The sequence below is a fragment of the Agelaius tricolor genome, unplaced genomic scaffold (assembly GCF_023055355.1).
Source record: "Agelaius tricolor isolate 1412-34295 unplaced genomic scaffold, bAgeTri1.0.p SCAF_3, whole genome shotgun sequence".
NCBI lineage: Eukaryota > Metazoa > Chordata > Aves > Passeriformes > Icteridae > Agelaius > Agelaius tricolor.
Genome location: NW_027269263.1, coordinates 8,555,735 through 8,788,940, shown reverse-complemented (window position 1 = coordinate 8,788,940; position 233,206 = coordinate 8,555,735). Strand labels below are relative to the sequence as shown.

The 233,206-nt window shown below is 39.4% G+C and overlaps 6 protein-coding genes across 13 annotated transcripts; 4 read left to right on the top strand and 2 right to left on the bottom strand.

Annotated features, from left to right (window-relative positions):
* Positions 1–4,196: 4,196 nt before the first annotated feature.
* On the top strand, positions 4,197–11,510 carry SPIC (Spi-C transcription factor). The gene is made up of 4 exons (XM_071424265.1): positions 4,197–4,302; positions 5,934–6,046; positions 6,973–7,081; positions 11,083–11,510. Exons 1-4 carry the CDS (start codon positions 4,197–4,199, stop codon positions 11,508–11,510), a joined length of 756 nt encoding a protein of 251 aa, XP_071280366.1.
* A 52,156-nt stretch (positions 11,511–63,666) lies between these two features.
* Positions 63,667–112,476, top strand: MYBPC1 (myosin binding protein C1). The gene is made up of 34 exons (XM_071424312.1): positions 63,667–63,710; positions 64,432–64,508; positions 70,035–70,067; positions 70,433–70,468; positions 71,112–71,147; positions 73,477–73,581; positions 74,231–74,379; positions 74,759–74,876; positions 75,703–75,754; positions 77,292–77,348; positions 80,830–80,996; positions 83,427–83,559; positions 84,943–85,067; positions 85,775–85,880; positions 86,183–86,349; positions 86,969–87,131; positions 87,952–88,058; positions 89,325–89,458; positions 90,585–90,741; positions 91,254–91,358; positions 91,985–92,173; positions 93,121–93,255; positions 93,328–93,408; positions 96,730–96,798; positions 97,913–98,080; positions 98,560–98,648; positions 100,422–100,617; positions 101,203–101,342; positions 103,106–103,265; positions 104,742–104,878; positions 105,800–105,986; positions 108,282–108,340; positions 109,796–109,802; positions 111,757–112,476. Exons 1-34 carry the CDS (start codon positions 63,667–63,669, stop codon positions 111,855–111,857), a joined length of 3,789 nt encoding a protein of 1,262 aa, XP_071280413.1. The 3' UTR covers positions 111,858–112,476.
* A 4,199-nt stretch (positions 112,477–116,675) lies between these two features.
* Positions 116,676–138,134, top strand: CHPT1 (choline phosphotransferase 1). Of its 4 annotated transcripts, none has more exons than XM_071422365.1 (9): positions 116,679–117,122; positions 125,512–125,659; positions 126,513–126,654; positions 130,077–130,161; positions 131,716–131,847; positions 132,241–132,399; positions 133,205–133,330; positions 133,826–133,936; positions 137,130–138,134. In XM_071422365.1, exons 1-9 carry the CDS (start codon positions 116,859–116,861, stop codon positions 137,172–137,174), a joined length of 1,212 nt encoding a protein of 403 aa, XP_071278466.1. In that variant the 5' UTR covers positions 116,679–116,858; the 3' UTR covers positions 137,175–138,134. The 4 variants fall into 4 exon arrangements, 3 of the variants coding, with proteins under 3 accessions (XP_071278465.1, XP_071278466.1, XP_071278467.1); XR_011678498.1 differs by having other exon boundaries at positions 116,680–117,122; positions 133,826–134,478; XM_071422366.1 differs by lacking the exon at positions 133,826–133,936 and having other exon boundaries at positions 116,680–117,122.
* Positions 137,038–146,028, bottom strand: SYCP3 (synaptonemal complex protein 3). Of its 3 annotated transcripts, none has more exons than XM_071422368.1 (10): positions 145,715–146,028; positions 144,272–144,308; positions 144,051–144,197; positions 143,394–143,469; positions 142,334–142,368; positions 140,517–140,634; positions 139,469–139,568; positions 138,609–138,707; positions 137,345–137,449; positions 137,038–137,209 (listed from the first exon to the last, which is right to left on the bottom strand). In XM_071422368.1, exons 1-10 carry the CDS (start codon positions 145,997–145,999, stop codon positions 137,156–137,158), a joined length of 1,056 nt encoding a protein of 351 aa, XP_071278469.1. In that variant the 5' UTR covers positions 146,000–146,028; the 3' UTR covers positions 137,038–137,155. The 3 variants fall into 3 exon arrangements, with proteins under 3 accessions (XP_071278469.1, XP_071278470.1, XP_071278471.1); XM_071422369.1 differs by having other exon boundaries at positions 144,051–144,194; XM_071422370.1 differs by lacking the exon at positions 144,051–144,197.
* Positions 146,029–146,168: 140 nt separating this feature from the next.
* On the bottom strand, positions 146,169–185,695 carry GNPTAB (N-acetylglucosamine-1-phosphate transferase subunits alpha and beta). Of its 3 annotated transcripts, XM_071422363.1 has the most exons (22): positions 185,500–185,695; positions 181,197–181,282; positions 175,219–175,338; positions 173,504–173,545; positions 172,555–172,760; positions 171,793–171,857; positions 171,464–171,598; positions 165,481–165,642; positions 163,621–163,800; positions 162,472–162,642; positions 160,678–160,801; positions 159,769–159,972; positions 157,737–158,842; positions 156,539–156,738; positions 156,062–156,281; positions 154,899–155,012; positions 154,104–154,189; positions 153,141–153,239; positions 150,155–150,322; positions 148,518–148,608; positions 147,871–147,928; positions 146,169–147,375 (listed from the first exon to the last, which is right to left on the bottom strand). In XM_071422363.1, the coding sequence occupies exons 1-21, from the start codon at positions 185,614–185,616 to the stop codon at positions 147,881–147,883; spliced, it is 3,744 nt and encodes a 1,247-aa protein (XP_071278464.1). In that variant the 5' UTR covers positions 185,617–185,695; the 3' UTR covers positions 146,169–147,375; positions 147,871–147,880. The 3 variants fall into 3 exon arrangements, 2 of the variants coding, with proteins under 2 accessions (XP_071278464.1, XP_071278463.1); XM_071422362.1 differs by lacking the exon at positions 147,871–147,928; XR_011678497.1 differs by lacking the exons at positions 146,169–147,375; positions 147,871–147,928; positions 148,518–148,608; positions 150,155–150,322 and having other exon boundaries at positions 154,104–154,202.
* A 12,831-nt stretch (positions 185,696–198,526) lies between these two features.
* Positions 198,527–213,780, top strand: DRAM1 (DNA damage regulated autophagy modulator 1). Its single transcript, XM_071422361.1, has 7 exons — positions 198,527–199,013; positions 205,351–205,418; positions 206,599–206,741; positions 208,482–208,659; positions 209,679–209,737; positions 211,022–211,114; positions 212,449–213,780. The coding sequence occupies exons 1-7, from the start codon at positions 198,883–198,885 to the stop codon at positions 212,491–212,493; spliced, it is 717 nt and encodes a 238-aa protein (XP_071278462.1). The 5' UTR covers positions 198,527–198,882; the 3' UTR covers positions 212,494–213,780.
* Positions 213,781–233,206: the final 19,426 nt, after the last annotated feature.

Below are 233,206 nucleotides of genomic sequence, written 5' to 3'. Positions count from 1 at the left end.
GAGGTAGAAGAAAGTTCTGAAGCTTAAACAATAATTCTGTTGTTTGCAGTTTATTTTTAAAACATGGAGGAAGGAGAAGAGCTCGATGTTGTGGTTTCTAACAGATACTCAAATTTTTTTATCAGGCACATCAATTGTTTGAGACATTAAGACGTGAAGAGCAAGTTCTCTTTCTCAGATTTTTATCTGGAATCCATCCTCCCATCCAATACAAAAATCAAAGGAGGCTTTTTTCTCTAATAGTATGTCTTAGGTCATCATGCTGCCAGTCTTGGCTGCACTGGGATGTGTTGAGGAGTGAGCGGTGAATGACAGCTGACACTCAGTCCTCAGCTACACCTTCCTCTGCCTCTTCTGAGCACTTACTGGGAGATAGGCTGGGCTCTTGCTCTAAGACTGTGTTGGGCCAAAGATTCAATGCTGGGCTGCAGAGCTTATGGGCTGCAGAGTTGAAAACTCCCCTACAAGGCAGCATTTGCTCTTGTTCCTATGCTGTGCGTTTGCGCCGTGTATGGCACTCTCCCATTTCCTCTGAAAACAAACCTTTTGCTGACCTGCCTACCTTCTGCTGTAGCCTCTCACATGAAACAAGAACTTTCTGACAGGGCAATTTGATTTGGGAAGATGGATCATTTTAGTGGTGGTAAAAACCACCAAAAGAGCTTTCATCTCTTGACCTTCACCCTCTTTTAGTGCATGCAGCCAGCACACTCTCACTGCTTCTTGCGCACTTTGGGAATTTAACATAACTTATTGATATAATATATTTTGTTGCTGATTTGGGTATTGGGAAGCAAAGAAGATAAACATTTAAATGTTTTTCCTTCCCCTTTCCCAGGCTCAGCTGCACTCCAGACACATCTCCTCCTCTCTTGTTATTTCCACAGGTTATGCTCAGTTCCTTTGGTGAGGCAATGAGTGGCACAGGGGTTTGGGGTCAAGACATTGTGGTTTCCCTCTGCTGCTCCTTGTTTCTCACCCTTTTCTTCCACTACTACTTCCTTCTTACTGCTTCTTTCCTCTACTCCACTGTGGTCATTCTGTGGGCCACAATCTCTTTGGTGTTGTGGCTGCTCAGTTATGGAGCGCCTCCGAGTCCTCTGACTTTGCTCTTCCCTCATTCCCTTTTTTCTCTCCTTGTCACTTTCCCTCCTTGTCCCCTCTGGTTGCCAGTTAATTTTCTTCTATAGGCCCAAGTCAGACCAGAGAAGTGGTGCAAAATAGAACCTGAAGTTCAAAAAAAGACGTACATATATTAATGTATTTCACTAAAAAAATATATCCTGAAACTTTTTGGTACAAATTTTGAAAAGGCAGCTTGCATGTGAAACCAGCAGAAATGGTTGGTGGCTTCAAACTGCTTTCACTGAGCTTTATTAATAAGTCTAGTTATTTTCCAGTTTCTTGGTTGACAGAATTTACATAAATAATATAAGAGGTGATTACTATTTTACAGCAGTTTTGTGGCAAATGCCAAGAAAATTCTGCAAAATGTGCCTCTAAAAGACTTGGCTGGAAAGAGCTATGACACAGACTAGATTTTGTCAGCAATAAGAAGCTCTGAGCTGAAAAACACAGAGTTCTGTTCCTGTAGGATGCAACAGCATGTCTTGGAGCTGCTCAGAAAGTGTTTGGCAGATCATCAACTACAGCTTGTCTCAATCTCTACTGCATGCTGGGCATGGGCTACAAACATGAGCCTTGAAGCAGAACTCTGAAATTCCTTCAAACTTTTATTTTGAGGTCTAGTTTGGTCCACTCCTTACACTGAGCTACCAAGAAGGTTCAGATAAAAGCTCAAAGTCCACTGCAGTCTGTGTGGGACAGATGAGGGATGTGGAATTCTGCCCTAGATTCATCCTGCCACGATACCAGTCACAGATTTGTTAGAAGGTGCCATAGACAAAAGGAATCTCTCCCAGTGCTTAAACCCCACATGTTTTGGACAATAGTTAAAACATTTAATTTTATTTATTTCAGTATAAATCACCCTCTTTTGTGCAGAATGAAGGGACATGCTGGCAGTTTACTGTACCTATACTCTCAAAAAAATCCCTAGGCAAAACACTTCCCTAAAATCAGCTATTTAATGCAGCCCCTTTGCCAGCTCTTTGCTGTGGGAACTCAGTCTTTCTTTCATTTCCAAAACCAGACAGATTCTTGTTTTGTGTGTGGAACTGAATTTCTAGGTAAGTGCCCAGGTTGTTTTGGTTTTTTTTTTTTTAAGCTTACTAAAGGTGTGCCTTTTTCTTTCTTGGTATGAATTAATTGGTGTAAGTGGTATGACCATTCAACAGTACCTTGCCTATACTTGTGCATTTAAGACTTTGCAAAGCGTTGAGGTGGCTGTAAATGTTCTGTCAAGGTATCAGTTTGGAGTCTGAGTTAGAAAAAATCACTTTAAGGAAAGTGAATTACTTAAAATTATGGGGAAAATACGTGAGGATCTTTACAAAGCAGATTCCTGTCTTTAATTTCTGTAGCCCTGTGCCCCAGGAATCTGTGGCCACCATTGCAGATTGACATTGTCCATTCTGGTTTTAGAATAGATTTGGATGAGATGATTCAAATACTTATTGCACTATCCTCAGAGAGAAATATCCCACTGATTTCAGTGAGTTCTAGGATTCCACCATATAATTGTCAAGATTTAAAAACACTTATGCAAATTTTGACTGTACCCTATAACATACTCACCTGAGGCAAAATTCCCAGATTGGAACATTCATGGTTAATGTTGGATAAAATGCTTCCTCAGTAATATTTGTGTATCCTGTCTCTCCTTTGTATTTTGAAACATCACACACAATAATCAAGTATTTAATGAGTAAAATACTGATATATTGATTATTATGTTTACAGCTTTGAAATAGTAATGTAAATGATAATGGGGGAAAAATCAACAAGGCAAAAAAATCTGATTATGGTTTTCTTTAAGAAATATAAATTAAGAAGGAGGTACTAAAGATATGTTTCTTAGCAATATTGTTTGTGTTAAACTGGCTGAAAATGTGTCTATTGGCACTGTTTATTAAACAATCAGATTTGCCTCTGGAACTCACAATTAGTCTGAGTATTTATGTATGCTCATATACAATCATATGCTAATCTATATTAGAAAAAAACTCTAAACTTGTTTCAACTGGCTGTGAACTAAAGGGACTTAAACACATGCATTTAATGTAGGTCAGGATTTTCTTGGGCAAATTAGAAGTTATGTTGACTAAGACTCGATGTCTACAATAACACATTTTCACTTTATAATGCCTTTAAAATGTATTTGTGATGGTGTGGATAATAATTTAAAGTTTCATTACATTAATGAAACTGTAAACTTATTTTTTAAAAAATAGATTTTAAAAAAATACAGTGTCACAAGTATTTAATTTAAATTAAATATCAGCTTCTAATAATAAATCCATTTTATCTGTGTTATTAAAAATATTTTACCCTGTACCTGGAAACAATACTGAGTTGTTTCGTTTAGTTATTTTAATTTATGCTCAGAGAATTATTATTTTTTTGAAGTGTACAATATTAAAAATATTGGTTCTTTTAAACAGGATTCAAGTCTTGATATCTAAATAATGGTAAGTCTACAACACCTATATTCTCTTTCATTATTGAGTGTTTCAAAGATGCTGCAGAAGACTGTCAAACTCAAATTTGAGGGTGTCTTTAGCTTTTTATAACAAGGTGTTCTAAAATGGTAATTAACAGTTTTCTGAAAATCCACACTTGGTTTCCTGTAGTGGCACAGTGTAGCATTTTCTCTGCATAACTGCTTCAGAAATTATGTGTAATTATTTTTGTCATGTCAATGTTATTGAAAGATAACTCTGCCTTCATGAACGATGTTATGTAAGTGATACAAACATCTCTGTATTACAGACTATAAAACTCTCCACCAGCAGTAACACCCTTTATGTAAACATCTTTTGCAAATTAAGGAAATGAACCTTGAAACATTTGACAGAGTTGAATAATGTTGCCTGTGTGAATTGTCTCACTGACCTCAAAGGAGTGAGAACTTTCTCATAATAGTAAAAGATTGTGGTGATGCCTTGGTGCCTGCCAGAGATCAGTTCCAGGAGGATGTGTATTTTATAGCATCGCTGTGTTTATTTAGGATAATAAATAGGATGGGATGATTGACAAGAACCGGCCTGCTTTTTTTTCTGGGTCCTGACAGCAAAATGTTCTTGCAGAGCTTTCCTGACCACGACGTGCTGGGCCAGGCTTTTGAAGATGCTCTAGAAGTGCTGCAGCAGCACTCTGACAGAGAAATGCAGTGTACACCAGGTAACAAACACCCTTCTTCTAATTCATTTCCCAGCTCCTTTTTTGCAGGAAAGCACCTCTTGAAACATACAGGTAGGGGATTAATTTCCCAAAAGTGGATTAATGGGATGTTTTGGGAGGATGAAAAGGAGGAAAATTTTTGGAGGGTTTTTACCCCTCCATGAGTACTGCCCAGTGTGGGGAATATCTTCCAGGTCACAGCACAGGGAAACTGTTGGACTGGCCCCATTTACCCTCCTCCCAGCAGCAGCCCAGGTGCATTGAGATCACTTTTCCTATAATCAGAGGATATAAGACTGCTGTGCAACAGCCTTTTCCCAGTTTTAATGCTTTAACTTCAAAATGCCCTTCTGCTATGCCATGAATCCCAATGCAAAAAAAAAAAAAAAAGACCAGCAAGTGAAATTAATTTCCTCATTTAATTTTTTGTGCACTAATAATAACCTTATATATTTTAATGCAGGAATGATCATTTGAGTCTGGATGATTAATAGAAAACTGTTTTTCTTGACTTCAAGAGTTATATACTTTACAAAACCTACAATGCAAGGAAGCTGTAAATTCTTCCAGTTCTGGCAAGGTTTTGGTAACTAAATTACTATAAAATTTAAAATTTTTGCTTTTGTTTTTACACTGTAAGCAGAAATGTAAGGAAAGGAAAATAGGAGGCTACATTACAAACCCTCTATGCCCAGAAAAAAACTACCTGCTGTCTTTTGTGTGAAATGCCTTTCATATGAGGAAGTTGGGTTACATATTATCTATTATAAAATGAAATGTAAATAAGACCAGTAGGGCTCTATCTTCAGCTGTTAACAATTTTTTGGCTCCACTGCATTAGTAATTTACACATGCTGGAAGATTCACTGTATCTAATTACTTGCAATCCTCCTCCTTATATATGTTGTTAGGGCTGATGGAGTTATTAAACCATTGCAATGCAGTGTTTAGTCTGTCCCCAGCTGCACCCACATTTCCACTTGCAATAGGTGTACCCCAACCCTCCAATATCTTCTTCTGACCACTTGAAGTAGGTAATTTTTTCAAATGTCTTTGGTCTGGTGTTCTCCTCTGCTTCTTTAAGCATCACAAGTTCTTGGGTTCCTTCTATGACATTCTGTCAGGCACTGCAGATGTTCTGATGCTCCTTTACTTCATTCACCCCTGGAGACTCTGACTTGCATTGCAATAATGGCCTGCAGAACTGCCTGACAGTTCCTTTTCCTTTCTAGGTGTATTATTATAGCCTATATTTATCCAATTCATACTGGATAACCACCACCTATGTCTGGTGGTCTGTATGGCCCTCAGTTACCCAGTAACTAAAGAATTTCATGATGCTATGAAATATTTAACATTTTATCTTTAAAAAATTGCTTTCCATTTTTCCATGTTTTTGAGGGCTAGAAGAAACAGCCCAAGGGTGGGATCAGCAGCAGCAGTACAGATTTTGCTGGATAACCTACTGATGTGGCTCTGGACACTTTATTATCTAGAAGGCAGCCACAGGATAAATGTTTTTTGACAGGCCCAGCACACCACGTCAAACTATTTGCTGTTGTGGTTTTCTTTTTTCCTTCTTCTCTCTTTTTTACTCACTTGGTTTTTGCTCCCTCCTCCCTAATTCCCAGGTTATAAAAACTGCCTGACTGTGATCAACCATCACCACCACCTCCAAGCAAGCCCCAGTTACTGTGCAGCACCATCTGTGGAGGAGCAAGGGTACAGCTGGAGAAACGTGATTGTGAGTGAACTCACTTCTAATAATAGACATAACTGGAAGGCTAATTGCTCATTTGGGATTTCTGATACAAATCATTATGCTAACACTAACAGAAATTTGGTCTGGCCAGGCATGATTCAGATGAAACTGCCTTGGGAAATACTTGCAAAATGTGATTAATAATGTCTTTTCAGGAGTCAGCACTTTGCTGCTGATGCTCTTCTGTGGTTCATCACATAACATGACAACTAACAAGCAAACCTACTAGAGAATTAGTTAGAGGACAAAAGGCTTCTTTGTATTACCTGGGAGCAGGCAGAGAACAACAGCTTCCAACGCTGATGTGGCTTCTGTCACTGTGAAAAAGAGCCATGACTTTGATTTCTCCAACAGCAGTTTGTTCTAAAAGTTCTGGAAAGACCAGCATGATCTGAGCACAGCTTCAGCCATTAGAGTCCATGTACATTCTTAAAAGCACTGAGAGTGTGGTCTCCAGGAGTGATGGAAAATGAATTTCACAGGGGAGATAATTTCAGGGAAGCAGATTCCACAAAAGCTCATTTTAACCCAGCAGATTAACAACAACACAGCATGGGAACCACAGAGTCTGTAGGGGCTACTGTTCAGGTGGCCCTTGTCTTTTCCTAGCTCTGAAAGCTGCTCCTGCTCTGGTTGCAGCAGCAGGGTTGAAGGTCCAGGGTGATGCAGTTGTGCTGTTTTCCCTCTCAGCTTCTCCTCTGGTGGGCAGCTCTTGTCCCTGGACAAGAATTAGTGCTGCTTGTTACTGGTACACTACACTGAGTGCCTTCACGGCTGAGAAAAGTCTTCCATGAGTGAGGTGATGAAAAGTTGCATTTTGAAGGCTTCAGGCAATTAATTGCCAAAAGTTTCTTTTTATTCAGAGAATGTACTCTATTAGTAACTGTTTGTTGTCTTAATTCTTGAAGAACAGTGCAGCGGATTTTTATGCAGATGAGACTGTCTACCATACACTGCAGAATACTCCAGAAAGTCAAGTGATGCATGCTGCTGCTGGCCAGCCAAAAGCAGGGAAAGGTCTGTAAAAAGATCATATCTTGATGTGTAATTTATGTTACTTTGAAAAACCTCTTAGCAAATCATGCTTTCTCCTTTACCTATTTTTTTAAAGTTTCAACAGGAAAAAAAAAAGAACATTTACTAGTGACTAGGATACTAGTGTTCAATTTCCATCTGCTAAATCCTGTAAGATTATAAAAATTATAAATCTATTATTAAACTATTCCATCATTGCTTAGCACATGGAAAATAAAACCAGAGATATGTTTCACTTCAAATCATTTAGTCTGATATGCAAGTCTGATGCAGAGAAGTAAATCTAGCTATCAGTAACATCTTTATCCATTTATACCATATATTTTATTTCATGTGGCCCAACAAGCAGTAATTTTCTTAAAGGTTTTTCACATACATGAATATTTTTGCATGCTAGATTTTATGCCTGCCTTAGTTAACTTTGCAAACCACCTTTCAGCTTTTGTCACTTCCAGTGACAAAATAACATTTTTATGGCTATTTTCCTTCTCCTTCTGGTTGAGTTTACTTGAATTGATATCTATTTTTCAAAGAATTGGTTGTGTGACATTATCATTGCAGTACTTCATTTTTTATTGCATTCATTATTTGGGTTTTTGGCGGGAGGGCCTCAGCATCCTTTCTGTGGCTGCTGGATGAGATTTTCACAGCTTCAACTCTGAGCTGTTGTACCTACTTTTGACCATGAGGCCTTTTGAAGTAGCTTCCTGATTTAGCTGGTTTTTTGAAATCCCCTTTTCTCAGCTTTAACCACATGGTGTCAGTTTCTGGTGGTATCTCTGCCCATTGATGCTGAATACTGTGGTCTCTGTTGTTTAATAACTACTACTACTACTACTACTGCTACTACTACTACTGCTACTACTACTACTGCTATTGCTACTGTAGACTCTTTGGAATGGTGGGAAGAGTATCCTCTGTTTCTCAGTTTTCTTCTTCAGATATCTGAAATTCACCATTGCAAATGAAAACCTTTCAAATACAGAAATGTTGCTTTTCCAAGTCTTATCCAGGGCTGCATTGGGGAATTTTACATGTCAGTATGTGATTTGACCTTCAGTTATTACTGCTCTGTTAACCTTCATTTCCTGTTGCTATTTCTCATACACTGTCATCAATCTTCTTTTTCAGAAGACAGCCTGCACATATTTGCAGAGTGATTAACTATTCTTATGGGGTCATTTTATGTCCTCTTACATATTTCTTTGTGTCCATGGTGATGTTCCTGCCAGAAACTGTGATTTGGGGGACTATTTTCACTGTACTGAATGAATTTAGTCCTCCTAGTTTCTTGTTGAGACATAAGAGATCTTCTGTACACTAGCAAGTAGTGTGGCTTTTTAGGAATAGATCTGTAGATAAAACCATCAGCACTGAGGGCCCAAATCCTGTGTTTAAAGTGTTTCACAGAATTTTATTTAGGGCATTCTTTAGGCTGATCACAAGTTCTGAAGGGTACACTGATGTAGATATGCTTTTGGAAAGCATCTTTTGAGACAGGTTTCCTCTGGAAAGAGTCCAGTTCAGTTCAGAACAAAACCATTCCATGATCTGAGCTCATGCTCAGTGGTGGAGTGGAGAGAGAGGCTCAGTGGAGTGGAGGGAGTCAAGAGAGGCCCTTCAGGATTGAATTGGATACATTTTCCCTGAGACTATTAGATGGCTTCAGGACCATTCAGCACTGAAATGTAATGCAGATGCTCTGAAACACCTTCTGGAGGAACCTGCTTATCTCCAATACCACATAAGAAGCCTGCAGGCACTCACCTGCTGGCTTAGACTGATGTTTAGGGCCTGAAAATGAACATCAGTGCCTTATGCAATGAGAGACAGTACAGAGGTCTGTTAACTGAGCCCATCTCAAACTGGTGTGTAGCACTTTGGGGATAACAGCTGGGCTCTGGAAACACAGCTGCACAAACACATAAGAGCAAATTATCCCTCTCCAACAGAGACATCAGCTAAAGGTGATGTGTCTAGGAATAAAAACTTGGGCAGAAATGACCACTGAACTGAGAGGCCACACAGCACTAAATCAAGTGCTGCTGCAGACATGGCTACACTATTCTGTTCCAGCAGAAATTTAGTCCACAGTCCATGGATTTTCCCCTGGTCTTGTTTGTTCTACCATCAGTTTGTAGGATAATTCAGGTTGGAGGGGACCTAAGAGGGGCACCTCCTAAGAAGTGCCCACTGTGACAAGGCAGTGTCCTTCATGGGTTTCCTTTTAAGCTTCTTAGTAATCTCTGTGTGTACAGACATATTCTAGTAGACTATGTCCTTCTGGCCTCAAGCCAATTTCTACTTAGATAATGAAACTTTATTAATTTTTTGGAAAGTACCTCTCATTTCAGGCTCTTCTTCTTCCCAATCTGACTGTTACTTCTCTCCTCTTTCCTTATCACCAGATACAGAGTTACTGTCATCCCTGACAGATGTCTTGGCTTGACCTCAGTGTTCCTTAGCAACTGTCACTTTTCCCCTGTTCCTAGTTTAAAATAGCCACACAAGACAAGACTTTATGAACTTTAGGTGCAGCTGCTTATTTCCACTTTGGTTAAAGTGGAAGATGTTCTTCTGCATAGATTCTCCCTTCTGCAAAATGTTCCTCTTTGTCTGATAATCTTAAATTCTTCCTCCTTACAGCAGCTTCTTGATCACCCTTGGCTTTGGGAAGGGAACTAGAAATACTTCATAGAGTAGAATCCACAAGATCTATGTGAAACTAAATAAGCTTCACTAGGAAACTGAAGTTTGAGATCTGAGCCTGTGGAGAGAAGCACTTAATTAAATGGCAAATATTTCAGTACCAAGCTTGCTTTCAATGCATGGGAATTCAAACTGACACTTCTGCAGATTTTTACAATATCACAGGGTACCAGAAGATCTATCTCCTCCTTGATTACATGAGGTTTCTGGTTTAAAACTAACCTGCTTTTCCTGCTCACCCACCTACCCTTTCTTATATCACAGACTACCTTGCATCACTGAAACATTCCTGAAACAAGCCCAACAAAACCAAGCCATCTCAAAATCTCTGAGTTTTGAATAAACAGGGAAACCATTTATTCAAACGTTCAGATTGGCTCTCTAGAACCTCTTTCCTGCCCTCTCTGAGGATGTAATTTCCTACTGTGAGTTCTTTGAGTGTGCATCTGCACAGAATGTGCCTGCAGGCTGATGCTTCTGACACCTACCACACAGTGAAGTCACCAGATATTTGTCAGGATCCCCACATAACCTGCTCTTGAAGCTCTAATGACCAAATCCCCTTCTGTCACCACAGATCTGTTCAGAACCAGAGTGTGGTGCTGATAATGTCAAAGTTGTGGATTTGATCCCTGTATGAGCCATTCACTTAAGAGTTGGACTTGATGATCCTTCTGGGTCCCTTCCCACCATTCTGTGTTGCTCACATCTCTGTGATCCCATTTGCTGTTGCTGGTTTTCCACTGAACAGTTTATACTGATCTTTTAATTTAGGACAACCTATTAGGTTTATCTCTGCTTTTGCCTGTAAGACCCTTTCCAGGAAAAAGTCAACTGCTCATCTTTTAAAACAAGCACAAGTGTTGAGCTTGTGAGGGTCCCCAGGATGAGGTGAGAGATGAAGAATCAGACTTCATGTTCTCAGAAGGCTGATTTATTATTTTATTATTTCATATTATATTAAAGAATGCTATACTAAAACTATACTAAAGAAAGAGAAGGATACAGACAGAAGGCTTAACAAGAATGATAATGAAAAACTCGTGACTGACTCCTCAGAGTCCAACACAGCTGATGATGATTGGTCATTAAGTGAAAAAAAATTCACAAGTTTGGATAAACCATCTCCAGACTACATTCCAGAGCAGCAAACACAGAAGAAGCTGAGGCTTCTCATCTTCCCAGGAGAAGAAATCCTGGCAAAGGGATTTTCCAGAAAACATGACAGTGACACACGAGTTCTGTTCTGACCTTTTGTGATTTATTTCTTACAGGTAGAAAAAAGCTTCGACTATTTGAATACCTCCATGAGTCTCTCTATGATCCAGCAATGGCAAACTGCATCCAATGGGTGGATAAGCCAAATGGTGTCTTCCAGTTTGTCTCCAAAAACAAGGAGAAGCTTGCAGAACTGTGGGGAGAAAGAAAGGGAAACCGCAAGATCATGACTTACCAGAAAATGGCCAGAGCACTGAGGAATTATGGAAGAACAGGTGAAATCATTAAGATCCGTAGGAAGCTGACGTACCAGTTCAGTGCTGTTGTTTTAAAGAGACTTGCTCCAGCTTATTTCTTGGGAAAAGAAACAATTTATCATCCCTACCTTCAGCCTAATCAAGAATATCAGTGTGCAGATGACTGGACCAGTTACAATAATTACATGTACAACAATGGTTATGCATTGCAGCATGCTAACAGCTAGACTTGCCTGTCACATGAACATGCCTTTGTTATCCTGCAATACTTTCCAGCACAGAAACTCTTCCCTCTACATAGCTTTTCCTTTAAGATTTCATACAAACACATGAAGAGGAAAGGTTAAAAAATTATATTGGCCTAGGTTTTTTTTCCTTTTGAAGTTAGTGATATACAGTCATTGCCTCTTGAAGAAATCTAGCAGCTATAGAACTCATTCTATTCTCCATGATGCTAGTCAAAGGAATTACTGTAGTTTCAAGCTGATATATTCAAGAATAGGATCAAGGCTTTTGTCTGTTAGTGGACATTGAAGATCCCATTGTGACAACACTCACTGTAAGTTTTATGCATATCTACCATCAGAATTTAGGTGATGTTGTACCATGGTTGCTGCATCCCTAAGCTAGAAAGGGAAGAGATTTGCCAACTGCATGAAGCTGCTGTCTGCTTTTTTCACCAAAGTTCTTTATAAAAGGACATTTTCTGGGTGAATGCCTGGCTGACTGATAGAGTCCACATGAGGGTGCACCTGTTGGCCAAGTTGTTAATCCTTAATCATTTAAATTGACATATCTTAGCACAGATCCTGACATGGGGTATTAGGATTGCCAGGTGCACATTTTACTGTTGGCAATGGATTCATTGGGACCATGAGAAAGTTAATAAAGGATTTGTGCTTTTGATTAATTTTTTATTAAGTTTTGTACAGTTCTTCCCCCACTAATATGAGGAGTTTCATTTTTATCCAGCAATTCTGTACTGACCTAAAAAATATAGCTTTGCCATTTATTTTAGGTGTTATAACTTTATAAATAAAATTTCACTTCTCTAGCTCTTTTTCTAAATGGGAATGCAGCTGAAAGGCTCAGTAATTTTACACTCTCTTCCTGGGGAAGAAGAACTAAATTTAGGCAAAAAGAGAATAGTGGATGCTTATGTTAGGATAATACCTATAAATCTACTTTTTCTCATACTTCTGTTACCTGATCAACTTGTATCTTCATAGGAGTTGTCTTTTGTGCTGCAATATTTCCATTCAATTGCGTTCAATTCCAACTTCTGCATTTTGCAGTGTGTAGGCCTGGATATTAATAAAGACAAAAATAATTTCTGTGGAGAGCTATGGATGGTGGGCTGATGTGTTTGATGAAACTTGTTGATTTTGATAGTTGCCCTTTGCTGTGACTCCTGTTTACTTGTACAGGGTTGAAATTTTATGTAGTAGACACAACACAACTCGCTCTGCCTGAGCCAAATTCAAGGTTTAGGGTTGGTACTTTGGTAAGAGGACAGATGTTTGATCTTAGAAATATGAAGCACGTTAAATAGCACTAAAAGAGACCCAGATTTTAAGTCGGGGGGGTTGGACCTCGGCGCAGTGAGCTCTGCCTCTTTGGCATGGGGGTGGCTCTGGACCCACAAGATGGCACCAGTGGACAGCTTTTCACACGGGACTGCGACACTTGCACGCCTCCAGGTTATTTGTTCTCCCTGTGTCCTTTTCGGTTTTTTCCTTCCCCACCGTGTTTGGTTTTTTCATCTTCCTGCAGAGCACTGCTGCAGATGTGGCAGAAGCAACACTGAGCCTTTGGAAGCCACCACCTGCCCAGGTCCAGCTGTGGCAGATGCAGAAGTGCTGTGACACATTGGTGACACAAAACCCCACGAACTAAAGCAGACACATTATGGCAGCAGATCTCAGATTGGTGCTGACTGCCCTGGGCAGTGCTCAGTTCTGCGTCTGAAGTTCAGTGTCTTCTCCAAAATAAATCTGGCTCAGCCAATAGGATGCATGAGGAAGAAATGAAGCTGATCTTTCTGATTTAGACTTCAGGATTCCTGCAAGCAGAAATGACATCAAGAGCCTCACAGACTCTGTGAAGGAGGCAGAACTGGAGTGTGGTGGTGTTTGTAGGGGTCCCAGGATGAGGAAAGAGATGAGAATCTTGACTCCATGTTTCAGAAGGCTGATTTATTATTTTATGATATATATTATATTAAAAGAAAATTATATACTAAAACTATACTAAAAGGAAGAGAGAAAGGAGACATCCGAAGGCTAGCAAAGAAAGGAAAAAGAATGATAATAAAATCTTGTGACTGCTCACAGCATCGACACAGGTGGCTGTCATCGGTCATCCAGTAAAAACAATTTCACATGGTGGGTAAACAATTCTCCAAATCACATTCCAAAGTAGCAAAACATGGAGAAGCTGAAGATTCTCAGCTTCTCAGGAGAAAAGATCCTAACAAAAGGATTTTTCAGAAAATATGTCTGTGACACTAGAGCATTTCAGCAACATCTTTTTCTCTACCCCATCCTGCCTGGCCTATGCAGTACTTACATATGTGTGTGCTGCTCAGTAGACCAAAAACAGGCGAGACACTTAGCTTCCAAAACTAATCTGATTTCATTTATTTTGGCTTGAATTTGACTCCAGTGGAAGTTTTTCATTTTGGCAGAACTTTGAGCACCCACCTGCCTCCACCTCGTCAGACACCAGATGTGCATTCTGGTGGCAGATGGGTCAGACTGCCCTGCCATCCCACGTGCAGAGGGGGGCTGTCTCGTGGAGACAATCCACACTGCCTACAAGCTGGTGTCTTCCATCACATCACAGACCTGCACGTGTGGGTTGACCATTAGTGCATTGCTTAGTGAGTGTAAAAAGAATGGAAAATACTACAAACAGCAGTTAGCTTTTTTTTTTTCCCCCAAGAAACTGCCCCACGGATTGTTGAAGCATCCTAAGTGCCACATGTAAACTAAACTGTTATTATTCTTTTTTAATTTTTTTTTGTTGGTTTTGTTTTGTTAGTGAGAGCTGCCCCTTCACTCTTGGTAAAATCTAAACTATCATAGATTAATTAATAGAGAACTGACTGCAAACACTCTCTGGTGTAGGAAGGTAACACTGAAGCTCAAGCTGGCTGTTCAGGCTATTTTCTAGTTATGTTCCACTAATGGCAATTTTCCTGCTTTCCAAACTTTTTTCAATGGAGAAGGTCAAGGCAAAAGCCCTCTTTGTCTCTAAACTGCAGGAGCAGATTCCTACATCCATGACTAAGCTGAGGGCAATGAGACTGCGTGTGCCTGCTGCTGTCTGCATGAACAGATTTGATCAAGAAACTGGACAGAGTATGGGATCAGAAAACAAAATTTGCATTTTAGATATTCTTTTGGACAACGATCTTCACTTTCTCTTAACTCTGCATTTCAGACTGAAAAATTTCCTCTACTATTCCATTAAACATTGTGGTTAAGGTCTCACATACATTACAGAAAACCTGGCAAACTGAATAGTGAGTGTAGAAAAATCCCTTGGCAATAATGACAGCAGAGGGCGTTTGCCGAGAGGGATCGTTTCCTTGGGTTTCTTAGGTCCAGCAGAGTTCCCTGTGAGTTTCCAGCAGGCAAGTGGCACTTCCCAGGCACTTCACTTCCACCTGTGTGAGGACCTCTGCTGAAATCAACCACTGTTCTAGATCTTATTTCACCCAACCTTTAGCTGTCTTACCTGCTGTGAATTTCTTGTGGCATAATTTGGACCAAAAACTGTCAGCAGTGCCTGTGAACTCATCCATGGTTCATAAATGTGCATCAACCAGCAGCCCAGTGCCTATCTTATGATATTGTCCTGCCTTTTCTTGCATCACCTTCACCTTCACTGGTGGATTTCAAAGGGCTCTGTAAAAATCCTGATATCCCCGTGGTATCTGCAGGTAGGTCAGGGCATGCATGAGGCACAGTCAGATATGCATGGGTCAGTGGAAGGTGAGGAGAATTCCAGCCTCCAGAGCCTGTCCTGCAGCCAACAGTCAGGCCTGCCATGTGCTGATCCAATTTCCTGCTCTTTCTGGGGCATCAAAACAAATAAGCAAAATAATTTAAAGAATCCAGTCCATGCACTGAAAGTGCCCAAAAGAGAAGGGAGCAGTGCCCCACTGGCTCATGCAGCACACCTGGAGGCAGCACAGGCTTTTTGTGCTTAACTCAACAGCTCACATGAGATTTGAAATGTAGGATCATAGAATCATAGCATTGTTTGAAAAGAACTCCTAGATCATCAGGTCCAACCAGCACTGCCACATCCACCACAAAACCTTGTCCCTCTTGCACCACGGCCAAATGTCATTTAAATACCTCCAGAGATGGTGGCTCAGCCGGTTCCCTGGGCAGCCTGTCCAGTGCTTGGCAACCCTGTCAGTGAATAAATATTTCCTAATATCCAGTCTAAACATTCTCTGGAACAACTTGAGGTCATTTCCTCTTGTCCTATGGACACGTTTTTGCCTGAGCAGAGCATTTCTTTCGCTTTTTTTCCAGTGAAGGAAGTTATATCTAATTATGACAGTTGGGAACTCCAGGCCAGGCAGGTTTGGATGCTGGGCATACATTTTAAAATGCAACTCTCCCAAGGCAACCCAGCACCTAAGAGGCACCAGCCACCTTGTTAGGAAGTCACACATTGAACAGTCAGTGTTGATACAATGGATTATAAGGTGAATTACAGTGCAACCAGGCTGTATTAGCAAGATGCCATCAAACTGCACACTGAGTGTAAACTGATGGACAGAAAAGTAAATTCCTTATTTGACATTCCAGAAACACATAACCTGAGCCAAGAGTTCAAGAACCACAATGAAATAAAAAAGACAGCTGCTTGTTTGTCAGGATATCTCTGTGTAGAATTAGAGGCTTTAATTACATATGGGGAATATTAATAACAGTTCAAAGTGGAATGTAGCTAATCATTACGGCAGGATCTCCAAGCAGAGTGATGGAGAAGCCATACAAGATTTTCTTTCAGAGGAAATGAAAACTCAGCAAATCTATTTAGAGTACTAGCAGTGTGTAGTAGTCTGAAGATCTAGGTAGACTTTTCTGCCTCATTAGAGCAGAAAAATTCAATCACAATCAAATCTTTACGGATTTGTCTAACCTGTCTAGTCATCCTGAGATCCAGAAAACACAGGAGAGGGCTTAAAAACAATGATAAGTAGTAATAATAATAATAATAATAATAATAATAATAATAGTAGTAATAGAATTAGGTGGTTTGCCTTCTATTTTTTAAGCTTTTAAATTTTATGCTTATAGTCTGTACCCAGCAATGTTGAAGCTAACGCTTTTCAAAAAAGAACCAACTTGGCAGATCTGAGGTTGTTGGAAAAGCAGCACATTTGAAGAGATGCAGAATAGTGAGGAGAACTCCATCTTCTATACAAGCACCAACAGGTTTCATAATGAGGCAAACTCATCCACTACAAGGGGTTATTGACTCACAGAGAGGGATGAAGGAACTGCTTCTCCAGGGTTTTGTTTGGCATATGGGAAGAATTTAATTCCCTCTCTGAGCTCTGCAAAAAAAAAAAAAAAAAAAAAAAAAAAAAAAAATCACTTAAAAATCACTTACATAGCTCTGGTCTACAGAGCTGAACTATTTGCCAAACTTTAAATTTAAACCCCTGTTTTTACATCAGTATTTTTCTCTTAGTGAGTTATTCTTTCTGGGTCTCTGAGAAATCCACATTTCTCTGGAATAAACATTACATGAGTATTCTGCCAGTGGTCAAAGTGGCAGGAATTCTTTATCTGGACTAAGCAAAGAAATGTTTTAATGAAACAGCTCTGCAGGATTTGGACTGTTGCAGGCTGCAAGTAACTGGAAACATAAGTCTTTCTGATTTCTGTATTGATTTCTCTCAGATACAGCATGCTTTAATTTCCAGTGGGTACCTGTCAGTTTGATTTCTACTCATATTTTGGAGTATGTCCCTGGGTAGCTGTAATTCAGCCCTTGGCCTGCCCTCTGACATGGTGAGGACAGCAGCACACAATCAATGGCAGACCTGCTCCTATTAATCTTGTTCAGTAAGGGCCTGGTTCTCCTTCTGCAAAGGGCAAGAGGACAGTTCACACCATCTTCAGAGCAGGCAGGAGAGTGCCCCAAGCACTAATGGCTTCAGCAGCAGGTGTTCCAGGGTACCCACATTAATCTTCCCCTTCGCTGAGATTTCGACTTTTGCCACCCTCTACTTGGCTGAAGTCTAACATCCATGAAACCTGACCCTCCAGCATAAGGTGTGGAAGGTGTTGCCACCTGCCATAAATCTCTCCACTCATTTCAATGGCAAGAAAAAATAACAACCAGTGCACTTGAAAAAATGACGCCTTTAAAAGTGCTTAAAATTCCTTAAGCTCTTATAATAATGATCTTTTAATGAGACTGGAAGGAAGAAAACTAATCTACCATGAGGAAGGTGAATTTCTTGCCTTCCAGTGGCACAGCTCTGCCACTCTTATGATTTTTATGCTTCCAGATACAGATGTTGGGTTTGGGTCAGAGAAATGACTCATCAGCCTGAGACTTGGACCTTTTGGAAGCAGAGGAGCCCTCATTTGACAGCCACAGTCTGCCCAGGCCATGAATGCCTGCCCTGGGACTGGACAGGAACATGTGCCTTCATCCCACTGTGTCATAGTTAATTTTTCAACAGCAGCTGTTAAAAGATATTCAGAGGCCTGGAATGCAGCAGTGCTTCCCAGGAAGGCAGCTTAAGCTTCAGTCCAGCAGGGATTTCCATCTGTAAATCTTAATTTTGTATGGTGGAAAACTCAAGTCCTTCTAGGCACAGGCTTGGTCAGAGGAGACCCACTGGCTAAATGCAGTCCAGCTGGTCAGGAGCTCAAGAAATAAGCAATTTATGTGATTGCACAACCAAATGTGACATTTATTTCATGTGGATTTTCAAGCAGTTGGGGCATGCAAATGTGCCTAACTCAAGCACTCAAAGTGTTTAATGTTTTTGTGTATTTGCATAATTCTTGTTGATTAAGACAGTACATATGCATGAACATCGAAGTTTATGTGTGATTCTTGGACATCAAAATGGTGAATTTTTAGATTTTCTGTGTAGATTGAAATGGAAAGAGAGACAGGCATGGGCTATTTGAGTCCTTTCTACCCCTTTAATATGATATCTATTTGTTGCTGTTCAACTATTTGTGTTAGTGGTTTATCAGATAGGTGAACTGTAGCTCATGAAAATAATTTTCATATTGTGTTGCCCTTGAATTTATTTTTAATTTTTTTATGCTTTACCTGTGTTGGGCAGGATCTGGGGAAAGGTGAAGGAAAGGCTCTCAGAGTTTGATAGTGAGGATAGCACCACTTCTTTGGTGTTATTTGGTAGCTGGAGCATTGCAGGAGCTCTTACCCACTCCAAGAGGAGTGTTTAATCAGAGCATTTCAAAAAGAGGCATGCAAAGGCTTCATACACTGCTTTGATCATGATCTGAATACTCCCAGTTAATTAATTATCTTGTTATGACTAGTCTGGCCCAGGAGTCACAAAATTGATGTTTCAAATTCCAAAAGGGAGTGGGAATTGCCTGCTCCATTTAGGGACAAGCACATTGGGAAGTCTGTGCTCAGATCCAACTCCATGAGAATGAGGGTTATTAAAAATTGGTGTTTGCATTTGATTGTTTCTTCAGCTCAGTGTTGTCAGGAAGCACTCTTTTGGATAGGAGTATTTATTGCTGTTTGGTTTTCAGCCTTTTTCTCTCTTGCCCAGTACCAACACATGTCTGCTCCTAATACCTTGCAAATATACTCACTAGGTAACAGAGAAACAATGCAGGCTCTTGCCAGTTGTCAATCATATGATCAAAAAGATCAGCACTGCATGTCCCAGGTCAGTGATTCAGTGATGAATTTCCATCCAGTCTTTTCTGACACTTTCTTACTCTGGATACTAAACAGAGTCCTTAGAGGTGAAAAAACTGGAATCAGAGCCTTTGTCACAAACTTCTGAGCTGAAGTCCTTCACAGGTTATAGCAGAGATCAGTACTTTTTTTGTCTAAGCCAGGTAGAAGCAATGTCACCTTCACCACTTTCCCCTGCATGTGACTTCAGTTGATCTTGACCCACAGCCAAGATGCTGAGTGTTGGCTTTATGATTCAAGCTCTGGCATGCTGAAGATGGGAACAAAAATGTAAGACTTCAGATTACACTTTGGCAAGGTCTGTAAAATTCAGCACTAAGTCCCTTTAAATCCTTTTCGTTAAATCTTCATTTTTTAAAGGTTAATGACTTTTTGATCATCAGAACGAGTTGCTGCTGCAAATAAAGGGCATAAATTAGATCACAGTAGAGCTGTTACTATTCCTTTCATGTTCTTTGTATGCCATTAAAGATTTAGCTTTAAAAGATGGGTTTACTGACATGCACAGAAGAATTTGCTCTGCTGTCCTCTTTAGGGAAATGTGAGATGCCAGCTAATTGACAAGTTCTGCTTGTAGGGAGCTGAGAGCCCCATTAGAAGCCATTGTCCAGGGACCTTGGGTTTATTGTATTTCCAGCAGGAAGGACAGATAGGATGCAAATGCAGCTCCTTAATTTTGCTAAAGCTTCATTTCAGAGGTTTGGGAACACAAATATATGTGGGAAGGAGAGATTCCTGTTTCAGTATAAAGCAATTGTGGCAGTATTCTAACAGTGTCCATGAGCTCATGCATATGGCATTTCTGTAAGGAACCTTGGGCCAGTGTGTGCTCAGCTCAGTGCACTGTTAACATCATTCCTAACACCTTTTCCTCCATCCTTTTCCCTCCTCTATGTTCATCTCCCATATTTTGGCCCTTTTTAGTCCCACATTCCTATCAGCCACTGCTTGCTAATGTTCTTTCTTTCTCTGCAGTCCTTCCAAAAGCTTCTAGCCTCACTGTCTACCAGCCTTCAGTGGGATGGGTTCATGTCTGACATTGGATGGACCTAGGGGAAGTTTTGGGATGCCTTTGATCCAGGACAGCTCCATGCTCAGTGTGCTAGCAATGCAACCAGATCAGCTTTTCCCTTTTCCAGTAACTGCACCACATATCTGTGTGTAAGGCACACCTCATCTGTTTCCTCTTGCTGGACATGAATGTTTTATAGCTTTGTATAGAAATTTTTCAGCAATGAAAATAGAAACACTGATGTCAGTTCTTGATAAGTTGCTCATATCAAATCACATCCCACTGGTAATCTGGCATAGCTCTTTCTTACAGAAGTATTATGTGAATGGATGCCCAAAATAACATTTGGTGTTATTAGGAGTACCAAGGTCTCATCTGTAATAACAATAACTACTGAAAATCCTGCAGGAATAAAACAGATGATGGTTTGTAAATAAATTTTAAAAATTGTGTGAATTTCTTTTTAATTTCCTTGTGTGATTTATTGAGATTGCTGCAACCTCATCATTACATGTCACCAGTGATAACATAAATTTCAGAAAAAGCAATCCTCATGAATGTTTCAGGCTTTTTCTCCAGCTACAAAAAATATATAAATGGAATTTCTCAAATGCTAAGATAAAGAGTCCATTACTTTCTTCCACAGTTTCCCTGGAAGTTTCCCTGAAAACATTTCTTCTGCCACCTAAAAGTCAGCATTTGCCACTAAGGTACCAGGTGAATTAACAAGCAGGATTCAATTCAGGTGTTAGGAAAAACTGAGAGAGTGTGAGGGCAGTGAAGCATTGCAGGACATCTCACATCCTTCAGCCCTGGAGGTGTTTTGGTCAGGTTAGGAAAATCCCCAGGAATCATGCAATGGTAGGTGATTTTTCCTTAGGGACTGCATGAAAAAATCTTTTGAGATTCATTCTAGCCCTATTTTTTTTATAATTTTATGTTACAGCATTTACTATTGCAAATAATTTATAGGAGTAATATATATTAAGTAATCTTAAGTTATAACTGCAGGATAGGAGCACTTGATAAATATTGAAACCTGTAAGTACAAGAGAAAAGGTGTCAAAACTTATGAAAAGGATTAAATAAATGACTAGTGTAACTTATTTAATTAAAATTGAATTAAGTCCAGCTGAAGGAAACTGAAATAAAATTCTGAGAAGACCATTGGAAACTTAGTGGTTCTTCTGTTTACCTCTGAGCATCCAATGATAAATATGTTTAAATATTCATATGACTCATGCACATATGGATAGGGGTCTTTATTTGGACTGGGTTTAAGGGCACAGCTGTATGGACATAGGTACTGAGTGCCACCATTGAGATAAACTTCTCAGATCTGAGGCTGAAGGAAAGAGTTTTTGGGTAATGTAGGTTCTGTCTCCACAGTATGCTAAGGCCATGAAATACATGCTGGAGGAGGCTGCCCTAAATCTGACAGGGCTTTGCCTGCTTAGGCACAGTTGGGAATGAAGCCTTGGTCATTTGGGAAGGCATCTCTGGGCTGAAGCTCAGAAAACTGACTGATCCTACTTGAATTTGAGGATTTAATCTCCACCATTGGTCTCTGGAAGTGATGGTTGCTCTGAATGAATGATTCTGATGCTCAAAAATTATTAGGCGAGCCTTGGCAGGAGGGGAAATGCAGCATACCCATGTGGTTCACAATTCTTTCTCAATCAAGTATTTACAAGATTTTCTAGAAGGGGAAAGAAGTTTCAGTTTTTTGCCATCTTACTGTGTCCTTGGCTTCACTCACAAAATCCCCATGCATGAAGAGTTATTCAGTGCTCACCTCAGGCTCTAGCCTGGACTGTGGCTCTCAGTTTTGACTGAGTGGCAAATGCTGCTCTGAAACTGCAAAGCAAGGAAGGCAATTGTACCTTCACACCAGAGCAGGGAGCACGACCTTTCCTTCATATACCACTGCACATGTTACAGCTGTGACAGCTTCTCACCCTGGCTCCTGCTTTAGGCACAAGGCAGGGAGAACTACCCTGCAAACAGTTGCTCCAGTCAACATACTCATTCCCATGGAGAGTCATTACAGCCAATTTTCCACAGGATTGTCCTCAAGGAAGTAAAACTGGCACCTGGAACAGCCTGGGTGAGCAGGCTTCCAGGAGGTCTCATTGTCAGAGCTCTCTGCAGTTCTACACAGGGCTCAGAGAAGGGACTGAATACATTTTGCAGAGCTAGCAGAGATTAAATTCTCTTTGCCAGACACAGACCATTTTAGAACCTCATAATTCAATTCTTCTTTTTTTTACCCCCATCCTTAGATCCTAAAGGGCAAAGACATTGATAGGCAGCAGTAAGGCACAGAACTATGCCTAATCAGGCAGTCTCTATGTATTAGATTTCCATATACAAATTCATAAGCAATGATGACATTTCAAGGGGTTTTCTAGAATTTCCATAACCTTTCTCTCTGTATCTGCTGTGTATGCTAATGGAGACATGAGTACGTGAACTATAAAAACACTGCTGTTCTGAAATTTTGCCTGTGGTCCCATCCATGCAGCCATTAGAGGCATCCAGAAATCCTAGAGAAATATATAAAGCTCTCAGAATCCATCTGTGAAAAATTATTAGAACAAATAAGTTGTGTCAGAGAAGCTGTAGATGTGTGAGAAGCTCAGTTGTTCAGGAAGACTTGATAAAATTTATTGGATCTCAATCAAATGCAGGTGCAGTGGCCTTGCATTGCCAGGAGGGAGAAAGCAAAGCAGAGCACAGCAGAGAGAATGGGAAGCTGCCAGTGGGTGGGGAATGAAGCTGTGCCATGGCACACAGATAACACTTTGCTTGAGGAGAGTGGGGAAGGGAGATCAGCCATCCCGTGGCTAAAGCATGGCAGCAGCTGAGACTAGAACATTCCTTTTCATTTGAATTTTCCTGGCATGCAGCTTCTAATGTTTTCTCCCCCAGAACTGCAAGGAAAAATCAAAGTGGTTTCAATATCTTCCAATCTGAAAAAAAAAAAAAGAGGAGACATTACCATGCCATTCCATTGCTTTATTGGCTTATGGAAAGAAAGAACAATTTCTTTTCATCCCACACGAGAACAACCATGTCACGTTCTCATTGTGAATTCAAAACCCAGGCATAAGGAAAAGGAAACCAAACCTGCTGCAGCTCTGTCCAGGCAGGTTGTATAGGCTCTGTCCAGATTATTGCCTGATTTTCCCAAGAAATGCTTTCCAGTGAGCCCATCCCATCCGTAGTGGAGGGGATTAGATCTGTTCTGATGCAGTTTTGATTCACTTCAGTACTGCCATGGATTTATCTCAGTAAAAAAGTTTGGTGTGAACATAATAATCCATGGCTTTAATTCATTAGTAAATTAAGCACTGATTCCACCTCTTGAGAAACTGAATATTGAGTTTCTCTTTCTTTTAAGTTCTTCTAAGTGTGCTCCTTCAATGTAGCTCATCTCAGCAGCCCGTGGTCAGCATTCCAACAAAATGGAAGGAACCATGAAAGCATGAGTTTATATGCAAAGCATGTATGAGAGAGGGCAAATAGGGGAGAGAGAAAGAAAAGGAGAAATAGAAAGAGAAAATGAGAAAAAGAGAGAATGGGTGAAGGAGAAGGATGGAGGGAAGAGACAGAAGAGGAAAAGAAAGACAGAGATAGAAATGTCAAACAGGAAAGTCTACTCTCTTTTATTATGTCTATCCCATGTTTAATTGCTGAATTATGTTGATCAAAATCCATTTTGCCTTGTTATGAAGGAAACACCTGGGCAAAAAGATATCCTTGAAAGAAGCACAAGGACTTTTTGTAAGGACACATTATGTGTGTAAAGTGTTTGCTTGTCACTTTATTGAATTCTTATCCAGGCATTATTTAAACTGTTTCCATAGGGCACAGGTCTTTTTTATAAAAACCCACCCACTCAGATACCATATTAAAACAGGCTATCAGATTTCTTTGGCATTGTCTCATTCACAAATGCCTCTTGGCTTTAAGCCAATATCTTTGTCTGCTTTATCCAAGTAAAAATAGATGCTCCTCTCAGGTTTTGCTAATATTCTACCTGGAACTGAAGTCAGACTGCCAGATCTAGAGTTACCCAGTTTTCTTTCTGGTTTGTTTAACAATCACAACATTTCTGTTCTTTCCCTTTGTCTCTTTTCCAACTTTTTGACATTTACAGAGCTTAGGCTTTCTTCTGAAAGTGTGCCAAAGTGTTGCTAGAATATTTTATGCTATCACGTCTTCAACAATATTTCATTATTGCTAGAATAATTTTATGCTATCACCTCTTCAACAATAGCCTAAGCTTCTTTTTTTTGTTATTATACCCTAGTAAGAATTAAGAATTGTCGAATTCTGAATCTCCTGCTGCTATCCTCTCGCATCAGTGCTGTGCTGTGCTGTCCCTCTCTACAAAGTCAGTTTCCATTTCTTTTCTTCCCTTCTCTATTTTTGGTGTAAGAGGACTAGGATGCAGCTTTTGTGCAGAGCTCTTGGGAGCAGGTGAGAGATGAGCTCAGCTGGGACAGCAGTGAGCTGGCGCTCTGAGTCGGAGGCAAACCCCCGAGCAGAGGGATCCTCCTTGCATCACCCTTGCTTCCAGGAGTTACAGGGAAGAGGGGAGGTAATCTGTCACTAATCTGCTTTCTCATGCTAGCTTAGCCACTCTGCAGGACAGGCTGTGGTGAGGGGGCAGAGCAGGCACTGCCTGTCTCTTCCTCCCCTACCGAGGCCGTTCTACAAACCCACCAACCCAACTGGCCCTGCTGTGTGCAAAAAGCTTCTTCCTCTGACACTTACAGCTAGACAATGCCTAGTTATACTTTTAAAAAGTGCCAAAGCTGCAGTGATTATTCAAGCCTTGTCAGAGCCTCTTGGCTGGAGTTACCACGAAACCTCTCATAAAATAGAAATCCTGTGGTTTTGGCACAGTATGTGCTTCTAGTTTCTAGCAGGGAAACAGCAGCTGTCCTTCCTCCAGAGCTCTGGCCATAGCCAGCAGTGGGGAATAAAGAGATAAACACAAATTAAAGAGACCTTTAAAACAGCATGCAGGAAAGCCTAGGGCTGTTGCAAAAGCTTGGACCCACTCCTGTTTTATCTGACTTTAGATATGTCCTCTCTGATTTCCAAGAGCACAGTGACTCCTATGCAAAGTAGCCCTTGCCTGCGGCTGCCCAGACAGTGGGTGCCTCCTGCCTTGTGATTCCAGGGATAGCATGAAGACTTCCATCGTGCCATCACCTTGACATCATCAGGAACAGCAACTGCTCGTTCTCCTTGTGATATATTACTCTGAAACAGCATAAATGTCAACTGGCTGCCTGCACATCATGCACTGGGAGAGCACAGCATTGCCCTGAGCCTCTGGCTTCGTTCTGGGCCAGCTGAAGCTCTGGTATCTTTAAAAAATTAAACAGAAGTAGAATAGTGCAATGCAAGTAATAGTCAAAATCAAATTAGCTTTTTATTTCACCTCCTCTTTCACACTGCTAGGAGGATTTTCCATACATTTTTACCTCGTGGTGCCAGCCAGTTTTGCATTGCTTGTGCTGGTCCTGGTCATTGGCATAAAGCTGTATTCATTTATCTCAGAATTCTGTCTGAGAAAATGGCCCCAAACAAAAACCACTAAATTCTGTTTCCTCCCTCACTGCAGTGGGTGTCTTGAGACACTGTTTTGTTTTGAGGAAAATAGATCATAAAAAAAAGTGAGATTCAGTCTTTGTGTTGTCATCAAAAATCAATCAGAAAGGGAACCCATGGCTGTTCTTGAATGACAGAATTATCTTTGGCAAAAAAAAAAAAGTATAAAAATACTAAAATTAAATAGGAATCTTTGTATTCTTCAACAAAGAGTTACTATTTTTCTGTAATGACTTCAACAATTTTGTAAAAGATGAGTTCTTTTCACAGAAGCACATGTTTGATGCACCATAATTATCCGACTTTGAAACTGCAGAAATAATTGTTCATGATAAATTCGGTTCATTTTAAAGGGTGAACTTAGGAAAACAGAAGTTTTAAAAGCTGTCCCTTAAGTAGGCATAACCTGTGTTTTACTATTGCCAATACACCTATTCCTTTCCTTCAGCTCCTGGCTGGGCTGGTGGAAACAGATTTGTGACTGTTCTCAGGACAGTCCAGAAACAGCAGATTAGAGCCGAGCCACCAGATATTCAGAGATTAAATCTGAATGCATGGCTGTCAGTTTTAAGAGAACTGTTTCAAGGACTGGTTACAGTACAGTCACAGTAACACAGAGCTCTGTGCAGCCTGCAAAACCCCTCCAAATATCTAGCCAACCTCTTGTATGGGTTTTGCAGCCTGTACTGTATTCCTGCCTGCCATGGCTAAATCTGCTACCACTTTCCAGTTTAAATACAGGTAGGTGTCCTTTAAAAAGGTAATTTTACATGTCAGGACCTACGGTGCACTCATCACTAGAGTGCAAGTTCTTGTGTTGAAGTTAGTGGACCTCTTCTTGCAAACAGAGTTATTCACACACTTGACATGTTTGCTTGGTGCTGATATTGTGCATGGGGCTCTTTTTAATACATGGACAGAGACAGCATTTTGCACAGCTTGCACATTCATATCAGCAAATTCGAGCAATATGAAAAAGTGTTCTTACCATGCATAAAACTGGGATGTTAAGGCTTCCAGGAATAATGCTGAAGTAAGAAGTATTGCCTGTTATTGTACTCTTAAGAAAAAAATTTCAAACTAAAAGAAAAAATACTATACTCATTAAATGCTCCCATTGCACAGAAAAATAAATTCTAGTAATAGCAAAAGATTAAGTTGTAAAGATGTCTGCATTACACTATGTGTTGTACTATATGTTGTGGTTCTCTCATATTTTCTGTCTAAGTTGTTTTTCTTTTTGCCCTGCAACAGGGTATTAGCTTTTGTTTTGTGGTTATGAGTTCCTGGCCAATTGCTCAAAGCCAAACGAGCCTGGGGAATTGTGCCCATAATGCACTGCAAGAAACTTCATTTTTATTTTTTTGTACCTTTCTTCTGACACCATGGAAGCTGCATTTACCAGAATAATTTAGCAAGCACAGTTTTATCTTGATGCTTTAAAGTAACAGCAACCTTCTGACAGCTGCAGCTGTTTTCAGAGCCTGTAATGAAATGGAAGATGAGTCAGAGTGACACCGTGCCAAGGGATACTGCCAGTGCAACACAACCTCCGCGATAGCTCCAGTGAGGAAGGCAATGCCAGTGAGGAGGAGGTGTCTGGAAAGGTTGAGCCAAAACATGCCTCACTGACAGATCTGGAGAAAGGAGCTGCATCCCCCAGCAGGGAAGTTGGTAGGTTTAAACCTGCTCAGCTGGGCTGGGCACTGTCAGCTTCCCCAGCCGAGTGAGCAGCCCGTGTCTGCTGCGCAGCGCTCACTGCACAATGTGCCCGAGGACGTGCAGGTCTGCTCGTGGCAGAATCAGAGGGTTGGGAGGGCCTCACTGACTCAGAGAAGCTTCCTCCAGTGCCTTCTTCCAGCAGCTTCACTGCATAAAATGTTGTGAAGCAGAAATCTGTGAGGACTGAGAAAGTGAGACATATGAACTGCATTAAAGTCATGGGCTGCACATGCAAGGTAGCAGATTCTGAGATGGAAACCTTTTTGCTTCAATGAAAAAGAGAAGGAAAACTTAAAAAGCAGCTGTGATGGATTATTCCATCAATAACAGAACAGCATCTAGGGAATTAAACCCATCAAAATCTAAAGGCACAATCCAGTAATCTTTGCCATAGAGAAAATATCAAAAAGCTATGAGGTTTTGTAAGACAATTGCTCAGTTATTGGCACTATAAGCTTTTATCAAATGGTATGGTCAACCTGTTAAGCAGCTCAGTAAATGTAATCTGAGATACATATGCAAATGTCCAAAGGGCATCCCAGATAGGGATTACTACAAATTTAGGTATTATGTTGTTATTAAGGAGGAGAGAGAGCACATTTTGTTCCCCCCAGCCATACCAGTAAGCACACTTTGCTCTTTGATATGCTCTTAGTTGCTGAGTAAGTTAAATAGTACTTAGTGTGAGCTTGCTGGCTCCTGGTAGCACCATTTACTAAATAGTGACAAAATTAAGGGCCAGTATTATTTACAGTGGACCTTTCCTCAATAAGTTCGTCAGTTTTTCCATGCAAAATGCTAAGGGCAGAAAGGTTAATTTAGTGTCTAGGGCAGGATTAGAAACCAGCTTTATAAGTATACAAGAGCCCTGCATTGTGTCAGAGCCCACTTAGTCTGTGATGTTTGCTAGTATGAGGTCCCACAGACAGAGGGTGAAAATATTGTTTAATATTTAAATGATTAAACAGACAGAAGGTTAAAATATTGTTGAAGTAATTTTCTGGCTAACTATGAGCAGCTGGATGTTCCTTAACATCTGGAAACACAATGGCTGATACACTTATTTTTTGGTGTAACTGCAGATGGAACTACTTAGACTCTGAAAAATGGGCAGCTTCCAAGGCAGCAGAAATTTTTTTTGACAGAACTTTTTCTTCCTTTGTAAGAATCAAGAGCTGGCCACCCTTGCCCTTTCTTTTCTGCAAGTGCTAGGAAATTGCATCCTTACCTGGAGGGTAGAAGAGTTTCTTTGGAGTATGATGGATTTTTGCATTCTCTTTGAATTCCCAGAGGTCCTCTTAATACATTCCCACCAGGGAGAACTGCTAGGTTCAGTGGGGAGGAGCACACCTGTGTGCAAATGTGTGTTCTTACACCAGAACTGTGTGGCTGACTAAACTTATTGGGTGTATCCTGCTGCCTTACAGTGGAGCTGTTTCACTTGTTCAGTCATTCATATGGTCTTCAGGCTAAATATCCCCCTAGGCTTTAGCCTTGTTTTGTAACCCAAGAGAGGCTTAAGTTATCAGCAAAATCCCTCCAATCTCTGGAACTTTACATTGCTTTGAATTTTTCTCTATTTGCTCCTCCTCCATCCCAAACTGCCTTTCATGTTCTCACTCTCCCAAACCCTGAAGGTGCCATAATCCAGACTTCACTTTCTTTGCTTGCATCTGTTTCATCCTACCTATCACAACACTCAAATGTTTTCTTCCACAACTCCCTCTTTTTCTGAGACCTCTTGTGGAAACAGAATTACACCTTGGTTGAAGTTCATGAATCTTCCATTTTCTTGTTTAAAATCATCTTTAAGCCCTTATTGTCCTGAAAAGATGAACTCTCTCTGAATTAAGGCTATGTGTGCCAGTACACACAGCCATCTTACAGACATCTGACTATCAGGACAAAAACTGTCATCCTGAGATTTATACAACTCCCAAATCAGGATAAAACTGACCTGTGTGCTGTGCCACAGGCTTGTGTGGCAATAGGGAGAAGAACACAGGATGCTGACTTTCTAGGCCATTGTATAAACTGCTCAGTTCCTGAGGATGCCATGTCTACTCCAGTTGTCAGGCTCAACATCTTTAAGTGATGAGGAAGCCAGAGGCAGACTTCTCCCAGTTAAATTATTTACATTGTCACTGACAAGTGGAAATGGAGATTTTCACACATTTTCCTCAGTTCTGTAGGTGTGAGCATTACAGCAGAGATTGGATTGTTCAGGGTGACAATGATAGAGGACAGAATTAGAAGTTCTGCTCTTCATATTCACTATTAAGCAGTATAAGCTCTCTTGGCATACCTGTTTATTTTCAGTGCATTTCAGTGTTGAGCACTGTCTAGCTGAAGTGGCCAAAATACCCATAGGAGTGGTTCATGAGGAAGACTCATGAGGAAGAAATATTGCACCAAACAGTCTGGGACTCTGGCTTGTGCCTTTTGGGCAGGGAAAGGGCTGGACTGCACTGCCTGCCTGAGAAGTTTGTAGAAAAACACATTTTCAACCATCTAAATGATCAGTTTACTGCTGATATATTTCAAGCAACAGCGATTTTTTTTAAATTTAACTCTTGGGAAAAAAAAAGTTTGTCATGCACGTTAAGATGCCAGTAGATAGCACACAGTCTTCCTGCTTATGCAGTTCATGTTCAGGGAAAAAGTCCTGTTGAAGAAATCCCAGAAGGGTATTTTAGCTGGTAATAGGAAAGCAGTGATGGCATAGTGCACAAATGCTGTTCAACCCTGTTTGGGCTTCTCATGTGTTTGTATTGTTATGGTTCCAGACTGCTAATACCCTAAGCCTCAGGCTCTAACTTGAGCAGGAAGGATTTATTTTTAGTAGGAAAATTTTTCCCATAGAAGAGTGCCTGCAATACCATCTTTTTTTTTTTTTTCAATAAAGCATACAAATTAAATTTAAAAATTGCCCCAAAATATCATTGTGTCTTTGAGAAAGGAGCAGTCAGACCCCAGACTGTAAAGTCTGGACACTGAGATGCACTGGACTGCCAGCAGTGTGTCCAGGAGGTGGAGCTGAGTGGATCATGTCTGCACAGATGAAAGACTTTGGCTCACACACAATTCTGGGGGTGCACACTCACAGCCAAGGGGAAACACTGAGCTGGGCTGAGCTGCTGTGGCTGCTCAGGGAGAATCTGCACAAGCACTGGGGTTTGGTACACATGAGGCTGCTGAGAGGAGCCCATCAATATTCCCCTGAGGGGAATAACACATCAGGGCCTTACTTTTGGGTATCCAATATACTGTTGCAGTTATGAGCCTAAAAATGTCTCATAATCATTAATCTCTGTGAAAGATGCACTGGGAAGGGCTCTCTGGGTGTCTGCACTGGAGCACTGACATATGGGCTGGTCTCTTTATGGGGCATCACCATCAAATTCCAGAATATGAGCTACCTTATCCTAAAATTCCCTTCTCCAAACCCCATTTGATAAGTGGTGGTGCCTCAAGACAGGTGTCTAGTGGCACCAGGGGTGCCTGCAGCTGCTAAGTGATCTGACAGAGAAGGATTTGGCACTGAGGACCCAAATGCTCCAGGGGCAATGGAAGGCTGTGGTGGATACCAGAGGGCACTCTCAGATGGCTGGGTGAGATCATCTCTAAGCAACTGAGCTGAGACCTGTGACCAGAACTCCACTGACTCCCTGGCTGGGAAAGATGGGTTCAGATGCAGAAGCTGGCACTGCACTCAGCAAAACTTAAGCACAAGGGATCTCACCCCAAAGGCCAAAACAAGTGCCTGTTCTGAATGTCATATGTGCAACCCAGGGCAAAAGTGAAATGTATCCCCCTGGGATTTCTCTTCCAGGTTTTAAAGATCCAGGAAGCAGCATATGCCTCAGACTAGCAGTCAAGGACAAAGACCAAAAATCACATCTCTGCGCTCCTGTCTTTGATCCAGTGCCTCACATGGATCTTCAAATACCATTACTTATCTGTGCTTATTCCTTTATATATAAAATATTCTTTCTAGACTATTTTAACGGGGCTGCTTAGCCGACTTTCACCAGGCTGTTTGTGAAGCTTAGTTAATGCAAGGAGTCCTTACTAACTGGTCCTAACAGTCTATTTTAATTTTCAATCTTACCAATGCATGTAACTTTCTGAGTTACAGCCCATCTTTAATGCTGGATGATGTCCAAAACCTTTGAGTCAGAATCTTTTGTACACAGGGTTTCCCCCAAGCAGATCTCCTCATCACTCACTTAAAAGACATCACTGCCCAGTGCTGACTCAGAGGGAATAGAGGTTACAAAGACTTTGGAAACACCAGTGCAGGAAGGCACAGTGTTCATGTTAAAGCCAAAAGGTGCTCATAAATGCGGCTAAGGTGCTGCTGCCACCACATTCCTGTCATTCAGCCGTTCAGATTAAGTGTGTCACATAAAAGATGACATCCCTTAGTGCAGAAAGGGGGTATGTTGTTCCTTTCATCACATAATGTACTTAGGAGGAAGGTAAATCACCAGCATCTGTCAAGCTCAAGGGGAACTACAAAGCTCTGAGGGCTGGCCAAGCTCACAGAGCAAATGATAAAAACTGAATAAACCTTGGCTTTTAGTGAGGAGGTGAAGGCCTCCACCAAGGCAGAGATTCATGTCTGATTGTTGCAGGTTTGCTTTGAGTCTTGCCATCCCAGTTGAGTTCCTGCAGGCTATGCTCACTCCTCAGTGAACCAATAGGACCCCCCAGTGGTTCACTGAAGTTTGAAAGGAATTTGACTTTTTTCATCCAATACAAAGGAAAAAAGATTTGGATAAATAAAATCTCTCCATGAAACAGATGTTTTTGGAATTAAGAGAATTAATATTGTACCAGTATACAATAATTCACACATATCTCTATTATCTTCCAGAATAGGAAGTGGATGTTTATAAACTGTGGAGTTGGACACAACGAGGATATAATTTCCTGTTAAACTTAACACTATGTGTGTGTAGGTTGCAGCTAGGAGGGACAGTCCCACTCTCCTGCCATGTGCTCCCTTTTCCTCACGTCTAGTGATCACAGGGCTGATAGAGGACATTGCTTCAGCAGAAATAAAGTCCCTCCTGCTCCAAAAGAGCAGGATCTGCTCAGACTAGTCAGCAGAACTGACCCATCCTGCACAGCTCCAGCGCAAGGAAGGGCAGAAGGCTTCCTGCCTGAAGAAGAGGGAAGAGAGAAGGGAAAGGAGGATGGGCCCATCCTGACTGCAGCAGTCCGCAGCAGCACTAGGTGATGTGTATCAGGAAATTATACCATGAATATGTCAAACTATACCATGAATACGTCAAACAAATCAGCCAAGGGTATTATACTGTTATAACTATACTGCAATTATGCTAAGAACAGGTGCTTTAATAGAAAAAAAAAGATAATACCAGCCCCAGCACCTGGCACTTTTTATTCCAGCTGTTCATGTGCAGCAGTATCTTTCAGGCAGTGTAGATAGTAATAATATATGATGGCAGCAATTAAGATTAAGGTTCCACTCTCAAAGTGGAACTGGTGAACACTCCATAAGTTCCCAAAGGAAGCAAAGAAGGTGTGATGAGAGCTGTGGGCTAAAAGAATGGGATATCAACCCCAATCCACCAAGACAGAACTAAGATATGTCCCAGGGTGTGATGAGAGCTGTGGGCTAAAAGAATGGGATATCAACCCCAATCCACCAAGACAGAACTAAGATATGTCCCAGTTAAGGAGGCTGCCTAGTGTCTTTTAGACATCTGGAAATGGAATGTATTTCTGTTAAGTACTTTCAGAGAATTATTATAATGCAAGAGTTACCTGATAGGGTGGTAATCTGAATAAGAGGAGCCACTTTCACAATATTTCCAGGCTATCCAATAGTTTATGCCAAAGTTTTCAGCCCCTTCATAGTGGGATTTGGACATTTTTCTTTGAATGTTAATGAACTTTGACACATGGGTTTAATATCATTCATTCTGCATAGCATAAATATGCACCTACCTCAATGAATTTGTAAAACTTGTAAGTCTAAAAGATTTAAATTTCTAAAGGAGAATAAATAAAATAAATAATTAAAATAAAATAAAGGGTTTTTAAAATATAAGTGTATTTCTATTACTTTCATTTGGAGGCCCTGTGCAAGCGTTTCCTGTCATGGAGGGTGTGCATCTTTGGGGTACAATAGGTACCTGCAGAATATTGGAACTGGAACATGTTAAAAGTAACCAGTAGGGAAACAGACCTAGAAAAAACAATTTGGGAAAATCTGTGCTATTGCTGAGCTAGTCATGGATTTCAGGACTTTTTTGGGCTAAATTTCTACAACCACATTTTTGATATTTTTCAGACTGCTAATAAGACAGATCAAGTGATAAAAATAATTTTAAATTAATCCACCAGCTTCAGCGGTGAAATGTTATATGCAATTCTGAGAGTGGAGCCAAGATCAGAGGCCTTGGTTTTCTATGGTGGAGGGATGTTTACCTCATCCCAGGCCTCATTGGCCAGTGCTGGACACACTATTCCACAGTGTGGGACACCATAATCTGCTGGGTCCAACCATGTGCCCTTTGTAAACTGCTGAGGTAACTTCACGTGCTTAATGAGGAGCTCAAACCAGGGCCAAAGAAACCTCTGCTTGATATCCTGCATCAGGCATTCCCAATCAGACAGATTCCAATAAACTGGAGCATGTAAACCCTGCACGGGTCTTGCTTTCCTAGGTATAGCTCAGGTGAGGAGCTGTTCCCAGTTTCACCTGTGGAAGCAAGAACAAAAACCTGGGCTACAAAGTCTCTCTCCTCTCCTGGCTGCATGGTCATCTGTCACCATCATATTTTCTGGAAAAATCCCTTCACCAGGATTTCTTTCCTGGGAAGCTGGGAAGCCTCAGAGGAAAATGAAAACAATAGTTATCTGATTCGCTTCTCCTGTGTTTTGCTGCTTTGGAATGTGGTTAGAGATTGTTTATCCAACATGTGAATTGTTTTAACTTAATGACCAATCATGGTCCAGCTGTGTCGGGGCTCTGGAGAGAGTCACGAGTTTTTATTATCTTTTAGCCTTCTGTCTGTATCCTTTCTCTATTCTTTAGTATAGTTTAGTATAGTATTCTTTAATATAATATAGACCATAAAATAATAAATTAGCCTTCTAAGAACATGGAATCATATTCATAATTTCCTTCCTGCCATGGGAGAGCCAGAAAATATCACAGTCATCTTTCAAATTTCCTCCTAAAAACAGTGTGAAATAAGGTCTGCCTCTCTTGAAGAGCAGTGGCAAAGTTCCCATCTCCTTCCTCTCTTATCCACCCTCATCCTAACATTTTCTGACTGACCCAGCCAAGCAGTTGACAGAAAGAAGCTGTTCTCCTTCCTCCTCCTGCTGCCCTGACCTAGGGACCAGCTCTTGACTTTGGTGCTGAGTGCCTCCGAGCCCTGGGATTTACTGTCAGAAAGGAAACACTCTGACTGCTACAGGACACCACAGGGCATGTGTTGCTTACACAGTAATGTCACCCTCTGGGTCGTTGTAAGGCAGAAGGTAAAGCTGGCAAGTGGTGTTTATCTGTCAACGACATCTTGTACATGCCTTGAAGTGCCTCCAAGCCGACTGCCTTGGAAAAAAAAATCCAGTGCAGGCCTTAGAGTTTAATCTTCCCTCATCTTGCTAGATAGAGTAAGGCCCCATTTGTGGATGCTACATCAATATAGAAAGTATTTCTCAACAAAGGTCATGTCTCATTTACATGGAAGAAAAGTAGAGTGCATGACGGGGTAGGAGAGTTTTTTTTCCTGGCAAGTCCACAGTGCAAGGCTGTGATTAAATTGAGCAGGCCAGGTAAATCCAGGTGTCTTTCATCAACACTAGGAAGTTCAGCTAAGATAGGAGACAAAAAGCAATGCCTTCACAAATTAGATGGGGACTTAAAGGGTAGCAAAGACACAACATTCTTCCCTTGCAAAAACAGAAGTTCTGCATTGTTTTTGGTTGTGCATTATTTGGTTGAATGCTTTTAACTTTTCACTTTTAGCCAGCATGGTACAAATTGAAATAGTGTATTTTCTACTTTTTATGGTAGAAAATAAAAAAAAAAAATCAGCAGATATCAAATATCACTTATAGCAATAAATAAATTCACCAAAATCTATAAGGTCCTATGTATGATTTCAAAGAGCCCATGTGGCAAAGGCAGAATCAGAGCAGAAAATGTCATCACTCTGATGCAATTCTGCTGCAGACATGGAACATTAAGGAAACTTTCCATTCTGATCATCCTTTTGCCTCATGAGAGGGGAATTTGGGGCTGGGATGGGGCTTGGATGCTGTCAATCCTCGTTCCAGTGTCTCCCTGGATAAATGTGTTTATGTATTCCTCCTGATGGGAGGGGAAGCTCATCTGCTAATGCTTTTTATCCTTCATTCTTGGGTTCTGTAAGTAACTGTTTCCCAAAGGCTCCAAAGTTCCAGATATTAAGGCTGGTGAAGAATTGTTTTCTCTTACATTAGGCTTCAAAACTCTGGACTCTTTATTAAGAACAAACCGAGGATGCTGTTTATTTTTTAATATAAACACATATTAGTGAACTGGGAATCCTTTCCTGTTCTCATCTACACTGATCATTTTTGCCTGGCATTCCTATTTCAACTGACCAGCTTTTCTCAATATCAATGAAACTTTTAAATGGAGAAATTTCAAATGGAGAATCCCAAGTTGGAAGGGATCCATAAAGATCCCAAGGTCCAACTCCCTGCTCCTCACAGAACTACCTAAAACTAAATCATGTGGCTACCATTTGCTTAAATACTCTGGTGAAAGATTTGTCTCTCAGGGCTTCTGGGAGTGTTCTGATCCCTTGGCTCAGTGACAAGATGAAGATTTTTCTCTGACAGCAAGCAGACAGGCACCTTATGGAATAGAGGCAGAAGTGTGAGAGTCTAGTCCTTGAAATAGCAGCAAATATGAAGTTATTGATGCGGATCTAGCAGCTGCAACTGCAAATACAGCTCTGGTGTTTGACCAAGGGAATTTATTAAAAACAGACAGGAGAGAATGATTTAATTATCTGATGCCCTGATTAGCAGCCATTTGGAAACTGCTCAAGGAGCTGAAGAGAGTTAAAATTGGATAGTTGTGCTTTGGAAAGAGACCACAGAAGATTAACTGAGGCAGGCATGGAAGGGGCTCAGAGAGTTTTACATGTTTGGCCCCTGAGGTGGTGCAGGAAGAGCTCTTATGGTGGTACACAAAATCCAGACTGTGCTGAGGATAAATTTTGTTCAGGAGACGTTCACTTTTTGGGAGGGCTAAAGCACAAGGGCACAAGGCAATGTGTGCAGGGAGAAGAGCAGGCTATGAGAAGGGACATTTCCATCCAGAGACATGAGGCAGCCTGTGTGAACAGGGGTGCTTTAGCAATAGTGTGAGTTAATGAAAGGATGGCTGGGCATGCCAGAGCCTTTAGTTCTGTCTGCTGAGGTACAGAAATGAGAAGTGATGGGCTAGAAACAAGGTGGAGATCAGCTCTTTCCAACTCAGAATTTCCATGAAGGCTTGGCTCTGTCATTTGGTAAACGGGGTTGTGGCTGAGTCCAGAGGTGGTTCATGGCCCTTTCACTTGCTCAGAAACCACATGTTCAGCACAGAGGAGTTGACTGCTTCCTCTTCTGGTTCAGCTCCTTCACAAGGTGAGGTGTGATCAAATCAGGTGAATGGTTACCATATACAGGGAACCAGAACAGGACGGCAAGAAAAAATGGTAAAAATTTAAACTTCGTAAAGTGAATAGAGAAATGCATTTAGTAACAGAGAAGGTACAGGTTGTGAGGATGGATAATCGTAAGCATGTTTAGACATCTCTGTGATCAAAGAAACAAAAGCTTAGAAATGACCACCAAGAATTTCCTTCTGTTCAATATTTTTCTTTTTTTTTCTTTTGGCAGTCTTAAAGCAACCTGGCCAATGGTTAGCCAAAATCAACTCATCTTTTCTATGCAGTGATAAGACAAGCTTGATGACTATCATGCACTCTGCCAATGTGGAAAAGAAGTATAAGAATGGAAGTCCCAGTAGCACCAAAGTACTGATTGTTGCAGCACAAGTAAGGTGGGGTCACACTTGTGACCATATTTGTGCAGGGAGAAAAATAAACTGAAATTATTAGGTTGTGTTAGATCAGAGTGTGAAATACCTGTAGGTGCTTGAGGCAAGGACTCAGCTGGGAATTAGCCTGAAACAAATAAAATAAGGATTACTTTCTTAGGAAATTATCTACTTTCTCTGTCACTGCTATTGCTAAGGTACACTGAGATATCACAGTCTAAATCTACCCCAGCAGCACCTTCAGTAATACCACTAAAATTTACATTACAGGAAACTTGCAGCACAGAAATGTTTTATCAGAGTAAATGAGAACATGACATGAAATGCAATGAATTATGCAAGTATGATGTAAGGGTAGGAAAGAATGAAAGGATGTGCAAATTTTCAGATGGCTGCTGGTCCACAGTTTCAATTTACTTTGTGCAGCTGAAGAGCCTTTTCCTTGCACTCACAGCTGGCCCTCACAAAACAGAGACCTGCAGAAACACAGATCTCTCCATTGACTTTAAAGGCAAATATAGTACTTCACTATTTTTTCTACTCATAACCAAGAGGTTATAGACCAATTTAATTTTTCTGCCTATGCCTACACCTGTAAATAAAGCAGGGCTAGGGTGTGATTTCAAGTGTTGTCCTATGATTATAACACAGGGGGATGGTTAGATGCTCCCTCGTACCATTCTGGACCAGCCAGCATTCTCCCACCTACCCCTAACCACAACTCAGGCACGTCCAACAACCATTCCCTGTACAGATTCTGACTGCAGTCTCACAATTCAAGGATGGAGAGGAAGTTTTGCTGTGCAGATGAGAGCAACTCATTTCCACTTGGTCCAGCAAATATGATCTCAGTACTGATTTATTTACTAGCTTAAAAGAAGACTATGAATAAGATTCTGTCTTCCTGGATATCCTTCTTCCTCTTGCTGTAAAGAAAGCCCTTTAAGGCTGTAAGGATAAGCACCTGCCACCAATCCTTTCCCACTGCGAGTTCGCAGTGGAGGTCCTCTCTAACCCACCAGTACTGGAGTGTGACCATAGTTTAATCCTGTTTGTATTAGCAGGAATCTCCAGAAGCATAGTTCTCAGCACCTCTTGGCACATGATGGGTGGAATGCAAAGCAAAATTATCTTTGCATCTTACAAAGGGCCATTGAGGAAACACCAGGCTGGAGAGCATCAGCAGCTGCTCCTCATCCCGCTCTGCTTCCAGCCATCGCAGAGCTCAGTGCCTGGATGTGGGCAGAAGAAAGGGGAACAAGAAAAAGTGATCTCTGCCATGTTATTAAGTCTGTTCATACTGCTGCCACCCCACTCACACAGAGGGACAAAACTCCCACTCACCTTTCCAGTGTTCTTTCCTTTCCAAAGACAGGAATTATTTCAGTGATAGGAGCAGCTTTACTTTGATAGTGGTGTGAAATAAAGGAGGAAGATAGCTTAAATACTCCTTGTTTAAGTTCTTGTAGGCAGGAGTCTTGCCTATCTCTGTATTATAGGCACATGAATTGGTCAAATGATAAGCACCACATTGAGTAGAGCAGAAAAAATGAGATGATAGTCTTTAAAAAAAGGAACAAAATGCCTATCCTTTATAAGGTGACTATAAAAAAGGCTAAATATCCAGGAAAAGAAAACAGATTGCAGAGGAAACCCTCATGCATTGGCTGGAGAATAACCAGGAACATGACTGCTATTAAATCTCCAAATCTTATCCACAGATATAAGATAGGTTTTCTGTAACATTTGGCTCTATTCATACACTGAGCAGTGTTTCTAGTAGCCTAGTTCTTCTTGATACCTGATTAATGTTATGAACATGTGCTTCAATAGCACAAAACCTTTGAGGACCGCTTCATCTATTGTGCTAATTATTACACTTTTGTCTCAAAATTCTATAAGACCATAAGAAAGCAATTCCTAGTACCCTCTGATTCACTTTGTGAATGACTCTGACCTGCCTTTCTCTTGCCTATGTGTTTGTAGTTTAAGTGGGAGTCTAAGAGAAGGACAACCCAGTGGCTCAGGTTAGTGGTTCTGTGTGTGTGCTACAGATAGGATTTCCATTCCTTCTGTCTGGTTTCCTGGCTTGGCAAAGGCAGGCAGTGCTGGATCTCCTGGATGAGTGGAGAAGAGAATATCTCAACTCCCAGCAGCAATTTCTTCAGTTAATGAATTATTAATGCTGAAAGGAACATTAAAGTCTCCACCAATACCAAAATGAGAGTGACTACAGGGAAAGGACCCAAGAAAATGTACCATATGTAAACAGAAGAGAAATATAGAGTATCTTCGCTGCTAAAAACAGGAGTACAATAATACTTTTCATTAATACTGAGAGGCACTCTACTTCTCACTCTGTCTTTGCACACCATCTTCTCCTGAAGGAAAAAAATGATGTTACACTGCAGGCACGCTGCTTGTGCCTACTTGTCACTTTTATGTTGAGGGAAGAGGCATAAATGTATAGAGGCATTTCCTACAGGTTTTGCAGGCAGGAGGGGCTCTTTAATAACATGGCAGTCACTTTTTCAGTCTCTGTCTGCATGTGCATACGTGTCTGCAAGTTACAGAGAGGGACGCAGAGAGCAAGCTGTGTGGCTGAATTTAGAAAGTTATAGATGTTCTCATCAGCCCCATGCAATGCAGCAGAGATTCCTTCCAAAAGCCAAGGGAGCAGAGGCTGCAGACAACAGATGTGAAGGGTTTCCCATAACTGTCAATTTTCAAAGTGTTTGCATTGAAAAGAGAGGAGGTGCTATTTTGATTGATATTTCAGCCGCAGTATATAAAGCAGAGGAATTCTTCTTACCCTCTGCTTGTCACACTGATCTCACACACTCTCCGCTGGACTTGGGGCTACTACTGGCTGCATCTGAAAGGCTGAAACACTCTGGGAATAAAGAATCCTTGTAACAATGCCAGAACCCACCAAGAAAGATGGTAAGCATGACAGAACATTACCTGAGCATTTCTTAATGACAGGAATTATGAGTACGCGCACACACGAAACAACTTTGAGACCACCTTGCAGACATCAGCCACAGATGATATTAAGAACAATAGCCACGTAACATCACTAAATCTTTAGAGATCACTGATCTTTTTTAGACTAAGAAATGACTTTCAGGCAGGGCTATAGCACAAACATGACTTTGAATGGATATTGAGAAGCTACTTGACTGGGCAAATGCTGTATTCATTTTTTAAGGACTACAGGATTCCTGTAGTGCAATTTGTGGTTTCTCTCTTCTAAGCTATCTAAACTCTGGAAAAGAGGGAAAAAGCATTTCTCAAGATTTAAAGAGTCAGGACATTGATATGTTTTTCATGCAGTTTTCTAATAGTTACTGAATGGGAAGGATGTGATGATGAAACAGTTTTATGGTTCTGATGAAAATATATTCTATACATCTAAATGCATAAGTGAAGAATGTAGTAAGTTTTTCTGTACAGCTCAAACGGGAATAATGCATTTTGCCACATTACAGAAATTGTTATTTTATGTTTCAGAAGGATAGTTACAGTCAGTAACATTGGCCCCTTCTGTGGTGCTATTAAGTTCATAGCAAAGAAACTGAGTATGTAGTCTGCTACTGAGAGGCAGAATTGTTCATTGGAGACTGAGGAAAAAGGTGAAAAATATTAAGGGTCTATTATTTAATAGTTTATTTAAAAGCTAATATTGATTTTTCTACCATTTTGAAAATTTAAGCTAAATAAGCTTCTTCTATTTACATTATTTCTATAGCTCTTCTTATGTTTTTCTTTCAAATCTGTATGTTTTGGTAAGAATTTTTGGTGATTTTTTGACTATATAAAGAGCTTTTGCAAAGCCATAATAGGCAGACTGTATGTGCTTTTCAAATATTGGTGAATGAAAGCTATACACACAGCTTCCCTAATGCATTCCCAAATGAAAAACTGAATTTAATCTTTAAGGTAATCTTTAAGGTATGGAAAGTATAGAAGTCATTAATTAGCATTATTTCCCATCAGTCTTGAAAGATCTTCCAGGCTGATGTGTGTAGCTTGAATAGGTTTTCTTTGATTTAAGACTGACTTGTCAGTATTATTGGCTTTGAACAACTTTACAAACATTTTACAAGGTTTATTTTTTATATTTCAATAAAAATAAATTTCAAAATTTATTTTTTTGAAATATTTTCTGGTTTTGTGGAAGGTAAGAGCAGAGTAACTGTCAGGAACATTACTCATTTTTGGCACCTTCTTCAGCTGGGGGACACATGGAAAACTAAACTTTTTGCACAACTGAGTCTGAAGCAAGCACTATTGACAGACCAATGTGATCACTTTACTCAGTGGCCCTCCTCAGGGCTCGAGGACAATGATAGATGAAGTCTCCTTCTGAAAATAGCTACACCAAGTGCACGTATTAATACAAGAGCCTAATCCTCCATATCAAACCTAGAGCCAAGCCCCTTCTAGAGTGTCTTATTTGTAATTCAAATTATTTACACATGTATTAAGTGTCCTTTTTATTTGATCTGTTATTTGACTGGGTATTATACACTTTAGTCAGAATGCATTCTGTGCCTGTCAACTCAAAAAAAACCCCAACCCTAAAATATTTATGCACTTTCAAAAGATATGTGCTTTGAAGAAAATTAGTTTGGAGGCTCATGTTTCTTATTCTGTTTAAAATTAGATTGTTTCAAAGATGTTCTTCCAATGCAGTGATTACCAATGCAGCTCCATGTTTGTGTTATAAAATAAGTTTAGCAGCTCTGACCAACATTATATTGACAGTGGAACAAACGTGATTTTTAATGAGTCAATATTCAGGACCTGAAAAGTATTGAAGCATTCTGCCCTAATAGAATTCACAAGGAGTAGAGAGAGAAGTGATATGATTGGGTTGCACACTGGTTGTTCCTTACTGCACCCAGTTTATTTGCAGCCAGGAGGTCAGGGGAGTAACAGGTTTATATTATTGTACTTCAGGGATTAGCTGCTTCCCAAAGATTTTTTTTGTTGATCAAGAGCCCCCCTGAGCTGTTGACAGTACTTGTATTGTAAATGTGAGTAGCTACTGTATTAGTGGCAGGGGAATTTGGTACCAATAATAGTACAATACTGCCACTCATGCAAGCTCTACTTGTATCAGCTCTACCAGTAAGATCTCAGAACCTCACATGGTCATCAAATTCCTGTTCTCATGGTCATTTCCAAAGCATCAAGGGTTGAAGAAAATTAATCAATGAAGGTGAATCTTGGCCTGATTCTGGAAATTACCACTGGGATGACTGTCTGAGAAACCTTTGGCAAGCTTGTTGAAGGACTGCAATAGAAAACAGAGGGGGAAAAAGAGGCTTAAGGTTTCTGCATCGCATGGGCACCTAAGCACAGTTCTTCTGCCATTTCCAACAGAAGCAACCTACTTGACTTATCCCATACTCCTCATTTTCATGGATCCTGCAAATTAAAAACAGCAAACACAAGCTGTTGTTGTGAAATCAGTTGAGAAATTAGAAACTGGCTAACACTTGAGTGTTCAGAAAATCTCAGATTTCTGGGTTTTTACCACTGCAGTCCCTGAAGTACGTAGCTTAGTTTTTCACAGACACTGCTGTAACGAGCTCCCAGGCTTTTTTTTCAGGCCAAGTGCTCTTTGAGCTATTCTAAGATTATTAGATTAACAAAGTGAGAAAATTCCTGACTTGGTGACAGTGTAGCCTCACAAAGAGCTCTTAACAAATAGGATCACCAAATTAAACACACCACTCAACTTAGAGAAGGTTGCTGGAGAGCTTCAGCCTGATGGAATTTGTCGCTGCAGAAACAGTCTTCCATGACTAATTATTTAAGGCCTTCATGGTACTCCTAAAAAGTCAAATCCTGTGAATAAGATCAGCTGTAGCTTCTTAGTCATTAGTTGTGGGACAGCTTTGTCTTGGCTGGCTCAAAATATGTGTGCAAGGTGAAGTTTACATCAATGGGTTAACTGATCTCAGTGGATGACTGAGGTGTGACTGAGTTGCCAAAGGCCTAAACCAGTGCATTTAAATTTAACAGCCTTTAGCTTTCCTGGTGACTAATAAAATAGCCCTCCCTCATATAATTACTTCCTGCAATTTATTGCAATCACTCAGTCAATCTTTCCTCTCCCCCCCCTTTCCTTTAACCAATACTCTTAATAAGAGCTGCTCATTAATTAGGTGCCCTCTTAAGCTGTCACAGGCCATGGCATTTGGACACGCTTTTGTAAAAGTGCCAAGTCTCTCAAGAGCAACCTTTTCAAACTATTTGTGGGCATCATCCCACAGAGACAGGTGCAAGTCTGTCCCCAGTAGGCAGCTCTGTAAATTTGCCTTATTTATTCTCCCCAATCTAGGAAATAATGCATGGCCACGAGTTACCATTCCAAATTTTGAGCCAAAGCATTTATCGACTCTCTGCCAACTTCATTTTCTAAGTGTTTGCAAGCTCTGCTTGAATGATGCTGCCTGGAGCATCCACATTTTGGCAAGGAATCAAAATTAAAATCAGTGTGCCTACTTTAGACAGAGTTTCAGTAAAATTTTATTCAATCTACAAATAGCATAGATGTAAGAGCTGTGAAGGAAACTACTTGCATATATTGTCTGTTAGAAGAACAATCTGTAACACATGAAGCAATTCATGAAAGGAGGTAAACAGACATAAATACGGCTTTGGAGATATGGCAACACTGCTCTCCATGAAGACACCCAGCAGAAACAACATTTACTTCTGTTTGCTTTTAAACATAATTATATTTTTTTCATTGTGAGATTTTTTTATCTATCATTATATTTGCACTCTACTTGCAATATTCTAAATAATACAACTCTCTGGTATGTCAAGATAACAGTCACTGTCAAACAAGTCAGTTATATAAAACATATAAGTAGATATGTGAAGCAGCATTCCAGTGAGAAAATAATCTAAGCATGAAGGTTAAGAGGTAATTAAAGTCAGATTTCTTTTAATATTATATTTTCAAGGTTAGACAATTTTTCATAGGAAAAAAGAAGCTGAATGGGAATTCTGCTTCACTATATAGATTTGGCTTGTGTCAAAATTAAAACTGCTGATGGAAATTTTTCCTGAAAATTCAAGATCCCAGCATGTGAACATTTTTCAACACTGGTGCTTTCCATGCAGAAGACTGGACCTGTATAACCATTTTATATGGCACCACATGAGTAGTGCAGCTGCTCTTCTCCTCGCTGCATGGTGATGCAAAAGAAAAGCAAATAGACATCTATCTTCTGCCATCATCATGGCCCCTCTGCAGCACTGACTGTAGAATGCATTCCCATTATTTTTAACTTCCTTCATTCTCAATGTCAGAGCAAACCACACTCAAAGTCAGGCCCCTGTGTATAGTGAGCAAAGCTCCGTATTCAAATCGCAGGTAAATGAGTTTTGGTGGATGACGAAAGAGTGAAACCCTAACCCCTTATCTTATTTTCCCTCTCAATTCTTCAGAAAGTTTTTCTCTTCATCACCTCCAGCTAATAAATTTTAAGCCCTCCACAAATGGAAAGCAAACTCACGCCCCAGTGCTGTAATCAGATCCCCGAGGGTGGGCTGTGCTCTCGCCCTGCGCCCCACGGAGCAGCTCCTCCTGCACAGACTGTGTGGAACACTGGGAGATGACTTGTTCTTAGATTGCCTTCTCCCTCCTATTGCTAGCTCCTGACTGTGGCTCCCACACTTCCTTCTGAGATACCAGAGCATCTCAGATTTATGCTTTGACCTTCCCCCTCCATCGCTGCTAAGTTTAAATCAAATTAATTTGACAGAAAATTCACCATGATTTATCTTTAGGCTATTATGTTTTGGTTTATTATGGTGTAAATTGAAGGCACTACACTAACTTTTTTTTCCTCATACAATGCATTGACTTCAATACTGCTGAAGGAGGATTATGCAAGATTGATCTGTCTTACTTGCTGTTGCTCATACTTGAGCTGAAAAGCTTGTCTACCCTGTGTGAAAAACAGTGCATCTGTGCACAAGAATAAAATATTTAATATTTTCACACTAAAATGAGAAGCTTATTGAGTTTAGGAGGAAAGCAGGGAACAGCCTTTTAACGGATAAGAGAGCGCTTTGTACTTGGCAAAACTGAATTTAGCAAATGCTGTCTTTGTGCCTCCCTATACTGCACCTGTTGGGAAGATAAATAAAGGCCTACCCAGTTCTTTCCCCTCATACCTCCTAAATATATCACTTTAAGAGAGCTCTAAAAAAACCAACCATGCTGCATTACTCCTCTGTTCCATGAAAAACCGAATGAGTTTTTTCACATTAATTTCAGGGGACTACCAAACAAGGTGGTTGCATAACCAAACAGTGGCAGAGAGATCTGGGGGGTCTTCAGTTGTGAAAACATTTGTGGCTGCCTAACACATCAACAGCCCTTGGAAAATAAGTCATGGAATGTATTTCAAGTTTCATCAGGGGACATCCAGAGTGCTCCTTAAAGGGGAAGAGCAAATCAAGTTTGAAAATAAATTACCTGGGGAAATTTTTCTTGGGATACGGATGAATACCAGACTCATCATTTATGGGGATGCAGAGGTTCCAGTAAATTAGAAGTCCTAATTTAATAATTGCTCTAGAATGAAAAATAAAAAAAAATATTCATATTCAGGCACTAAAGTGACTTTGTCTTGAATGTAAAAATGTAAAATGTAAAATGCCTGTAAAATGACAGACAAGACAAGCGAATAGGATCATTAACTTCAGTTGTAATTAGAGTTCTTTCAGTCCCACTGCAAGCAGTTTTATCTCTTGAGCCTGAGGAATTGTGTGACTGAGAAACAGCCCCTTCCCATCCCACCCAGCCAACTCTCTCTGCTCTCAGCCACAAATGAAGTGCTATCTCTGAAGGCTTCAAACAAAGGTTTCTCTTTTTCACTGCTGTTAGAGAATCAATAGTTGAAGCCATTTTTCCATCATTCCACCATCGTTCCCTTTATGACACTGGGAGGTTTTGCTCCTTTGCTTGGAAGAGCTGCTGGTGTTTCCAGCGTTAGGGACAAGTCACCTGAGAGGAACGTCCATGTTAGTCCATTGAGAACGTTGGTGACTTTGCAACCCTACAGAGATCCTGATGGTCTTTACACTGTCCCAGAAGATCTCTGGGTTAGGAACCAGATACCCAGCTGGAAGGATGTGCCAGTGAACTCGGTGTTCCCGCTCCCCGCGGAGTCAGCCGCTCATTAAAGTCAGAGGTGCCCAGTGTGCTGCCTCTCAGCTGACCTGCCAGCAATTGCCTAAACATAGGTGCCCTAGCGCCACGTAAGATGCCCTGAGATATACAGAACACCCATCTTGGGCTGGAAGATATGACTCAGGACTTGTGGGAGGCCTGCAACACCATGGAATAGCAGCTAGGAAATGGATTGCTACCCTACAGGACCCAAGTGGCCTTGGTCACCCGTGTGTGTATGTAAATTGAGCCATAAGCAGCAATAAAATGAGAAATAAAAGGTGAATAAAAATCAAATTCCATTGATTGTAATGGCAGCTTGGACTCCCAGCTCTCATCATAGACACATTCATGTGCCTCCCTTTTCCTGAGCACCATAAGGATAAGAATGCAGGACTACTGTACAATTTGCTCAATTGCTGTTTAAGGTTTTCTGCAGTGGGTAGGTTTGTAAGAAGCCAAGGAGAGAGTTATGTTCCATTATTATTTGCATGTGATACTCAGATGCTCTTCCCCATAAATAAGGGAGTACATTAGGCTCAGATTACCCTGAGCAAAGAGTGCACCCTTCTGTAGTCTACTATCTGCTTCATGCATTGATAAAAATAAAATAATGCCCCTGAAAAAAGGTTCTACTGCCATTTTTTGTTATTTTTGAGAATATGATTATTTTACTTGTTTTATTTTTATATCGATATATTTATCGATATATTTTATTTCATGGCTGAATGTTTCAATCAACTCAGAATTAAATTGTTGCTCTCCTTTAATGAGAGGAAACAGAAAGCTGCACTCCTGTTCACATCAATAGTAATTCATCTTCATTCTTTTTATACAAGCTTACTCTCACTTCCTCCAGCAGCTTCATGCTGTTAGATGAATGATTGGTTACATCAGTGATATTTGTACCTATGGGCAAAAAAAGTACTTTTTATGTAAATAATCCAGTGTTTCTGAATATTCTACAAAGTGTTCAACAAAACATATGTAGATTTATGAAACTCCAAGAATTTCCATTTCTGGAATTAATTTTTTTTGTGTGTGGTCTTAGCTCCTAGGGCTCACTGAACTAGCAGATGTTCAGCCAAGATGAAGCAGCTTAGAGAAGAGAGTGAATTAAAGTAAAAATCCAGTTCTGTGTCCCACAGGATGTGATGCCCTAGGAAGCCATTCTAGCGAGCATGCTTTGGTGAAAATTTCTGTTAATCTTCACCACTTCCTGGGATGCTGGAGGGACAGAAAGTTACTGTGCATTCAAGAAGTCTGAAGGTACATTTCTGCTCAGACACCTCTCAGACCCTGAAATATGCAGCCTACACCAATGAGAGAGGTTTCTCTCTGACTTCCCTCATCCATTACCTGTGCCTGTATTGCTGTCAGCATCTTCACAGGAGTCAGTGGGACCTAGACTAAGGTGATGGGGGATGCCTTACACCCACATGGCTTAGAACAGCCTCTTCTGAAGTCCAACCACACCCCCAACCCTCTCTGCTGGTTGGACAAGTGTCTTTATGTGCATCTTCAGTTCAAAGTGACAAAATAACCTGTGGTCTCTGCACCATGCACTTAGCCACGGTGGTGGTAGATGTCATAATACTGAGATATTGCGTGCCCTGCTTTCTCTTAGTGCTAGGTGGAGGTTAATTCAGGACATCAGACCTCCTGGAGTAATGTTGAAGGGCTGCTGAGCAGAAAGCCAAATATGACAGTCTCGGAAGAGTTCAAAAAATCAAAAAAAAATCTACCATCTATCCACCATCCTAAAAAATTGCTTCATGGAGTGAAGCTTACACGAGAATTGTTAGTTTCAGGAAAGGCTGTCACAAATATGATAACTTGTCAGTAGGTCAGTGTGTGTGATTTTTCTGCCAGAAGGTGGGAGCATGGTTGGGTAACTCATTTCAGAGTTTAGAGCCCCTCCACGTGCCCTCTCCATGGTCCCAAAATGTATAGACTGTGCAGCAAGAAGGGAGTTCATCTTACAGCAATGATCAATGCAGTCACTGCTCTCCCTTTCCTGGAGATTAGGAAATAGTTCTTTCATAATTTGCTCTCCCTGGCCCTGTTACTAATTGAAAATAGCTTGTGATCTACTTCCTAGGGCAGTTGTCCTTATATGTGATGGCTCCAGCAAGTTATTTTGATCAAGTGATTATGACAAAAAGCTCTGTTCTAATTTAATTCTCTGTAGGCTCAAATGGTGGTTTTAGGAAGCATTGAAAGCATTGTTCAGTAGTAGCATGATGCTTCCTGAGATGGATCTGTATTAAAATACATTCATCGTGTCTTTGCAGGGCTAGAATAACTTCCTAATTTTGGTCATACATGCAAGAGGAGGTTGCAGTCAACCATAGACAAAGATTCCCTTTCCCTACAGATTTCTGTAAAACCTTAGCCCTGTGTATATAGACATTAACTGCAGACACATTTACTCTGTGTGCTGAACTGACAGGATGGAACATGATAGGCAAAAACAACCAACACAACAGCACAATTACTTTTTTTCTCAAAGGGGAGTCATGCTTTGCTCAGCCAGCCTGCAAATCTAGTCCAAAAGCCAGTTCCAGATTTTTCCTTCTCTCAAAGCCCTGAAGCTGTGACAAAATTAACTGAATACAAATGCAGTTAAAACTGAAAGAGACCCCAAATGAAAAGTTTTTTGGCTCAGCTGGTGGGAGAGGTCTTACTCCTTGATACTCACCTACTCCAGTGTGCTAGTGGACTAGAAAGAGCAGTAAAACAACTCCTGAACAGCTGTTGAATTCCAGCTTCCAGGTATTTTTGTGTTTATTTTTATAGCTCTCTGCCATAAGACCTTTTCTGTAGAAAAGAAATGCACCAATTATGGCCCCTAGAACCAGTTTCAACAGCACCAGAAGGAGGAAAACTTCCTCTAATCAGTCTGAGCTGATTGAGTGTGTGTGGTAGAACCTTTCACTGTTTTCTGGACTGAAATGAAATATCTCAAACCATTTGCACACCTCAATGTGCACAGCATTGCATGTCCATCCCTTTTCAACAGTTTTCTTCATTTCCAGTGCCACTGAATCATTGTTCCTGTAAAAATTACAGAAGCCCTTACTGCTGGTGGTGTGGAGAATATCTGTGGCTTGAGATATCTAGGAACAGCCACGTGAGAAATGCCATGCAGATGGAATAATTTATAGACTAATAGCTTCTGGGTCTCATGCTGTGATACGCATGTAGATAGAGATATACATACACTGTAGCACGTTTGGTATCTTTTGTTTTTATAAGAACATAGTATCTAGGTCAAAAACCTTATTTTAGACCCAAAGAAGAGTGTAATTCCAATGGAGACCGTGGCTGCCACTCCCCCACAGATGCAGTCTTCAGTGAAGGCACAGAGGGTCAGATGCCTGATGACATTTTTTCCATGGCATTCCCTCCAGCCTTACTAATCTTTCATCTAAGCTTTCCTTAGCCCTATTTTTAAAGGGGAAATCTGACCTCTGTCCTGTGCCCCTTTTTCTTTGCCCTTGTTTTGCATTTCCATGTTTTGCAATGAGGTTTTCTCTCTTACCCAACATCTCTTTTAGCTGGAGGGAAACCATATGCCGTGAGCTGTGAGTGTAATTCACAATAGCATCTTAAATGCATTTTGCTGTCAGGCTTTGTAAGAGCTTTCTCTCATACATATCACTTGCTGATTTACTGATGCAAACCCCCACAGCTTGTCTGCAAACATCCTGCTGTGTGCAAACATTCCCGAAAGGCAGAGCTAAGTGTTTAGGTTTATTTAAAGTGAAGGCACAAAACTCTCACAGTAATCTCCATTGATGCAGGATGAGATTGAGAGGTAGAAAACATTAACAGTAGAAACACTGAGGGATGTTTGTCATTTCATATGTGAGCACCCACAAAGGGACATACATGATTTCATGTAGGTCTCCTAAATTTTCATCCACAGAGTCCTTTCTTTCCACATGTGCAAAATACTCCTAAAGATTTCTCAGGACAATTCTGTATCCCTGGAATCTGAGCAACAATAAATATTTACATACAGAAAAGCTTACAAAAAGAGAGAACTACATAAGTCAGTACATAAAAATCCCAAGAAAGAAGTAAGTTTCTGAGTTTCAGGTCTATTTCGGATTCTTTTCGTGTTTCCTACCAGCAGTACTTCAATTCTGATACAAAGCTTTCCTGTATTGCCATTTTAAAACAAAAAAACCCCTTAATTACAAATCTACTTTGCTTGTACTTACTGGGACATTGAAACTCACAAAAAGCAGTAGCCACTGAATTTTGTAGCCCATAAGTTTAAGTTACCCCTAGCAAACTAAAAAGTGGACGCTACCACCCTCTTGAGTGAGGTGTTTTCCACAAGTGTGATGACTGAAAATAAGCACTGGGTAGGTAAAAAGTTCAGGGCAAAAGCAGTAATGGATTATTAGTGATTAAGGACTTGGAACAGTCCCTAATCACGTAGGCGCCCGACAGCCCTGAGCCCGGGCTCCTGTTACAATCCCCTTCTGCAAGGCTCTGCCTCTCTGGAGGAGGCTGAGGGCTGCACTGCAGATGACAGCAGAGTGCTCTTATCTGAAGGAAGTCTGAGAAGACTCTTCCTTCTTGAAAAGATCACAGAGTATCAGATTATCTGTCACCCACTGTCAAATAGAGTTTAGCAAATGTTTTTCTTATTTGGTATTTGGATGCGGTCGTGATGATGTTTAGACCCAGTTGCAGCGTATGTTACTCTGACAAAGAGCTCATCACAAGTTCATAGACTCAATCCTTGGCAAATCCCAACATGTGAGTGTCTGGTTTTGCCCTGAATGTCAAAGAAAAAAAAGCCTGTGAACAAAAATCATGGAATGGGAACACCAGCAGGATTCCATTTTAAATCGCCGAACTGTTTTAGTCAGAATTCTAGTGAAAATGAAACCCATCAGGATGTCCCAAGTGTTCCCTTGTAACTGACTGAAAGAAGATAGATTGCATGAATTCATGCTGCCACAGATTTAAGCTGATGTCATCATTTTCCCTAAGGGTGGAATGATTTCCCACTGCCTGCACACAATCACATGGCTCTCAGGACTACTCTGGGGGCACTGAACAACAGGAGACGGTCATTTGTGGAACTCACTACAATTATGCAGAGCATCAGGTCCATAATGTGATTTCCATAAAACAATACTGAAAATGGTTTTCTTAATTCACAGAGAAATATTTCAGGAGAGCTCACAACTGTGTTGTGTTTTGGGTTAAGCAAGACTAAAGACATTTTTCCAAACTGGCAAAATGCTTCCTGAGCTGGTTGGGAAATTATCTGGCAATCTGAAAGGAAGCTCATTACTGGTTAAGTACTCATCTCTTGAAATAAATGACCTTACAACTTTATTGCTGACTTTTATCCTATAATTAGAAGTGTAATTGCCATTAAAAGTTTATTGTTAAATTTGAAGACTAGATTGCTTTCATTCCTAAGCAGAAGTTCTGTGGTTTAGGAAGTTTTTTTATCCAATAACCTTGTCTAGTTTATTACCATTTGAAGCTTTCAGGAAGGATGTTAGCATTAGTCACTGTACTTCTATCTCTGGTATCCCACTGTGGTGTCTCTTGCTTTCAATTTGCCCTTGGGAATGTATTGAGATAAACTAAAATATTTGCTTCTAGAGAAAAATTATTAGGGAATTATTGCAAGGAAGGATAGGAAACTAGATATTGTCATACTTTTAAAGTGAGATCAGACTATTCTGCTGAGTGTGTTAATTGATTTTGGTACACATATATCAAAGATGAATTAGGTTTGGGATATTTAAAAGAAGAATTTCCCGTGGCTGGAGTAGGAGTGGAAAGAAAGAAACCCGAACTACGCCGATCCCCCGCAGTTTCTGTTTACTCAGTGCAGTTCCTGAGCACGGGAACTCACCTGGCTCGCTGTGCTGGGCTGTCCCTTGTCCCTGCAGATCCCCAAGGGCTGGGTGTCCCCTGGGACAGGCGGATCCCGGATTTTCCCCAAGGCAGGGATCCGATCGCACCCTGAGGGGCAGGAGGGCGGCCAGCGCCCAGCCCGGCCCCAGCTGCAGCGGGGATTGACTCTTCGCAGACCCGAGAGAGGCTTTTTAAATTAAAAAAAGCGGAGTAAATATTCCCCGTTGGGCTAGAAAAGCTGGCGAGTGGCTCTGCAGAGCGTCCACCTGCAGCCCCTCCTGGAGTCTGTGCCTCTCTTCAGATCGAGAAGAGTTTCAGGGGCTCTCAGGTGTGGCACTGCAGGGTAAACCTGGGAGATTCACAAGTCCAGCTCGCTTCCCCTCAGACTGAGAAGAGTTTCAGGAGCTCTCACTTCCCTTCAGACTGAGAAGAGTTTCAGGAGCTCTCACTTCCCTTCAGACTGAGAAGAATTTCAGGGGTTCTCATTCCCTTCAGACTGAGGAGAGTTTCAGGGGTTCTCATTCCCTTCAGACTGAGGAGAGTTTCAGGAGCTCTCACTTCCCTTCAGACTGAGAAGAGTTTCAGGAGCTCTCACTTCCCTTCAGACTGAGAAGAGTTTCAGGGGCTCTCAGGTGTGGCACTGCAGGGTAAACCTGGGAGATTCACAAGTCCAGCTCAATGAGGTTTCAGGACTGCTTTTGTTGTTGTTTGTGACAGTGTTCACAGGGGTTTTCAGGATGAGGGAAGAGATGTAGATCTGACTCCATATTTCAGAAGGCTTGATTTATTATTTTATGATATATATATTACATTATAACTATGTTAAAAAGAATAGAAGGAAAAGTTTCATCTCAGAAGGCTAGTTAAGCTAAGAATAGAATAGAAAAGAATGATAACAAAGGCAGCTGGCTCAGACAGAGAGAGAGAGAGCTAGCTCTCTCTAGTCACTAAATCTAAACATCTACACGAAACTAATCACAGATGCACCTGTTGCATTCCACAGCAGCAGATAACCATTGTTTACATTTTGTTCTTGGAGCTTCTCAGCTTCTCAGGAAGAAAAAATCCTAAGAAAGGATTTTCATAAAAAGATGTCTGCGACAGTTGTTGTTGTTGGTTTTACAACATAAAAATAGGAGTGCTGCTTCTGTCCTTCAGACATAAGCTCTCATGTCGTTGGCAATATTCCCACAGGCAGTTTTGTCCTTTCTATTTCACTGGAGCCAGAATTGTGTGGTGCATCATGTGAAGCAGCAGTAAAGAATGGCTCAGGTGACTGAGAACAGTAGGTGAGGAATACAAAATTTCAGGAACTGTGAATCATCTCAGGCTCACATTAAGTTGGTGCTATGGAAGCTGAGATGTTGCCATAATAGAGGAAAATTTGACGCTCTCTGTCGTTTGTAGGAAGAAGCTGATTTTGTGTGGGATTTCCACAATTTTCACTATGCATATTTTAGGAGGAACATGCATACTAAGAACTTTTTTCAGCAACATTCAGTATTGCATATACCTCGTTGTATAACAAGTTTTGCTGTGAGATTTCAAAAGAGAATGTTTTTATTTCCAAACGTGGAAATGAAATTTAACACATCGGGATGTGGAATTAATGATAAATCGATGTCACCAGGAATAGTCTCAGGCTCTGCAAGTACAGGTGTGCTGACAAAGTTTCCTCATGAAGGTGTAGTAATGAATGTAAACTGAATTTCTTCACATTGTTAAACACTGTAACACATTTCAGCAAAATGCTTTTCTCTGGTAAGTGGTTAACAAGCAGAACATTATCTGCAAGATTTTGCATGCTAGATAGTATCACAAAATTTTAGTCTTGGAAATCAAAAAAACCCACAAATTGGCATTTTTGGTTTGGTATGGTCTTAATGATGAAATAAATTAGAAAACTGTGCAAAAACTCAGCGAAAAAAGATTTAGTCAAAAATTTCAGCAACATTTGGCACTCAAATTGTGGTCTATGGCTAGTCTGTGAACTGTGAGATACAAGCACAAATATTCATTTTTTCTGTTAGCTGCACAAGTGCTTAGGAACTAACTTTTATGGGTTATTTTCTTTGATATAAATTAAGAGAAGAAAGATATCACGGAAATAGAATGGAATTCAATTACTCCATCCTGGTGCCTTGTGGACTGAGAAGGCTAAAAATGAATTTAAGAATGCATGGGAACTTGATAACCAGACTATAGCCACTAAACTTCACCTATCCATCTTAAATACTGTCACTGCTTGGCAGCTTTCCAGATCCCTGTTACAGTACACATGAAATTTTGAGTCTGAAAAAGAAGATACTTAGCAGACTATAGACATATAAACAAATGTTTTATTAAATTACTTTTGTTCAAGGTCATGGTTACGGTGTTCTTTAAAGATTAATTCCTATGTGAAAGCATAAGAAATTCGTGGAAGTTTACATATGGTCAGGTTTGATGTAGCAGCATCATTTCAGAAAAGTGGAAACTACAAGGAAAACACTCAAAATAAGCAATGATTGTTTTATGTACTTTTATAACTATGAATGGCAGTGAAGGAAAAATCTGGACTCACCAATTCTACTGCAGCTCCTCATGTGGATCTGTAAACCATTTATTTGGTGTCTAGTCCATTCCACAGAATTCCCTGTTACCAGGCTTTTGCTCCAATTGTTCATTCAGTTTTTCATTCCTCAAGACAGGGAACGTTCTTACACTCAATATGTGACAGTTTGATTGGCTCTGGTGGCCCATAAAATCCTTTATAATGGAAAGCATTTAGATTAGTTCTGAAATGGGACTACTCTCAGTGAGTTTATATGCTGGGATTAGTTATTATCCTTGGGCTTGTTTGGGTTTTTTGAATTTTAATCATACACCAAACTACATTTTTAAGCAAACTATTTGTTAATTTTACTTATTCTTCAGTCCCTACCTAAATGTGCATCACTGGACTGTGACACTTTTAGCTGTTGGAATATAAAGTAACTTCATCTTCAGTGAACATGCTGATTTGTTCACTTTGTTACAATAAGAGGGAGTATGTAATGGAAGGTTGTTGTTTTCACCTTTAAACACTGTCACAAGTCAAACCCAGCAGTTTATCTTGTACAACCCATCACTAGAAATGGAAACAGAAACTAGAAATACATTATAAGTGTGTCAGCTTGGCTCTATCACACTATTAGCCACAAGAATAGTCATTTGTCCAGCCAACCAGGCACCAATAAGACACCATAATTTACTACAGTCCTTTAGAACAAATCTGCTTTCAGGATTTAGGACCAATGTCTGTTTAGAGCTGTTTGTCTAGGTATATTTTTAAAATAACAATGTCCATGGACATTCATAAAATAAGGTGATGATTTCAGCTGGAATTGTAGTTTCTTGCCTCTGCTCAGACTGGAATTTTCTGCGGAAGTTGCACAGAAATCAGATTATTTCTCAGTGGAGAAGAGGCTCATGAGGCACCAGGCAGACTCTGCGTGCATGACTGTGCTCAGATTTTGCAGAATTATAAGCATTCCTCCCTTTTTTTTCTTAATTTTAATTAATAATACTTGTATTTATTCCAATTTAAGTCCAACTGAATGCACTTCTATTGATTACAAGTGACGTTGAACCAAGTCCTTTCTTTTCCAGCTTGTTTTCTGCTGGGGTCTGCTAACAGGACCGTTTCCCAATGAAATGCTCCTTGTGTTCTGGTAAACTCAAAAGTTTGTTGAGTAAATTCCTGTCTCCCAAAAGTCAAGGCTATGGCTTTTACCCATATCACTGATGTCACAGTGATTTGGCTGAAGTGATCCACAAAAAATTGTCCAACTATTTTGAGCCTTCTCTTTCCCTTCTTCGGAGCACCTTTTTTTCTGGGAACATAAGGAATGAAAGGAATAAGCTTCACTGCTTTTATCTGCTGCTGATCTGGACATGAGGTATGCCAAGCAACAGTCCAACATCCTTAGTCCTTCCCTGCCCACCTCTTCCAGTGGATCATCTACCTCAGGAGAAAGCCTGGTGCCACAAGGATGGCTCTCGTGTCCTGCTGGGGCTGGGCACAGGGGACAATCCTTACACACAGCAACTGCACAGGGGCTGGGGTGAGCCCTGCTCTCTCCCCAAAACAGCATTTTGTCTATTTTTGTCTGACCAGCAGAGTCAGCACTTTAGGAATGCCTACGTAACAGTTATATTGGTCTGATCCCTCAAGATTAATCCACCTACTAAAATCTGACACAAGCTGATGGTGACAGGACTTTGTGGCAAAAAGCATTAAGTGACTATCCTCATGTTGTTTGACATATGAGAGTCTCTTTAATATGTTGCTGTTGCAAAGACAGATATCATACCTGTGTCCATGATGGTGCAGCCACAGTCCTGCTTTCCTTTCCAGGTAAATGGGGGATAAGTCCTCTGCTCAGACTGGGTGAGATCCTGAATCCCTTGGGTATTCTTTGCTGGGTTGTAACTGATCTGTATAGAACTGCAGGGAGAAATTCGTGCAGGAGACTTTCATCCTCCTTCCTGTGCATGTTCCAGCCCAATGACAGTGAAATGCTATCTTTAGGCTTTCTGCAAGCCCTGATTTAATGCTCAAGGTCGTTTCCTTCACTTACCTAAGGTAAAAAAAAAAAAAAAACAACCAGCAAAAAAACCACCCACTACTCATTTTCCAAAATGACTGAAAGTTCGTAAGCCTACCCAAAACAAAGCTGGTCATGAGTACAGAGCTGAATGGTGGCCAGGGTTATCCAGCCAGACCTCATTCCCAGTATGCTTGCTGACAGGTTGTAGTTCTTGAGCACTCTGAACTGCAGGTCTCCAGGATACTCTGCTTTCAGCACAGCAGTAAAGCAGTACCTGGAAGCTGTTTTAGAGCCGTCATCATGCCTCATTATGATTGCATTCCAGTGTGAAAGGTAATATATGTGATGTCAGGGAGTTTCTATGTTTTGTGCTGCCAGAAAAGCCAGTGGAAGTGGGAATCCAGAGCCCTTGAGAACTGGCCACCACACACAAACTGACATCCCTCTGTCAGTTCCCTGCCAAAGCTTCTTCTGTCTGTGGCAGGTCAGATGCCAGTGCAACCAGACCTAAAATGGAATTGAAATTTTAAATAATGACAGCCTCGATTTAACATGGTTCTTAGGTATTTTCATAACTTTAGCACATCAATTAATATCGTGGAACTTTAAGCTTAGTGATATACACACAGCAAGAGATTTTAAGTCTTATTTTATCTGAAAAACTGAACACGATAAATGTGGAAAAGAGATGGGAAATTGCTGGTAATGGGTCAAGTTGCATCTCCTGCTGATTTTCATGCATGTATGCGTGCGTATATAATTATAAATTGCAAACAAAAATGTCTTGGCTCTAAGTGCTCATATCCTGTGTCAAACTGGATCCTGAATGCATCTCATGACATGGCTGAGGCATGAAAGCATTTCTGGAGATGTTATCTAAGTGACAGTTGTGCTTTCATTTTTATTTGCTAACTACACTTAATACACTATCTTTTCTGAGTGGCCGCCATGTAGAGAGGACTGCTCAGTTCATTCCTGTCCTTGCTGCAGAATTACATCTGGCATTAGAATTACATAGAATTACATCAGGTACATTGCCAGTTTCACAGCCAATGACTGACCCAAGGTCTGTGCTCAACACAACCCCCTGAAATACAACATTCTTGGTTCTCAAATAAAGAACTGCAAAGAAGACACCTTTTGTTTCAGAAGCTCTGAAGCAGAAGTTAACTTTATTTATTCTGTAGAGGGTACACTTGACATTATGGTGTCAATTCAGTGGTAACTGGACCCTCAACAGCCTCTTTCCCCTTTAGCCCAAGAGGCATCATTGCAACCCAGTGAGCTGCACCTCTCCAAAGGGATTGAGGATTGCATGCTGGAGGTTTTCTCCACCAGCAGCGCCCTGACAATGCCTGGGCAGAGCACCATATTAGGCAACAGGCCGAGGGGAATGGCATGTGGGGACTCCAGGGATCATGCCTCCTAGGGAAGGAGCACAACCATAAGCTGCTGGTTGAGAGTGCAGAGCCCTGTCCTGGCTGACAAGCCTGTTGCAGAGGTCAGCCAGAGAGGGCTATCATTCTTTGGGGAGGTGGAAACTACTTGGAGCTATTAATGGTTTTTTTCCTGGCTGTCATCAGGAATGGAGCTGTAAGCCAGGCATGACCATGAAAGGGGTTGCACATGGCCAAAAGATTATGTTGAAGTATCTCCCATGTCTCTGCCACCCACAGTGCCTGGAACTTTCCCCTTTTCTTTTCAATTCCCACATTATACTTCAGGTCTCTCTTTTGAGCTCCATTCTTGCTTCAGTTTTCTTAGCAGTAACCTGAACAACCTTGAATTATGGTTTAGGAAACAAACTGCTGACTTCTTGGTCAGGCTTCAGTCATTGTCCCATCACAGAACTGCAGAATAGCTGAGATTGGAGAGGACCTTTGAAAATGGACCTTTGGAGAAAGTGTAGTCCAAGCTCTCTGCTGGGAACAGCGTCCAACAGAGTAGGTTGACTCTGAGAGTGCTCAGGTTTTAATGCCTCCTTTTGTTGTCTGCATTAATGAGATGAGATTTAGACTATAATAATAGTAATAATAATGTTTCAGGTCTGGTCTGTGCAGTTTGGCTAACATCTGTTCCTGGTGATGCAGGACTTGTGTGATTGCTAAGCAGTATTACAGTGCTGGTGAAGCCACGGAATACCTCTCAAAATGAAAGAAAAATTCAAGGCAGGTCCCTCAAAAGTCTCATAAGCCTTTCATCTTGAGAGTGGAAAGTGCTATATTTGTTGAGTTTTTAATTATAAGTTTGTAACTCTCACTGGTGAGCCATGGAGGGTTTTCTAATCCAGTGTTCACAAGAATACTCCCTGTTTCTAGCTATTAAATTTCACAAGGAAAATTATACAATCAATACTTTTCTGCTATTACTTTTCCATGCAAGAAACATACTTCCATGCCACAATGATGTCTCAGCGGAATTTTTTACTCTCAGCAGAAACAGTGAGAAATGCCATGGCAGCAAAGCAAATAGGTTCCCAGACATTCTCTCTGTGGTACAACTTTCAGGTTTTCATATGAAGATTTTTCACATTTTTCTTGGCTGCAAAAAAAAAATAAAAATTAGTATGTCAGTAATTAGACCAGAAAAAATGAATTGCTGTGAATCTATGTAAAGATATTCCATTATTTTCACATTCTGTGTCTTGGTCTTTAATATACTTCCTTACAACTCTGCATGGTGGGTGCTGTGATCAGAACATACAACACAAGCTCTTTCCTTGTAGCAAGGGAATCTCTTTGGAACCTCAACAAGGATTTGCTGTTGTATCTGTGTATGTTCCTAAACCATATAAAATTCACACACTCAGTTTAAAATTATACTAGCACTAAAAATATTCCTCTCTTTTAAGCATTAAATGGATTTATTAAGAATGAGAATTGTGTTTTAGTTATATTTAGAACTCAGTGTAAAGGAATAGCCTTCCCAGCATTTCTATGTGATGGAGATTGAATTTTTTTTCCTGAATCTGACCTGAGGTGGAGTACAAAGGGTTAAGGTCCACAACATGGCAAAAGTTAGTAAGAGCCATCTACTCCTACAGTTCAGGGTTTTAACTTTTTAAATATTTGCTTTTTATAAATAGTTAAACTGTAAGTCAATGCTAGTGCCAAAAAATATTGCTGTTTTCAACCTGTCTAGACTCTTAAAACTTTTAAATGTTGAAAATAAGCTTCTTTTTCTCTTTAAAAAATATATTTTAGCTAGTCAATTTGTTCTCATGTTTTTAGATGGGAGAACATGCAATCCCAAAAGGATAGCATTTAAATAGAATAAAAAGCCTGGTTTCTGTATCACACATTCGAAAGGGAAGCAATTGACATTACAAAATCATCATTGAAAGAAAGAAAATAAGAAAGCCCAAACATACTGCAGGTTCCACTCAGAGCAGCTAAACTGTGGTGTTTTGGTATTTTTTTTTAATTTTCTGCTTGCACTGAACATTGAACTCTAGATCTAATGGTGTGGTTGAAAATGAGATGAAGGTCTCTGGATTCACTCTTCAGAATCCCCCTAATTTAATGGATCCATTACACCTCAAAGTTAAAATCATATCTGATATTATTTCAGTTAGTGGAAATATTACTTAATTCTGCACATGAGTGAGAGACCTTATCACTCTCTAAGACTGCCTGACAGGAAGCTGTAGACAGGTAGCACTCAGTCTCTTCTCCCAAGTAACAAGTGATAGCACAAGAGGAAATGGCCTCAACCCCAAGCCAGGGGAGTTTGAAATGGGATATTAGGAAAAATTTCATCACTGGAAGGGCTGTTGAGCACTGGAACAGGCTGCCTTGAGAACTGCACTCAGCATCCCTGCAGGAATTTAAAAAATGTGTAGATGTGGTTTTGGGGATGTGGTTTAGTGGTGACTTGGCAATGCTGGGTTAGTGGTTGGACTCGACATTAAAGATCTTTTCCAACCTAAATGATTCTATGTTTCCATAAATATTATCTATTTCCACACTAGACAATTTCACTAACTTCTCTTTGCCTAACAAGAGCTTTAGATCTCTGACCTTGTCACTCAGAAGTTGTCACATGTTGTGTGCACGAAAGGAAAATCAATTTCACAACTGCATTTAAATATTAAAGAACTCAAAGTCAACAAACATATACCAAATGCATGAAGAATATTTGCTTGTATTTGAAGCTCAATATCTGTCTTCTTTCCTCATTTTTCAGAAACTGAAAATGAAAGTGCACCGCCACCTCCAGGTTAGTGTAAAAAATGCTGATTTGAGCTGCGGCACTAACAATTGCATGAGACTGGATTGTGTTCATTGTCTCTTTGAGAGTAAGAGGACAGTAAGAAAAGTAAAAAAGCCTGCCCAAGTAAGATATCCTCGCTTCACTTTGCCTCAATGCTGATTTTTCAGACTCAAGTTTTGCTTGTGAGTGACTAGTTGTTTGCTTAATATTGTACATGTCCTTCAGAATACCGGTAAATCATGTCTGCTTAAATTATGTGCTTAAATTATGCTGTCCCCTCTGATGCTGGGCAGCATCTAATTACCAAAACACTCCCTTTCATTTTGCCTCAAAAGTACACTGTGGATAAGGTTGACAGAATCAAGCATGGGATTCATTTCAGCCCTTACTTTTAGCCCTTTGAAAATTATGGATCATGTCTAAGTGGTTCAACAGCTGCACCTCTGACCAGCGTAACACATCCTGGGTCGTGCATGCTCATCAGTGGGCATTTCCATAGGTATCCTATCTAAAATGTCACTGGATATCCCTGTGCAGGCAATTGCCCTGAGGAGTCTGATTTATTGTTTAGAATGGAGTGGCTGAGCTGCAGGAAGCCAAAGTTAGGTGAGGTGAAACTCACTCATAAGGATGAAGGCTTCAGCAAAGAAGAACTTTGCAAAGCACAAGAGTTCTTCGTAGTGGAGCTGGAAAGGCAGGCAAGCCTTTGCCTTGTGCCACTGAGTAACTTCAGTTATTTTTTCAGATCATGTAGATATATAATGTAGATATATCTATATATAGAAATCTACATAGATAGATATAAAATTTTGATATATAATACATATATCTATAATATGCATGTCCAATGTAACCATTTGGTGAGTATTATTCTCTGTAGAGCAATCTAAACAGCAATTCCAAACAGAACAAATATCCTACAAGTGTTAAATCTGCCTTTACTTACTGTCTTGATAACTGGCATTTTACAAGCCTGATTGAAGATGTCTTTGTTTCAACAAGACACACTTTGATTAAAAAATGACAAAGGTATCATTTGCCACAAGGAGTTTCATGGTTAAATTATCCATATATTATTTTTATGTGATGAACTCTTTCATATTGCATATATTTGTAAGGAAAGTTAATTGGTTTTTAATTAATGATATTTTACTCAACCATAAAATTTGTATAGTTAATATTAAACTAATTAATTTCACCCTTAGGGTCTTACCTGATATACTTTGTACTTGAATCCATGTTTTTAATCAATCTTAACTTTCAAGTAGAACTGAAATGAGAAGCAGCTTTTTATACACAGAAAGGAATAGCACCTTTGAAGCGTTACATTAAAAATATCTATTACATTTTCAAAAAATTACCATCTTCCTTTCTATTTAAAAGCGCAGGATTAAATACAAAATCACTTCTATAGCCTCCTTTCTTTTCTCCTTACCTGTTTTTCTTTTGAAAAATAAGTAGGGTGTCATTGGGCCTTTATGTTAGGCACAGACCAAACTGGGACATTTCTAAGCTGGGCATGCCAGTCACTTCTGGCTCAAGGTGTTGTCATCTTGGATTATCAAGTGCTAACACGCAAAGAGGGACTTTGGTTTCAATATTCCAAATTTTATAACTTACAAATAGTTTATTGGACATAACCAAGCATCTTGAACCGCACCAGGAAATTTTTGGGAAGTCACTGTGAGAGGTCTTTCCAGATCTCAGTGTCAAGCCACAAGTGTGGAGCACTTTGACTGATGAAGTATTCAAATAATATGTAGACATGCTACCATCTGCCAGGATCACTGAAATCTTCTGATTCCTGTTCCTACTGGGAAAATAAAGTGTTACTGTAGCAAAAGTCCCATTAAAAAAGGAACATCTGGCCAAGATGGACAACCTGACAACTGGAGCTTGGGAATTTAGGGAATCCAGACAGAAGCATCCATGAGTCTGTCACATTACCAGAATGTGGTGTTTCCTTTTAAGTTTCATCTGTAATTTTCATAATGTGGCTATGCACATGTGAAGAAATCAGGATAATCAGAGTATCAGCTGGCTCTTGCAGATGTTTTCTCCATGGAACAAAAATTATCTTAATTCCATTCTGACAATGTTAGGATCACCCAAAGCCATGTTCTGTCAGGCAGCTGACAGGTAAGTTTGCCACAGAAAGCCATTGTTCACAGGCAACAGGATATTGAGTGATGATACCTTGAATTCAGCACATGATTTGACAACATTCTAGGTTGAATGAAGTAGGAAACTAAAACCAATAGGAATCCTATCAAATCTTGAAATAGAGAAAGAGTGGAAATTGTTGTTTTGTTTAAAGCACAGTTCAAGTTTTCTCATACAGATGAGGTCAAAAATAATTCACATTCATCTGCTTGGAGTAGAGGACAGGCTGGCAGTTCTAAACAAGAAAACTAAATACAAGTAGTCTCAGCAAGACTATGTTGATGATGAAGATGATGATAAAGAATTAAAGAATATCCTCAATACACTCTCTCTGTGCTTTTCAGGATCAACTGAGTGGCAGTAACTCATGTCTGATCCAATTTCTATCCAATTAGCAATGATATGTAACTCATTTCAAAAGCTTTTGCAAATCAGCCCAAGAACAAGAGACTAACAACTGCTGCTTCTGAAAAACCCAGCTTTTTATTTTTTTCCACTGAGTCCAGGAACATCAATCTTAAATGACTTGTTCAAAACACAGAAATTGCATTGATATGCACAGGTTGTAGAATGTTGTATGGGATTGCAACTGTATATTACATATACACATATATCAATCATTCTTTAATGCTGTTTTTCCAATACTAGCAGATCCTGCCTTTTTAAATGCTGTGTAAGTCTTTCTTTTTACTTTAAGATCCTCTCAAAACTATACTTGTACTTCCTACACAGAACAAAAAGCACCACAGGAGGGTGGAAATGAAAAGGGTAAAGGTAAGTCTGAAACCATACTTTAAAAATGGGCAGTAAAGAAAACTAAATGCTGTTCTGATGCTGGATTGTTTGAGCTTAATTCAGAATTTTGGAGCTAAATTTCAGAAGTGTGATATGAGGCTTCCTAGATCCTTTTTCTGCATGACTTAGCCAGCCCAAGGAAATTATGTTACTCATGAATATCTTCAAAAACCCTGCAAACCAGACTGATGCTTTAGCAACAGTATTTTTATTGACTGTTCAATTAATGGATCAAATTCCAAGTGATTTGCATGAGCAATAAGCTGAGTTTAAATGAGCCTGGCTGTTGCCCCTGACCAAGCTTGCTAAAAATCAGATACTGTGAACATTGGTTGCTTTTAAATAAAGTGGACAATGTCCTACTGTCACTCTAAGCTGTTTCTGTTCTACCACAGAAACTTGATATGGTACCTTTCAGAAAGCCCCATAGATTTTTTTTCATCTGAAATTAAAAAAATCACACATTCATCTTTCTGTCCTCATTGGGAGCCCAGCAGATGAGCTGTTTACAGGCTCTGAAAAGTGGGATTGAGGTGTCTGCTGTGAACAAACAGAAAACTGTTCCACCAGCAGCGTGTGCAACCATCAGCTCCAGTTTTAACACATGTTTTTGTGCTGCTGAGATTAGATTCTAGCTCTGCTGTCAATTCTTCTGGTTAGGAGGATGCATTTTGAGGGAACTGGGCCAAATTCTCTGCTTTTTGTAGGAGCCTTGCCAAAATAGAAATCAAACACCCCGTCAGTTTATTTTGAGAAGAATAATCTTTTTTAAACATAATTCTGATCAAAGGCTAAAGCAGACCAAGATATGCTTACAACTGATGCAATGCTTGCTTTTCATCTGGCATGGTTATGCTTTTTCATGGCAAATCAAGAAATGGCTTGCTTGAAAATGTATTCTGGCTTTTGCTGTCTTCCAAACCAAATCCTCTCTTTTAGACAGACTGGATGTATACTGGATACTTGCAGATTTATTTGGCAAAGGCATGCATGGCTATTTTTCTCAGCAGAGTCAAAATATAAACACTAAAAATGTGTGATTCAAGTACCCTTTTGAAAATAAGAATGCTGAACCAGGCTTCAGTGCATGCTATTTTGCCAGTTATCCTTGCATTGAGCAATTATTTTGACACACAAATTTTTGTGTGAGTAATCAAATCTGTCAACTTGGTAATGGAAATGCAATTCAGAAATAATTTGCATGCCTAATGATAGGAAAAAAGATGAAAGTCTTGCCTCAAGCTATTCCAACAGTTAGTTCTGCTTGCTTTAATTTGGATATGAGAAAAATGTTTGTTCCCAAACTGAACATGAATGGTGATTTCCTCACTGCTTACAAGCCTACATTTCACTGAATAAAAATGAAAACATGGTAGGTAACTTATCCAAAACTTCTATTATCTTCTTATACATTATTATGTTTCTATTTTGAATTTAGTGAAGGAGACAAGTATTTCCTAGGAGGAAAAATGTTCCTCCTAAGAGAAACCTGCTAGGAGGATTTTGTTACCAAAAAATATTCTTTGAGATCCTGCTATGGAGAATTTTCCCAGTTTCAAGCCATGGTGGCAGGTGTTGCCTCCATAAAAATGCCAATGGAAGTCTGAATATTAATAGATAGATGACCTTCTGCCATGCTCCAGTGAAACTGTCACCTCTGCAAAACAAAGGAGATGTCATTGCCAGACACTCAGTACTTCTAAACATTAGTTACAGAGCAGTTGTTCCTATCAGCTCTTGTTTTACTGCAGAATATCACCAAATAAGGGAAAATGTATTTTCATAGATTTATCCCTTCAGGTTTGTGTGCCAGGAAAAAGGAAAAATCTTTATAATGGTGAGCATAATTCACAAAAAGGGAAAAGGTTCCATTCTTCCAACCTGTCCAAAATCATTTACACTTGAAAATGAACAGTTCAGCAAGGAAATTATGACAGAACCAGCTAGATGTTAGCTTTTATATAAGCTATATGTAAAAGACTTTCTGCACCTTCAGATGTAGCAGATTTAGGTACTTCCCTGAATGGAAGCAAAATGGGAAACATTTCATATCTGAGTTCCACAGCAATAATGCAATACTTGTGTGCCAGCAGTTGTGCCCTGTTTGCTGATAATGTCTGAGATAGGCTGTAGACACTGTAGGAACCTGAAATGGGACTGTGCTGGAACCTGACATCTAGGAAAGAAATCTTGGTAGTCCATGTAAATCCTGTAGTCCATCATTTTCACCTCATCCCTAAGAAAATATTAACAACAGAAATTAGGAAGATACAGTATACCTATCTGTGTGTCTGTTTTACTGTTCTATTTCTTTTTGGTACTTATTGTCTGTGTGAAATTACATATTTATATTCCTTTGTGTTCGTTGTAAAGTTATGAAATGAAAAACAGTGTGGTAAATTCTTTGTATCTCATGGTTATTTTCCTGTAAATTAGTAGCTCAGAGCAGTAAACATAAAATTTCCTTTCATAAAATAAACCAGTTTTAAAAGATCTATAATAATGTTGTTAAAATTCAGGATATATGTGATCATCCATTTTATTTTTGGAGAAACAAAGTGAATCAGCACAAATCCTCCAAATTTACTACATTGCCTTATATTCATTCAATTTAAATGCTTGTGTCTTCATTTTTAATTTTAGCATAATCTTACAGATTGAGTATAATTTTGTTCCCACTTGCTGGAATAACAGTAAAATTTTAATACCAAATTGCTCATTCCTTTTTTTAGGTCCCATCCAGCCACTCACAGAGCTACTAAAATTTCTGTATATTACTGATAGTTTTCCTCTAGGTTTCTTCCAACCATCTACTAAAATGTTCATTGCATGTGTCACCCTTGTATTTTCCCAGGTTTCACTTATCCTCTCATCTCCCTACTAAAACTTCCCCCCTGTGGGTATGTGCTTCATTTACCATCTCCAAAGTGCCAAGTCCCCTTGCTGGGACTGCTGCATTCCCTTTGAAAATCAGATTGGTAATTGAAGTCAACTAAATTTGAAACTCTCAGTCTTGCTGTGCTCTGTAATTTCAGCACAAACAGTAGAATAGAAAAATAAAATTATATGCAATTAATTGGTTTTTGACACTCCTTCACAACGTTAAGCTTGTCAACAGTGTGGCTGATGGCAGAATAGCAGCTTCCATTTTGTGTGGGATGTTTCAAATCAGGGGAAAATAGGTATAAAATTCTTGACACTAGCAGCTCATATATTAATCAGTAATTTCTTTATTTTGGACATGTATTTCTACATTTGCTGTGCCAGCAGTCAGAAATTTTAATGTTAAGGTTACACTAAGTGTGTTTAGATTAGCTTCTTTGGAGATGTGGAGAGTTCTTTCACCCTGAAGAATCTATTTCAGCTCAGTCTGCTCCACAGGTAATGTTATCATTTAGAAACAAGAAAAAGAAACATAATTACCCTATATGTTGATGGGAGTGTGCCATAGACAAAGAATAAAGTTTTCTGTGGAGTAATTCATCTCATCAGCCAACTGTCAAATGAATCAATTGATTTCCTCATAGCAAACTCTTATCATGCAACAGATTGAAAAATAAATCCCATCAAAAGTTTACTTGCAGAAGAAAAGGGTAGTGAACTAGTGATCATAATTCTACTAACAGATATGGTATTTTTGCCGTTTTCTTAATCTTCAAATGGACTTTATTTTAGCATAAACAATCATTCATCACAGAAACTGAATTGGCTGTAGCTGCTGAACCAATAGTCAGTCCATTTTGTCCTAAAAGCCTGAGAGAGAAGGAGTGCTGGATTGATAATTACCCAATTGTCAAAACAATCCCTCCAGCATGTAGTGTTTTCATACTCTTTCCATTTCTAAAACATTCAATTGGGCTTTCAAACTTATACTTCTGACGTGTTTGTTTGTTTCCTTTGTTTGTCTTTGATGTTAACATTTTGTTTGAAAAATGAGAGATTACCCTGGAGAAACCCCAGCAATCCCCCTGCAAAACTAATAACTTCTTTTTGGGTTTTTTACTTTTTCAAATGATTAAATGAATGAGAAAACTGGTCCTTTCATAACTTGATTATCATACATCTTCATGTAGGATGCATCACATCAAATGTTTTATGCTGGTCCTAATTATTTTTTTCAGTCAAATGGCTCTTTGAGCCATCATCAATCACAATGGTGACATCATTGACCAAAAGAGCTGAAAGTACACTTAATGCTTTCATGAAATATGGAGAAATATTTGCAGTGGAAGCACATAGCCTTGCATCCATTTAGCTGCTAATGCAGTATGTTAAAACATCTGACATGACTTAATCATTACTGTGCTTTTACTGAAAATCAACATTTTCAACATCTGCTTGTGGCATTGGATGATGCAGCTCATGAGAACTCTTCTGTTATTCTTTTTTTTTTCTGTGAATAAGAAAAGATATTTGCAAGGTAACACATTAATCCTTCATGTGTAGGCATACAATTACAACTTTCATCCTCCTCCCAAGGGATTTTTAAAATGAAGTTTGATGAATCATTAAAAAGGAATGAGTAAAACGTTATGGTGAAGCAGTCAAATTATATTAACAGACTTTTAATTACCCTTCAGTGGTTAAACAAATCCAAAAATTCAATATTGCCAGTGTTAATGAAAATGCAACTATATTTCATATGTGCTTTTGTCATAGTTATGAAATTTTTCCTTGAAAAAATATCGATAAATTATAACTTTAAGGTCAAAATCAAAGGATAACTTCAGATTTAAATTTCATTATGGAAACACAAATAAAAGATATAAAAAAATCCAACCCCCAAAAAGACTATCTTTAAAGTTGTGGGTTAATATTTTTCCAAAGTTGTTCTTGTTTAACTCTGTTCTCCATTTTGAAGTGTTCTACAGATTATTTTCTGATCCTGCATAAAAATATGTTATCTTCATATAACTTCTCTATTAAATCCTAAATATATCTAGTTTATTTTTATCTTTCAAAGGATACTTTGGTTATTTCCTTACTTTTTACCACTAGGATTTTAAGACATTAAGAACTTTTTGCTTATTTTTATCAAAGCTGATCTCTGAGGTTTCTAGTCAACGTCTAAAATTCAGAGACACTTGTAAAGATGGTCTTTACCTTATTCTGGTTTTCTAATAATCATGATTACTGTATTTCCATTTAACACCAGTTTCATGTTTTTCTCAGGCTTTTGATTTTTATAAATATAAGTCTCGACATATTCTATCTGATTAAACTTTTTAAAATATCTGGGTAACAATTGTTTGTAGTTACTTAATACCTCATGACAGTCAACCTTTACTCAAAAAGGAAAATCCAGCATGGTGACAATAGTTTTTTCCTTATTTAAAACTATTCTCCTGTTGATATGAGGAAAAACTGAGTTGTGTATTCCTTGAACTTTAAATTAACATTATAGTATAGAAATGACAAAGTATAAATAGAGGGGACTAGTTTTAACTTTTTCATATCTTGATTTAATAATGCTGAATGCATATGTGGTGCACATTTTAATTGCAGACGTGGTCATCAGAGAAATGACATCTTCCTCAGGTTAGATATGTGATTCTCCTTCATTTCATTGTGGCTTTCTTATCGTAATTACTGTGGATTACATCTCTAACAAACAGAATCACTCCGCAGCTCTCATATAAACTCATGATTTAATCATAGATCACAGTCCACATCTCATTTTGTTTTTTACTTGCTTGAAACATCAAGGTTTACCATTTCAGCTACTGAATTATGCAAAGCTTCTCTCATCAGTTTGAATCTTCCATTGTGAATGCTCCTGAATATTGCAATTTATTTCCCTTTCTTTTGCAGGTTTTACATTTTCATGTAGTTGTTTTAAAGCAGATGATCGCCTGTGCTTTCAGTTTCTTCATGTGCTTTTTCATTTGTATTTCTTTTCACAGATGAAGATGACACCTCAGTTAGTACTCCACCAGCAGGTTAGGACTGTGATAATGCTTTGTGTGTGTATGTATGTATGTATTTTTCTCTTGAATATTAATGAAGAAAGAGTCCAAACCAGCAGACTGAACTCAAAAGATATGACTTTAAAAAATTTTCAAAGTGCCCTACATTTTATTAACCTCTGTTCAGAAGTACAAGACCCTTATAACAGTTAAGTCCCTTTCCAGTCCTGTCTTGAGGTCTTTAGTAGACCCTCCCAGTGGAAGGTAAAATATTGGTTAGTAGATCCAAAAGCAACTCCAGATAAATAAGCATACTGTTTAAATAATCAAAATACTGTCCCTCAGACAAATATTGAGGAATGAAAATTCCTCTGTTACCTGGAACTACACAAATCATTGAAAAAACATCAGCCTCATGTAACCTTTCTGAAGAAACTCTTCAATGGAATTAAACTAATTTAGATTTTCTAGAGAAAACTGGGGAAGATTTCTGGGGGTTTTTCTCAGCTGTTCACATTTTTTTTTGGTATTCAAGTAGTTTCTCATGGATATGGTCCCAAATATTTAGTCTAATCTTCTTGTATGAAGAATCAATGTTCTTAAAATCCCAGTGATCTGAGGCCAGTTCAGCTGTGATCTCTGAGCTGGTGTCATCTAAATTGCTCTTCCCTTTCAGATGGGATGTCTAAGCCAGCGGAAAGAAAGGATTCAGGTGAGACCTCCTGAGAAACATGATGAAACACTCCCAAAATTACATAATAAAAAATACTTTCTAGACTTTATTTTTAAAAGATAATACTTTATTTTTGTTGTTTAGACAGCAGCAAACTGTGGCTGTTGAAATGCTTCAAAGTATCAGGGCAAATAGGTTTCTAGCAGCTAAAGCGGGAGCGAGAAGGCTGCGCTGCACAGAACAGGACATGTATTTGGCACATACATACATACCTATCTATCTATATCTCTGTCTGTATAGATAGATACATAGCTGTTCCATTCCTCCTCAGCCTACAGGAATTCCATTCCTGCATTCAGCCTCACACAGGTCCCAGAAGACTGGGAATCCCACACACAGGTCCCAGAAGACTGTAGGAGAATGGCTTCTTCTCACACCTCAGAGGACGGTGGGGAAAACTTAGCAAAATCATCATAACCTCTTTCTTCCTACCCTGGCAGGTAACCCACACTGCACCCACTCTGGTGGTTTCAGGATTTGCAGCCTCTGGAACAAAATGAGCAGCTGGTACTTCAACCATGGTTATGGACCTGGCATAGCCGCCTATGCCAGCCCGCGTCAAACCCACCCCCCCTTCTCTTTGCTTAATACATAGGGAAGTGTTAATATCTAGAGGTGATGATAATATTTAGGTGTTCCTTTACGTGGTACCAAATTAATGACTCTGTGTAAGCTTTTTTCCATTTATTAATATCATTTTTCCATTTATTAATATCATTTTTCCATTCATTAATATCCTTTTTCCATTTCACCCCGTGGCGTGTTAGGTTTGTTGCTGCACGTGACCAGATCCTGTGCTATCATCACTTCATCCTCTTACTACCAGTAACCTTCACTTGTTCTCATGTTGTTTCCATATATTGCCATGTTTGAGTGGTATAATCTAAAAATTTAGATTATAGAGAGTATATATAGATCTGTATCTATATATATTTGTGTTCATTTATGTCTGTGTAAATCATTCCATGTATGTGTGTATATATGTGTACATACATGTGTGTATATACATGGATGTCTTTACCTGTGAGAATTATTGTACAAGCAGGCATATACAGAGGTGCTAGGCACACCACCCACAATTGACTGAAACACTATGACTTCATAGCAAAGCTATCCAGTATTTTGATACCTTTTTAAAATTCCTGATAGGCTTCAGGATAATAAAACCAATTTGTTTGCATTTTCCCATGGATGCCATGAGCTCTGTCACATTTGTGGCTGGTAGAAATTTTCATGAGCTGAAAAGGTTCCCACAGCAGTAATCACTACATATCAGAAAGACTATTCTGACCTCTCACTTCAATTAGTTTCCCCTCTGTACTGGCAATAACTGCTCAAAAAATGGAGATATGGCATTTGGACTTCAGATTGGAATATGAGACATGAGCTTTGCCTCTCTGCAGAAAGTGAGCAGAAAAGAGACAGGCATTCACTGCCTTTCTCTCCTTGTACTTTCTGCTAGGAATCAGTTTTGACCATGGTTTTATACAAGATGTAATGGCTTAGCACAAAGCCAGGGCTGTCCAGATAAACAGAGAGACCAGAAACACGCAGCCCTCCTGGTACAGTGCTCTGCCCTGGGGAGAGCACTCACTTGCTGCTTCTCTCAGTACTGCTGTTCCTTTTCAGTTCCAAAGTCCCAGTTTCCAAAAGAGAAGCTGCTGTGTCTGAACATATTTCACAATAATTTCCATACAAATTAATTTTTCCATAAAATTTCACATAAAATTCACATGGCAGGACATGGTATTGACAGATTCCCAAATTCTCTGCTTCTGTCATGGCAGAAAAGAAGAAAGTTCAGAAGTGAGCTTCATTCCTGCCCTACTCTGCAGACATAGAGGAAGAACCAGCTTGTACAATGGACTTAATTTGGGTTGAGAGAGATCCACTGAAACTGTGCATCAGATGTAGGGATTTCTGTGCTTCTAGCTGTTTGTGTTTTCAGAACCTCCATCTCTTCTGAAAAACAAAGAGCTGATGTTGTGCATCACCTCTGTAAAGCACTCATGGTTGAATGCTGGTGCCCTTCAAGTTGCTCAGTGCCTGTCCTGGCTGATCAGGTTGCCCTCTCTTCCTCCCTGAGTTTCATTTTCCATCACCACAGAGGTAGTGCTCTTGCAGGAACTGTACACAATGTGACAGCCAAGCAATGGATGTCAGTGTGAACAAAAACTTACATGTCTTTCAGGACATCAGAAGAGAAAGGTGCTAGGGCTAGAGAGTTTAGGAAGTTCAGGTAAGTGTACTTTGGAGGGAGTAAAACACCCTCAGATGACTGATATTTCCCCCTCTGTCTGCATCTCAGTATGGTCTCTTGGAGAAGGAGCTCCAGAGGAGTCAGAAAAACGTGATGATGCCCAAAGATCCACTTTATTCGTCGAGAAACCTCAGAGTGGAACAGTGAGTGTTGGTAAGTGCCTGGGAACAAAACCAAAAGCCACTGCCAGAGACAGAGGCAGAGCTGGGAATGGTGTGTGCAGATTCTGTGGCACTCAGCTTCTGCCCTCAGCTGCAAGTGCTGCCTCTGGTTTTGGCTGGATGTGAACTCCACTCTGAGGGCAAAAGGACTGTGTTCAGAGAAGCAAACCCCAAATGTTTAATTCAAGACGAGCTCAAACTCTAATAATTTACTGAGGATGGTATTGACAGATCCCCAGATTCTCTGCTTCTGTCATGGCAGAAAAGAAGAAAGTTCAGAAGTGAGCTTCCTTCCTGCCCTACTATGCAGACATTGAGGAAGAACTAGCTTGTACGGAAATTGTAAGAGGTACAGTTTCTGGGGAAGAAAGCTGGGGTTATTTTGATACTGTTGGCTGCACTGTTATTGATATATCAAGAAGATCTTATGCAGAGGAGCAGCAGAAAGCTACCAGACCCAAATTCATTAACCTCTGTACCACTGCAGCACTTTCAGAGTCGGTGTGACTCCATCTGACTCTTAATTTTGTGGTAGAACAGAGGATGGCTGAATGGAACAGAAGTGAAGGGAACTTGTAGAGATGCAACTGACCAACCACATGTTCCTCAACAGATGCATTATTCTTTTCTCTTTCTGAAAGGTGGGAATATTACATTTATAGCCAAAGTAGAAGCCAAAGATCTTCTCCGAAAGCCAAATGTGAAGTGGTTTAAAGGAAAATGGATGGATCTGGCCAGCAAAGCGGGGAAGCACCTGCAGCTGAAGGAGTCCTTCGAGCGTCACACCAAGGTGTGTCTTCACTTTTCCTTCTTATGGGGGCAAAGCTCCAAAGAGAGCTTAAAGATCAGTTTAAGACAACAGTTTAAGACATCAGTTTAAGACAACACTGCTCAAGAGCAGTGGAGTCTAACCCTGGCTTCCCCACACAGATTTCAGTGGTCATCTCTGACCCTCTGCAGAAGCAGATTTTCTGCTCTCCCAACTCAGGACAAGTAATGGTGGGGAAATCAAAATTTTCTGATGCCATTTTTGGGTTCCAGTTTCTTTTCAGAGCCCATTATTTGAATTGTTCCCCGTTTCTGGTGCATGCCTGAAAGACTCATGTTTTAACTTCTGACTTGTGCAAATGCATTCCCCACATTAATGAATGACTATGCTTGATTTTTAGATTCATACATTTGAGATGCAGATCATCAAAGCTAAGGAAAACTATGCAGGGAACTATCGCTGCGAAGTGTCTTACAAGGACAAATTTGATAGCTGCTCTTTTGACCTTGAAGTCACTGGTAAGGTTCCATTGGTATCTGTAAAAATTTATAAGGATTTCTTTCTTTCTTTATTTTTTTAAGATTTGAAATGACAATTCATTTTGTTCAGACCCTTTAAATGAAATAATACTTAAAGTGAACGTTTTTAGCATAGAGCTCAGAGAATATTCCTCTATCTGTAATTTATTGCCTAAATGAACACTGGAATAGATACCATGTGAGACATTTATCCAAAAATTAGAAAAGCTGGCAGGTAAAACCAGTATTGAACTCAAATCAGGCTCTGGCACACAAAACTCAGGGCTTTGTGTGTGTGCTCAGAGGTCAGCAAGGCAGAGGGCCAGCCTGGCTCCATCCATTCACTGTCTGTGGATCAGAACCATTTAATCTGATCCAGGCTGTCCCAAAGGGGTAATCCCCACAAGGGGAATGAACTCCTCCTTGCCCTGACAATAAATGTGAGTCTGTAGCTGCAGAGGAGACTGACTCTGTCACCATCCTCTGATGCTGAGTGTACCGAGAGAGGACAAGATGCCAGCAGGGGAGAAAGCGTAGCAAGTGAGGAGACAAAAAAGGCCAGAGCCTGTGAATAAGGCAGGCAGGCAGGCAAATGGAGAGAAACACCAGAGAAACAAATCTCCTATGCAGAACTGCAGAAAGTACTTCAGAGAAATGACACACTTAGCACTGAGCATCTTTGCAGATAGCAGAACTTCATGCCAAAGGGGAAGCACAAATGCTGTCATTCAGGAGGAAACAGAACAAATTTCATATTCCAAATCACACTGGTTACATAAATGATCCAAATTGTGTTTTTAATTCCTGTGTTACCGTTATTTCATAGAATCTTCCCAGGCTGCTCCATCCATTGACATCAGATCTGCTTTCAAAAGAAGGTAACTTCAATGATCCTATCCAGCTCCTCAGTAATGGACATTGATAGCATGCACAGAACTTGTGTCAGACAATTGCATCAAGTACTTTATAAAACTGTATTTGTAAATATAGATGAAAGAAGTGGGATTTTGAATAATTGGTGGTAGTTAGAATGAAATAGTTATAACACATAGATAGTACATATGCTATTAAGTACCCCTACTGTGAAATTCCAAGTGTCATTAATTTAAAGGAAGATTGAATATTTAAGTCAATTAAATATATGTTTCTTTGGAGGATTTTAAAAATATATTTTCATTCACTCAAATATTCTACTGCATGTTTCCTGAAAGCTGTCAGCCACAGTATGAAAGTTCGTGGTCCCAATCCTGCACTGATTAAAAGCAGAGAGAAAATTCACACTGATTTGAAGAAGACAGGATCTGGCTTTGTTACCTTACAGTAAACAGTAAATACCATCAGTAAGGAAAAACAGAAAATAGTATAGTACAGAGAATGTAAGATAAAGCATTGTGTCTTAAGGTTTGTTATCTTTCTGATAAAGTAGCAATTCTAACCAGTATAGGTGTCATCTCTTTGTGATGAAATATATAAAGAATATATAGAATGAAAATACTTTACAAACAGATAATGAATGCAGTTTGTTAATTTACAAGTAAAGCTGTAATTCAGAGATAACTGCTTTTATTTAGGGGGGGTTAATTTGAAGATAAATACAAAAGATATTACATTCAAGGTGCATTTCCTTCTTTAAAACATTTTAAAAAATGCAGTAACTACTCTGCCCAAGCAGATGAAGATATCTCAGTATTTTCTGATTTTCTAAGTAATATCTTACATGTAAAATCTTGATTAAACATTGGCTTCATTTCAGTTAAGATTTGCACTATTTTTCCCTTTTTACAAATATTTAGGACATTTCTTTTGTCTATATGTGCTCTATGATAAGGTAATTCTGCTAATGATCACATCATAGAAAGAAATGCACCTTGATAGGACTGTGATTCTATCTGTAAAAATGGACAATGTACTCTTTTATTCTTTTTTATAACTGTTTTCTCCCTTCATTTAGAGAAAGGTAAAATCGTAAAGGTTAAGTACTTTTCAATCAGTATTTGACAGAGTTATGCATTGTTAAAAGCATCACCCAGCAATGCAAATCTTTGTTTTGTTTTCATAGCAACAGATCAGCACAAGCCCTTTGTTTTGTCCACTACAGAAATGAAAAACAAAGCTGGTTGTGTTGACTAGCTGCCATTTGTTTGTGTTACTGAAGTCTAACACAAACCTTGGCAAATTTATGTACTAAGTTACAAAAATTTGCCACCAAAGTATAATAAGAAGCAATACAAACCTTTGTGTTATTTTTCACAAGCGCCTGCAGAAACATAATCTATGTGAAAAAGCATACAAGTTTGTGTTGATTTTATACAATTATTTGTGTTTCTGGACAGTGTTGAGTGTATGAGAAGTTGTGAGTGTTGTCTAAGTCTTCCTGTATTAAACAAAGATTTGATCTTTTTCTGTTAATAACAGTGGTGAAGGACAAGAGGATGCAGGAGAACTTGACTTTAGTGGTCTCCTGAAACGTAGGTGAGAACCAAGTGGTGCAGTGAGCAGGTGTGGATTGCAAACCATTAGGTTCACCCACAGAAACAGTCAGGTGTAGCATTAATAACTCCTTAAGGATTTTTGTGACCTTTCAGCTTTTTAATGTTTCTAACTGGTTTTTATTCTCATAGTATAATATGTAAATGTTCTGTTCTTTTTACCTCTAAGCGTGCAGAAAAGAAACCTCAGATTTGAGTGTGCTGGGAAAAGAAGTGAGCCTCAGCCTAAAGAGCTCAATAACATTTAGTTCACTTGCTATTTCTTTTGTGTTTGCATGGAAAACAGAGGGGGGAAATTTCCTACACGGGGATGAGCAGTACAGAAAATTGAGTCTGGTGCAACAGTAAAAAAAACCTGCAAGGGTTAAATTTATCTTTGTGGGTACATCCTCAATTGATTTTATAAGCATCCTGATATGAAAAAAATCATATCTCATGCTTTCAAGTCATAGATAGTGGTATAATTCTTTGTAGCTTTTTTTAAAATATGTACACACAAATGCTCAGTCATGTTTTATTTAACTCAAATGTTTTGATGGAAAAAATCTGGGGTACATGTTTCTCTGATTTTCCTTGAAAATCTGGTGTAACAATGGTTATGTCTCTAGTTATCTCAGATCTTAAACCCAGTTTAGTGTTTCACCAGGTTAAGACAAGATAGTTAATTCATCACCTTTTAAAATCAAGCAGAGAAATTCTATATGCCATGGAAATCAATGACAGCTGATCACAGAGAACTGGAAAAGGAATTATATCCTTTATCTCATCTATTACTTACTCTGAAAGAGGAAAATCTGTAGCATTAATTACATTAAAAGGTCACAAAGGGCTCATTGGCTATGAGGGCAAGAATAGCATTTAAGCAATTAAATTAAGCACACAGGAAAAGCTGAAGCTGAAAGTAGACAAAGAATCACCTCCACCAATTCCAATCCACCAGGTCTTTGTTTTTTCAATCTTCTCATCCCTAATTAGGACCTTCAGTTTGTCTTTTCATCCTACTAATCAGACTTGCCATGCCAGTTCTCATGACCGCCCGTGTGGTGTTTCCATAGTAACATGAAAGATGCATGTGAGAGTTCTTGGTGTTTTTGTGGAAAGATAAATGTGATTTAAGAGACATTATATCACTTTACTAACAATTAACTCTTAAGATTTGTAAGATAAATACTGTACAGCCTTATAAACATGGAATACCTATTGTGTGTTTAATGGATAAAGCAAATATTTGGTTTTTAGACACCATTATTTGACTTTGGTCAAATTGGTTCACCTTGCTTCAGGCCCTGAAATGCAACCTCATATTTCTGAGCTTAATTGAATAAAATTGTTAATTAAGCCACAGTGTGGATATTAATATCCATGTGTGTGGATATTAATATCCATTATTACGAACACAAATCCATGGTTTTATTTCAATTTTTACAACAGGCAACGTTGGAGGTGCATTCTTTCTCCTTTTTTTATGGTTGTATGACCAAGGAAAAACCTAGAACTTTTCCCTTTTGGTTCATACTATTTGAAACATGTTTTTTTTTAGAAAAAAAAAAAAAACAAACCTAAATGCATACAATCAATATACTGTCTATTTTCTAATTTTCTGCTGGTTGGCAGGCAGATGTATCAAGTCTTATCTCAGTAAGCCACATCATGACTGGATATTCTTTGTCAATGCAGTGGATCTGTAGCAGCATGACATTCCAAGAGGCACAAGATCTAAAAGTCACTCAAATATTTAGGTCCTTGTTTTGTTGGTTTTTTGTTTTGGGTTTTTTTTTTTTTTTTTTTTTTTTTTTTAGTTGTTGGGTTGTTCTTTTTTTTTTTGATTCTTTGGGGGTTTTTTCCAAGGACATCTTGCAACAAAATGCACATATTTAGGAAAGAGACCTGAAAGTGATTTCATGGCAAGGTCAGAGTTCAGTCTGCTTAGGAAAGACCTTGCTCTGTTCGGCCTCTGGCCTCAGCTCAAACTGTTGAGGTCACAGAACAAAGCTGGCTTGCTCTAAGCACCAAAATTCGTTTTCCAGGTATGCCAGAGGAAAATGAGCCTGAAATTGAGTCTTCCAGTCTGGGTGAAAATCAGGATCCTTGTTCTCAACCACTGCCTGATTTACAGGGGAGCTTTATTTGGATTCCCTCAGAGTGGATTGAAAGGATAAAAGGAACAAATTATAAAATTACATACCTGAGATTCTCTAACTTACATTGCTGCCTCAGATTTATTCTATTTGAAAGACTGCTCAGGGAGAACCTCTCTTCTTTTTAAAAATTACAGAGATATTATGAAAATTAATAAACTTCATGGACTAAACAGCAAAGTAGTTTCCATGGTTCCTCATCCAACCGTGCAGAGATTCTCAGGGGTCTTTAGTGCTATTTCTGTATATGTCAAAGAAAATCCTCTCTTTGACTCCACAAAGCTCAGCTCTAACAGTGCCTCACTGCAAAACTTGGTATTTTTTTTATTTCTCAGATGTTTATTTACTTGCTCTGGTCTCAAAAGTACTGATTTTGTTAGACAGGCTAAGTCAAATTAGAATGATCCTGGTCTGATCCTATTGATATTACAGAAGGAAAAAATCTAGATTTCTTCTTCAATTCCAGTATTGTTCTAGCAGTTCACTTTTTTGAGCTAAATTGTCAGTCTGAAAAAATGCAATTTTGTTTAGGATGCTTTCATTGTTCTATCATTTAATGGCTGCCATTGAGAAAAATAATTATACTTCTCTTTATTGGTTGTCTTAGCCTGGAGTTGCAGATAGTAAATACAGTTCTGAAACTTCTGTGTAAAGGTGATTCCTCACACAGGCCTCTGAACACATTTCCTGCTCTTAAGACTGAGATACACCTGGAAGTGAACAGATCCATCCTTCAAGTCCAAGCTGGTGTGGAAATCTCCAGTTCCTATTCATTTGACAACTTTAAGTAATGCTGAGAAGCACTGGCGTAACTATAAACAGACACAGATCCCCCTGCACTTCAATGTCCTGCCACCAGTCACCACAGTAGCAATTACAGGGACTCAGGGTTTGAAAACATTTCTATATCATTTTGAAATGTATAGATTACACTCAGTGGTGCCGTCATAAATTGTGATTGATTCCACTCAAGTTACAGCAGATAAAACTGATTTAAGTGGGATTAACCTGTATGCTATTACATTTTCAAACTGTATTTTTTTGAAAGCATTGAAGCAATATAAAAATTCTCATAACTGATTGTATCAGAAAAGGACAAATTAAAACTTGCATTCAAATTCTGCCTTGAAGAAGTGTAAAGTAAGGAGTGAATGCCATTCTGAGCTACTCCACTCATACTGAATGAAATAAAAAAGATACAATGGCAGCCTTCAAATTTTGGCCAAAACATTTCTAGCCTCACCATAGATTCAGCTTCACCTACTTTTTATGGTGTGATAAAACCTCACTAACTCTTCCCCCACAATTTTGTTTCGCTAACATCAGGGAGGTCAAGCAGCAAGAGGAGGAGCCCGAGGTGGACGTGTGGGAGCTGCTGAAGAACGCGAACCCCAGCGAGTACGAGAAGATCGCGTTCCAGTACGGCATCACCGACCTCCGGGGCATGCTGAAGCGCCTGAAGCGCATGCGCAGGGAGGTGAAGAAGAGTGCAGGTGAGGATGGGGCAGAGCATCCCTGTGCTCACTGCTCACACACAGCCATTCCTGTGCTCACTGCTCACACACAGCCATTCCTGGGCTCATTGCTCACACACAGCCATTCCTGGGCTCACACACAGCCATTCCTGTGCTCGTTACTCACACACAGCCATTCCTGTGCTCACGGCTCACACTCAGCCATTCCTGGGCTCATTGCTCACACACAGCCATTCCTGTGCTCACTGCTCACACACAGCTATTCCTGTGCTCACTGCTCACACACAGCCATTCCTGTGCTCACACAGCCATTCCTGTGCTCACACACAGCCATTCCTGTGCTCACTGCTCACACACAGCCATTCCTGGGCTCATTGCTCACACACAGCCATTCCTGTGCTCACTGCTCACACACAGCCATTCCTGTGCTCACTGCTCACACACAGCCATTCCTGTGCTCATTGCTCACACACAGCCATCCCTGTGCTCACTGCTCACACACAGCCATTCCTGGGCTCACACACAGCCATTCCTGTGCTCACTGCTCACACACAGCCATTCCTGTGCTCACTGCTCACACACAGCCATTCCTGGGCTCACACACAGCCATTCCTGGGCTCACACACAGCCATTCCTGTGCTCACTGCTCATACACAGCCATTCCTGTGCTCATGGCTCACACACAGCCATTCCTGGGCTCATTGCTCACACACAGCCATTCCTGGGCTCACACACACAGCCATTCCTGGGCTCACACACACAGCCATTCCTGTGCTCGTTACTCACACACAGCCATTCCTGTGCTCACTGCTCACACACAGCCATTCCTGTGCTCACTGCTCACACACAGCCATTCCTGTGCTCACACACAGCCATTCCTGTGCTCACTGCTCACACACAGCCATTCCTGTGCTCATTGCTCACACACAGCCATTCCTGTGCTCACTGCTCACACACAGCCATTCCTGTGCTCACACACAGCCATTCCTGTGCTCATTGCTCACACACAGCCATTCCTGTGCTCACGGCTCACACACAGCTATTCCTGTGCTCACTGCTCACACACAGCCATCCCTGTGCTCACTGCTCACACACAGCCATTCACCTTAAAAACCCAAATACGCCTCACTTCCACACAAGGGAGCTTTCACACTACAACTCGTTCCTGCAAGGAGTTAATCAGAAGGAAGATTTGGTCCATGGTGGAAGCATAAATACCTTATCCAGTTCACTGCTTACCTAAAGCATCCCTCCCTCTCAGATAAACACTGGTTCCATCTGGAACAATGTCCCTCAGGTGTATGGAAAGGTGTTATTTGACAGAAATTAGACCTTGTGTTACCTTCAAAATCATCTTCTCTAAACAGAGGTCACTTCAAACACAGGCGGTGTCTGCTTTTCATAATCTCGTTTTGCACTTAATCTCCATTGCTCAGAAATCCCAGCTGTACCACAGACCCTCCACGCTGCACTGGGTGAGGACATTCAAGCCTGTCTTTCCCCATCAACCCTACTGAATAGCATGTTATTACATACAGAAATATATATATATACACATGTGTCAGCGTTGAGCCAGAAATGACACAAGTTCACTCAAAGGCTGGTTTGCAGAAGAAGCACATTAAATACGAAGAATCCTCTCTTTTATAGACAGATTTGACGCATTCTCCTTGATTGGCTAGCTAACAAAAACATCTTTCTCACAGTCCTTGAGAGGAACATAAAAACAGAGTAGAAAGACACCACCTGCAGGTGGTTGTTAACAAATTATCATCGTTTCTATGACTCCCTAAAAAGTCTCCCAAGTCCACTGTGAGAAAACGAAACCCGTTTTCTCCTCTCTGACCAGGCTGTCACATCCACATACATGTGTATATAAAATACACGTATATGCCACAGAACATGTTTGCACACACATATAAATATAATGCACTGCCCATTATACTGTTGTGGCATCTGCTTGTTCCTGGACAGCATTTCAGAACTGGATGCAGTATATACATTTCCTGTGTCACTGGTTTCCTGGAGGGATCCCTTTTATGTGGGTGAAGTTCTCCACAAATCCAGCTGTAATCCAGCTGCCTGATACACCCTCTCTCCTCATCCACTACCTCACATCATAATATATGTTATGGTACTACACATTCATTTTTAGTTATGTGTTTCATTTGATGCATCTAGCTGGTCCTATTTGGAATACAATCACTCTGCCAAGTCTTGAAGAGATGCCAGCTTGATCTTGGTCAGGATAACCAGATGTGCACAGCTTTGTGCTTATTCCAGTGTTTCTAGATGATTCCATGCAGACCAGTGTGAGAATATCTTGTGATGCATAACATGGTGCACATGTATTCTGACAGATTTGATGAGATTTATACAGTGTCATTTTAGCATCCATGTTCTTGTTTTCTGATCTCATGTTAAAATAACACTTGACTTCCACAACAGCTTTTGCCAAAGGCCTCGATCCTGCATACCAGGTGGACAAAGGAGGTAAAGTAAGATTCATGGTGGAGCTAGCAGATCCAACAGTGGAGCTCAAGTGGTATAAAAATGGCCAAGAGATACGACCAAGTGCAAAGTAAGTGATTCTAGCATATGTGAGCAGTAAAATGGACACACATCTACTCCCCTGACAAGTGTGTTGCCCAGATCTATCTCTTTTCTCAGGCTGCACCAATTTTGCTGCTGAATTTCATAAGATGGGAAGAGTATGCAAATGATGCTATGTTGCTCAGGACCCAGAAAAGTACACTGTAGGCTTAATGTAATATAGATTGTCTCCTTTGTCTCAAGACAAAAGTCTTAGAGATCCTCAAAAAAATGTGGTGCCAATTTCTACTCAGTAGTTTTCAAAAAGGAGGAAGCACTGCCAATAAATAAATCACTTGTCCTTGGTCCTGTGTCTGGAGGTGGACACAATCTTTCCACAGTAATTTTGTGCTAAGAGCAGAGATTTTACATCACACACTTACACACCTGGCTCATAAACCCCAGGAAAGGGGGTATGAGTTTTGTCTCACCTTTCACTACTCTGTTAACACCCTGAAATCAACAGCCTGCACCATCAGTCATGAGCACCTGGGGAAGATGTTTCTCAAACGTTTCTCAGCAGCACAAAGTCCTAGACAATTTTTCCTCCATCCAGTTAAAAAATATAGTAATTAACAAAAGGCCTTTTTACAGAAATGAGGCAGCTTTCCTTCATTCTGTTGAAATCGAGAAAGGATTTTGGTTAAAATTCATGATTCACCAAAAAATGGATAATGGAGTACCTTTTGTTTAGCCCCTATATCTGGCATGAGCAATTCAGAGGGGGTTTGCAGGCAGTTCTATGGGTCCTCCCCAGCAGGACAGGCTGGGTTGAGGGCTCCAGTGCATTTCTACCAGGCAGCTGAAGAAGCTGTCAGATGCTAACGAGCTTTGGTCATTACAAACCTGGAGCAGATCTAAACTGGTGACATAAAGGTGAAAGGCTCCCTATCCCATTACCAAAACCCCATATCCCATTACTGATATCTTGTGCCATCTGGCCTACCAATAATATTAACCTCTTAACTTTGGCTATTATTACACTTCACAAAAATGTTGGAATGAGTGATGGTGTCCTCTTACTGGTTATTTTCAGCTTTACTCATCTAGAGTTTCAGACTCCATTTTATTTGCCATCATTTGACTCCAGCTTCTTTTTTTTTTTAATTTCTTCTTTTCATATCACCCAGACTTGGGATCTTGGAACAGGCCAGAAGCAGTTCATTGTCACTCTACACCACAGCTCTTTTTTTTGCTAGAAGTCTATGACAGCTCTGTTGAAACTTGGAAATTGCTTCCAAGGACAATTTTCCCAGTACTGTGTAAACCCTAGTATTTTTGCCTCTAAAACTCCCTACAGCACTTTCTACATAAAACAAAAGGTGTCCAGAAGTTTTGCTAATATGTCTTTGCTGCATTCCTGTCCAAACAGATACATTTTTGAGCACAAAGGTAACCAGAGAATTTTATTCATCAATAACTGTACGATGACAGACGATGCTCGCTATTACGTAACAGCTGGTGATGAGAAATGCTCCACAGAACTGTTTGTGAGAGGTAACTATGTCAGCTTGGTGCTGTTTCACCTGCCCTAAATATATATGGCTTCTTTGGCTGCAACAGAAATTATCAGGGAGGATCTGGTTTAGTATATTTTTGAATTTGCATTAGCAGCTGTTAGGATCACTTGGTATTTCTGTGATCCCTGGCCATGTTTTTTTTTTCTCATCCTGTAGTTAGCAGCTTAGTGAAAACCCTGAAATGGGGATACACTCAACTTGGTACTGTGCATTGGATCCACTGGGGCTGTGGTGCCCTTTAAAATTTTAAGCCATTTTGGAGACCTGTGTGTCGTAGCCCTGGCTTCCCCTAACACCACACCTGGTACCTGAGGACTTTGATATTGTCCAAGTGCCCTCAGATCACGCTTTCTAGAAGCCAGTTTTCATTCCATTTGCACTGATTTGAGAGAAGACTCTATGAACATTTACAAATGGGAGGCCACATCTTCAGTCTCTTTGTTCCTGTGGTATTGATTATCACAGCAAAACAGGTATTAATATGAAGAAATGTTACTTTTATTGAGCAAATTTCCTACTAGCATTCTAAAGAGCAACAGCTTTTCTGATTTAAGGCAGAAAAGGCTGCACTGATACCCATATTAGAACTTGAAAGCAACACTGCCTTATACAGCATTATTTAAAATCTATTTCACTTGGTTTTCCCTCTCAGATCGTAAATCTGCAATTTTTTTCTTTCCAAAGATCCTCCAATTTTGGTGACCAAAGGCCTGGAGGACACCAGCACCTATGTTGGTGAACGAGTAGAGCTGAGCTGTGAAGTGTCTGAGGATGATGCAAATGTGAAATGGTAAGACATGCTTTGAACAGCTTCCATGAAAACAAAACCCAGAAACTTTTAATCGAGGGCAAAAATGTGGGCAGCTTTTTCCTAAACCAGTAAACCTGAATATTGTTAAGAAAATCTCAATAAAACCTTATTCAAAAATGTAGCAACACCAAAAATACCCTTAAACATTCATGGATGAGTTTGTTTAACCTTTTCTAGTGCCTTACAGTCTTGTAAAGTCACCCCTGGGAGTTTCAATCTGTGGAAGTCTTACTTGCACAGGACTTCCTTTGGAAAAGTAAAAATTCTTTCCTTTCCATTAGGTTTAGAAATGGCGTAGAACTTTCCAACGATCCCAAATCTCGGTATCGGATTAAGGTTGAGGGTAAAAAACACACTTTGGTCATAGAGGAAGCTGCCAAAAATGACACTGCTACTTACTCAGTAATGACAACTGGAGGGCAATCAGAAGCCAAGCTTTCAGTTGACTGTGAGTATCATCCACCTTGCTCTCCAATTCATGCTGGCACACAGAAATGAACAATTTTCTTGCCTTTCCCTGCGGGTTGAAAAGGAAACTTAACTTCCATAGCAATTTTTTGCTGTGAATCTCCAGAATAATGAAGAAGACTTCCCTTTAGAAACTATTTCCAGCAGCAAGCCATGAACTAGTTCTGCTTGTTAACTTCCTGTCACACCATTAATATGGAAAACAAAGCAATAAAGCAATCCATCCAAAGGTACAATAGGTCAAAAAAGTGAATTTTCAAGGGAAGTATCTGCTTTTCTTCAGTCCTTTTTAGATTTTTACAGGAAAGCCAAACCTAGGCACAAGCACAGGACTGTGTAATCCTCTCAGCTTTGTTTGTGCAGTATCTCTGTAAAGTGCTTGTGTCTTTAAACAAAATTTATCTGATCCGTGCTCTTAAGTTATCGTGCATTATGCAAAAATGTACATTTTTACTTGTAATACTCATGCTACTCTTGACTATTTTGTACAAATTGGCACCCTGACCAATTCATGCTGTTTTATTAAGTTGGAAATTACCCTCCCATGGTTACTGAGCTCCATCATCTTTCTTTAATGCATCTGCTTCTGTGTTCCTAAGTGAGACCTCTGAAGATATCACTTGCACTAGAAGACCAGACTGTGAGGCTGGGACAGGAAATCCACTTGAAGTGTGAGATATCTGAGAATGTGGAAGGGAAATGGTACAAAAATGGGCAGCTGATTGAAGCCAGTGACCGTGTAAAGCTTTATCACAAAGGAAGGTAAGCCTACTGTGTATTGACGTGGCTTTTGGTGCAATGACACTGTGGAGTTGTGCCAGTATGTGGGTTACCTCACTAAAAATTATCTGCTAATCAAGCCTAACCTCTGTCCCAAAAGACATATTTATTTCTGTCATTTTAAAAGTCATGTCTCCTTGCTTCCTTTATTCTTATTTTTTCATCTTCTTTTGTGTATTTTGGCTGTGGAGGACGATAATCAAATCGTGGATCCACCTAAGTTCAAGCTGTTGATTTTTCTCGCCATTACTGTTGCTGTTGTTATGGGATATTAAGCAGAAAAATAAAATTATTGTTAGACTTTATTAAAATATACAATATAAAATGTAAAATATACAATATAGATATAAAATATATAATTCCTTATCTCTTTCCTTTCTGTGCCTCTTTTTCTCATAGCTCCTCTTTGTATCAACTCACAAAGATGGTCCTACAAAAGTCAAAATATTCCCACAATGAGATCACCTGCAGATTTTTCCTTAAACAAGCAAATTGAAATTGAATGGCAGCAGCATAGAATCCCTTTGTAAAAGAGATTACACTCCTGTATTTTCCTTGTTCTGTGTTCAAACAAACAATATTAGAATTGGTTACTTTATTTGGTGGTTGTGTCAGTAATATTTTGTACAAAACACACCATATTTAATTGTCTAAACCACCACTAAGCAACAAGCAAAGGATTTTTAGTCAGCAATTTTACTCACTTTCACAGATCTCCTACAATTTTCACAGACTTATGCTTATAGCTGCAACCAGTCTTCAAACATAATTTACACAGACTTCTTTCTCAATTCTTTTACAGAATCCACAGATTTGTTATACCAGTTTCTGCTGTCGATGATGAGGGTGAATACATGTTTGTGCCAGATGCCTACAACATTAATATTCCATGCAAAGTACATATTGTGGGTAAGTAGACTGCACAGTATAGACCTGCACAGAACATCTTCCTGTGACCTTTCAGAAATCAAAAGCAGTGTGAAATACCCCTGACCACAGGCACTTTGTATCCACCAGGGAAAACAGACCTGCAGCTTTGGCAAAGTGCGCTTGAGCTGCCGGGAGAGTCCTTTGCCTGTGCTCAGGATCTGCTCACAGCTTTTGTGCTGGGGGGAGGAGCTCCTGGGGGAGGCTTCTTGAGGCTGAGATGCTAAATCAAAACCTCTATGAAGAGTTTGTGTAAAAAACCTGCTAGATATACAGATAACCTCTCAGATATACACTGCTGTCTTTAAGAACTGGCTCGCTAACATTGCAAAATGTGATTTGATAAGAGAGGAGTAGAATAAGCACATATTTATCTATTCACTAAAAGCATTAAATGCTATCTAGAGGGAAAAATTGTTCTGCCCAGCTTTGATTCATTCAGCAAAGCAGGAGGCTTGTTAGTGATCCCAGTCCTTCAAACAAAAATAAAACAGGGCGTTGACTATTCCCACAGCAATTCCTCACCAGCTTCTAGCTGCAACCAGCAACTTGTCAAAAGGAAGTCAAAAGGAGAACAATATAAATTATAAAAGTTTTAGAAAACATGTTTTTTAATTGAACCTGAGAGATGTGGGATATCTGTATTACAAAAAGTATTGATGGGATTTAGGCAGAATGAAAAGTGAAGTGATACTAGAGGGGAATGACCATTATTTAACATGACCAACATGTTAAAAAAAGTTGCAAGAGGATATTAATCAGTTGTTCTCCATACACACAGTGTATTACAAAAGTGATAATTTTGTTTTCAGAAAAGGATTGGGGTTTATAAATTTTTAAACTGTAAGGACAGTGAAGGCTGAAGCATGGTTAAATGTGCCATAAAAAAACCCACAACTGAAATTCTCAAGAGCCACTTAAAGGAAAGTGCTCTCTGAAGTTACCTGAATATACATAATTCTGTCTCAGGGAAACAGTTATATATTTCTTGATATGGTCTTTTTTATTCCAAACTGTCTATGGTGCCATGAGTTCTTTTTCATCAGTGCCACAATTTCTTTTTCTGTTTTCTATTTCCTTAAATAGATTTTTCTTCACAACTTTTCTTTAAAACAAAATTCAGTTGCTTAAAAATACCAAGAAAATAAAACATAGAGCATGTTTCTGTGTGTTGCAGACCTGTGCCAGGTCACTGAGCTCTCAGAGCAGCAGCTACATGTCTAACTTGGACAATGTCTCCTTTTTCAGATCCTCCTAAACTTCACCTGGATGGTCTTGGGGAAAATAACACTGTGACAGTGGTGGCAGGAAACAAACTACGACTTGAGATCCCCATCACTGGTGAACCACCTCCAAAAGTCTTTTGGAGTAGAGGGGACAAGGTACATTGTCACTGTAGATGTTTCTTTAGCTTAACCAGGTTAAAATAGTCTTTATAATAATCTTTAGCCTTTTGAAGAAATTTATTTTAATGGCAGAAAATAAGGGAGAGATGCCCTGTATTTAAAAATGCTCATTGCTCAAAAAAGAAGGGTAAAACAGGTAAACATTATTTAGAATATTTTGGGTCTTTTTAATGAAAGCCTGAAATAAATAAGGAAAAAAAAATAGGGGTCTACTATAAAAATAGTAGAGGAGAAGGATATATTGGATGCAGGAGAAAAGTTATGAAAATTTACCAAATGGCTACTTCTTCTATACATTCAGTGCCCAGAATGGCTGCCAGGTTTTGGCAGGAAGTCATGATATGGTCTGGTTTTGGAAAATGAATGATAAACACTAATGGAGTTCAAGTCTCAAATGAAACAATAGGCTGGGCAATTGGGGTCTTGCATCTGGTGTCTTAGAGCAAAACTTTTGCTTAGATCAATCCCTGGGTGTGTAAATACCAAAGTAATAGTTTTTCACATTTAAATATTCATTGTTCAATGTAGAAGCTGGGACATTTTACCACTAATGCATTCATCAAACCTACCTGCTCCAATCTTTGACCACTATTTTTCAAATATTAATTGTAGTGTCACCACTGTGGTCCTGTCCAAACAGGGAATTATTCTAGGGGAGCTCCTACTCCAAAATATGTCACAGGATTTGAAATATGTGAGGAGAAACTACTGACCATTACAATCACTCTGACCTTTAAAGTTAATTACTTCCTTTTGATCTCACTTTTGGAAGAATCAGCTATTCTTTTGCCATCAAATTAATGATTTGTGATGTTGGCAAAAGTGTGTTCTACCTCAAAGGAGAAGCCTAGTGCCTCATCCCTTGTGATGCAATGGCTCAATTAAGTAGTAAACAGTTACCAAGTTTTACTTATTTTAGTTATTTTGTCATTTTTCTCATCATTAGGTGACTAAAATGCTGAGGTTTGGTGTGGTTTTTCTTAGAGTTGCTTTAATATTTTTGTTGAAGTGACCCGTACTACTTTCAAATTTTGATTTTTGAGTATTTTGACTCTCAAATCCAGACAATATGACTTTTCCCTCTGCTCTCTGTGGTTCCTAGATGGTCACAGACAGTGGAAGAATTCGGGCAGAATCATACCCAGACAGCAGCTGCCTGGTCATTGATGCAGCTGAGAGGGAGGATTCAGGTCCTTTCAGAATCACCTTAAAGAATGAGGCTGGAGAGGACACAGCTCTAATCAACATCAAAGTGGTTGGTAAGTCGTGTGAAACAGAGCTCATGAGCCATGTCACTGGGGTAGAGTCTCAGGAAACTTCCATTTTCCTATTTTTCCCCATTGCCAGGCGTGGAATTGGGATGCAAGGGTACTGAGGCTGGGTGTTACTGAAGGAAGAAGGAGCTTGGAAGGGATTCAAGTAGGAGTTGATTATTGCTGCTGCCAGGGGCCAGACGTCTCTGATTGCCTCAGGCTGTCCCTATCACTCCTGGCTCTCCCCTCTCCCTGGGGCTGTGGGCTCTGTCTTGGCACAGGCCCTTGAAAGCCTGTCAAGGGTCTCCACTGTGAAGGAGACCTTGGCATTCATCCATTCCTGACCACCAGCCAGGATCCACTAAATTTCTTCTTCCCCGCTCTCCCTCCTCATCAGGAAATCCTTTTGCACCTCAAAAACTATTTAGATTTGTTTCTTATTTGACATCTTTAATTTCAGCCTATGCAAAAAGAAGAAAGATTTTTCTTTTTAATAATATTTACTTTGTTTACAACAGATGTTCCTGATCCTCCTCAGGCACCAAATGTGACTGAGGTGGGTGAAGACTGGTGTATTATGACCTGGGAACCTCCAGCAAATGATGGTGGATCACCCATTTTAGGTACACACTTTTTTGTTTTGGGGGTGACTCTCTAATACAGACAAAAGAAGCAAACACCAAATAGTGGATGCAGCAGGATCAGAGTTCAGCTCAGGCCCTGGAAAGGGGTGCTGGGAATATCCAGTAGCTAGAATGTCCTGCCTGTTCTGACTTTAGCAAATACCTGTTTTTCTAATGCTTTGAGATTTGTCATTTTCTATCTTGTTACATTTTTATGTCCCCTACTTGAAAGACAACCTCTTATAGAACCAAACTCGGCATTGTTATTAGCCTGTTTGTGTTAGAAGGAAATTTCAGAAACAGTTTACTGAGGAAAATGGAATATCTTTTAATACACCAAACCAAGAAGAAAGCCAGAGGGGCCCAGAGGTCAGTAGAACCAGGCCCTTTTCACTCTGAACTAAACACAGCAGCCTTCTAAGTCCAAAAAAAGCTCATATATGGCATGAAAGCAAATAGGTGACTCTCAGATAGCTTGCAATGAAGCAAATTATCACTCTGAAGCTAGAAGGGAATATTGAGGTGTATCCAGGTTAAAAATTGTCACTGGGCAGTCAAAAAATAGACCTTTTATTACCGACCTTTGTGCCATCACTTATTATGATAAAATCTTTTCTGGTTAAAAGGATATTTCATTGAGAGGAAAAAGAAACAAAGCTCCAGGTGGATGAGGCTGAATTTTGAACTGTGCAAGGAAACAACTTTTGAGCCAAAGAAAATGATTGAAGGTGTTGCTTATGAGGTCCGTGTGTTTGCTGTCAATGCCATTGGCATGTCCAAGCCAAGCATGCCTTCCAAGTCCTTTGTTCCTTTAGGTAAGTAACCAAAAGCAGAGATAGGTATGCATTTAGAACATAACCATTCACATGTCATTAAAATCACCTAATTATATAATTCTTTATTAGTGTGACAGCTAGGAGACTTTGTCAATCCCACAGTGACAGGGTAACCCAGTGGCCTTTTCATATAAAGAAACAGATTTTCAAACTATGGTGACAACCACAAGTCCCTGTAAAAGAAAGGTGTCTTGTTCTGTAGATCAGCAAAGGTTCCCCCCTTGCTCAGCAGCACCCCCAGAATGCAGAGGAAGAGGAAGGAGGGGGTGTTACAGCTCCAGCATGCTCCCTTCTTGCCAGAATGTCCCTGCTGAGGCAGAATACACTGCTCCCAACTTGAATACACTGCTCCCAACTTCTCTGCTCTACCAGCCACAGCTGCTTGTCCTTCTCTCTCCTCAGCAGGAGGAATTTATCTCTGGGTCAGGCTATGAGCATATATGGGATGAGGTAGCTGCTTTCTCCTAGTGTGGTCCTAACTGGGGAACACATGCCAGGGATGATGGATGTCACCCTGATTTTTTAAGATTTTCTAAGCCTTCTGATGTTTAGGTTCTTGTAGCAAACTTTCTCACACACTTTCTGTAAATAACTTATTGTTTTGCATTCTTTTATGGAGGAGAAGAAATTTGATGGACTGCTGGTTTGTCCAGTGTCATTGGAGAGGTGGCACTGTCACCCTCCAATCCACTGTCACTTTTGGAAAACTATAAATGTTGGAGTCAGATAATAAACTTCCCTTCTTCTTCACCTTGAGAGCAGCAGTGTATGCATTTGTGCTGTTTCGCGTCCCATAGTGACAGATGGGAAATCATCCTGGAAGGCAGGATAGCCTGTCACCTGTGATGCTAAACTAGAGAAACACAGACCATAAACTTAAACCTTTCTGGTAACACAGTGTTCTGCCTTCTCCCTGCTTGCTGCAGCTGTCACCAGCCCCCCAACTCTGCTGGCAGTGGACAGTGTGACCGACACCTCGGTGACAATGAAGTGGAGGCCCCCGGACCAGATTGGGGCGGCAGGGCTGGACGGCTATGTGGTGGAATACTGCTTTGAAGGAAGTAAGTGACAGCACCTGGGGTACCTGACTCACAGGGAACGTGGGTGAGACTTTCTCCATTTTTTCTCTACAGATATCAGGTGCTCTGGCTGTCAGGCAGAGACTAATCAGGCAGAAAACCTCAAGGAGCAGGGTTTTGTTCAGGCTTCCTTTGGTTTGTATTCCAGATGCCACCCACTGACTGTGGTTCGACATATCTTACTCTTTATTTGAAATCCAAAAGAAAAGCCATATAATCTGTTGTAATGTACCAAGTACCTTGCTAATAACTCCCCTCTTTCAGATGCTAAATGAGAGTTAGGGCACTAAAGAGTTCATTGGTGGATGAAGGCATAGGAAATAACAGTTACAACTGTGGCCCAAAATATGTTCAGGTTGGCTGGGTTTTAGGGACAGGAGGTCCTCATTGTGGTAATCCCTATGTTGACATATGACTGACTTCAAGTGCCAGCTGCCAACACTGAGAACAGCCTCTCCAATAATTCCTGCAGAAGTCATCTAGGCATGCAAAGTCCATGTCTAGATATTTAATTTCTCCAACATTTCAGTGCAGTTTTAGGGATCTTTAACTATGTCAATCTGAGACAAAAATATATAAGAACTGAAGGAGGAAGATAAAAGAGTGAATTAAGTTTTGAGAGTAAAATAAGAAGGAACAGGGATATATAAATTATATTTTTCAAGAGTCTTTTGGTGATCAAGCAGCAGAAACTCAGAAATTTTCCAGCAGATTTTCAAATGAAGCCTATTTTCAAAAAGTCAAGTCCACCAGCACCCGGGTAAGTATCAAATATCCTGGAGTGGTGTGTGCCATACCCAGCCTCTGTGGACCAACAACCCCACCAGCAGCAATGTTGAGGAAGTGGATGAAGGGCACACAGTTATCTTCAGCTCCACTGCTGTTGCTCTTAACTGTGTTGTAAATCAAGCGAGGGATTGAACACCTTTTATTCACAAAGGCATTTATTTCAATGAAAGCTTTCCATGAACACAGTCCATAGCCTGGAGACAAGAGGGAGAGGACAGAACGTGTCATTCATGCTGTCACATGTTTCAGATTCAGAAAATCCAGGAAAACACTAGGTCATAAACGTGGCCGGGTGCCACGGCATCAGAGTACACTCAGCCCTCTCTCAGGAGAGGGGGAGAGGCTGTGAAGAACCACCCCTGGCTTTTCTCAGGAGCACTCAGCATCTGGTAGTATTGAGATGAATATCTTTAAGGAGCAGGACTGCAAGGAGCTCCGAGACCCGGAGGAGAATACCTGAAGGCAGACACAGCTGGAATGGTAGGAAGGGTTTTCCTTGTATTTTGGGAGGGAGCTGTGGGAACAGCTCAGAGTGAGTAAGCATGCAGTCTTCCATCAAGGCACAGTGTTCTGACTTTGTTTTCACTGCACAGGGCAGGTGTAGGGGAATATTAAGGGGACTGTCAATGTGAGGACTTCAGTGTATGCTGTATATTATGCTCTGTGTAGCATTGGGTAGAATGGAAGGGAAAAGTTAAAAGTGCTTGACATTAGAGAATGTGATATCTAAATCAAGTGATAAGAGAGGATGAGAAATACAGACAGGTTAATTCAAAGTATGGCTTTGAAAAGGAATCTTCTAAATCTGTCTTTAAAGGGCTGTTAGACAGAAGAACATCGTATACCTGTTAATGGAACAAATTCTTTACTTTTTTTTCCAGATAGGTTTTAAAAATATGAAGATACAACAAAATGGCAGCCAAGTCTGTCATTTTACTGTTACCCACCTCAGTTAAAATACAATGGGTACAATGTATTTTACATAGTTTTGAGTGTTTATGTATATCTATATATACCTCCTATATATGCATATACATCTATATATACACAATTGACATTATGTATATATGTTATGAAATGCTTAGGAAGAAGCAAGATAAGTAGAAAATGCCAATTTTAAAATGCCAATTTTAAAATACCAATTTTAAAAGTCATGTTATTGGATTCATTTTTTTTCTCTCTCTTCATTTGTTTTTTCCTTTCTTGCAATATCTTAGTGCCTCTTTTTTCTCAGCCCTGTTCTGCCTCAAACTAATTTTTCTGTAATGTTTAATAACTCTTTTTAATTTCAAGATACTTTTTATGACTGTCTATATTCATTCTGCTTCTTTTTTCTCTTAGTTATCTGTCTGTAAACCCATCTGTATTTACATTCTCCATTCTTTCATTGTTGTCACTGAAGTAGTTTTCAAGAGGCTTTTTAGAGTCTTCCTTAACATAGCAATCATTAGGAGAAATCACAAGCTGACAATAGGAAGACAAAAAAAAAATATATAAGGATAATTTAGAAGAATAACGTATCATAAACATTGGCTTGGCTTTGCAAAACTGGTATTCCCCTTTAGTCAGAACCACATAACTTGATCAACATGGTGGATTCTTGGAGTCCTTAACTAATGTTACTGAAGTACTGGAGTCTCATCATGAGTATCCTGACCCAGCTTTGCATAGGAGTGAATAACATGAATATAGAATATATATGTATATATAGAGAGAGAGAGAACTCCCCAGGCCTAGTTTGCAATATCAAACTTTGGCCCTCTTGCTGTGGAGATGAGGAGCAGACCAAATCCTGTTGACACAGGAGAAGGCAGTCCCTAGCAAAGTGTGCTGCTGACTGGTTCTTGTGGGGCATTTGGAGGGCAGCCTGGGGAGCACAGCCTGAGTGCTCCTCGTCACAATATGTTTATCTGCTTGAACAGGCTGTTGTACCTGCAGATGATCTGTTTTTATAGCCAGTAAATAAATGCTTCAGAGAGTTTCTGTTGGCTGAGACCTTTGCCAGTGTACTCATCCAGGACCATGCAAAAATACTAGAATAGTATTGCTTTTATCCTGAAAATAGCCAGCTCCAGGATTACAGGAAATCCAAGGCAGTGATAACTTTGTTCAGGAAATAAAGCCTTAGGGTTTACATCATATCTGTCATCATCCATGGGTCTGGTCTTCTTTAATCTTCTATCTATGTTACCTTTAGCTAAATGTGTTCTCTTCCTCTGTTTCCTCCAAGTCTTTTTCCAAGACCTCTTTTTTTCTGTCTCTCTTCCTCAGAATTTATCTCTGATTTTCTTATCTCTTCTACGATGTGTTTTCTTCTCCTTCTACACTTTCTCTCATCATCATTTTGTTTCATTTCTCTCTTCCAAGTGTTCCTTTTGTCTCTTTCTTTTCATATTTCTAGGGCTATTCTGGGGCCCAAAAAACTCATAGAACTTTATATCCTCCTCTTCTTTCATCCTTTATCTTTCCTGTGGGCATCACATATAATTGCTCTGTGATCTGGATGCCCTCTTTCCATCTCTTTTCTCCCTGCAGTCTCCCTAAATATGGGTTCTCTAAATCTGTAAAGCCCAGCATCTATCTTTGCATACTTACTAACAGGAATTGCTAACCACTGACATAATGCTCCATCTGTGTGAAAGTGGGTGTCTCTGATTAATTTTAAAGATGGATTCTCTCAAGGTATATCGACAGATCAGTCTGAGGAATTGGGGGAGCCACCTTTTAACCTGGAAGGTACAGTATTCCACAAAGGATATAAGTCCTCTTTAATGAAAGAAAATCTATCTTCATAAAAGTAAAGATAAATTCCTGACGGTGAATTTTAGGGGCAACAGTCTATGGAATTTTCTGTAACATAGGTGCAAGGGGAGGGGGAGATACTTGGGAAACAGTCATTGATTGAAATCCTTTTCTGCTTGAAGCTTGAAGGAAAACTTAATTCCTAAAAGCAAGACACTCAGTCATGAAAATGTGCCACAGCACTGTGGTCTGGTTCTGCAGGGCTCTCAGTTCATAAGAGTTCTCTGTCTTCTGTGCCCATTTCATAGTGCTAGCTTTACATGGTGTGGGAAGCATTGATCCTGACTTGCTGGTTCATAAACCAGGCTCCTGTGCCCAGGTGCCAGCAGTGTCAGGGCAGTCTGTGCTGGGAGGACAGGGTGGATAATAAAGTATGGTTTGTAATGGAAGCTGTTAGAAAAGACTGTACTCTTCTCATCACTCCATCAATTTCGTGCGACCACCTGGGGCTAGGATTAAAAATCCCAGAATGCTGTAATTATGTGAATAATTCTGACACAGCCTTCCTTTTATTGAAGGCATAAGGAGAGATGGCATTTCATTGCAATGTGTAAATATTCTGTGTTTCTTTTATTTCTCAGTTATACTTTCAAGGGTACTCATTACTGGTTGAAATTAATTGCAAAACCCATTTCTCTTCAAGGAAGCTATTAAAGCAATGATGAGTGCTTTTTGAAGTACATTCTTTTCCCCCCCTTGTTTTATTCCAGCTGAATTTAAAAATCTAACCATTTTCCTCACTGGTACACTTAAATTATAGCCATATTCTAATAAGATTTGTATAATTATATAAATATATACAAATATATGAATATACAAATACCTAATCAGCAGAAAATCTTTAGGGTTTGAAACATTCTTCCTACATATGAAAATGAATCTGCATTGTGTTACAGCATAATTAGAAAAACAAAATAGAAAAACAAAATTATTCATTGGAATCTAACAAGGTTATTACTGTTCTGTAATTTTCTCATCCATGCTGGGGATGTATTTATAATTCTCTGTTCTTTGGATTTTTCCTCATCCCCTCACTTCCCTAAACCAGCCGATGAATGGATCGTGGCTAACCCAGAGCTGACAGACAAAACAAAGTTTACCATCAATGGCCTTCCAACTGGCTCGAAAATCCTTGTGAGAGTAAAAGCTGTGAATGCTGCTGGTGAAAGTGAGCCCAAGTACCACCCACAGCCTATTTTAGTCAAGGAAGTGATAGGTAAGATCCTGCTGCCTACACTTACCCACAAATACACCCTGTTTCCATACTAACACCTGGGTTTTTTTAAGGCTAATATTTACTTGTTATTGTTAACTGATGATATGGCCTTACAAAGCCATTGTGTGGTGGCTAGAAATCATGAAAACATCTTTGAATAATTCATAATTTTGTTTCATTTCTGAGCCTTTATTTTTCAGTTTTTCAGGGCATCTTTTTCTGCAGAACTTGATCCTGATGGTATTTTTTTAAGTTCCTCTAAGCTTCCCTCTAGTCCTACCATCATAGCATTTGGTGTTATAAAAGCTGATGGTGTCCTGAATGCAACACTGGGGTACCAAGAAATTTAAGACACCTCATTCATTTGTCACTTCTGGGAATTTTAGACCACACTGTCTCCTTTTTATACTGATGCACACTAGTGCTGCCTTGGTTAGAAAGGAAGATAAGTGCTTAACACAAGCTTTTGTTTTGTTCAGAACCTCCAAAGATTCGTCTACCAAGACACTTAAAACAAACCTATACTCGAAGAGTTGGAGAAACTGTGAATCTTGTTATTCCTTTCCAGGTAAGAACTAAAAATACTGACAGAAAAATTATTTTTCCTTTTTTTTTTTCCTTTTTTTTTTAATACTTCTTCTTTTTGACTGATTTCTCTGTAACTTTGGCCAGTCAGGTACCTCAAGCACATGTGGAAGTACTCTGAAGTACAGAGGTGCCTGAAAGTTTTTGGTCCAACAACTCAAACAAATTATGTTCAGCCAAGTAATGAATTGGGTAACTCAGACAGACTGATTGCTCATCTGTCATCCAAAGGACACTCACAAATCTTCACAGTAGACATTGCACACGAGACAATTGCACAATGCAAAGGGGTTGCACTGGAAGCAGTTAAATATGGGTATCAAGAGTGGAGCAGTAGCATTTAATAACTTCCTTGTCATGAGAGAGGAAAAGTGAGGGGAAGAGCAGGCAGACTGCAGCTGTTAAATCCTTGAGATCACAACTGTAATATGACTATTTCTAAAATACGTAACCAGTTTTTCCACAGCATCATGTTAACCTTCATTCCCATATCTTTTAAACAGCACCAGCCTCTCTCCTTGCAGGGTCCTTCTTCTGAATAAAAGAATTATGGTAGAATTCATTTCTATTTCATGTCTGCACATTTCAAGACACTGGATGGGCATAACTCAGCTTCACAGAGGCTCTTAAAAGCCTCACAAAAGCTTGATCAGCACTACACTGCAAGATATACTTCTCTTGAGAAATTAAAGGAATATTTTATGGTTATTCTCTAAGATAAGGTGTTCAAAATGGTGTGAGATTACCTTTTTCAGACAGCACCTGCAAACTGTTGCCTGTGGAAGGCAAATCCCACAGCAAAGCAGGTGAAATTCACTCTACTTTAAGCACCTCTATTGGGCACTTAGACACACAAAAACGGCACACAAAAGAGATCAATCCAGCCTTCCTAGCAGCCATTACAGCTTCCTTTGTAATGAAAGAAGAGAGTTTAGAATCCCTGGAGGTTGAATCTATTACTTTCCTCTTTCACTGGCAATGTAGAGAATGTAAGCATTTCCAGAGAGTGAAACACTTTGTTCTATATTTTCTGTGGGTTACTTTTTCTCCCTTTTCTTTCAGAAAACTGGAAATTATTTGTCAATTTAGCCAGAGAGATAATCATCCAATATAGTGAGAAATTGCAAATATTTTCAGTCTCCTGAGGAAAAAAAAAAAAAGGAAAGAAAATTACATTTTAGGTGAATTGGTATGATTGCATCTCTAAATGGTGTATAATTTTAAAAATAACTCTGTTCTTTCAGTGTCACAGACATCTTTTATGAAAAATCCTTTCCTTAGGATTTTTCCTCCTGAGAAGCTGAGAGGCCTCAGGAACAAAATGTAAACAATGGTTATCTGCTGCTGTGGAATGCAACAGGTGGATCTGTGCTTGGCATCATGTGGTTGTTTGTAATTAATGGCCAATCACAGCCCAGCTGGCTCAAACAGACAGTCCAAGCCACAAGCCTTTGTTATCATTCTTTCTTTTTCTATTCTTAGCTAGCCTTCTGATGAAATCCTTTCTTCTATTCCTTTAGTATAGTTTTAATGTAATATATATCATAAAATAATAAATCAAGCCTTCTGAAACTTGGAGTCAAACCCTCATCTCTTCCCTCATCCTTGCACCCCTGTGAACACTGTCACATTTCAGGACAGTTTTTACTTCCTGTTTGGGGAAAAAACTGGAATTAAACTTGTTTCCTTCTCTTCCCTTTTCTCTCAAAAAAAAAAAAAAAAAATCATAAAAAAATTGTTTCCTGGCTCTCTGCAGGGCAAACCAAGGGCGAAAGTATCGTGGGAGAAGAACGGTTCCCCAATCGACAAGAACGACATCAACATCCGCAACACGGAGCAGGACACCATCATCTTCATCAGGAAGGCAGAGCGGGGCCACTCCGGAGAGTATGACATGAAAGTGGAGGTGGAGAACCTGGTGGACAAAGCCACCATAGACATTCAGATCGTTGGTATGTTTGGAGAAATGGAAAGAGATCCAGCTGCTCCAAGGCTCCAAGGAAAATGGGAATGCTGCCATCTTTCTTGGCAGTGATTTCTCTCCATGTTCAATTATTTGGCTGTAGATTTGGGGTCTCTCAAGAAATCTCCCTACACCATAGAGTTGTTGGAATGTGTCAGTCTCTTTTTTTTCTCTGTTAAGCCCCTCAGGTTCTTGTCTAGCCAAGATGCAAGATTTTTCCTGTTGAGTGGTACCCGTAGATAGTAATGGTAGCAAATTCATAGTAAGTTTGTCACAAATGCAGTGTGGAAGAAATCCTAAATGCTGAAAGTAGGAAAGACAGGCAGGAAAACATATTTATTTTTTCATTTTTACCATCCATTCCAATATATAAGAGGCAAAACTGGCAGCACAACTTTATTAAATTTATTGTAATTCTGACATGCCTTCACTTTGAAAAGTTTTATTTTGCAACCACATCTTTCTTTTGACTATTTTTTTGTAAGAAAGGGAGAGAAATCAGACTAATTGGAAGATGTGTGTGGGGAAAAGATAGAGAAAGCAAACAGCAGAATATGTCATATTTTTGTTGCAGATCGCCCGGGCCCACCAGAGGTTGTGACTATTGAGGATGTCTGGGGAGAGAATGTGAATTTATCATGGAAGCCACCAAAAGATGATGGCAATGCTGCCATTACTGGGTACACTATTCAAAAAGCAGATAAGAAGAGTATGGTAAGTAATAAGGAGATGTTTAAAAGCTGGATGTACTCATGAATTCTCCCTTTTAAAAACAAAAAGCTTTTCATGCTTAAAAGTATGTAGGTGGACAAAGCACTGATTTATTAGCATTTGAAAAATCTCTACAGGGCCCTCTAAAAGTTCTAAAAGTCTTTTTCACTAAGCCTAGAAGTGGAAATATTTTCAAATTATTCCAAAGAGGAGGACTAAAAATGGGAAGGATAGGTGGATTTGAGAGAAGTAATTCTGCATTTTTACTTTGCCTCAGGAGAGAAAATAAAACCTTAAAATATCAATTCTGAATTCAGTATGCTGCTGCCAGAACAAAAGTGTTCCATTGCTGCTGTTTTCAAACCTGCAATGTCCCACTGTGTAAGTCATTGCCACTGCTTACTACCCATGGCAAAACAGTACACAGATATTTCTGTAACCACTCTGAGATTTACTGATGAAAACTGCAATACAGAAATATTTATTATTTTCATTAAACTAACAAAAATTTTAACAAAAAAAAAATTAAACTGTACTAACAAAAGTACAGCACTTTCTTGAAAGACAGATTCAGTAGTCAGATTCTCAGATTTAACATTTACTGCAAATTTAAACACTGGAAATCTAGGGCAATATTTAGGGAGCTGCCTTCTCCAAGAAAATCTTTTCCTCTCCTATCCTCCACATTAATATGTTGATCTCCATCATAGTCTGATCAATTCATTCTTCCTATGTCTCTATTATCCTTCCCATGCTTCTCTTTTTTTTTTTTCCCTCCTTCTCTTGAGACTGTAAGAAGATATGGTCTCTGGTACAGTGACCAGAACAATGATGTCCCCTCTAAATTACTGTGATAAGGAAAAAGTAACAACAGCAAGCAACACTTAGGGTTCAGTGTGAAATGCATCATTCAGGTCACTTTCCTCACTGTATCTGTGGTGGTGCATTTTGCAATTCTGGCACAGCTGGTCTTCTACAAAAAACTGTTTTCCCAAAGGAACTTTGGCTCTTAAAGCTGACCAAATATGAATGCAAACTGTGGTACAGGGAACTCAGCACAAGTTCATCTTTAGAAAAGCAAGAAAACTATTTAGGGCAGAATAAAGAAAAGCAAAAACATTGCTGTGGTCATATTGCACTTTATATTAATTGCATTTTTAGCATTAACCTCCTTCATCTCAGATTGTTGTTTAGGTATTGTGTAATAGGACAGAACTCACACATCCTGTTACTGCTGCAAGACTAAAGCACTAAAACCCACTTGCCCATCTTGGCCTTTGGATATCAGAGGACCACAAGCATAGAAGTAGATTTCTCATGAACACTCAGCCTGTGACAGAGAGGGCAGATTAGTGCACTGGCCTCTTGTGAGTGCATGTTACTGCAGAACAGCACATGCTACTGCCTTCCCCACAGGAATGCAGTTTTGTTATCTGCAACTGTACTTCCTCTGTCAGCAGTGTGGATTAGGAATGAGGGAGCCTGCCTTGCTCACACAACACAACATTTGTAAGCCTGCAGTTCCTAAAATGAACCCTTCCAGCTGCCAGTGTAACAATTCAGTAGGGTTTGGCCTTCACTGCTCAGCAGAGAGCTCCGCTGCACTGCCATCGAAATCACTCATTTCACTATTAATTACTGTTAGCTGCATTCTCTTCAAAGAAGAACGTGCTCCCAGAAGCTTGATGATCCTTCCAGTGGATGTCTGGGTGGTGAAGGGTGCTGGGGAGAGCTCACCCTGTGTGTCTGTGTGTCTGTCCTTTCAGGAGTGGTTCACCGTGATCGAGCACTACCACCGCACCAGTGCCACCATCAATGAGCTGGTCATAGGCAACGAGTACTACTTCAGGGTCTTTGCTGAGAACATGTGTGGCCTCAGTGAGGATGCAACCATGACCAAAGAGAGTGCTCTGATTGCAAAGGATGGTTGGTTAATTATCCATGCCTCATCAAGGGGGAGGGGGGTGCTGGAAGGTGGCTTGAGGTAAAGGCCGTGTCTCTAAAGCGTTCAGAGGCACTCCCAGCCCCAGGGCCAGGTCCAACAGCAAGGGCATTTCCTATTTAGACCTCTTGGCTTGCCCAGATAGCTCATAGTCACTGTTTTTAATCAGGAGTGGGACATTTCTCCCATGATCTGACATTTTCTATGGTCTTGGATCTCAGACTCACATCACCACTGGCACATATGCATTGACAAGAGCTGGAGAGGAGTAAAGCAGCTGCTCTGTTAGAAGCAGTGGGTCACTGCCCTCCTCTGGAGACTTGGCATCAGCTGTGCAGGCATTCCCTCCACTTCAGGCAGGATGCAACAGAAAAGCATAGCCCTGCTTCACATTTCTTGAAGGTGGGGCTAGGCAAAATCTGGTTCTGCAGTCAAAAATCCTGACGTTTCAGAAGATGCCAGTTGGAAACTGCACTGTAAGCTTAAAAACCACAAAACTTTCCTATGGAAAGGAAATTCTAAAAACAAATAGCTTACAGGATGAAAATCAAAGCAGCTTGCCTGAAAGGAAGGAATACATGACTGCCATGATGCAGAGGACAGACAACCTGTACAACCCACACAGCCATGCTGAAAGACTCTGGAGTCATGAACAAGAGACAAGAGAATGGCTCTAGAAATTCTTTTTCAGCACTGCTTTACTTTCCCTTCTCATGAGAGCAAGTATCAGGCCTAAGCTGCACAGAAGTCAGTATGAGAGCTTGGATCAGCTTTCAGTGAAGCAAAGTTGCACAATGATACCTGTGCACAGGAATAGATGTCTGTCTGTCTGGCCACTTTAAAGGCCAGCTGAATGTGTGGCTGAAGAGGATTTGTTGGTGGTGATCTCCATTGCAGAGTGGAGATAAACTGGCAGTGAGAAAATACATTTTACTACCATGTTTTCCTTGTTCAGAAACTGCATCCATTCACTGCAGTGTCAGTGCACACTGTTTGAAGCAGAAAGAAAAATGGATTTTCAGACACAGGGACAGTTTATAATCAGAACAAACTGCAAAAAATAATTGGCAGCAGAGTGAACAAGGCTTGCCAAAGACAGGCATACTGCAGTATATGGAGGATATATATGTACAGGATCCATCCTGCTCTGTAGCATGCAGGGCATGCAGGCACAGACACAGAATGAAACTATTTTGCTTTGTACCACCTGCACAGGAAACAAAGAAAAGGTCTCAGACATCAATGCCATAGCATAATCAGGGAGGTGGATAGCATAACAGCATAATGTGCTGGGGGTGTGCAGACCCACCTCCAGCCTCCCCTGCTAGTGCAGCCACTGGAGTCACACTGTACCTAAAGCAGTGCAGATCAGAACTGACTCTCTGTAGCCATTTAATGCACTTGGGTGTTTAGCTACCTGCCAAGGCTCTTTCTATGAACGTTTAATTTTCCCTTCACAGGTAAAGTGTACAAATACCCAGTGTACGATGACTTTGACTTCAGCGAGCGGCCGCTGTTCACGCAGCCCCTGGTGAACACGTTTGCTGTCGCTGGCTACAATGCCACCCTGAACTGCAGCGTCAGGGGCAACCCCAAGGTACAGCACAGCTCTGACAGCAGCACTGAAAACACCAGAGAGCTTATTCTGACAGTGAAAATTACATGCAGCTTTTACCATTTAACTCATGAGCCAGGCTGAAGGCAAAGAGACCGGTGTGGGTTCTAAAGAATGCAAAAATAAAGGAGCTGCTTGCCTGTGCTACAGGCACTACAATAGTTAATGACAGAAAACTCAGTGAAGGGGCAGAATCTCAGGAAAAGGTTGGGCTTGGCTGGGACTCTCCCTGACAACAGCTGTACAGTTAATATAGCAGTAAAACTTGTTACTAAAAGCCATAATTATTCTATAAAGAGCTAATTATTCTCCAAGTAAGCACACTGCAGGAATGCTCTGGGTGCTATGTTGTTTCTAAGACCCACTGCACAACGTGTCTTGCACTTTCTTTTGAATTGTGTCTTTTTGAGATCTTTTTTTTTAGTGTGAGAAACTGAACTGGACTAGTAAAATGAGAAATTCAGTGTGCTCTTCACCCTTCACCTTCACAGTTTCTGACTGTGTAAATTACGGTGGAAAAATATGTTTTTCCTATTGACTTAAAGTAATTGGATGTCAAAAGCTAATCATCAGATGTTTGCTATCATTACACAGTTCTTGTATTGATAACAGGCTTGTACTTACGACTTTATTTAGGTGATAAGAGCTGCACTGAAAAAAAAGTGTTAAAATCTAGATGATGCAGCCAATGCTTATCTTTAAGATTTGCAGTTTCCTTTCTATCACTACTTAATCTATTTTTAATCATTTCTTGATTACTCAGCTTTCACTGAACACCACAAAATAGGGGATAAAATATTTCAGTTCACAGCTTTGTGCATTTGGGCTTTCTTTTTTTTTTTTTTTTTTTTTGTTGCTGTTTGGTTGCTTGGTTGTTGTCGTTGTTGTTTTTCCTTACCACAGCCCAAAATAACGTGGATGAAAAACAAAGTGCTGATAATGAATGACCCGAGGTACAGGATGTTCAGCAACCAAGGTGTGTGCACCTTGGAGATCCGCAAGCCCAGCCCCTACGACGGAGGCACCTACACCTGCCGGGCAGTCAATGAGCTGGGAGAGGCAGAGGTGGACTGCAAACTGGAAGTGAGAGGTAAGGGCTTCAAAACACTGCAAACACCCTCTGTGCCTCAGAACTGCCCACAGAGCTGAAAGGATGCAAGGCAAGTGCAAAAGGAAGTTCAGCTTTCCCTAGTTCAGCTATTGGTTAAATCAGTATCTCTGTTAGGACAAACTAATACCGGTTGCTTTCTTTTGTTCTGTTTCCATTAATGGAAAATTTTTGTGAATTTCAGGTAGTTTGGAATTAACTGGGATACCATGAATGGCAACAGGAGTTGGATAGGATGACTAATGAATAATCTCCGGACCGTATTTTTCAGAAAGTTACTTCCTAGGAAAAGATAGGGTCATATTTAGCTGGACTAATTCCTACCAAAGGCTTCAACTGTGGAATAAACTGTTTCTTAAAAATTTATTCTGAGGTTATAAGTAAGGAAAACTGCCTAAAGACAGCTGATAGGAAGTCTCTAACTAAGGAATTCAGAGGTCATTTAGGTGACATCATTATGGTTTTAATTATATTACTGCCATCGTGCTAGCCTATAATGAAAACCACATTTAATATTTTTATGGATTGCATTGTGTTTATTTTGCATTTTAATTTCCATTTTCTGTATTTTCTGATGTATCTTGTCCCACAGCTCATATTTGCCAGCAAGCAGACATTTCAATAAATGCTTTGTCTATGTTAAGTTGAACACTTAAATAATATAATCAAAATAAGAATAATGCATTTCTTAGTTTTTATTTTTTATTTTTAAGATACTGTCTTTAAAAGGCGATGTCCTCATCATGGAAGTAAGATTGCTTTCTCTAATCACAAGCAAATTTTCTATTTCACAGCATAACAGAAGACCTCAACACCTGAGAAAGTTACTTTCCTATTTTTTTAATACTGAAAAGCCAAGTTATGTTGCTAAGTGAACACAGCAGCTGAAGCTTAGCAAACCAGGATAGGCTCAGCATCTGCTCTAGGCAAATATAGCAAATTACTCTCAAAGAGCCAAAGACATCATTACACCTTATTTCTCTCTTCTCTTGACTTACATGTTGATTTATCACCCTCTTAAGTTTCCCAGCCTGCTTGTTCATTTAGGAGGGCTCCCCAGAGGACTGCTCACCATGCTGACGCAGAGCAGAGACCTGCGGATTTCTGACTCACTGGAAATGAATTGCAGTGTGTGTGTGTGTGTGTGTGTTTGTTTTCATATGTACAGCTTTAAACCAGTTCAGCTTTATTCCAGCAAGTCAGACTACCAAAGTCTGGATTTTTAAGATGATCAGATAGAATTGAATGTTGCCTGAATAAGATTAACAGGCTCAAGGCTCTGATGTCTATCTGGTGAACCTACAAGCTACAGTGCTGTTACTACAGATAGTAGGTTTGACTTACTAATAAGTCATGCTAGGGAGCTCTATGCCATGTAAGAGTATTTATTGTAGCAAGCTATGTTTCCTTATGCTGGCTAGAATTACTTTAGCCATCCATCTCTGACATCTTGGAGAACCTAAATTTATTGTGCCAATATAAATGCTCAGCCCCAAAAGTATCTGAACAGCCTAGGATTTCAGAGTGTGCATAATATTGGAATATTCTGGCTATGAATATTATCAGTATGCTACAATTTTCTACATTTTAGCCATTTTCTTACACTATTTTAGGTGTAAAATTAACCCCCCTAGTTCTTGCTAAATGTAATGTTCGTTTCCTGAAAATGTGATACATATAAGCACAATTAAAATAATAAAAACTTATTCTGTCCTCATAGGAGGTTTTTCATGTACTGATGTTAATTCAGCCGTACAATCTTTTGTTCTTAGGTTTTAAGTTTTGCTGAGTGAATTTAAAGTTGGAAGTTACGTGGCCTACTCAGTACAATTACACTTTTAATGGCTTTTTTTTGTAAATGTGCTTGTGTAAAAAGTCATGTAATAGATGAGTCTTTCTCATCTATACTGAAAGATAATAACATATGCAGAATTTCATTACAAAAAATACTGTTTATATCTTTCGAGTTTGTTGAAGTAGATCCCTAAATTTGGCTCTAAATCTCCCATTACAAGCACTAAAAAACTGATTCCTTATCAGCTTCACTGAGGTCAATGAAACAAATTAGATAAGATGCTGTGCTTCTTTTATCATGGAAAAAACAGCTTTGGAGAACATTTACCTTAGAAGTGAAATAAAGGTCGGTGATCGCTCTAATAATAGGTTGGTGATAGCAAAGTTGCTGTATAAGAAATTTTATTTTTAAAAGGTGTTAAGATCAACTGGGAAAAATTTCAAATGCGAATAAATACCACTATAAATATTCTAATTCTGCAGTGATCTATCATGGAGTAATTAACCCAGGAGAACCACTCAGCTTGGCGGGGGATAATCAGGTTTACAATGCGCGTACTCCTCTGGACATTCCATTTCATTCCCACCCTCTCTTTCCACATGCAAATGCCTTTTCTGCATGCTAAGTGTGTATTTCTTTGCTTTTTTAGATTCAACTAGCTAGAGTCTCATGGCATACATTGTCTATGTCACATGAGCAAAGAAGGCCAAATTAATCAAGACGATATCCAACCATGGGTAGTTAATATCAGAATTACTGAGGTTGTAGACATATTTCATAAAAGTACCTGTATCTATAAAGAATTCATTTAGTGACTGTGAATATATTTGACCACAACATTTAGATCTTTCCCACAGAAAGAAATTTGCATTTCAAATAAACCAGCTCTCAATTAGTTTGTAGAATTATTGAAAGACCAGAAGTATTATAAAGTCATTTGCTGCACATAACAGGCATTCTTTATAGCATATTACTCTTTGATTACAAATTAGTGCTCAGAATGACAATCTGTTAAATTCATGCCTGAACTTAACCTACCAATTTTAAGGATGAAATCTTGATTCAATTACTTACAAGCAGAAAATTTTACCTCATTTACTTCATTTCTTCTAGAGTTTATTTTGCATTCAAGTTTGTAGGGGTTCAGGAAATTTGACTCTTTCTGTAGAAATGCCTCTTTCCTTGCACTCTTGCCCAGATTCAGAGTATTAACAGTGCAGTTTTAAAATGACAATTATGCCCAGAAACTGGTCTGCAATGGATTATGCATCCAGACTTAGGATTTCAGTCCTAAAACACGTTAGGAGATCAGACTGGATAATGTTTCCACAGCTTTCAAACTACAGGGGTATTTTTCTTAAAAGGCTACAATAGGTAAAAAGTTCAGTGTTTTTATAGACATACACATAGATAAATGTATATATATGGGTGTTTTATAGAGTAAAAATGTTTAATTAAAGGTAAGGGCTCCTACAGGATAAATAGCATGCTTTAGTAATGTAAATATGGATATATGACAAGGTACATACTATAGTGCAGAGGTGTGTAATTAGTCTGTACTTGATTATTTTGCCTTACAGAGTTTCAACATACATATATATATGCTTCAGTGTTATGTGTGTGCCTTTTTTTTTCCCCTGGTGGAAAATACTATATATATATATATATATATATATGTATGTGTTAGCTTCTTTGAAGCTACATTTGGAAACTTTTATCAGAAATATACTTTGGCTCCAATCTATACTTGAGACTAATTAGAGGTTTTTATAGTTACTTGTACCTATTAATCTAGATTTACATATTAATGATAATTTTGAAGTGGAACTGGATCCCTACCTTTTACTCTTCATGTGCTTCTATTCCCACATATTTTACATGACTAAGGATTAAATTATCACTTTGACATACTTGTAATAATAATTTCACTCAACATTTTCTCTCCACTTTTGTGTTTGCAATTAAACTGTTACTTCTCTTTCTCTCTCTCCCTTAGTTACACAGTAAGGATTTTTGAATGTATATTGTCATCTAAGGTAAGCTTTCATATGGTTCTTGCATATGAAGCTTATGTCTGTTTATAAGTCATACAATGTCTGCCTAGTATGGCATGATTTTCATTATGTCACTTAATGAAAATGTTAAATAAGTGAGTTAATTAAATAAGTTAATAAGTTAAATGTTAAATAAGTTAGCAGCATGATGGTTTTAAGGCATAAAAATTCAGATGTTAGTAATTGCTTGTTATGGTAATTCTTAGTAGTATATCCCATACCTTCTAATGGTGCATGTTTCAATGGAATTTAACAGTGCATGACTTAGAATGATTAATTAGCACGAATAAAATGCAAGTAATAAAAAGACCATTATGTATTTACAGCAAGTTATTTTTTATAGGAATATGCCTCTACATAAACAAAATATTTATTTCAGCGTTAACTTCTTTTAAAAATGAATGATTTGTAGCTCAACTTGCACTCCATGAGCTGAAAGAATGCCAAAAAGCTGAAAGAATGCCAAAAAAGCATGCTTTTTTTTTTCTTTTGGTCTGTATTGTGCATCTACCTAAGGTTGGGGGCGAACACTTCTGCCACAATGATGACATTAAATGAGACAGCACAGTCTCATAATCACTAGTAACTAATAGCATTTTAATTGAATAATCCTTGTCTTAATAAGGGTTATAAGTTCTTAAAAATCTGTACTCAGCATAAATGTTATATGTAAGTATCAGCTCAATTGCATTTAGCTGAAGCATTCAGAGAGTGTTATCTTCACCCTGGAAATGTACTTTTGCTTTAAAGCTTTTGGTGTGTTCCAGAAAAATCTCAGAAGGTAAGTGCAGCTATCAGTGGGTGGTTTGCAACTTGCAGAGCACAATATTCATGCAGATTTGTGAAGGAAATAGCAATGGTATATAGCTTTCTTAAAGCAATTTACACCCTTTGTCTGGAGAAAGGGCAGATTCTAAAGTTTTTAGCAAAATATTTATCTTTCTCCCACTGTTTCTTCCAAACATCATCTGATTTCAATGAAACTAACAGAAATACTGGTGTTTCATTTCCATGACTTTTATATCAGTGGCATGGGGCATCCACAACCACTATGGGCAACATGTGCCAGGGTCCCAGCACTTTCACAGTGAAGAATGTCTTTGTATCTAATCTACACCCACCCTTTTCCAGCCTGAAGCCACCACCCCTTGTCCTATCCCAAGAGGCCCTTGTAAAAAGTCCCTCTTCAGCTCTCTTGTGAGTTCCCTTTAGGTACTGGAAGATGCTCTGAGGTCTCCCTGAAGCCTTCCCTTGAATAGCTCCAACAAAAAGTGTAATTTTAAAGTGAATTTAAAAGCAAATCTAGAATGATTCCTCAGACTTCCCCAGTAGACGAAAATTTCACCTTTCATCCTGGCTTTTTAAATATGATTCTTTCATGGATGTCATCCCACTTGTCATTTTCAAGCAACATGGTAAATATTTTGCTAAATACCTAGAAACCATTTTAAGACCCAAAACTGGAATAAATTGAATATCTCTGCATGTTTTCCACAACTCATCCTGGTCAGTGTTTCCTACATTGTTCCCCCTGCACTGACTTCCATCTCTGACCATACTCCACCCAGCGTGATGGAAAGCCAGGAGAGTTATTTGAAGTGAAGCTTATCATAAACTATTGCATGTGGTGAGATAAATGACTGAATATATGATACCCTAGAAAAGAAATTATAATAGAAAAGAAATTCACCCTGCACAAGAGGACAGGAAAGGTCTGTATAGAACCAATTAAATAATGGGTAGATGTCATACTGGACTTTTGAGCAGGGCTGAATTTTACCACATCTCAAAGTATGTAACAGGGACTGACTAAAACTTGTCACTTATGCCAGAGAATAAAGGTGCAGCGCTGTTGCTCCAGGGACCTTCACCCTGAAGATTTTCCTGTTTTCCTTGTCTGTAGGTGGGCTTTCATTCTTCAAGCTATTAATGGATGGAGTGCCTCCGCACATCATTGACTCGTATATGCGTGAAGTGCAGGCAGACAAAACTGAAGGGAAGTGAGAGTCCGTCCACAGTGCTTCCTCCCACTGCACTGGAAGCTGGTAGCAGAATAACAACATTTTAGTTCTTGCAACGACAGAAAAACATGTGTGGTGGGGGATCTTATGACTTTGTTTTTTCCCCCTTAATTGTCCTTTTGTTTTCCCTACCTGCTCTTACTGAAAAGAAAGAATTACGCATGGATTGCTTTGAGGTTGAAATGAAATGAACTGAAGACAACACACGTTTTGTAATGTTCGGCTTTATTTTCTGTTTGATATCGTGTTCTGGTTTTTAATGAGGAAAGAGAGGAAGCTGTGTAACAAGCACAAGGAAGCAGTCAGTCTGTTCTCAGTGGTACAAAGCATATCTTTCTCAGACTGGAAGTACATGGATTAGCCAGTAGATGTGCAATAAGATCCTTGGAATACATACCTCTGATAATGTATCTTATTCACCCGAGAATTGTTTAACAGAATATGGTTTTACTATAATGTAACTAATGCATATGTAATTAATGATCATTTAAGCTGAACATATCTTCCTATAGAAGTTTTGATTTCCTAAATCCGACCCACTGGTCTCTCAACTTAACTGAAATTGTTTTATTTAATGTACAATAAACATGAAGTGTTTAAGATCTATTAAGTTCTTGTTTACTTTTTTTTTTCTGTCTCATTTTATCCCATTTCTTGTTTTATTTCCACTTACAATAAAGCAGGAACTTCCACTGCCCACCATGTGGAGTGGAAAGCAGTATCAGCAGTCGCCTAACCCAGTGTGCTTACACCTTAAGATCCATGACACAGAATGTGAGTGGAGATAAATGCTACCGATACATGCAACTTTTTATCTGCGTGTTTTTCAATATTTTAAATGTGATAAATGCCAGCCACGACAGCTTTCACCATTCTCAATCCACTCCCTTCCCCCAGTAATTTATGAGGCTCTTGTAGCCATCACATCAGAAAAGGGACTCAGACATAGCACTGGTGAGTTCACTGCGCATGGCAAAAGTGCCTGAGATGAGGTAGAAGGGCTACATTTCTTCTCCAAGTCCAGCATCATTAACCTCCAAGCTCTTTAGGAGAGGGGGTGATTGTCCATGAGTCTCCAGCAAACCCTGAAACATGACAGACACAAGGTCACAAATATCTTGGCCAGGTTGTTAGTTCCCTATTGCCCTGACATTTATTTACCAAGTCTCACTCTGGCTGTACAAACAGGGCAGGTTATGTGCTCACTGGCTAATGACTGATCTCCAATTAGGGTTTATAAAGATAAAGGCCTGCTTAGACCAGTAGTACACCACAAGATGTTTATTTGATGTCGGCGCATTTTCAAACATTCAGCAGTCAGTAATTATGCAATAAAAGAAGAATGTGCTACTCTGAACTGCCACACCTGAAGTAGTGTTTTTACAGCTGTGCTCCCACTTCTTTTGCTTTGGGGATCTGAGTGCATTTTCTCACATTGTTCTGTAAATCTTACTCTGATAGATTAAGATAGACAGATAGATAGATAGATAGATACTTTTTTTTTTCACTCTTTTTATCTTAGTTATTTCTTCTGTAGTGCTATCTGTGCAGGGAAGCAATTCTGCATTCCCAGTGATCCTGGACACCCCTCCACACCCCACCTGCATTTCACCCTGCTCCTGCCAAAATCAATCCTCTCCTACACATTCATTCACACCTATACGTGAAAGAAAGCAACACATCTACTAGGAAAAGAATTTCATACAGGATTAATAATTTCTGTTTATTCTGTATCTCACCAGTGAATTGAGACTCCCTCCATCTATTCTGAAGCACAGAAAGCTGCAGGAGAAGGTCAGTTTGATTAAATGCCATAGAGATTTAAGCATTTAAGCACATGGCCCACATTTAAAGTAGTATCAGTCTGTTACAGTCAGCACCAAAAGCTACAGTTGAGTTGTAAATGAAGCACACAAAAATGAAGCACACAGCCACTTTGTATGCCTAACGTTTACACCTTCAAGGTTACATTTATCTGCCTCCTCAGTCTTAATATCCCACACATAACAACCTGGAAGCCCAGCATAACCTCAGCTTCTGCAAGCTCTCTGTGGCTGGAATTAGGGACTCTAATTTCTCCCAGATGCCAGTGTTGTTAAACAACAAGCTGACCTAAGCTCCTTTTCCCTGGGTGAACAGTAAGCGTTGTACTCAGCTGCCCTCAATTCCTCCCCCCTGCACCACCTCGGGCTGGGGATGGGAGGAGGGGGCATTAACTGGCTCTAAATCCAGACTACACCGAGCAGCCACCACTCTGGATCAAGAATTAACTGCCTTTCAGAGAAATAACTGGATGGTGTGGGACAGGACAGGGATTTCCAGTGATTTAAAACAGGCTGCAGAACCTTATTGGGAGAATAACAGAAGGTGAAGTTTTGGTTTATGACAATTTGCCCTATAGGATTCTCCAGGAATGATGTTTGGTGAATGTAATAGTGACCAAACCCAAATGGTTAGGAAAATGCTAATGAAATCTGCAGTTAATACCAGCTTAGGAAAATAAAGAGGTACCAAAGACAGCAACTACAGGAGAAGCAACTTAGAGGGGACAGAAGCAACAGAATATCATGCTGTAGAAGATGTGACATAATGCTCCAAAGAAATTTCTCCAAAGCTACAGGGCTTTCTAGGTAATTAGTGAACCTGAAAGAGACCTAGGAGTAACAGAGGACAGCAAACACATGTAACCACACATTGATAGACACATAAAGATGAATCAAAGTTAATTTAAAGTAGTTTATTTTTAATGAAGCCAGAAAAAAATATCTGGTCTTCTCTTGGCTTCTATTTGCTTTCTTTCCCCATGGAAGGTTATTTGGTATAAAAATGTAGAAATACAGCTCCATTCTCAAATTGGTATATGTGGACCTTGAAAGAGCACAGCTACTGCTAGAACACTTTTCCCTTACTGAAAAAAATCTCACAAATATAAAGGAGAGGGAAAAAAAAACCCCAAGTATTCTTTAAAAGATTATTTAAATTAGGATATACTGTTAATAAGGTCTTTATGAAGAGTCAGAAAAATTTTTAAAGTATTCCTTTTATAAGAAATATTCTAAGCTTCCTGAACTTCCTTTTAGGTGGAAAAGTGTAACACTGGTACCTTTTACAGAGCATTGTGAAGGGACTCTTACTTTCTGAAAATCTTTTGTTGCATTTTGAGATTCTGGAGCAAAAGGCATTCTATTTTAAGCACAGTGTACTTACTGTCACTTGACTTTCATGTCCTGCTTTCCTGACTGACAGGTAAAGCTGCTGCTTTGGAAGCAAAACTGTATCTTGAATGCTGAAGAAGCACTAGAAGACTAAATACACTGGACTTAAAATTCTGTGTTCTCTTATTCCATGCTTTGTTGATGAATACTTTTGAAATTAAAACAGCTCCCCAAGCCCAGTGATAAATTCAGTAGGGAATCTGTTTCTTCCTCTACTGTGGCACTTGCTTTTTATGCCCATTACTTTCCCCTCCACTTCTTTCCCCAGATTCTCTTTTCCTCCAGCTATTCAAAGAGCAATCTCTCCATAAATACCAGTTCTATTATGCTCATTGACCGCAGTGATGCACAGGATATTAAATGAAACAGAGTTGTATCTTCTTCCAAATGTAGTGATTCCAGTGGACTGTGGATCTGACTGGTTGTGAATCTGTCAGATTTCTCTTTTGCCATTCTCCAGTTGGCAATAACTGAACCTTTCTTTACTATGTTATATGTAAATCCAGACTACATATTCACCTTTACTAACAGTTCCTATCCCCTCTGCTTTGGCCTCTAAAGACAATTACTGCATCATACTGTTATTAGCGATCTCTAAATTAAATCAGCTGATGAATGACATAACACTTGGAATGCCCATAGCACACAGTAGGATTTGGAAACCAGCACTTAACATGTGCCAAGCATTCCTGACTCTTGCAATAGAGAAACCTACTCAAACACATTATAACTTTATCAGTTGAAGTGAATCAGCTCCCTTTGAATAACAGGAAGCAGCCCTGTCCAGGAAACTGCAGTGTCTGGACAGAAAGCTGCACCCTCTGGCTCACAGTGGAGTAACTTAAAAAAGAGAATTTCCAATACTAAGAAGATGCCATTGTACGTTGTATTTTTCACTTTCTACTTCAGCTACACAGCTTTTCCTTGGCCTCATCCAGAAACCACACACCTTCCTGGAGATTCAGGAATGCATCTAAAATCCTTCACATGACCAATTCAAATAATTTGATGTGCCACAATTTCTCTAAAGGCACATTTGTTTTGAAGCACCCTCTCTAAGCAAGTCCAGGATGTGAAGTAAGTCCTGTGTAACACGGTGTGCAGATTTCCTAACACGTTAACACTAGAATTCCCCATGCAATGGGAAGGGATCCTTGGGTGATGCCGTGGGGCCACCGTCCCTGCAGGCACTGTCCTGCTGGCAGCAGGGAGGTCACCTGCTGCTCAAACTCTGCCTTTATGCTCTGTTCCAGCAGAAATCCTTCTGGTCACCTGCAGCGTGCGGCCCCGCTGTGGCCACTTTCCGCGTGATAAAACTTGTGAAAGGGAAGTAAGCCGAAATCACGGGTGGGAGCGGCGCTCATTCACCCTGCCGAGATGAGAGGTGCGCGCACGGCCGCCTCTCCCCGGGGACAGCCCCGACCCTGACCGCCCGCGGCCTGCGGAGGCGGCGGGACGGGCCCTGCCTGCCGCACCCCGCCCCGACCCAGGGCTTCCCCGCCGCCCGGGCATCCCCAGCCCCGCACGGCGAGGCGGGGCCGGCGGAGCCGTGCCCGCTCCGGGGCTGGGGCCGTGAGAGCGCCGCGCATTCGGGGCCAAGGAGCCAAAGCCGAGCCGGGGGCGAGGGCGTTCGCCGCGCGTTGGCCGAGGCGGGGGCGGCCGTTCCCCTCCGGCCAAGGCGCTGTTGGGCGTCGGCCTCTTCCGCCGCTGCCCCCGGCTCGGCTCAGCTCCGCCCCGAGCGGCGGCGGCGGCTCCTTGACCCCGGTGCCATGCGTCCCGGTGGCGTGGGCATGGCCGTGTCCTGGGCGCTGCCCGCGCCCCTCAGCCCGGCGCAGCTGAAGCGCCTGGAGCAGCACCGCTACAGCGCGGCCGGGCGCTCGCTGCTGGAGCCGTGGCTGCAGCCCTACTGGGGCTGGCTGGTGGAGCAGGTCCCGCGGGGGCTGGCGCCCAACGCCATCACCTTGGGCGGCCTCCTGCTGAACTGCTTGACGGCGCTGCCGCTCATCGCCTGCTGCCCCAGCGCCACCGAGCAGGTACCGCCCGACGTGGCTGCAGCCGGGCGCGGGGGCCGCGGCTCGGCCGGGCTGGTGCCTCCCGACGGTGCCCGGAGCCGGGGAGCCGTGCCCGCCGCGGGTGCGGTGCCCTGGCACTTCGGGCTCCACCGCAGAGACACGCGTGTCCCGTCCCTCGGCAGGGAGGGTTAAGGCAGGGCTGCGGGGCTCTCCTGAGCAATCAGGAGACGCGAGGCTCACCCTGTGGGGCAGCAGGGGTCCCGCTGGAGATGCGTGTTGAGGTTGTAATGCCAGAACGCTGTAGGGATCTCGTGGAAGGACGAGGGTCACCGCCCAGAGGGCCCCGTGGGGCCGCGGCTTTGGTGCGGCGGGCGCTTGGCCTGCACTGCGCGCTGTGGGGCGGAGGACATGGCCGGGCTCGCCTGGGGCGGGCACCCCCGCCTCACACACAGCCCATCTTGCATTCCATGGCTGGGAAGGGAATGTTCCCCCCTTGTCACACAGGGGCCGTGGACGTACAAACAGCAGCAGGTGATGATAAAGGTGCGGGATGTGGCCAGGAGCAGGGCAGGGCTGGACCACGAGACTCTTGGGCATCAGAGCTGCGGCTGGGCTGGGGAGCAGATGAGTTTGCTGACAGCTGCTCAAATGTATCCCTCCTTGTGTGGGAAACATTTAATTGCTTTGACTTCTGGAGGGAAAACAGGCTTGTTAACGTGGGCTGGTGCTACTCTCACTTGACCTGCAGTGCCTACAGTTTCTCAGTCAATTTCAGGGGCTCCATCAGAGCTTCCCAGCCTGTTGCAAGTTTCCCGTTGCAGAGTCTTTATGGTAGTTAGAGTAGAAGATAGCAGGGGGAAATTGCTTTATGCGGGTAAAATACATTGAAAAGTGGCCGTTGTTTTTCTTGTGTTCTGATGGGCTTAAATTCTAACAGCAGAGGTTGGCAGTTGGTTGGGAAACCAACTTTTTAAATACCATAGCTTTACCCTGGTGAATGTTCTTGTCAGCAGAACATTTCTTTTTCTCTACTTGCTGTGCCCTTTGTGTAACCAAGGGTATTTGTTGCAGACATATCAGGAAAGTGATCCAGATCAAAATTAGCTTTGGTTTGGTCTCACCCTTATCACTCCCCTGATACACATCACCAGGCAGAGGCACTCAGGCAGTAAAAGAGAAGACAGAGATGACAGTGAATGGTTGGAAACTACAGATGGTCTTCTAGTCCCACTTTCAGAATTAAAATGCTTGTGTACTGCTACCTTTAGCTTAGTTTTGTGATGAAAATATCAGTTGTGCCAGCTATGTGTCTGAATGCTCATTTTAGCTTTTTCTCTTTGCTGTTCAAAACTAAAAGCAGAAAGTAAATTTTACTTAAGCTATTTTTCCTTTGAGGACTCTTGTACAAAAAGAAAAAAGTTGTGTTGCAGATATCCAGGGAACTATTCCTTCCAGGAGAACTTAGGTTGGGTTTTAGGAACTTTTCTGTTCCTAGCTGGATTTTATAAGAAGCTATAGTTTGGACTATACATTCGTGTTCAGATATCAGTATATCCTTTATTAACAGGCAGTGTGGATCCAGCCTTATCCTGTTGTTTTGTTAGTTGCCTCTGCCCTGTGAGAACAGCCCTGATTTTCTCTTGCTGCATCACTTAGAAGCATCATTCTCCCTCCAGCTTGTTTAATGACTCAGCTTGTCTTCTGCCTAAGTTGAGATCATGTTTCTGGATGGCTTTTTGAAAAAGCTAAATCTGTTGCAGCACTGGCAGGTGCTGCATGCACTGTTGTAATACCTCCTTTGGAGTTTTGACTGGGATGTGTAGGCTGGAAGGGACAGGTGGAGCTGACAATTACATTAAAGGTGGTTGAAATCACAGACTGAACTAATAGTGCACTTCAACAGCACCTCTTTCCATCATGAACATGTCTTGATCACCTGATGGACAAACCTGATGGATCCCTTGTTTATAACATTGTTATAGTCTCACAGGTAGGAGCACTAAATAGAAGACTTGGATAAAGTAACAAGCACTTTTGGGGTTTGGTGTTGGGGGTTTCTTTTGAGTTGGTTTATGTGATTGTTTTTTATTCCCTAGCCAATCTTAAGTGGGCCATTTTGGTTAAGCCTTTATTGAAAACACAAAACTCTTGATGTTTGTACCATCCAAAGCAAGTAAGACTGGTAGTTGAAATCCCTCAGAGAGCAGCTGCTAGCAGATGCTTAGAAAGGAGATCTTTCTCCAGTATACATATACCTTTCCAGCTGCCAGAAGACTGTGGTTTAGCAGTTTCTTTGCAAGGGATTCTGTTTGAGTTACTTACTAGAAAGCAACTGACAGATCTGTTTCCCCAGAGACACTTTCCACCTCATGATTTTGCCTTCTGAATTAGTTGTTCTGAACCTGTTTGTACTTTACGCTTCCATTTTGCCTTTGCAGTGATTTCCATGATTTCCCTTCCCCAATGAAATTAATGTCTCAAACCACAAAATGCTCTCTTGTTCTCCTAACATGGAGCCCTTATTTCCCTATACACTATCCTTTTTATCTTCATCAGTACCAGCAGCTACTAAACACCAGTTTGTTACTGACTGGCACAGTATGTTTTGGAATTATTAAATATTGTCTGCTTCAGTAATGTTTCCTTGCCTAGCAGGAACATGATTTTTGTATCACTGTCTTCTCTAAGTGCCTGTTTTGACCCAAGCTTTCTTATTTACAGCTAAGCCATTAGCAGGTTGCACCCCTCAGGCATTATTGTAACCATGATTCAGGTGCATGTTTTTATTTTCCTAATCTCTGTTATTTAGGACAGCAATCTATAGAAACAGTATCCAGGTGTGGTGGTGGAGAGGACACCACCTGTGCTGAAATGTTGTTTTCACTGTGTCTGCAGCCTGGGTTGTGTTCCATTTTTTTCTTTTCTTTCTTTTTTTTCTTTTTTTTGACACTCATTAGGAAATATTTAGGAATGAAAACTCCTGCTGACATTAAGTAAGAGCAATGTGTATCTGGTGCATTAGAGTGTGAAAGGAGCATTTTTTTAGGTGAGGATTTCTATTTCATCCCCACCATAAGACAGTGAATTGTTTTGCTCTACTGCCAGCAGACCACTCTGAAGCAGCTAGTCAATTCATAAGGCTTTGCAGGGGAATCTTCCATATCCTTCCCCTTTCTGGGGAAAACCAGGAAGAAAACTGACTAAATATCATTCTTAAAAAGGAGAAAGGAAACTTTGATCCTCTGTTTTTATGGTTGCTCATGGAGGGGTCTAGCTTTGGTAATCCTTCAAGATCAGCCACAGGTCTCTCTAAAATCAAAGAATAGCTGGGTGGAAGAGGCCTTTAAAGGCCATCCTGTCCAGCCTCTCTGCCATCAGCAGCGACATCTTCAGCTAGATTGGGTTGCTCAGAGTCCTGTCCATTCTGACCTTGAATGTTTCCAGGGATTGGGCATCCAGCACCTCTCTGGGCAGCCTGTGCCAGTGTTTCATGATCCTCATCATAAAAAAAAAATCTTTCTTATATTTAGTCTAAATCTGCCCTCTTTTATAAAGTCATGTAATTGTAGAATGGTTTGAGACGCTAGAATTTCAGACAGAAGTGCATGCTAACTAATTATTAGATTGCATTGAATTATAACTATTTGAAAATTAATCTTGTAGCACTTACAGCATGATCTAAGCAAAGAACTGGGAACAGAGGAAGACAGGGAGAGAAAAGGATGGATTATGGATTTGTTTTTTGGGCAGTGATAGGAAAAGGGGGCAGGGGCCCAAGGGTTCTCCTGCAGGGAGCTAAGGGAAGGAAGGGAGATTTGTGGTGGCTAGCTCAGTAAGATGGTTCAATAATGGTCTAGTGAGTTTATAAAAGGGTGTCATACCTTGCTGAAATGTGCTGTTTAGAAAGCCATATATCTAGGGAGACCAAAGAGCAAGGAAGGGTCTGAGTGCCTTTACCTGGCTCTACTATCAGCTGTTTGGAAGGAGAGGGACATTGGTGAGATGCTGTCTCTGCCTCTCTCTCTTTTAAAAAAACTTTAAAAAAAAAAACCAACAGCAAACCCAAACAAACAACTGAACCACCTTTAAAATGAAAGAGGCCTGCCAGAGGGCAGAATGAGAGGAAGATATTGACAGGTATGATATTATGTAAACAGCAGGGACACAGCTGAGCTTTGTGGGAGAGAGAGTAGAGAAGTAGAAAAGAAGTTAAACTGGAGCAGCTGGTATGAGCAGGGCATGTGTGGGGGGGGGTGGGCAGAGCCTGAAGGAAAAAGCATTACCTGACTTGGAAAATAAATGTGAAGTACTGAGCAGAGTGGGAAATTCAGCCAAAACCCACAAGAGGGGAACAGCTCAGTGGTGAATGGGAGAAGGAGGTTATTTGGCATGAATAAGAAGGTCAGGAATCCTGACACAGAAGGATGAGAGCTCTTTCAGACAGGGCTTGTTAGAGAGACAAGGATGCTAAAGGAATCCAGAGAGTCCTTGGTATGCATGAAATGCACTGGAACAATAATTATTTGATTATTATTTTTTTCATCCATGCTGCCTTCCCTGCTGTAGCTCAGGTTTGAACAGCCCTTTCCCTTTTCTTGCTGTCAGTACAATTGCACAGTGGTTTGTGCTGAACAGAAGCGTGGGAAATGATCCATGTTTAGGGGGTAGAGGAGGGGGAAGTCCAGTCAGAATGTCTCCCTCTGTTCTGGCTCTGGTCCAGAGAGGTGCCATGTAAACTAGGGCAACACTATTAGGCATGGATTGAGGAAGTGAGATTATGGCTAAACGTGATGAGTAATTAAGGAACTGAATCTTTAAGTACTGCAGAAGCTTGGCCTGTGAATTCTCTGGATTTGAGAGCTGTGCTTGAAACTATTTCTCAGAGGTTTCCCTGACACATGTAGTCTTTTGCAGATGTCCATGCTCTTTTGTGGGGTGGAATCATGGGAGTAGAAGAATGCCTGCTGTTCTACCCCCATTTTTTCCTGGAAGAGAGGCATGTCACACATATCTATCAAATGCTTCATGTAGATGGCTTTGTTTTGACATGCTCTGGGTTAGCAGATGACCAATTCTGCTGTATTGTATCTGTGTGTGACAGGATTCCGGGCTTGTAGTATCTTCAGAGTCCCCTTTGAGCATCCCTCTCTCTCCCTCCCTGCCTCCTCCCCCTCAGGCTTCTGTTCTCTTCTAGTTCTGTGAGAGTGGCACCTAGGTCTGGCCAAATAATGCATTTGCTTGGGCAGGATATAACTTTGGGCAGAGATAATAAACAACTCATCAGTGAAAAGCTGATGATTATTGGGAGCCTCCTGACTGTTCTGCTTAGCCATGTCAGCATTCTCATTCCCACTTCTGTAATTTGAAAACTACTTGGGTCCAGTGTGGGAAGCCATTAGGGAACATCCCTGAATGGACAGCCAGGCACGTGAGAAGGCAAAGGACACAGCAGCATGAGCTGTATTGGGAGGGTGGATAGCAGAGAAAATCCATGGTTATTAGGACCCTTTGGTGATCTGGAAAACTGTGTTTTACCAATTAAAACAGTAGAGCTGCTAAATGATAGTTGATCACAAGTGAGTGAATTTTGGTTCTTACCACTCTGGTTTAGATTTGAACTCTCAGCCTGGGGATGAAATGCTCCAGATGATGTTCCTAAGGTCTCTGACATCTGCTATTCTTACTAGCATAAGTAAGAATTCTTTTTCCTTTCTTTCTAACTATGGGGGATCCTGATACGTCTGCTGCAGGTGCTGATGGATACAGATGACCCTCACTGGGAAACAGGTGAAAATGCTCACCCTTTGTCCAGAGCAGCAAGGGGCAGACAGAGTGCTGAGGGACTCTTGCTTTGATTTGTCCCAGAAGGAGCTAATGCAAACAGACTTGGATCAGTCTGAATGACCATAGCTGTACCATAACTTGCAACTGGGAAAAAAGCTACTGTTTTGTCAAAAAGCCCTAATAGGAGAAGTTTGAGTTAAAGCTGATGTATTTTTTTATTTTTGTATATATTGTGTTATGCTTGCTTTGCTAGAAGCTAAAGGTAGATCTTAAGCTATCTTTTCATAATTAATGGAAGTTTGTCACCATAAGGACACCTCACACTGCAGATGACCTTTGTGGCAGTTCACAGAAATATTGCTGATAAAATTGGCTGTGTCTTTCAAACACTCCTTTAAAAGACAGCAGTGCAAACAGTGATTTCTCATGGCCTTTCTGCTCATTGGTCTGGAGCTGCTGTGTTTGAGATTCTCTGGTATTCTCCATGTAAAAAAGTTATTCTGAAAGCCAGTGTATGCACTGTGGTAACTTTAATATGTGGATTATATCACAGCTAAAATTATCTCAGCTTCAGCAAAGTCCTAACTGTGCTTTTATGTTCTGAAGTACCTGAGCAATGGCTGACAGCCCTCTGTTTTTGAAGGATGCAGAGCAAGTGGAGGTAGCTGCAGACCCCTGCACAGTGTGAGACCAAATGAGCTCGTGCCATGAGAGACCCTTGAGTTCTCTGTGCCTCTCTGGGGCTTTTGGTGATCCTCAGTCCTGGGGTAGCTACAGGCACCTCCTGATCTCCACATTAGAGGAGTGAAATTTTTTCAAAAGGTGGCTAAAACTTTCCTCCCTCGTTTGACCACATCCCCCAAGACAAGATTCCTTTTTTAATTAAACTAGAAGGGAGAATAAACCTAAAAAACTCAACTAATTCCATCACTAAGCATCAAACTTGTATTGCTGTCCTCACTTGACCTGGGTTTCTACAGTGTGATCTTTGCAGGAGTTATCAAATACCTGTATATTATTGGAATAATAATATTTCCTCATCCTCTTTCACCTGCTTAAGGCTTCCTAGATGATCTCTGATAACAATTTTTCTTGGTTTCCTTGGACTAAAGGAGACAGCCTTGCCAGTTTTGAAGAATATTTTAAGTTTTCTAGATTTTCATTTGCATACAAATCCAGAGCTTGCACCTAAAGTGAGTTCCTGATGCTTTGGCTGTCATTTCCTTCAAAGCTGGGTGAAGCAGCCAACCAATTGACTTTGATAACAGTGTATCAGCCAGCCTGAAATACATGAGGAATTCTTAAATAACAGCAAAAATGCTATTCAGAACTGGACTTTCCTTAAGCATGTGGCTGCTTAGTGTGTTTTGTGACCAGTCTACCTGGAGGCATAACTTTTTTTTCTAGCTGAAGACAATGAGTATAATGATGGTGAGACATCAGAATGTCTAGAGGAGCAGCTGCACCTCATCTGCATTCTTACTGCTGCCATTTTCCCTTCTTCCTCAGCAGTGACACTGGGTTTAGTTGGTGTGGACAAATCTCAGCACACTGAGATCTGAGCTGGTGTCTAATCTGCTTAATAGCCTTTACTGGTCTTAGGAAATACATGGACAAATGTTAGCCAATTTGTGCTGCAGGAGAGGAGTTGCAGAGGTGTAGCAGCACAGCAGCTGTCCCTAAGCAGGGAGTGGGAAAGGATTCAGCTCTGTGACTGCCTGTGGGTGTTTGCTTGTTTCACCTGCAAGTTGCATTTCCAGCCTTTTCACCTGACCTTGTTTTCATGAACAGTACTCCTGAATGCTAAGGGAAGTACTGGAAACTACATGAAGTACAAATGTTGCCTGTGCTTCGTTCCAAGGGTGTTTAAAATAATTTTAAACAAAACCTAATTCCTAGACGAAGCCAGACTGACTGTGCATATGAAAACAGTGCTTTTCAAAGGAATGACTGCAGAACAGTTCTTTGAACCTAAGAGTGGTGTTAATATAACAGCTTGGTTTGAAAATGATGATGTATATTAAGTAGATACTTTCTCCTTCATATTTAGTGAATTACTTAATTTTTTTAAGTCCTGTCCAAAGTGCCTTGGTAGTCGATTTTTGTGTGTTGGAAAAATTATCTTTCCTCAAAGGCTCAAGTCTTTATATAGTAAAAACCCACCGAGTTTTTTACATCTATATGTTGTAAATATGAGCAAATCATCTACGTGTCTGTGACACAAACTGCTGAAAGCTTTAGTAAGTGCATTGCTACTACTTTCTTTTTTAAAGATGATTTTTATAACATTTTTCAGCACAAAGAATGCAACTAATCACACAAATACTGTGAGTTTAAGGTAGAAAATAAGGTCAGTTGATGCAGAAGAGGGGCCAAAGTTCTGGGTTTGTTTTTGTTTAAATAAATAGAAGGACTTGAGTTCCACTGGTGTATCTGAGGTAGTTCATTACAGTAGTTACTACAATCCATGTCGATATTAGTGCAAGGTGTTTGGTTTGTCCATTAAGTAACAAATAGCACAATATAATACAGTTTTGTGGTGAACATTATTTTACCTTTAATGAAACAGTTTATCACCTAAGAAATTGGGAACTACCTGGTGACCTTTTATGTGAATCTCTTTCAGGCACCTTTTTGGGCATACATCCTGGGTGCACTAGGACTTTTTATCTACCAGTCTCTGGATGCCATTGATGGGAAGCAAGCCAGAAGAACAAACAGTAGTTCTCCCCTGGGAGAGCTCTTTGATCATGGTTGCGACTCTATTTCCACAGGTAGCCTTCATTTACTGTCACACATCCTAGTTTATAAAAGTTGCCTGTTTTCAGGAGCAGCTGATTAATCACAGAATTGTTGAAATTGAAAAGGACCTCTGGAGATCATCTAGTCCAAACCCCTGCTCAGAACAGGGTTTTTTAGTATAACTTCTCTATCTCGTGACCTTTGCATCCCTGGCCAGTAACAGGGGGTATTTTAGAAGTTCCTTTGGCTGATATTGGGTAAGATGTGTTCTGCTTTTACTTAACTGCATCTTCATATACTCCCCTTTAGGAGGAAGGTGCCAAAATATCAGTTTGGTAATGGGGCATCCAGCCTGGCACTTACAAGAAGGATAATTTATATTCCTTAGAAGAAATAGTTTGAAAAAAGTTGGGAGTGCTCAAAAAGTAAGCCTTGCTGAGTTTCACTTTCCATAACTGAGCCGGTATTGGTGCCAATGCCTGTAGTTTCATAAAGCTCAACGGCTGAGACAGTTGCTGTGGGAATTAGTACCTTCTTTATGTGTCACTTCCCAGAGAAGTGCAGCTGCCAGTCTCCCTGAGCTTGGCCCTTCAGCTGAAGTTGTTGGTGTTGCAAAAAACACGAGATGACAAGGCCAGGAGGAGGGAGAGCAGCCACTGTAGGCTAGAGGGCAGGGCCCTGCCTTGGCAGAAAAGGAGTGCTGTGTTTTGGTTTCTCCTGCCAGGACTGCCCCTGAGGGTCAGCTACTCAGTGAAGTATCAGTCATAGCATTACTTTGTTAGAGTGATGTAAAATGTCCTGTGTTTTTATTTATTTATTTATTTAATTTCTCTTAACTTCAAGCAAAGAGGATATATGACTAACATACTCATTTCTGCTTTTCAGTATTTGTTGTCCTTGGATCCTGCATAGCAATCCGCCTAGGATCGAATCCTGACTGGTTGTTTTTCTGTTGTTTTGTGGGACTGTTCATGTTCTATTCTGCTCACTGGCAGACATACGTATCAGGCATACTAAGGTTTGGAAAGTAAGTAGGTATCCTTAGAACTACATGTGGCTTAATGTCTGAGACTGCTAGCTTCTTGATTTCAGTTTCTTCCTAGTTTATTCCCTGCTTTCTCTTTTTCTTACCTTCTTTCTCATCTCCCTTCCAATCCAGCAGACTTGTGTTTTACCTAACAAGAACTTGAAACTCTGCATAATACTGAACTCTGCTGTTCTTCTAGCAGCTGATTTTAGCTCTGTATGCTTTGTTTGCATGCATTTAGCATTTTTTTTTTTTTGCAGATTTGTTGTCAGAACCCATACAAGCACTGTGCAGGCTGAGGCCAGAGGTCTTGTTTACATTGCAGACAAGTGCCCTGTGTAGGAGTAGGGACAGAGCAAGCATCTGGGTACCTCCCTTTGTAATCTCCCAGAGCAGAACAGTTTCAGCCCCTGGGCACTCAAAACTACATGCATTTTAGAGAAATTCTCCTGCTAATGGGTTTCCCTTTCATAGGCATTTTCAGTCTTCCTTGGAATGAACTCTCTGCACCCATAGCATCCTCAAGGAGTTCCACAGATCTGTGGCAATGCTTGAAGAATTAATTACACTACGTTTATGTGAGGGCCTTTGTAAAATCTGGCTCACACTGGCTTTGTTATCCTTTAGATTTTGTGTTTGGTCATTTCTGGAGACTTGTGTGATGCTGTTCATGACTTGATAGAAATTTTATCTGTTTCACTGCTGCATAGGAGAAGAAGTCATGACATTAATGTAGAAGACAATAATTTCAGTTTAACTGCTAATAATGCAGGGATTGCTGCACCCTCCTATTCTTGGGGTAGTACGTGGCCATGGCCTTTTTGGTTTTAAGGAATGAGCTTCGCTTTAGTACAATTACTTCTGAAAAAAGGAAAAGTCTGAGACTTCTGTGGCAGCAGAACTGAAAATAAGGGATACATGAAGGCTGTCCTGCTAATGCCAGTCACTTGCTAAATCACCTGTACATAGTCCTACTTAGCTCTGCAAGAAGTGCCTTAGCACATCAGCAGGCACACAGGCTGGTGACCAGCTATCCCTGCACATTGCATCAAATGCAGCTGTCTCTGTGATATTGATAAGAGCTCTCTTTGATTTGCTGGTAATGCATTTTACCACATTATTACATTTACCACTGTAATTCTTCTGCCTACCTACACATCCTATTGTTTTTAAAGGACATCTTGTGCTGTAAACAAAAATAGGTGCTTCACAGTGATGGCTGAAATAGGATACTTTCTGTCTCTGACTGTAGGCTGCTCTGAAGGGAGGTGGACTAGGCCATGAGCTCTAGCCTTTTGCAGACATGACTGCTTTTCTGTACCTTTTATTCTTGCAAAAAGCATGAGAATGATTTCCTCACATGGGGAAGGCAGTGAAGTCTTTACCACATAAAGATTTTGTTAAAAACTTGGTGACTTCTACTTTAACATAATGATAGTATACAAACAGCTCAGAATGGCCTGGTGTTCCATGGTTACTGTTCAAAGTTAAACAGACACAACTTTTCCATGAGATAACTTATTTCTGTCCAGTGAAAACAGGTCACTTTTTTTTTCAAGGCTCCCAATTTTGTTTCTCTTAAACACAGAGGTGTGAAGAAGGCATAGTATAGTGCTCTAAATATGCTGGTACGTAATAAGATGGATGGAAGTTTTCACTGATGCTATTTTAGTACTTAGAAGCACTAAATTTTAGAAATAAATCACAAATGAGATTCCTAGTGCTGATGGCCAAGAAGGATCAGGGAGCTGAATAATGTGACACTGTCAGGTGTCTGAGTAAAGTCTTTGGGCTCTGATTTGGGTTCTGTTGCCACCCACAGTCTGAGCCACTGTGAAATTAAGTATTAAATTTTGGCACAAGTTCAAGTTTGAGCCTCCTCCCCTCACCAGCAGCAACAAAGGCAATGCAGATTAGAAATCCTGGTGTTAATAGTACAGAGTGCAACCTCTGAACACTTGCACATGGGTGCTTTTGCATTAGGTAAGCAGCAGGCTCAGCAGTGGCAGGGTGGATGTAACACTTCATCCCTGGCAGAGAAGAAGAGCCCACTCCCAGCCCCATTGTCCTGTGACACCCTGTCACTGGACCTCAAGCCACTTCATTAAATGGGCAGAAGGTGAAAAGCCTACACTGGACTGGCAGGCTGGACTGGTTCACCTTACAGTCCAGTGAGCACTGCAGCAAATAAAACTGAGGGAATACAACATCTTAGGAAGAAGAGGACTCCCCATGATCTTGGCTTTAGGAGGCAACGAGCACCTCAGCTTATCATCTAACTGCAGTTTAAACTCTGGACCCTCTAAGAGTCACAAGACTGTGATTAAATTTAGCATATTTTATCACCATCTTTCTGATGAAAGAAGAGAGTTTTAACTGAGATTATCAAGTTCAGATAAATGTTTTCCATTACCTAAAAGATGATTGCTATCTTCTTCTAAAAACGCACTGCTTCCTGTGCAGATAGGTCATGTGCTAAGTAAGTAGCAATACACATTGGCCATAATACCTTAAAACAGTAAATTTATTCCAACTGCTAAAAGAAATCTTAAACATTCATTATCAGTGTTTGCTGGTAACTTTAGTATGAAGATAAGATACCTGTCTCAAAACTTTGGTACCATAAAAGGTACCTTTGATATGCACCTTTTTTTGGTCATTATTTTAATTATGTTAAAGTTTAAAAAGTACTGGTTTTGTTTTTTGTTTTTTTTTATTCTTGAGCCTTGGCTTCATATGAGCCTTCATCAATTAAATACAAAAATAAAGAGTTTATATGTCTGTCTTGTCAGAGAACAAAAAAAAGGTGAAACATGGAGTCTGGACTTCACAGGGCATACAAGGCCACCTTTCCTAAAACAGCTTTTATGGAGGAAAGCAAGATAGCAATTATGTGTTCTCAGAAATATGGCAAATGCTTACCTATCCACTGACTCAGTCCTCCCTTGTTTTGCAGGCTGTATCTGTCAAGTTTTCATGATATGAAGCTTAAAGAAATCCCTTCTTTCCCAGCCTGCTTGTTATAGTGTCTGCTTTTATATGCTGTGCTTTTAATGGAAATGTTTGATTGCATTTACTATGAGTTTACCTAAAACCTTGATTTGACATTTACACATCAACAAGTCTGTAAATTTGTACAGAATTCTCAAATAGTTAACAGTGTATTCATTAAAGTGTCCCCCTTTCAAAATTATATGTAGCTTGCTTCAGAAAAGGAGTATAGCTTTCATTTTAAATCTTAGCCAGAGATGTGTGCCTCCATATAGAGTGGCTTTCTCAGTCAAGGAAAGTAATATTCTATATATATTTATATCATTTCAAGTACAGTTACTGGGGGTTTTATTCCCCCCTCCCTCCACACACACTTCACACTTACAGCAAAAAGTCCTTGAACTAAATCTCTTTTTTGTCTCCTTTCACAGAATTGATGTAACTGAAGTTCAGATCACCATAACAATGCTGCTCTTGATAACTGCCTATGGAGGAACAGGATTATGGGACTATAAGGTGAGTGTGTTAAGTGCTCAGAATTCCTGTTGAGTATCTTCTCAAGTGCCCACAGTTCCTGTGATATTTGAAGCTGCTCTGTGCAAGTACTATCAACACCTACCAGTTGTGTAATGTTGTTTCAGCTTATTGTGTAAGTGTAGTTTATTTTAATGCCATAGTTAACTTAGATCTATTGGTGTGACTCCCTGTGCACAGATTTCTAGCTACACAGAGGAAAAAAGACCCCATCTGCCATATATAAACTTCTGATCTGGAACTAGTACTCCACACATAGTTAAGCTTTAGCAAATAGGTTTTTTTTCTGGTTTCATATATTTTGTATATTTTATTGTAAGGCATACATTTCAGTTAAACAATTTATCTTAAAATTTAAGGATTAAATGCTTCAATTTAATGAAACTGTGGGATGAAGCCAGGGGGTTTTGGTTAAGTTATTCATATTTGTACTGATTTTTAAGAATTATGTCACAGCCATGTAAATATTTATATTTAAAACATTATTTTCTGTCCCAAAACATTTCCATATCTGTGGCTTTTATTCTGATCTTTAAAGATGCACTTTAGTGGACAGTATCAAAAGATCTTCAGCTTTCTAGGGCTTTTACTCAGAAATTTATAGTTCTGATTGGTTATAGTGCAAAGAGCTGAGGCTTACTTTTCCATACTATTGATAACCAGTAGAAATGAAAACTAGTTCAAAAGTTTACTCAGCAATGGAGTAATGTTTAGCTAAACTTTGCTTCCTTTTCCCAGCCTATTTTTTTCTATTTTCAAAAAGCCTGTCTTCATGTTGGAAAACAAAGTAGGTGCATTAAACTTAAATTATGATTAATTTTTTCCTCACTATTAGAATCTGTTGTAGTTATGCTGTATCACAAAAAACTATATATTCAAAAAATGTAGTAAACAGTTGCATTTATTACTTCTTTTTAAAATCCTCTGCTGCCTTTGGAAGTTTCCTTGACACTGCAATTGATTCCAGAAGGTAACTGTTTAATTAAAATTTGTATCTGGAGATTTTTAATGATAGTCCCATAATATGCAAAGATACAGCATACAAATAATATGACAAAACACACAGCAGGCAGATGGTGTTTGTTTTTCCTGTGGATCAGTGTTGTTTTATCCAGTGGAACAGAAGGAACTCTACCCCTCTTCCTGCTCCCATATCATGGTGATTGATGGCAGTAGTCTGTCATATTTTTGCTTGTGTGGTGAAAATATTTGAAGAACATATTAAGGAGGAGCAGACTAAGATCTAACTGAATTTCAAGAACAGAATTTAAGTACTCAGTAGTGAAGTTTAAGCATTACAAAAGATAGTTCTTGTTTTCTTAGTAAGGAAACAAATTTTAAACACTGTTGTTCTGAGATTGTTCCCAGGAAAGTGAGGGTTCAAATAAAACATTTGTTTAGTAGGTAAGAATGGCTGCTTTAATCACTTCTTAAAAAAGGTGTTGTGTGCTTAAGTTTTAATATCTTTCTCTTGTTTTGTTGTGCTTTGTTTGTTCTTTTTTTGTTTTGGTTTTGTTTCTTTTGTGTTCTGCTTAGGTCCCTTTGCTGGGCTTTGAACTGAAGTTCTTTGCAGTTATTGGCATCCTATGTGGAACAGCACTTTCTTTTTTCAATTACTTCCGTGTCATCTTTGGTGGAGGGGTTGGAAAGAATGGATCTACAATAGCAGTAAGTTGCTCTAAAAATTCAATTGAGGTTTGAATAATTTATGCCCGTAATTTATTACGTTTCAGATGATCCCTAAGGGTTTTATTTGTTTAAGCTTTTAAGCAGACAGGCATGTGAGTGTTAGATGGCTAAAGCAAAGTTCATTATCTACCTCCTCTCTGCCTGTTACTGGGTTTCTTCTGTCATGGTAACCAGCAGTGAATTTTCCTAAAAAATTGATTAGTGGTCAAAGGGTACTGCAAAGGGTGCTAAGAGCAGTGACATAATACTAATGGATTTTGACAAGTTTTGACAACTCTGGTTTTGTTTAATGGGATTTGAAATATGTATAAAACTTGGACTTTATCATGTGACTGAAGTTTAAAACAAATTTTCCATCCCTTTATATCTTAGGGAACAAGTGTTCTTTCACCAGCCCTGCACATTGGACTGCTTATCACACTGGCCATTACAATTTATAAAAAGTCTACAACTCAGCTGTTTGAAAAACATTCTTGCCTGTATGTCTTGACATTTGGGCTTGTGAATGCCAAAATCTCACAGAAGCTGGTGGTAAGTCAGTCCTAAACCTGCTAAACTAATCTGGTTCTTGGCTAAACACTTACTGGATCAGGGGGAACAGTTTCCCATTTTGCTGTGCTCCTGTATTACCAGATTCATTGTGATCAAGACACTGAACTAGATTCAGGGTTCTACCGAGAGTTTATATGTGACACTGATGAAAACACGTATTTGCTGTTGAATGGACTGGTTAGGACTTTCAGTTTTGTTTAACTTACTCCTAGAAATGCACTTACTGTCTGTTGTTAACATCCTAACTGTGGTCTCTTAAGCCTTACTTACAGTGCTGTGGCTTCTCCTTTAATTATCTGAAATAAGAATTTACTGTGATCATTAAAATGAAGAGAGAAACTTTTCTGTCTCTATTCTGTCTTTCCAGTCTTTGTCTTTTTTGTACATAAAACACTCCTCAATGGATTTTAAAAAGTTGCCTTACTACAAATTTACCAACATCAGTAATCCAGCCAGATGCTTTTATTTTTTCTCCAAGGATGACATTTTTCGAACACTAGAAAATAGGTATTCTACAGACTTTCTTACTAAACAGTAAGAGAACAAGTGTTGCCACCTAAGAAAAGGTCTGTTTCCTAGTTAACGTTTGGCTAGGGAAAGCCAAAATTAAAAAAAAAAAAATCATAGTATTTGTTTTCAGTAATACACTTGCATAGTCTTACAGTTTGAATACAGTGCTGAAAAACTAGAGAGTGCAGATAGCTGAAATGCATAGGTATAGATGTAACTTCCAAGGAGACAGAATGGATGCACTTTTTAATTTTTTTTTTTTTTTCAAACATAGGTGGCTCACATGACAAAAAGTGAAATTTGTCTTCAGGACTCTGCATTTATCGGGCCAGGACTTCTGTTTTTGGACCAGTACTTCAACAGTTTCATTGATGAATATATTGTCCTGTGGATAGCATTGGTAAGTGTTTTATACTCTTTGTCTGGACCATGCTTTAAGGAATTCATTGAGAATTGTCCCTGTCATTCTGCTCTGCCATTTCTGACTTGCTCACATTTCTACTGTCACTGCAGAGGGAGTGCTGGGTACCAAGTAAATATGTTTTTGGGAGCTGACTGGCTTGCTTTACTTGGAACAAAGAAATGAAAGTAAATTTATAAATCTCTCCTGAAATTATGCTTTAGTCTATGTGGATTTTTAAAGTCATTCTGTGAACTGCAGACAAATGGTTTTTAACAGATCTTGTAAGCGTTTAGTGCTGTTAGGATGTTGGGGTTTTGTGATGGTTTTATTTTTAATTCTAAACTAGACCACCCTGTAGCTGTATGTTACAATGATGTATTTATGTTATGCTTGTCACTTGGATCAATTCTTATTAAAGTATAGCATATTTATAGTAGGGACAATTTTAAAAAATGGATTTTTTTTAACCTGTTCTGTTTTGTTCTTTTGAAGTTCATATCCTTGTTTGATATGCTGAGATATGCCAGTGGTGTGTGCCTACAGATTGCCGCTCATCTTCATATACATGTCTTCAGAATTTCATCTCATCAAGCTCCTGAGCAGGTTCAAAACCATAATGACTGATTAAATAGGTCAAGGACAAGAGAAGAAGCAGTTAGGGGAATGAAGCAGCCTCTGTGTTTTTGGGAAGACAGATAAAGCTTTTGAAGAAAACAGTTTTATGGGAAAGTTGACTGTGTTTCAGACATTACCAGATGTTAGAATTAGTAGGTACAAAGTTCTGCAGATGCTGTTGTACTTTTGAACCAGAATGTATTTCCCTGTGTTTCAGACCACAAATACTACATTTGAAAACGTTGCCATCTCCTGTTAGGTAACTTTAATTCTGTATTTCTCTTCTGGTGAATGTAGATGCAAAGCAAGGTGCTACCAGCCAGAATTCGAAGAGGAATTTCATGTCTAATTTTGTAGCATTAGGTTCTAAAGTTTTGTTGGAACTGCTCTGAAGTGGTTGTCAGATGTACCAATGAATTCAATCCTGCATTATTAAGGCTGGTAAAATGAGGCAGCCATGACCTAAAAATCACTCAATCTCTCCTCTGGTACTTCCAAGGAACAAGCTGTTGGATCAGTAGATAAAGGAGGTACAGCTCAGGAAAATTTTCTTCTGATTCAAAGTACTGTTATGAGTGCCTTTAGAATTCATGCATTCTCTAGAATCTAAGTACATAACCTACTGCTACCACATGAAACTTTAGCTTGCACTTTCCTTCAAGGCCAGTTTCTGGTTCTGTGGTCACAGTAAGGTCAGTCTCATTTTACTTCATCCTTCTCTAGACTACAGCTAGCTGTGTAAGGAGAGGACTGACTTTAGGCACCCTGACTTGTGTCTGTAAGCCTATGCAAGTGAAGGACAAAGCTCATTGATAAACTCCAACGCCTGTGGCTCCAGCCCTGCAGCTCACCCTTCTGTATTTCCCTCTCTTTCCTTGTGTTCATTTACCTTACAGTCGATCCTATTGTCTCGAAGCTGCCACTGTACTTTAGCCAAACAAAAGGGCACAAAACTGAACCATAATGTAAAACTCTCCAAACCAGGAACTCAGGCCCAGTATCAGCTTCTTTCTTCCTTTAAGAACAGACCCACTGGGTAACATATCTAACAAGAGGGCTGTTGCCATTATAGAAAAGCTGAATGAAAAATTGATTACTTGCACACAAACCCTATACATAAACTCCTTTCAAGAGGTAGTACTTGAATATCGTTTATCTAAAAAGCTGTTGAATGTAAGTGTGCATTACTCCTTCCAGTTGCTGATATGTACCTGAGCTTCTGAGTTAATGGAGTGCTTTCTGTCTGTCCAATAAAGAATGCCATGGTTTGTTTTAAAAATACTACCAGTGCAGCTTCCTACCTGCTTATTAGGTCAAAAATACTTCCTGAGGTGTTCAAGGAGATTTTAAAGTGGTGTATTGTCTGCTGCTCTGGAGGAAATAAAATAGCATCCACCACCCTCCTGCCTAAGAAGAAAATAATGATCATTTTGAGGATCTGTAACTGTAACAGTTACTGCCAAAGGACTACAACTCAAAGTGACTAATATAAATTCAGAATGAATCCTACTACTCATGTTTGAGGCTGGAAATGACACAGCAACTGCACATGATTTTAGACTGAACCTAGACCGTGGTCAAATAGAAAAGAAGATGGTAATGACCATTTTACTTTGGCTGAATACAGTAAGGAAATTTATCTCCTGATGAAAAGACACAGGCAACATCTTAAGAGTGAAATGAGTGAGTTCTCCACAATGGTCAAAACTGTGTCCTGGCATAGCAGGTATAAGTAGTTTTGAGGATATGATAGAGGTATGTGGATAATAGGAGACTAATGCAGAAATCACTCAGAAAATCAGAACCATGACTCCATACTAACAAATCAAACCAGAAGCAGGAGGTAATGCTAACAAATAAGCTCCTATTGAAGATCTGTCACCTATTTCATAGCCTCCTTTCATTGGCCTTAGAGGGCTGAGACTCAGTAATTACAAACCAGCATTGTTACTCGTTACCATGAGAGGCCCATATCCCCTCATGCATCAGTGTAGCAGTGTAACTCTCGTGTTTGCTCCTGTCCTGAATTCTGGCAGGGGCAGAACAAGAAGTTCTATAGTCATTATAACCAAACAGCTGAAGTTACTGCAAGTTAGCCATCACTTAATCTGGCTTCCAGTCCTGGAGAACCACCATCAAATGACTTGACTCAAAAAATGCTTGTAGGCTGAGAAGAAAAATACGGTTTTGAAACACATTGTTGTGATAACATCACATTTGGTGTGTGTGGGTGCGTGGATGGTTCTTTTTATCTACTGTTATATTAAATCAAAGCATTAAATATGTTGGCAACTATCTAATTTTTAAAAGTAGATATTCAGGTGTAATGGCTTTCTGTAAAAACAAACTGCATGTGCACTAAGCTCATTGTTTAGTTTATACTTATTTACTGTAATGAGATACATGAAAGATAAATGCTTTATCCTTAAAACTCAGGCCTCCCTAAATTGCTAGTCATTTGGAATTGCAAAAAATAACATTCCATCTCAAAGTCTTGTAACTAAATAAATGAAGTCAATTTCTTCTAGCAGTGGTTCTACAGAAAGCAGACCCAAAATGCATAATGTTTAATTATTGTTACATGAGCAGATACATTAAGCTTATAATTTAACTAAAAAACCCCCAGTTTTCTGGACAAATTACAGCAGTTTATAAATCTCATACTAATACAGAGATAGTACAATGTCTAGACTAACAAAAGAGTTAACAAAATTTACTTTAATGTACCATAATACACATCATTAAACAATTGTGTCTGAGCTATGTCATACCCTGTGAATTTTTATAACAGCTAATATATCAGCAGGCTAATTGAAACTGTGACAATCTGCAGCTTGTTAGCTTTGCACAATGTACCTAAAGGCCTCAAGTTATTAAGTAAAATCTGGGTAATGCATGTTTCATTAATTCTTCCCCTTGTTACAATTTGGTATAAAAAAGTGAAACTATTTAAACAGTCCAGTGCAATTTGAAGTGGATATGAAATTTTTAAAAATCAACTGAACAGACAGTGAACAGTTTGGGGTCCATACTGCCCCCCAGTAATAAAAGTTTACTAAGATATCTTCTGACAACATGAACAGACAAGATTAGAACAATCCAGGAAAGAGTTTAATAGGAACCTTGAAACATTTAAATCTCAACATCCTTCTAATGCCTGTACTTGTATCGTGTTACTTAGGTACAAGTTGCTTCTCCACTGAGCCATCAGAATAACATGGACTGAAGAGACTTGCGAACAGTTGCCATCTCCTGCTGTTGCTGTCACAAGAAAAGGAGATAACGCTGAACAAATGCTGTATCAATATGATTCCTTTGAATTAAATGAATGTCAAATGACTTTTAATTGAATGTTCTATTTCTGCATTTAACTAACTTCATAGATCTGATACTTACAGTGTCCATCATAATCTTCTTCTGCAACATCGCCATTTCCTTGCGAAGTTCGTTTTGGGCACCGGCCAGAAGATTTTCATTGCTCTTCTCCAGCTCTTCCATGCTCTGAAGTTAAGGATAATATTAATTCAGAACTCCTCAATGTCAAGTAGTTAATTTAAAACAACCAAACAAACCAATAATTATTCATACTACAATTTAATTTTTACAGTGATCGCAGATAATTGATGAGTTTGTCACAGCTTGGCAGAGGAATGATACAGGACTTCATACTCCAGTCTACATTCCTATTTAAACAGTATGTACCCTGGGAAGAGGATAGAGCCCTCCAGTCAGCCTCTGTGAGGGCTCAGCTACTTCTTCTGCATTTCAATTAAGATAAAAATGCTACAAGGGGAGATTGAATAGACATCTGTCAGGAATTCTAGGGGTTCAATATCATGACAACCTTGCTGGACTTGAAGTGAGGAGTATAAACCCCACTGCGTTTCTTTGCACACTTCTCCCCAAATAAGCCAAATAAAACTCCCTGGTTATCTTCCCTTTTTTACATACAATTACACTTACCTCTGTGTATGTGTCTAGTTGCATTTTCCTTAATTTGTATTTATTTAAGCTTATTTGAGGTTTGACTTCTACCTTTTGATCTTTTTTGAGGAGAAAAATCAAAGTGATACTTGACCTTCTGTTCTATTTTTCCTCTTTGATGAAGACATTTTTGACATTTTGGAACAGTTACTATTTATTAATGCTTCTGTAATATACTCAGTAAATTCTGATTTTTTTTAAACTAAGAGTTGCTCCATTTCAGATTTATTTTTATCAACTACTAGGCTTCAAAAAAGCCCAAACCAAACACCAAGCTTATCATAACTGAAATTTCAAACCCAGCTAGGAAATTACTTGAATTTCTGAAATTAAGGTTTGTCAGAAATTGATGGACTTGAATCCGCTCTGTATACTGGCAGCTGGTGAAGCCACACCTGGAATGCTGGGTCCAGTTTAGACTCCTGAGGACAGGCGAGATAGGAACATACAGGATAGATTCCAGCAAAGGGTCATGAAAATTATTAAGGCACAGAAGGTTTTCTCTCATGAGGAATGCCTTTAATTAAAAAATTAAAATTTTTGTGTGGTTGTACTCAAAACAGTTTTTTTGTTTGCTGTCTAGTATGTCTAGTCTACTTTGTTAAACTTGAAACACTGAATTAATATAGCTTTCTTAAGTGATAAGGATCAGCTGCTTTCCAAGAAAAAGATTTACCTTTAAGAATTGCTCATAGAGTTGCTTAATGGTCTTCAGTCGCTGACTTTGAACTATTCTTGCCTGTTGAAAAACCTTTTGTTGCTGACGAAGCATATTCTGAAGCAGAAGCAAAAGAAAAACATAATTCCATCAGTTGTTAAGCAGAGTGCTTGGACAGCACACCAGTTTGATTTTTCAGAATCAGAAAATCTGCCTTTATTGGAAATCTGTGCCTTGTAATGTGGATCTCTGCCTGGAGAAGTTATCCTGGCTTTTATTAATGAAAGTAAGACTGAAGACTGGATTAAGCCCCAAGTCACCTATTGTGGTCTCTTGCAACCTGAATTATCCCTGTAAAATCCCATGAGGATTGCTATGTCCCACAGCTTCTTAGGGTATCCCTAGGTATGTGCTACCTCAGGAAAAGCAAACCTTGCAAATGTGTTGGAAGTACAAACAGAGCAACAGCACATGATTACATTCCATTGTATAGCTCCTATCCTCTTTCAGTGATCAAATTCTCTTAATTTATTGTATACAGGCATATTTTTAAGGAATGTATGCTAAAAAACCACTACTTTCCTTTATTCCTTTGTTCCCTGAACCCAAAGACTATGGATGGAGAGAAACAGCACATGTCTTTCTTCTCCTTAAATGGTCCTTGCTTTTCTCAAGCCACATGCTGGCCTAGGGCATCACTTAGCAGTGATTATAAACGTGAAGTAAAGTTTATAAATGCACCTCTCTTCCCAAACTTAAACAATCATATATTTATATTTAAACTGCATAAAGTGTTTTTACATTTCTTGAGTATAGAAACAACAATATTCCCTCCTTGTGGAAAATACAGTGAAGCTCCCACCATGCTGGAAACTCACCGCAAGTTTTTCTTCCTGCTCCTCTGCCTTTTGCACATCTACATCCCACTGCTGAAATAAAGTCAGGAACTGCTGGGAGAACTCATGATTGAGCTTCTGCCTATAAACAGACACTCTAAGTGTGACAAATGCCACAGGGAATTACAAGGAAAGCTAAGGTTCAACATACCAATGGAATAGAATAAAAGCTGGCATAGATAAAGAAACAGGCTACTTTGACATCTGACCCCATTTCAATACTCTATGTTTTGAAAAACTGAACACACATGTACACTGAGTGGATGTGGAATATATCTATAGAGGCAGCATTCCCATAAAATACGGGTTAAAAAGAAATTGTAGCAACTCTTCTTCCTAACAGTGTCAGGTTTTGAGAGATTTACCATGTTTTTCTAATTCAATTACAGGTAGTTGCTTTAACACAAGGTGTTTACATTGAAAAACTGATCAGCTCATTTCTTAAAATTTTGTCTGTACAAGTTTCAAATACAAATAAATGTAGAACAACACCAAGACAGTTACAAGTATTGCTGACTTTTAGTTTTTAACTGTCTCTTTTTTCACTTTGCTCTATCTCTGGAATCAGATGTAGTAATTAAATATGCCTTAAGAGGTGAGAGGAATGTTAAGGAAGGTGAAAATTATTTACTTTCTTAACCAGAATTATATTAAAGTTTTACTGAACATTTTTCAGTTTTCAGGTAGAAACAGAAATTTCCAAAGTGGGGACCCCCCCCCCCCCCCCATCGTTTTAAAATACATAATAACATCAAAGGTCACTTTCCATAAAGATTAAAGTAAGCCACACTCTTTAATGTACCTTGCTCTCAGAGTTCCAAATCTTAAATTTGTCTGTTCAAAAGAGAATGTGCTGAATTATTACTGTCAGATTAACAGCGTGGACACAATGGAAGACAGCAGAGGCCCTGAGCAGATGTTTAACATTAGATACAGTACTTGCTATTGCAAGGTGACAGACCAGCTATCCATGCTGTCACCCAGAACGGAATCTAGTTCCACAGGCTTGGAAACCAAGAGGAAAGGTCACCTTTGCTCCTGCTGCGTTTTCCAAACGTGTTCAATCTTCTGGTTACTGGTTTTGAGTGAGGCTTTTGTGTACATTTCTAATCGTTTCCTCTTAGCTAAGAGAGCCTTGTTAATGTCAGCTGAAAGCCAAAGAATATTTAGAAATTAGGCATATTGGATATGCATTAAAAAGGCTGATGAGTTACACTTTGGAGAAGCAAATGAGGTGTGTTCTAACAACAAGAAGCTGGTGTGATCTGAACTGGTGTGGTGATGTCCCTCAGCCTGCAGGTAGCACTGGTGTGAATGCTGTTTCTTTATGCCTGTCACATGCCCTAACCAACACCTGTTTTGGAATCATATGCCAATTTCTTGAATTTCATAAATAAATTAAGGTTAGTATGTGGTTACTATCCCTGTGAACATACTGAATGAATGAATAACTATTTTTATACTTCAGAGAGACAGTGCTTTTTAAGTACTATTAATATAAGTTACTGTGTTTGTTTCACTTCAATTTACATTTGGAGATTTATCAAGTCACAGCTTAAGATTAATACAGTGATTTATTTTCGTTCTCGCTGTAGATTTCAGGAAACATCTGTCAAACTTCTCTAATTTGCTGAGGCATGTGTCTCTACTAATGCCAAACCCACTATTTTGTGCAGACAGCATCCTCTCTCTGATCCATTCATTCTCCCTCCTTCCTTTCTTTCCTGAGTCTTAAATTACAGACAACCATAACTTTTTAGCATTAAAATCCTCCTTTTATCTAAATTGCCAGATCTCTAATACCATTCTAATATGTAATACAAAATCCATAATTTTGTGACAGTCAAAAGTCCTAATTTGTGGATTAAGGAGTTACTCAAGCTTCTCTTTCACCTTAAATTTGACATGCAAGTAATGACTCTGTACAGGTTTCTTTTATTACATACAATGGAAGTATTATACAGTTATTGAGTGTGTAATGCTGACATTAAGATGGTTTCCCTTCCTTCCATGGCTTTTTGATGTCTGCTTACTCTGTGATGGGTATTATTCATTCTTCACAAATGTTAAAAGTATTTTTTCTCTATCCTGTCACTCTGTAGAATTCAGCTGGTAATTTAACTAGGTAAAGCCACCTGAGGACCTGATTATGACTATACCAAATCCTGCTGAGTGACACACACAAATTGCTCATCACTGGATGACCAGCATTACTTCCCCTCGTTATCTGGCTGTTCTAGAAACTCAGACGCCTTCTGACTGCTGAAATTCTCTTACCTGCTGATTCCCTGTTCTCTAGATTTTTGGAAGTGCTAAGTACAGACTGCTCTCTCATTCTGTATCACAATGAAACTCTACTTCCAAAATTGCTTGTCTAGAATTAGAACTCTTTGTTCTCTTTTGCTGCTTATATTAGCATTTACATTTCCCTTATTTCTCACTCAAATCTTGCCATCCCCAGTATCCTCTATGCCAGTGTAACAAAAAATTGAGTGAGAACAACAGCAAACTGCTATTGTCCCTTTTCTCTAAAATATATTTACTACCTTTTAAACTTCATCTTAAAATTGGAATTGATTATCCAAAACACTCATGCATCTTTTCCTTTGTAATTATCTACACTTACAAGCTGTGACTCATTTATATGCAGATATTCCCTCATCTTCATTCCCTTTGCTCTCCTTAGATATAAATTTTTTTTTTCCTGAAAACTGGCTTTATTCAGAAATGCTGAAAAGTGCTACAGAGACTAGTCATTTTACATAAGTCTTGAAAGTTATTTTATGGTGAGTTATTACTGCCAACTCTGCAACTATATTTTATTTATTAGAATGTAAATGTACTTACCTCCAAATCTCTCCAACATATTCTGTACTTCACCCCTACAAAACAGTGTTTCAAATTTTTATTGGCCCGTTTTCTGACTTTAGACCTGTTGAATATGCTTAGAACTAATTTTATTCACATGCCTATTATTCTAAGCAGTAACAGAACTGCCACAAGATAATTTTACTCCTTTTCTTCTCCTGTGAGGAGGTTTCTCTTTCAGAATAATTTGCCTTTTTTTTTAATGAAATGCTAGAATCTATTTGCTACTCCCCAGTAAAGAAGCACTATTATATAAAGAGGACTTTAACATGCCTTGAGTAAGGGGAGTCAGTAAATAAAATTGATTATTCCCTATGACAAAGAAAACAAAATGGTATTTGGAGCACCAAATGAAAAGAAGTTCTTCTCAGCATGACTGGCACAGTAAAACATCCCAAGGCAAATAACTTCAGGTTTGTTTTTGCACCATCTGTAAGATGGCAACACCAGTGTGTAAGGCAGTGTTACAATGCAGTAAGAACAGTATCCTCAACCTAACAGTTATAATCTGCTTGAAAACTCTTTTAGCATGTACTTTTTTATTACATTTACACTATCCATGAATATTAAATTTGATTAATATTTATTCACTCTCCATGAATATTAAATTAAGATTTATCTGTAAAATAATTTATTTTTCATGCAATATGTGGATCGTTTAAAGTATTGGTAATATCTTCAAGCAACTAAAATGAGAAGAAAAAAATTAATAGGATTTAATGACATTATCAACAATTTAGGATAAAACAAGTAATCTTTTAAAAGAAACAAATTTTAAGAACACACAAATATATAAATTTTTCCTACATTTTCAAAAGAAATTACAAAGAAACTGAAGAATTACTCTTTTGAAATGCTTTTTATAATTTTTTTTTTACCTACCACTACTGTATTTTCACTTGATTTTTTAAATCAAATATTAAAAAAAAACCCAAACCAACCCCAAACAAGGCAAAAATAAGCATAGTGAATAACTGAAGTTGGTATCTATTTAAGACCTGCTTATTTTGGAAAAAGCCCCCAAAACATCTAATCTTACCCCACATCATCTGGAGCCACATGAGTAGTCACCAGAGGTCTTTTCTTTCCATGCTTGTCCATTACTGGTATGTCACCTTAAGAAGGAGTATAGAAATATTTACAAAAATAAATTTTGTGTCGGTTGTTTGAGTATTAAAGTGCAATTATTTTTCTGCAATGCCATTTCCCTGCCCATGTCTCATGGTCAGTTCCCATCAGCAACACAGGCAGCTCCTGTAACTCTGAGTCTGGAGCTGGCAGATGGTGGTGAATTGCTCTGCAAGGCCAGACTGGAGCTGGCACTGCTCTGACTTCTCTGCCCTGGTCCTAAATAGTTTTACTTTCTCTGGCCACTACTCCACCATTACTCACAATAGAGCAATCATCAGAAAGCTAAAAACAACACAAAAATTTATAAGAATCCAATCTGAATTTACTGTAAAAAAGGTACTGTAATTCTGCACCTTTATAAAGAAAAATCACAAATAGATATTTATATTATTTTGAAAATTACCAATCAAAATTATACAGTAGGAGCCTGGTGGTCTTTGGCATTACAAGCCACGTAAACTGTGCTCAGCCCTTGGCTGACTCAGAAGTTCTTCCCTTCTTTTCATAATCACAAATGTGATAAAATCCACATTTTACAAATGTCCTAAAAATTTCATATAAGCACCTTCTCTAATATCTTCCTCTGATCCACTCAGTTCTTTTCTTTCCTCCTCAAAGTCAAAAGTAGGTATGGTCTGATCTTCCTGTGCTGGTTTACCAGCTTTTCCTCCATGCTTTCTTCCTGATGGTGCCATGGTGAGATCTTTTCCTACTGAAACAGTATATTGTATTTGTGACATAACCTCCTCCACAATAAATTGAAAATAAGTATGTTTTCATGCTTACCTGCACCTATTATGGGTATCTCTTTAACAGTCTGCACCTGTAAAGATATGCAAGCAGTCAAACTGGTTTAGTTTTGAGGTATTCCACAGCATTACCCATCAGTGATGCTTTTAAAAACATGTTAAAAAATGCCAGGGCTATTAGGAACATACTTGATTCTGCTGGAAAAAAAAGATAAAGTACCCATTTTCTTAAGATGTCTGCCAGCTTCCATAAGGTTTATTACTCATTCTGTCATCTTCTGTACTGCATTCCCCAAAAGCTATGCCAATATTCTACTGTCCCAAATAGAGAAATGATAAATCACAGAGAACAATGTGATCAAGCCATCCCACACTGTGAATATACATATGCTTATGCCATTTTTTAAAGTCCTGAGCAACTTCCAGGTTATGATTTATCCTTCTTTATAGCTATTATACCTCTGCATTCTGTAATGTAAGTAATGCCATTTCTACACTGGCAAACATTTTACACATAGACTACCCTCTTAAAAAGATTATTCATTCACTTAGTTTAGTAAACCTCTCCTTCTAGACACAATCCAACACTGCTAGAAATATCAGTAGGTTTTCTGCTAGCCAGGGCAGGGACAGACCTAAAAATTAAGTTCACACATGAAAATTGAGAACTTCATTAAAGATATTTTGAATTTTAAGGACTGTGAGATTCCCCCCAACATTATCAACTCTCTCACACACCTCAAAACCAACAAAAACCGAAATAGTTTCCTATTTCTGTTTTTGTTGGTTTTTTAACTTTTAGTTATTTGTCAATAGCTGTGAAAATGTTTTTTAATTCCAGATTCCATGGATCTGTACAAACATGGCCACACTATGCTAAGGAAAGAGTACTTTTTAATACTGAGCTCTTTCTGAGGTTGATGTTTTTCTATGTAATATGTAGAATTTTAGATTTTACAAGTGTCTTGAAAAACAAGTCTCTTTATTGGAAAAGACTGGAAAATCAAAAGCTTTTGCATTATTAGAATTATCCTCAAACGAGAGAGAAAATTGCCAAGACTTAACCTGCTTTTCGACCACTGACTGTTGAGGACATGATGTAAAGGAGAAGAGTTCTGGGCCATAATGTCTAGCTGTGCCTGTCCCTGTCCTGCCAAGGCACTTTAACTTTGAACTGAGAGCAACTATTTTATTTGACATACAGACACTTTTCTTTGTATTAAAAATCGTTTACAAAGCAGAACTTCTCAGTCCCCCTCAGCCAGGTGTAAAACAATCCTGCCACCTCACAAGCCCAAGCAGCCCCCACCCATCCCGTGTAGGTACCTATTTTAGCCGATCTGAGTGTCTTCAATCCACAGCTGTGTACTTTAACAGTGATTTTTAGAGAAACTCACCTCTTTTTTTTTTTTCTACCCTGCCCTAAAAAGATATTAAACAAACGGGTGCTTTTGCGGGGCTTTCCACCGTGGGGACCCACCTCAGAGCAGCAAGGGAGACTTGGGCCGTCAGCTGCAGCCTGAGGGGACGCACAGGCGGCAGGGACAGCGCTGCTCGCAGCTCCCTTCGCAGCAGAGGGAGCCCCGCCGGTCCCAAAGGGAGCCCCGCCGGTCCCAAAGGCCCGGGGTCCCGGACGGCCCTCACGCCGCTCCCGCGGCTCCGCCGCCGCCTCAGCGCCTCCCGCGGCCGGGAAAGGGCGGGAACGGGCGCGGCCGGGCCGCGGCGCCGCCGCCCTCAGGAGCCTCACGCTGCTCGAGAGCTTCATCCCGCTTTGAGAACGGAGCCGTGCTTCGAATTGCTATTAAATCATTAAAGCTGCAAGGTTTTCAACGAAAAAAAAATTAGAAATCTTGACGTAAAGATTCATACAGGTTCCTGGCTAATTTGCCAAAATGTGCGAGCTTTGGTTGACTTTGAAACAGAAACGGCAGACAAAACTTTCATCGCGTTTTAGTAATTTCAAAGCAAGCCAAGTATTTTACAGTACATATGCACATACATTTTGTACATCATCTGATTACAAAAAATTAATGGTTTTTGAATACTGCTAATACAATTAAGTGAAGATACACCACCAAAAATTTCTGCTTGAAAAGATTCAGTACCCCTTCCCACATAAAACCACACCACTCTGATATCTCAGCAAAAAACAGGGCCAAACCCCGTGAAATTTAAAAACACCACAGCTTCGTACGTCAGTACAAATATTGTTTTATGAAGTGAAACACTGCTCCCCATACATTTCTAATTTGAAACAGTTTTTTACCCATTCATATAGAGGCACTTTTGCTTTTTCATTTACAATGCTTGTAAAATAGTTTACCTTGATCATTTTCCTTTGATTACAACCTCTCTTTGTAATCAAGCCAAGAAATAACACCATTTCTTTGTGTATTCTTTGGACTATAATACACCAGATATAAAACATCTTTCAAATAAACCATTAGATGTTATTACTGTGTAATTTTTTAGTAGCATACCTTTCTTTCAAATCCCAATCATACACTACAAATAGGGAGATGAATTGTCACTGTGCTTTAAAGAATGTCAACATCTATAAATGTATTCTAAATTTAAATGACAAGTTACATAATTCTCCATTTTCCCCAGAAGGCTAAAAAAAGCAGCAATGACAGAAATTTGCAAAATGCTTTGGAATGCAAGATCAAGGACTTCTTAAGCTGATCCCAAACAACTTCTCCTTCCAACATTTTATCTAGTTGGCAACATCCACTGCAATAAATGCAGTTACATTTGTTTAGGTAACCCTTTTTATAAAAAAGGATAACATGGCCATGAACTAAGAGTTGTAAAGTAAGATCTGTTGAAAAGTGCCTATGTACAGGTGTCCTGCAATTATTTGTTGTTGTTTTTCTGCAATGTCACAGCTCCAGCAGCTTTTATATCATGAAGAGTACTGCAGAGATTCGAATGTAGGTGCATGATTTTTTTTTCTTCATATCAATACAGTTAAACAGCAAACCAGAAAAGACACTTATGAAAGAGACATTTAAAATGCTTAATCACAGCTTGAGGTAGACTGATCTCCAAAGTAAAGCTCTTCTACACTTTGATTTGTTCATGACCAACTTCTTTTTGGATCCTTCTCCTTGGAAAAATCTTTCGTTTAAGTGCAATTAGCTGAGGAGAGAAAAAAACACAATATGTATTTTATGCTGGGCTAAAGGTCCACAGCTGGTCAGGTTTTCATCCTAGACACTATCAAATCTGTACCACCCATAGTAAATACTCAGTACTGTATTTTTTGTTCTGATTATACCAGAAAGACATTTTTTACTCCAATTCATCTATTAGATGTGCACATTTCCACTAGACTTCTCAATAATCAGAATACAAGCAGAAAGTGAAAAAATACACCATGCCTTTATTCTGATTATTTTAAAGGTAATTTGTGTATTTAAATTAACACCAGGCTACATTCTATTTTTAAAAGATCAGCACAAAGCTGGCATCTTAAAATGGTATTTAGATTCCTAACTGTACCACTGAGTTGAGTATCCCCTTCCAAAATCAAGTTACTAACGGAGTTTTCTAATATATAAAAAAGGCTGAAAATCAAGGGAAAGAGTCATGCAAAAGTTACAGGTGGGAAAAAAATAATAATCAAAAGCCAACCTTTCAAGAATTACACCCTCTTCATCAGACCACGGAAAGTGTTACTTAAGGCCCCAACCTGCAAAGAATTACCCATATGATTTGTTCCATTGACTCCCTCTGAGTTTAGCAGGACTAATCATGTTCAAGAAAGCCATTTTAAGCTTGCAGAACTCAAGGGTTTTTTCCCCTTTAGTCAGATTCAAAACCTTTTGAATTCAGTAGGAGTCTTTGCAATCAACTACTTAAGGAAGAGGTTTTGATAAGGCCTTTAAGAAACTTAAGACCCCTTCTGGACTAATTTTTCTTCCTCTTAACTTAATATACACTTCTACCAATATCCATGTTAACAGACCAAGAATTTCAAAAACAATTACTAAATTTGAGCATCCAAATTTAGCACACTGGTGATGGACTTCACTGTCACAAGGCACCCGAGAAGGTTCCACTCTCCTTCTCCCCATATGACTCTCTTTTCAAGGAATCTCAACATGGTGACTTAAAAATTAAAGCAACTTATTCATGAGTCACGTAACATCTTTACTTTTATGAAAGGAAAATCCTATCTATTCTTCAAAACCTACTTAAAAAATCCATCCAATGTTATTCTGAAGATTCCACAATCTGTTAAGTGTTATACATATTTGATAAGAAGACATTAACTTTACCTGTTCAGCAAAAAATGAGATGACTGTAAATAGAATAAGTGTTATTAAAACACAGTGGGTCCAGAATTTGAGCTTGTCTCTATATGCCCTCCTGGACAAAGAAAGAAGGAAACAAAAAAACAGCTTCATATATCATAAATGCAAATATTTATAGAGTTTCCACAAAACATGCAAAGACAGGTTTTTTTCCAGTTCTTAAAGGATGACTAAAAAGAGGACATAGGCTCTCTCTTCACAAAGAGCCACATAGAGAGGGCAAGGGGCAACAACTACAAGTTGGACTGGGAGAGGTTTCATCTTGATATAAGGAAATCTTTTTTGTAGTCAAAACAATCATTTCTGGAGCAGTCTCCCCAGAGACAGGGTAGAGCCTGCACCACTGGAAGCTTCCAAGATATGACTGCTCAGGGTTCTAGATAATGGGATCTTTTAGGTGAGAAAGGACCTCAGAGATTGAGTCCAACTGTTAAGCTAACACTGCCAAGTCCAGGCCTAAACTACATCTCCAAGTGCCACATCTACTTGTGGCAACTGTGGTTTTGCATCACACTATATCCTTTTTGACCAAACTGCAATTCCCTTACGTGCTACAGTTATATACCTGTAGGCAGGACACTTGAGAGCTGGCAGGAGACAGTCTCATCTAAGTACCTTTTCCCATCAAAGGTTGGACCAGATCATCTTTCAAGGTCCCTGTCGACCTGGGCTGCCCTGGGATTCTGAAAATACTTTGATTTCCACAAGCATTTTAATCTGCCTTAACACACCCTGGTAGAATCATCTTTGGCTACAAACAAGACACAATAAAGTGTCTTTTTGAAGCTACAAGAAGACTTGAGGGTCTCTAAAAGGGAGGGTCTCTAAAAGGGAGCCAACACTGTGCTTCCTCCTCCAGCAGAATTTCTAAAGCTAAATGGGTTTGGCCCCTGCTCCCTCTGCCACTGATACAGCAGGGCTTGTAGCACTACAATCATGCCTACAATCCTTCTGATTCCTTCTAGAGTTCCTCTAATGCTTTCTATTTTCTTACTAAATTTCTCATGATTTCTATTTCTCATGATTTGCTGATCAGCAACAGGTTTATTTATGTTAGTCTTGTGTCATTTTTGTCACTTTTCTGTCAATGTTTTGCTTGTCTTCTCAAGTCGACTACTCCAATTTCTTCAGTTGTTATTTATAAAATGGCAAGAGATAAACACACACAAAAATTTCGCATATTATACAAAAATGAGACACACATATATCTTTTCTGATTTTTACCCAGATGGCTATTGCTATGTGACAGATTGTAAAAAATCACTTAGTCAGAAATGTAATAATGGTTTGGGGGATTTTTTAAAATTAAAGCAAGCTGGAATTCCTGTTTTTATTTAAAAAAACAAACAAACAAATGGAGCAAACCAACAACTTTTGTTTGCAGTAGGTTAGGAACCTTGAAAATATTGATGACTATTTAAAGCACTGGAAAAACCCAAATCTTGCAGATCTCATATTTTAGTCCATTCAAATCTCACCACGCTATTTTGACTGTTAAATCTTTCATGACAATACTGGGGGAAAACCAGCTTGTTAGCAATATCTTAGCTAATGATATATTACTGCATTACAGTAACTTGAAAAGAACTTGTGGAACATACCATTCTTGGAGTTCATGCATATGAAGGAAACGATTCCGATATTCTCTTGGCAGTTCAAATTGGGAAGGGATGGGAAACATGGACTCATAAAAATCTCTAAGCACTGCTTTCACTGTTTGTGCATCCTTATGATTGTGATCAATATTGTCATTTAGGCAAACAAATTTTCTAGGAAACAAGATGACATTGTTAGAGTATTTCCTTGATAACATGGGAAAGGCATTGTCAAACCAATAAAACAAACCATCATTTAAAACAAAATTGAAGCCATATCATTTTAAAACCAAACAGACATATTTTTTATTGTGGCATTATTTTAAAATATTTTCATTTTAATGCTAAGAGCACTAGGATTGACAGCAAGTCAAAACCTCAGAAGAATCCAGTGACATGCCACATTTCTAGTTATGTAATGCTGCCATCTAATGGGCATTAGAGTGTGCACCATCCCAGAGCCCATTGAACACAGCATTAATCTCTGGGTAAGGGTTTCTATACTTTTGAATTATCATGAGTAAAGTCTCTTAAATAACAAAGTGAGCTCCACTGTAGGAGGGAAACATAGTAAATTATTAATATTTTAGTGTGCATGCTGAATTCTTTAGAGAAAATCAACATAACTATATTAGATTGTTTAAGAGAGGGCAAAGCTTGGTCCCTAGACTTTAGTTTACTGAGAACATTATATAAATTGGTCTGTCGAATCACAGGCCCAAAGCTAGACTTGTATAACCAACCAAAATACAAAAAACCAACAATTTGGATAGAATTTACATGGAAATTACTGTGACCAAATAAGCACTCTCCCAATAATGGCTCCTGCACAGAGCTATTTCTCATGTAAAAAACATGGAACTAAATTACTGCAAATAATTGAAACCAAAGCAGCAGCTAGTGTGCTAGACTGCTATGTACTCTTGGCCACTCTGACCTGGTGCTTGACAACAAAAATGCCCCTTCCCACATTTGGGCAAGGCTGTGTGCTTTATTTATATTGAGATACAAGACACCTACATTTTCCCTGGAGGCAGAAATCATATCTGATGACATATGCCTTGTCACTGCTAACCTTTGTAAATAAGCAGTTCTGGTCAGCTGTATCCTATGTAGTATGGTGTGCTCCCCCAAAGAGCAAAGTTCAGACTTCTACAGGAATCTGGAAATAAGCAGAGCTGTGGAGCTTGTCTATCATCCCACACAGGGAATTAGCACTGAGAGGTAAGGTACTGCATCTGGCATAACTGGTCACCTTGCTCTAGACAATTACATGCAGGGCATAACCAGGCATTCAAATTGCTACATCTGAGAAGATAAAATATGGCTCTCCAAAAACGAGCAAGCTCTATCTCCTGTATCAAGTGATACTATGCAAAGCAGCTGGTTATGGCAATCATGGCTACACTCTAAGCATTTTGGGAGTTAACTCTGGACTATCCCTGACCTCATTCCTTGGACTGGCAGCTCATTAGCCCTGGGAATGCAGTAGCTGTATTCCTAGAGTGTATATTCCTGTTTAGCTTCATGGTCAAGAGATACTGCTTACAGACTGAGAGATTGCTACACACAGCAAAGTATAGTATTGATGAGGATATTAGCCCATTTCTAATGGAAAAACTGTTTAAATACATCCCAAAGAAACCAAACATGACATTTCTTTGGATATTGCAGAATTAATGCCTAGACAATTAATGCTCACTTTGCCTTAAGGGTGTAAACCAAACATCAGATCAGTAAGTGAGTGACACTTTTAGTTCATTGCAAGACAAGCACTAAAAACCTGCTTTTAGAGACTTATATTATAACCAGGTTATAATTACTGGTTTGTATGCAAGTAAAACGTGGCAAAGAGAAGGAAATGGCAAGCCTACATAACTGTGCCAGCTCTCCTTTGTTAACAAGGTAAGACTACAGTACTGCCCTGTTATTCACAGGAATAGAGCCCAGGTAATCGACTCCTTCTCACTTTGTGAACACTGAAGGTGAGAAACTTATGTTGCTCAGGCCTCTCTGAGCCTCACAAGACTTGAAATCACCCCTACCTTTAAAAAAAAAAACAACTTGTAGCCAGCAGACAAAAAATTAGAGAAGGAAAAGGAAGCAGCAGGATGAGCCAGAGCACTGCCTACTTTTGTTTTAAAATGGATCATTGTGGCTACCGGAATGCAGGAGTTATGTAGCCAGAAGGCACTCTTTGAAAGAATAGCATTAGATACAAACCATCTTCAGCTGTAAAATGCCTCAAGACTAGCATTTCCCTTCCTGAATAAATAACCCAGCAAAAATGTTGAGAGGAAAGAGGGAATCTACTCTTTATTCACAAATACAAATTATGCTACAGCTTTACAGGCAGCTGAGATTACCCAACAGCCTTCTGTGACCAAAAGAGGAGGCTTCACTTTCCCTGGCCCAAGGTACCTGGTTCTACTTTCCTCCTTGCTCTGCCTTTTGACACTTGTCAGATCTCTTCTTGCAGCCAAAGTCATTAAACTGGCAGAAAACTGGTTTTCTGAAGATAGAAGCAAGATTCTTTCCATGTAGTAAAAGAGCTTGAAAGCACAATGAATATGCAAAACTGATTTAGTAACAAAAAAATCCATACCTAATTCGTAGTATAAAATACCTGCATAAAGCAGGTCAAAAAGTTCTTCTTTTAAAATAAAATTGCCTGCAATATAAACTGTATGCCCTCTAGAATGGCAAAAATGAAAGCTTCAAAAACAGCTGAAGTTTCTAAGTTTTCGAAGATTTTAGGTAGATAAAAATGTAACAAATTATTGAGATAGCTTCTGGCATGGGAGATTAGTCAGCTTCAGTCAAACAGAAAAAAATCAGAAGAACTTTTGGTTCATATTTGTCTTATCCTGTAACAAGCAGTTTAAAAATACATGATAATTTATTATCTTTTAAATACAAAAAAAAGTTTAAAGAGTGAAATCAGAAAATTAAAACCATCTCACAACTTCACACAAATCACAAAACAGGATACCTGGGATTTTTTCGTATGTCATCCAGCTGACCAACTACGTGAGAAACATTTGTGCGAATCATTTTGAAGGCAATTTCCTCTTCTCCCATGATTTCAAACCTTATTGTTGAAATAACATTTATACATTAATAAAACAGCCTAAAGTCTGGTTCAATACATATCAATCTTGTATTTAATATTTTTGAGCAACATTTCTAACCTGACTGGCCAACCTTCATTAAAATTTGCCATTTGCTTTCTATCGATACATTTAAATTTTTCAGCTCATGCTCTTGCACAGAACCACTTCTCTGTAGATTTATTAGATAGGTGGTTACCTATCAATCATAGATCCAAATTCTAAGAGAAAGCATATAATTTGACTCCAGGTAAACAGTCTTACTAGTGGTAGATACCACACTTATATTTTTCACTTCACTTATCTTAATATAAAAAAGTATCCTGAAGGCTTCTTCAAGTCTCACCTGAGATCCTCCTCCATTTACAAAGCTCACACCACTGTCACTCCTCCATCTCAAGGAAACGTACAAGGTAGTTAAAACTAAAATCCTTTTTTCTGTTCTTTTCTTTTTTTTTAAGCTTCAGTAGAAGGAAGGATGATGTAGATTTACAACTTCTAGGTACAGGAAGGCTGTTTCCTTCTTGATATGCCATGTGAACTGCACTCACTCTCCAGCCACCCAAACATACTCTGGCTTACTGTTGTACAGCACAAATGAGGAAATGGCCCAAGATGACACAAGTAACACAAAAGTATTTAGTCCACTAAGCAAACTATGAAAAAATCCATATCACTCTGCACAATAAGTCAACAACAGTATATTTCTTGAGTTCCACTGTTAAAATAGCTTGAACTAAGACTTGTTAGCACACAAATGCAATCTTGGGTCATGTGTGTATGTATCCCTCCTCCTATGGCTTACAACACAAAGCATCTCTTTTCACAGGACTGCCACAACATACCTGTATTTGTTTTTGTCCTTGTAAGCCTTACGAATCCTGTCAGTCACAGGTTTGCAATTAGTCACTAGGTTTTTGGTCACTGGAGGCTGGAAGAAAACACTGTTTAGATTATGGGTTACTGAAGATTACACAGTGTTATAAAGGTGTACTTTGTAAGAAAACTTGTAATACAGCTAGAGTGGCCTGCATACTTTACTCTCCTGGAATCAAAAGCTATAGCTTTTTTATCAGCTGTGGAGGGAAAAAACAAAACAATACTGGTACATAACAACACAATTTCCTATTTTGCAAATTATTTTTTGGCAAAAACATCGCAACTTCATTCTCAGTAAAATATTCAAAAATTCTAACTAACTTGACAGCTCTGATATTTCTCTGACAAGACCACCAGTAAAACTGGCCAGACAATCTCTGTACAACAGAGATTTTTGGATTTTAGGGTGTTTTTTGAATACATGGGTTGTAATTCAGATAAGGACTTATCAGAAAGTTCTAGTCAGAGAGGTATTGGGCTTACTGTCTTTCTGGTTCACTGCAGTAAATTTTCTTAACAAGGATGACTTTTTAAATCCCAATTATAATTAACATCCTAAATCTCAGCTTTTCTCTACTTTTAAAGAAAATTAGGGGTTAGTAAGTTAGGAAGCAGCCTGTAAAATTTTCATTTTGTAACACTTACTTCATGTACATAAAAAGTAGTAATTCCTGTAAATAGAAATCAAACCAGCGTTTAAAGTAAAATAAATACATACTCAGGAAAGAAAATAAGCATCTTTTAAGATCAATGTTTCTTACCAGATTTGGATCATAATACGCTTCCTGAGTTGGAGGAATAACATGGATCTGAGTGATGTTGGCAGGGAGAGCCTTAGAGCAATTTATTAGCATTTGTTCTAGACCCGTCAAATCCTAGCAGAAAGAAAGGGGAAAAAAACATTTAAAATCCTACTGATTTTCTCACTGACAGTTCTAAAAATGCAGGGTGCACAAATGTATTTAATGTTAAGTACGCAAGTTTCCATGCTGCTGTCCACAGAAGATGACTTAATATTCAGCAGACCTCATCCATTTCAGTAACTGCTAAGTCAGTGGGACTCCCTATAAAGTAAAGCAACTGCTCAGTACAGAGTTTAATTGAGACCAGATAAGGCATGACTTAATGTCATTTTCATTTAAAATTAAAAGCACACCTTTATGAATAATTTCAGGACAGTACAGAGTTCCCAAATCAGCACTGGCACATTAAATCCCAAATCAGGCAAACAAACAGAAGAGTTAACTGCAAGCACAGGAAGATTTTCTGATTAAGGTACAGGCCAGGAATGCACTAAAGCAGGGCTGTGTTATGACTATGCCAACCATTTTGAGCCCTGTGTTACAAACAATTGTTTCATTGGTTTGTGTCATTTCCCCTCTGTAAAGAAAAACCAGCACACTTTGTTCTCTACCTGTATGTTTAAGAATGCAAGTCCTACAAAAACCATGTCTCTGTTTATGAGGTTGCTAGAAGAACAGAAGTGTGAGTCTTTGTACATTATCCATACCATTTACTGGTATGGCTTCCTTGCTATCTTTTTTTCTCAGTTCTTTCTTTGAACCACAAGTTCCTCAGGGCAAGAACTACCTTTTACTATGTGCAGAAACTACAGTAAGCACAGCAGGATCCAACTATTGGCAGTGAACTTTTTTTGGACAAACTCACACCATTTTCTTGAACTCAGACAGCAGTGAGCTATTTTTCTGAAGCTGCTACAACTCAGTTTGATCACACACTCCACAGAAAAAACAACCAAACAATGATAATTAGAACACAATGCTATATTTTCCAGGTACTATTTAAAAATTGCCAAATGTTACTGATGCTACAAGCAAGGATAAAAGTTGACTCGTTTTATTGCAACCATTTTGGACTTTAAAACTGAAGTTGCTCTAAAAGTTAATCAGCAAAGAAAGAGTACCTGCAAACTTAGTGGTAGTTCATGGATCCTCGTGGCCAGAGTGCGAATCTCTCGGTCAGACAAGATGCCTGACTGGTCTGTATCAACCTCATCAAAGATCTGAGAAATGTTCAGTGGCTGAACTGCACTCATAAGATAGTAGAAATATGAAAAAGCAAACTGCATATCTTCAGAGTGACGCACTTTGTGAAATGATGTCTTGTCAAACTCCTCAGGAAACCTAGATAAGAATGAAAATTCATTTAGCACCCTAATTTCTTGAAGAAAACATTCCTTACCTAAGAATAAATTCTTATCCAGAATTTCAAAAGTGCCTCATTGTATCCCAACTATCATGTTGTAATAAATTTCTTATTTCCTTCTCCAAAATATAATTTTTTTCAGTAGCCATTAACACACTGGAAATGGCTACAGCAAAGCAACAGAAAGGTAGAATTTCCCACAGTTTTGTATTATTCCAAGCAAAAGCACACTCACATATCCTGGAGCTCTTGCATAACAGTACGGTCAATCATGTGAGGCATATGAGCAGGGACTTTACGAGATGTAAATCCAAACTTGCTGTTTAACAGCTTATTGACATATCGAAGGGAATCAGCAAACGTATCTTTCAGCTGCCTTCCAAAATGTCTACCTTCAGTAAAGTATGACATTTGTTTGAGTAATGACTCTTCTTCCTAAAGAGCAAGACAGGCATGAATCTAGGTTACATTACTGAAAAAGTCAGAAAACACTAGACACGCAGAAAAAATGATATTTCAGCCAGCTGCCAACTCTTTCAATATCTGAAACTGGGAAGAGAATTTTTTTTATATTTTTCTTCATACTTCTTAGATCTTCCTTTAAAAAGAAATAAAAGAAACTTTTCCTTAAAGCTTTCATACTTTGAGGTAAACTGATCTATAAAAGGCTTCCTTAATATTTGTGCTCTGACCTCACACACACTTAGGGCCCTATTTGTCATCAGATTTATTTGAAATACTGCCTTTTTTTGCAGATTATTCATCCATATATGAAAATTGAAATCCTATGAATATAAAGATTCTTCATGCAGAATTCAATCTCAGATGAACAGAGAGAGTATCTTCTAAAAAATAGCCCTTTCTATGTGAAATAGGGTGAAGCAGCTGCTACCAACTGAAGCACAGTATCTTCTCTTCTAGAGCTTTTCAAAACTGCCAAAATGCTATAGACGGAAGCAGAGGAAATTTCCTATACATTTTCTTGACACAATCTAGATAGGCAGTTTCTTTGCAGACTTTCAATTTAACTTTTAGAATTTAATTATCATTACATCAATTTTCTGCATTTTTTAAACACAAACTGAATCCATAATTGCATAAATACAATCAAAACAAAATTTACCTTTCTGTTATAGTGCTATGTGTCTGAGCAATAGCCCTGTGACAACATACAACAAACAAAAAATGAATTGGACCAAGAAAAGGTAGTAGAAAGAGAACAAAAATAGTTATTTGGCTTTTACCACCTAGCTAAGAGAGGCCCAGATCATAAACGAGTCACATTTTATGTGAAAAGTATCTTTCAAAAAAAAAATCCCAGCATTTTCTTCAAAGGCAAAGCACATTTCAAATGTATAAATCATATGAACAATATTCCAATAAATGCAGAAAGATGCAACTATTCCAGTAAGGAATGACATTAAGATACTCACGTCAAGAAGGTCCTGGAAATACTTCTTTTTCTCCCATGGCAAAAAGCCTTGATAACTTCCAGCATAAGACTGTAATTTTCTTCCCACTGGCCCCTCCTTCATATTTGCATTCACCTGCTCATGCTCTTTTATTCCTTCCATCCCCTGTGTGTCTTCTCCAGTATCAAAATTCCCAGTATGTTTTGATTTCTGCGTTTCCCTTAATATGAGTGCATTCAATACTTTTTCTCGAGTTTCATTTCTTTTCCCCATGCTCTGGGAGGGAAGTGTGTCTTTAGGCTGTACTTTATAAATATGTTTAGTTGTGCTCATTGTCACAACAGTCCCCTTTGCTCCCATAAGCCTCGAAGGAACTTCTTCCTTTGCTTTTACTCTTTTTATTTTGCCATCATTTACATCTTTATAAGGCTTCTCCCAACTGCTCTGGTTCTGATTTTCTGAATGATTATGCATGCCCTTTTTTTCCAGGCCTACAATACTCTTTGCTGTGCTTAAAAAGTGGAAAGGTCTCAGGAGAGCAGCCTTGGATAGGTTATATCCTTTCTGAGTTATATCACCATTTAGTAGTTTTAAGTCCAGTTTCTGCAGTTCTAGTTGGACATCTTCAGGAAGAAGAGACACATTTACTGATGGGATTATCAACTCTTCAGGTACACTCCCCTTTGTGTCATTTCTACGTCTCATGACTCTTGGAAAGCGTTTTTCTTCTGGAATATCCTCAAATATCATTTCAGCTTCTGGTACTGAAGTTACACTTTTAAAATCAGAGTCAGATTTTTGCACGGAAGTTGTGTTTTGTTTTGGTTCCTCCCTAGTATCAACTTCAACAGCTATTTGCATTTTAAACTCTTCATCATTTTTATTTAGGAAGGTAAGGTTGAAATAGATCACAGTTGTGTTCATGCCACTATGCATGATTAGGTGGATAGTTTTCCATTTGTTAGCAACTGAAGCATGTCGGATAATTGGATTATCACTGTATGAACCCTCAATTCCCTTCTTGGCTATTTCACTGAAACTGAAGTAAGGCAGACATTCACCTTTGGGAATAACATAGTAGGTCTGATTAAGCTGAAGCATCACCTTGTACATCTCTTCAAAGTGATCTGGAAAAAAAACCAAAACCCAAACAACAAACAAAACAAATTAATGTCAATTTTTAGTGTAACATTTTATCTTTCACTCTTTTTTTAACACTTCAGTCACTCTATTAACAGGGAGACAGCTTTGTGAAAGAACACTTACTCTAGTTTCCAGCTTCTTGCTCACTTATCTTCAGTAATGGATGACTAGAACATACTCAGATATATAATGCCACCAGACACTCCCATGCTAATTCTAAAAGCCAGTATAATTCACCACTCTTTCAATCTCTACTTGGAGAGCCTAAAGTGTCTTATTATCACCTCACTTAAAATTATGTATCAGTCATAAGCAACTTGCCCCAATTACATTTCTGCCACATTTTAGGAAAGTAATATTATAACAGGTGGAGTTGACTGCTACAGGGCTGCATCTTGATTTGAAATTTTAAAATCAGATAGGCTGAAAGGAACTTTTCGCTCTCACATCAGAACACAGATTACCTGTCACCTCCCAGAGGAACAAAACCTCACTGCTAGCAATAGAATCACCAGAAACACATTTGTCCCAGCTGAAATGCAGGGGAGACTCAGCTCTTCCAAATAGGAAAAATCTTCTCCTGCATGTACCAGACAGCACTTTAAATCATTTTATTCACTCCTTGCTAATCTTTCATATCCAAATAAACTTCAGACAAGTTCACTTGTGACTGAAAGCAGCCTTTGGCAAGAGCCCAGAACCAGACTTGAACACTGTCAGCATTAGAGAGGTTCTTGCAACTTAACTGCTACAGGAATCATCAATTCAACTGTCCTTAGTCCTGTAAAGATGCTTGTACAGGACATCTTGTACAGACATTGTACAGTCTGAGAGTAATGATGAACCAGGAAAGGTCAGGCAATTCAAGAGAATCCCCACAGGAAGTTCATCAGCAATGCTTTTTACATACCCTGGCCACAGTCACCAGCATCAAATCCACATGAGAGGACGTTGCAGGCCTGGTCACAGAATTTGTCTGCTAGCCAGGAATTAGCACAGCCTTGGTTACAGTATGAAACACCACTTATTCCTGCTCCAAACTGCCATGGTGGGCCATTCCCAATACCTCCAACTGCTCCTCCACCAGCAACATAGCGATTACCCCCACTGTTACCTAGAGAAAAGAGAAAAAAAACAAACCCACCAGATGTAAGAATTTCAAATAACTGAAGAAAGGCACATTAAGGCCACCATGTTAAAGCTAGACTGAAGACTAAACAATCATCAATTAAATTAAAAAGGGGCAAAGCCTAACTAGACTTCTGAGAGTTTGTGGATACTATAGATTTTACACTCAGTGTAGAAGCTTAGGATAACCTTTTCACTTGGTTCCTAAGTGCCAACATATCTTAACTTCAAAAATGCAGGCAGAAAACTGATCTACTACTCCTTGTGCTTGCAGTCTTGACTTTGCAGTCTCCTAGAAAGGCATCACTTCCTCAATCTGGGAGTACCACTTTGTTTTATTACACTGCAGTCCTGAAAATTTGATCTAGGAGCTAATAGTGCAGCTTCACAATCCATTATATGGATTAGGAATCCAAGTATATAATACTGTATATCAAAAATTTCAAAACCCCTCCATTCAACTAGTCAAATTTAATACCTAAAGAAAGATTATCCTATGCCCTATCATTTCCTGTCATTTTCCACAAAAATTTGCAGTTTGCAAGAAATAAGGTTTTAATCTGTAAGTCAACTTTTTTTATTACTAAAGGAGGCAAATACTGCAGTTATATGAAAAAGACAAATTACACAATTATTCCTGTCAGGAAAAACAAACAGCTCTCTTTTCCTAAATTCAGCATTGCTGTCTTACCAGTGCAATCACCTCCATCCCAATCACATGCTGAGTTATTACAGGCCTTATCACAGTAACCATCTTTAATCCACGAGCCAGGACATCCCTCGGCACAGTTTGGCACAGGCCAAGTCAAGTACACCTGCAACAACAGTAAAGTCTGAGACAAGGACTGGCAAATAGAAGTCAGCTGAGCTTGTTTCTTTGAATATGGAGATTTACAGTAATGTCTTCCTGTGTGCAGTGCCTTAAGATTTCACAGAACTTTGCAAATAGAATTTAAACCCCATTGTCTGTAAAGCAATTGTTATCCCTTTCAAAGGGAAGGAAGAACTGAAGAATACCCAAGGACATACAACAAAGAAGCAACAAGCAGAAATGGAAAGTAGGACTTGCCAAATCTACTTCTGCAAACCATATTCCAATTAAAATTAATATCTTCTCTTTTGTCAGATAGGAAGGGTGAACTTAAACTCTGAAATAGCTCTGCAGTTCACTCATTCTCCTGACTCAAAATGTTTCTTCATTACTAACCAGTCATGAGATAAGCAGCACATGTTGAACATAACCACTGAAGCATCTCATCCTCTATGACTTAAATAATCCTAAGAATTGACAGGATAAAAAAAAAGTGTGCATGGGTGTGTTCTTTCAACTGAGGAGGCATTAAAAACCCCACACATTTTCCTTTAGAATTTATTGTTTCAAGATTTTAGCAGCACATTTTCCTACAGTAACACTTGCTGATCGGGTTATCACAAACAACACTGCACCTAAGCTGACTTCATCACCACAGCTGGGATGTATAACAAAAGAACAATACAAATGCTGTAACAATATGGTTTTGCAGTTATATGCCTCCATCCTTAAAGATTTAAAGCAACTAAAAGCTTCCTAACATCCCCAGGTACCAAAACAGTTATTTTAATGTAGCTTAAACTAATTTTGCCCTTCTGTATTTGTGTGCAAGTGTGCACATCTGCCTGCATAAAATGTTTAATTCATTGGTCTCTGGTGCATTGTGTACCCACTGCTTTAATAGAAAGAATAATACATAAATCCTCTTTTTTTTCCTCCATGTCACCCTTGTAGATCAAGCTAATGAACAAAAACCCTGCTGGCAGCCAGTGTGTGTGCATAACTATTGCTAATGTTTCCTCAGCCTGTTTTCCTTGCTTAAACCCCAGTTGTTGATAATGGGTTTATTGAAATACTAAATTACTTTACACTCATAAACCTGGAACAATATCTATTATTTTAGCAAACAATTATATAGATATATGTATATGATCATATACAAATTGGGCAAAGATATTATGGGTGTCTGAGCAGAGGCAATTAATGGTAAACTTAGGACCAGTTCAAATATCATCTGACCTCAGTGTTCCCACAGAAAAGATAATTCTTGCTTGTTTTGAGTATTTCCCACCAAAAAACAAAAAAAATTGCAAGGAAGGAAGACTGGCAACTGCCAAACACCACATCAGTCTTACCAGTGCTCCAACAGGAAGTAAGAGAATTAGAGAACAACACTGAAACTAAAGTGAATCCTGACAGAGGAACCATTATAACCACCCAAATGTCGAAGTGAGTATGAGAAGGTAATCCTGCAAACACAGCATACATATGAATACAGAGAAGAGCCTTCCACACCTTGAACCTTAGCCAACAGTTGTCTTGTTAAGAACAATGAACCTTTAGAAATAAAAGGGGGAGTTAAAGCTCTCCCTTTCAAAGTAGCATTCCTTTGACTTTTATCATTAGAGTGGAAAAATTCTACTTCTGCTAAAATACCTTGTCATAATGGCTTACCTTTTGACCTTTAGAGTGACTGTAAAAATCATCAGGCCAAACATCCTTCCCAAACATAACATCATCATTGAGATAAATAAACTTCTGAGAAAGGCCACTGATACGATGAATATGACTTTCAATAGCTGGTGAACTGAAGGTAGGCAAGTGACTCACATTCTGAAATATTTCCTAAAACAAGAAAATCCCAGACATCCAAAAACTGTTTCAGTCAGGCACACAAATACTTGATACTTAACTACTAAAAAAAAATTATCAAGAATGAGGACAGATACAAAAGAAAAAAGATATTAAAGCAAAGAAAAAAAATACTTGGATATCTCTTTTTTCCCCACACAAAACTATTTTCAGTTCTTCTGCTTAACTAAGAAATTGCACCTGATTGCTCACAAAGTCACAAACTTTAACACACTCCTCTTTCAGTGAGTACTGGACCAGGCTCAGAGTACACATTTATAATTCTCATTCATTTCAGGCTGCACAAAATTTCTAGCAATATGAACCCGTTGCAGTAGTCAAAAAGTCAGGATTGCTTAATCTTTTTCAAGTAACTTCACCAGCAGACAGCAGAACAAGTTGAATAATAATCTCTTTAGCACTTTGGCGGTGCAGAATTCCTATGGCATGTCCAGATACCAAAATTACTCCTCAATTTGTAATATGCTCCTAGAGAATTTGGTTTCACTTATTCAGGAAGCTTGAAGGACTCATCTTCTCTTTTTAAATAACATTCTGAGAATGCATAGCTACTTTTTTTTGTAGCCATCTTCCTTGTTCCAGTAATTGTAATCCATCCTGTCTCAACACAAGCTTATTAGGTTATTACTGGTTCTGAGAGACTGTTTATAGATTCAGATTACATTTTCTTCTCCCCAGGTTTTTATAAATAGACTCTGTAAGGAAATTAGACATGGGTATATGTTAGCTGAAGCCTCAATATTTGGAAGAGTGTACTAAATAAAGGGTTGATATATATTCAGCTATCTGTTCAGCCCAAATATAAGGACATACATGATAAAACCCTGGGTGAGCGAGGGAAGAGGCTGTCACTTCATCCAAATAAAGGCAGCCTTTTGCTGCAAGAGGATAACTGCATTTCAAATCAATCTTTGCTGGCCCTTTCACAGTGGCAGTGTTGTTGCATTTTACCTGATGTGTGACTATAGTTATCCGAGGATTATCCAGGTTAAGCCAGGAGGGGATCTGCCCGTTGGTGACGATGAAAATGTGCCGTACCCAAGGTGCGTGTCTCTCTATCGATCGCAGGGAGTAGCGCAGCTCCTCGTTGTCCTCAAAGCGGCTGGCAGAAACATCTTCATCCTGCTTGGACTACAAAAAGAAAAAGAAATCTCTCCTAAGATTTTAAATAGGACACTAAAGTTCTGATCCAGCTAGGTAAGGACAGTGTGCTTTGGCATATGGGTGCATAAGCACTTCAGGACTTAGAAATTCAAAAATAAAAAGTACGTTGATAATAACTATTATTCTTATAAAGAATCATATTCTTCCAAATTATCAAGGTGAACAATACAGTCTTCTGACATCATTGGCTGAGCACCTGGTATCATTAGGATGTCTGCTGACCATGCTGAAAGAAGTTCTTAAAGAATGAAGCAGAAAAAATACCCCTCCTGCATTTCAAACCAGTAACATCACCTTTCAGAAATCCAGTTTCAAGTACATTGCATCATGAGCTGTATATAAATGTCACCTAATATAGATATACTGGAAGTGTCATGATGTAGCTGCTCTTCAATTATCCCCTGCTCTATTATTTTAAAGAATTTAAGCAGGAGAAAATTAACAGAACTTAGCCTAATATTTATTATCAAATAGCTAAATGTTTCCATATATTTTTATTAAATAAAAAACGGTTCAGTTAGAAACTTATCAGTTAAGTAACAAAATTAGGTTTAGGACACTGGAACATGTTTCTTCTCACTTTTATGAGAGCTTAATGACCTCTCCTAAAACCAACAAGTAAGGCTGTCTAAAAGGAAACTTTTCTAAAGCCCAAATGAAACAGAAAACTCAAGAAAATAGTTGAACGTATAATAATTACCATTTTCACTGCAGATTCTACACACTGTACAGAAGTTTTCTAATATGTACAGTAACACAGCTTTCACATTCACAAAAGAATAATGACTGAAAACATTTTAGCAGCACCAGCAGCCATTGGCTAGGTACCTATTCAAAAAATTAACCCCAATTTCAACATGGGGAAATATAAAGTTTGAGCTCAGGGTTGGTATTAACCAGGAAGAATTCCCCAAAAGCCCAGGTCACAGGATACAAAGACAGACTGCAAGCCTTCCAGGAGTGGGCACACTTACCATGCCACTTGGCATTTACTGTTAAAAATTAAATTCCAGCAGAAGGAAAAACCTGAAGATTAAAGAATATCTTATCTTGATAACAGACACCTTGTTATTTAATTTCCTGTTCTTAAACCAAACATCCTTCATTGTATCAAAAGCATTTAAGGTAAACCTCCTTTCCTTACAGATATCTGTATTTCAGGACTTGAACATTTATGAAAGATAAGCTTGCTCAGCATAAATGATGCCGCAAAGCAAAAACTGCTTAAGAAATATATTGGGAATGAGACAATCATGTTTGTTAAAAAAACCCTCTATCTCCCCACACAAGAAGCCTGCTTATCTGCCAGTCAGGACCAGTTAAGCCTTTCAGGACTTTACTACACACAGCTTTATCAGAATATGTGCAGAGGGCAACATTTTTCACTTAGTAGAGAACATGAAAATTTAAACTAAGTATTTTAAAATTTAAACTAAGTAATTTAAACACTGTTTGATCCTTCTTTCCCATTGATTTGAGAACTGGATAGTGTTCTTGTGATGTCTTCTTACAAGGTAATAAATATTTGATTCTTAATACTACCAAGCTTCTGGAAAAAATCCCATGTTCCTTGTCATTGACTAGTTAGCCTCTATTTACAGTTGTGAAATGTTGTAGTGTTTACCTGCTGTAAGAGAATTTACCCACCTGACTGACAGAGCTGAGGTCCCACAGCAAATAAGCAGGATTAAGCGTCAATTCTTTCCCATCTATAGTCATGTTCTTCTTTGCTTGCTTGCTCAGTTCCTGGAAACCCTTGGGGTTATTCAGTTGCAAGAGAGCCACACTGGCTTCTGAATAGAGCTGCAACTATACAAGCAGAGAGAACAACTCCAGCAGCACTCTTTTTGTTGTATTATTTTTACTAGAATTACTTAGAAGAACGACTGGTAAGTACTGTTTTTAAAGAGCTATTAAAGAGCTACAATTTCGTAAAAACACAAAAAGAAGTAGTAAAATGGGAACTAAAAAAACACTTAAAGATAGAAAAATATGCTTAATTTTCACTTTGCAAAGTAAATGTCTCTTTGCACAATGATCCAGCAACAGAAAACCTTTTCATGTTTTAAATATTTCGGGAGCAATTGAATAGTAAGTCCCCATCCATTCTCTGGTCACTCCAATAACAAAATTCATGTTTTATTAACACTTTATTATGTGATGGAAAGAATTGTCCTTTTTTTCCCCCCATCTTAAACAAGGAATGATCTTTCCAGAAAATTAGGGCACTGATGTATTGTCACTGTCAGAAGTGTGAAACATTCAGAATGGTTTACAGTTAGTTCAACCTACAGCTCTGAAATCTGAGATACAAAGGGCTCCAGAGCTAATCCGTGTGGGTCTCCAAGCCCTTAGTGCTGGTTGCCAATATGCTGCTAAGGTCATTTCTTAGTTGTGGACTGTTTGATCTGTTGGCTGTTTTTATCTCCTGCCATCAGTAAGTCTGTATATCAGATCTCATAATGCACAGGATCAGGGCTTGCACTACACACCCTAACAGTGAGTATAGGTTACAGATCACAGGGCATCAAAGCAGCTCCCCAGGAACATGGCATAACCCAATAAATGCTGTGTTTACCATATGAAGTAAGATGAGCAGACCCAATCAAGCTAAAAACATGACTTCACTTTGATTCTCCAAGTGCATGCATTCAACAGACTAATAAAGAATAAACACCGTTAATCATTAATATTTATTTGATGCTATGCTTCAGGCAACATAAGACAATGACATCTACCAAATTTTCAGTGTAAGTGCAATTCATGAGCTATCAAATTTGAATCATCATGTTCAAAAAAAAGCAAAAATATCACAGTTCCCATCGTAACAACTCTAAGTGGTTTTATTTTTTCATTAAATCTGATCCTTTCTGCTCATTTTAAAACAACACTTGTCCTAGAGTTAGCAGCCCTTCCCTTAGCAAGACCAGCTGTTCCACTTGTGACATTTTAAAGCTGTTGATGCTTTGACTCATATGCTATTTGAGATCTTTCAATCTGACTTATGAGGCCTGTCATTAGAAAAATCTGATAAATCTCAGACCTTCCAGGGAATCATCTGAACTTATGGGTGGAAAGGATGGCTTCAGTAGCTGAATGGCTGAGGTATGGTTACGGACTGCAGGCACCAACCTCCAAAAATATCAGCATTGAAATGCTGCAGATTGCAAAGCTGCCAGCACTGGGCATGTGCTTTATTTAGCAATACAACAGTGTCACACAGTCCCTTAGAATCTCTCTCATAAATCATACATACAACAAACCAAAAATATTACCATGTTAGAGCTTTCAAAGCATGTGAGAACATTTAGTTTCTCTTTAACTTGCTCCCAAACTCGGCAAAATGAGTACTCGTACTACAAACTCCTACTTAGATTTGTTACAAATGCTTACCCCCCCACTAACATAGCATATATGCTGTAGTTTTTAATTTTTAATATTCCAAGCACATACAGGAAGCAGTGGAAAAACATGTTCCATTTCTCAGCATCAGAGTTTAGCTAACCCCTGCACTGAATCGATCATTTTTATTACATCAAAGTGGTTTTTTTTCCAGTAATACCTTTTGAAGAAACCAGTCTTTTCCTAAGCAGGCTATCAATGAAGTTAGACTACAGTGAAGTTATCTGGTGAAATAACTAACTAGATTCTAACAAATTTCAAGTTCTGCTCCAAGCATTTTGTTGCTGGTACATGCAAAATTAAATTGTCTCCTGACAGATTTTTGAACATCTCACAGGTATCAACCTCCTCTCTGTAGGGATGGATGCAATCACCCATTCCCTTAAAATACTACCTTCCAGAGAACATCTTCATCCTGCCATAACAGGGCAGCAGATCCAAAGGTATTGTCAAAACAGAACAGAAGAACAAGAAGAACAAGGTAGACGCAGAGAGTCAGTGTGACCAGGTGAGCCTCTGCTAAGGCAAGTGGGCTGAGAACACACCTTGCAGGCACACACCCAGACCACCACTGGGACACATTTTTACCACACACTTGAAAACAAGACAGGAAAACTGCATTATCTCCACCAGAGAGCTTGAAATGCATGTTCTCTAGCAGGGAGCCAGCATCCTTCACTCCTAGCTTACTAGACTAGGAGCCAGATGAGCTCAGACACCTCACGCAGAAGTAAACACCTTCATTTCCACTTTCTCAAGGTAAGAGGCCTAACCAGTCCTTAAATTATTACACCTTATCTTCTTAATGAAAGCTGACTAATAAGGAGATAAGAAGCTCCCCTTTTCCCACTCCAGTGTGGATATTGGGAAAACTCATGTGCCTACACAGCAAGGGAAAGGAAGCATATGCTGAAGAGTTACAAAAAGCTTTACAAATACAAACCACTGCTGTCTTTACAAATGCCTCATGTCTTTTAAAGAAGACATAGTAGGAGGGTCATTTCTGAGTCAAAACTAATGCAATCCCTTAGGGTTTTTTCTACAAAGCTTACTTGCTACATCTGTGTGATCATAACACCATCTCCTGGAGCCACCTGTTTGCTCCAGACACACTGATGAGCAGCAGCAAGGATCCCAAACCCCACATCCTCCAGTGAGGACAGAAAACACCCAGCATCACTGTGCCTGCAGTTTCCCATGTGGATTTACTTCCATTAGTAAGACAAGGTCATTAAGACATTCCTAAGTTTCTAACTTCCCTATATTATGTATGTGTGTCCTCATGTGGATTAAAGGAGATGATATTTTGGAAAGAGAGAGATCTAAAAGCTCTTAGTTGTCCTTGAAGCAATCAGGATATTAAATCTTGGAGGAAAAAATCAACGTTCTCCAAAAATTTTGTACACTACTCTGTACAATTTCAGTGAAAAACTGATGGCATGACAGCCTCAAAAAACCCTAAAGCAAACAAATCAAGTTCTTAAACAAATGCAGTTTTTAAGTTAAAAGCATCTCTTTAGGCTGAATAATAAGTCTCCTTCAGAAATGTAGTTAAGGCTGGGAGCAGGGGGGAAGTGAAAATGAAATATTTGGTCGTTCTTCACTTATAGGTCCAAGGTAAGGTCTTAAAGAAACAGCTCAGCAGCCATCAGCAGCACAACCAGAGTAACACCTCCATCTAGTGGCTTTCTAACACTCAGGAACAAATGGACAATAAAAAGCTGTCAAATACCACTTTCAATTTCATCTGTCATAACACACAACCTACAACAACAAATGTGACCAGCAGACACACTGCTATTCAACTTTCATCTTGAAATAAATTTCCCTATCATTACATTACAGTGCAGCTCATAAGTACAAAAAAATCTTAACAGACAGAATTCACCTTGAAAATAGATCCATTATATCATGAATCTTCACACTTTAATCACCTCTAGTTGAGCTCAGCTGCTTTGCTCAGATATTTAGATTTTTAGAAGAACTGTCTGGTCTAGATGAACAAGTTTTGGTCTTCCTTGGATTTAGAAGTTATTTCAACCAAACTAAAGCAATTCAACCAAAACAGCATTATCAACATACAAGACAAATGCACCAATAACTACACTCCTTCCTTTCTCACCTTTCTTCTCTTCTAGCAGCAGCATTGTTCAAAGCCTTTATTATCATTTCTTTACTTGTGGTGTTGAAGTAAGACACAGCCACTTAAAGCACACAGAAACCTATTAAACATCAGGAGGCATCTATGAGACAAAAGTCTACTTCAAGTTCAGGTGCAACTTTCTTCTCCACCAAGCATCTCACATAATTTCAGAGATTGCAGAAATGATAACAAGAGAGGAAGCACTGCAAATGTCAGTAGAGACTGTCAATAATCACCCTTTTTTCCTACTTAACTGTAGCGTTAACTGAGCATCTCCCTTTGGCAAGAAGAAAACCACACTTGGCTGTGTTTGCCATGACTGCTTACCTACCATATCCACTGAAACAAGAACTGACTCTGAGCTCAGAACCTACCGAAGGCTTTTATGGAAATAGCCACATCCACACTTGATGTAAAACCCTTTAGGCATGAAAATAAAATATTTCTTACCTTCACATACATAAGTTTCTCATAACATACATGAATTGCTGCTATCAAGAAGAGAGGACTGGCTGGGAAAGAATTCACTGCTCTGACCACACAGGGTATAATAATCCTGATCTAATTGCTCTAAAGCATCCACTGGGAAAAGAAATAACAGCAAAGATGACTGGAAAGAAAACCACAGAATATTGTGGATACCTGAGAAAAAATTGTGTTTATACAGATAAACACAATTTATATCTGTATATATAAACAGTGTTTATATCTGCCTAACCAAATTGCAGAAGAGGAGCTCTTAAGAACAATCACAGTGGCAACATTTACACACAGATAACACATCAAGGAAAAGAGAACCAGCACAAATAGATGACACATGACCAATGACAAATTAAAAAACACAACTAAGATAGGGTAAGGAAAAATCATATAAAAAGATAATAGGCACAGGATGTCACTTTCATAAAGACACACAAAGAGATGAGAAACACATCTAAGACACCCCAGAGATGCAGCCTTTATGCTCATCTGGACAGCAGTGAACCATATGAATATCCTCTGTTATTTAACTGCTGTGACACTAGAGATCCAAAGTCAAAATAAAATACTTAAGCTTCAATAAGTGCTTAAAAACTCTCTCTATTTATGTTTTAGGGCATGTAGCAAGAGAGGCACAAATGTGTTTTGTTTGCAAGGTTTCTGCCATTAGCAATGCCCCAAGTCAGCTAACACAAGTTGAGACAAGAAAGAATTTCAGATTGCATTATGTTGGAGTGTGACCAGCCTAGGAAAGGAATTGCACAAGATAATTTCTGCAACAGAGTACATGAGATGTTAGCCCAGCCTACCAAAAGAAAAAAAACAGAAGAAAAGGGAAAAGGACCTCACGTTCATTTGAGCACCAAGAACAAGCCACAGAGTGAATTAGCCCATATTACAGGTGTATATCAGACTAATGAAAACAAATTACTGCCATCCAGTTACCCCTGCTAACTCCTCATCTTCCACAAACTCCTTGGCCTCAATCCTTTTCACCCCACAAATCACATCTCTCTCCAGTACAAAAGCCAGTGATTTTAACAAATTTCTTAAAGTTCCACCTATCCATTAAACTTTACTGTAATTTTAACAGGTGCCCAAATAGCAGGGGAGAACAGAAGGCACCAAATGGCAGTCACACAAGTTGTTTCCTCTGCCTTGCAGCTGGGTCAGCCAAAATGCAACTTGTTTAAGACCCTACAGAGCACATGGCAGACAGAAATAATGCAACAGTGCTGTTACTGTTAAGAGAGCTAGGAGGGAAGAAAAAAGATAAGAAGCTATATAAACAAAATTCTGTCACATTAAACAAGCTAGTGATCTAGAATTCTACAGCTGAGAGAAACTGATAAGGCTGCTTTTTAATCAGCTGCAGGCTAGCAAATGTAATGCCTAAGAACATGCAGTCACAGAATGGACAATTGGTCTTTTGCAGGCAACTCTTTGAGTCACTATTTGCTACACTTCACTACTCAGGGAAGAAACACACAAATACCCCAGATTACTCTCAGAAATATCCTAACTCTCCAAGGTGGGTGAGATTCTGTACCTGAGCCATTCCAAAAGACCAGTACAACTAAGGCACTCTTTCCTCCAGAGCCTTACCAGTTTTACTTTAGAGGCCAGGCTCTCTGGCAGTTTAGTTCGTAGCTGGTTTGTTTCTTTGAAGGTAGCTGGAAATCCACTAAGAAAGGCCAAGTCTTGCATTAGTACCAGACCTGGAACTTCTTTGTCTGTAGTCTAAAAATATGAAAACAGGTTATAAAGACCATTTTAAAGGTAGAATAATTCACATAATAATAAGGGTTGCTCTGAAAGCTTTCACATTTTACTACATGTGAGTTATGAAAAGAGAATAGCACAGAAACTGTCTAAAAACGTACAGAATGTTTCACATGAACAAAAGCTAATCAAAAGATTGTCAAAGTACATACCAAGTAACCCCTCCATACTATCTGTTTGCTGTTGTCTTTTAACATTCCAGAATGGGCAGCTTCAACTAGAATACATAAAATTGCAAATTAAAAACTTCTTCCAGTATAAAGTCTTCTTTTCTGTATGATAGTAACCAAGAAATACTTTTGCAAATTAAATATATTTGAGTATTCATAGTGTGAAAAGTTGTCTTTACAAATAGTAAGTAATTCTTGGTGGTAAAAGAAAGAACAGTGGTTGTACTAGTGGTCAGGCACTACATATTAAACAAAATATGAAACTCGTACCTGCTCCAAGACCTAAGATATTAAACACATGAATAATTTTGTTTTACAGTTGCCAATCCTTTGAACAAGGGCAGAACTTACTGCACATTATTCAAACTAGACTTCACAGCAATTAAAAGAGGATTTCTAAAACTAATCTTCCTCAGCCTAAACCCCAGCCTCTTGAGATTATCAGAGCAACACAGATATTCAGATAGCAAACCTGTTTTGCAATAGCTTTCTAAATTTCTAAAGCACAGAACTCTAATCATCTGTAATCAGTTGTCTGGGAGGTAAGCAAACAGTACCATTAATGTCATCACTTAGAGAAAAAGTTTGAGGGCAAGAGAGACACTGAATGACTTGCTAAAGTCAAACAGAAAATCAGCATCGAAGCCAGTACCGGAGAAAAAAAACCAACCCCAAAACTAATTTGCAGCAGCTTAAAAAACTAGCTGTAGAAAACTGGATGGAATCTGACAAAGAGCTTCTTACCGTCCTTAGGGCTATCAAAAACAATTACAGTCACATTGGTGGAGGGATTTTTTGGTTTTGCTACAAAGAACATATTGTTAGCAGCTTGTAAAGCAGGATGAAGGGATGGCAGGTCTTTCAGTGTGACGTTGGCAGGCAGTGCAGGATCCAGGACAAGCATGGGCACTTTGATGCAGTGTGTCAGCAAACACTCCAGCTGCTTCTCACTACAGCAAAATACCAAAGGCATATTTAACACCACTAGAAAGCTGAAAATAAAAACCAGTCTTGGATGCAATAGGAATAGTTTTTGTAAAATCTGATTATTTGTAAAATTTGCTGTGGTAAGGGGGAATTATTGATGAGCACGCTTATTTTCCTGCAGAAGACAAACATCTGACTGGTAGTGTTTAGTTCATTCCCATAACTGTTTTTCCTAAAGTTTCCAAGATTTCCAAGTCAGCCCATGGAAGAGACCTTATAGAAAAATCTCTAAATAACAAAAGGACCAAGCTAGATGACTGGGACAGACCAGGTCCTACTGCTTCCTGGCAGCAGAGCCACAAGAGGCATGGACTCTCTACAGACAATTATTTGCAGTGCCATGTATACAAATGACAGCTGAAAGCACCACTGAGTTTTTAATGCATATGTAACTGGAGTTTTATGATCCGAAAGCCTGAACATTTTTTCATACTCAGAACAGATGCTAACCCTAAACAGTGACAAAGTTATGTGTTCCAAACTCCAGAAACTGTTATCAGACGCTCATTCATATGTCACAATAACTTTTTTATTTTACTTTTTTTCAGCAAATAGATTATCATACTGTCAGCTCTTGAAGTGACATAGGAAAGCCTGCATAGGCTATAGAAAACCAAACCACCCCCCCAGCCAGCATCTGCTTTCAGTTAACAATGAGTAGAATATAATTTATTCCAATTTACACCCCAAAATCCCTAAAACTCACCTCTTCTTTGTTGGTTCTGTTGCATTCTTTCCAAGGATTTCCCTATTAAAGAGTTAAAACAAGGATATTAAATAACACTGAATTGACAGTGTTTCTGTCAATGAGTCTAATTGCAGAAACTCAATTGTTAATTGAGTCAGAGACATGTTGTCAAAGCACCAATAACCCAGATAAAAAGCTGCCAAGGCCTTGCCATGGCCTTACCAAGGTGAGTACAGACTGACACCACCCTTTACTGCTCACGTGCAGTGTGGAGCTCAAAATTTCATGGCTGTGCTGAGAATTGTGGCAGCAGGACTCTTTCTGCTAACAGGAATTTATGGGGTTATTATTATGTTATTAACTTACTTAGTAGTATTGTTAGGTCACTTAACAAAAGTGATAAATACTGGTAAGAAACCAGAATAAAGTGACCTGAAACTAGGTTGACTTGATTGTTTTGCCTAACATAAATATTCTGATAAGGTCTATGAAACAGCCCTTTTTATAGCATTGCTCATTGATTTCAAAGGACATGAAAAAAATGGTCTACATGGGAGAGAACCAGGTGTCCCTGTAGACAGCAAACATGGCATAGACACCAGTCTTATTTGTAAGCTTAAGCTCAAATTTCCAAATCAGTGTTACAGAAAAAAAACATGTGATTTTCCCTTCCTGAAACAGGAATCATAGCATGAGTGATGACAAAGCTAAGCCAACTAATATTAGCTACATGAGCTGCTAGGAAAATATCAGCATAAATTTGAAAGCTTTTCAAAGCAAAGACTGTGTACGTTTAAGGTCAATGAATTTAAAGTTCTAATATTTCCAGGGTTTAGGTAAGAAAAAAAAAAATCAAGAATTTCCCTTGAGACCATACTGTCAGTCGAACCTAAACTGCAAGACATAGCATGCCAAAAATCAGATCAATCCACTAACTTGTGGACTTCTCATTATTCTGAACCAAATTATTATAACCCTTAAAATACAGACTTATTTTTCCATTCAGCATATTTACTGGCCAAAACAGATTATGTGAGCAGAGTTACTTATGAAAAACTAAATTAATGGTTACAAGACATAATCCAAGGTATCTGCAGCAGCCTGTGTTTGAAGGCTTAGATCAGTAATTTTGCAGAACTCTACAGCAAAATCTGCAACAACAAATGCAGCAATACATGTCTTTGCTTCCACAGATAAAGGCCAACTCATACCTTTAAAAAATGCATAAATTATTTCCCATTTCTCAGTTTCGGTATTTGAGAGACTATGAATCTAACTAATCTAAAAACAAGAACTTAAGAAGCCTGTTAAGAAACATGCTTCAGATTTTATGAAGCCTACTATAAAAAGAAATACCAGGGGGATGGGGAGAGAAAAAAGGGATGAAGAGAGGTTATATATTGGAGGCACAGTTTTATTAATATTTACAGACTGTTACAGAAATCAATACGAAAGGACATACACAACACACAGTTTTCCACATGACATTTTACAAATTCTCGACAGGACAGCCTTAATTATTATGCTTATCTTAAACAATTTTCTAATTAGACAGTACTTGACAGCTAAAAGTAGAACTGAAACAAGGCTTTGGCAATAATCAAATGAACAAGTGAGAAAATGAGCTTTTAATTTTCACATTGAGTAACATGGGAAAAATAACAACAAAGAAAACTAGTACAGTATTAGATTGCTGCTGTCAGGTAAAGGGAAAAAATATCTAAGATTATTACCTCATTATTTTCTGTTCTTCTTCCATCTGTTCCCTGACCTGTTGCAATTCTTTGATCAGTTCCACATCTGTGCCGTTCACCCAGGTGTACACCACATCAATTGGCATGGGTAAACAAAGCCTACATAATTCAAAGGAAAGCTATATGAGCTGTTTAATATTACATTACAAGTGTTTGTGGCACCCTACAATAGCAGTTTCTGTCTAACAAGGGAAATACTTGGTGTTTGGGCTGCAAACAAGACAAAGCAAAAAGACTCTCTTTAGCTATATATATACACCATGTCTTAATTATACACAAGCCTTTGACAAAACAGCACAGACATCAACCAAAGGGACACAAAGTGGTTTTAACTGTTCAGTAACTAAAAGAAATCCTAACTTTATGCTCTGAATTTCACTAACTCAGATTCATGGCCCTGCAAACACATCAAATATCTTTCAAGTCAGTACCAAAACCTGAGCATATTCTTAATTCACCAGCTACTTCAGACAGGACAGCATGAAGCATAACTTAAATCACACTTACTGTTATTTAATTGCACAGAGCCAGTAAGATCTCAGCAGGAGCAGGTCTCCATCCTAGGAATGTCTCTTAGATTATATTAACAGGACATTTCATAAAACAACAATCTAATTCAGGTACACGAATTCAGACTCTAGACATGGCAGACAAATTAATTCTTGACACAATTGAATATCCTGGAGCTGTTTCTGGAGAGTTACATACTTCCTAGCATGCATAGGCAGAAGGAAGGAGTTTGGGTACCTTTTTTCCTACTTTTTTTATGATAATCTCCTCTCCAAGGCCCACAGTTTTATGTCAGCAGGTACTCCAGGCTACTGCCATGGGTGAATCTGAGTTCTGTACAGCAGGATACCCCAGTTCTTATTTTCAAAAGTTCCAGTGTTAAGCTATTTAATACCTTCCTAACTGTAAATAGCCTAGCAAACATTAGAAAACATCATCCTGTGACCACGTGGATCTCAGCATTAGAGAGGTTCAAAGATGTTCTCTCTCCACCCTACTGCATCCTTCCAAAAGCATTCAGAGAGAGACAGAGCTTGCAGGCAGGTGTTCTGTCACCTGCCCTTGCACAGCATGCCATGCAGAGAGCTTGCACCCAGCTTTGTTTTCTACTGGCTCAGGCTCAACAACTGAAGCACAAAATTTGTTGAAAGGTCAGCCAGTAACTCGTCACAGCACAATGGGCAGGAACATTTGGTGCTCAATTTACCCATGTTCCTAACCCAGCTGCAGCACTCAGAGGGGCATTCTGAGATAATCTAAACATCTCAGCTGCAGTGCTGCCTTCCCTAGCAGCACCACCCAGAAAGTCTCTCACATCTGCAGGGGACTACCCTTCTATCAAAAAAAAAAAAGTCAATTTACTGAATCCAATTACCCTTCTATTCACTTATTTCACTTTTTTATCCAGAGATAACTAACTTCCAGTTAGTCATGTTAGTTATATTCAAAATAAGGTATGTTTTGAACTAAAACATGCTCCAGAGGAATAGAAATTCAATAGCAGGAGCTCTTCCAGCTTTTCTGCATTTGTTGTGATCAGTTAAATTACTGGTTTGACAGTCCCTGGAATGCTACAGCTCAGAAAGGAGTGTTTTAGGTGGAAGCACCTGACTCAAGTTAGAGATTTCAAAACTGCCTAACCTTCAGCCTCCTGGGCAAAGTGCAGAGCCCATTCAGGCAGGCTTCATTGAAGAACACAGTATGTCCAAAAGAACTCCAGCTCTTTCTATGGCATGAAGCAATTTTGACTTCTGTGAAGCCTCTCTCCACTTTACCATGTCCTAAAAGTGTGTCTCTACACTGTAGCACATATGCCTATGTAATTTCCTCCACTATGCTACATACAGCCAAAAGCTAGGAAATTCCATAAAGGAAAAGCATTTTTGGTCAGATGCAGGCATGTCAATTCAATCAACCCCTGGCATGGCGAGGTCATTCTTCCTTACCAGTGGCAATAGAGACAGACCAGTAATAAAAAAAAAAGTGAATTGTTTGCAGATCCACTAGTCTAATTGCTTAAAATTTATCCAAGTACTCAGTAAATTTCCTTAATGCACCTTTACAGCACACACTGCTTCAGAAAGTATTTATCAAATATTTATCAAACATAATAATAAAAAACAGATATCTCAATTTGTTGTTTCCGACTAACACTGTACAAACTTTAGCTAACACTTAAGTCTGTACCATTCTGGAGTTGGCCAAAGCTTTCTGGATGGTTTCATGGTTTCCTAAAGTACACTGGGAGGTTATAATTTCAGAATAGGTGTAGTAATTACATATTCTCTGAACAGAGAGAGACATGGTTTTCCCAGGAAAATCTTGGGAAGCTGCGTAGAAGCTGTGGGAAACTTAGAGCAAAGAATTCAAACAATTATTATCTCTTTTTCTGTAACCATTGTTTATAGATATAGTTCTCCAGAGTGTGCTATTCATAGTTCACCAATAGTGTGAGAGAAGATTCCTAAAGGCCAATCAAGTCTTAAGCCCACCATTGTTTCTATAAGAACTGTAGATTTCTAATGATAAAGTCTTTTCATGCCATACAGAGTTTCTGTATCACCTTTGGCTGTCCCCAATACCCCTGCAGTGATAATCAGTGACCCAGAGTGTGTTACATCAATCACCCCTTTGTAAAGTCACATAATAAGTATGTATTGGAATTTTGCTGTAAAATGGTTTAAAATTAAAAGGAACAAATCCTACACTTCAGTAGTACTGTTCTCAAACTCTATTTTAACATTCAGAGTCTTTTGCAGATTATTGAAGTTCAGAGAAACTCAACAACTCTCTCTCAAATTCTGCAGCTGTGTTTCCTTCATATGGATTCATACATTCAGGCTTCATCAGAAAGAGCAGTCTGGCAAACAGGTTAAGCCCAAGGTGACCTGAGTTAATTTACTATTTACAGCCACTCTTCTAATCAGCTACTTCTCCTGTTTGACATGACTGACCTATGGTTCACTAACAGATGTGACTCGATGGTGCAATTTGATTCCACATGGGAATTATCTTAACACCTTTCTACAGAAAATCATCACTTTGGAAAATTCCTTGGAGATTCTCAAACAATTTATTGAGGTTTTTACATTTTTCTCTTTACAAAGTGTATCAATTTTTACTTGCAAATCTAAAAACATCCATAGGATCCTGCTTAAAGACAAAACCAGACCTACCAGACAGGACAGGGGAACAGTTCCTGGCAGGAATTTCTCATACCCATGATGTGTTTACATAAGAGAACCATCATCACAGCTGAGATTGTGGGTAGAAGACAAACTTTTGTCTCAACATCCACTGTTGCTGAAGGAGTACAGCAGATTTTGGATCTCTCCCAAGCTACCATATGGTGATCTCTAACCTTGCTGAGCCTCTTTATAAACAGTGGAAGTCCAAGATGTTCATAGTAAACCTCCCAGCCCTCCTGTTCCAGCTCTGTAATCATGCAGTAACTGAGCTGTTGCATGGGTATTCCTGCCCCCTGATTTGTACATCTTTTCCTCTCTTCAGCCTCACTCAGCTCAGTTAATGGCTGGGCAACCACTGACAGCTCTCATTTGCTGCACCATACTGAAATCAGGCTGCACATTTTAAAAGTTGGGGATTATTCCTTCACATCTTTCCATATATATTTTTGAGTTTTAAACAGGACATCCTGGAATAGCAAAGTTACACTTTGCAGTAAGTAAACTATACTTACTATACCATTTGCAAGTAGAAAAATAAAGTGCAGTCCTCATCCAAAACACTCATGCATAGAACTTCATTATTTAGTTTCCTTTTCTCCCTTTTTATTTTCATATCAAAACTTAGTCTTCAAAAATGGGTTTGAACAAAGTGCCTTGGTAAAAAGCCCTGGAATTTCTAGTGCATTCTCTCAAGCCTGAGTAATATAAGAAGCAAGTTTAGCAGCTGATGTGGCTACCTGAAAGGTGCCACAGTTGGGATGCCAAGAGTTTGCAACCAGAAGGAAAAACAACCAAAAGCTATTGCTAAACTCCAAGGCAAAACCAGAAGTCTGCCTTGGTCTGGTAGAGAACAGTGGTGTTACTAATGATGTCATTGTTTTTGTGTGATGAGCTTTTTGAGTTTATCATCATAAGGAGCTTGCCCATATACACAAATTTGTCTACAACTCACAGTGAGGTTTTTTCAGAACAGAGAATTTTACCTGCAAAGCTCCTAGAGAACAACACAACTCAAATCCAATTGAAGGCCCACTAATATTTCCCAAAGGCCAGGCAGCTTTTACTTTCCACGAAGCACTACACCTGCTTAATTTTCTAACCAACAATCTTCCTGTTCTCCAATTCTGAGTATTTTCCCCTAGCACTAAAATAACTAAAGGAACTGATTAAAATTACTGGACAAGCTAGATTCAATCTGGAAGTCCTCATTTTATGTGTAGCTCTGTATGCTGCATTGACACCAGCCTAAAAAACTCCACCAAACCACCACTGATGCAAGTGCCTGCTGCAAGACAGGGTCCATTACTGCATTTGTGAAGTTTGATAATAAAAATTAATTGAACCCCTGACAAGAGACATCTAAAAGTTAACAAATGCCTGAAAGTACTGCCTCCACAAAGACTTCTGGTTGGTATGAATTTGTAAAGGAAATTGGCAGCTGCACACAAATGTCACAGCAAACTTCCCTGTTACTCCTGACATAAGCTTGTTAAAGGCATATTGGTGAACTGGAATAATTTAAGCACCCCTCATAAAAACCTTAAGCTTTTGCTCAGGCAGCCAACAGTTCCTCACCAGGCACTGGATGTTTTGCTCACAATCCTCAGAAATGAACACTAGCAAAGGATGCTTTCACAACCACAATGAAGGAAGGAAACAATGTAGAAATGGGAAGTAACTATATCTACACCACAGCAGTAAGACTTGTGATTTTGTTTTGGAAAAAGTAAAAAAAACACTCCAGTTAATTATCACAAAGGGATTTTAGCAGTGACAGGACCAAACTGCCATGTTTCACTACAGTACTACTAAAACATGTACACATTAAGCTATTCATCCATATGAGCTGCATCACTCTGCTTTTATTTGTCATCCATTGGAAGATGGGGGAGAGGAGTAGGAGAAGAGACTACAGAAGTTCCTAGTATTCACCAACACCATGCAATGAATTTTACAGACTTATCTCACACCAACTGAAGCGTGACAAATTGATCTGATCATTTCTATTGATGATGCAACAAACCTCAAGGCAGATTAAAGCTTCTGCTTTCAGGGTTAGCTTTTATCCCAGCCAAGTGTATCAATATTAAGAGTCAGATGATACCTGCTAAGTAGCTTTCTTCCACCTACCAACTCACAGTACACTTACTCCCTGAGCAACAGACCCCATGGCTATTCAGACATGAAAGATGAAACCACAGGAAGTCATGAAGCAGTTAACACAACTGAAATAAATGACCCATATGACTCGGTTTCCCACTTGCTGTGAGACATTCTCCCATCCATTCAGCTTTTAAAAGCTTTTTACTAGCTTTGGGACTTCTCTGCTAAATAATGATCCTCATAAGACATCACAGAAAACATTAGGTATTTTAAAAATAACTTCTAGAAACACTGAATATTGAAATGTTAAGCACATAGGAACACTACTTATGTTTTCCTATCTTAACTTGGAAAACATGTCATGGCCTCCCTTCCTTGTTAACATTGTCATCATTTTGATGTTTCATTAGAGACTGGATGAATTAAACACATTCAAAATGTAAATTTATTATATGACTAGAGCTCTCAAAAGCCAGTCTTCCAAGATGGGAGATTATGCATTAACTAAGCACTCACTAAGTTGAAAATTTGCTGCAGATTTAGAGACCACACAGTAAGGTTCTATTTTACAGTATGTTACTTCAACTAATATATTTTATTTAAATATTTCATTAGAAAGTAAAATGTGCAGTAGTGTCAAGTGCAGGTAAAGCTCACCTATTCTGAAATGATTTGCCAGCAACGTTGTCTCTGTATGAATCAAACATAACATGATACTGGTCTCTACTCCACTCCAAGACAACCTGCAAAGGAAAAAAAAAAAACCAAAACCACTTGAAGTCACCACCTGTTAGACTCTTAATTTTCACCTTTTGAAATGTTTAACCATAACCAATTTCATTCCAATTGATCTATGAACAACTGAGCAGACCACAATCCCAACTAAATTATGACACTGAGGCATCAATTAGACCCAAAACTGAAGAGCACACTTAATTTAAACAAACTTTGCTTTTCTCTGCAACAAAGGATTTCATGACTTATGTACACTCTTTTTAAACTACTTTTTATTTAGGTCATCTCTGCCTTGTTTCTTAGCATCGAAAAATTCAGGAATGTTTTCCCAAAACTGAGACCTAAATCAAATACACTTAGATACAAGCAGGAAACCCCTAACATACACCCCTGCACAATTTTATTCATCTTTTTCTATTCTCATACAGGATATACTGAAGTATTCACATCTCCAAAATTTGAGCTTTGCAAACAGCCAGGAAAAAAATTTTCAACAATTTTCCCCACAATTTTTCAACAATAAAAGTTGAGATAATAAAGAAGTCCAGGTATTTTGAGATAGAAGTAATATAAAACATGTATTTTCTCCTCTGAGATAAACTTGATATGATATCTTTTACAGTGAAAGTCCAACCTTGAAAACTACAGTGGCATTTTGTGCTGCTTTAGAGTTGAAGGCACAGTGGCTGAAGTTACTGGGATAAGTACATATTTCTATGTACTGGAGAGTGAAAAAAACCACAACAAATGAAAACAACAAGACAAAAAGAAAGAAAACCAGGAAAGCATAGTACTTATAGTACCTACTTTACACCACTCTCCCTAGATTTAAATGTTATTATTGCTTATTTCTTGTATTGTGGGAACTATGAAATTTACCATTTCTCTAAGGTCACCTTCAAAACCATAAACAAACCGTCGTCCCTCTAAAGAAGTTACGTATCCCTCTACCCTCATTGCCACTAAAGCCAATTAAAGCCTTCCCTAGAGCAGGGAGCTCCATCATGTGCCTGGGTGACAAGAGCACACACCCAATTCCTGCCAGAGCTGCAAACGGTCTCTTTGTAACCAAGATCACATCAGCACACACAAAGGACACAGACTGCCCAGGCAGGAATAAAAATCTCCTCCCTGAAATACCAATGTCAGGAGTTGTCTAAAAAACACACACCATTACACTTTCTTAATGCACAAGTCATTAAGCCCTTCTGCCAAATGCCAGGTTTAATAGAGAGCACATTAGAAGTTCATATCCACGTGGAAACATTTGCTCCTACTGATAATGACACACTGACACATTGTGACTGATCTGTGTCTAGAAGAAATACAGAAGTGTTTGAGTAAGAATATATTATATGAATGTCTCTCCAGAAGAACAACATTAACCATTCCAGCCTTTGTCTTTGTCTTTTTGTACCTATAGCCAAAAAGAAGTGGACAGATCCCTCAAGAACAAAGAACAAAGTTAAAAACTCTTCCTACCCGATATATTTTTCCCTGCAACTGTTTCCTCCTGACACATTATGTATGCATCCTGCAATAATGCCTAGAGGCCGTTTTGCTTCCACTTTGCATACTGGAATTACAAATCCACCAGGGGAACATTAAAAGGGGAGAAACACTGCCTATTAGGAGATACTGTATCAGACATGATAACAGTGTCTCTGGCATGTTCTGTAATAAAGCATTTTACAGAGCAGAGCCACCTACGGAAGGATGGTCAAGAAGGGTTTATAATCAAACTGCGCTAATACTTGAAGCTCATCTTGCAAACAGGGAACAGCATTGACTTAGACCTGGCTGCCCTGTTTGTTTTTGCAGAAAAAATTCTCACTCATGTTCAATGCCCTATTATTTCACTGAGCTCAAGGTTTTCCTTCAAATGAAGCTAATTTGCAGCTAATGGCTGTGAGAACCAATCTCAAATTATTTGCCCTAACCATCCATTTTTACTCCACCAGTAACACTGGTATTAGCATGAACCTAAGAAATCAGACCTAATTTTACCTACTAGAACAACAACAAAAAAAAGCTGGCCTTGGGGGTGTGGGAAAAGCAGAACTGCAAAAGCTGTTCAGACACCAGGGTCTGATAAGTGCTGCCTCACACTGCTTTTTGTTGCTTGAGTTTCCCGCAGATGGCTAAAAGTGGTTCAGCTGGTAATTTCTAGCAAGGTTTCTTGGTTTCATTTTCCAAACAGCTTTACAGTTTTTTATTAGCTGCTGCCTTGCAGATTCTGTACTGAAGAAGAGAAGCATTTTCCATTCCCACACCAGTCGTTGGAAGAGGTATAATAAGGGTGTTCATTCCCACAAGCCTTGTCTCTCCTAAGTCACTGAACTGGTTAGAAAATACAAAGGCAAAAAGCAAGATGCATGCAAACATCTCTCCCCAGGCTAACCTACCACCCTTTTGGAAAGGAAAAAAAAATTGCTGGTGCTTTGTTTGTGTTTTTTAGCTGGTGGGTTTTTTTTCTTTAAAAAAACATTACTGGTCACTTTTCCTTTTTCTTCATATATAATTTGGAAAGTCTACTCCTACACAAATCTTCCAGTTCTTTTGCTCGCTCTCTAAATTGCAGCTAAGCTTTCCAAGTAGCTTTGAAAGGACGGGAAGCAGCAAAGTAAGATTTAGCAGGAAAATCTGAGCAGTGATTTCGACTGATTCTTACCAAAATCAGCCATAACTTAGACAACTGCTGAAATATATTTTAAAAGCTTCAGAGTTCTATGATATCCTAAAGTTGTGGTTTAAGTCCTCATTCCGAAGAAATGCAAAACTATGTCAGTTTCACAGCAGCACAAAAACTACACCAATTCAAGTTGATACTCATGTAAAAACAGGCGACTACGAGTGGTTTACAATTACTTAATTTGCTGATGCCTTTGAAGTGTTTCAGGAACTTGTGGTGTCTACAAGACAGCAGAGATTAGTACTTTATGCAAAGATGAGTTAGAACACAAAATAAAGTTTTGATTGTGGTACATGCAAGAGTTTCAGATAATACTCTTTATGGCTCTTTTTTTTTTTCCCTGTATCTGAAAGAGCTGATCAAATTAAAACAGAGAAGGGAACAACAACAACAAAAAAAAAGAACCAGTTTAGGAATCACTAAATTCCAGTCTGTTGTATTGAACATTGCCATCCTTTCAGACTGACAAAAATAGTTGATTTCCCTAATTCCTCACTACATTAACAAACACTGCGCTCAAGTAGGATTCATTTTCTCCTCTCCACATTCCTTCAGTGATGACTTACCAAATCGACAGGGCAATGTGAAATGAAGATTTAAACACCGTGCAAAATCATATCTAGAAGAAGTGCAATTACATTGCATCATTTACAAAATAATGTGAGCGAACTAAATAAGAAGAAGCGAGCTAAGCAGACTCTGCTGCGCAGCTTGGAGGAAGAATACATTTAATTCCTTAAACCCCGGCGAGGGGAGAGATCCTGTCACTCCCAGTCCACACGCGAAGGTGACATCCAGCACGGGCTTCAAAACACTCAAACAAAACCATAGCACTAATAAGTCACCTGATGAGGGAAGTGGAAAAGAATTGCACAAGAGCAGCGAACAGCAGCTGTCCGAGCACGCAGGGCTGTGTCACCTGTCAGACCCCGGCTCAGCCCCGAGGGACACCCGGTGCTCTGAGCGTCCCCGCAGCCCAACAGGTGCGGCCGGAGCGGCGCGGGCAGCGGCAGCGGCCGCGGGGCTCGGGGATGCGGGCACAGCCAGCCCGTCCCTGCGGGGCCCGGGGATGCGGGCACAGCCAGCCCGTCCCTGCGGAGCCCGGGGATGCGGGCACAGCCATCCCGTCCCCGCGGGGCTCGGGGATGCGGGCACAGCCAGCCCGTCCCCGCGGGGCTCGGGGATGCGGGCACAGCCAGCCCGTCCCCGCGGGGCTCGGGGATGCGGGCACAGCCAGCCCGTCCCCGCGGGCACGGCGGGCCTGCGGCGGCGCCCTCGGCACAGCCCAGCGGGGCTCACGGCGCCGCGATGGGCGGGACCTGTCACCGCAAGGCGCCCGGAGAAGCACCTCGCTGCTGGCGGGACAACGCAGCTAGCCGGCTCCCCCGAGGAACAACGGCCCCGCATCCCCCCGGGGCCGTGCAGCCGCGGGGCTGCGCCTCTCCCGCCGGCACCGCTCGGCTCGGCACGGAGGGAGGGAGGCAGGCAGGGCAAGGGGGCAGCCACGCCGCGCCGGCGCGGCACCGTACTGACCTCCCCGAACTGCAGGGCGGAGACGATCATGAGGACGAGGCCCCCGAGGCAGAGGCAGGGCCCATACCTGTGCGACAGGCAGGTATAGGTCTGGCGCTGCAGGAGCTTTAGCAGCATGGCCCGCCGGCGGCCGCCGCCCCGCACGGCCCGGCCCGGCCCGGCCCCGCTCCCCGCGCTGCCTGCGCCGGGCGGAGCCACCGGCCCAGAGCCCGCCTCGCTTCCGGCAGCGCCCGGCGCCGCCTGGCGGTGGCGGAGGGGCCGCGCTGAGGGAGCGGTGCGGCCGGCCCCTCACGGAGGGAGCGGCGCGGCCGGCCCCGCACGGAGGCGGCGAATCGGCCGTTCCGTCGCTGAGGGCCTGTGGATATCGCGCTGGGGCAGCCGAGCTGCGTGCTGAGATTGAATTTAAGCAGTCCCTGCGTGTTATGGCGCAGGAATGAAGTGCGGGGATGGGCTCGTGGAATGGGAATCAGGCTAGAGAGTGTTACTGAGTTCTTCAAGAGCAGCTCTTGAGGAAAAAAGATAACAAGAAACTAGTTAGCGATCGGTAGCTGGCAGCTACTCTCTGACAGCTGACACTGCCATGAAGTTCAGCCACCTGCACGGTGCTGTTGCCATCGCCCCTGTCAAACACTGATCGGACACAGGCACCGCTGGTGGCCAGATGTGAAAAATGCCTATTATGTGATTGGTTTTTTGCAAATATTAAAATGAAATTATGTGTGTGATGTTAGAAAGTTATGCTCTATTAATTTTTTTAAGTAGTGTGTTAAGTATAGTTTCAGGTTATAACATAATGTTAAAATAGAAACTATGCTATTTGAGATATTTTTTTAAGAAAGGAATCAGGTAATCGCACTGGATAGCAGCCACAAGACACCTAAGTCTTTCAGAGAAAGAGAATTTATTGCTCCATTATCAGAAGAAACGAACTTCTTCCAGCCTCGCTCAGGAAGAAGCTGACACTGACCAGAATCCTTTGTTTGAATGGAATTTATGCATCATGTATGAGGTGTATGAATATGCAACAGGGTCTTGCTTTTAAGGGTTAATCTTCTGTTAAAGTGTGTCCTTCTTCGGGCTTATTTTGCCCAGAAAAGGTACCTGGACCATCTGTAACTCTTTGTTCTTATTGTCTTGTACTGTCCTAATCTCAATTGTTCAAATTTTTATTACTCTAATTATATTACTATTTTTATAACCATTCTATTACTATTAAATTTTTAAAATTTTAAAAACAAGTGATTGGCGTTTTTCACACCAGAGCAGAATGATGGGGTGTCAGAGGCTTGCAAGAGGCCAGGCATAGTAGCACCCATCTCTGTAGTCTATCCCTGCATCCAAAGGCTTTCTAAGTATTTCTTAAAACTCTTTGCAGTGACTTTTCAGAGTCACAACCATCGTCCCTGTGATCCTATATTTCCAGTGGGAAGTAGCAATGCCTGATCTTTTCCAGAACTTTGTCCCAGTATATTTACACAGTGGTGGTCTGAGAGGACGACACATGGTTGTACTTTAAGAAATGTCCAAGAGGGCACGGCTCTTTGGCACATCTCTCTCGAGCCACTGAGCCCTCCTCTTATTTACTTTTTAATGTCACAGCATTTGTCTTTCTCCAGGGTGAGAGGATAGCTAATGTCCTCACAAACAATTTGATGGGTGAAGGGATGGGTGTTCACGTCTTTGAAATGGGGCTTGATGTCCCTCCTGACTTTGGGCAGGTTTGCTGCAGAGCCCAGACAGCTTGGCTCCTGGAACAGACAAGGGTCTGCACAAGCCTGAGTTTCTGAGCTTTGGGGTAAAATAGTAGGTTCAAGGGGGCATATGTGGTAGGTGATTCTGGAAGGCTGTACCTTCCCTGTACCTCAGCCAGTGAGGAGAGGAAGAGGACAACATGTGGCTGGGATTTTAGGATAAAAGGAGGCTGTGAGGCTGTGCCCTGGGAAATCTCGAGAGAGCAAATCCCTTGTTTGTGTGCCCCGGTGCACTCTCTCCCTTTATTCAAATAAAGTTGCAGGACTCCTCTGTCTCCTTTTTGGACATAAACCTCTGGAATTTGTGGATTTTCCTGACAATGGGCCATAGGACAGGGTGATGAATTCACCACCCGAAGAGCCTCAGAATCCCCCTCATAGTGCTGTGTTCCTCCTCCTTGTGTGTGTTATCAGCCTGATAATACTTGTTTGGCCCTTCCTGATAACCCAGCCTTCCAGTCTTGGTACACAGAAGACTCTAACTAAACTTTTCTCTCCTTTGTGTTCTCCCCCATGTACAGAAGTAATATCCTAGGGGAATATAATCTTTGCATATTCCCTGACCTGCCCCTCCTGCTCAAGCACTGTGCTATTATTATTCAACTATTATTACTCAGCTATTATTACTGCCTAGCAGCACCTCTTTACCACCACCTACAGTACTGTGCCAGTGATGGCCTGGTATCCTGAGTCAGCAGACTGAGGTATTCATTGAGAACTGAGGTATAGCACTTCTGCAGATTCTGGTCAAAAAAATCTATTTCTGGTCAACAATCCAGTAAATGCAGAAATAAAACTGACTGCTGAAAAGATGAAAATGAGAGATATCACCAATGAAAAGCAGAAAACCGGTCAGGGGAAGCTGAATTACTTCAAGACCTGGATTAATAATTAGTACAAGGTGTGAGATGATGCATTTATACGGACTAATAAATACTTCCATATGATACCAGTGTGATAAAGCCATTAAAATTCACATAATCTTTAAATTATTTTTAAAAGTATCAGACAAAGCATACCATTAGACACAGAGATATAAAAAGGTGCTGAACAAATCATGATGGCACTATATCTGTCCTTTCTTGTAGAATACTTATATTCAAGGAATATATATTTAAACTGAAATTGGTGCATGAAAAGGAACAACCAGATCTGTCTTTCTAAAGAGACACTAAAAGGTTTTGACTTGCTTACATCACAGAAATGGAAATCAGAAACTTATTTAAACTAAATGCAATACTGTCACAAGGTTCGAACAAAACACAGGAAAACCCAAAGCAAACAAACCAAAACACAAAAAGGAGACAAAGCCATGTTCTGCAATGTATTTCAAACAGGAATGGCAGGAATACCTATCAAGCCTTGTGAGACAGCCAAAGCAGCTTGTGACAGGAAACAGGGCTATATACTCCAGATGTTCCCCTATATTCCATTTTGCCATTGACTCATAGTCTCTTCCTGTCTTCTGCCCATCAAAGTTTTAATTATTCCAGGTGAATGAGGGGAGAAGAGGAGGCTCAGGAGGGACCTCATTGCTCTCTGAAAGGATGTTGTAGTGAGTTGGGAGCTGACCTCTTCTGCCATGTCTGAAGTGAAAGGATGAGAGGAAATGGTCTCAAGATGTGCCAAGGCAGGTTTAGATTAGGTATTAGGGGGGGGAATAAAAGTTGCTGAATAACTGGTGAGGCACTGGCATAAGTTGCACAGGGAGGTGTTAGGGTCACTGTCTCTGGGAGTTTTCCAAAGGATGTGGCACTTGGGGATGCATTTTAGGGGTGATTATGGTGGGTTGATGGTTGAGCTGGATGATCTTAAGGGTCTCTTGATGATTCTGTTAATCTGTGAAAGGCATGGAATAGGGATGAAAACAAGGCCCCCCTCAGCTTGCTAATTAAAGGCAAGCTCTTAAGGTACACATACCAGATGCAGGCTCAAACACCTTTTGAGACAATCTATCAAAGTTGTTGGGATTATTCTATGTCTGTCACTAGAAATTATTTCCAAGCTTAAAACCAGAAACCAGATGAGGGGGCTTGTATCCCTTTGCAGCTGTCTTTGGGGGCATGTGTGTGAAAGGAGCAGGGCTTAAGCCAAATTCTTCTCTTTTCCCATTTTATCTAGTACACTGCTTGTGCAGTTCTCCAGGTGAGAACATGATAATTGTATCCAAGAACTGAGTACTTAACTTTCTTCATTTCTCCCAGTCTCTGGAGATGCAAATGAGCACAGATATTCTGCTAGGAGCAATAAATTCCACTAGATGTCAGGATATGTAAAAATTAGGCTCTGCCATTATAATCCAACATATACTTCAGGGCCTTGCCAAGTTGTTATCCATGTAAACCACTGGGCTCTTGGAATGATCTGCTTGACTGTTCTTGTATTTTTATTAACTCAAAGGTGCACATAGCAGCACTTAACACAAAGGCATGCCTCCTGTGGATTATGATGTAATCTAAATAAGCAGTCAAATAGTTATAAACACACTTGATCTTGATTTTCTGCAAGAAAATCTTCACCTGTAGAAGTTGCAAATTGTCTGCAACTTGCAAGTTGTCTTCACCAGTATTTTTTCTCTCTTAGCTCTTAGAAAACTGAATTTTTTGACGTTTTTCTTACCACAATTAGACCTTTCTAAGAAGGGGTAGAAGCTACTTTGAAAAGGAAAGTACTATTTACTTTCTTTTAACAGGAATGGAGATTCTGTAATCCTCAAAATCTTGAGGAAGGCAGAATTTCTTACTGGACATGGTAAATTTATCCAGTAGTAGCTCTTTCCAGGTCTTTTGTGTCCTCATTTGCTGGGAAAGGAGAACAGTAGGAGCTCAACATCTGAAGCAACAGTGTAATTATCTTTGGTTGAGGCAAAAGACCAGAAATAATCAACCAAGCATCTCAAGCTTTTCTGTTAGCCAAGAATATTATTCACTGAACATTTCATGAATCTTGTTCTAAAGAAAAGAGAATTAACATCCACATAGGTTTTCTGTATTTGTCTCTGTATGGTGTCTTTAATAAACTTGAATGAAACTTGTAGCACTTCTATGAGGCAAAAATTACGGACCGCAAAGGTAAAGACAAAATTCAGAAAGTTTGATGCCTGTTCCACTTGTAATGTGAATTTTCACAACACAGCAGATAACTCATAGTACTCTGAAGGCTCAGCAGTTCAGTCTTGGGGATTTTGGTTTCATTTGTGAGTGCTCTGAACTTCTGAGCATTCAGATGTGTCTCAAGTCAGGGCAGTAAAAGTTCAGAATAGAGGGGTAGTGAGACTTGCCTGTGGAGAGTTTGTCATTACTTTGAAGAGCACTCTCTATAGAAAGGAACTGGGAGATAATAGGGCCTTCTAGGACTTCTCTCCCTGCCACTCCACCCTCCCAAAAAGCTATAATATCTGTGCTTCTGAAATTTAAACCAGTAGCCTTAGGCATACAGGAATTAATAGCTTGGTATGGCACTGTGAATTTGGTAGGACCACTATCCATCAAATACAATAATTAAATCACATTAGTCACTCAGAACATAAAAGAGTAAAAGATGGAGACTGAGCAGTGTTCTATCCTTCAACACATAATCTCAATTTGATTCACCATTTATAGAGCTCTTAGGCTTTGGTGAGACCCAATGCCACTGGCATTGCCTCTAAAATAGAGATTGAATATAAGTGATTGATTTCTGAGACATACTGCTAGACCTTGCTGCTGTGTCTTGTAATGGATTATCTCTTAATCAGTCTAAAGTAATTTTAGACTCATGAGCAAATGCATTCTAATTATATGCAGCTAGTGAGAGTTTTCACTTAGTACTGCTGCAAATTGGAGATTTTAAAATTGTGCTCAGTATTTCAGTACTTTTGAAAACTCTCAGATGTTCAGCTCCCAACCCTCTGGACCCATATGCAAGGAACATTTATGACTTTTTACTTGAAAATTCACTGCATAGAATATGGAATCTTTTTTTTTTTTTTTTCTTTCATATCCATTTCTCTACTGGAAAGAAAAATTATCTCTGAAACATCATGCAGTTCCTACTCTTTCCAGTTCTTTTTTATTTGTGCAGATACTGGAAAGAATATTTAAAATCATCTGAAGAGCATGGCTGGTAAAAAGAGGTATAACTAAAGAGAAAACAGTAGTATCTCAGAAACAGATGAAAAAGCTGTGCCTAGAGAGCAAAGGACTGGAAACATGCCATTTGAAAAATCTCTGAAAGTGAGCATCTAGATGAAGCTGAGGCAGCATGTGCACCTGGCAGCAAAATCAGATTTTCTAAGCATAATATTCGCCAACATTTTACTCTGAAAGATCTGTTATTTCCTGCACACTTCAAACTAAAATAATAAATGCTTGCAGAAAGCTAGAAGAAACCTTTTGAAACTCTGCAGAATCTGGCATTTGCTCTTGGTTTTGGTTGGTTTGGGGCTTTTGTTGTTTTTGTTGGGGTGTTAGGTTTTTTGTCCTGTGTTTCTTTATAGCAAGCCCTTGCTTTTTAAAGAGATATGCTCTTAGCAATGGTAAACTGAAATTTAAATAGACAGTGGCTTTCAAACCAAATCATATCTGTATGTCTCTTTCCAAAGTCCCTAATGAAGTGGATGAAATATCCTGGAAAATCTCCCCCAGCCATGATTTAATGTATTTTATGTATATTAGGAAACATATGAATGAAACCTTATTTTATAAATACTAAATTTCATCATTCTTTTTGAAAATATACAGTTGGAGTTCATTATCCTTGATATTTCGCTATCAATTTAACTAGAGCAGAATAGAAGAGGGTAGAATAGAATTTCTCACAGTGGTCTGCTTCTATGAAATGTTTGATTATTCTAAAGGTTAAAAAGGTATTATTTTTTTTTACTTTAACATTGGAAACACAGAGCCTTTAGTATACTGATGGCATTGTTACATCATAGTGATGGAATTTATGTTTCTTTTGTTAATCCTGCCAGGTTGCAATGGCACAGAGAACAGACTGTATAGATTTGATGGTTGAAATGGGCAGGGTGCTCTTTTAAATCCACTCAGCAGCACATAGCAGAAAACAGTGGAGGTGCTTTTAGTGATTTACAGTGGTCAGTAGGATTTTGTGGCTGTATCAAATAACATGCACCTTTTACATCACAGTAGGGAGATGGAGACTCAGAACATTAGAAGAGCATCTAATTTTGGTTAGTTAGCTCTCCATCATTTGGTATGGATGACAGTAACAGACAGAAGGGTTGAATAGTTGAAGGATCTCTTTAGGATGAAAAATTTCATCCTAAAGAGATCCTTTAGGAGATCATTGATGGTTGAAAATATACTTTTATGCTTAAAAATGCTTAAGAGATTTCACAGAGAGTAGAGTGGGAATAATTGCTACAATACTTTCTTGGAAAGCTATATTAGCTGTTCTTCATATCTATTTTATTTCAGAACATAGAGACATAGAATAGTTTAGGCTGGAAAATACCTCTAAGACCATGGAGTCCAGCCATTAACTGCTGCTCAAGAGTGTGAAGGAGCTGGTACAGACAAGACACAGGTATAGCTCATGATCTTTCCTCTGGGACTGGATTGTTCCTCAATCCAAAGTTCCTCAAACAAATAAGCAGTGATGCTCCAGAGGTTATCATAGTGCTCATTGCTAGCTACAAAGCTGAGCATTTGTTTATGCCTCATGGTACTGATTTCACTGCATTTTTACTGAACAAGAACAATCCTGCCTTTTTTTTTTTGTATTATTTGTGGCCATAACAGACTTGCTATGCAGCATGAGCCTTTGATATTGAAGAATTATGAAGGACATGGAGAAAGGCCAAGAAAGGATGGAAAGAGCAATTTGTAAAAACTGAAAAGACAAAATTGAACACAATGTTTATGTTTTGTAAAACTACACTTTATTAGGTATGTCTGTTTGTTACTTATGTATCAGCTGGAATCAAGCAGTTTCAACACAAACAGATTTCACAACATTCCCCTGGAGCACACGTAGCAGCTCCCTCTGGCCCTTTTAGACCTTGGTGTCAGCTGTGGCCAGACACAGAAAAAGGAAACTCATGAAAGAGGCAAACAGTAATACAGTCAGCAATATGTGCAAAGCATGAAATTCAGGAAGAAATAATTGAGTGCCCTATATTTGACAATATGATGCAGTAAAGGTAGACAGACCAACACCCCTAAATTGAGCTGGCAAATCAATATTAACATATGGAAATAGAATCTGATTTCTCAGGAGTGAGTACTCGCCATTTCCAGGACATTTTTTCTCAACATCATTAGCCACTTCTGATGTTGAGAAAAAAAATATATTTTTGATAGCTTTTCCTAGGATTGATCAAATTCTCTCTGTTTAGAGTCTGATTTCATTAATCCCTTTGCATTCCAATTTGACTCAGGTCATGAATTTCATTACTTTCTCCTAATCCTCAGCAAGCAACTTACTGCCAGCTACTGTGTACCACTAAGAAAACTGCAAAGGTATTTCTTTCAGATGACAAGGCCACATAAAAAGCTCCCATTTCACTTTGAATGATTTACTTTTCACTAAAAATGTGCTTCTACAAAAATGTACTGCCAAAATTCTCAAAATGCCAGAGCCAAATTCTCCTACTAACTGCTTCAGCATGTTCACTACCTCATTTAGAGTGAAGGACAACAAAGCCACTGGAGAATGGTTCATCTGCAGCTAAAAAGCTTCTCTCTTGCTCTTTATAGCCCTTGTCAGTCTACAGCTCATGGATTCTGGAAGCAAAGATTTCTCCCAATAAACATTTTATTTGAAAAAAACATCACCCAAGAAGTAACTGAAAATACAGAGTGCAGTAGTAAAAAAATACATTTTGAGAGGTAATTTTCTCTATAAATTCTGGAATAAGTCTTTTCACACTTAATCACTATTCTAAGATATTAAAAAATCTGTCCTGTACCAAAGAAAGCTTCTATTAATTTTTGGTTTTGGGGGTTTTTTGGTTTTGTTTTTGGTTGTTTGGTTGAGTTTTTTGTTGTTGTTTTTTGGGGTTTTTTTGGTGTGTGTGTGAGTGCGCATAGTTTTTTATGGGGTATTTTTGTTTCCTTGCTTGTTTTTGGGTTTTGGGGTTTTTTTGGGTGGTTGGTTGGTTGTTTTTTGGTTTTGTTTGGTTTTGGGTTTGGGGTGTTGGTTTTGTTTTTGTTTTTTGAGTTTTTGGTTTGGGTTGGGTTTTTTTGAGAGATGAAATTACACAATTTCAACCCAGTAGTTTACCTCTCTTCATTCTTAAGGGATCTGTCAGTTTTTGACTTGTCCAATACTTTTGACAGCTGAGACATCTTTTACCTGAATTTTGGTTAGACATTTAGTTATAATCTAGCTATCTACAGGGAGGACCCAAAATAAATGGAGCAAAAGAAATGATCTCTTAAACAGTAACACATGAAAACTGCCTTATAACTAGATCCCATTACCTTTTAGAAATATTAACATCTTGCCATGAATGCCTCACAGCATAAGACTTCACAGAACTTGTGCATTGTTACTATTGCTACTCCAAACTTCCTGTCAGAAGTGAAAATAGTTTACACATGCTTTTATTACTGAGAGGAGGTTACAGATACTGGCACATGACCAAAGAGGAAGAGAAGAGATACCACAAACCAGCTTGAACTCTTCACACAGTAATCTGAAAAAGTTACAGGTAGTGTATTTGATTCTTCTGTATTTGATTCCTTCTGTATTTGATTCCTTCTGTAAATGTATTTCTGATGCAACCTGTGTTAATAAACCAGTTATTAACCAGTTGTTAATAAAAGAATTTAGGCATTACATTCACAGATTGACTGCTTTTTTTCTTAGTGATTGTGTGTAGCAACAGATCTCAAGAAGTAGCTGAACTACATCTTTCTTGCTCTCATTCCAAACTTTTACTGCTTATCATTTTCTTGTCTCACTTGTTCTTCCATCCTTCCATCTTCCAGCAGGTTCTTTACCAAATCAGGGAAGTAAATGCTACTGTAACTATTCTGTACAGGTTCAATGTAAAAACCATGCAGAGATATTAAAAAACAATATGTTTGGGGAAGGAGTTTCTTCTAACTGGGTCTTTCATGTTACAGGTAATTCTATTATCAACAAGTTTGGAAAATACACATCTTATAAAGAATATTCATATATAATAAATATAAAATCAGTGCAAACCATATTTTGAGTAAAGCAGAAGAAAGGAGGAGATACAAGTACCAGCAGCCTAGGCTGTTCTAGATTTCTTCCATTATTATTTTGACAGCTGGGACATCTTTTAGCTCATTCCTTACCTTCATATATTTTCAAATCACTGACATGGATGTGTTGTTATTTTCACACCTTGACATATTTATTTTTCTAATAATTCTAATTTGAAGTAGTTTGATCATTTTGATAAATCCCAGAATCATAGAATCATAGCAGGGTTTAGTTCAGAAAGGACCATAAAGATGTCCTAGTTTTAACCCCACTCCCATGGGCAGGGACACCTCCCATTAGACAAGATTGCTCAAAGCCCCATCCAGGCTGGCCTTTAACAGGGCATCCACAATTTCTCTGGCCAACCTGTCACAGTGTCTCCTCACTCTCAGAACAGAGAATTCTTTCCTAATATGTAATCTAAACCTACCCTATTTTATTGTTTAAAGCATTTCCCCTTGTGCTGTCACTACAGATCTTGGTAAAAAGTCTCTAGCTGTCATTCTTCTAAGCCCCATTTAAATAATGAGAAGATGCAATGTGTTGTCCTTGGAGCCTTCTCTCCTCCAGACTGAACAACCTCAGCTCTCTTGGCCTTTCTTCAACAAGGGAAGGTGCTCCATCCCTCTGATCATTTCTGTGGCCCTCCTCTGGACCCACTGTAACAGGCCCATGTCTTGTGCAAGAGACCTCAGAGCTGGATGCAATGTTCCAGCTGGGGTCTCACCAGAGCAGAGCAGAACAGAGCAGGGGGGCAGGATCACCTTCCTCAGCCTTCTGGTCATGTTTCCCATGCTTTCATACAGCCCAGGATAAAGCTGGTTTTCTGGACTGCAAGTGCACACTGACGACTCATATCTAATTTTTCATCCACAATAATCCCATGAAGCTATATTAAAATCCATTATTAGTCATTTTATGTTTCTATACTCCTAGGGTTTTAATAGAATTTATTGAAAACAAAATGAATTAAAATACATAGACTTTCTTTGAAATATCACACTAGTGTTCTCAAGTCCAGTAAATAAAACTACTCTCCCTAAGTTCATGAGTAACCTGTATTTGTTACTCTGTGCTTCTAATGATCTTTAAAGAACATGCTTCTGATATAAAATGATTAAAGATCACTGCTCAAATTTTACAATAAAATTATAAAGAAAATGAAACATCAAGTGAGCTGCAATAAATGTTTACATAGCAACGAGAGCCTTTGCTAGTGATCACCAAACAGTCAATTGCCACCTGCTTGAGCCAAATGTGTCCATTTCTTTCACTCCAAATAGTGTTCAGGCATTTCAAAAAGTCATGTGAATAATGTAAATACTCAACTCACACTTTAGAGTAATTTATTTACTACTTACAAAATAAAGGTAGTACAAGGAACTTGCAGAACTGTGGATGGAACATTTTTCCAACAATGTGACTTAAATGTTGATGCAGTAAAATAAAGTGAATTCCATCCTCTTTTTGCAAGGGACCAAACCAAAATACTAAATTACTGATATACTAAAAATTAAAATTCTACTGCTATAAATATAATTACCATCAATATGTTTCAGCCATTTATTTACCAAAGAGACTAGATTTCATTCCTGTATAGTATTTCTTTAATTTTCTGATACAAGATGAAAAAAAACCCAAGATACCTGATATTGAGGCATAATTACACAGAATTTTTTAAACCAGCATGTTAAGACAGCTCAAACATTATCTCCCTTCCAGGTTTTTTTGCATCTTTAACATAAAGAGAGAAAAACATGTTCTTCCAGTGAGAAATTTCTGTCACTCAAATTTACTAGAAGGTAGATTAGCTGTGGAAATATGAAGTATGAATTTGTGGCATGGTGTGAACTATTACACTCAATTTATATGTTCAGAATATGAGCAACTTGCTGCTGCCAAGAAGAAGGTCGTCGACTACCTCCAGTCTTAGTGGTAGAATAATTTTTAAATTATTTTTCTGTACTTGCATTAAGGTATACTGTCCTTTTATGTAATTTCTATCTCTGTTCCTCATGCCTTCAAAGGCATGGCAAGTACTCACCTTGTGTGCATCCAGCACAGGGAATGTGCACTGGAGGCAAAACCCTCGATACATTCCCAGGGACAGAGGCAGAGCATGCACACACATGTCTTTGTAGCAGAATTGTGACCTCGAGTTTAGGTGCTGGTTTGGAGGGCTGGTAACTACAAACAATCAAAGGAAACAGAAACACCCTTGGCAGGCTGTCCATGGCATCAGGCTAAACAAAAGTGAAAATGCTGAGCATGGCATGATTTTGAATTAAACTATGGTTTCCCTCTAAGCATGTGGAAAAGTGAATTTCAGGGGAAAATTCAGAGATCAAGGCTACATTATATGTTTGAAATTAAAGTCCAAGGAGGGTGAGGTGTGTGCAGGACTCTGGAGTGGGACTTGCACAGTTTCTGATCTGGTTTCTGTGCCGGTGTGAAAAATGCCAATCACTTGCTTTTAAAATTTAAAAGTTTAATAGTAATAAAATGGTTATAAAAATAGTAATACAATTAGAGTAATAAAAATTTGGACAAATTGAATTAGGACAATATGAGACAATAGAGACAAAGAGTTACAGACGTCCAGATACTTTTTTCTGGGCAGCACGAGCCCCAAAAAGGACCCCCGTTAACAAAGGATTAACCTTTAAAAACAATAGCCTGTTGCATATTCATACACTTCATATGTGATGCATGAATTCTATTCAAACACAGGATTCTGTCTGGTCAGTGTCAACTTCTTCTTCTTCTTAACAGTGCCTTCGAGGTGGGAAGAAGTTAATTTCTTTTGATAAGAGGGCAATAAATTCTTTTTCTCTGAAAGATTTTGGTGTCCTGTGGCTGCTATCTGGTGCGAGCGCCTCATTCCTTTCTTAAAAAAAAATCCCACCTATATAGTTCTTATTTTGAGTGCAAAAGCTGCCTTTTAACTACAAGACTACATTTATCATATTATCAAAATGTTCATACAGCGCTACTAATCAATACATCAAAACACATATAGTAAATATCTGCGTAGAGCCATATAATATGCACTTTTCACACTGGCGAGGTGCAAAGAGCCCAATGGACGCATTTTTAGCCCTTTCACAGAAAGCTGTGAGGGCACAAGCCGCCGGTGAGCGGTGCGGGCAGCATCTCACCGCCCGCCTCCCTGCCCCGACGGGGCGTGTGCGGCCGGGGAGCCGGCAGCGACCGGGACGCGGGGCAAGTTCTGCAGCCAGAGCCTCTCGAAGCTCGCCAGCCGCGACAGGCGAAGGGGCCCACGGCTGTCCCTGGCCGCCGGGGGCGGGGAGCGCAGCGGAGAAGCGAAAGTGAAGGGAAGGCAGCGCCTTTGCCGGCGGGGCATCCCCGGGGCGGCGGGGCGGGCGGGCGGGCAGGCAGTCGCCGCTGCCCGGCCGTCAGTGCGGCCCCGCTGCCCCTGCCCCGGGCGGCGATGCTGTGCTGCATGCCCGGCGTGGCTTTCGTGCCCGCTCTGCTCGTCTGCTGGTCCTCGGCCGCCTTCATCATCTCCTATGTGATGGCCGTGCTGGCGGGGCACGTCGAGCCCTTCGTGCCCTACATCAGGTGAGGCGGGGGAGCGGCCGAGGTGCGGGGTTTGTGTGTGTGTGCCACCGTGGGAGGTGTCCTGAGGGGCTTCCCGGAGGGAATGTGGGGTCCCCTGGGGCCTCCCTGTGACACAGGGACACGCTGGGCACTCCTGGCACCCATCACACCTCTAGCACCTCTGGGAGCCATAGGACACAGACATTGGAGACACGGTGGAAAGGACATGAAAGTTTTCTGCTGCAGCCAACGCGGGCCTGATGGTAGAAAAAGTTTACAATTACGTGGTGGAAGTGTAATTTTGTTTGTATAACTCCAGAACTAGGCCAAAGTGCACCAGACGATGACTGGACTCAAAGCCCTGTGATGGCTTTTGCAGTAAACACATCCCCACAAACATGCATTTTTTATATTTCATTATAGGACCAATGGGTTTTAAAGAGTTCCCAAGAGATGCCTGGCATCCCTTTTCTATAACCTTTTTCGTTTAAGTGCAATTCTGTGTAAATCATTCCTTATGCATGGCTGATGTTAACATTTAAATCTACACTATGAAAATGTTAGTATTTATCTCTCAATAGATTGAAGGTTAGGCAGAAATCCAAGAGTGTCTCTGATTCTCTTGGAAGATCTAAACAAGGTTATAAAATATATCTTTCTTAGCCAGAAGATCTAAACAAGGTTGTAAAATATATCTTTCAAGATGTATGTAGACCTAATTCCTTAAAGGACTTTTTGAACATGCACAATTTCAGAAGACTGCTAACCTGATTGGCACATAGAAGAAAATTTGACTGAAAATTAGGGTTAGTCATCATAGGCAAGAGCAAATGACACCACAACCCACAAGATAGCTGAGCTACATTCAAATTGAGCCAGAGAAAGTTGGGCTTCATGTTTATATTAACAAAACTTTTTAAGACTCTCTGCACAAATCTGGAAAGCTCTTGGAAAGCCTTGTTCTTGTACTTGAACAAATATCCTACTGCTCATCCTTGATTACACACAAAGCTTTACTAACACAAAAGTGCTTGTGATCAGTGCAATTTATCCAGTATTAATTAACAAAAATTAATCATTTGATATAATTGTACATGGTTTGTGTTCAGAAATATTTTGAGATCCTGTAGTAAGAAACTTAACAAATTATTTTTCTTAGAATAGAATAAAATAGAATAAAATATGTGAGAGAGTGGGATGTGGTTTTTTATATATAGTTTTGTTTGCAGTTAAGTTTTTAATGGCCAAAGTATCTTAATTGTGTCATTCTTTCTAAAAGGGATGGACCAAACCTTTAAGCCACAGCTGTACAACTCTAGTGAATGTATCACAGCTGCCACAGTTATATCAACTTCATGGAATAGCTCCCATTAAACATTGTTCTTATCCTTTAGCTATGGAATCACCAGAAAAGTCCATATGCCCTAAGAAACCAAAACAAAACAAAGACATAAGAGGCTGCACCAGTGATTCCCACTCACATCTCAGTCCCTCTGCATTTACTAGTAAAGCTTTTTAAAGGTCTTGTTTATGTTACATCCTTTTAACACCACATTTGGCCTAAGAATATATGTTGACTATTGGTGAAGCACCTGCAACAATTCTAAAGGCATGGGGTCTAAGCATAAGAACTTCATAGAAGATGCATTTGGGAATAATACAAGGTTTTCTTCCAAGTACTCGGGACAATAATCATACCATATTCATATTCTTAATTTGCAGGTCATTGCTTAAGCCTAAGAATATGAATCATGTGATTGAGAATGTGATTTAGTAAAACTAAGAATGTTAAAAAAAGAGGAAGAATGTTGCAACCTTTCAGTTGTGCAATATCTTAAAATGAAGTATAAAAATTAAACTGAGCTCGTGTGGGGAAATTCCAACTACACAAAGGAGAAGAATACTGACATACTTGAGTTCAACATTTCTGTAATTCTTACACTCATTCCCCAAGTACTCTGTGTATGCCTTGAAGTAACATTAATTTCATTTGCTTACAATGTAGCAGCTGTTAGAGCAAGAGACGACACCTAAATTTGTCTTTGAGGCTGTGTTAATGTCCCATCAAGTAAACCATATAAATACAACTCTTGGTAGATAAAATGAATATGATTTTGTGTTTTCTAGCAGCTGATTCCTAAAAGATGATGAGTCCTGTTACTCACACTGCTCAAAATCAATTTGGATGTGCTGGGATGGCTGTTTGCTTGTTTGAATTCTCAGTGAAAGAGTAAAGGGAATTTTCCTGAAAGTATTTGCTACCAGTAGGTACCTCTGGAGAAATCAGAAATCCTGTAGGTGGAATAGAATCTTCCTATTTAAAAAATCTGGGACTCCAGTTTGAAGAGAAATAGTTTATGATGGCTCTGAAGAAAATTCAATTACGATGAGTCTTTTGGGCCTAAAATACTTATTCCTTGTCTCCTCCACCTTCTTGTCTTTCCACTCTTCAGATGACTGTTCATTTTCAAAATTCTTCTGCATGAGATGGAGACACAAATGCTGTCATTTTCATACAGAGTTCCTCATCTTTTCCATGGAGTTTGAGCTCACCTATGCACCAGCTCAAATAAGTGAGCACATTTTTGTTTCAGATATGCCATTTCCTTTTTTCTTTTTTGCAAAAAGGAGGAGACTGTCATGAATACTTCTTTTGCTAATCTTTTTTTTTTGTTTTTCAAAGCAGCAGACTTAAAGAAAAATTAATATGAATCCAAGTATTCATTTAGCTTTTTTAATGCAAAATATAGTATTAAGAAGATTGTGTCCTTAAAAGCCCAGTGCAGTACTTTTAAATAGATTGTGATATAATATTCCTGGTATGAATTTTCTTTACAACATAATCTAAGATTGTTGAGTTTAAAAATCCCCAACAGCAAAAATCACCTATAAACCTTTATCTTGAGAAAATACTTTGTTATAAAATGGAGTTCAGTGCAATTTCAGGTTATTTGGTTTGCTCCTACAATGTGTTCCAAGAACTTCAGATGGCTTTCTATGTGTGTGCCAATTCCATTCTCTGCTCACCTAAAGCCCTTCAAAAGCTTTGAAGTGATTACAGTCCTGTACTTACCACAGAGTGGTTTCTGATTTGAAAAAGTCCTTGAAGATTGTCACAAGTGGCCCACATTTTAAATGTACTCCTTTGTCGTGTTAATGAAAACACTCCAGAAACAAAAGGAAAAGATGAAGTTCAAGGTTAAAAAATGGGCTAAATGAAACACAAATTAAGATTTTTTTCAGGTGTGTCAAACAAACAAACAAACAAAAAGACTTCATTAACTGTTTTCATCAATTTCAGTGTTAAAAAGAAACAAGATTAATACAGACTACCAGCTGGAGCAAGTCTTCAGAAAGCATTACAACAAGAAAATTCAGGTGAATAGGGATTCCCAATGCCTGACAAGTTGTAAAAACTTGTCCAAAATCTTGGTCCAAACTTTTGAATTTGGAACCAATCTAGTAAAAAAAAATATATGAATTTTCTCTATTTTTTTTCCATCAGCTTTTCATAGAAAAATGAAAGCTGAAAAATCCTAAGCTTCTTCTTGTTGCTGATAAATCATCTTAGCAACAAATCCTTCTATAACATAGAAAGGGTTGGAGAGCAAATATGAATTTCTAAAATCAAGTCATTTGAGATGGTCATACTCTTCTGTCCTGAACTTCACAAAATTGTCAAAATTCTTGACAGTGATTGCTAAAGTAGAGAGTGTTTTCTCTTTTGTGTGTGGAGAGCATTCATGCTGAGGTCATTTTGGCTGTACTCAGTGGTAGCTTCAGAATCCTAGCACTGAAACCTAATCCAGCCTCACTGCTGGAATGAAGAGTATTCATCTTATTAAGTGACAGAAAAAAATATCTCTAGCTAGTACCTACTTGTCCCATTATACACAGAATCACAGAATCAACAGAGGTTGGAAAAGACCTCTGAGGTTTCTGATTCCAACCTGTGACTGAACTCCACCATGTCAACCAGACCATGGCACTAAGTCCAGGCTTTCCCTTAGCATTTCCAGGGATGGTGACTCCACCACCTCTCTGGGCAGTCCATCCAATGTCTAACCATCCTTTCTGTGGGGAAATTTTTCCTAACATCCAATTTAAATCTCCCCTGGCACAACATGAGGCCATTTCCTCTTGTCCTATTGCTTGTTACCCAAGAGGCCAACCCCACTGTGGCTACAGACACATGGCTACAGCCTCCTACAGGAGTTACCTTATCACTCTCTACAACCAACTACAGGTGGTTGTAGAGAGTGATAAGGCAACTCCTGACCCTCCTCTTCTCCAGGCTAAACACCCCCATCTTCCTCCACTGCTCCTTATCAGACTTGTGTTCCAGAGCCTTCCCCAGCTCTGCTGCCCTTCTCTGGACACACTCCAGCCCCTCAATATCTTCCTTGCAGTGAGGGACCCAAACTCACAGCAGCGCTTGAGCTGTGGCCTCACCAGAGCCAAGAACAGGGGACCATCATTGCCCTGCTCCTGCTGGCCACACTGTGGCTGACACAAGCCAGGATGCCACTGTCCTTCTTGGCCACCTGGGCACACCCTGGCTCATTGTCAGCTGCTGCCAACCAGCCCTCCCAGGTTCTTTTCTGCTGGACATCTCTCCAGCCACTCCTCCCCAGCCTGCAGCACTGCCTGGGGTTGTTGTGGCCAAATTGTAGGACCCAGACCTTGGTCTTGCTGAACTTCCTTCTGTCGTAGACATCTTTTTGTGAAAATCCTTTCTTAGGATTTTTTTCCCCTTCTGAGAAGCTGAAGCCTCAGAAACAAAATGTAAACAATGGTTATCTGCTGCTGTGGAATGCATCAGGTGGATTTTTGATTGGCCCATCTTGGATGTTTATAATTAATGGCCAATCAAGGCCGAGCAATCTCGGACAGAGTCCGAGAGAGCTGCCTTTTGTTACATTCCTTTCTATTCTTAGTTTAGCTAGCCTTCTGAGACTAAACCTTTCCTTCTATTCTTTAGTATAGTTATAATGTAACATATATATCATAAAATAATAAATCAAGCCTTCTGAACATGGAGTCAACATTCTCATCTCTTGCCTCATCCTGGAAACCCCTGTGAACACCGTCACATCCTTCCACTCATCTTGTCCCATCAATCCAGCCTGTCCAGAGCCCTCTGCAGAGCCTTCTTCCCTCCAGCAGATTGACACTCCCACTCCAGAAGAAAGGTTTGTTCTCAGAATCTTCACTCAGTGTCCACTAAGCTTTGGCATTAGCTAAAACCTTCATGTGTTCACACATCTGATAGCAGAGTTTTTGGGTGCCTCTGTTCAAACACACTATCCTGCCTCTTGGTACTGCCTAGTAACTGGAAACTTAGCTCACACTCAAATTATGTAAGGACTGAAGAATTAGCTGTTTTCCATTGGCTTGACCAACACAACTTGATCAAATAGATATCAACTGGTTGTATGTTAAACAAGAGAAAAATGGACATCAGAGAAGAAAAGATAGTAAAAAAAGGTGGCAAGATCATAGTATTGTTCTTTCAACAGTGCACTCACGTTCCACAGAAGAGTTCTGCTTGAGGGGATTTGAGCTCACATACTCCCAGGAATATGTTCATTCTGTGAGGAAAGGACATTCTCTGGGGTGGGTGTTTGCACTTATGTAGGGAAAAGAGGGGAAAGGGCTCTATGGTGAAGGTGTTCCATTTTCTACAAAACAAATCTTTTGTGTACGTTATGTCTTTCATATATATGCAGGTGCATGTGGATATGTATATAAATTCTGTAGGTATTCTCACACTCATGCTCCCTCTCTCTGTCCCTGTGAACTTCTAATTATTCCCTGTAAGTGTGAAGTGTTTCATCAGAAGAGACTTACAACACCTTGGAGATAGAGTACTCTTCAGCTGTATCTACATTAGTAAATTTAACAGTTCCTAGGAACATTCCTGGGCATGGAATACAATTTCTCTCACAGAGTTAAGTCCTTTTAAAGAAATTAAACCAAATTCTCTCACATCTTAAGAGAGTGACTGCCATTAGATATATTTTGTTCTATCACAGTGTTAATTCAACAGATAAAAAAAAACATTAATTCTGAAATGTCATTTATGTAATCATGTCATTCATGAGCAAAGTACAGGTCTGTCACATCTTTGCATATTGCATACAGCAAAGAAGAAGTACAGTTCAACCACTATGCTCTTACATTACGCTTTCTTTTTGAAAAGAAGGATTCTCTACTACAAATGGTGCAGCAGAGGATGAATTGCCTTACACACACAGCAGCAGTTCACACGAGTTCTACTTCTCATGGGATTTCAATTGTCTCATTTATGTTTCACAGGTCTCAATTAACTTTTAATTTGTCTCTCTTTCTACTTTAGTGACACTGGAACTAAACCTCCTGAGAGTGGTGTCTTTGGTTTTATGATTAATATTTCAGCACTTCTAGGTATGTATAAGGTATTTGGGTTGGCCAGAATGAAGAAATGAGAATTAGTGAAAAATGCCTGCTTTAATTACAGAAATGTATTCAGTATTCTGCAGAGAAACTTCTCCACAGTCAAATGGCAGTATCAGGTAGATGTAAGTAATACCTGGAGAGTTGGGTCCTTAGGAGCAGTTAGTGCAGGCTCAGAGGCACTTGTGTCTCTTCAGAGCACCTCATCAGTGCAATGGAGTCACACACTGGAAATAAAAGTGGAGCAAAGGTGGCACAATTACTCTGCAAAACTCCGATGCAGGGAAACTTTGGGTTCTAAGCTGCTGCAGTAAAGGGAAGAACAGTGTTGAAGCAACACCTGGTTTTCTCCACAATGTGCCTACTTCTCTACAAAATAACTGATGTGAATCAGGAAGTTTGGCATTTTCTGTTATCTTCTAGAGGATGGAGGATCAAGGGCTGTGTATCTCTGTACGATGGCCTTAAGGCAAAGTAAACATATTTTACCTTTTATGAGAGCCTTGTTCAGTCACAATCTTGGAGTGTTTCATGTAACCTCATAGTGCCTGGGCAAAGTTACCTGATTTATTTTTCCAACTGCACATAGGCTGAAACTGTGTTCTGTGGTGTGGAACTGGGGAATTCAGCCTACAGCTTATTATATCCTGAAGAACCACGATTTCCTAATTCAGTACAGGTGTTTGCCAGGAGTGAACTGCATATTAGGGCCAGGCATGCAGTGACTCTACAAAAAGGAATTCATTCTTCAGACCATCCATCAGGAGGAGATGTAGTTCTGGGACAAGACTGCATCTCAGAGCAGAATAAGGCCTCCCACTTGCAGTTTATGGTTCTTATCTCCCTGTAGCATCTGCTTCTAATGTGGAATGGCAATGCCTCTGTGCCCAAAACACCCAGGAGAATGGGATTTAAATTAGTGTTTTTCTTGAACTGATGTGCATTTAGTTCTAGATAGCAATAATGTGTAATTTTGAGACAATGCTGAAGTCCCATCTGAAAGTTCATCTGAATTAACTTCTTCATTCCAGCAGAGTTAAAGATAGTATTATTTGTTGTATTATGTTTATAATTTTTTGTTCAGCATGTGATGTGTTACAGGAAAAGTTTGTTAAAATGTAATCAGTATGTGATCATTGAACAAAACTTTTTTTTGTTTTGCTTTTTTCAGCTTCAATTACAATGTACATCAGATATTTATTAATAGAGAAGCAAAATGAATCATCACACTTTGTTAGGTCTTCATGCAATATGTTTACATTATGTGTGGGATTGATGGGCTGCACTGGAATGGGCATAGTTGCAACTTTTCAGGTATGACCATAAATTTCATAACAAAAATGAAAATAAGATTGTTTTACCATTAAAAATTTCAACTAGATAATAGTGATTAATATTATCCCCATGTAGACCCTTGGAAAATGGAGTAAGAATGTCTGTCTTGCTCTTGCCTTTTTTCAGTAGCTTTTCAGGAACAGACTTGTTTCCTCCCTGTACAAGAGAATTTTTGCTTGTGCAGTTATGCCACTAAGGAGTTTTCTGTGTGCTTGTCTTGTAACAGGTCTGTACTATATGGATTTTTTTGCTGTAAATTTTTTTTCTGTGAAAACTTGAATGTAAAAAACTTTGCTATTCCAAGTTTAGTTTGCTTATAATTAGGTAGGGAAGAATAAGTCAGACTAACAAAAGCATCTGCATTTTTGGCTGAATGATGGCATACTCACTAGCAGAATTTTCTACAAAATAAATTAATCTTATCTGGCAGGTTAGAAAATTGGGCACAATATCAGCCTGTTAAACTTTGGAGTCTGTAGGAAATGGCATAACAACATGTTTTATCTTTTGATACAGACATGTAGAACTACTGCTTACTTTGACAGAAGTAACTATCACATTACAAACCAAAGTTCCCCCACTCAATGTCTGAAAAAAAATTCAATAGGGAGAAAAAATACCTAAACAAATTATTCATTTCACCTTTTCCAGTGAGGAAGTATATAATAAGGTAGATTCTGACACAAATATTATGACAATTGCACTGAAAACTTCAGCCTAGAATCAAGTTAAATTTAATTGGCAGGTGGCTTGAGATATTGCCTTAAAATATGTGGAAACAGCTGCATTATTTCTTTTAAAGTATGGTCTACATGATGACATACACAGAAATTGAAAATAAAGATTGTTGGGCCTTCAACAGCCAGTGCAGTTTTACATGTAATGGAAATGGTATTTTCAGACAAAAATCCCATCTGCCTTAGGATGATATCTTGCCCTTTTTAGCTTTGCATCCAGGCAGTGTGTGTGGATTGCAAACACCACAGGTACTGTAGTCTATTATAATAATATTTAACTTTAAAATGTCCCTGTTCTTATTGATAAGATTTATATGTGGCACAAAACAAATGTTGGATGATGCCTGACTGAAATAGAAACCAAACTCAGCTTCAATAGGGAGAAGACAAATCAGGAATGCAAAATAATTTGTGAGAGTCAGGGATGCAGAAACTTTGATCCTGATGTTTCCAAAGGGATTCCTTGACAGTTATAACACTGGTTCTTATCTAATCTCTTGTTGTGTCTCATTGCCAGTCCATAAACTCCTTCCTCACTTAAGTTCCGTTTCCTCTGCTTTGATCCTGCTTTCCATGTTAAGTGCAATTTTTAGAAAGGGTTCTGAGCATAAAAAGGATCTAATCTGGCGAATAAGCATCTGATCTAGCAGATTTCAAGCATCCTTAATTGCCCAAGAAGCTGGAAATGGTGGCTTGCAAGCCTTCAATCTTTTCACTGATATGTACAACTAGTGAACTAGTACATTCTGATTCCTATTTGCCAATAGAACAACTGAAACATGAACAGGATGTGAGATTTGCTCAAGGTCAGGTGATGTTTCAAGTCAGGAGACCAAAGCAAAGCTGGAATTAGAAATTTTTCCCTAGTAGTCAGTCTAGCTCCTCTAATCAGTATGCCATGTAGAAAATTTACATTCATGTGCACTACCTGCCAGTTTCTTCAGGTCATAGCAGCTAACCATTGTGCTGATTCCCTTTCCAGGAGCTGGCTGTTCCCAGTGTCCATGACATAGGAGCTCTGGTGGCCTTTGGCTCGGGTGTTGTGTACATCACACTTCAGTCTATAATCTCCTACAAGTCCTGCCCACGATGGAACACTTACCTTGTGTGCCACATAAGGATGGCCATATCTGTCATATCATGCATTGCTTTCATTCCCAGTATCCTTTATGGTGCATCCCATGGTTTTTCCTTTATGTGTTCATGGTTTTCCTTTTAAGTTAAATCATTGCTGATAAAAAAATAAAAACAAGGACACACTCTTTATTTAAGGCTCTCTAATGTGAATAATACAGCATGCTGAGACCATCAATAGCATAAAGATGAGTTTTGGGAGCTTCTAAAAAGCTTTATCTCTTATTTCAGTGGTGTATTTAAAACCAATGTCCCAGTGTTTTTCACAGAATCATACACTAGTGAAGCTAGAGCAGCTTTCCTACTTCCTTCACTCAAAGGGAGGAAGGTCTGAGAAAGGGAGCCACTGCTTCTACAATGAACCACAGAGAATCTAAAAACAAGGGTGGCATACAGGCCTAAGCAGATGATTCTGATCATGCTGCTTGGTTCTTCACCTCAATGGTCACCTCTCTTAAAGCCACACTGCACAACTTCCTGGCTCTTCCCTTGGCATGCTATAATTACTCATCTCACTGATTTTATTTGCCCTGGGTGATCTGTCAGTGTTGAAAAGTGACTGCAGCAGCTCATCACATGAGCCAGCCAGCCACAGCCTGCTTTTGGTTCCAGCAGCTGTGAAAGGACTTTGGAAGAGGGACTCAGTCCCAAGAGGAAGTTGTACAAACAGATCAAGACACTTATTGTGCATCTGTGGAAACCAACATGGTTCCACTTCCAGCAGTGCAGGACTCTGCTTCCATGGTTCTTGATCACAAATGTCACCTAAGTTTGGAGTGTCTCCCTTACTGTCTATACACTGAAAGAACCTACAGGAACCTTCATTTGTGCAGAAATGTGTTTTGACTGCTGTTACCACTTGCCTTGTAATAAGGTGTTTCATTTACTTGTATTCTTAACACCTTTATTTGATATTCTGGCTATTCAGGGTCTTCTGTGCTACAGAAGGGGAAGATGGTCTGGGTTTTGGTTTTTTTTTTGTAAGCAGACATTTTCATTTTCACTCACTGATATTGCATAGTTTCCTTTACACTGTTTTTCCCAGTGATTGTGTTTGCTTCAAAAATTTCCATGACAAAAATTGATTGGACTCCAGGTGAAAAGGTAAAATCGTACTAGGTGGCCAACTTACCTTGTGTGATATTATTTGGGGAATCTGTTATATTTATCTTAAAGCACTACAAACATGTCAGAGACTTCAAATAGCACATTATCATGAACAGATCTGTGCAATGATGCTTTCCAGTCACTTCTTCATTAGGGAGATGTCTGCGGTGTGGGTAAGAAAATTTGTCATGGGTGATCAATCTTGATAGAGTTAGACTTTCATTTTGACCAAGAACTTGAGAGTTTCCCATAGAAAAAACTACCAAAAAAGGTCTGGTAATTAGTTCTACTTCATTTTATAGTCAATATTCTTGAAAATTAACTTTTCACATGAAAGAAAAAGTGGACCAATTTAATTCTGTAGGTTTTGAGATTTTTTTCTCAGCTTTTTTATTATTCTTTATTAAATAATCTTTGATACTGTCATAAATATTTGGACTCTGAGCTAAAATAACCTAAAGTTAATTTTAGGTATTTGAATTCATTTCAGTGTTTTCAGAATGGCAACTATGAAAACTAATTTTGCTTCTTGGGCAAATTTTGCTAAAAGGAGGCATTAAAAAAAAAAAAGGTTAAATAATGCAGAGAGTATATCCTGCTTGAAGAGCTTAATAATATCACAATTAGCAAATGTACCACAACCAAACAGTGGCAAGGCAGCTGTGAGATAAATCTTTGCAAATTTGACAGTCTTAGTAATATCTTCTGGGGTTTTGTGGGTTTTTATGTGATGCAAAGATGAAAAAATGGTTTTACTGAAACAGATGGCATATTTGGTGATGGCATGTTAAGAAAGACTTTACATTCTGTTTGTGTCATGTGCCATAGGTTTTCAATGAGAGTCTTAAAAACAAAAGTCTTGTCAGGAGCTGTCATTAAGGGTGGCCCTCTATTTCAAAACATGGTAAGGGTTTGCTCAGAATTACTGAGCTCAGTGGCTCTGAGTGAAAGCTTGGAGCATGGGCACATCAGTAATCTTAACATAACCACTGAATGTTTTCAGGTTTATATTACATACAACCTTTGTTTTTATACCATGCTAATTGTAGTTTTCTTTTACTGCCTTTGATGGCACTGCATGGTACTTAGTGTGACACATGCACCTTGATAAATTTACTCATCATTCTGGAAAAACAAAATGTGAATTGACTTTTATACAACAGGGATGACGAGTCATAAATCTTACTTGTTGAATTAACAGAAGGAAATGTCTATATCATTTCACCCTTGTTTTATTTAGCTGTTTAATCTGACAATTTGTTTTATATTTCATTCCATCAGGATTATACTTACCATTTTATGAGTGCAATCTGTGAATGGACAGTGGCCTTTGGTTTCGTCTGCTTCTTTTTAACATTCATTAGAGATTTTCAGGTTGGTATCTACATATTTTAGCAGTGACTAAGTGCTATGAATTATATAACAATGCAATAGAAAATTACCATTCTTTACCTAGATAGATGCATCAAAGCTATACAGAAACAAATGTTACCAAGCACAGAAATTATTTCTGTCTACATAAGGAATATTCTCCCCCTTGATTATTAAACATAAAATTCAGTTCAATAGTTCAATGTGTTTGATCTTGAAAAGTAATGTATCAATTATTTACCATTCTTTTTGTAGAAAGAGGCCCTCTAAAGGTGACATAATAACAAAATAAACGATGCAACTGAAACTTAATTTTTTTCTGCCTGAGGGATTTTATATAATAATCCAAATCATTTCAATCATTGATGTTTTACACATTTTGCTATATGTTTCCTCACAGTCCAAAGAATATGAAATAATTTTTGGAAAAGTATTGACAGAAAAGCCTCCTGGTTTGATAGCTGGATTCAGAGTTAACATGTATTTTGCTAACCAATAGCAAACATTTCCATGTCTATTTAGTTTTGACTTAGTACTGAATAGACCATAGCTATAGGGCTTTTCCTTAATTAAAAACAAAAATTTAAAAATAATAAAATAAAATAAGCTAGGCTCACCAGAAATAACCACTTCTTTCAGAAAAAAAAAAAATTGTTCCAAATTACACAACACATGATCTTAAAGGTATATAATTGCCTTCTAAAACGGATAGAATTACTGAGGAGCCATTCCAAAATGTCTGTATCATTTAATGCATGATTTCTGGGGGGAGGTATTTATTGCCAGTCCATCACTCTCTGATACCCACGTATATGATGGCATCTCTTTCATCAAAGGTCAGACTCTTCCCTTGGAGACTGAGATTTGCAGGACAATGCAGTAATTCTCAGAATATTTATCAACAATCCTTAGTTGATAAATCTGCTTAAGACACATAAAAACTTCTACTAAATATAAATATTATGAAAATAAGAGAAAGGGATGAAATTAAACAAAATGATTGTGGCCGTATTAAATTACAGATTATGAAGTAGCATGAATCCAATGTTACTGTTTGACAATGACAGAAAGATTTTTTAGATTCTACTGTCTTTTTGTCATAACCAGTGCTCAGAGAAAACCAAATTATTAATTCAGTAAAAAAACTTCTGCCACACTCAAAGAAAAATAAGATTTTTTTTCTAATTTTCTCCCAGTATTTATTTCACTTTAACACTTTTGTCTTTTGTTTTGTTTCATCTCCTTGTACTTTATATCACAGAACTGTAAAATTAAATTATCTTATCTTCCTTTATTTTTCTTTATTTTAAGCTGATCTTCCTTTATTTTTCTTTTAGAGATTTTCTTTAAGGATATCAACAGAAATATATGAAGAATCCTGATAGTGAAAGAACAATATTTTATATCTATGAATATTCTAGGTTTCTTTTTACTGATAGAAAAAGTGGCAGAGGCACAAGGATTGATGAGGTTGTATTAAGAGCCCATGCCATTAACTCTGCACCAGCAACCACTAAAAGATTTTAAAAAGCTGGAGCAAGGTTCCTCCTGATTTTTTGCAATATTTTGTAATTTTTATATGGTTTGGTATATTAAAAATACTGTAATAAAAGCAATATCTAGAAGCACCATAAAATCACTCAAGGACTTGATCTCCCCAGCTCTTCCATTTTGGACATATCTGTACTTTTTAATTTGCTTTAGTGTGATCAATAGCATTAATTTTAAACTAGAAAAAGTACATTTTGCAAAGAGAGAAGTGTAAAGGCAACGGAAATCACTAGGACTGAATTCCCACTCTGTTAAGTTGCAAGGGCTGGAGAAGATAGTGAGAGCAAGAGTGGGCATCTTTGTTTGAAGAAATTTGAAGTTAGTAGATGGCAACACTATGCTACATATTTCTGATACTGGGCACTGCAATGCAAATGCAAATCCTAAGAGAAATTTAAACTATATTGCCTGAAAATATATTTCTGAAAAATATTTTCTAATCATCACTGCAATACATGTTGTAAAAATCCACCCCTTTTTTCCTTTTGTGCACTGATGGCCACAGGAAACAAAAGATGGAAGTGAGAATAGAGAGTAAATTTACATTTAAGCATGATGTAATAAAGAGAATTCTTACTGCAATTTCGTTAATATAAAGCAGAATTTTCCAGCCTGTGTTTTATTCCACAATGGAGTGAAGAAGATCTCAAAAAAAGTCTTGGGAATGAATGGAAAATAAGAAGAGGCAGTAGTTTTCAGGTACTTAGAAATAAATGTAGTAGTATTATATACATAAAACTAAATTAAAAAACAAACCTGGAGAGCATCTGGAATGAAGATATTTGCTGCTATAGACTTCCTTCTGCAATGAGAGACTTGGAAAGGAACTAACTGAGAAGTCAGATGTTACAAGTATCTGCAGGCAAAAGGTTCTTTCTTTTCTTTCAGATTCACCACCTCCATTCTGTGCATTAACCCCTTGGTTGTGAATTATGTTCTCTGAAAATTACATTTTCCACACTATATCACAGTTTATGCAGAAATATTGATGATTTTCAGTTGCTAATATCCACTAACTAATGTGTGTTTGGAGAGTGATGTCTTAAGATTAGTCATCTGTTAATATTTCTTTTAATGTGCATTTTAAACTGTATTAAATTCAGCTGTTTCACAACTTACAGAGTTGATGTTTTGTTTATAAGTTCTTCCAGATAAAGGAAGGACCTTATGTCTTGCTGATTGGGTATCCTGTAAGGGACACACATTTCTTCAAGTGAAGATCATAAAGGAAATGTGTATCAACCACAAAAAGTAACATTATGTTATTTTCAAGGCTCTGTTGAGAAAAGACCATATTTCCTAGTGCATTATGTATTAATTCTTTCATTGCTTTTTATTCTTAGCTTTCATAAAGTAAAGTGTAAGAAGCAAGAAGTTGTTATTTTAAGTGATAGCCAACCTTTACAGTGCTTACAGTATCCTAAAGGGAAGAAAAAAAAATTCAGAGAAAGTGGCTGAATGAAGATCACCTTAGTCCCCGAAGTCAAGAGGTAAATTCAAGTACTGAATTAAATCCTTCCCATTTTCCTGAGCTTTTATTGTGATACATTTTAATATTAGTTATATTCATGACCAAAAGAATGCTCTGATAGTGCACCTTTTATTAAATCTATTAGGCCTAAGACCTCAACTTGCATTGACATGCAGACAGAGGCAATAAGTTATTATTTTTTATTTGTGCAGTGAACAACTGTTGAAAACACTTTGATTATTCTCTGGTTCCAAGCAGATTTTCAGTCAACAGCTTAACTATTTTTTTTCAGCTGAAATGTGAGTTGACAAGTTGCAAGCAATTGCCAAAATAATATTCTAGCAAGGTATAATTTAGCTGTGGCTGACTCTTGTTAAATACTGCACTTTTACAGACAAGTGATCTCTAGAGGTTAGCACAGATAATGTCACAGCACACTTCTGTGGCTTTGCTATGGGTCCTTTTTTCTATATTTTCATATTTCTTAGCAACAAGAAATAGCTTTTTTTTTTGTTGGAAGCTATGCTAGAAATATTTTCATCACCTACTCTACATGATATTCTCTATTTGTCAGCCCATCAGGAGTGATTGAGAAATTCCTTTTGCATAAACTCCAGTAAATCACATGATACCTGCTGTTATTTTTAGTGGTTATGCTAAATCATTCTACTGCTTCCAGAAGTGCAAAAGCTGATTTTTCTAGGTCGTGCAGCTTGATCTGCAGATGAAATACCACTGTTGTGGTCTCTGTCACAGTTCCAGATCGTGTAAGGATGAAACTCTACCAACCTAAAATATCTAAAACCCCTCTTTGTCTTAGGACAGTGTTACTCGCTCTGCTTTGCCTTCTAATGTGCACAAAGCTAGTGATGACCTTATCACTGGCTTTTCTCATAAGGCAAACTAAAATTTAATTTCTGGCCTGCTCAGTTTGCATACTGCCTTACCTGTGACAGCAACATCTGTTTGACACTAGTATGATAATCTTGATGGCAAGGCATTCATTTCTTGCTCTTAATAGTGGTAGCAAAACTTGCAAGCAGATTAGAGGGATTAAGGCAACACGTCAGTGAATTTTGGACATTCCATCCTGAATTTTGTAAAGAGGTTCAAGACCCTGGTATTTTAAACTCCTCTGTAAATACAGTCTTGGTCTCAATATTGACCACATTTTCACAAGCCTTCTGGCTTTAGAGCATCTGTTTGAAGACTGCAGAGGGTGTCAGGTTGGTTCCCAATGGTTTACAATGTCCACTGGAAGTATTGTCTCTGGAAGAGGCTGGAAGAGCTGCTCTCCTCCAAGAAACAGTGAAAGGCAGCATGGTGCATGTATTTTAAGAAGGGATAATGTTTGTTTCCTTGGAAGATGAGTTAATGTCCATTTATTTGGGAGAAATATGGGCAAGTAGCAATTGGCTTTAATGAATAAATTCTCTGTAGCTTTGACTAAACACTGTCAGAGCTGGGTCTGTCTTTCACTGCATTTGTGTGAGTGCCAGTGCCCATACAGTCACACCTGTAGACACAAGCAGTACTGGCATGATGAGACCTGGCAGTGGTTGCAATACACAGAAATAAACATACATGCTGTATTTAATAAACAATCAGAGTGATTTAATGAGCTTTGGCTATATCTTGGATTGGTAATATAATTCAGAAAGAGTGTTCCTCCCATCTTAAGGAGGAAATAGGCAAGTCCTACATGTGGTATCTGTATTTTTCCCCGTACACAATAGATGGCACTAGCAGCCCACATGATTTGGGTTTATTTCCCACGTTCAGGCAAGCAAGTGCAGTTGTTTTGTAGGTAGCTTCAGCTGATTTTAATAGTTGCCTGGAGGCCCAGTTAAATGAGTTTTGTATTGTGCCTTTGTGGAAAACAAGTCAGATCTAAGTTTCTTTGCCATCCCTTCCTGCCTTTATCTAAGTAAATATGTTTTGCTACTGCCATGTGTAGTCTCATAGCGACTTCAATTTCAAATTAATTTGTCTAAGTCAAAGGAGCCACTTGCTGCAGTTATCACCAGCACACTGACATCCAGCTCTCATTACTGCACCACTTCTCCTGGGAAGCTTTTCCTACCCTACCACAAAGAAGGTACATTTCACTCAGTTGCTTCAGTAGGATTCTGTCAGTTTGCAGTGGGGCTTTAGAAAACAATATAGACCTTGTTTTCATGAGACAACAATATAGAAAGAACAAGATTTTAGTATTTCAAAATTGCAGCCAGTCTGCACCTGGAAAAAGTGACACGCCTGGTTGTAAAAAGAATTCAAAGGTTGCTGTTGTATATATTTCAAAATGCACTTTGTATGTAAAATGTCTTTTGTTCAGTTATTTCCTTGCCTAGCAAAACAGTTAGCATTGTCTGCTATGAAGTGTAGCAATAATGCAGGCTTTTGAACATTATCTTAGCTGCAATGATACAAGGTTAGCATTCACAGTCCTAAACAAACTATGCTGAGCAGCATGGATGTTTCTCTAGAAACTCCCACCAAATATTGTATGGATTTTAAAAAAATACATAGAAAGCACTCTGACAAAGTATTAATGATTCATTATTATATGTTATGCATTATTATATATTCATTATTCATTATAGACATCTTTAACATGGTAGAATTTTCTCACTCCACGAGCACTCTCCCAACACACACTCATAAAACTCATTATGGGTACATTTCAAAGAAGATTTCTCTGATGAGCATCTAGACTTCCATCATGAGACCTGCAGGAACATTCTCTGTAGCTCTGCTTCTATTAGATATTAAAAGCTGATGGATCTCCATGCAAAGAGTTGTCTTTTCTTCCTCTCACACTGCATCAGGTGGCTGAAACATATTAGATGGTTTACAGGGAGGTTTTTTTTCTGGTTTGAATAATTCAAGAGGATTTTTTGATAATAAGATAATTTGTGGGATTTTTCCCTTTAAAAAATTATAAATAGAACTTTGTGCTCATTTGAAATCTCAATGGGATTACACATAAAATCTTGTCTATGACTTAGAAAGGATTTTGACACAGGTCTTGCTCTTCAGGCAAAAATGTAATGTTCAGAAATTCCAACAGATGAAATATCCCTCTTTTCTTATTTATTAGCCTTTTAGATCTATTTAGCCTTTGACAATACAAATTCAAAAGGAGATGAGAACCTTCACTTGAAGGAAAAATGATCTTGACTTTAACCAACTAAAATCAAATTACAAGATTTCTACTGACTTTAAATGTTAGTATTTCTTCCTCTGCTGAGCAAGTGCATATGTTGTTCACAGAGCCTGGGGATGTTTCCTGGATAGATTCTGGTGTCAGCAGAATGATCTCAGGGATGAATTTGGGAAACAAATTATCTCCCTGTAAGCAGTTTGGAGGAGACATCAAGCTCTAAGACTCTGCTTGTTCTGCCTCTGCTCCTTAAACCCAGCTTGTTTTTTTACTGAAGAAGCACAAATTGAGAGTTGAAAGTGAAGTATTTAGACCTGAGTTCTCAGAACCAATATCACAAGTACAAGAGGATATAGTTCTGATTAAGCCTCTAATGACATTTAATTTGAAATTCAGTGCAACTGTGTGAAGATGGCACTGTGACAAGATCTGAGACATCCCCAGCTAGCTGTAAGAGTCTTAGAAGCAACTGAAGAAGCAGGATCCAAGCTTCAGCAAGCACTTGTTTTCTCAGGATTGTGGAAGCTTTCCATTGGCTTGGCTTCCTCTGGGTTTTGGGGGCATGGAGATGGCGCCATTTCTTATTTCTCCCTTTGTCCTCTGTCCTTCTGTGTTACCTAATACCCAATTCACACAAATTGTGTTGGCAAACAGCTCTCCCAGTATGTTAGTATTAGGATGTGGTTTCTGTGATTCTGTTCCAGAAATCATCTTTCTTCATGACAGTCAACAAATTAGCCTTACTTTCCTCCATTTTGTGGTCTCAATCTGATGTCTGGGGAATTTGAACGTATGCAGGTAGTAAGTCATGGGTGCTCTCTGACCTGACTGCTGACCAAAATCAACTCTCAACTGAGATCCTGCCTACAGTTGGCGTGGCTGGTTAGCTTAAAAGTGTTTAAACCAAATATTTGGGGTAATTATAGTATTATAGCAGATTTTAAAGGGTGATTGCCAGTGCTGTCAAAGGGTGAAGCTGACATTTTTTCAGTACCCCTCCTTGCCAAACAGCTTTAAAATTTGAAGGCTATTATTGTATTAGCATAGTTCTTTAGTCTTGAACTGAATTTAAAACATGCTTACTGTTTAGGGTAGGCAATACAAAATCCTGATCGCTACTTTCCTGGAATTTCAACCAAAAGGAATGGTACAGCATTATATAATCATGTTTTTTAAAAATCAACTTGCAGTTTTACATGGCATCTTGTGTCTGCTCGTGGCAGCCAGCACTGAGCGTTGCCATTGAAAACAGAGAGTCATGGCAGTATATTCACTCCAAAAATACCTTCTGGTTGCAAAAATATTTAACAATGTTAAGACTAAAGAGGAGTGAGAGGAAACTAAAGAAAGACAGGATTGGAAACTGTTCATTGCACTGTCAGATAAAAATTCACCGTGGAAAAATGCACAAACAGAAAAACAAAAAACAATTTCTGGAGTGAAAATGCAATCCAGCAGACGACTGAGTCTTCTTGAGTAGGGTTGAAGGATAAAAGGGGGTCGACCTTCAAACCACCCAGTTAAATTCAAGACTGGGGACAGATAAGTCTCTCATGGATTTCTAGGAAGAGCAGAAACTCTGCTTTTGCGCGTAACTCTTTTGGAAGAGAGGTTTAGGAAAAACCAGAAATCTCGGAAACCAAAATCCTCTCAATACTGTGGATGGGTTATTGAAACTATCCCATAAATCACAGTAGCAGTTAGGCAGCAAGGCAAAATGGGAATTAGTGATTCTTTTCCTTCAAGGGCAGCTGGAGATGGGTCTTCATCCGGATTGTGTAACCGTGTTGCAGAAGTGGCAGTTCCTGTGTGTTTGGAGCAGTTTTGGCACACAGACTCAGAAACAGGGGAAAAAATTGGAAGCTGAAAGGGTAAGAAAGAGAGGAGTTCCTGCATAAGAAAAGAGGGGAGGGAAAAGGCAAGATTTTGCCTCAAAGTCTGTGGAAAAGAACATGACAATTTCGCTTCAATGGAAATAAAGAAACACAGAGAAACCCCTTTATTACTCCGTAAAGAATTACATTAAATGACATCAAATTACAAAGAAGAATCCGGAAGAATTTTTCTGCCATTTTCTGGACACTAAGGATCAATACTTTGATGGGCTTCTTGGGAGTCAAGTTATATTGAAACCACAGTCCCAGGACCTGGAGAAGAGGTTCCTGCTCACAGATTGCAGCAGGAGGAGTTCCCCTTTCTGTGGATTTTCAGTGTAGAATTTGGAATAACAGGAGGTTGTTATTGCTTGCAAAGGTCCCCACATAGCTTGTGGTGGGAAGACACCAGATTGTTTGGCAGTCCCACAGGGAACACAGGGGAGATTTTTTGCCAGCAAAATCACAGACTAGAAGAGGAACAGAGTCTCTGTAATGAAACAGTGAGGGGTGAGCTACACAAGATGTTTGTGGTTATCTGCTTTTGTCCCCAGGGTGTAACTGTGGGTGCAAGGAGGGTTTCCTTGATTGAGATGGGTTCTCCATTCCCAGTAGCTAAGTGATGGCTGAAATACATCTCAAAGAAGCATGGGAAGACTGACACCTAAGTAAGGAGCCCCGTGCTTGTCACTGAGATTAAAAAAAAAAAAAAAAGAAAAAAAAAAAGAAAACCAGTGAAATTGGAAATACAACAGCTGCAGATCTACAAACCTCTGGTCAGTCTAATGGTCAAGTACTGGTCTGGGGAGACATAAAGGGAAGAGGACCATGCTGATGCAACTGGAAGAGCCTCAAGCTAAATGATCACCCACCATATAATATGTAATGAAGCCTTAAAACATCTGTTGATGATCAGGAGGACAGAGATTCCAGGAGAAAAGGGTGAAGACAGCTCTTCTTACCAGTGTTTATACTGGCCTGCATTAGGATCAATCAAATGTGCAATGATACTTCACCCAACCAAGCCTATGGATTTAATGCTCATCTATGAAATATTCCACACAGGAGACTGTTCTGTTGGTCTAGTGCTAAACCACTGTTTAACAGAAAATATCGCTAATCTGAACACACTCCCTAGTGTATGTTTGCTGCTGCCCCTATAATTTCTTTTTGGGTTGTTGTAAATTTTTAGTATCATTTTCTTTAAACAAGAGAACACATTATTCAGAAAGTGCCAAACAACATCTTTATAATGATTATGAAATCTCCTATAGAGCGTTTCCTGTTAATTTTCATAGTGTTTTGAAGAAAATTCTTTTGAAGGCTTTTATAGGCTCCTGTCCAACATATCTGGGGAGTCTGTTTTTCAACATCTAGTTTTACTCTTTAACATTTATTTATGGCCACTTCAGTGCCTTTAACTTCCTAGGATTGTAAAATATTTTTTTAACCACCTTAGTGATCTTAGATTTGCACAAAATTTGGACAAAGGCCAGCTGATTCACTGGTAATTAAGGTATTGTTCCTAAAACAACTTCGTTTACTGCTGGTGTTCTGCTTTGCAATGCTGAGTGTGAAGAGGCACACAGAGCTGGCTTTGTTTGGGCTGCCTACAGCTACACCAGATACTCTTTGTGCAGGGTACAGACAGGAAGCTATAGAGGCTGAACAGAGATTGCAAACAGGACATGAATTCCAGTGCAAGTTCCTTTCAGAAACCTAGTCTTTTTTGTCTCCTTTTTCCTCACTGGTTTTTTTTTTTTTTTACTTTGTTTTCATACCTGCTTATTTTTAAAAAATTCCAGTTGGTGTCATCTTTTTCCCCACCCCCTTAGCTGTGAGCCCTTATTAGGGCTGCAATGTAAGATTTAGAACAAACTGGAATGATTTAGTCTTCTGGTACTTCCTGGCTGCTTATAAAGGTCAAAGTAGCTGGGAACTTCTTCTATCTGTATTTACAGTGATGGGAGCACCTGTTTTATAATGGATCCTCTTAAACTTGAAATATAAATAGAAGTGTCTATTCCCTTGAGATCATGTCCTGTTTGCTGCTGCTTTTCATTCTACATATTGTTCATGGTAATTCTTCTGCTGGTGCAGTAAAAACTGGTTCTCCTTTGCCTTTCAACTCTGCCCATCACACATTGCTTTGTACACAGCTCATTATTTCTTCACATCTACTTCTACAGAGGGACAGTGCTGTTTCAAATAGGGCAGGGATGGCTAAGCCCATCATCCTACTGCCCAGGTATCCCCAAGACAGTGTGTCTTTCTGCAGGTCATAGTGCAGCTGACATCTGGCATCCCACACAGAAAGAGAGGATTCTTTGGGTGAAATGTTCTCAGTCAGTAAATACTTAAAGGTAGCTGGAAATTGGAGGAGTATGAGGGGTGTCCTGCTAAGCAGGACATCTGTCTGTGGGATATTCTGAAAGAAGGCCCTAAGAAAGAAAATTATGAAGTGAGAAACTGTTTGTGTAAAGGATGAATTGTTCAAAAATTAGGTATTGTTATTAGTTCTGAATTAGCTCCTCTGATGTTATATCAAGCTTTATTAGCCTTCTTTTAGCAAAAAGACTGAGGTTGTTGCTTAACTTTCTGGAACAAGACATGAATTCCTCAATTCCATTGTTTTTCAGAGGCTGTGGTTTGATTCCCAGAACCAAAATGAATCTGATTCTTGAGCTGGCATATGCCCTTAAAGCATTCCTAGATCAGGGTTCTGAAAAGAGAGGCTTTGGTTTCAAAACCCCGTGCACATTAATGGGTTCCGTATGTGTGATAATGGTGCAATTATGAGAGATGGAGAACCAGACTGAGCAGTTGCCCTTTTCATGTTCATTGGAGGGGAAGGAGTAGCATTGGGGGTCATGGGGGAGGGGGAAATTTGGCCTAAGGAGGAAAACAAAATCTTCTAACCATGTTACATGGCATCTACCATGTTAAGAAGGTTGTTTACAAGAGGACTCACTCAGCAACATCAAAATCTTGTGGAATCTTCCCATGCTGCTTGAATTTAAATCACATTCTGTTCCTGTCATGCTCATCTGCTCATGCCTTCCAGGGACATTTGCAGAAAAAGCCCTGTTGCTTACTGGTTTGGGTTGACAGCCCCTTGTGAGGCAGGTAACCAGTGGTCACCAACACCACTTTTATCTGCTGAGGACTGGAGTTCTCAGTGCACAGTTGTTACTGATGGGGCTGGGCTGTGTAATTTCTGTTTTCTGTTCATCATCACCTGTCAAGCAATTGAATGCATCAATGAAAATTTGGCTCCAGTTGTACAAATTTATATGGGCTTATCATTGCCCCTGCATGTGTTTGAATGACTGGCCATGAGTTCTGTACTTGGCTGTGAAACACAAATAAACATGAGCTTCTCCTGGAAAGAATAAACTACCTGTACTATACAATGACATAACAGTGAGGGTATCACAGAGATCAGCTTGGTTGGCACAATGTCCCTGAGCTATTCACCCTGACACACTGGGTTAATTAGCAAATTACAACTGGCAATTCATTTATCATTGTATCCAACCTCTTATCCAGAAATGGTGCTCCAAGTACAGCAAGACCAATGATAAGTATTCACGTGCAAGAAGACCCAGAGCCAAAGCCAAAAAATGTCTTGTGTTCATTTACACTCTGCCAAAAACTACAGGCTTCCCTAAAGAGCTTGCTGATACCTTCATGGCAACAGTGTGGAAATGCCCAGCAAAGCTGGCAGGACAAGGGTTTAGCATTCATAAGGCTGCAGATGTGTAAGTCTGGGACAGCTCTCTTTGCCAGTCCAGCCTGCACATGTGACTCCTTATTTGACTTGGCTGTTGGAGCCGTGTCAAAAAACATATCTTACCTCATGGGTACCTATCAGAACTATGTAAATATAGGCTGGACCATGCCTCCAGATTCAACAGTAAGGACTCCTGGATGGAAAATTTCAAATCTATTCTTTTTTGTGACTGATACTGCTCCATCAGATGTAATCTAATTAGTAGAAGCTTGTCTTGGTTTCATGAAATGAAATCTCCAAATGGTCCAGCACTTAAGCTCTCTTGCAGTCTCAGAACAGAGTCATGAGGCACAGGTATCCCCTGTGAACAGAGTAACTCATCCCCTTATTCAGAAAACAGATCTTGCAGTCTTCTTGCATGAGGGTGGAAGTAGCAGAGAAAAAATTCTCACTGGTTGTTATGTTTCATGTTGTGATGTTGCAATGCCATTCAGTGCCAAACCTTCTGTTCTTGTCACAAAGAAGCAAAATAATGTAGGTGACAAACTTTTCTTATGAAAATCTGCACTGTCAGCCACCAGCATTTTATTTCCCTAGAACAGAAAAGTACTGCATGAGGCTTTTTAATAAAGCCAAGGAAAGTCTGCTCTGGGAATGAGGGAGGATTTTTGGGGTGATAACTCAAAGTTACACCTCATGAAATGAGAAAGGAAAGATGTCCTTACAGGAATCACTTTGGGCTTTTTGAGGAACAAGTGACATCAATCTGGGCAGAAAAGTCCATTAATTCTGAGAGAATACACCTAAACCCAAGAATTTTTCTGGTGACAGGCCAACCAAATTAAGAAAATCGAACTATAAACTCTGTGAACTTTGTATGATGCTGAGATTTGTTTATTTATAACAAAATGGAGAAAAAAGAGGCAGGAACACCTATCTGGTAACATGAACTTCAAAGTGCAAAATAAATATAAAGCTAAGAATCAGTCAAGCCCAGGAATCCAAAACAAAGTTTGTTCAAAACGTGAGCAGAGGCACAGCTGTCACAATGCTGACTTAGCATTCTTCAGGTTTCAAAGGAAAGTCAAGCCCATCAATATTTCCATATCCAAGTAAATCCATACCTAGTCTTAGCTGCAGACACTGCTCTCATTCACCAGAGAAAAACACAGAATGTCAGTTTTCCTCAGAGATAAAAAAAATCCCAACAAAACCAAATCAACCAAACAACATGTGAGTAATTTCACAGTGATATCATATTTCTGCCTGCTATATAGAAACCAAATTTGACTTAAAAGTTGTCATAATTTCAGTTATGATTTGGAAAAGTGATTCCCATGAAAAGTTTGAGAACCACCAGTCATCATAGCAATCCTCAGAACCACTGATAGTTCGGGCTCCTGACAAGATCTGCAGTTTAGCAATAATTCATTGCTTTAATTTTTTTAATTATTATTGACTTAGAATATTTTTTTCTCTCAACTATTTTTCATAAGAGCAAATTTTTTTCTGCAGTTAGGTATTTCACTGAGTTTGATCCACAGTGTGCAGTTCAGGGATCACATTCTTTTGTCCTTGCTGCCTAATTGCTACTGCAGATTGCCTGCAGGAAACTTATAGAAATAAGACAGGTTTTTCATAGGTGAGTAATGCTTTACCTGAAGAAAACAGGCTTTATTTTGCACTGAGTATGTAATTTCTTTTAAAAAATGGGTGAAAGTCTACCGAGTGTATTCCCGAAATGTTAATATGCTGACAGATCAGCAAATACAAGAGTTGAGAAATGAGAATTTGAGTGATTCACTCCATTTAACTGGAAAGAGAATTTGCTCCCTGAGTCTCTTTGAAGTTAGAGGTCAGTGGGGTTGTTTTCCACAGGCTTGCTGACACATGAAGCAGGACAGGTGTTTCCATGGCTGGCCGGGCTAGCAGTGGCAGGAAGGATGGAACCACGCTACATTGACTTTATCTTAGCTCACCAAAACAAGGTTTCAGCTGTGGTTTTGGAGAAGCAGAAAAGTTGAATGGCCAGTGGCAGCAGCAGAGCAGTGAGCAGCCTACTGTGAGATGGATGGAGGGATGGATGGATGGATGGATGGATGGATGGATGGATGGATGGATGGATGGATGGATACATGGATATGTGGGGTTGTCTCCAGTGGAATCTCATAAAACTGTGGCTGGGACAGACACCTGTGGGCTCCCAGCTGTCAGAAAGGTTCATGCCACTTGGGAAGGCTGAGCACAGGAAGGACAAAAACCCAAAGAGGAGCCACTCTTGGGCACCATGAGAAAAAAGCCAGTCTTCCTCACTGCTGCCTGCATCCTCACTTCCCCACTATGGAAGTCTTGGCGTGGGAGGCTGTTACAGTGCAAGACTTGGCACTAATTCCCCTCTCAGCTCCCATTCTTGCTCCTTGTTGCTGTTTCCAGTGTCTTCCTGACAACACTCAGCTTAGTAAAGTAGCACAACTGCTCTATAAATCTCAGGTACAGCTCTGCTGTCTGCAAGTTAGACCAAATGGCAGCTCAAAATCTGGCAATTCCCTGCAGCCTGCTTGCAGGAGGAATCCAACTTCTCCTGCCTTTGGTGGATTAAAATCAGTGGGAGGTAATTATTGTTATTTTTAGCAGAAGGCTAAAGTACAGGAACCATAAACTGGCTGGAAAAGTCTGAAATGTGGAAAATCTGAAATTATTCAAAGGCTTGTTTCCAGTCTCCAGTTATTGTCATAAAGCAGCAAAATCTGATTCTCTATCACTAAAGTTTTCTTTACTGACTTGTCTACCACATTTCTGCTGGCACCTCTCATCACGTGTCCTTGATCCAGCGTTTGTATCTCTGATTCAAACAGTAACAAAGGAATGCAAGTATTTCAAATTTGAATTAGTTTGGATTGAATGCAAATTTTTAAATACTTTTGGACAGATTGCCCTCTAAAAGAAACAACATAGAAACAAGGAGAGAAAAATAAAACCAAAAAACCATCTTTTAAATTCAGTTTTCTGCACTGAGGTGGTTGCCTATCTTCCATCCCACTCCCCCAGTCACCCTGTGTATTCACTCTAGTATTTGTAGCACCACTTTGAGAGTAAGTTCCTTATGATTTTGCTTTGTGGAAAACTACATGCCAGCTTTAAAGCTTCTACAGTAAGTTTTTATTTATGAGTCATTTGTACCAAAACCAGACACTTTTGGAACTGAATGCTGCCCAGCTAGGACATTTAACGAAAACAAAAATGAAAATTTAATATTATAACTTTTTAAAGTTCCTTATAATGATCTGACAGCAGGAAAACCCCTGCCTCACATGACATCTAGAATTTCATATTTTGTCATATACTCACCTAACTATATTGAAACTGCCAGACGTGGTAATTTCTATTTAGGCAGCATATCTGCACTTCTGCAACAGCTTGGGCATTATTATACTTGCTATTTTAAAACAGGTGATACCAAGAACATTTTTGGAGCAGTCACACTTTGGCCACATGTCCACACATGCTGGTGTAGGACAAAGGTTTGGTCAGCTGGAGCTCAAACTTTCTGCTCTACCCTTACTACCCTACTGGGGACCTGAAAGAACTTTTATCCTGCTGGTCTGGGTTCTCCTTCTCCTTCTCTCTTGCCATGATGGGTATATGACCAGAACAAGTGATGGAAAGGATGGAAAAGTTCATACTTGCAACACAAAGGGCTCCTCCACTTTTTCCTCGAGCCTTTCTCTCCCACGTGGCAGAAAATCTTCCGCGTAGATGAGAAAAGGAGTGAACATGATAATCACCAGAGCTTGGTCAATCAGAAATGCCTTCCATGTGCAATCCAAGCCATCCTTTTGCAAGTACAAGCTTTTTTTTTACTGTGAGGGTGCTGGGGAAGTTAATGAGCAGATGTTGCAGATCTTAGGCTGATGGTGTTAATAAATACTAGAAAGACTCACAGCTTTTAAAATAGGGACAATCACATGACATGAATGGCACAGCACTTCCATCTCTGGCAGAGTTCAAGGCCAGGTTGGATGGGGCTCTCAGCAACCTGGTCCAGTGAAAGGTATCCCTGCCCACAGCAGGGCCAGTGGAACTGGGTGATCTTAAAGGTTCCTTGCAGCACAAACCATTCTGTGATTCTGTGACTTGATATTTCCTACAAGCATGTTTTAAATACAAGACGAAGTATGGGCTCTCTTCATCATTCAGTTCCTCTTTGGTAATAAGCTTCAGGATTAAGTGTGAATTATTCTAAAAAGCTACATATGTAGAACAAATATGAGTGTCTCTACTCCTATTTTTGAATTTAAATCAGGATTGGGATGAAAAAGAAAGCCAAATCAACTCACAGTTTAGCATAAAGAGAATAAAATACATGTTATCTTAATTAAAGTGATATTAACAGCTTTACATAAATATTTCTGTCTGACCATAAAGATTTTCTAAAGGGAATATGACAAAAATATTCTAAAAGGAATATGACAACAATAATTGTTTTAAATTTTCATACATATCAATTACATCTCCTTGCAAGTAGCTTTAAGTCTTTCAATCCCAGAGAACTGGTTAAAAAGTGGTTTTTTCTCCAGAGCTTTCCATTAAATTTTTCCATCAAATCTTTGAAACTCACTGAACACAAAATAGCTGCACAAACACAGATGAACATCTTCACAGTTGTGGAACTCAAGCTATTGCCCCCATAGTGCTCAGACAAATGATGCAGAATCATGCTGAGTTTTGGTAGACCTCTTGTTTGTTTGTTTGTGTGTTTTGTTATAAGGGAAACATTGATTTCTCACATCTCCATGGTTCCACCTAACCAATTAGAGAAAACTTCCTACCATATAGGGCATATGTCCTAATAATTAACACCATTTCTGTATTTAGTTATTTGCTACTATCTCTTTTTCCTCATCAGGAATCCAAGTTACTAACCATGCCAGATGGAAAAGTACAAGTTTACTGACGGCTGCAACTGAGTTTTGCCTCTAAGGAAATGCAGTTCTAACACATTGCCTCAAATGCCTGCCTATATATTTGGAGATGGCCAAGATACACAATTTATACTGTTCAGGCACTCTCCAGACATTCAAAGTGGAATAGAATTTTCTTTAATCCTAAATTTGCCCATGTTTCCACTTCACCAGCCAAAAAAATGTGTTTAGAGGATGCATTGTAGGTGCCTGTGGTAACTGGGTATATTTATCAGGGCAACAGATGTTGCACCTTTTTACTGCTCTGTCAGAAAAAATATTTCCTTTTATTACAATTGGAGTTTTCAGTTTTCTGTCAAGAAACCCCTCCTATATTCAGACAGCCTTTCGGGGTGTACTAATAGTGCCAGAAAATAAAGTTTTACCAGACCTCTTCCCAACATCTAGTTTATATGCATCACTGCCTATTTTTTATTAGGTGCTATTTGGTGTCTTTTCCACACTATCCCTCCTCACACAAGAAGAGTGAGTCAACCCTTTTCTCTCAGTCTCTGCTGAATATACGTATTACACTTTCAAGCCAAAACTGGGCTTTGAGACCATTATGTGTTTTTTCCCCTCAAAAATCAAGCTGGAAATTGTCAGTTTTAAAGCTACCTGGGCAACAGTATAATCTGAGATTCCTCTGCAAGTGCAGTGCCACTTGTGTTTTGATTTTGCAGTTATGCTCTATATTCCCATAGGGAAGCTCCAATTTTGTTATCTTTCCTGGGTTGTGCAGGGCAGCCATTACTTCCACAATTCTTGGACAAGGTGTTTTGATGCTTTTAAGCTGAGAGGAGCTCAGCAGAAAATGTTGTACCAGAAATGGACAGGGAAATCCCTGCTGTGGGCTGCTGCACACGTCCTGTCCCCCTGTCACTCTTGCTGCTTGGTGCCAGGCTGGGGGCTACCAGGGGCACCTTCCCCACTGCACAAAAGGAAAAGTGGAGCTTACAAAGATTTTACTGAAGGTTGTAAAGGTCTGGTGGGGCTGGAGCTCTCTAGGAGGAGAGATACAACTGAGGAGGCCAACCACTAGTCTTGAAATTCTTTAAGAAAACCCTCTGGTCTGGTTTTCTAGCTTGGCTCCCTCCACACGACAAGCATGCTTGGTGATCAGTGTGCAATGACTGGGTGTTCTCTGGACTGGAATGTGAATTGCAAAGTCAACTTCACTTCAAACCTTCCTCACCACTATGGATCTGGACTTTTGGCTCAACTTGGTTCAGTGTCTGGACCCTGCCTGCTCTCCTGCTGCATGGTCTGTGGGACTGTGCTGGTGCTGAGCAGCTCTGCTCCTGCCTTGCCACCAGCCTCCATTCCTGCCTTGCCTTCCCTCAGGGGAAGAGAACCTGCCCTTGGTGCTGCCTGTCCCTCTGATCTAAATGTGAGAACACTAAATCTTTCAAAAATTAGTATTTAAAAAAACACAGGGAAAAAAAAGATTTTTTTCCCCCCTAACTTTCTCAAGAAAGAATTTTGAATCAGAAGTTTCAGAAAAAAATCATCCCAAGCAGGGACCTGGTCCGGAATATTTCATCTCAATGACTGGGACACGACAGGTCTAAAAATTTGCTTTAAGTGTGTCTGAAATTTTCTTTAAATACTTTTCTGACCTTTTGCAGGAAGTGGATGCAGGGGATGAGGAGAAGCATAGAAAGAGGGGACTAGGCAAGTCAGTGAGGCATAAAGAAGGAGCTGGAGGAAGCAAAAGGAGCAGGTCAGTCTTTCCTCTCCAGGGGCTCCAGTCATTCCTGGGAAAGAAAAAAGAATTGAAAATTGAGTCAAGCTGCTGCAACCAGCTCAGATTCAGCACCACAGTGTAAGAGCTGGCAGGAACACAAGTGGCATCTTGACCAGCTGTGCTCAGAGCTGACATACTTTTGGGAAGTATGGATAAAAGCTCTGGTTTAGAGACCTAAATATTATTCCTGCTATTGCCATGGGACTGTTTATGCAGATTAATGTCATGCTGAAAGGGTTTAGAAGGAATGAAAAACGTGACAGTAAGACAAAACACAAGGAGTAGTAGAAATGAAAGAGACTCTTAAGTCAGAGCCCTGAACTTAAGCCTTTGTTTAATCTCAGTGACTCATTTAACTACGGGGAAAAGGAAAGATTTGCTCGTGCTGTATTCTTTAGCTTTTACTGAAAAAGCCTCTACACATAAGACAAAAAAGAGGAACACTGAGAAACAGTAGCACTGGTGTTTCTCATATTTGCAGTCAACTATAAATTCAACTTTTAAGTATGTCATCTTGGGAGTAAAATGGAGCTGATAGTGGTTAAAGCAGCTGTAACTTTCCCCTCCTCATACACTAGAGGACCAAGAACTGGAGATGTTCCTCCTTGAAAATCAAACATTTTCAAAAATACTGACTTTATTGGGTCTTGTTCAACAAATTTTTTTGCAATTTTTGTTGTTGTTTTGGTTTTTTCCCCCATTTCTTCCATCCTTGTTTCACATCCAGCACAGACAATTTACAAAGAGAATTACAGGTGTCTTCTTGAGAATAATGGTCCAAGAGAAGAGGAAAGGGACAGCAGCCCTAGGACGTTTTACATTTACAATTCCTAAACAAGAGGCTTCTGTTCTGTCTCATGCAACTTTACAAAGCTGTCTTGTCTTGAAAACAACAACCAAACCACAAAATTATTCTGCTACTGCTTTCTCAACCCTATCATGAAATAATTCAGATATTGAACACTCTAGTGCTTTGGATCTTGTGTTTTTCTTTTTACTTGTGTTTTGTTAAAGAACAATTTTTGTAAGGCTGACCTAACATAGCTGTGATTTCTTCTGGGAATCTCAAATGGAGGAGAAAACCTTTTTTGTGGTTTTGCCTTCCCCATTTCTTCTTTCCTGATCAAGAACCATGTATTCTTGGCTTGTGCCTTAAGGCAAATAGACCAAAGCTGTAGCTGCAGTGTGATGGTGTCAGTGATTTTACGGAAGGTTTCATCACAATGTACCCCCTTCTTCCCAAACCTTGAGTGAAAAACCAAAGGAAAAACCACTTCAGAGCAAGGTGAGGAGAAGCCAGAAAATGGTTTGTGATGGCAGGAATTATGGAGAATAGTAATGTGTATTGCCATCACTCCCTGGCTTAATTCAACTGAGTATTGTTAAAGACCTTTGGGACAGCAGCAAGAGATTTTCTGATCTGTGAAAACACCAAAGTTTACTGGGAGTGGTTTCCATTAAATTACCAGCTGCTATAGTTAAAAACCAAACCTGCCATAATCTATATTGCTAATTCTTTTTTTTTTTAAAGAAAAAGAGTAGTCCTTGTAGACAAAAACCTCATGTAGGTCTCCAAGGTTGCAAAAAAGACTGTGTAAATGCTGTCATAAAATCAAAAAAAGCAAAATTATTCTGCCATGAATAACATGCGGTTACCATTTGTTTACAATTTAGTCCAGCTATCAAAACAAGCTAAACATTTTGCTGAACAGTTCACAGTCATTTTGACAAGGAACACAGATTAGGGGAGGTAAATGCAGGGTTTGCTCTGCTGAAGCTCTGGTCCCTGAGCCTGGGCATCAGACAAGGTGCACAGGCTGATTGTGTTTGCTGCTCACTGTGCTGTCCACCGAGCTGCAGCCACCCCAAATTCTTAAAGGAAAAGAAAGAAGGGCAAAGAATTAATTCCCTCCTCTTTTTATTTCATTCTTTACAAAAGAAAGGATCTAGAAAAAGGAGTGGGGTCTAGGGTTGACAACACATCATTTTTTTCTTGGTACACAGATGACTTAAGACCAGCAATTGTAATTTGTCTGGAGGATAAACAGGGAAATGTTTTGCACGAAAGAGCTGTTGGAAGTGATGTGCAGAAGGGGAATGTCTGGTTGCCTGTGGAGGCTGAAGGGAGGCCTGCTTCAAAGCCAAGTTTCAAATATCATCTGTTTTCACTATAACACTATGTAACAAAAAAAGCCTCGGTAAAATTTTCATATAAATGGGGGAGAATTTAATTGTTTTGCTTTTTTTCACTGTCATTTCTTCTCTGATTCAGAAAGACGTCTGAAGGAATTTTGTTTGCTTGGATCTTGAACATAAATAAAGAATGTGCACTGCTCAGGAACAGATGAAGTGTTACAAATTGGAACTGAAAATATAAACATGTTGGGAAGTTAGGAGTGTGTATGTGAGAATGTGCATGTGTGGATGCGTTTTCTTTGTGACGTGAAAGAGCTCATGTAATAAAAACTTTCAAAATTTGACTATAAATATTCTGTCCATAATGAAGTTAAGCATCAATTAATGTTTTTCTCCGCAGTTCACTCTGTTTGCTTATGTAAGCTAGAGAGAAAAAGATCAAGCAAAACTATTAAGTGAGGCCTGCTACTAAAGTGAATTTGCTATGCAAATCTAAAATCAGAGATGCTGTCTATCCTCTAGCTAAGCTGAGGTGCATTGAAGAAAGGACATGAAATACACTGGTGATAACTGCTTGCAACTGACAGATACAAAACCTGGAACAGATAAGCAAATGACTGCTGATCCTAAATTTCTCTTGTATGGCAGGGCATTCCTCTTGGCAGGTGATTGCTGTGTGATAAGAAAGATACCTGCTGGAAAATGGCCAAAGTATGGCATCCAAAATGGCATGGCTCAGCTGATTGTGTGACATTAATTGTGGCACACACACAAACCATAACCTCTTTTCAGAAAGGAAGCCCTTTCAGGGGAAGGTGGGGCTCATGGCTCCTGAAGTCAAGTTTTTGGGTCAGCAGAGCCCCATTGTGTGTCATCTGGCAAAGCCTGCTCCTGACAGCCTGTCCATTCATTACTTATCACACTGTCCCAGCAAAGGCATCTGACAAAAGAATCCAGTGTCAAATATTTGGGCAAGATTGAGCAATTCAGCCCCCGGGAGAGGTGAGATTAGCAACACAGGGAGCAGCAGCCAGCTGGGGCCAGCCATGGGTAGCTGTGCTTGGTGCTGCTGGTGGCTGAGGCTCATTGCAATGCCAGGACATCCTGTGGAGAGTCACAGCATGTGATGGAGCGAAGGGATGGATGCCCAGGAGGGACAGTCCTGGAAAAAACAGCTAGTGCAGGGTGGGCTGCTATGTGTAACAATATAGACACATAACTGAAATGGAAAAAAACATCCCTAACAGCAGAAAGACAAGTTCAGTTATGCAACACACTCTGTTTATACGGCAAAAGGAAAGTTTGTACTCCCACCTGATTTCCTGAGGATTGTCTTACACAACACCAGCACAACATGGTCCACTTGTGAGCATAATATAAATAATTCCCAAAGAGAACTGTCCTATTGTTCCTGTCCTCTCTGCCAAGGCTTCAGTCACCACAAAAGCATGGCATCTCT

What these genes read in the sequence shown, in the direction of transcription:
- SPIC (XM_071424265.1), top strand. Translation starts at nt 4,197, where the DNA reads ATGTTCTTGCAGAGCTTTCCTGACCACGACGTGCTGGGCCAGGCTTTT. An exon ending in ACAGCTGGAGAAACGTGATT is followed by an intron (nt 6,047 to 6,972) that starts GTGAGTGAACTC and finishes TAATTCTTGAAG; the next exon opens with AACAGTGCAGCGGATTTTTA. An exon ending in CCAGCCAAAAGCAGGGAAAG is followed by an intron (nt 7,082 to 11,082) that starts GTCTGTAAAAAG and finishes TATTTCTTACAG; the next exon opens with GTAGAAAAAAGCTTCGACTA.
- MYBPC1 (XM_071424312.1), top strand. Translation starts at nt 63,667, where the DNA reads ATGTTAGGATCACCCAAAGCCATGTTCTGTCAGGCAGCTGACAG. An exon ending in CCTTCGAGCGTCACACCAAG is followed by an intron (nt 74,380 to 74,758) that starts GTGTGTCTTCAC and finishes CTTGATTTTTAG; the next exon opens with ATTCATACATTTGAGATGCA. An exon ending in TTTTGACCTTGAAGTCACTG is followed by an intron (nt 74,877 to 75,702) that starts GTAAGGTTCCAT and finishes GTTATTTCATAG; the next exon opens with AATCTTCCCAGGCTGCTCCA.
- CHPT1 (XM_071422364.1), top strand. Translation starts at nt 116,859, where the DNA reads ATGCGTCCCGGTGGCGTGGGCATGGCCGTGTCCTGGGCGCTGCCCGCG. An exon ending in CAGGATTATGGGACTATAAG is followed by an intron (nt 130,162 to 131,715) that starts GTGAGTGTGTTA and finishes TGTTCTGCTTAG; the next exon opens with GTCCCTTTGCTGGGCTTTGA. An exon ending in AAATCTCACAGAAGCTGGTG is followed by an intron (nt 132,400 to 133,204) that starts GTAAGTCAGTCC and finishes TTTCAAACATAG; the next exon opens with GTGGCTCACATGACAAAAAG.
- SYCP3 (XM_071422368.1), bottom strand. Translation starts at nt 145,999, where the DNA reads ATGAAGCTCTCGAGCAGCGTGAGGCTCCTGAGGGCGGCGGCGCCGCGG. An exon ending in GTGGCTCCAGATGATGTGGG is followed by an intron (nt 142,369 to 143,393) that starts GTAAGATTAGAT and finishes ACTGTTTTGTAG; the next exon opens with GGGTGAAGTACAGAATATGT. An exon ending in TCTATGAGCAATTCTTAAAG is followed by an intron (nt 137,450 to 138,608) that starts GTAAATCTTTTT and finishes CCTTAACTTCAG; the next exon opens with AGCATGGAAGAGCTGGAGAA.
- GNPTAB (XM_071422362.1), bottom strand. Translation starts at nt 185,616, where the DNA reads ATGCTGCTAAAGCTCCTGCAGCGCCAGACCTATACCTGCCTGTCGCAC. An exon ending in CGTATTATGATCCAAATCTG is followed by an intron (nt 154,190 to 154,898) that starts GTAAGAAACATT and finishes GTTTTCTTCCAG; the next exon opens with CCTCCAGTGACCAAAAACCT. An exon ending in TCTCATTTTTTGCTGAACAG is followed by an intron (nt 147,376 to 148,517) that starts GTAAAGTTAATG and finishes TTCTCTCCTCAG; the next exon opens with CTAATTGCACTTAAACGAAA.
- DRAM1 (XM_071422361.1), top strand. Translation starts at nt 198,883, where the DNA reads ATGCTGTGCTGCATGCCCGGCGTGGCTTTCGTGCCCGCTCTGCTCGTC. An exon ending in CCCTTCGTGCCCTACATCAG is followed by an intron (nt 199,014 to 205,350) that starts GTGAGGCGGGGG and finishes TTTCTACTTTAG; the next exon opens with TGACACTGGAACTAAACCTC. An exon ending in GCATAGTTGCAACTTTTCAG is followed by an intron (nt 206,742 to 208,481) that starts GTATGACCATAA and finishes TTCCCTTTCCAG; the next exon opens with GAGCTGGCTGTTCCCAGTGT.